This window comes from Micropterus salmoides, unplaced genomic scaffold (assembly GCF_014851395.1).
Source record: "Micropterus salmoides isolate LMB-PRFRI ecotype aquatic unplaced genomic scaffold, ASM1485139v1 Ms_hic_scaffold_9, whole genome shotgun sequence".
In the NCBI taxonomy this organism is placed as follows: domain Eukaryota; kingdom Metazoa; phylum Chordata; class Actinopteri; order Centrarchiformes; family Centrarchidae; genus Micropterus; species Micropterus salmoides.
Genome location: NW_024044681.1, coordinates 13,482,147 through 13,741,317, shown reverse-complemented (window position 1 = coordinate 13,741,317; position 259,171 = coordinate 13,482,147). Strand labels below are relative to the sequence as shown.

General features: G+C 39.3%; 14 protein-coding genes, 1 long non-coding RNA gene and 3 other non-coding genes across 29 annotated transcripts; 9 read left to right on the top strand and 9 right to left on the bottom strand.

The window, feature by feature from the left end:
- Window positions 1–3,689: 3,689 nt before the first annotated feature.
- On the bottom strand, window positions 3,690–3,778 carry trnay-gua. The gene is given in 2 exon segments: window positions 3,690–3,725; window positions 3,742–3,778. It is a non-coding gene; the product is annotated as a tRNA-Tyr (tRNA).
- Window positions 3,779–4,913: 1,135 nt separating this feature from the next.
- Window positions 4,914–5,002, bottom strand: trnay-gua. The gene is given in 2 exon segments: window positions 4,914–4,949; window positions 4,966–5,002. It is a non-coding gene; the product is annotated as a tRNA-Tyr (tRNA).
- A 1,467-nt stretch (window positions 5,003–6,469) lies between these two features.
- Window positions 6,470–6,558, bottom strand: trnay-gua. Its single transcript is given in 2 exon segments — window positions 6,470–6,505; window positions 6,522–6,558. It is a non-coding gene; the product is annotated as a tRNA-Tyr (tRNA).
- A 6,923-nt stretch (window positions 6,559–13,481) lies between these two features.
- hepacamb (hepatic and glial cell adhesion molecule b) lies at window positions 13,482–21,282 on the bottom strand. Of its 2 annotated transcripts, XM_038707454.1 has the most exons (7): window positions 21,112–21,282; window positions 19,101–19,442; window positions 16,716–16,997; window positions 15,497–15,590; window positions 15,294–15,367; window positions 15,091–15,164; window positions 13,482–14,504 (listed from the first exon to the last, which is right to left on the bottom strand). In XM_038707454.1, the coding sequence occupies exons 1-7, from the start codon at window positions 21,275–21,277 to the stop codon at window positions 14,355–14,357; spliced, it is 1,182 nt and encodes a 393-aa protein (XP_038563382.1). In that variant the 5' UTR covers window positions 21,278–21,282; the 3' UTR covers window positions 13,482–14,354. The 2 variants fall into 2 exon arrangements, with proteins under 2 accessions (XP_038563382.1, XP_038563383.1); XM_038707455.1 differs by lacking the exon at window positions 15,091–15,164 and having other exon boundaries at window positions 14,356–14,504.
- Window positions 21,283–23,341: 2,059 nt separating this feature from the next.
- LOC119894800 (serine/threonine-protein kinase pim-1-like) lies at window positions 23,342–26,438 on the top strand. Its single transcript, XM_038707472.1, has 8 exons — window positions 23,342–23,425; window positions 23,746–23,856; window positions 24,581–24,675; window positions 24,759–24,806; window positions 24,910–25,128; window positions 25,759–25,939; window positions 26,050–26,223; window positions 26,328–26,438. Exons 1-8 carry the CDS (start codon window positions 23,344–23,346, stop codon window positions 26,417–26,419), a joined length of 1,002 nt encoding a protein of 333 aa, XP_038563400.1. The 5' UTR covers window positions 23,342–23,343; the 3' UTR covers window positions 26,420–26,438.
- LOC119894802 lies at window positions 26,249–27,135 on the bottom strand. The gene is made up of 2 exons (XR_005442977.1): window positions 26,623–27,135; window positions 26,249–26,449 (listed from the first exon to the last, which is right to left on the bottom strand). It is a non-coding gene; the product is annotated as an uncharacterized LOC119894802 (long non-coding RNA).
- Window positions 27,136–27,538: 403 nt separating this feature from the next.
- On the top strand, window positions 27,539–31,668 carry styxl1 (serine/threonine/tyrosine interacting-like 1). The gene is made up of 8 exons (XM_038707473.1): window positions 27,539–27,768; window positions 27,912–27,973; window positions 29,264–29,363; window positions 29,480–29,613; window positions 30,082–30,227; window positions 30,318–30,421; window positions 30,785–30,894; window positions 31,456–31,668. Exons 1-8 carry the CDS (start codon window positions 27,666–27,668, stop codon window positions 31,585–31,587), a joined length of 891 nt encoding a protein of 296 aa, XP_038563401.1. The 5' UTR covers window positions 27,539–27,665; the 3' UTR covers window positions 31,588–31,668.
- A 1,762-nt stretch (window positions 31,669–33,430) lies between these two features.
- On the top strand, window positions 33,431–45,305 carry tmem120a (transmembrane protein 120A). 2 transcript variants are annotated; one of them, XM_038708761.1, is made up of 12 exons: window positions 33,431–33,618; window positions 36,573–36,691; window positions 38,339–38,470; window positions 38,704–38,763; window positions 38,860–38,955; window positions 39,473–39,562; window positions 40,380–40,445; window positions 40,612–40,673; window positions 42,408–42,500; window positions 43,082–43,146; window positions 43,341–43,409; window positions 44,746–45,305. In XM_038708761.1, exons 1-12 carry the CDS (start codon window positions 33,541–33,543, stop codon window positions 44,857–44,859), a joined length of 1,044 nt encoding a protein of 347 aa, XP_038564689.1. In that variant the 5' UTR covers window positions 33,431–33,540; the 3' UTR covers window positions 44,860–45,305. The 2 variants fall into 2 exon arrangements, with proteins under 2 accessions (XP_038564689.1, XP_038564687.1); XM_038708759.1 differs by having other exon boundaries at window positions 42,405–42,500.
- A 23,232-nt stretch (window positions 45,306–68,537) lies between these two features.
- Window positions 68,538–123,835, top strand: mcama (melanoma cell adhesion molecule a). 2 transcript variants are annotated; one of them, XM_038707716.1, is made up of 16 exons: window positions 68,538–68,741; window positions 105,143–105,276; window positions 106,432–106,660; window positions 106,804–106,874; window positions 107,291–107,378; window positions 107,743–107,931; window positions 109,417–109,544; window positions 111,354–111,495; window positions 111,608–111,723; window positions 113,446–113,587; window positions 113,800–113,930; window positions 114,686–114,827; window positions 116,184–116,219; window positions 120,319–120,448; window positions 120,764–120,866; window positions 121,910–123,835. In XM_038707716.1, the coding sequence occupies exons 1-16, from the start codon at window positions 68,678–68,680 to the stop codon at window positions 121,910–121,912; spliced, it is 1,848 nt and encodes a 615-aa protein (XP_038563644.1). In that variant the 5' UTR covers window positions 68,538–68,677; the 3' UTR covers window positions 121,913–123,835. The 2 variants fall into 2 exon arrangements, with proteins under 2 accessions (XP_038563644.1, XP_038563643.1); XM_038707715.1 differs by having other exon boundaries at window positions 120,764–120,881.
- Window positions 123,836–127,205: 3,370 nt separating this feature from the next.
- LOC119894978 (E3 ubiquitin-protein ligase CBL-like) lies at window positions 127,206–149,872 on the bottom strand. 2 transcript variants are annotated; one of them, XM_038707712.1, is made up of 15 exons: window positions 149,286–149,872; window positions 147,146–147,393; window positions 144,082–144,228; window positions 142,330–142,486; window positions 140,714–140,835; window positions 140,354–140,491; window positions 139,431–139,518; window positions 139,061–139,192; window positions 137,920–138,135; window positions 136,990–137,106; window positions 135,923–136,212; window positions 134,481–134,648; window positions 133,400–133,506; window positions 132,684–132,869; window positions 127,206–131,714 (listed from the first exon to the last, which is right to left on the bottom strand). In XM_038707712.1, exons 1-15 carry the CDS (start codon window positions 149,427–149,429, stop codon window positions 131,356–131,358), a joined length of 2,619 nt encoding a protein of 872 aa, XP_038563640.1. In that variant the 5' UTR covers window positions 149,430–149,872; the 3' UTR covers window positions 127,206–131,355. The 2 variants fall into 2 exon arrangements, with proteins under 2 accessions (XP_038563640.1, XP_038563641.1); XM_038707713.1 differs by having other exon boundaries at window positions 137,926–138,135.
- Window positions 149,873–150,826: 954 nt separating this feature from the next.
- Window positions 150,827–154,371, bottom strand: alkbh4 (alkB homolog 4, lysine demthylase). Of its 2 annotated transcripts, XR_005443122.1 has the most exons (4): window positions 154,233–154,371; window positions 153,414–153,602; window positions 151,883–152,472; window positions 150,827–151,689 (listed from the first exon to the last, which is right to left on the bottom strand). XR_005443122.1 is itself a non-coding variant. In XM_038709255.1 (3 exons), exons 1-3 carry the CDS (start codon window positions 154,347–154,349, stop codon window positions 151,951–151,953), a joined length of 828 nt encoding a protein of 275 aa, XP_038565183.1. In that variant the 5' UTR covers window positions 154,350–154,371; the 3' UTR covers window positions 150,827–151,950. The 2 variants fall into 2 exon arrangements, 1 of the variants encoding a protein (XP_038565183.1); XM_038709255.1 differs by having other exon boundaries at window positions 150,827–152,472.
- LOC119895869 (leucine-rich repeat and WD repeat-containing protein 1-like) lies at window positions 154,243–157,345 on the top strand. Of its 2 annotated transcripts, none has more exons than XM_038709257.1 (4): window positions 154,243–154,375; window positions 155,368–155,460; window positions 155,668–155,883; window positions 156,197–157,345. In XM_038709257.1, the coding sequence occupies exons 2-4, from the start codon at window positions 155,377–155,379 to the stop codon at window positions 156,332–156,334; spliced, it is 438 nt and encodes a 145-aa protein (XP_038565185.1). In that variant the 5' UTR covers window positions 154,243–154,375; window positions 155,368–155,376; the 3' UTR covers window positions 156,335–157,345. The 2 variants fall into 2 exon arrangements, with proteins under 2 accessions (XP_038565185.1, XP_038565186.1); XM_038709258.1 differs by having other exon boundaries at window positions 154,337–154,469.
- Window positions 157,346–161,231: 3,886 nt separating this feature from the next.
- lrwd1 (leucine-rich repeats and WD repeat domain containing 1) lies at window positions 161,232–173,404 on the top strand. Of its 2 annotated transcripts, none has more exons than XM_038709361.1 (16): window positions 161,232–161,298; window positions 162,554–162,640; window positions 163,064–163,298; window positions 164,332–164,451; window positions 164,677–164,823; window positions 164,919–164,999; window positions 165,199–165,576; window positions 166,005–166,119; window positions 166,270–166,376; window positions 166,799–167,009; window positions 167,428–167,500; window positions 167,853–167,996; window positions 168,123–168,226; window positions 169,487–169,648; window positions 171,714–171,823; window positions 172,567–173,404. In XM_038709361.1, exons 2-16 carry the CDS (start codon window positions 162,561–162,563, stop codon window positions 172,717–172,719), a joined length of 2,220 nt encoding a protein of 739 aa, XP_038565289.1. In that variant the 5' UTR covers window positions 161,232–161,298; window positions 162,554–162,560; the 3' UTR covers window positions 172,720–173,404. The 2 variants fall into 2 exon arrangements, with proteins under 2 accessions (XP_038565289.1, XP_038565288.1); XM_038709360.1 differs by having other exon boundaries at window positions 166,002–166,119.
- A 2,616-nt stretch (window positions 173,405–176,020) lies between these two features.
- On the top strand, window positions 176,021–194,760 carry bckdk (branched chain ketoacid dehydrogenase kinase). The gene is made up of 11 exons (XM_038708462.1): window positions 176,021–176,438; window positions 180,506–180,574; window positions 180,707–180,817; window positions 182,132–182,179; window positions 184,490–184,609; window positions 184,942–185,040; window positions 185,867–185,940; window positions 187,198–187,326; window positions 188,155–188,244; window positions 188,884–189,039; window positions 191,990–194,760. The coding sequence occupies exons 1-11, from the start codon at window positions 176,193–176,195 to the stop codon at window positions 192,132–192,134; spliced, it is 1,287 nt and encodes a 428-aa protein (XP_038564390.1). The 5' UTR covers window positions 176,021–176,192; the 3' UTR covers window positions 192,135–194,760.
- A 1,368-nt stretch (window positions 194,761–196,128) lies between these two features.
- On the bottom strand, window positions 196,129–204,292 carry orai2 (ORAI calcium release-activated calcium modulator 2). 2 transcript variants are annotated; one of them, XM_038709041.1, is made up of 3 exons: window positions 204,156–204,292; window positions 201,422–201,657; window positions 196,129–198,809 (listed from the first exon to the last, which is right to left on the bottom strand). In XM_038709041.1, exons 2-3 carry the CDS (start codon window positions 201,650–201,652, stop codon window positions 198,228–198,230), a joined length of 813 nt encoding a protein of 270 aa, XP_038564969.1. In that variant the 5' UTR covers window positions 201,653–201,657; window positions 204,156–204,292; the 3' UTR covers window positions 196,129–198,227. The 2 variants fall into 2 exon arrangements, with proteins under 2 accessions (XP_038564969.1, XP_038564968.1); XM_038709040.1 differs by having other exon boundaries at window positions 203,949–204,262.
- A 2,385-nt stretch (window positions 204,293–206,677) lies between these two features.
- Window positions 206,678–229,605, bottom strand: usp28 (ubiquitin specific peptidase 28). Of its 3 annotated transcripts, none has more exons than XM_038709451.1 (26): window positions 229,439–229,605; window positions 227,176–227,253; window positions 225,799–225,919; window positions 224,540–224,627; window positions 223,550–223,712; window positions 221,023–221,109; window positions 220,631–220,768; window positions 219,414–219,484; window positions 219,232–219,308; window positions 218,998–219,146; window positions 218,766–218,893; window positions 218,387–218,482; window positions 218,130–218,309; window positions 217,333–217,541; window positions 216,733–216,803; window positions 216,188–216,416; window positions 215,516–215,851; window positions 214,384–214,523; window positions 213,604–213,876; window positions 213,096–213,191; window positions 212,384–212,562; window positions 211,799–211,877; window positions 209,505–209,584; window positions 209,237–209,360; window positions 208,284–208,482; window positions 206,678–208,145 (listed from the first exon to the last, which is right to left on the bottom strand). In XM_038709451.1, exons 1-26 carry the CDS (start codon window positions 229,559–229,561, stop codon window positions 207,970–207,972), a joined length of 3,690 nt encoding a protein of 1,229 aa, XP_038565379.1. In that variant the 5' UTR covers window positions 229,562–229,605; the 3' UTR covers window positions 206,678–207,969. The 3 variants fall into 3 exon arrangements, with proteins under 3 accessions (XP_038565379.1, XP_038565380.1, XP_038565381.1); XM_038709452.1 differs by having other exon boundaries at window positions 227,176–227,250; XM_038709453.1 differs by having other exon boundaries at window positions 225,823–225,919; window positions 229,439–229,604.
- Window positions 229,606–230,206: 601 nt separating this feature from the next.
- htr3b (5-hydroxytryptamine (serotonin) receptor 3B) lies at window positions 230,207–240,387 on the top strand. The gene is made up of 10 exons (XM_038707550.1): window positions 230,207–230,448; window positions 231,798–231,901; window positions 232,346–232,509; window positions 232,857–232,901; window positions 233,265–233,374; window positions 234,284–234,453; window positions 235,972–236,129; window positions 237,331–237,541; window positions 237,958–238,134; window positions 238,560–240,387. Exons 2-10 carry the CDS (start codon window positions 231,868–231,870, stop codon window positions 238,823–238,825), a joined length of 1,335 nt encoding a protein of 444 aa, XP_038563478.1. The 5' UTR covers window positions 230,207–230,448; window positions 231,798–231,867; the 3' UTR covers window positions 238,826–240,387.
- A 1,888-nt stretch (window positions 240,388–242,275) lies between these two features.
- htr3a (5-hydroxytryptamine (serotonin) receptor 3A) lies at window positions 242,276–250,586 on the top strand. Of its 2 annotated transcripts, none has more exons than XM_038709278.1 (9): window positions 242,276–242,345; window positions 243,337–243,500; window positions 245,791–245,835; window positions 246,211–246,320; window positions 246,437–246,606; window positions 247,803–247,963; window positions 249,080–249,290; window positions 249,755–249,991; window positions 250,276–250,586. In XM_038709278.1, exons 1-9 carry the CDS (start codon window positions 242,276–242,278, stop codon window positions 250,584–250,586), a joined length of 1,479 nt encoding a protein of 492 aa, XP_038565206.1. The 2 variants fall into 2 exon arrangements, with proteins under 2 accessions (XP_038565206.1, XP_038565205.1); XM_038709277.1 differs by having other exon boundaries at window positions 249,755–249,996; window positions 250,281–250,586.
- Window positions 250,587–259,171: the final 8,585 nt, after the last annotated feature.

Genomic DNA, 259,171 nt, shown 5'->3' with positions numbered 1-259,171 from the left:
GGAACCATTACAAACATAAATCACCTCCTTCGAGCCTGAGACCTAAGGATTACCGACATTATGAACCTACAGTCCTCCGCTCTACCAACTGAAAGATCGAAGGGAATGAAATAGGGATGAAGACAGCCAGTTACATGGACATGACCATGACAAACACCCAACTGTATTACACTATTCACACGCTTGATTAAAACTGGTACACACATGACTAAAGTCATACATACCTGCTTGAAATAACTGCAGAAGAACAATAGAGATTGAGCAGAACTTGCCTTTGTGTTTTACCTGATATCGCTGGATGTGGACATGCTAAGCTTGTCTGAACATACGAAGCAAAGAAACCCATCTCAGCTTTTTATCTCGTCAATCGGAGCCGACACAAACATAAATCACCTCCTTCGAGCCCGAGACCTAAGGATTACCGACATTATGAACCTACAGTCCTCCGCTCTACCAAATGAAAGATCGAAGGGAACGAAATACCTTGCTTGAAATAATTGCAGAAGAACTACACAGATTTAGCAGAACTTGTCTTTGTGTTTTACCTGATATCGCCGGATATGGACACGCTAAACTTGTCTGAACATACGAAGCAAAGAAACCCATCTCAGCTTTTTATCTCGTCAGTCGAAACAAACATAAATCACCTCCTTCGAGCCGGAATTGAACCAGTGACCTAATGATTACTGACATTTTGAACCTACAGTCCTCCGCTCTACCAACTGAGCTATCGAAGGGAACAAAACAGGGATGAAGACAGCCAGTTACATGGACATGACTATGACAAACACCCAACTGTATTTCACTATTCACGCTTGATTAAAACTGGTACACACATGACTAAAGTCATACATACCTGCTTGAAATAATTGCAGATGAACTACACAGATTTAGCAGAACTTGCCTTTGTGTTTTACCTGATATCGCTGGATGTGGACATGCTAAGCTTGTCTGAACATACGAAGCAAATGTTCAGAAAGAAACCCATCTCGGCCTCTTATCTCGTCAGTCGGAGCCGACACAAACATAAGTCACCTCCTGAACATCAAACTGTATTACACTATTCACACGCTTGATTAAAACTGGTACACACATCACTAAAGTCATACATACCTGCTTGAAAAAATTGCAGATGAACTACACAGATTTAGCAGAACATGCCTTTGTGTTTTACCTGATATCGCTGGATGTGGACATGCTAAGCTTGTCTGAACATACGAAGCAAATGTTCAGAAAGAAACCCATCTCGGCCTCTTATCTCGTCAGTCGGAGCCGACACAAACATAAGTCACCTCCTGAACATCAAACTGTATTATACTATTTACATACTTGATTACTAAGGATTACCGACATTATGAACCTACAGTCCTCCGCTCTACCAACTGAAAGATCGAAGGGAATGAAATAGGGATGAAGACAGCCAGTTACATGGACATGACCATGACAAACACCCAACTGTATTACACTATTGACACGCTTGATTAAAACTGGTACACACATGACTAAAGTCATACATACCTGCTTGAAATAACTGCAGAAGAACAATAGAGATTTAGCAGAACTTGCCTTTGTGTTTTACCTGATATCGCTGGATGTGGACATGCTAAGCTTGTCTGAACATACGAAGCAAAGAAACCCATCTCAGCTTTTTATCTCATCAATCGGAGCCGACACAAACATAAATCACCTCCTTCGAGCCCGAGACCTAAGGATTACCGACATTATGAACCTACAGTCCTCCGCTCTACCAAATGAAAGATCGAAGGGAACAAAATACCTTGCTTGAAATAATTGCAGAAGAACTACACAGATTTAGCAGAACTTGTCTTTGTGTTTTACCTGATATCGGTGGATGTGGACACGCTAAACTTGTCTGAACATATGAAGCAAAGAAACCCATCTCAGCTTTTTATCTCGTCAGTCGGAGCCGACACAAACATAAATCACCTCCTTCGAGCCCGAGACCTAAGGATTACCGACATTATGAACCTACAGTCCTCCGCTCTACCAAATGAAAGATCGAAGGGAACGAAATACCTTGCTTGAAATAATTGCAGAAGAACTACACAGATTTAGCAGAACTTGTCTTTGTGTTTTACCTGATATCGCTGGATGTGGACACGCTAAACTTGTCTGAACATAATATATTGCAGAAGAACTACACAGATTTAGCAGAACTTGCCTTTGTGTTTTACCTGATATCGCTGGATGTGGACATGCTAAGCTTGTCTGAACATACGAAGCAAAGAAACCCATCTCAGCTTTTTATCTCATCAGTCGGATCCGACACAAACATAAATCACCTCCTTCGAGCCCGAGACCTAAGGATTACCGACATTATGAACCTACAGTCCTCCGCCCTACCAAATGAAAGATCGAAGGGAACGAAATACCTTGCTTGAAATAATTGCAGATGAACTACACAGATTTAGCAGAACATGCCTTTGTGTTTTACCTGATATCGCTGGATGTGGACATGCTAAGCTTGTCTGAACATACGAAGCAAATGTTCAGAAAGAAACCCATCTCGGCCTCTTATCTCGTCAGTCGGAGCCGACACAAACATAAGTCACCTCCTGAACATCAAACTGTATTACACTATTCACACGCTTGATTAAAACTGGTACACACATCACTAAAGTCATACATACCTGCTTGAAAAAATTGCAGATGAACTACACAGATTTAGAAGAACATGCCTTTGTGTTTTACCTGATATCGCTGGATGTGGACATGCTAAGCTTGTCTGAACATACGAAGCAAATGTTCAGAAAGAAACCCATCTCGGCCTCTTATCTCGTCAGTCGGAGCCGACACAAACATAAGTCACCTCCTGAACATCAAACTGTATTATACTATTTACATACTTGATTAAAACTGGTACACTCGTGACTAAAGTCATAATTACCTGCTTGAAATAATTACAGAATTAGCAGCACTTGGCTTTTTGTCATACCTGCTACCGCTGGATGTGGACAAGCTAAGCTTGTCTGAACAAAATGAACCAAAGAAACCCATCTCAGCTTTTTATCTCGTCAGTCGGAACCATTACAAACATAAATCACCTCCTTCGAGCCTGAGACCTAAGGATTACCGACATTATGAACCTACAGTCCTCCGCTCTACCAACTGAAAGATCGAAGGGAATGAAATAGGGATGAAGACAGCCAGTTACATGGACATGACCATGACAAACACCCAACTGTATTACACTATTCACACGCTTGATTAAAACTGGTACACACATGACTAAAGTCATACATACCTGCTTGAAATAACTGCAGAAGAACAATAGAGATTTAGCAGAACTTGCCTTTGTGTTTTACCTGATATCGCTGGATGTGGACATGCTAAGCTTGTCTGAACATATGAAGCAAAGAAACCCATCTCAGCTTTTTATCTCGTCAATCGGAGCCGACACAAACATAAATCACCTCCTTCGAGCCCGAGACCTAAGGATTACCGACATTATGAACCTACAGTCCTCCGCTCTACCAAATGAAAGATCGAAGGGAACGAAATACCTTGCTTGAAATAATTGCAGAAGAACTACACAGATTTAGCAGAACTTGTCTTTGTGTTTTACCTGATATCGCTGGATGTGGACACGCTAAACTTGTCTGAACATACGAAGCAAAGAAACCCATCTCAGCTTTTTATCTCGTCAGTCGAAACAAACATAAATCACCTCCTTCGAGCCGGAATTGAACCAGCGACCTAAGGATTACTGACATTTTGAACCTACAGTCCTCCGCTCTACCAACTGAGCTATCGAAGGGAACAAAACATGCATGAAGACAGCCAGTTACATGGACATGACTATGACAAACACCCAACTGTATTTCACTATTCACGCTTGATTAAAACTGGTACACACATGACTAAAGTCATACATACCTGCTTGAAATAATTGCAGATGAACTACACAGATTTAGCAGAACTTGCCTTTGTGTTTTACCTGATATCGCTGGATGTGGACATGCTAAGCTTGTCTGAACATACGAAGCAAATGTTCAGAAAGAAACCCATCTCGGCCTCTTATCTCGTCAGTCGGAGCCGACACAAACATAAGTCACCTCCTGAACATCAAACTGTATTATACTATTTACATACTTGATTAAAACTGGTACACTCGTGACTAAAGTCATAATTACCTGCTTGAAATAATTACAGAATTAGCAGCACTTGGCTTTTTGTCATACCTGCTACCGCTGGATGTGGACAAGCTAAGCTTGTCTGAACAAAATGAACCAAAGAAACCCATCTCAGCTTTTTATCTCGTCAGTCGGAACCATTACAAACATAAATCACCTCCTTCAAGCCTGAGACCTAAGGATTACCGACATTATGAACCTACAGTCCTCCGCTCTACCAACTGAAAGATCGAAGGGAATGAAATAGGGATGAAGACAGCCAGTTACATGGACATGACCATGACAAACACCCAACTGTATTACACTATTCACACGCTTGATTAAAACTGGTACACACATGACTAAAGTCATACATACCTGCTTGAAATAACTGCAGAAGAACAATAGAGATTGAGCAGAACTTGCCTTTGTGTTTTACCTGATATCGCTGGATGTGGACATGCTAAGCTTGTCTGAACATACGAAGCAAAGAAACCCATCTCAGCTTTTTATCTCATCAGTCGGATCCGACACAAACATAAATCATTTTTTTGATGAGGATTACCGACATTATGAACCTACAGTCCTCCGCTCTACCAACTGAAAGATCGAAGGGAATGAAATAGGGATGAAGACAGCCAGATTTAGCAGAACTTGCCGTTGTGTTTTACCTGATATCGCTGGATGTGGACATGCTAAGCTTGTCTGAACATACGAAGCAAAGAAACCCATCTCAGCTTTTTATCTCGTCAGTCGGAGCCGACACAAACATAAATCACCTCCTTCGAGCCGGAATTGAACCAGCGACCTAAGGATTACTGACATTATGAACCTACAGTCCTCCGCTCTACCAACTGAGCTATCGAAGGGAACAAAATATGCATGAAGACATCCAGTTTCATGGACATGACCATAACAAACACCCAACTGTATTACACTATTCACACGCTTGATTAAAACTGGTACACACATGACTAAAGTCATACATACCTGCTTGAAATAATTGCAGATGAACTACACAGATTTAGCAGAACATGCCGTTGTGTTTTACCTGATATCGCTGGATGTGGACATGCTAAGCTTGTCTGAACATACGAAGCAAATGTTCAGAAAGAAACCCATCTCGGCCTCTTATCTCGTCAGTCGGAGCCGACACAAACATAAGTCACCTCCTGAACATCAAACTGTATTACACTATTCACACGCTTGATTAAAACTGGTACACACATCACTAAAGTCATACATACCTGCTTGAAATAATTGCAGATGAACTACACAGATTTAGCAGAACATGCCTTTGTGTTTTACCTGATATCGCTGGATGTGGACATGCTAAGCTTGTCTGAACATACGAAGCAAATGTTCAGAAAGAAACCCATCTCGGCCTCTTATCTCGTCAGTCGGAGCCGACACAAACATAAGTCACCTCCTGAACATCAAACTGTATTATACTATTTACATACTTGATTACTAAGGATTACCGACATTATGAACCTACAGTCCTCCGCTCTACCAACTGAAAGATCGAAGGGAATGAAATAGGGATGAAGACAGCCAGTTACATGGACATGACCATGACAAACACCCAACTGTATTACACTATTCACACGCTTGATTAAAACTGGTACACACATGACTAAAGTCATACATACCTGCTTGAAATAACTGCAGAAGAACAATAGAGATTTAGCAGAACTTGCCTTTGTGTTTTACCTGATATCGCTGGATGTGGACATGCTAAGCTTGTCTGAACATACGAAGCAAAGAAACCCATCTCAGCTTTTTATCTCGTCAATCGGAGCCGACACAAACATAAATCACCTCCTTCGAGCCCGAGACCTAAGGATTACCGACATTATGAACCTACAGTCCTCCGCTCTACCAAATGAAAGATCGAAGGGAACGAAATACCTTGCTTGAAATAATTGCAGAAGAACTACACAGATTTAGCAGAACTTGTCTTTGTGTTTTACCTGATATCGGTGGATGTGGACACGCTAAACTTGTCTGAACATATGAAGCAAAGAAACCCATCTCAGCTTTTTATCTCGTCAGTCGGAGCCGACACAAACATAAATCACCTCCTTCGAGCCCGAGACCTAAGGATTACCGACATTATGAACCTACAGTCCTCCGCTCTACCAAATGAAAGATCGAAGGGAACGAAATACCTTGCTTGAAATAATTGCAGAAGAACTACACAGATTTAGCAGAACTTGTCTTTGTGTTTTACCTGATATCGCTGGATGTGGACACGCTAAACTTGTCTGAACATACGAAGCAAAGAAACCCATCTCAGCTTTTTATCTCGTCAGTCGAAACAAACATAAATCACCTCCTTCGAGCCGGAATTGAACCAGCGACCTAAGGATTACTGACATTTTGAACCTACAGTCCTCCGCTCTACCAACTGAGCTATCGAAGGGAACAAAATAAGCATGAAGACAGCCAGTTACATGGACATGACCATGACAAACACCCAACTGTATTACACTATTCACGCTTGATTAAAACTGGTACACACATGACTAAAGTCATACATACCTGCTTGAAATAATTGCAGATGAACTACACAGATTTAGCAGAACTTGCCTTTGTGTTTTACCTGATATCGCTGGATGTGGACATGCTAAGCTTGTCTGAACATACGAAGCAAATGTTCAGAAAGAAACCCATCTCGGCCTCTTATCTCGTCAGTCGGAGCCGACACAAACATAAGTCACCTCCTGAACATCAAACTGTATTATACTATTTACATACTTGATTAAAACTGGTACACTCGTGACTAAAGTCATAATTACCAGCTTGAAATAATTACAGAATTAGCAGCACTTGGCTTTTTGTCATACCTGCTACCGCTGGATGTGGACAAGCTAAGCTTGTCTGAACAAAATGAACCAAAGAAACCCATCTCAGCTTTTTATCTCGTCAGTCGGAACCATTACAAACATAAATCACCTCCTTCGAGCCTGAGACCTAAGGATTACCGACATTATGAACCTACAGTCCTCCGCTCTACCAACTGAAAGATCGAAGGGAATGAAATAGGGATGAAGACAGCCAGTTACATGGACATGACCATGACAAACACCCAACTGTATTACACTATTCACACGCTTGATTAAAACTGGTACACACATGACTAAAGTCATACATACCTGCTTGAAATAACTGCAGAAGAACAATAGAGATTGAGCAGAACTTGCCTTTGTGTTTTACCTGATATCGCTGGATGTGGACATGCTAAGCTTGTCTGAACATACGAAGCAAAGAAACCCATCTCAGCTTTTTATCTCGTCAATCGGAGCCGACACAAACATAAATCACCTCCTTCGAGCCCGAGACCTAAGGATTACCGACATTATGAACCTACAGTCCTCCGCTCTACCAAATGAAAGATCGAAGGGAACGAAATACCTTGCTTGAAATAATTGCAGAAGAACTACACAGATTTAGCAGAACTTGTCTTTGTGTTTTACCTGATATCGCCGGATATGGACACGCTAAACTTGTCTGAACATACGAAGCAAAGAAACCCATCTCAGCTTTTTATCTCGTCAGTCGAAACAAACATAAATCACCTCCTTCGAGCCGGAATTGAACCAGTGACCTAATGATTACTGACATTTTGAACCTACAGTCCTCCGCTCTACCAACTGAGCTATCGAAGGGAACAAAACAGGGATGAAGACAGCCAGTTACATGGACATGACCATGACAAACACCCAACTGTATTTCACTATTCACGCTTGATTAAAACTGGTACACACATGACTAAAGTCATACATACCTGCTTGAAATAATTGCAGATGAACTACACAGATTTAGCAGAACTTGCCTTTGTGTTTTACCTGATATCGCTGGATGTGGACATGCTAAGCTTGTCTGAACATACGAAGCAAATGTTCAGAAAGAAACCCATCTCGGCCTCTTATCTCGTCAGTCGGAGCCGACACAAACATAAGTCACCTCCTGAACATCAAACTGTATTACACTATTCACACGCTTGATTAAAACTGGTACACACATCACTAAAGTCATACATACCTGCTTGAAAAAATTGCAGATGAACTACACAGATTTAGCAGAACATGCCTTTGTGTTTTACCTGATATCGCTGGATGTGGACATGCTAAGCTTGTCTGAACATACGAAGCAAATGTTCAGAAAGAAACCCATCTCGGCCTCTTATCTCGTCAGTCGGAGCCGACACAAACATAAGTCACCTCCTGAACATCAAACTGTATTATACTATTTACATACTTGATTACTAAGGATTACCGACATTATGAACCTACAGTCCTCCGCTCTACCAACTGAAAGATCGAAGGGAATGAAATAGGGATGAAGACAGCCAGTTACATGGACATGACCATGACAAACACCCAACTGTATTACACTATTCACACGCTTGATTAAAACTGGTACACACATGACTAAAGTCATACATACCTGCTTGAAATAATTGCAGATGAACTACACAGATTTAGCAGAACTTGCCTTTGTGTTTTACCTGATATCGCTGGATGTGGACATGCTAAGCTTGTCTGAACATACGAAGCAAATGTTCAGAAAGAAACCCATCTCGGCCTCTTATCTCGTCAGTCGGAGCCGACACAAACATAAGTCACCTCCTGAACATCAAACTGTATTATACTATTTACATACTTGATTAAAACTGGTACACTCGTGACTAAAGTCATAATTACCTGCTTGAAATAATTACAGAATTAGAGATTGAGCAGAACTTGCCTTTGTGTTTTACCTGATATCGCTGGATGTGGACATGCTAAGCTTGTCTGAACATACGAAGCAAAGAAACCCATCTCAGCTTTTTATCTCGTCAATCGGAGCCGACACAAACATAAATCACCTCCTTCGAGCCCGAGACCTAAGGATTACCGACATTATGAACCTACAGTCCTCCGCTCTACCAAATGAAAGATCGAAGGGAACGAAATACCTTGCTTGAAATAATTGCAGAAGAACTACACAGATTTAGCAGAACTTGTCTTTGTGTTTTACCTGATATCGCCGGATATGGACACGCTAAACTTGTCTGAACATACGAAGCAAAGAAACCCATCTCAGCTTTTTATCTCGTCAGTCGAAACAAACATAAATCACCTCCTTCGAGCCGGAATTGAACCAGTGACCTAATGATTACTGACATTTTGAACCTACAGTCCTCCGCTCTACCAACTGAGCTATCGAAGGGAACAAAACAGGGATGAAGACAGCCAGTTACATGGACATGACCATGACAAACACCCAACTGTATTTCACTATTCACGCTTGATTAAAACTGGTACACACATGACTAAAGTCATACATACCTGCTTGAAATAATTGCAGATGAACTACACAGATTTAGCAGAACTTGCCTTTGTGTTTTACCTGATATCGCTGGATGTGGACATGCTAAGCTTGTCTGAACATACGAAGCAAATGTTCAGAAAGAAACCCATCTCGGCCTCTTATCTCGTCAGTCGGAGCCGACACAAACATAAGTCACCTCCTGAACATCAAACTGTATTACACTATTCACACGCTTGATTAAAACTGGTACACACATCACTAAAGTCATACATACCTGCTTGAAAAAATTGCAGATGAACTACACAGATTTAGCAGAACATGCCTTTGTGTTTTACCTGATATCGCTGGATGTGGACATGCTAAGCTTGTCTGAACATACGAAGCAAATGTTCAGAAAGAAACCCATCTCGGCCTCTTATCTCGTCAGTCGGAGCCGACACAAACATAAGTCACCTCCTGAACATCAAACTGTATTATACTATTTACATACTTGATTACTAAGGATTACCGACATTATGAACCTACAGTCCTCCGCTCTACCAACTGAAAGATCGAAGGGAATGAAATAGGGATGAAGACAGCCAGTTACATGGACATGACCATGACAAACACCCAACTGTATTACACTATTCACATGCTTGATTAAAACTGGTACACACATGACTAAAGTCATACATACCTGCTTGAAATAACTGCAGAAGAACAATAGAGATTTAGCAGAACTTGCCTTTGTGTTTTACCTGATATCGCTGGATGTGGACATGCTAAGCTTGTCTGAACATACGAAGCAAAGAAACCCATCTCAGCTTTTTATCTCATCAGTCGGATCCGACACAAACATAAATCACCTCCTTCGAGCCCGAGACCTAAGGATTACCGACATTATGAACCTACAGTCCTCCGCCCTACCAAATGAAAGATCGAAGGGAACGAAATACCTTGCTTGAAATAATTGCAGATGAACTACACAGATTTAGCAGAACATGCCTTTGTGTTTTACCTGATATCGCTGGATGTGGACATGCTAAGCTTGTCTGAACATACGAAGCAAATGTTCAGAAAGAAACCCATCTCGGCCTCTTATCTCGTCCGTCGGAGCCGACACAAACATAAGTCACCTCCTGAACATCAAACTGTATTACACTATTCACACGCTTGATTAAAACTGGTACACACATCACTAAAGTCATACATACCTGCTTGAAAAAATTGCAGATGAACTACACAGATTTAGCAGAACATGCAACATTTTTACCAAACTGCTCATAATATTCAGCTTCACATAAGAAAAATAAATTGATAATTTATTAAACGGCTGTGACAGGCTGTGAAACGGACTGGGACAAATAAAAAAAATGTTAAACACATTTCAAAGCAATAAGCAGGCTCGGCCTACTGTAAAAACCTGTAGGCAACAAGGCTTTTAATCAGTCTCTGTAGGATTATATCGCTTTAGCCTATACAAGAGTTTCTCCACATCACCGCTGCAAACATAAAGCAGCCTATAGGCTTAAACAGTCTGTGGGATTTCCTACAGATGGTGATGTAGTTTTCCAAGAGAGCTGATTGGTCAGTAGGTGGCGTTTTCACAGAGTTGATCTCTTATCTGGAACATAACCTGCTCCGGAGCAGGTTAGCCGTTCAGCATAAGTTACCATGGCGATCTACCCTGGTAAGAAGTGAACCACCTTTGTGGTACTGAAAACTCAGGGTTAAACCCGAAGTTACCTGGATAACCTCAAATCCTGCGTCATTGTAGCGTGTTCCGCTCTGTCGCATGTTGTGGTTACATCCATAGATATCCATAATAAAGGCTAGATGTCTTACGGCGGAGTCTCTATCGTCATCTCCGGCGGCCATCTTGTCACAGGCAAGCTTCCTGGCGTTCTCGGTGGTACCTAATGTAAGGTGAGTGGTTTCTTACAAACGTTATTAACGTGGCTATAATTCTGGATGCTTCAACATTTCTTTTCGAGAAACGATTTAATCGTGTAGCATAGTTGTGTATCACGGCTACTTGCGCAAGTTATCAATTATATGTTTTACTGACACCAATAACGATTAGAAATTCGAAATGCACACACATGTGTATATATTTAAGAAAATTGTGTTACTTTTTATATAAAATGTTTATATTTATATAAAATATACATTATATAACGTTATACATACAGACCAGGTCTGGCATATACAAGTCTATATACAGTACATGCAAATATTTCTTAAATACACATGCATGTGTGTGTATTTATATATTAAAAATAATTATACACTGTACACACATTATGTAAACACAAACCTTTATTTTGGATGTGATTAATCGTTTGACAGCATATATAATTTTAGTAGCCTATATATTGATTTAACATAAATACCTTGTGCTTGTATATTCATTGCACCTATCTGTTCTATATATGAAAGTCCATGGTTATAATTATTCATAAGTGTGCAGAGTCATAACTACATCTCTCACGTTTATAACAAACCAAACCTTTTGAAAATCGGTATAAAATTTGGTTATGAGGAAGTTATGATTATTTAAAAAGTACATGCACCATTAAAACACAATGTTACAAGTGAGCGAGCTGCCTGTGACAAGATGGCCGCCAGGTGCAGACATCGACCTCCATTATGGATATCTATGGTTACATCTCGTCATTCCCTGCCAGTACCCTGTTGTTTCTGCAGTTTCTGGATTACTCATGTCTCTAGATTTTCAGTTGGATTACCTCGTTTGTTTAGACTGTGTTTGTTTTGGATTACCTGGACTCAGCCACTCATCGTAATTGTGCTCACCTTTAGTTGTTAATAAACCTTTTGAACTGTACCTCCTCTGCTGTGCGTCCTGCATTTGGGTCCACCAACCTTCTCCACACCACAAACCCTAACAATGTTAGTGGCCAACGATATTATTAATTCTCTTGATGAAAAACAACATTGTGCTGCATTATTATCTAAGGCATTTGACTCACTCGATCATGACTTAGGCCTACTATTATCCAGACTAATTAAAGTGGGTTTTGGTGAAGAGGTTGTGAATTGGTTTAGAAACTATCTCTCTGATAGATCTCAGAGTGTCTATGTTGAAAATCACATGTCTACCCAAAAAAACAAGTTCATGACATTCACTAGAGCTCACACTCTTAGCCTTAGCCTTTGCACACTAAATGGCGCTGTCATTGAAAAGGTAACTTACTACAAATATCTCTGTATTTGGCTGGATGATAAATTTGCCTTTAATATTCACATAGGTAAGCTTTTAAAGAAACTGGGCTTTTACTTTCGAAACAAGGGTTGTTTCCCCCATCAAGCGAGGAAGAAACTTGTCCAGTCTAACTTTTTATCAGTACTTGACTACAGGGACCTGCTGTATATGCATGCGGCCTCAAGATTCTGCATACCATGCGTCGTTGCGTTTTATTACACTTGCTAAATCGCGCACATTTTTTTATAAGGCACATTACATTAATAGCCTCCTCAGCTTTGTGGTTAGTAGTCATCATACCCTGTCCAGCAGGCTGCTGCTTTTAAAAGTTCCTAGGGTGACTTCAGTGTTGGGAAAGACTTCTCATGCTGTGCACCATTAACCTGGAACTCCTTGCAAAGGACTCTCCGATTGGAAGTACTGGTACCTTTTGGGAAATTCAAATCCTTGATTAAAGAGGTTTTTAAAGATGAATGTAACTGTTTGGAACTGTTTTAACTACTGGTTTAATTTTTAATTTACAGGTTAGATAGTGGATTGCATCTGTTGCTTTTGTAGCTAAAAGGGCAAATGTTTTAATGGAATTTTGTACTGGTATTTTATGTTTGTACTGTTAGATTTGCTGTCCTGCTCCCTTTCTTGGCCAGGGCACCCTTGAAAAAGAGATTTTATCTCAATGGGTTTTTTCCCCTGGTTAAATAAAATAAATGAATAAAAAAATCATGAAAATATTTGGATGAACATGAGCCAAAAGGAACAGCTTAACGGACATAAAGGCTGAATAATGTGCAGTATAAATACTACAAGAAACTTCAGAAACATTCTTTTGAGTTATAAGAATATCACATTTATTAAACCTGGCTTTGTCAATTGTCTCACCAAAAATAATATTCAATCATCTAGGAACTAAAATAGTTATTTACATTATTTCACAAAATGTCAAATGTCAACAAAAAAAAAGTAAATAATAAATTTCATTTAACACCACAGAAAATATATGTAACAGAGTAACAATTCTGAGGGTGATTTTTGCAAGAAAAAATTTACATTTACAACCATCACCAAAGCCCATCTTGTTTTGTGATGATTTGATAATTAAGCCTAAAGAGAAGTGGGTGGTGGGGTGTAAATATGCCTTAATCTACAGGCCATTCTCTTTATCATACTAAAATCATACTGATTCATCTTACCGACCCCACCTCAACTTCATTCAGGCTTCATGCCATTTCCGAAATTTAGAATTTTGTTGTTCCAGTAACCAACAACAGTGGTGGTTGATGGTAAACCCAGTTTTAGACTTCAAAGCGGTTTAAAAACATATCTGATATCACGCTACCATCTTATTTCTTCACGGGCTGTATTTCTAACTTAAGAACAGTTACAGTTTACTTTAATAAACACATATCAACGGGCCCAAAAATTTTTTTGAGATCTTTGCCAAACTCCCGGCAGATGTATTCCATTTTGTTCCTGCTAAAAGGTTTTTGTCATTTGATTCGGGTGTCTGAGGACAAAGAATGATGAGCTGTTTGCTGTACAGATTGTAAAGCCCATTGAGGCAAATTGTGATTTGTGATATTGGGCTATATAAATAAAGTTGACTTGACTTGACATGTGCAGCAAATTTCCATCTAGAGTCAGGAGAACGGTCTCACACCCTGCTTGCTGAGATGTGGAGAGTTTAAACTAATGGGCTTTCAGGTACACCTGTGGGAGGAGTGGGCAGGTGACCCTGTGGACTGAGTTAGAGGATCGTTGAAGTTGGGGGAACTGGTGTAGCACGGTGGGTTGTCAAGTTCAGAAGGAGATCCAATACTGTTGCTGGATGAGTCATCCATGGATGGATCCTGCAAGAAAGGACAACTTCAGCCCAAATACCTTCTTTGGTAATAATTATCAGTTCAAACAAAGATCATTAAGCTCTTTGCTCTAAGAGCTTGGTAATAACTGAAGGAGACTGGAGACATTTGGACTGTAGAGGCAAGACAGCAAGAGAACAATGTACAGGTTTGAATTGAACTCTTAAGACCCGTATTAATAAAACACATTTGCTGTTACCACCAGTAACCACTGGTGTTTCCAGTTCAACCAGGACTGAGATCTTAAGGATTATAACTATAGTGTTGTGTCTTTAACACACGAGATATCAAATTATTAGATTGCCATGCCATGAGCTCATTCCTGCTCCCAGAAGGATAATCTCATCTGAATTGAATGATCCCATGGTCATGGTTACTGTACAACCTCTTATCCTGCATACAGGGTCCCAGGGTGTATCACCACCCTACATTTAAAATTCCATTATTGATAGCCTTGTACAAATAGCAAAATTGTCACTATGTTGTTTGTATTGTGGGCGGTAATGAATGTTGAAGCCTCCAGGGGATGCTAGGTTGCTTCAAAATGTAATCATAGTGGTGGTGAGAGAGATACCTTTTGCTGGAGGATGTAAAGTGAAGTTACTGCATTTACTCCATTATGTGCTGTCATTTTTGGAAGCACATCATCTGTGGCAAAGAAAAAAACATCAGACTGTCCTTCATACACATTTCCTAATTTATCGGTAGGGATTATTTCAGTCTCATTTTAGATTAGCTGATCACATTTTGCATCAACTGTCATCACATATAATATACCTGTGTGAATGATTGGTGAGTGTTGAGAGTGGTCATAAAACCTGGAGAGAGACTTTCTAGGTGGATGTCTTGATCTAAGAAAGACAAAATGGCATAAATACATTAATGCTATGTTATAATGTTTGTTTATTTGCACTCTAGACCATCCTTTCTAGATTTTCAGCTATATAGGGTTGATTTAAAAGCATATGAGCAATTCTTACTTTTTGGAGGGTGTCCAGCAGGCACATACAGTTACCAAGGTGATGAGGAGGAAGATGCCCCCAGTAGAAAGGATGATATAGAGTGAACTTCTTTCTGGTAGGAAATGTAAAATTGCAGTTAATAAACATTAACAGTGATCAGATATTTATAGTATATGATTGTTGAATATATATATATATATATATATATACAAAATATAAAAAGCTACTTTTAACCATGCTAAGCACATAGCTGCAGGGATGGCAATGTTTAGACACAGACTGAAATATCTCAACAAGGTTTTACACATATCCATGGTATTGGTGATTCCCTGACTTTTCAACTAGCACCAACAAGAGGTTTGTAATTTTGAGGGAAATATCTCAAGAACTATAGGTTGGATTGGACACATTCATGTCCCCCTGAGAACATAAATTTATTCTATTAGCTGAAGCTTTTCTCCAAAGTAACTTACTTACTTGCTATATATACTGTATATTAGAGGTTGCACGCCTCTGGAGCAATAGGGGTTAAGTGTCTTGCTCAGGGATACATTGGTGTCTTATAGTAGATTCGAACCCGGGTCTTTCACACCAAAGACATTATTCACTGCCCCATCACCACCCTGTATCCCGTAACTTTTTATTTAGCGCTGTTGTCAATATTGTAATTTGTCCATACTTTGGTTTATGATCAAATACCTGTAAAACTACTGAGATGCCCATCAGCCTCAGCTGTTCTTTGTGTTCAGTGCTAATTAGCAAATGTGAACACGGTAACAGGCTAAACTAAGATGGTGAACATCTTAACATTAAACCTGCTCAGCATGTTAGTATTGTCCTTGTGAGCATGTTAGCATGCTGATGTTAGCATTCAGCTCAAATCACCGCTGTACTGCTTTTAAATTTAGCTTATTAATCATGTAGCAGAAACTGCAAATTTGTAATGATAATTATCATTTTTACTTTCAAATGTCACTGAATTGTTTATAGAAAGTGAAAACTGAAATACAATATTAAATGTTTTAGACATTGACTTACAAGGTCCGTACCTCCAACACTTTAAACTGTTCATGCATTTTGAGGTTTTGCTACCAGGATAGCTCTTCTATGTTCTCCTGATACATATATATAGATAACAGATCTACTTCTTGTCTTGCTGTCAGTGTTACTATTTCAACAATGGTGTATCTTTCATCTTGCTGGCACTGCCACACATAATGAAGACAGTATCACTTACTGTAGACAGTCAGTCTGATAGGCAGGCTTGTCATATTCCCCACAGGATTCTCCACTGCACAGCTGTAGATGTCATCATCTGCCATCACCACCCGTGTGATGGTCAAGAGCTTCTGGTCAGGCGACAACACGAACCTCGTCACATTGCTCAGTGGCTTTCCACCTTTGAACCACTTGTATGTAGTCCTGGTTCCATTTTCATGAGAGCAGTTGAGAATGACGTTTTCGCTGAGTTCCAGGACTGATGAAGACTCCATGTAGATATAGGGCCTGGATATAGACTCTGCATATAGGTGACAGTTGATACATTAGTTTTCAACATGTAAACAGACAAAAAAGAACAGGAGAAATGCTGTCCTCCATGTTTGATGGAGTATGTATCGTGACCTTGAGGTCTAAAACACAACATTTTCAGGAGAATTTCACAAAAGATGTATGCAGCATCTTCCATCATTACAATTTCTTAATTTTGATGAAATGATTATTGTGGTTCCACATGCTCCAGGATTTAATCCTGCATGAAGAGGGTTTTTTGAAGGATCTCTAAATTAAGATGTCTATCAAAGGTCCTTATCAGTGCTGTCTTTAGATTCTGGAAGCCTTCCTATTTTAACTTGAGTGGTTTAACTCTTATCTGCAACAAACATAAGTTTCAGTTTTACTTGATTCATCCTCCCCTACTACTGTCTCCTGTTTCATTTGCATAATACTGTATATGTTTTCAGTTGGGTCTGTTTTTAGAAAATATGGTTCAAAATGTAAAAAGTTACCATTTTAGAGTTAAACAAACTTTTCAGCTCTTGAAAATTTTGTATCAACACTGTTTCAAAACTACCACATACAGCATATTTTTGGTATTACTCACCTGCAATTTCTTGCTACTTATCTCCCAACATATACGCCAATACCAATTTTTGCCTGTTTTATTGTTTGGGTTTTAGACTGGTATTCTATGAATGTACACAAAGTCTAAGGCATCTATTAGAGTCAAAAGTAAGTTTCAAGTTTGACAGAAACTTCTACTAAAATTGAAGTGCAGTGTTGTGGTAATTTAGGGAAATTATTATGTTATTAAGGTAATCATTTTTGAACATTCATGACATTTGGCTGATGGAAATGTTGCACATAGATGGCCATGACATTTTTATGGCATCAGTTGGCAGGGGATCACATTCTTAGCAGTAGAGTAGGAAGAAATGTTCTCCCTGACAAAGATTGGCTCCTGTTGAACATTGGGCTGCCTCCTACTCCTCTTCAGGACACAGGTGACCTTCACACAGGCTTCTACGTGGGCAGGGTTGGTGCCATTCTTCCACTATAACATTTCCATTAACACCCATGCCAGTAAAAGCTGGCAATTGACGATCTGTCCCTGTTGGAGAGGTTAGGGGTCAGCAGAACAACCTCAAATACAGGGTAATAGGTAGTGGGGTGTCTTCAAGGAGGTTGAGAATGAGGCCCGGACACTTCTTCCATAACTGCTGACAATATATAAATGTTGTGGTATATCACTCACCTGTTGTTGTTTTTTTACCTGCTAATGGATGCTGTGCCACTCGGAGTCAGAATAATAATAAATCATTAATTAACGTTTGATGGTTGAGGTTAGAACCTTTCCACTTCCTCCAGTTATTGAGGAAGCTAGTTTTAACCTTTAAGCTAGTTTTTCCTTGACCTATCTCTATACCTACAATCACCATCACCAAAGGTTAATTTGCTGAGCCAGCAGCAGAAAACTGATAGTTGGTATCCATCCAGGAAATATGGAATCTCACTTTCAGGATGGGGCATCAAACTAATAAACTAACCTCTGGAAGCTGCCATCATTCAAGACTCCTGAACAGAGCAGAGGATTGTGTTTGGGGGTTGGGGTCATTATAGGGTAATTGCAGGTCTACAGGATCCCATGGACCATGAAATATTACATTTGACGCTTTTATCCAAAGCGACTTACAACTGCTATGCATGTCAGAGGTCACACACCTCTGGAGCAACTAGGGGTTAAGAGTCTTGCTCAGGGACACAATGGTAGATGTCTCACAGTGGGAATTGAACCCAGGTCTCCCACACCAAAGGCAAGCATCTTATCTATGCCATCACCACCCCCCAAACATATATGCATCACTGCCCTCAAGTAACAGCTATTGGCTGTGGCTTGTATGATTATAAATGAGACACTGGACATGTTTTATTTTAATAGCCCATGAGTCAAGAGTCAGTGTTTTAATCTGACTCTAGTGATCACTCATCAAACTTAGGACTTAAGTTGGACTAGAGTCTAAATTAACAGATGTTTTCTATGACACTCGTTTATACTGACGTTTATACTGACGAGAAATAGGTATGAATGTACCCTTACATATACATTTTGAATTTGTCCTCCTACCATCCACAGTGAGTGTGATGCTGCCCTCTCCTGTGAAGGAATCATCTGTGATTGAGATCTCCACATCATAAGTTCCATCATCAGAGAGCCGGATGTTGTGGAGAAGCAAAGTCCCATTTTCAAATACCAGGATGCGGTCACGATACTCCGGCCTCAGGGTCCCAATGATGTCAGTTCCAATCGACTGGACAACAGTGACAGACTTTTCCCTCTTGAGCTGCCACTTGATGACCGGCAGGTCGAGGCTGAAACTACTGTAGCTGACAGACAAAAGGGCCTCCCCTCCTACTGTACCTCTAATGAGAGTTTTGGGGATAGTCATATTCACTGCCAGTACTCCACCTGCAGAGAAAAACAGAAACCAGGTGCCCGTGTTAGATTTCCACACTTTCCAACATCGCATTTCTACAAGTGAAATTATACCACAGTGTTTTTTAACCTTATATTGTGATTGTCTGATAAGAATTTTGGTGAAAGCCAACATCCCATGATACATCCCTCTTGCAGCAGCTCTACTGAAATCGGCCCAAGAAGGCAGAGCAGTAACTACAGAAACTGTGAAGTTGAGAAAAAGGATTTAAAGTTTTTAGGCTGGATGCTTGACATGTTCATATTGACTCATTTGCCAGTTCTTTAGGTACACCACTCTAAAACGAATGCAGTCCTGCAATAAAACCTACCTTCATGAAGGTTTAAATGCTCATTAATTAATTTTCTACTGCATACAGTTCAGATAAGCTATACATGCCTCCACTCTCTTACATTCAGGACACAGCACTTCCTGCATTGGCACTGAATGTTGGCATTTGCCAGTACATTGCGAATCATCCAACATGAATGTAATTTGAACAATTTTGTAATTTTCTATTGCAATAGCTGTAGAAACAATTATTATTAACAGTTCTTGCACCCCAGCAAGATGTAAATAGTCTTCATTATTCGTGATGCATGTTCTTGTTTTTGCAAATACAGTGAGTGACAAAGTAGTTAGCTGAGGGCTAGTGTGGGCATCCGCCCCATCACAGCTGTAAACTAGAGCAAGTTTGCATGGCAGATCCACATTACCATGGTAACAGCTGTCAGTCCTTGGGATGGGCCCGCATGAGCCAACAAAAGTGGGGATTGTTTGTTCAAATTTCCTTCTTGGCAGTTCATGAAAAGAACACTGGGAGCAATCCAGCTGCCATGCTAGCTTTGCAGAAACAGAGCAGCTCAGTGACTCTGCTGCTATCCACAACAATAGCAGGACAGTGATAAGACACAGCTGAAAATACCTAAACATCTGGAAACACTGGTTCTGGTACAGCCTGTAGGTGCAAGTACTCTGTTACTTACAAAGGGTGGGCACAAGCCTGTAAAAGCACCCACACAATCTAATGCGATCCAATACCCACACAACAAATACTACCTTTGTGACATCTATAATGTTCAGTTTTCAGAGTGTTGTCATTTTAACTATATTTTCTGACCACGTAATTTCTGGTAACATTAAACATGTTACAATATTATCCATACAACAGCAAAAATTACCCCAAACCAATATCATATCATATTGTTTCAAAGCATGTACATGTTCTATTGAACATCCAGTTAGCTCATGCTTTTAGCATTTTCTTACAACCTGCAGCCATTATTGTGAAAGCACAGCTGTCTCAGTAATTGTGGATTATACTGAACATTTGAGTGTTTATTCCAATAATCTACTGGGAAGACCCTCTGATTGTTTCATCCAGAAAGTTGCTGCATCAGCAAGGAGCAAAGGGTATTTTTTTATTCCCTCGTCCTGAAACAAACAAACAAACAAACATACAAAAAACTAATTAAGACAGACTACTTTAATCATTTTATTTGGAACTACGTAAACTCTGTGTAAACTTAATCTTTGCAAAATCTTCCAAACACTACGCATAAACATGCTAGTGAAACATCAGACCATTGTTTGGCAAAACGATGTGATCTATTTATATCAGCAAATTTTAAAGCAAATTCTTTAGTAGAAAATGTGACATACCTGAATGGAAGGAACCAAGACACATGAGTAATAAAATCTGGGAAATTATTTTGGCTTTAGAAGGAGCCTCCTTCTCTGCCTTCATCTTGGGTCTTAAGCTTTGTTTTCCTCCAGACAACCAGCATGATTTGTGACTCTGAGCTGGGCGGAGAACACAGTCTTTCATTCAGGCTCTGCTGGGACTGAGTACATGTTGTTCTCAAAAGCCAGTGGAGAAGCAGGACAAAAGTGTGTGTGTGTGTGTGTGTGTGTGTGTCTGGATGTCCGTTTTGTAAGTTTAGTTAGCTTTAAGTTTTGCTTGCAACAGTTATAATAACATATGATATGTTCATTAACAGAACAAAAACTTTAACACAGTCATTAGGGGCATCATTGTTCATCATCTTACACTATGAGTGCATTATTGTTGTGTAACATGATTTTGCTTACTTTCAGCTTTGCCAGTTGTGGGGCCATTAAAATTTGATATTTGCTATGTAAAAGCAGATATTTTGGACCAATGTTGGTGATAGAGGAAAGGTCAAGGGCTCACCCAATCATGTCATGAGAAAAAGGCCATTGGCGTTCAAGACACAGTTTCATGGACTCGAGGGTTGCTCAAAGGTACATTTTGTCCTGATGGTTGTGGAAAGATTGAGGGGACACCAATATTATTAGCAATCATACTCAAGGGTCCATGAATGTCCACATTGCCAATTGTCTGTCAACCAAACTGACACCACCTTCGACACCACTAACATGTGAACTGTTGCTGAGTTTATATGTTTTTCATTTTGACACACAGAAAGTGATGCATTTCATGCTTCTGTTGTTTGGAGCAAACAGTAAGACCAGCTAGTTAGCATTAGCTAAACACAAGAGCTCACTCTGCAGGTGGATGCCTTCCCTCACTTCAAAAACTGAACTAAAGTATGCCTTACATTGTGTATATCTTTGACATCTAACAAATGTATTTAATAGATTTCTAATAGCAAAGCCAATTTTGAAAATATATTTTGTTTCACATCCATTTTTACTTGTTAGCAGTCTTCTTCCCTGCCATTTGCTGGCACATTGCTTCATTTCTGAAACATAACAGCTACCTGACAATCAGTGGAACACTTGGCAGGGATGTGTATTGTGTCACCTTCATGTGCGTGTGCAAAACTACAAATACCAACCTCATGGTGATGCTAGATGAAAGATCAGGAGATCACCAGTAGGATAGATCGTCTGGGCACCAAGAATATCTGTACAAACGTTCATGGCTATGTGTCTAAAACTTGTTGAACTATTTCACTAAAAAGCCAAAACTTGCTGGTGGCAATAGAGGAAAACTCAAGGGATCAACAAAACCAGTAGGATTCATCCTCTGGGGATCATGATTATCTGTACAAAATCTCATGGGAATCCATCTAGTAGTTGTCAGAACAAAATTGCCATTCCACTAGCAATACCAAAAATATTCAATCAATATTTATTAATTTTTCATTCATTCCAAGTGTTTCACTTTTAGATCAATATGAACAGTTCATAAAAACAACATGAGGGCATTTTAGGTAGGTAGGAAAGTCAGGAGTGAAAGACTTGATATCAAGCATCAGGCCTATATGCTTGTATTGTACAAATCATTTGAGTTGTGACTTAATGACCTTCAGTGGAAAACCCCCACATAAAATGTATACTAAAGATTCATTTGCATATTCCAGAACACTTCATTGTGATGTTGCTGAACTCAAGAAAGAAATCACCACATTCTGTGTTCAGTTCACCAAACCTTTAGTAAGTCCCACTGGGAAACCTGTTCAAATATACAAGTGTTTGGATCTACATTCACTCGTTACTCTTACGTTATCATATTTAAATATACTTTCATCATCATGGACAAAGACTCTGCACAGAAGATAAAGATTCGCCCCTCTCCGGCCCTTAGGAGAGATCAACGTAAGTGAGAAATCCAGGCAAAAACCTGCTGTCTCTTGCGTTTATAGAAATTTCAATTTAATACAGTCAGAGACTATTGATGTGTTGTTCTAAATTGTAGGGACCACTAGCAGCACAACTCAACAAAGTGCAGCATCTGTAAGTGATGGCAGGACTAACAGAACTAAAAGGAAGACCAGTCCTGACCAGAAGATACCCAGGAGAAGGACAAGGGTGTCTGAACCTGAACCCCAAAACACCTTCGAGGAGGATCTCAGGGTGAGAATACTGAAGAGGAAAGCCAGAGAATATGGAGAACGACCATCAATTATGAAGAAGAAGAACAAGAAAGGATTTGAGCTTATCCAGTTTGACAGGGAGTCTCCGTCTTCTTCAGTGGACACAAGCAGAGGTAGGTTGATCATGTAAAATTACTTTTAGGGGCGTATAACATTATCACAGATACAGAGATTTAGTGGATTCATTATTACAGAAAGTACAGACATGTCCATCAACTGGAGTATATTGATTGTTTACCCAAAAGAAATTCTTCCTTGCCCTGGTGGTATCTTTCTATTTAGATTGTTGTTTAGGTTGTTTATTAGCCACAGGATAAATCCGGTGGAATTTGTTTTCGGTACAGACTCTCATGTGTCATTTTGGAAGGTACTGAATGACACTAAATTATTTTTTGCCCATGCTAGTGCCTGTGAATGTGAATCTTGTCTGTAGACAGCAGCAGCAAGACGAAGGTAGCTGCTGATGGAGAAAAACCAAGCATGAAGGAGAGGAGGAGATGGAACCCGAGGGAGACAAAAGATTTGTCAATAGATGAACAAAGAGGTCAGTTGGTAGTGATTAATGTAGGGTTTGGCTTTATGTTAAGGTTCAGTGCAAGATGATTTGTATTAGGTTTTAATATTAGAGCTTAACTAACATTGAATTGATGTTCCTGTACAACTGTATTCAAATGAAATACACTGTACAAAATTAACAACACTTTTGTTTTTACCCCCATTCATCATGAGCTGATCTCAAAGATCTAAGACTATGTACACAAAAGGCCTATTTCTCTAAAATATTGTTCACAAATCTGTCAAATTCTTTGTTAGTGAGCACTTCTCCTTTGCCGAGATAATCCATCTACCTCACAGGTCTGGCATATCAAGATGCTGATCAGACAGCATGGGTATTGCACAGATGTGCCTTAGGATGGCCACAATAAAAGGCCCCTCAAAAATGCAGTTCCATCACACAGCACAAAGCCACAGATGTTGGAAGTTTTGAGGGAGCGTGCAATTTGCATGCTGACTGTGTGTCCACCAGAATGTCCACCAGAGCTGAATGTTCATTTCTCTGCCATAAGCCGTCTCCAAAGGCGTTTCAGAGAATTTGGCAGTACATCCAACCGGCCTCACAACCGCACCAGCCCAGGACCTCCACATCCAGCATCCTCACCTCAAAGATCGTCAGAGACCAGCCACCCGGACAGCTGCTGCAACAATCAACAAAGCAAAAAGTGTTGTGTTTATAATTTTGTTCTGTGTATGTGTGTGTGTCATTTTAGCTGAATTTGAGGCCAAGTATGAACAGCAGAATCAGCTCGGCAAAGGAGGCTGTGGATCTGTATTTGCTGGCTATCGCAAAGCAGATAATTTACCTGTAAGTGTCAGACACACATTCTTACACACACACACACAGTATGTTTAGGAAGCACTAACCAAAGTCCTGTTTGTGTCTCATAGGTTGCTATCAAACATATACCAAAAGACAAAGTGTTCTGCAAACAAGTGGTGAGTGAGCAACACCACTTGTTGTTGAAACCTGCTGAATTCATCACTGCATTCACTTATTGAATGCATTATGGATTAATTATGGACATCTATGATGTTTCAGGACAACAATGGGAAGCAGCTCTCTGTGGAGGTGGCCATAATGTTAAAACTCGCTGGTGGACAAACTGGATCAGTGGGAAAGTCGGCGCCCGTGTCCTTACTGGACTGGTATGATCTGGACCGGGAGCTGATCTTGGTGCTGGAGAGACCGGTCCCCTCCCAGGACCTCTACAAATACATCAAGGTCAATGGAGGCTCCCTGCAAGAGCAGGAGGCCAAGGTATGCTGACGGAGGATCCTTGTGAATGTGTGTGTGTGTTTTAAACCTTTTCCAGGAACTTCATGACCTGTAACTTAACATATAGCCATTTTCATGGATTCTGATTTTGTTTCCACTGTTGTCCCCCATATTAGGACTGCTTTTACTAATGTTGTCTGTACCATATCTGAATTGCACTGCACATAAGTCCTGGTGTCACCTTGTCAGTGACGCATATCCAAAATGTTCTGTTTTTTAAAACACAGTGGAAACACAAGGCAGAACCTAGAACCCTTATGAAGCCCTACAGGTTCTTAAAGGTTTAGGTTATAGGACGGGCATTGTGTGCCAGTTCAGACCATTTTGAACATTGACTTTATTTTCCTAGTTTTTGGCCATCATTTGTATTGATTATGATAAAATTAAGTAATAAAAGTAATTGCTGAGATCTGTTAACATGGTGACGTCACTGAAAAGAAGTCTGATGGAGCAAGAAACAAGCAGTGTGGGCAAGCACAACCACTCCACAGAATTTCAGTCTCTCCTTGTATTTTATGGTTGTTGTCAGCTTTGAAACAAACAGTTAACCAACAGTCACAGGTATGAAACTGCCACTCCAATCCCTCACCTCTTTCTCTTTCTATCTCTCAGCTCATACTGAAACAGCTGGTTGATGCAGCAATAGAACTTCAAGATAAGAACGTCTTTCACAGAGACATCAAGGTGGAAAATATCCTGATTGAGACCGGCTCAGCAGTCCCGCGTGTTCGCCTCATTGACTTTGGACTGAGCTGTTTTGTCAAGAGAGGATCATTTTACCGGGTCTTTTACGGTAAGTTGTCTAGCTTCAACTACAGCTCTTCATTAATTTAGTTATCTGTGACATTAACATTTAAACCAAGCTCATCCTCACCATCTTATCATTATATCTGTGTATTCTAGGTACATCTGCTCACATTCCTCCCGAGTGGTATAGTCAGTGTACCTATAAGGCCGGCCCGACCACAGTGTGGCAGATGGGAGTGGTCCTGTTTGATACACTCCACAGTAAAACACCGTTTGAGACCACCAAGTTCCTGGGAAACAAACTGAAAATCAGCAATAACCTGTCCAAAAGTAAGAAAACACATTCACAAACCTGTCAGCAGACACAAATCTGTTCATTTTAGTTCATATTCAGATGGATCACATTCATCTGTCTTCTCCTTCTTTATCTCCAGGTTGTCGGGACTTCTTGCAAACGTGTTTGACCAAATGCCCTGAGCAACGCCACACTCTGGAACAGCTCCAGCTTCACCCATGGCTCAGATAAACCAACACACACTCTTTAAATCCAAATTTCCTGTCATACAAGTGCCGTACAAGAGTACGGTTCAGTGGTTAGCACTTAAATAAGATTTAAAAACAGGGCAATAAACAAATACAATGAACAAGAAAACACACAAAAGAGAAAAATAAAAGTTAATGATGTCCTTTTTTTGAAGACATTTTGAGAGGTAATTTTAAAGACCAAACCTTAGATCCTCAGACAGGAAGCTCCAGTGGCGCTGACAGCCAAGGCAGGTCCTGCCTCTGAGGCTACGCTGTGCCTACGATATAGGAGAGCAGCAATTCCTATAAAGTGTTTTAAAGATTATCAGAAAACTCTTTAAATCAATCAACTGTAAAAATTACAGGTAACCCATCAAAAGAGGGAAGATAGAGGTGATGTGATGTTGTCTCTTTGAATTTGTGTAAAGCCTGGAGCTGCATTTTGAAACAGCTTGAGAAGTGGGATTGTTTTGAGTCTTTTGCCTCAAAGGATATATTCACAATTTCACAAGTTCAGTTTGTATTGAAAGGGATATGAACATGGAAACATTTAATGATTCCTCCTGTTTATACGGGATATTGAGAGATCCCTTTTCCTAACATGCTTCCAGTGAGTCATGGTGGGCAACATCCAGTCCTTATTCTGTGGAGAAAAAAAAATACATTCAAGTTTATCTGAAGTTAAAATTATCCTTCAACAGTCTGACAAAATCAAAAATGACCAGTAGACAGTTTGTCTATTTGCTTGTGTAACCAACAGATGAAACGGTACAAATATCAGTTGTTTTGATGTCAGCCTGCTGTTTTCTGCTTGTTGGAGCGGGAAAAAGATAAAGCAGGGGTTATACATAAGAAGAAGCTGCAATAAACAAATAAGTGCTTTCCTTGTCTGAACAGCCAGCTCTACATAAACTGCTGATTCAACATGCTGAGATGATCAGCCGATGAGCTTGAATTGAAACAATGAATTAAACATAATTCAAACATAACTAAAACTACATATATGGATCAGAAATGGATAGCTGTGTCTTTAAGGCTCTACATCACCACTAACCACCAATGAGGGGAGACGCTGAGCTGCTAAGCAACAGAACCCAAACAAACAACAAGTGTGTACTTTGGAAACAACTTGGTTGGACAATGTGCTCATTTGTAGATGTTCCCTACAGGTCAAGCTAATTATAATGTTCATCTGCTCTTGATATTGGTTTCTAGCTAATTGTTTTCTTGTTGTCAATTTTCCTGCGATGGCTGAAATCATGATTTGTGAGCCTTTTGAGCTCTACAACCTCCTCAACCAGTGCAGCTGTGTGTCAAGGCTGGCAGAGATCAACTACCTCTGTTTGATTGGTAAGAGATGGGATTTTGCTCAGCTAGTTAGCGTTTGGTAATGCTAGAGTCCATGTGACCACTTGACATTAGTTGAATTTGCTTGATTGCTCTGCTTCAATTTAACTTATAACTTACTTGTGTATTGTGTGATTCTTTTCTAGATGCCCGTGAAACCCAAGATTACATAATGAGTCACATCATAACAGCAAAAAATGTTAAAATGGTAGGGATATCATTGTATCCACAGTTTTGTGATTCATGTCTGTCACATAAGCAAAAATGGGCAGACATTTGGTTGTTGTAAAACATCATAGGAAATCCATGCTTGGCAAATGATTAGTACAATTATATACATTGTTTTCCAGTGATATGGTCCACTACAACAGAAAGCTAATTAAATTGATTTATGAAGCAGCTCGCATGGCACTTTCAAGCCTCACCCTGTCTCTGAAGTCACAACATCAAAAGTTGAAACATTTAATATCCCAATTTGTAGATACCCTTACACAGCCCACCTCCTCTTGTCATCTCTGAGCTTTGGAAAAGAGGGGATGAAGAGAATGAAAGGTCAATGCTCCCATATTATGAGAGGAAATATTTAATTTACCTAGTAAAATTATTTGGAAACAAATTGACCCTGACTGTGCTGTTTTGGGTTATTCTGAGAGCACCCTAAAACTTACGAGATCCATCAAACTTGTTGTATTGTTATAGCAAAACAAGTCCCCACCTTGTTTTAGTGGCACATTTATATGGTGTCCAATTTTTATTTAGAGGGAATAGATACTGTCCATCTGACCTGTACGGACCTGTAGCAAAAACTGAAAGCGGCTGTGGACACTGGAGATACAGCATATCGGGGAAACTTATTTATTTGTTTTTTATTGTACATCGGTGGGTGTTTTGAAACGGGAGCTTGTAGGTAGCTGTCTCTGGTTTGTTTGTTTTTACATGTTCTTAAAGTTCAAAATTAAATTTAAAAAAGGAAATAACAAGAGGATTTACAATTAATTGTTACTTAATTTGTCTTGGTTTAGTGTAAAGAACAGCGTATGTTACTCTTTACACATCATCATCATAATGTATACAGCGGACATAATTGATAGAAACCTCTGCTTTTCAGACAGACATTATTATTTGAATAGGCAGCCATTCGAGGGTAATTTTCATCGTCTTCCATGTAGAGCTACTTCAATACATAGTTAAATACAGGTTTAATACAACAGCGCAGTTTCTAACAAAAAAAAGTACATGACTAATTACCACGCAATGATGGCATGGAATTCATTACAGGGTTTTAGACAGAAAGTAATAAAACACATTGTAATAAAATGCTAAGATTTTATCTGCTTGAACAAGAAATCGCTAAATATTTTGCTTTTGAAAAGTGTGCTATGTTGTGTGTTTCACACTGAAAGAAAAGCCTTGCAGACAGCTTAGTTTCTTAGTTCCTTCAGATTTAAGGATTATTCAATGCATGAAATATCAAAACTTTCTGCCTGACTCTTTCCAGGATTCAGAGGGCACATTCCTCCTGCCAGAGGCTGTGGAGGTTGACAGTATGCAGCATGTGGTGGTCTATGACAGCAACACAAGCTGTTTACAGGAAGAAGGTAATCGGCTGAAGGCAGAGGGAAGATAGTAGTTCCCTATAAGCGCGGCTCCCAGTATGCATTTCAGTCACAAATGTCTGCACACTGTTGAGTGAAGTTTCTGACTGTGATTGCAGGTAGAGCAGTTGAGTGTGCCGAGGCCCTAGCTAAAGCTAGCCGACATCCAGTCCACATAGTGAGAGGAGGCTTTCACAGGTTCTCAGCTCTGTACCCTTTTTTAAGGACAGAGAAAATCCTCTACACCATCATGGTAAGACAAAAACCTGACCTCACGGTTTGTACACTGTTCATCTCAAAAATCCAGGTGGTACAAAGTCCAACACCTGCAGAAGTTGAATCCAAAATCACTGGACTGGATAGAAACCAGTGTCTGATCCTAAATCCAGTGATTTAGATCAAACCTTTACAGGTGTTCACAATCAAAAACACAACATCTGTATGAATGATATTGCAGCCACTTTCTTTAAATAAATTAGAATGATGCAGGTGTTAAAACAAATTTTTGACACTGGACAACTTTACAAGACAGACCAACAAAATCAAGCAGTAATTCAGAACCTGCTGCCGATGATGTTGAACTTTTATGGGTACAAATTCAAACTCACAAAATAAAAATACATTCAAAAAAGCAAGAGTGACACAAACAATATGAAATAGAATTTCCACTCAAATAGTCAAATTGATAAATACAATATAATGTATTTCTGGACAATCTCAGGAGCTGGAAAACCTGAAGATGTATCCAGTGGAGATCACTGCAGGACTGCTATATCTGGGTGACCAGAAACAAGTCAAGGACTCCAGCATCCTCAAACACCTGAAAATCAGCACTATAATCAGCATCTCACAGAACGACAATCTGGAGTATGGCAGGACTGGATATTTGAAATATCATCAGAGAAAATTCTGAATGTCATATGTCATGGCTGTTGAATTTCTATTGAATACTTTTAGATCTGGATCCATAAAGGGGAACCAGACCATCCTCAACATCCCTGTGGCCGACTCAGTGGTGTCTGATTTATACTCAAGTTTTGAAAGGATATGTAGTTTTATCGGTAAGTTGTACTTGTACATTACTGACTAAGCTATTTTAAATCCTAACAAATATTTGTTGTATCATTTATAGAAGCGGGAAACAAATTAATTTTAGGCATCAAGGTTTTACAATTAGTAAATTGTAATGACTCACTAAACTGCAATGATCAAGAATACAAATGTAAATGTAAAATGCAGTAGGGCGTCTCAGTTCAGGTTAAACACCTATATTTCCAACATCTCCAAGCATCTGATCTCAACTGCATATCATTAAAAAAATTCAGAAATAGAGAACAACACGCAGTTCCTGTTACATGGATTGGCTTGATATTATAGAGGTTTTTGGAAATTTTAATAGCCACATGACTATCTTCTGTTTTCAGGTTCACACATCAACATGGGCTCTCGTGTCCTGATAGTTTCCAGGGGCAGAAGCCGCTGCAGCGCTGTAACCATTGCCTTTCTCATGCACCACCTCAAATACACACTGCAGGCAAGCGGGTTTCATTCAGTTGGTTTCAGTTGATGCAGAATGCAGTATGTGCCATACAAAATGTAGGCCTTTACTAGTTCCAATGTGATCTCTAGATGGTAATGAGTAAGCAATTGTACTCTCCTGAGTGTTTTGAAAGTAAGTTTATACCTCTGTCCAGCCTACCTACAGGGCTGGTGGTAGATTTGATGGTCAGACAAGATGGTACCAAACCTGGTAACCTGTGCTACAGTTGTACACTAAGAAATAGTTACAGCACAAAACTCCCCTCAAAACTGTCATTTTTACATTTCCGTTAATTTAAAAATGAAACAAATGAGATACAACACGCAAATGAGTAAGCTTTAGAGGTGATTGAGCCAGGCCACTCGTTGCGGTCTTTGTGCTAAGCTAGGCTAACCACGTCTTGACTCCAGCTCCATACTCACTACCAATTTTCTCATCTAAATCTCAGGAACAAAGCCAATAAGAGTATTTCCCAAAATGTCAAACTACACACAGACATGAGATTGATATTGATCATGGAAGAAAACATGTGACCATTAAATATATATTTTTCAGGAGGCCTGGAAGTACATGCTCAAATGTAAACCCAACATGAGGCCAAACACGGGGTTTCTACAGCAGCTGTCTGACTGGGAGCTTCACACCATGGGAACAAAAGTGACTGATATCTCTGAACCAAAATTTTAACAAAGGCACCACCAACTGCTATGGCAATAATGTGGCTAGTTCATAAGCACTTCCTGCAATAAAGACATATGATGTTCTTAAGTGTCTGTTGTTTGTTGCCGTGTGATTTGACAAAAAAAGTTATGTGATGAAATTGTCAGCAACATTACAGGGACATTACTTCCTTTTATCCTCAAAGACATCTGTCCTTGAGGCTGCAGCTCTCCAAGGCTGAGTGAATTTCAAGAGTAATGTATTTAGCCTTATTAAATCTAGAAAATTACACATGTGGCTTTGTAGATTTTTCTCATTATTTCAAAATTACTCTTCAAGGATGTATGTGGACAGTTAACAAATACAAGGCAGCAAAAATAAAAGACAAAGTACCAGGCCCCTAGTGATTTTGTATTGTGTAGACTACTTGTTTTGTTGTTGTGTACTGTTGTGTACTACTGAATAAATGTCAGTAGTTGTGGTTCAGTCCGTACATGACTCTGTCAGAGGTGCTGACAATATTGGAGATGACAGTTTCCCCTGCGTGCATGGGTCACATAATATCAGTCTAAAAATACAGGTCACATGCCAAGTAGTAAAAAGTAGTAAGAGAAATGTAATGACTTGTTACTTACCCTACCTGGGACAGTGCGCACTCCTTGCATAAAAGCGACCACACAATCTATGTCATTGAAATTGTTTTCTTTTTATAGATGGTTAAAGTCAGGGCCATGGTCTGGGGACATAATGCCAAACCCTGCTAATGTGGCGAGATTTGTAAAGGGGTCGCCAACGAGACATCTGATTGGACCAATCAGCTGCAAATTAGCACGTCCAGCAACCACGACGCACGCAGGAATTGTCGTGGCTGTGACAAAACCGGACGTTTTACGTGGCCTTGAAAATAAAAGCACAAAAGTTGTAATCTTTGAAGTGTTTCCAGCTTGAAAGAAAAATAGTTTAAGTCATTCAGTGACTCATTCACAGTAGTAGAATATAGCATTACTGTTATTATAGATTAAAATTACTATTAATAAACATGGACTTACAAAATATAATTGCACAACCTAAAGTCACAAAAGTCAAAGGGCTTGTCTGGAATTGATTTGTTTCAGACTCACTGACATGTTATTAATAGAGAGGGAAAAAAGCAATTCATGAAATATTTAACCAAGATCAATTAATTCATTTGTCAGAAGAGCAGTGTGGGTAGTTGAAATAGGAAGGTCAATCCATAATATACACTCTGTCCCCTTTAGTCCTCAACTTTGCCTTAGGTACTCATGAACAGTTATAGTGCTCCTTGCCAAGTCTTTGTTATGCAATTGGAGAAATTAACACCATTCCTCCACAATATATCATTAATCATCACAAGATACTCATTAAATAGGCTATATATACAATCATTATCTGAGAAAGAAAAACAGAGATAGTCACATGCATCACTGAACAGATTTAAAGATCAAAGTTTTTATTCTATCATTTGATCTTATGGTGATATTGGTGGAGAGAATTAGTAAAAGAAATTGTATAATTTAAGCCATAAGGTTGTTGTAACCTTGCAATAACAGAGGATGTGCGAGTCATCTGTATGTGTATTGTATGTATAGTAATGTAATGTTCTGTTTATAAATTTGTTTATTATGTATTTGTGTAATTGGACCCCCTTTAAAATGAGGCGCTGCATCTCAAGGGGCATTCCTTTAATACATTCAATACAATTCAATTCAAATTACAAATTTTCCAGGAAACTATCAAGAAATATTCAGGGCATTATTGGGAAATGGCAGACGTCCCATCTGTTGTAGACACTAAAGTTATGTAGCCACAACGGCTTTTATTCTGAAGGTTCTGACCGGAAGCCACACTCGTTGGTTTACCTTTGACGCTGACAGCAGTCCAACTGTTGCGCAGCGGACAGAGCGTGAATATTACTCAATATTACTTAATTCCAGGAGGTTTCCTGATGTTAGAGAAAAAATGATGTCCAATACGACGAGTTTAAGTGAATGTTTACGCGAATGGGAGGAATTAGAGAAGAACTACCAGCAAATTCATGTGAGTTTAAACAGTGTGTCTCCTCTCTCAGCTAACTTATGTTAGTGTGCCCTGCCCGCTGAGCTAACAGTCGTGTAGGCACACCGGCTACAGTGGCATCCGCCCTCAGCAGCCAAAGAAAATAGTACTGTGACAGCCAGGAGACAAACAATAACTCGGTGAAGTTAGAGGAGGTTATAGTGTAGACACCTGCCTCTCACTTTATCCTAACGGTTGTCATATTGACGCAGTACGACGCGGTGTCGAATCGATATGCTCTTTAACTACTAACTTAATAAGCTCTAAGTTATAACACCACAATTCTGTCTTACAGGTTTATTTGCACACATAAAGTTACAGTCATATATTATGCAACATGTTTAAAATGAATCGTACCGGGAATTTGTCATGTTGTGACTTGGTAGCCACGATTTAGCTAACGTTAGTTTATTAGTTAACGTTACTAGTTCATTATTTAATAAAGTGAGTTAAAAGTTAGTACATAATCAATGCAGACAAATGGCCCATGTGACTGTAGTACTATATTGTAACAAGAGATTATTATAGTCATGCATTAAAGTAAAAGCAGGATTTTATTGTTGTAGTTGGTTGAGGTGGAGCTGATTTTTTTTAACTATTTTGTATCGGATTGCAACTAATTACTATTTTTATTATGGATTAATCTGATGATTATTTTCAAGATTAACTGATTGAATGTTTGGTTTGTCACAATGTTTTTTTCGTCAAACCAATAGTACTTATTAAGGAAAATCATCCTCTGGAACCATGAATTTTTAAAAAACAATTCTTGAAATAGTCACCAGTAACTCTTTCTCCAATCAATTAATTAATTGACTAATCGTTTAAGAAGTTTAATTTATAACATCATGTTTTATTGCTCTTCATTTGTTTTGTGTCAAAATGTGGAATTTGTAAAGTAACTTAAGCTCTCAGATAATTGTAGTGAAGTAAAAAGTACATTGTAATTTCAGCAAAAGTAAGAATATTTACTGGAGATACTTTATTTTCCATTTTATGTTACTTAAACTTCAACTCCACTACAATTCAGGGATGGTAATATGGTACGTTTTACTGCACTACATTTATCTGACAGCTGTACTTAATTTCCAGGTTACAAATGCATACAAAACATTGGTTACTATAGGCTAATTAATGAAATACAATAATACAGAATAACAAACCAGTGGTTCCCAATCTTTTTTCCTTTTGACTTAGATTAGTCGACTATTTACGATTATTTTTGTCACCCCCTAACCCTAACCCTAATTCTAATTAAACCATTTAACTAATTAAATATCTTTCAAGTGAATTACTGATCTCCAACACACAGCCTAACTAGTTAACGTTACCATTAAGTGAACGAGGTTTACTATTCAGAATGAACACCAGTATCAGCACCAGGGGAAAACCAGGGAAGAAGACAAGACAGCGTAGGCTACTCCTATAATTCACTGGTTTATACTAACTTTAAAACTTTTAACTGTTTAAGATTTTTGCTTTGGAATTATATAAAATACAAGCAAATTAAAAGCAAGTACTATAACCACAAGTGTACACTAACAATGTAATGTCTAATTAGAGCAATAAAGCCACTGTCCCCTTTCATCTGTAGTTTATTTTTCAAAAGTGCTTATAGGTTTTAGGCTATAACTCAGTGGAGAATGTTCTGTAGGCTACATCACGAGCCAGATGTTCCTTGATGTACTTTAAACCATTACTCATTACTAATAACTTTTTTAAAGCTGGGTCTTCGACATTGCCAGCGTTGTGTTGGACAGATTTGTGCTGCGGTGGTGTTCATGAGAGAGAGAGACAGAGACGAGCGAGAGGATGTGCTGCGCAGCTCTGTTGTTGCTGCTGCAGTGGTCTGAGTAACTTCGGCCAGGCTCTGTGGGCGTGACTGGCACCGCCAACCTCGCGGCGCTTGTGGAACTTCTCAACCCCAAAAACGGTTGAGCACATTTTCGATTCACCATCAACTTTGGTAAAACGTATGTTTTCTTGACAAAACGTGGTTTGGAGGCCAGCGTCGGGTGACAGAGTCCTTGTCAGCTCGTGTAGTGTGTGACCCCCTGTCACCGATCAGTCACGTAGTGTGAACGTCAAAAACACTTCAAGACTCCCGTCACAGTGTGAACATCACAGCCATCGGCCAACGCTGAAAGTCATGTAGTCTGCACGAGCCTTAACTCTTTAAACTTCTCAGATGGTTATCCAAAATATGAAGAGACATTGGTGTAGCAGAACTTTGTTTTTTTCTTCTTACATACCCCATTAATCATGTCACGACCCCTCAGATGTATTTTGTCTCACAACCTGGCTCAACAGTGGGTGACAAAAGCGCACAGTCTGAAAATAATAATAGATATTTTAATAAGTAATTTTAAATGTAGGACTTTTACTTTTACAGAGTCATTTTATATTGTTGTATTAGTAGGCTACTTTTACTTACGTAAAGGATCAGAATACTTCTTTTACCACTGATTATTTTTATTATTAGATTGATATTAACAATGCATTACTATTTTATGTAAGTCATACTCTGATGTTGTAGCTGTGAATATTTTCTCTTAAATGTAGTAGGTAAGAATCTGATCAACCCTTTTCTCAAGTCGAGGTAAAACTTGTACAAAAGCTTAGTTCGTGAGTAAATTTACTTAGCAATTTTCCACCATTGCTGCTGGACTAGAAGTGACTGGTCTGACTGTTGAATTATGAATAGAAAGTGCTTGATTTAATGAACTGGAGCACTCTATACTCAAAGAATCAGTTTCTGTGTATTTGGAGAACAGGATTACAACACAGGATTACAGCTAATTGTGCAAGACTCTGACCTCAACAAGACAGAGCTGCTCTTCCTTCTACGGAAGGCATCTCTTGTCTATGACCTCTCCACTACCGCTGAAGCTGATGTACTGATGTACAACTTTATATATTCCCCTTTTCACCTCCAGGACACCCATCGTCTGTATAAACAGAAACTTGAGGAAGTGGCAAAACTGCAAGACAGCTGCTCCGGTGCTATAGCACGTCAGAGGAAGAGGCTGAAAGAGCTCACTAGGTCACTTGAAGAGTGAGTACTGATCAGCGATGTCATTTAGAATATGCTGACAGTATTTGTTCAAGAGGAGGTCAACAGAGCGAAACATACTAGATGACTTTAATCATATTACACCTTAATTCTGAAACATCTACATTAGAAGGCTGTTCATGGCAGGTTCTGGTCCTGGTCTTTAAAGTTCTGCTGATTTGTGGTTTGCACCTATTTTTCTTTAGATTAGCTTTCACTTTCTTCTCTGTAAATCACTTTAAAATTGAACTTGAACATATAGTGATGAAAATGAGGAGCCCTCAGAGTTTCAGGGCAATGAGTAGGTGTATTCTTATGTATATATAGAAAATTTGCTTGTGCAGGTCACACACCGCCATAGAGACCCTGAGGTAAATTTCAATGCAGTGGTAGTGCTGGATTAATCACGGGTTCCGATGGACAGGAGTGGCAGTGTTTGTTGATAGGAATGGGGTTTGAACCCAAATCCTTTTGAATCCCTTATCAAATGTTTTTAGGTTTACTTTTTAATATTTGGCTATACAGCTATAGTCATCTGTACTTCACAAAAGATTTACTCCAAATACTGAAAGTCCTGATTCAGAACCATTAGGTCAAATAAAAATGTTGAAATGATATGAATCAACCTTTAAGTGGGAAATGAGAAATCAGCTGATCATGTGTCTTGGTCTCTGTTGAATTACAATAACACACGTTTAGCTCATGGTCGTTCAGTGGTGGTACAGTATCTTTTCATTCACTAAGCATCTTTGGCTGTATAAAGACACCAGCTGCAGAGTGCATATTTCAGGCAGGACAACTTTTATCAGGGAAACTGATATTTGCACCACTGTAGTTATGTTTAGCGGTATGGCTCTGTTCTGGGAGAGCACCTTCTTGCCCTTCCGTGGAAAGCCAGAGCAGCAGTAAAGACCTCCGGGACAGAGCAGGCATTAATACGGAATTACATGATTAATTAGATACGGCCTGAAAGGTGGTTATCAGCTGCTTGCAGAATAAGCAGCAAGGGCAGGCAGGCAGGCAATAGCAGCTTAAATAAGATGCCTGGTATGGAATTTGCCAATGAATGCTAAGAGAGAAATCAGCTGAGCTGTCAGTTGATGTGGCTGGTTTTAAGATAGCTGCTATCAGCTAATGTGCTGGGATTGTGAGCTGAGCTTGACTTTGTTGCCTGTCTGAACCAATGCTATGCTTGATTAACCAGAAAACAGACAAACCTTTATTTTTAGCTGGTATGGAATGAATGCTAATTAGCCACAGCTGATCGAATCTGCAGATGGTGATGTCTGACATTTTTACCAGCGACAATCAACTTAAGCCGAAACTTTGCTCTTTGCCAATGAAAAAAGAGCAAGGACAGATAAAAGGCTTGATAAAAGATTTGTTAGCATCAGAGCTTGGTAAATCTGGGTAATTTGTTGACCATGAACTAGATCCAAAATGGAACCTGCAATCTGAACCTTTCCCTATTTGTGGGTAGGAAGCCACTGATTAGCCAGGGATTATGCCTTTTTCACTGGAGGGCATGATTATAATTACAAAAAAGTAATTATCAAGAGCCAAAAGTAACAATAAATCTTGTTTGTGATTTTGTATGCAAGTATGTTCTGTGTTATAAACATGTCATAATTATTTTTTCTCAATGATTAGATGCAAAGAAAATCATCCAGTGCCCAAATTAGGTCCAGAGGAAGTGGATGCCATCGCTGAAATCAAGGACTGCATGAAAGACAGAGCAAATGCTTTCTCTGAAATGGAAGCTTTTCTGCCAAAGAAGAACGGGTCTGATTTTGTCATTTGATTTATTGTTTGTGTTTGGATGTCAAAGGGGAGTTTCGTAATAAATTCCCAGTATTTCTTTCCATAGTGCAGCAAACACGGAAAATGTCAAACTGTTCCTAGTAGTTGTACTGGCACAGCTTGTTGTTGTGTAACAGAGCTGATTTTTTTTAAAACAAAATAAATTATTAAAATGTTTTTCACATTGTGAGTGACTGACACCTCTTCCTGTTTAGGTTATACCTCACTCTTGTTTTAGGAAACGTCAACGTAACACTCCTCAACAAACAGGCAAAGTAAGTCACATTGACATTCATTTAATCCGTGCTCACAACCCAAAAACATCTTGTCAACCGCTCATTGACATCAATTCTGTTTGCTTCACCAAACAGATTTGCCTACAAAGATGAATACGAGAAATTTAAACTGGTCCTCACGGTCATCCTCTTTGTATTCTCCTTCACGTGCCGCTTTTTGTTCAGCTACAGGTAAGGTTTCCCAACACCTTGTTTATGTTTGCAGTGGTGCACCTAATGTAGCTATTTTCCTATATTAAAACACATCTGGAGCTGTAGTAGCAGCAGGATGGCTCATGTGGGATCGAGTAAATAAACCACAGTGGCCATGTTTATAGCGATGAAGGAAAATCAGGGCAGTGATGTAGCTTCTTGGAACTAAGGGAATGTCCAAACCAAAGGACTTAGTTACTAAGTAACCAAGAAAACTCCTGGTACGTGAATGCTACAGCTTTACTGATTGGATCTTTGAGGCAGATATATAATAAAAACATTAATTAACCCCTAAATGTGGTTATTTGGTTATCATGACAAGATATGTGGCTGATCAGATCAGAACTGACAGAGGACTTCTGCCTTCGCTGCACGGCAAGTGTAGAATGACGTGATGATGATGATGAATGAATGAGCTTGTTCAATTATTTCCATTATATGTGTGAATTGTTGGTTGTGTGTCTTCATGTGCCTTTTTTTTTTAACTTTGTTTCAGAGTCCTAGATGCGCTGTTCAACTTCCTGTTGGTGTGGTACTACTGCACACTCACAATCCGGGAGAGCATTCTCATCAGCAATGGCTCAAGGTCTGCGATAAATTTCTTGTCTCCACTATTTTTTTAATCATAATAATAATAGATAAACCAGTCACATAAAGCCTTCCTCGGGGTCTTGTCATGTAGGGAGGAACTTTGAACCCTAACGCCAGGAATCCACTGACTCCGGCTACAGCATGTTACGCCATGGTTTTGTGTCTGTTTTAACCGTGTTTATTGTTGTTTTTGCGATCGGGAGTCTCCCCGGGTTGTTTTATTTTGAAAATTGATCGGATTCTCTGTGCCGTTCTGTGTTTGACTTCCTGCCTGGTTTAATCTGCTCTGCGCTGCTTGACGCGGCTTGCGTCAAAAATAGACCAGCTACCTATTCTCGGTGGAGCGGAAAGCCCCTTCTGGGACGCGCTGTGGCCGCATTTAGTGGACTCGCATTGACAAAGCATTGACTATAATGGCCACGATCAGCTCCAGGAAGCGTGGCGCAGCCGTAACGCGGCGTAGCCAGAGTCAGTGGATTTTAGCCGTAAGCCTTTGTTAAAATAGGGTGGTGATGGCACAATGGATAAGATGCCTGCCTTTGGTGTGAGAAACCCGGGTTCAACTCCCCACTGTGACCCATGTACCAGTGTGTCCCTGAGCAAGACACTTAACCCCTAGTTGCTCCAGAGGCGTGCGACCTCTGACATATATAACAATTGTAAATCACTTTGGATAAAAGCGTAAGATAAATGAATAAATGTAAAATCTTCTTCTGTAATTGAGTGACTCTTGCCTGTTGGTTTCCTGTCTAGCAGTACTACATAGAGTACAGTCCTGTGTCCTTCAGTGTCAGTCCTCTGTGTTGTTTCAGGATCAAAGGTTGGTGGGTTTTCCATCACTACGTGTCAACCTTCCTGTCTGGAGTCATGCTCACTTGGTGAGTGATGTTATCCACTTTTCTTTCTTTCGTTTTACACTTTCATAACTGTCCACAATATTAGAACAATATATTGACTGGTTGGTGTTGAAACCTTACCATCAAAATACTTTCACTCTCGTCCACTTAAATGTCATAAACGTTTGCATGTTGTCTTTGTTCGCAGGCCTGAAGGCGCGCTGTACCAGATGTTTAGGAACCAGTTTCTATCATACTCTATGTACCAAAGTAAGAGAATCAAGTCCCGATTCCACACAACATACTTACTTTCTGAAATATACATCAGCATAGTATGCTGTATAGGCCAAAGGCACAAGTATTTTTGGCTTTTAATCCCTTAAAATAAACCAAACCCTACTTGTGACCCTTCATTCCAGGAAATGACGATAAGGTGGACATAATTTGTGACTGCTTTGTGTCGATATTATAAAACTCTAACTGTCGTGTGCTCCAGCCCTCATCGTTCCAGATCCACCGATTCTTTCGTTCTCGTAATTTCTTTTAAGGATTTATATTCTTTTTACACCTGAAGAGGTAAAATTATCCAGAATATTTCAAGGGAATCCCAGGTCATAAGAATGAATCTAGTTTAGACACTTGTTCAGTCACTTTGTATATAAAAATGCTACCAACAGTTCTTTGAACATACTTATTTTGAAACTTTCCCAGTGTAACCAACTTAAAATATGGTTAAAATGAGTGTGTAGTATCAAGTGTAAACTGTCAATAGTCCTCAAAATGAATAAGTAGGGGTGTGACGAGATCTCGCGCCACATGATCTCACAAGATTAAATTGTGACGAGATATCTCATCAGGTAAAAAGCATGTCTCGAGAGACTCAAGCAATTGACATTTTTCATACGTTGTCAGTCAAGCCACAAATTCATTTTCTCACTCAGTAAAAGACAAATGTATAACTGAAAAGAAAGACTTGCAGAGCTAATCAACTCCGCCCAGCTGATGCCACACCGGCGTACACCCTGATAGTAATCAACCGCACCGCCCGCGCTGTGAGTCCAGACAGCTGTGAGGAAACGTAGCTGGTAGAGTTTTGCAACATAAACATCTAAAAACTGAAGCGCAGCCTGCTCTGTTAGGGACTGTCAGCTGCACTTTATCTGAGCTGCCGAAGTTAATGTGTGTGGATTTGTGGCGAGATTTCTGCCTGAGCAAAAGTGTTTGTTTCAGTTATTTTCGGTTCCACATGCAACATGCGGTCCCAAACTCTGCCAGTCAAATGGTCTAAAGGGGATAATGTTACTTCCAGCGGATGAATGTCGTAATGCACAGCAGAGTAAGGGGCAGGTAGATTTCTCATCAAATGATGAGGTTATTCTCTTAATATTATGACTTTTTTCTGGACATGTCAGAGAACACAGATATGTGTGAGAGATTGTGAGTCCAGAAAGTTTTGAACATGAGTAGAAAATCTGCTAAAACACATGAGCTATTAAAGTCCAGGAGTTTCTAACTAAATAAAAATTAAATAATTTATTATTAAGGCGAAAAGGTGCCATATTTAAAGAGGTTACTTCCACAAACAAAGACACAGAAGAGAGGGACTAAATCATGACTCAGCAGGGATGATATTACATGAGTAAAGTTGCTCTACAGGAGAAACAAACATGAAAGTAACACAGAATTCCTGAGAGCTTGACTGCGTTAGAATCTGTTACAGTTAGACTATAGATTTTGAATTGTCACCTGCTTCCTGAATTGTGTGATTCTCTTTCTTTCTCACCATAAACTGAAAAAAATTGCCAGAATGCCGGAAATAAAGTGTTTAATACTCAGAATTTTCAAATAATTTAGCATTAAAGATTTTTTTTAAATAGTGTTAAAATCTCGTCCTCAATCTCATGAACCCAATCTCATCTCGTCACACTCCTATGAATAAGTCAAATATCACACAACATGCTGTATGTCTTGGCCAACAATTAACAACTTTTCTTTGCAAAGTAGGCTTTGTCCAGTTTCTCCAGTACTACTACCAGAGAGGCTGTTTGTACAGACTTAGAGCGCTGGGAGAAAGACATAACATGGACCTTACTGTCGGTGAGTGCACTCTACACTGCTGTCAGTCACCAGCTTGACACTTAAAATTATACAAAGAGAAGGGGAACAAATTATCTAACATACCTGCATACTTTATGCCATACAGATTAAAAGCTGCAAAACGATAAATGAGGCTGATTTTATTGTCTGACTTTAGATAATCAAACACAAATAATATTTCTGCCGAAAGTTAACAAGAGGTTGTACAAATGCCAAAGATATGTTTGAGGTCATTTAGAAACAGTATGTACATTACAGCCTCACAAAGACACTATCATGGCTGTAGACTCTTGTTCAACTGTCTGTACATATGTCCATTATTTTTATTTATGTTGAGGGATCCTTATCAGATTTATGTAAGGGAAACAAAGAATATGGGCAATCGATTTTTAAATTCTCATCTCTTAACATATGGGCCAAGTTCAGTTCTTCTTTCATGTCCACTGTTATGTTTATCTGTCATGTCTAAGTAATCATCTTGAATGCACTGTAGCAATGCAGGAGGAATATCCTCTTATGATAATGATAAATTGAGTTAATCTGAGCTCAGTGACTCACCTGTCTGCTCTCCTGGTGTTCAGAGGGTTTCCAGTCCTGGATGTGGAGAGGCTTGACCTTCCTCCTTCCTTTCTTGTTCTTTTGTCACGTGAGTAGCCTCTCTATTAATGCTGCTTACTTACTTACATTTAGGGCTCATTCATTAATTAATCTATTAAGTTTTTAGATATTTTTAAATGTATTATTGCCAATTCTGAAAATTAAAATTAAACTGAATTTAAGTTTTACTCCAAAGTTTGCTGTTTAGAGCTTTCTTGACTGTTGTTATTTCTCTTCTCACAGTTCTGGCAGCTCTACAACAGCATAATACTCTTCAGGATGTTTCAGCTCCCAGAGTGTAAAGAGTGGCAGGTTTGTACACTGGACGGCTTCAGTGTTCCCCCTAAAACTCTGTCTTTAAATGCCTAACATATAATTCTGAGTTGGAAAATTATGAGAAAATTCAAAAACCTTGCAAGTACTATGATGTGTTTATATCCCTCTGGTGTTTTCATGTGCATTTGTCATTATATTCAACATTTAAAGGTGGGGTAATCGATTCTAATCCATTACACATCTTTATGTCAAATTCAGTGAATATCTCCTCACGGTTTGCTAGCTTCTGTGTGTGCAGAAAATAAATCTGGTGTTTGTACACAACCCTGGCTCTGTAAATGGGAAACCAAAATAAAAACGTCTCAGACCGAGCCACACAATACTATTCCAGCTATGATTTGTGTGTCAGGTACCATTGAATGACTCTCCCACGGACATACAGCAAGTGTAGCGACAGTTTGCTAACCCACAATTTAGCTAATGTTAGTAACATTACTTGCTGGGTCATTGTTTCCTCTATATCAAGTTTTTTTGTCACGGTGCTGGAATTCATAACCCACCTTGAATAGGCCAACTCATTTTATGTTCGAGTGTCAAACTTTTCATGTGATACCCAAAGTTTAGCCGTTTTTTTTATGTTTTTCGCCGATATTTGATCCAACAAGAAATGTCCTACTGTCATGTAATTTAAATCATAAAAAGGTCTTGGTTAATCAGATTTCTTTAATCCAATGATTGTCTGTACAGTGCAAACTTTTTTTTAGACTCAGTTGAGTCTTGTTGACAGCTAAACTTAAATATATGTACCTATGAGGTGCATACATGGCAGTAAAAGAGTCAACGTATTGAGGGTGTCATGTATTGTACAGATTGTTAAGCCCCTGATGCAAATGTGTGATTTTAGATATTGGCCTATATACATCAAATTGACTTGACTATAATAGAAAACAACTGAGCAACTTATGGTGTAAATCCAAGTACAGATATGAATTCAGATATTTTGGTGAAGTAAATCCTCCGTACTTGTATAGCGCCTTTCTAGTCTTTTTGACCACTCAAAGCGCTTTTACACTACATCTGCATTCACCAGTCACACACATTCATACACTGAGCCTAAGTGCTCAAACTGAAACTAACATTCACACTCACTCATACACTGGCGGAATAGCCGCAATTCGGGGTTCAGTATCTTGCCCAAGGACACTTCGACATGCAGCCAGGGGGAGCCAGGGATTGAACCGCCGACCTTCCGATTAACGGCCAACCCATACAGATTGCAGCTTGTGCATATTTTGATTTATTAAAAGTTCTGTGAGTCTGAAAGACCCTCTGACCTGGCATTAATTTTGTTTTGTTATGTTTGTCTGTTTAGGTTGGGATGTGCTGCTGCTCTTACATGGTGCTCTTCATGGGAAATGTCTTCACCACACTGGGAGTGGTTTATCAGAAATACAAGAACAACCAGGACAAGCCCAAGAGCTTGTAGAACTGGAATAATAAAAAGGGCAGAATCACCAAAAATCCTCCTGTTTATGAAACAGAAAACGTTTGAAGTTACCGTAGCTCTAATATTCTCTTTAGAGCTCTTTATCGATGTTATGATTGTTGTCCTTGTGGACCATGTACTCCTACTTTTTGTCCTTTGATTTTATATTTGTGTAAATGATGGTCAAACACTTTGTACGGGTAGGTCATAGACATTATCACACTAACCTGTCAGAAAAAACAAAAACAATCAGGTACCAGGCAGGTCTTGTTAAGTAACACTGAAAGGTTGTGTCAGTGAGATTTTAGATCTTGAATTGCATGACTCTGAAAAGGAAAAGTTTCTGAATAAAGAATTAACCATGTTATTTCCATCATATTTATTTAGGGAAACCTAAAGTTTACTGAGCAGCTGCTATGCGCTTAATAAAACACTCTTCCAAAGCCCCACTTGTTTGTTTTCCACTGTCACGTCGCCTAACCCTATGTTACAGGTGGTGTTGGAATCTGTATTTGTCACTGGTTAATTAATATGTATATTTTATCACAGTGCAGCAGCTGCTGGATGCCTGCTGTGGGGTGATAAGATCACTTATTGTAGCATGAGCTACACTAATTGAGTATTCAATGTTTTAAGATCTTCTAATACATACTTGTTCCTAGAACGTGTCTTTGGTGTAACCTTGTCCTAAAAGTGTTTCTGACAGACATTTTAACTTTGTGGATCACAAAGTACATTTTAACTTTTCAAGCCTGTCTTAAAGTCAGGTGTTCAGCTAGTGGAATGTAATAATTTACTCGAGTACTGTACTTGTGTCCCTTTTTGAGGTACTTTATATTTCTACTCTGCTACATTTCAGAGGTAAATATCATACTGTTTACTTTGCTACAATTTGGCAACTTTTGTTACTAGTTTTTGCCTCTTAAGAAACTATAAAATATGATGTTTTCTTATAAATGAAACTACCCAACAGTAGATACACAAGTACAGCAGAAATGATTTGTTGATCAATTAATTAGCTGATTGACAGACAGTTAATTGGCTACTCTTGATAATTGTTGCTACTTTTGCTTTTCATTATTCTAATCGGATCCAAACCCAAGTGGGCTGGGAACCGTTCCCGGTATCAGCGGAGTAAAACCTATTGTAATTAACTACAGGTACTGGTCATATAATTAGAATATCATCAAAAAGTTGATTTATTCCAGTAATTCCATTCAAAAAGTAAAACTTGGATATTATATTCATTCACTACACACAGACTGATATATTTCAAGTGTTTATTTCATCTAATTGTGATGATTAAAACTGACAACGAATGAAAATCCCAATCCCAAAATTAGAATATTACTTACGACCAATACAAAAAAAGGATTTTTAGAAATGTTGGCCAACTGAAAAGTTTGAACATGAACATTATGAACATGTCCAGCACTCAATACTTAGTTGGGGCTCCTTTTGCCTGAATTACTGCAGCAATGTGGTGTGGCATGGAGTCAATCAGTCTGTGGCACTGCTCAGGTGTTATGAGAGCCCAGGTTGTTCTGATAGTGGCCTTCAGCTCTTCTGCATTATTGGGTCTGGCGTATTAAGAACAGGGATACCATGGTCCTTAAACCGGGTACTGGTAGCTTTGGCAGGTGCCAAGTCCTGTTGGAAAATGAAATCTGCATCTCCATAAAGTTGGTCAGCAGCAGGAAGCATGAAGTGCTCTAAAACTTCCTGGTAGACGGCTGCGTTGACCTTGGACCTCAGAAAACACAGTGGACCAACACCAGCAGATGACATGGCACCCCAAACCATCAGTGACTGTGGAAACTTTACACTGGACTTCAAGCAACGTGGATTCTGTGCCTCTCCTCTTCCTCCAGACTCTGGGACCTTGATTTCCGAAGGAAATGCAGAATTTACTGCAGTCCACTCTTTGTGAATCTCCCCCACATTTTTTAATGGGTTTTGTTTCACTATCCTCTCCAGGGTGCAGTTATCCCTATTGCTTGTATGCTTTTTTTCTACCACATCTTTTCCTTCCCTTCGCCTCTCTATTAATGTGCTTGGACACAGAGCTCTGTGAACAGCCAGCCTCTTTAGCAATGACCTTTTGTGTCTTGCCCTCCTTGTGCAAGGTGTCAATGGCCGTCTTCTGGACAGCTGTCAAGTCAGCAGTCTTCTCCATGATTGCGTAGCCTACAGAACTAGACTGAGAGACCATTTAAAGGCCTTTGCAGGTGTTTTGAGTTAATTAGCTGATTAGAGTGTGGCACCAGGTGTCTTCAATATTGAACCTTTTCACAATATTCTAATTTTCTGAGGTACTGAATTTGGGGTTTTCATTAGTTGTCAGTTATAATCATCAAAATTAAAAGGAATGAACACTTGAAATATATCAGTCTGTGTGGAATGAATGTATACATTATACAAGTTTCACTTTTTGAATGGAATTACTGAAATAAATCAATTTTTTGATGATATTCTAATTATATGACCAGCACCTGTACTAGCCAAACCGCAAGTCCGATCGCCACCAAACTTGGCAAGGATGATCTCTGGACCAAGCCGATAAAAGTTTGTAAAGGAAATTATGATACACAAAAAAATGTTCCAATTATAAGCTAACAAATGTTTGCGAAAAAGCTAAAAACAGGATGTGATGTCATATCTTAAGTTTGCAACGTCAGACCTACACCAAACTCAGGGACGTTATCTGACTTGTAACAGAGTAATTTTACAGTGTGTATTATACTTTTATTTAAGTAAAGGATCCGAATACTTCAGGTATTTAAATGAACATGTTAGCTTGCTGTAATTATTCTCAATGCTCATATTGGCTGTTAAGAGATCCCTTCTAACATGCTTTCAATATAAGTGCATTACATTAAAATGACCACAAGGTGGAGGCATTGAAATGTAATAGCTGACTGTGAACATGAACGGGTCTTGCAATAAGTGAATGTTAGTAATCAGCAAATGGTTCAATTGTTGTAGTTTGAACATGACAGTTATGCCTCAGTGGGAAAGCTGGACTCAAGGGCCATATCTTGAGTCAGGACTGAGAGAGCCTCTTTTAAAATGTTGATCTGAAAATTTACTGTTAGTCAACTGTAGCATGGAAGTAAGAATAAGATGCTATGTACATGATCTAGTTTCAGTATTAGTAATAATAAAGGAAACTAAACTCAGCTTATCCATGTTTGATTTTGCTAAAACGCAGCAACAGGAGGCATACAAATACACAAACATCCTGCTGCTGTAAATTTTAACTGGTGCATCAAAGGTGTATTAATTCTTTTTTTTAATGAATAGATTTGAAAATGAAACTTTTTATTTGTGTCACATTTGTTACATCTTTAGTAGTAATAAATGAGCTTGGGGTTGATTGCCAAAGTCAGTACATCAGATCCGTAACGTTAAGGTCAAGGATTGGCTTAAAGGGCTGGGCTGGTTGGGTGTGTCTGATGCTGAATGGAAAGCAGGCTGGTGGAGGGGATTGAGTGTGGCTAATTAGTGACGTTTAAGAATGAGATTCCCACTACTCTCTAGTGAAACCACAGCCAAGTAAAATGGCTTGGCAGAATCATTGCTGGGAAAGAAGATCCTGTTGAGCTTTAGTACAATGACTTTAGGCCTGCATCCATGTGCCTGACAGAGAGTCCTGCTGGGGGCACTGTTGCTACTCTCTGCAGTGATGGGAGCACCTGATGCCCAGTTTAAGGACCTGCTGTTGTCCCACTGTGTTAGCAGCACCCCGGAGGGTTTCTATGGTTGGGTAGTGGCAACTGGGATTTGGGGACTTCTGAGGGACTTATAGTAATGTTTCATATTATAATTTATAATTTTTTTCTTGGCGAATTGTACACACACACACACACATGCACAAATAGAACTGGGCACATCTCATATGCACCTTAACCATTCTGCTACAGGACGTAACAGTGTGTATGAGTTTGAAAATAAATTGTTAATGGATAAAATAATGATACAGAAATGTCTGTTTTTGTCTTATGCAGAAAATAAAATACCTGAGACATCAAAGCACTTCATCACATTGATGAAACAATCATGTACAAGTCCAATGTGACCATAACTCATTCCTGCTCAATCATTTGCACCATTGTGGCCCAACACACCCACAGATTTTAAAGGGATACCATGATATAAACATTATGTCAAAATGTATGACAAGTTTATATCGTCTCACATGTATATTATCATATTGCTCATCCCAAAAGATGTGCACCCACTCCACCCACTCCTCTCCTTTATCTGGAGAGGACCATTTGTGGTTGTGGAAAAATAGAACAATAGTACTGAAATATAAATTGAATGGTTGTCACGTTTTAATGTGTTAACTTTGTTTTAAAACTGTCTAATTAATCTGTGGTGTCTTGTAAGGACATGCATATACATACAGTGCATGTATATGCATGACACAATAATGAAAAACTTCATTTAAACAATCATCATTCATCATCAATTGTAACTTACAACATAGCATCTTATAAGAAAATAAGATCGAAAAGATTTCAATAAAGCTGTGCTTCTTTGGCTTTATGATTTAAACATATCTACAGCAGTGCCACGGTGCCAGAACACAAAGACATAAAGGGTGGAAAGAAACTCGCACATAAGATCAGAGGGAATAATACCTGAAAAATTTAAAATGGAAACCAGCCTCACTCCCAATTTATTAAAGTAGAACTTCCCCCACTCCAGCAAAAAGTCTTGAAAGAGTTAGTGCTGGAGGGCCAGTGAGAGCGAGGCTGGGCTGAACAAACGGGACGAGGAGCAAAGTGAATGGGGTGGTAGAAAGGAAGGAGGAGGGCTGGGTATTCTCCCAGCCTGCACCTCTTTCATCTTTCTCATTAAAGCCGGAGCAGTGGGGGCCATCAAGAATGAGCCCAAGGACATGGGGATCGGGGACTGAGTCTGAGCCTCACATCAGGAGGTGTAGAAGGTGGGAGGGAAAAGTCAGAGCAAGCAGACGGGCCACCATGTCAAACCTTCACCTTAAACTTAACCCACTTCCCTATGGGACCCAGATAAAGACCTCTTATCTGTACTCACCTTCTCTCCCTCCCTGGGAACGATTCTAGCATCAGCAGGGAGGGCAAGGGGGGCCTCTCTGGTTGAGTAAGTCCGAAATACGCAAGCCTCCGCTCGGAGAGAGAGTGAATGAAAGAGGAGGGCAGGCAGCGCTGATGAGCTTCCATCTGGGACAGACTGATTAAAAGAATGGCGCGGAGAGGAAGTAGCTCATGATAGAAGAGGTGATTCTGAAGAAAGAGACAGATTCAGGAGTGGACACATAGGGGTCTTTCATTCGGAAACTTACACTTATACTGACGTTTTGGGATTCATGTTGGTGATAGTCTGTATTTTATGTTGTTATTTTTTTTATTGTGCTAACGTTAAGGTTTACTGTCCAGGATCTTGAAAGATTACATTTATACAGCTCATATAGGTTTAATATTTATTTTCAAGAAACCGAAAATTGTAAAGGATGAATTTGATTTGGCTGACACGAATAGTTTGAAACCACTTGTAGCCTCTCACATGATACATCAACAAAAAGGAAAAAAAAGGTTTATTTTGTGTATCATGTGAACCCATTTTTGGGAAAAAAAAGAATTAGAAGAGAAGATTGATACCACTCTAATGTCTGTGCAGTAAATATACAGTTGGCAGCCGATTAGCTTAGCTTAGCATAAAGAGTGACCTCTAGAGGTCACTAATTTTAAAATGTTATATCTGTTGGTTTAATCCGTAAAAAAGACTTTTTTTTGTTTTATGGGGGGTTATGTAGCATACTATTTCCAGAAGAAGTCACCGCTGCTTCTTGTCAAGAAACAGACCCTGACACATTCACCAGAACTTAAAAGGTGATAATAGTCAGTGTAGTGTTTAAAGTTTGTTACCCAAACGGTCAAATCTGCAAATGCAGTTAAATAAAACATAAAACTCGCTGTTAGAGGGTTAAATTCAGTTTGTATGTGTGAATATGAGACCATATTTGTTTTTTTATATGAAAAATATTCATTGTTTGGGTAGGTTAATGTAGCGACAGTATTATACAGTTTCTGCTGCCGGCTGCTTGCTCAACGGATATTTCAAGTCTGCCCTTTTGCAAGCTTCAGTGACCTGAGTGACACAGAGATACTTTTTAAGACATAAGCAAATCTTGCTGGGTTCAAACAAGTTTATTCTTCACCAATGATAATTTAATATTTTTATTAAGGTTTGGATGTCCTACAGCCCTTACCATGTAACTGAAACAATCTGCATTAGAATCGGACCTATCAACCGTTGCACATGTGCTGCCATCTCTCTGTACAGCAGAGTGGGATTTGCAATCCTGACCAATAACAACATTATTTATAGCCAATTAGCAGAGATGAAGTGAAATACCTGCATATAATTTAAGTAAACGATTGAACAAAATAAGGGTTAGAACACACACCTCTATGCTCTTGCAGCTTTGAGATTTAGATCTTTCCCCTGCCTCATTAGTAAATTAAGTCCCATGACAGCAGCTCCTTCACCTCTTGAAATATGAACTGAGTGTCAAATTAAATATGCATATTTAATCAGAGAGGAACGTGATTACATCCACTTGTTAAATGAGAGCATGAGGAATGAGGAAATCTGGGAGAGAGAGAGTGAAAACTTCATGGCCTGCAGAGTGTGAAAGAAAAAAGAGAATACATCTTTATTTTAACACGGCTCTTTGGGAGTAACCCTATAGGACTTCCCCCACTCTGTAGAGCTGATTACACACATTCTGGCTTTCTAGGGGTTTGGACTGAGGGTTCCTATAGCAACCACAAAAAGCAGACAGCAAGGAGCAGACTTGCTTGCCATGTGCCATAACATTTCTGCCTCTTGAACCATCAAACAGCATTTTGGAACATGTGCTGCCAAGTTTCTTCATCGGCTCAAAGTATTTCTCTGTCAGAATGGAGTTTTCCAACCAGCGCAGTGCTGGATGAAGATTGCTTTTACAGTATATCATATCCACTACAATGTACAGATATAACCCTGCTTTTATTAATATATATTTTATACCAATCTGTCATTTAAATTACATGGAAAAGATAAATTAGGGTGACTTGTAACAACACATAGTGCATGTGATACACATTAATTTCAAAACAGACCCGATGTTTAAAACCTGTTGGAAACAACCACCAATTTCCAGGAAAAACGGCTAAAATAACATACCCAAAATGAATCAGGAATAACTCCTCAACCATTTGGCCTAGACGCATAATTCTGGTCTCCTTTGAAAGGTCGGAAACTAAGGAATATAAATCATAATAAATGAACCTATTTATTTTTCTATTAGATGGAGATGCAACTAAGAAAAAATAGGATATTTTCATCCTAGCCTTGTAAAAGAAAAAGCTATATTTAATGCAATAAACCATCAAAATCATCATAAGATAGATTATAATGCAACTGAATATATTTTAATACACCTGGAATGCAATTGTAACAGTAAATTTGATTGATTTCAAAATATACCAGGCGAATGTCCATATTTTTTCAAAATGTACTGATTAATTGTTGACTTTTATTGGGAATTATCTTTACACTACTAAACACTATTTATGTCCATACAATCACGTTCCAAATAACATAACATTGAAATATTGATAAACACAGTGAATATTCATCAACATTCCTGTCACCAAACTCACACCCATGCTTTACAGGCCTGTAGCTCGAGAACGGAACATCCCGCAGTGATGGGGATCTGGCTTGAGCATACTTTTCATTTGACACCCTGGATGTCTATGTAGCTCCTACGGGTCGGTGAAAAACACTGTGTGTTTCAAAGCGACACTTCTCCTGCTCTGCAGGCGAGAGAGGGCAGGCACAGCTCCCAGGTATTGTGCAATAATCATGATGGCGCCTGCCGATACTCGGAGCACCAAATCAGCTGATTTTTGGGGGCAAATGGCAAAAGTAAGTCAGCACTATTGACGATCGCGTGCTGCACCCGGTACCGGGGGCATCGTTGTTCAACTTGACAAGACTTAACATTGTAAAGTCATGCTAGCTGCCCTGTGAGGCTGTACTTAGGCACAGCAGTGCTTTGAGCTAAATGCTAACATCAGCATGCTAACGTGACAATTCCAAACATTCTGATTTTTAGCAATCGTTACCATGTTCACCATCTTGGTTTTGGTGTATGCTACCATTTGCTAATTAGCACTACACACAAAGTACAGAGGCTGACTAGAATACAACCCAGGGCTCCACAACAACTGTGGCCCCATGGCCCAGGGCCAGTAAAAAATAACACGTGCACCGTTGTCCAATCCAGAGTTGTAGTTACGTGAGTGGTTGTCAAATGTTATTTCTCAAATCTCAATCGTGCGGCAACCTCTGGGTCTGAAAGTGAAACCATGCAGATGGAACTTATGCCTGCAACGGACTATAAGGTACGGTTTATAAGTCTTTGGTTTTGTTGTAACACTGATAAATAACTTTTGGAGGGAGGGCCAGTAAAAATTGTCTTCGAGTCAGTAAGTTTCAAACCCACTGGCCCGGCGGGGCCAGTTGCAAAAAAGTTTAAGGTTGAGCCCAGCCATCAGTTTTGTAGGAACAAAATCATTAGACAAATTACATGTTTGACCTGATAGCGCTAGTTAAAAAGTTAGGAGTGGGATTCATCATCTGTCTCACGTTTAAAGCAATCCTTCCAATAAATAGTTGAGACATTTTAATCTGGCCCAAAGTGGTGGACTGGCATTGCCATCTATAGAGCCACACCGCTAGCATGGCTATATACATTCAAACAGTTTTTTAAATACTTCTATTAATACCACTGCTATAATAATAACTTAATGTTAGTCGCACTTTCTAGAATCCAACTAACTTTTAATTAATAAAAAAAAAAACCTAATTTTCTCACTTCCCCTTAGTGGCATCCACCAATTTGTTTTTATTTGTCCAGGCTTTGAAATACTTGTCCTTGAGAATTCTGCTTCCAAGAGTTATGTTTGTGGGGCTCAAAGCATTGAATAATTAAATGTAAATATTAGGCAGCAACATATTTTCCCAAAACAATGTCTCTGTCTCACACTACTTAAGCATCAGACATGACTCTAAACAGATTTTATTGGAACTACATAGTCCCTATGCTCAAAGTGAGCACATCCCAGAGATTAGGGGCAATGAAAGAAGAGACTGTTTAGAGGGGGTTAGGGTTAGGTTTACAACCTTTTCCACATTACTAAAGGATAAGAATGATCTGATTCAGGAGATAGACCGAAAACAAGAATGGAGCTTTACTGTACCTGGATGACAGTGCAGATTGGACATGATCTAAAGGGTTATAAGAGGGTCCTGTGTGCCTAGGGGTCCACATTTACATACACAATCATACACATCTCACAAAGTCCTTGACCCACATATAGGAAATATTTAGCCCTGAGGGTCCAAAGAAGAAACAATGTGGGTCAATAGACCCACTCCCACACACATTGTGTGTTCTTGTAAGCCAGATGGCCAATTTGGTCTGAGCCAAAAGAAAATTAATCACAACACATTTTGTCCCCTGTCTGATTGAATACACTCACCCTGCACCTTGCAGAAAAAACTCCCCGCAGCCTCCTGCCATGCACAGTCAGCATGCCACGTGCAGCTCATTCATTGGACATGTACATACACAGTGATCTGCAATGAATCACAGGAGGATACACTTTCATTGTCAGTGTGGCACTATAGCTGTCATTTTGTGATGAAGCGGTAATTTACTTTTTGTTGTGCGTGTGTGTTTATTCACTTTTCTTAAACATGACTTGTATGACTTTAGCCACTGATTACATTCGTTTCTGAAAGTGGCCTTCGCCTAAATTTGTTAGCACCAATCAGGGTTTCACATGCAGAGCACAGGATTAGCACCAGGCAGGTTCCTCCAAAGGCACCAAATATGAAAGAATTTCCTGTAAAACTAAAATACATTTTAAAATGACTCTTTGAATTAACACAGTTTGCATTTTTGGGTGCAACACAGATGGGTGACAATGAAGGGACAAACAAGCAAGAAGTCTGGCATCCTAGAGGATGAATGCCGTTCTTTCAAAAGATATTTACTCATTTGGCATTATGATGGTGATGTCTCCCAGAGGTGTGCCGCAGATTTTTTTCATTGTATTTATTAATTTGACTATTAAATCATGTATTCTGTAAATTTTATTTCCCTTATCATAGTCAAAATGCTTGTTCAAACCATCTCCATACTGCTAGGAATATAATTGTGGTAGTGATCTACTGAATCTCTTCATTAAAATTTTATTCAATTGAATAATCTTTGCCTAAAGACAGGAAAATTTGAAGATAAAAGTCGCAGTCAGAAAAACCTTTTATGTGTAATGTAAACTTGTCCTAAGGTTGTTAGAGCCCCAAATTCAGAGGACGTGACCGAACAGGGTAACAGTGAGGCTGGATTCTATCACACATTTATAAATCCGTGATGAGAATGGATTGGTTGCTTTCCAATGCACTGAAGCAGAGAAGTGAAGAAGCTGTTCATGCACTTGCTGCAGAAACAAATTTGAGCAGGTATTTCCAGTACTGAACTCTAACTCTAAGAGAACAAGGCGCTGCAGGGCATTGCACAGACTGGAGGGCTGAAATACTTACACTGTTCACACACAAGCCCCCCACTGTGACAGGTTTAAAATATCACATCATTGCTTGTGTTGCCTTATTGAAAAGCTTTTCTTTCCAACGTCCGGTTTATTGCTTTTGTTTCCATCTTTTCAGCACAAAACAGAAAAAAAAGACTTCTAAAGGCTCAATTTCCCTCATCTGTCATTGTTACTTTCACTGCTGCCATTATTAGTGAGCACTGGTTGGTGCTTTTTCCAGTTTCCCCTGGTTACCATTTCCCTTTGAAATTATCATGTGCCCCCACACTGAGTTCAGGTGTAAATAAAAACAAAGCTGCAGCGAGCATACACACATTTGTAACAAAGGCTCAGAATAAATCCAAATGATGCTTCTATCATTGAGCTTATGCCCATGTCCACTCTGCAGATAAGGCAGAAGCAGGAATTGTTGCTGTTGTACAAATCAGAAAGAAACTGAACTGCAGTGGAAACAATCTATTTTCTCCACATAAGTACAAAATTACAAAGTTCTTTCCAGGAAACATCCTTGGAATTTATTAGGAAATTGCTGACCTATAAAAATAAGTGTTCACTAAAAGAGTGAATTGGTGGCAATCTACCCATTACAGATATCTTGCATGCACAGCTGACCTTTAGTCTTAAGGATGGGATTACTAGAAAGCTCATAGAGTGCCAAAAATGGAAAGTGTTCGTCTTCGGGAAACACATCTTTCCACAAAGGCACTGAATGTTGGTACTGGATGTTAATCATTTGATTCCAAGGGAAACTGGGTTCATCTGTCACTATCTTACAAGGCCAGCTGCTATCACTAATATCACTAGTAATATTACACAATGCAGCTAAAGCGGGAATCACTCCCCTTAACTAAAACACCAAACAAAGACAAAATGCCACAAAACAGCGCAAACAAAGCTGGCAGCTGCAAGAAGTGCCATACTATAAAAAACACACTGGACAATGCAAACATAAGGCCACTGCTGTGTCATGGCTGTCTGTGGTGTGCAGACAGGGTAACAAAATAGTGCCGCACTGAACGCTGCACCAATAATACAATAAACCATAAAACAACGGGGTTTCATTTGTTTTATATGTCAAGAATAACAACTTCTTCCAGCTATGACAATGAAAGGTTAAGAGAACGTGTGTTTGCTTGCAGCAGGACCACTAATGAGAATTAACAGAATAACAGAGCTTCACTGCATTTAAGTCATACCTTAAGAAAAACACACCAAGCCCTCTGCCAGATGATCAATGAGGAAAAAAACCTTTGGATCATTTTGAGGGGAACATAATATTCTGAAACTTGTGATTTTAAAATGTCTCAACCGTGAACACTGTGAATAGTTAATGCTTTCAAGAATACTACACACTTGACTTTTTTATGTGATTGGATGATTGAATGGTTTAAGGTTAATAGTGTTAGCGACTGCACTTGGAGTTGTCACTCAAGGCCAGTTTCAAGGGGCCAATCTTGACCCTCTGTAACATACCATTTAATGCATAAACAAGAAACAGGATCTCACACTATGTGAAACGCTCTGAGGTCTGTCACCAGGTCTGTTGAAGATGTTGCTTACATTTTGTAAATTCTAACTTTAAGTGCATGTTTTCAGCTTGTGAGAACCCCCCAGAACAAAGCTCTTATTTCTTGTCTGTGGAGCTGTAAACAGCTGAAAGGGCTGGAGTCTTAATGTGGCAGAGGAGGGGGAAGTAAAGCTGTGTTATCAGAGCTGCCTGAAGGCTCACACTCTTCAATTCAATCCCTGTTTTTTAATGAATTAAATTTTACCAAGATTACTGAACATACACTAAACATTCAAGGGCTACAGCATTAAAGCTGCTCTGTTTATTGTAACGGTGACATGTTCAGAAAGATTTGAACTATAATGGTCCATGTTATGTATTAGAGGAGGAGATGGCTGTTTGTGTAACACTCAGCCTTCATATTTATAAAACTCCTCTGGGTTTACAAGTTTTCTAATGCACTTTAGAATACTTCTTATACCAACTGAAATAAGCATTAAACCTGCAGTAAGTGATGATTTTGATAAGTATACTGCTCACAATGTAAATTCCTTCCCCAGGGTCTGTAGCATTATCTTGAGGTTACACTTCATGACCCCATATGCACCTGGGTTTTAATTGGTATTAACATGTGATCTGTATCTATGTTATCTGGAAAATTACACATTTTACAGGCCTTTGCATTTATACTCTATATTAATACATTTTCTACTTCTTACTCGTTATCTAAATTCTTGTGATTGTGTTCCAATATGCAATAATGTAGGCAGAGCCAGTGGACAGAAAAAGGTATCTGTAGGCTACTTTTCTGCTGTATTTCTAACTAGGCTAAGGTTACTTAAGGAGGTAATTAGAGACAGTGGAGAAGCTTGCTAGCTCGAGTGTTAACTCGGCTACACCCATGAGTCATGTGATTCTCGTCTTGTACATCCTAGCAGCCCCTTAAGAGTGTCCCAAAGCAATGCAGCTATTTTGGCTCCACTTATTTTTCCTTTTTCAGAGGAAAGATCTGTACACAAACAGAAATGTAAAAACATGGTTTGAGAGAGAATTATATGATGTGACTATTTCTTGACAGATTTTGCCATGTCTTCATCTGCCATGTAATTCTTGACAGGTTTCGGTATATGTCTCTACAGACACAGCGGTACAAAACCTGGCAACCTCACTGTGAATGACAAACTTCAGGATACACAGTCGCTGCACCTGGCTGATGTTTTCCAAGAGATAGTTCTACAAATTACACATTGTACAAACTACAAATTGTGGTTTTTTACATTTCTGTTTGTGCACAGATTAAATAAATGGAATAGAGCAACTTAATTAGTGAGCTTTAAAGATTTTGGTAGGCTTTTTATTTTGTATGTAACCCAGTCAGCTGTTTCCCTCGTTTTCCAGTCTTTATGCTAAGCTAGGCTAACCACATCCTGACTCCAATACAGACAAGAGAGTGATAACGATCTTCTCATCTTACTCACTGTAAGAACGCAAATAAGCTAATTTCCCAAAATGTTGAACAATTCCTTAAACGTAGAACGTGATGCAGGATTAAGTCATTTATATGACCGATTGCATATAAATCCAGGATGATTCCCACATACCATAACATAGTACACAAAAGTGGTTACAGTCTCTCTATTATGTGAGTAGAAAAGAGAAGGCAAAGTCCTTGATGTCTTGTTAATGTAATCAGAGAAAAATGAATGTGAAGTGTGCTGTCTGCTGGTGATTAAGAGCTGCCTTGACCAAATTTTGATTCACTACATTTGGAAACAATTGGCCACCTGGGTCCCTTGGATTGCTTTAACCAAACCCTGTATTGTGTCTATATGGGGTCCTGGCCCCGCCCCTTCCCTCCCTCCCTCTGCGACCTCAACGAGACACTGATGTGTCTGAGCTGAGGTGTGCCAGAGTGATTCATTAGTTCATTAAGGCGTCTTGTGGCCATGGCAACAATCTTTCTAAGGGGTCAATGGTAACATGACAGTCCCCTTCAGGGCAAACCTTGTCACAGGATCTGAGCAATGGCAGGAGGTATAATCAGTTACCCCTCCCCCAAAACAGCCAGAGGTCCCATAACCCATTTATGCCTTCTGCCTTACGGAAACACACAGAAATGTGCACACACAGACCTAGAAAAGACATTGCTCCAACTATAATCTAATCAGAAATTCTGGGTAGTACATCTAATGATTCTTTTTCCTGTAAGCCTCCAGCCCAGTAAATTTCACCAATGCAAACGGGAGGTGAAGGCATATGTTTGTTTTTTTCTTTGGGCGGGTGGTGAATGAGGATTCGTAAGTTATGTATTTTTTTATACCTCAATAAACACACCATACATTGCATAATTAGTCAAACAACCAATATTTTTTTTTTTACAATGCTGTTTTCAGTCCACATACCCGCCTAGGCAGTACTAATGATAATACACACAAGAATCTGTCCACTGATGTAATTTCTGGCAAAGCAAGCTCCCATTTGGAGGCTTGTTAGTGTGATTGCTGTAATTTTCTTTAAGACGTTGTAAACGTAAATCTCTTTGTCGTTGGTCAGCATAAACAAGCTATTGAGATCCATTTTCTCAAATCAGGGAGCATGCCCTTGAAGCCCCCTGGCATTTTTTGGTGAATGGCGTCCTTTCTTACATTCCCACCCCTTCTTCTGACAAAGTCTGTTCAAACCATTGGTCCTTGACTTCGTCTGGCACCCCTGTGGAGAAACACTCTGCCCCCAATCTGTGTGAGCAGAGCAGCCAGTGTGTGGGCTCACTTCAGGCTACAGAGACATGGAGGAAGAGGATGATGAACTTGGGACCTCTTCAAAGATTTTTTTTATGCTATTGAATGATTACCCCTGTGTTGGCCTACACAAGAGCACAATTTAAATTTCATTTAATTTCTGCTTTGAACTGCTCAAAGCCTCTACAATTACAGCTGTGTACAATTACGATACACTGCATTGAGATAAATGTATTGAGAAAGGGTCATAACTCTAATTTACACAGTGGTCATCAAGTAAGAACAAACACCATTTTGTCATCATTACTATAATATGATATTAATTGATGGTAACAATGTAAAAGATCTTTTTTACCTGTACATTCAAGTATAATCACTCTGGAAGTGTCTGAACTTAAATATATGATACCCTAAAAATATCTAGGTGTCTGGATAGATAGCTCACTCTCCTTTCAGCCTCACATAAACCATCTCCAGTCTAAACTTAAATTTAGGGTAGACTTCCTTTCTCGTCACAGGGCTTCCTTTACTCATGCCAAACTTGCTCTGGTTAAAATGACCATCTCACCAATTCCAGGCTTCAGTGATGTGGTTCATAGAAATGCCTCAAACTCTCTCCTAAAGAAACTAAATGTGACCTATCATAGCGCCGTCCTTTTTGTTACCGGAGCCCCATAAAACACCCACTGCGACCTATATACACTAACTCAGTGATACCAGCTAATTTACATGTCCTTATTAGTCAAATCCCCGTTGTACCTAAACTCAATGGTCACCTTATCATTACTGACCAGTAACCTGCGCTCAAGCAGGTTAATCTCTCTGGTCACCCCAAAAGTCCACACCTTTTTCGGCTGCCACTCCTTTCAGTTCTCTGCTGCCAATGATTGGAACGAATTACAAAAAACCCTGAAACTGGAGACCCTTATTCCCCTCGCAGCCTTTAAAGAACTTCTGTCTGAGGTATTGACTGATCGTTGCACGTGTAGACTCTATATTGCATTTGTATTTTTGTATTTTGCATATTTATATGCAGTAGGACATGTTGTACTGTCTTGGCCAGGTTGGCGTTGCAAATGAGAATCTGTTCTCAATTGGCCTACCTGGTTTAATAAAGGTAAAATGAAAAAACAAAATGAATTAAAGATGTTTTACTCAATTTTACACATAAAGGTCAGGCTGCAAGGATCTTATGAGTACACACTATGAAATTGTATTATGGGAAGTGTAGGATCAAGTGGTTTTGGAGCTTGATCCAAACAAGGGACTAAAGTCAGGATATCTCTGCTGCATCATTTAACTCTCCTGCAAGTCCCCCTTAAACCCCTGGAGTAACCCCTTTAAGATTATGTGTAGGACTACTTCCTTTCTCCTTTGTCACACATCTACACAGGAATGATGAAATACTTAGATATTATAGATGAAGTTATAATCCTTAAGAGTTTAGTCCCGGGGTAACTGGTAGTAACAAAGGAATTCTGGAGACAGCAAAAACTCCTTGAGTAGCTACTTTGTCAGAAATACAACAGAAACTAGTGAATCTTTTTACAACAAACAAACTCACATTGTTCAATGAGTAAGTATTTGGCCTTTTTCCTATCATGTGAGGGCACAGTAAAAAGACTTTGTTTCCTTGCTGAGGAGTTTGAAGTGTGGCAGTGTGCATCGCCTGCAGCTTGCCATCTAACAGCTCACTCTGTCTGGTCTGTCTTGTTCCATTACTCCCTGCAATCTTTTAAAGTGATCTGTTGTCAGAAAATGCCACAAATGAGCATGTCTTGCTTGGTAGATGCATCTTTGATGAAAGAACACTGTCGGCGCTAAGGTGGGTGGAAGATACATTTGTGGACTCCATCACTAACAATAAAAACTACTGCATGCATTCTAGTGTATACAAACTCAAAAAAAATATAATAAAAATAGTATAAGCACCATCAGCAATCTTGCAATGATGAGATAATAAAAGATATAATGGGCTTCCAAGCTGATTAGCAACCATGGCATGTATGTCATGTAGTCACTGAGAGAGCAGTTTCACATTACTTCATGGTGAAATGAGGACACTCATGTCATTTGTACCTCACGACTCAAGAAACAAGGGATAGACATGAAGTCTTGACATACATTTTATTAAAATGGTAGATGGACTGAGGTTGTTTACACCTCAATAGGTGCAAAACAACAAAAGTTTTGTCCTTGAGTCCCCCAACAGGTTAATCTGTACACGTCAGAAAGTCATATCAAAATATACATATATTCATATACATACAATAAATATACACCCAAACAACCAAAGTTGACTTTCTGTTGAATCAGTAAAAACTCATTTGATCTTGTTTGTGGAAAGGTTGAAGAGTGAAAAAGTTGACAAGAAAATTAAATAAATTTTCCACTGACACTAGTCTCCTGTCTGTTCTGATTACCAACATGTGTATTTTAATTGAGTTAGACCATTAAATCTTCAGTTTGACACCGTCATTTCTCCTCCTAAACCGCCTCTCTTTTTGCTTTCCAGCCACTCAACAGCACTAGAGATGGCTGTAAAAAAGAGAAAGGTGAGGTGAGGGGGATATAACAAAGAGGCACAGTGGAAGAAAGATTTGGCAGCGATTTCTGACTCTCCCTCCATTACAAGGGAAAAGAAGGATTTCAGATGGGGGTTGGGATTTCTGCCCACTTCAAAGACTTTTTCACACAAGCTTCTGACTTCCTTTCCACTAAATAAAACATACTTTATTTCCAAAAGGACAGCGATATTTGTGTGGCCCAACCTTCATGTCTGTGAGCCAAGAATTAAAGAGACAAATATAGATTTTTACTGCAATATCACAGCACCCACAGTCACTGTAACTCCAGTGTTCTGACATGAGCACTACAGTTTATTCTGCCACATGTTTTGTTTTCTATATATTTTTTTTGTAATGAGGGTCATTTTCAACATGTTGCATTGATATGACATTGATATATTGATGCTACACCTCTCACTTTTACGTCTGAACTACTAATAATACTTGCACAACTAGGTGGAAAAGGGTAAGATTAAATAAAGGCACAATTAAAACTAGATGGGATAACTCAATTGTTTGAGTTTAATATTTTTTTTTTAAAAGGAGGGTAACAAATGGATCCGATGAAGGTGTTTTGAAAACATCCAAAGTTCAGTAGCTCTGACTGAAAAAGTGTAGTCAAAGTTGAGTTATGAGAGCGTATGTTTTGTGGGCGCCTGCACAGAGGGGTGGGGTGGGGTAGGCGGAACCTCCGGCATTTTATGCTCTCTTGGTGAAGATTCTCTCTCATGGCAGGTGAAGGAGTGAAGTGGCTGGTCATACCATCTGTCCCGAATGTAGCACATGCCTGTCCACACCCTCCTTAGGACAGCAGGAGAGTTTGCAGTGCAGTGACTGCAGTGCAAGGGGAATTCAGGGCACTCTTAATTAAAGAGAAAATAGGGGAAAACTGCAAAGACAGAAAACATGAGTTGAGTAATGAGTCTAGATTTAGGAACAGCAAATCCTCAGCCAGACATATTACTGTAGCCCAAAACTAGGCAGAGGGAGGATAGATTGGACAACTAGTTTCTTTAACCGTGGCCACGATTTTTCCCAAAGCCACAATGTTTCCCTAGCCTCGACCAAGTTATTTTTGCCCAATTCATCATCTTTCCCTAACCCTGTTGTTTTTATGCCTAAACCGAACTAAACTTTAACCACAGCAGTGTCAGATCATTATTATTCATTTTTGCAACTGAATAGAAAACACTTACTGTACATGTGTCTTCCTGGAGGACAATAACAAGCAACGTATTTTATTGTCTAATTTGGTGAACTTGTTGGTTTGACCAGGGTATGGAGATAGAGAGGATAGGTGATCAAGCCCTTTGAAATTTACATGGAGAAAACAGGATCGTAACTGTCTTAGGTACTTAATTTTTGAAAGCACAGGATCAAAAATCGCATCTAGATTGTGAGCGTGTCCTTATTAGTAGATAATATTTATTTAGTTGAAGACGTATGCAAAGCTAGTTGTCAACTACATAGCAGCGGAAATGTGTTACAAAGTTAATGATAATGCTGTATTCACGAAACGAAAGACATGGAGGAAGCATGCAGATTAAAACAATAGATAGGCCTAGCAAAGGGACACCACAAGTGAGGCCAGCTATAAAAATATAAAATGGTCTCAAACACAACAGAAATTGCTAAAAGGCTTGTCCACTTTATGCAGCTGACTTAGTAAAATATTTAGGTCAGCATTGTCAAAGGCTGATCAAAGGATCATGTTGAAAATGGCAACAGTTACACATTGCTTGTGTCTTCGTTTGCATTTTCAGATCATCTTTGGAAAAGCTCTCCATCCACAATTAAACACAAAAACAATGGGGACACCTCTAAAGCTTTCCTCTTTCAGTTGGCAATATACAGTAGCGTTGGTAAATAATACAAGTGTGTATTCCAGGCATTTAGTGGTAAGAAGCCTGTGTTCTGTTATCAGACAATTGAATGAGTATAAAACAGAGAATCACTAATGTCACCTGTCAAACAAGGTTACCAGTGCAATACGACCGCTGATCAAAACACTATCCTATGCTGCAGATCTGATCTGACTGCATAAACATCAATACAGATTAATGTCAACAGCTGTATTGTATGATCGGCTGTTTCTGAAATCAAAATGAGCGATCAGAGAGACAATTAGAGAAACATGTCTTACTGTATTAGTGCTACACAACATCTAACTCTCTGAGAAGGCATATCTCATCATTTTGGAAATGTTTTGTTCTTCTCACAATACAAATGAGAACTGTGTTTTCAGATCTATCAAAACATATCATTAATGATTATTTTCATTACAGTTTTGTTCATCAGATTCTTTAGAAGTTGGGTAACTAGGGTATGTTCAGGCTGAGTTGGAAATAGCCAGTGGATAGTGAGCTGCTGGTATTAACAAAGGGGAGAATGTGTGGGCTGACAGTTGGAAAAAAACTGTTTCAGGAGAAGCCTGGTTAAAATCCTGTCTCATGAGTAAGAGGTAGATAGATTTCATGTGAAAGATGGATTTCTTTCTTGATTGTCTCAAATCCAAACCAAATATTCCCTGACATGAGATGTGAGATAGACTTTTACACATGTGTGCAGCTCATGCTGACCTCTTTTCAGCATGAAGGTCAAATTGGGTTTATTTTGAAACGACAAAAGCTGATTGACTTGTTCATATAGGTGCTTTTCTAAGCAGCATTTCACGTCTATCGTCTTAATTAGTGAATGAGAATTAATGAAGCTATGTGCTTATTTTTACTCTTCTCTCATTTTGGCCATTATGTTGTGATATACTGAATACTTTTGTCTCCATGTCTAATACCTGTTACCTACAGTTGTGGGCTCATGTATGACAGGGGCTGGATAGCTGGGTGACTAACACAAGGAAGCTTTTTTGCTGCAGCTGTTAGTCAAGGTGAATCCACAGTCAGTGATGAAAACATAAGCTCACTTTCCTGGAAAAAGTCCAGTGTTTCTAACCTTTGCTCAATCCTCACTCTAAATACTGTGTTTTCTGCAGGGGTGTAGAACTAGGTGGACAAAGGGGGTTGGGTATACAAAGATACTTGAATGAATAGTCATGGATGCAATAGGGCCCCATAGAGAATGCCTATGTACATGGGCCAGATTCTTTTGCTACGCCCCCGGTTGTGTGAATCATGGCTGTTTATTTTAGTCTATTTTATTCATAATTTATTCATGTGTTGAAGAAATATGCTAACTTTGTCCTCACAAGAAGAATATTAATTAGGCCATATATTTCCTGGAGAAAATGTGTGGGCTAGAAGCAGCTGGACGTACAAAAACTAACATTGAAATGGTCGTTAAGTGGCTTATTATTGCTAGATGCTCAAAAGTGGTTTCTATGGTCTTCATTGGCGAATACCTTATTTCTAAGATGACCTACTATACTATAGGTAGTTTGTGGTTTATATACTCAGTTGTAACATTAAAATCTCTTAACATTCCTGTAAAATTCATGCAAAACGCCTATTCAAGGCATATCCGAAGAAAATTGAATGTAGTTCTTGAACCATTTGGAATATCTGCATGGTTTTGGGCTTCTCTGAAAGATAACACTCTGGAGTATCTAACCCAATAGTCAAAATGATTGTAAGTGCTACTGGAATTGTTTAATGTAAGTTTAAACACACTACAACTAATATATTTTTCATTTCCGCTTGAAAATGTTTGCCAACAAATGCATGCAGACAAATATAGCTGGGACTTATTAGCTGGAAAACACTGTAGGACCACAGGTCTTTGAGTGATTTCGGACACAGCCTATGTCTTAGCGTATTTTCTCTAAAACAGCACCACCCCTTGGCGGCAGGCGGCTGCTGCATCGCTTCGTATCAGAACTTCCTACTTAAAGCTGGATATCGTTATTTTCAGAATTTTATTGGCTACATGAAGTGCCACTCATCGGCACAATTGCTTGCAATTGGCTCGGCCTACCTACGAAATAAAAAAGGGGCTGGCCCTTCCTCACAGCGCGGGCTCTCGTTGGCTATTGAAGGTTGTGAAAGGGATATGTGAGCTCCTATTGGCTCGGATTTGGGGTCACTCGAAAGGTCAGAGTTTAGCGGCTAATTTGAATACAAGCTATCGAAGTTATTTACATTGAAATCGGCGTTATTACGGTTATAATGACCAACGAGCCACGTCTGCCGGCAAATATGAAACGATGTGGCAGCAGTCCCTGGGGATTTACTGATGGAATAATGTGTTTTGGACTAAATGTTTTTACTGGATTGAATCGTCTGGAGCCTTGACAACGTAACAAGGCCGTTTTTGTTGGAATATAATCGATTAGTGGATTAACATGAGGCTTCATAGGTGAGTCGCAGCAATTTTGCTTGTACTGGTTGGTCTGACAGAAGCGCTGATTGTACCCGCTGCGGTGACTGTATCTTGAAATGGTTTCCATTGGTCGAATCACGAGGATTTTAGCTTTCAAACTGTGTGTCGAGTATGAAGTTAACATATCAGCTGCGTGCACATACTGAAAGCTGTCCGATCAGCGTGTTGATATGCCACACCTGTGAGGTGGATGGATTATCTCGGCAAAGGAGAAGTGCTCACTAACACAGAATTTGACAGATTTGTGAACAATATTTGAGAGAAATAGGCCTTTTGTGTTCATAGAGAAAGTCTTAGATCTTTGGGATCAGCTCATGGTGAATGGGGACAAAACAAAAGGGTTGTGTTTATAATTTTGTTCAGTGTAAATAAATGAATAAGTCAAGTTTACAAATGAGTCTTAAGCTGCTTTTTTTGACATGTCCGCAATGTCCACATATCTTAAGTCCAAAGGGAGAGAGCTCCACAACTTCAAAGTAAGTCTCCTTTAGTTTGAAGCCTAAAGTGAGGTACAGCAACTTGGTCAGAAGACTAGAGACCAACTGGTGACATAAGGCTGTAGTAGCTCACTAACCAGGTGCCTAACCACCCATGTGGAGCTCTAAAAGTAATCAAGTCAGTAAATAAGTCAAATATTCAGTAGATATCTTTTATTTTATAAACCATTTGAACATTGGGAATAAATAACTTCATTATTATCACAAAAATATAATTATATAGTTGAGGTTGGGTTGAGTTAAGTTAACGCTGACAGAAAATGCAGCATAAACTTATAAGTAGGTTCAGTGCAACATGTAAATACCATGAGCTGCAGTAGCTAATAACCTCTAGTTATCACTGGTTAACAGTGATTTCTATCATAAACAAATCAAAGGTGCAGACAACTCATGCAAACAAGGTTGAGTGGGCTGAGTGACATCTCTACAACTTGTTCATGATTGGTGGAACTTGAGGAGTAGCAAACTCACCTGTGTTGAACTGAATCACTTCTCACAGGCTTCTGAATCTGACAGGTGGAGGTCCACTAAAGTGCTGGTTTTGCCACTGACAGACTAAGATTATTAAGTGTTTGACAACATTATGGAAAAGATCCCTACAGAGATAAACCTTGTTTCACTTGCTTTGGACCAATTTAAAAAAATTTTATTCTCTCACTTACGCACAAAAAATGGCTAAATAGGGTCCAGGTTTAAAAAAATACTTAAGTGAGTAACCCTTTAACTTTTTGCCAGACGAGTGCCTTGGACCTTTCTTCTTTAAATAATGAGTTGCTATCACAGCAATGAGTAACACTTAGGTTACTTGCTGTCTCTGCAATCACAGTCAAGTTATTCCACAAAAGTGAGAACATAAAAGTGAACAACTTGTCAGTGAACACTGGATGTGCTGGAAGGCGTTATTTTACCTTTGGACAGAGCCAAGCTAGCTGTTTCCCCTGTTTCCAGTCTTAATGTTAAGGTATGCTAATCACCTGCTGGCTGTAGATATGAGAGTAGTATTAACCAATATGCTAAACAACTGCTTTACATGCATTAGCCTATTTGAGTAAATACTAAGATACTATTCTACCACAGCAAAATGCACTCAACTTCCAGTAGGCTACTTTCCAAAATTAAATTTCAGGCCCATGTGTAAATGGATTTATTACCTTCAACCACTATGCAAATAAAGTGTCCCAGTTATTAAGCCGAATTCAGCCAACAGGCCATGTGACTTAGACTAAAAAGGTGTGCACTGCTGATATGGTAAGCTTCTTGTCGTGACCCGGAGGACTTTCCACCAAGAAGAGACATTTCTGTGTGAATTGGGAGACATAGTTTGTAGCAGTAAAAAAACACCGATAATCTACTTCTTCTTCCACACATTCTATAAAGCCCCACAGTGGGAGGACCCCGCCAGACATTAATTGAGCACCCTCCCCTCCTCTCCTCAGTCTCCTCCTGGCTAACTTCTCGTCGACACGCCACTTCAGTTCAGATTATTTCGGGACTGGATACGACAAGCACTCTCAAGAAGATGGCTTTCCTACACAGAACATTTCTACAGCTGTTCCTTCATATGTGCCTCCTCAACTGGAGCGGTGAGTTTTTAATTAAATGCTCTCCTTTGTGTGTGTGTGAGTGTTTTTTTTATAAACAGACAAGTTTAGTGAAGTAGAAATAGTCCGTTGATACGAGTTTGAATGAGAATACAACGTGTGTGCGCGCTCTGCTCGGATGCTCCAACCAAATATTTATGACATCTCCAAGTGTTTTGTTTTGTAGTTCACTAGAATATAAGTGTCGATTTTGGTCGGGTGTGCGTTTATGTAGTTAATTATGTTATCTTAATGGTTGCTCCTCGCTTTTCATAGGGACTTTGAAAGCTATTTTACATATAGTGGAACAACATGCGCTTAAGCTTGTTCAATTGGCTTTCCACAAATTTCACACTTTTTCAGCATCTCAGCCCTTATTTTTGGTTGTGTTTTTTTCAGTCTAGTATCGTCGTAAAATATTTAAAGGTGCAATTAATTACTGCGTAATTGACGCATGAACCGCACCAATTAACCTACCAACATGCACGTACAGTGCGTTACAGCATATTTATACATATGGCATGTGCTTGGTGTTTTTTTTTTTTTTTTTTTGTTTTGTTTTTGTCATGTGTCATAAATTGTTATTCGAGAGTTATTAAAGGTTTAATAAGACTGCTGTAAACATCTAAAGAAATTCAGTGGTTAGACCGCAGGACCAAATTCAGCAGAGTCCCAAAGCAGGACATGCTTAGTTTTGAGTCTTTAAACCAGACAATAACAGCAGTGTGATGGGTGAGGCAGGTTTTTACATGCAGGACAGACCAGCAGGAGACTGGCCAACTTGTGTGTGTGTGTTGCTGTTTATCTCCTCTGCTCCTGTCATTATCAGAAACAGTCTTGAGTTTACCTATATATTGTGGATATGTTTTCCTCAATGAGTTTTAAGTGTCAGGAGTAATAATTCATTTAGTTAGGGCTGCAGTTAACAGTGAGTCCAAGGTCATGTCCTCAAAAGGGCAGAGAAATACAGTACATCTTTGCAGTTGAAGAACTGCTAATTGATTTTCTGTCCTTAACTAACAAACTAATTAATCCACTTTGCATTTGTTGCAACTCTGAATTTAATTTATAACTAATTTTAGGACATCTCCTTGGACTTAAGAACTTGTGATGGGCATATTTTCACTATTTTCTAACATTATATAGAGCAAACAATCCATAAATTATCTAAGGATATTAATGGATGTTAACAGTCTAATCAGTAATGCAAATAATCATTAGTGTCACCCCCACAGCTAATGTTTGATAAGGGGTGAGAAAAAGACTGTATCCAATGAGGTCCTCACATGTCTGGTAGTGTGTGTGTGTGTGTGTGTGTGTGTGTAGGTGCTCCCTTTCATACAGGCCCCATCTACTCCGTTTTAGTTTAGAAACTGAGTTTTAAAACAAATATGATCTCCGTCCACACCAGCGTTTCAGCTGTGTATCAGAACTGATCTCCTTCTATACTAAAACGTCTGAAATGCACATCAAGTGGCTGTTCACGTACACTGGGCATGCGTGTGCCTGTGTAAACATGAAGCAGATGGTCTATTCCGGTCTATTCCGTAGTTACAGAAAATCTGGTGAAAGTATGAAGTACTACAGACGAAGAACCACACCAGACCAATGGGTCATGGACCAATAACGAGCTGGGACTGTTACTGAATGTAACATGGGAGTTAAAATGCTGTGGCGGCGGAAAACAGACTGGGAGTCGTCGCAAAGTAATTATGGTGTCATACACAGTACAAGTGTAGGCTATAAGTGTTACTTGCACAGTACAAAATATTTAAAGAAAAATACCAAGTAAAAACCTCTGTCAGCAGCAACGTGTTTCTACTATGCATGACTTTCGAGACCCAGTGTTTCCCACAGGATTTTAAGAGACCATGTTGGGTGGGCCTCGGACCCTCTCAGTGGGTCTGGGGGCATGTTTTTATGTTTTTGTTAACTTTTAATGGACACTGTGAATATAATCCAATTAATCTTATTTCCATACTGTATAGACACCTTAGTTTGAAAACCGGACATTGTCACATGTGTATCCTCGCGCTAAATTCATCAAGTTCGACAATGTTTGATAAATAATGTTTTATGTGGTTCTCGTATGGCGTAACATGAAGACTTCAGACAGCCTCTCTTCAGGTAGGACTCTTATACTGAAACACTTGTCTTTGTAAAGAGAGAAACTGACAGGATAAAGTCGCTAACATGCCTGTCAGCTTGCTCTGGGCCGTTTCACTTACCAAAAAGGCTTGAAATACATGTGCTCTCCAAATTTTGGTGCGGCTAGCTTAATCGCCTTCTCACAGATGAGATAAACACAGATGACAGAAACAGACCGTTAACGTTACCGTAGTTACCTCGAAAGAAAAGTGGTTGTGGCACAGCGTTAAAGGTCTTCACTAAAACGCTCTCCGAAGTTTTGAAAGGAAAAACGGGGTCAGCAGCGTTTTAGGTCTTCGTTTTCGCCGTTTTAGTCTGGACGGGAGGTGCAAACGTAGCAAAAGTTCTCCGTTTTAAAACGAAAACGTAGTGTGGATGGCGCCTCAGTTTTGACCTTTTCTCAGCTTCCTTACAACAGTTGCCGATATATGACTGAACACCGTAGATATACAGCCTACTATCAAGGAAATACATCGTTATCCACAATGCTCTGCTACTGCATGCCTTTAGAAATGAAACCAACTATGGACCAAGTTATTTTTTTGCTAATCAAACTAAGCTGAAGTTCAGTTAAGTTGTGCAGTGTGTGCGGACGTACAAAAATAGATTTCTGAAATATTTAAGTAATTCAACAACAGTAAAAAAAATCGCACCCTACTCTTAAAACATGTTCACTGATGGATTATCTAATTCAAGCAAGATTTACTGTACAGAATTAAATGTAAACCTTCCTTCTTCATGTTGCATCTCACAACAGGACAACACTTACTCTGTCCTGACCTTAAACCTCTTTTTTCCCTTAAATCCCTGTTTTTTAGTCCATCAGCCTTGTCTTAATTGGTTTACCTCTATTTAATCCTCATCTCCCCACTACCTCCTCTGGAGACAGAGTAAAGCTGTCTGTTTTTGGATTAGGTGGTTGGTTAGTGGATAGTTACAGACCCCGTCCCTCTAAAGAGCTTCTAAACAAGGTTCTGTCAAAACTGACCTCCACCCCTAATGGGCCTTGAAAGGCACTTACTCAGATACGATTTGAGGCTAAAAGCATTTCTCCTGTGTGGAAATAAACCCATCGTGAGTATGAGAAGAAACCCAAACATGTAGCTTAGTTGATGCATTGTACGCCAACTTCTATTGATTTCACAGACCAGTGCTCATCAGTATGACGGTCATGTTGTGTTACAGGAATGAGCAAGAGGTCCAGGCAGTGTGCTTATACTGTAAATCAGAGTAGTAGCAGAGCTTTGAATGTGCTTACTTAGTTCATTCCATTTTCTGCTTTTATTTGATAGTCACATTAGAGAGATACAAGAGAGGCAGGGAAGAGAGGGGGGATGCAGTAAAGGGCCCAGGGCAGATTAGAACCCGGACTCAGCATGATGCATATGCTACCTGGTGAGCTACCGGGGCACCCCATTGTGAAATATTTTAACCAAACAGTCCTTGAGTGTATGTTAAGGCTTTGAGGAATCCTCAAAGTCAGTTTTTTGTTGTAATATATATTATGCTAATACAGATGAAAGACAGGCACCCTTTAATAACTAGATGCAAGCCCAAAATGATGGAGGATGGTAGTTGTGTAAATTATGGGAATGCATTCATCTCACCCAAAGATTCAATAACTATCTTGATACGTGATTCCCCATCTAAAACAAGATTGAAACAGATATATCCTGCAATTCTGCTGTTATTTATGATTGATTTAGTAGGATTTGATGTTTTTACTTGTTCATTAATTAAAGGGTTTTTGTTACTAAATTAAAAATAAACATTTCCTCGTTTCTTATTTCAAATACTCAATCATAAATACCCCACAAAAATATGTCCACTGTCACACCAACAATAGGTAACATGAGCATTGACAGCGAAACTTACATGGTCTTACATTATTATGAAACACAGCCACTGAAGCTCATTATGAGTCAGTTCAACACAAACTTTCCTGCTGCTGTTAAGACTTAAAGGAGGGCCAAATGTGTATTATTCCAAGGCTGAAAATAGTCCCCAACAAGTTCACTATTTACTCCTGTTTTAGTAAAATTGTTTTAGGAACCTGAACCTTTTTTGTCTGGACCACAGCTATAAACACAAAAGTCTGTTCCTTACTGGGAGATAAAGTTACAGTGTTGGTTGGTAAAGTGTCCTCAATTACGTCCTCAGGAGCACATTGACCATACACTGTCCAGCCATGTAGGTTACTGGGTTTTGATCTAGTCTTGATAAAAACATGAAGATATACCTTTGTGAGCCCATTGGCTTGGGGCTGAGAGCCACAGACAGGTAAGGGAAAGTACTGAGAGAAGGAACAACACATGGTTGGTTTAGGTTTTTTCATGGGATTCTTTTTGTTAAGAATAAGAACAGTGCCAGGGTGCTTATGGAACTAGCGTTAGCTATGTTATGGTTACTTACTGTTCAGCCAGTACACAGACACGCCGTCCTGCTGACATCTCTTTCGCAGAGCAGTTACAGCGCAGCTAGGCTAGTCTGCTACAGCCGGAGAGAGACAGCTGAGGCCACGTCTATTCCAGTATAGCAGGACGAAAGAGATCGCTCGCTGCTTCGGTTGGTTTTGTTTCCTCCACAAGGAGGAAGCGCTGTTTTGCAACAGGCAAGGGTGTCCACCCTGTTGGTTACCCAATCATGACCCATCACTACTATCTATGCAGTGATATCTCTAAATCTTTCCATAACTGGTTAAAATACAATATTGATACCTGAATACTCCCTGTGTTTGATGAACTGACCCTCAGGCAGTGAATGTGAGATGATATAGGTATAGGTTGACATTTTAATGGTGTTTGGACTGACATCATTTAAAACTGTTTTGGCATCACCCCTAAACAAATACTGCACTTATTCATGGACTTGGACATGGTTTATTGTTTTTGTTGTTTGTGGCACGTTTGGAACAAAGTTTTGTGTATGTTATGAGAAGACATTTCAGCAGCTTGAATATCTTTGCATGGTTAGTCAAATAAACCAAACCAAATAAACAAATTGAAGATGTAAACTAGGATTTTTATTTTTTATTTGAAATAATGGTTAGATTAATCAACTTAAAGTTAACTTAAAAAATCAACTTAAGTTAGTTAACTTAGTTGTACACAATATGCAGTGACTAGCTCTTCAACATAAATGTTTTGGGAGGCATTATCCAATTCATTGTGATTTACATAGATTTATTGATATTCTAAAATGAAATTGAGAATGAAAAATTAGATTTTAATTAAATTACGTAAACTGTCAATGTTATAATTGGGATTCAAATAGTTTTTGACCACAAAGTCAGAATACATATAAAAGAAACCACACCAGCCAAGTTGTTTTAGACTATCCAAACCTGTAAAGCATGCTAGATTTGATTGTTATATTTAGGAAAATCTTTGTTTGGTGTTAAGAAATTGTTAATCATTCTTTATTAGTGAGATAAGACATTTTTTGTAGTGAGTAAAGTACTGGTAAAGTATTGAAGTATCCAAAAATGAGTCAGGAGGTATCCCAATGAATCAGTTTCCTCGTGTAAATAATGGCTGGTCTCCCTGACCTCTTTTTCATCCGTCTCTCTGGCTGAATGCCTTCACTCTGCTGCCGAGTCTGTCTGGATGTAGCAGGAAGTGTGCAGCTGTTGGCTGCAGTTGTTCATGTGGGATTAGTGCATTTGCCTGAGTGATAGCAAGGCATGACAGCTATATAATCTAATGTATTGGCTCATTGTTTTCATTAAAGAGAGTGTGCTGTTTGATCCCTGTGGTAATATAATGGTGCCTTGCTATATAACATTAGGCATATGTAAGCTAATTCAACTAACATGTCAGGATTGGGAACAATCAAATAACGTACATCCTATTGAATTAGCTCTTTACACTACTTTTACTGAATATTCAAGCTTGTGGGCTTTTGTCTGCGTGCATTCAACAGTGACTGCTGGACTTAAACAGGACTGGACAGCAGCAGACTTAAACTCTTGGTTACAGTTAAAGAAAGATTGTTATGTTTTTTGTTAAATTCTGAAAAAGTCTGTGCTTCAAGTCAGTGTTGACTTGTTGAGTACTTAACAAAGACCACCACTTCCACCAAGTGCTTTGATTTACTTTAATGTAACTATGAACTACTCCTCATGCTTTAGTTGCCAGGAGTGGACCTCGTAGGAAATCAGATCTGTTCAGTATGACACTTTGCCTGTCTTTGGGAAATTGTATTTATGTGTTATTATATTTTTTTGTATATGTAATTTTTAAGTGACAGGGTAGATTGACAGGTGCACCAACACAACATGCTTGATTACTTTCGTTATTAAACAGTGACAGGATTCAGTGAGGTAAAAGGTTATGCCCTTAAATCTGCCAAACCTGTCTGCTGAGCATCTTCTGCCTGAAACCTTGCATTTGCCTTGTTCTAAAAGCATAGTGTTTTGGTGTTTGTTGTGTCAGTCTTTGGATGAAAGCTTGTGCATGCTCTGAAGATCCAAAACATGTTTTAGAAAGTCTATGCTGTAGCTGTTTAGCTGGCAGGATCACAGCTTACATCAACCTTTAAGCCTAAACTGAAGGGTTTTCAAGAGCCTTTTCTTGCATGTCTGGTGTATATCTGTAGTCAGTGGATGGTTGATGTTTGAGTGGGATTCTATATCCAACAGCTGCTTCTGTAGTTTGATCCCTGGCCTTCTGGGAGGGAATTTCTCCCGTATTGACTACCTTTCTGGTGCTGAAGAACTGTCCAAAACATCCTTGACTCAACTGTTATTCATCATTCAACACAGTGAAAAATCTATACAGGGAACATCTGCCCTAGAGAAGATTGTTTTAAGATCTTGAAATGGTTGTTTAAGCAAACTCAATCAAAAAGAAAAAGGTAGGAAATTAGACATGAGATGAAGGAACATCCATGTGCATTCGGGGGTGAAGAACTCACCATGGAGTAGTGCCAGAGTGTTACACTTTTATCACACAATGTGTCAGAAACGTGAACAGTGTCTCCAGAGTTTTTTTTTTTTGCATCTATTTTTTAGTGTGTGTCTATAAGTGTTGAAAGTGCTGCAGGGTTCCACATCAGAGTTTATTCTTGCTGTGCTGGGAGATTGCTTTAAGGGTTGTTTCTTAAAAGTCTCTTTGAATTCCAAATATTGGTTTTGGCTGCACTGGTTGCACTGGATTGATTATTTGTATACAGTTTTGTAAGAGCAATGTGATGAATGTAGAGTTATGTTTTTGCCTGGCTGGATAGTCAGTATTTGTTACACATCCGTGTTGACACAGTCATCTGCTCACAGTCATTTGCTTACAACATGGACATCCACTCTGTCGTGGTGGCCTAAATAGTCCCTTAAACTTAACATTGATAGAGAAATCAGTGTTTTCCTGGTCAAAGAACTACTCCCCACAGTGTGACACAGACTGATATTGCAATTGTGATACGATTGTATTAATTTTCTCTATTCTTTTATTATTCTTATATAACTTGCATTTGTTTATTCAATATTTATATATTTTTACATTTATTTATGTCTACTGTATATTTGTCTACATGTAGCACCTCACCGTCAAAGCAAATTCCTCGTCCGTGTAAAATACTACTTGGCTCCGTTTTAGTTAGTGAGTGAGGAATCTCACTTCTGTTCAATCTTTTTTGGGAGTTGCACATGTGCAGTACCTAGGTAAGAACTACAGGTGCTGGTCATATAATTAGAATATCATCAAAAAGTTGATTTATTTCAGTAATTCCATTCAGAAAGTGAAACGTGGATATTATATTCATTCATTACACACAGACTGATATATTTCAAATGTTATTTAATTGTGATGATTAAAACTGACAACTAATGAAAATCCCAAATTCTGTATCTCTCAAAATTTGAATATTCCTTAAGACCAATACAAAAAAAGGATTTTTTCCTTTTGCCTGATTTACTGCAGCAATGCGGCGTGGTATGGAGTCGATCAGTCTGTGGCACTGCTCAGGTGTTATGAGAGCCCAGGTTGCTCTGATAGTGGCCTTCAGGTCTTCTGCATTGTTGGGTCTGGCGTGTATCGCATCTTCCTCTTCACAATACCACATAGATTTTCTATAGTGTTAAAGTCAGGCGAGTTTGCTGGCCAATTAAGAACAGGGATACCATGGTCCTTAAACCAGGTACTGGTAGATTTGGCACTGTATGCAGGTGCCAAGTCCTGTTGGAAAATGAAATCTGCATCTCCATAAAGTTTGTCAGCAGCAGGAAGCATGAAGTGCTCTAAAACTTCCTGGTAGACGGCTGCGTTGACCTTGGACCTCAGAAAACACAGTGGACCAACACCAGCAGATGACATGGCACCCAAACCATCACTGACTGTGGAAACTTTACACTGGACTTCAAGCAATGTGGATTCTGTGCCTCTCCTCTCTTCCTCCAGACTCTGGGACCTTGATTTCCAAAGGAAATACAAAATTTACTTTCATCAGAGAGCATAACTTTGGACCACTCAGCAGCGGTCCAGTCCTTTTTGTCTTTAGCCCAGGCGAGACGCTTCTGACGCTGTGTCTTGTTCAAGAGTGGCTTGACACAAGGAATGCGACAGCTGAAACCCATGTCTTGCATACGTCTGTGCGTGGTGGTTCTTGAAGCACTGACTCCAGGTGCAGTTCACTCTTTGTGAATCTGCCCCACATTTTTGAATGGGTTTTGTTTCACAATCCTCTCCAGGGTGCAGTTATCCCTATTGCTTGTACACTTTTTTTCTACCACATCCTTTCCTTCCCTTCGCCTCTCTATTAATATGCTTGGACACAGAGCTCTGTGAGCAGCCAGCCTCTTTAGCAGTGACCTTTTGTGTCTTGTCCTCCTTGTGCAAGGTGTCAATGGTCGTCTTTTGGACAGCTGTCAAGTCAGCAGTATTCCCCATGATTGCGTAGCCTACAGAACTAGACTGAGAGACCATTTAAAGGCCTTTGCAGGTGTTTTGAGTTAATTAGCTGATTAGAGTGTGGCACCAGGTGTCTTCAATATTGAACCTTTTCACAATATTCTAATTTTCTGAGATACTAATTTTGGGGTTTTCATTAGTTGTCAGTTATAATCATCAAAATTAAAAGGAATGAACACTTGAAATATATCAGTCTTTGGAATGAATGTATACATTATACAAGTTTCACTTTTTGAACGGAATTACTGAAATAAATCAACTTTTTGATGATATTCTAATTATATGACCAGCACCTGTACTAGCCAAATAGAAGCAGAGTAGGGCTGGTCCTGTAAAGCAAGGTAGTGTGATCCAAAACAAAGCCGCTTTAGCCCGTAATCATGGCTTCGGTTCAGCAAGTCCCGAAACACAGGCAGAACAACCTGAACCAGCTTCGCAACCTAGACTGGAGCAAGAGTTTCAGAGTAGTAAGTTATTAATTTGTAACAAAGTTTTCTTTTGTATGTAACGTTTTAACTGTGCACTGTCTCTACATCACAGTAACAGCTTTATGTCCATTGACTGCCTTTAGGGTAGCTAACGTTCGGTAGGGAGAGTGGCGGTGAGGTGAGGCAGGCGTCTTGTGCTGCAGCTTAGTGTGTTTCTCCACCAGTGTTTTTGATGGCGTACCACATAGGGCTGAACGATTTGGGGAAAAAAATGTAATTGCAATTTTTGTGCCAGATATTGCGATTACGATTCCAATTTGCTATTTTTTTTATTTTTTTTTTTTTTTAGGTTTAGCTAAATTTCAATAATCCCTGCCAGTCTATTTTTGACATAAGCTGCCTGAAGCAGCACAGAGCAGATGAGGCAGGCAGGAAGTCAGACACAGAACGGCATGGTGAATCTGATTGATTTTCAAAATAAAACACCCTGTACAGACTCCACACAGTTAAAACAGACAAAAAACAAACAATTTACCTACATAGCCTTCTTAATCTTATTGGGAGCACAAAAATCTACCAAATAAATCAATAATATCTGAAAAAGTCATCAAAATCTGGTAGGCAAAATGCTCTCATTCTGAAATGCTCCATGAGGGAAATGTAGCCTGCGGGGAGTGGTACAAAACCGGCTCACACAGAGCTGTTATCTGTAGTAGAAACACAAGAAAGGACAAATTAATAACACGTCAACAACATAGGGCAGTCTAAATGCTCCGCTGCTGAAACACTTCAGTGTGAGTTGACGGCGGGAAAAAAAACGCGGTGCAGCCGCAGCCTGTGTCAGTTCGGCTGGAGCTGTTATCCCACGTTTTACTCTAGTTTTATTTGTTGTTGTAAAATGTGCACGCCCTGCGCCTGCTCTGATTGTTGAGTAGGACCATAACAGGGGGCACATGGTGCTTGTGAGTGGCGAGCAGGTCTGTCATGCAAGGATGATAACGGAATAAATTTGTAACTGCATGACTGTTTAAATGGATCAGATGCGCTGTATAATTAACCTATATTTTAATTGCCGTCTTCACGATTAGCTAATTGCGTTCTTTCAAAACACAATTTTGATTTGAAAACAATTAATTGTTCAGCCCTAGTGCCATACTAGCTGCTAGGCAAGCATTATGTTGCGCGTTACATAGTGATGCAGATTATGGAAGTAAAGGCTGGACTACAATCAAGCTGTTTTCAGGCAACCTCAGGAGCAGTGTACCTCCCTTTGAGGTGGACTGGGCTTTTCACTTTGCAAACCTATTACATGGCAGTATTTCCCACAGAATGACAGCACAACTGTGGTGGTGGGGGGGTGTCTAGTCGATGTTGGCTACCAGCTATATACCGCCTGCTAACCTTGACTGCCCAGCTATATTCTAACGTGAACTAAGTGAACCTAACCTGCACGTAGCTCTACAGTCCTATACGATTTTAAATAGGCCTAGTTAACAAAAAATTTGAAAATCAATATGTGTTGGTCAGCGTTGATATTGTGGCGAGCAGTCACAAATAAATCAATGTATGGGAAACACTGACATGAACAAAACAGATATATACATAATATGTGGAATCTGAATCGGCCAGCACAGAAACATAAACAGCCTCACATCTGTTCCAGCGAGTGTTGTGAGAAAGCTACCCGCAGAACTAAGAATGAAAAAAACAAAACCACACAACAGTCTGAATTAATAGCCACACTAAAAGCATGGTTGAGCATATAATGTAATCAATAACTCATTGTCACCTCAGTACATTAGACAGATCCTGAAGTGTGTCGTGATCAATTTAGTTGTGAGATGAGGCGTATGTGGCCTTTGTTGTGTGATGTATCCCCTCTACTCTGTTTCTCTTGAGGTTAATGTAATCAGACAGTTTCTACAAAGTTACTTTGTGAAGCTTGAATGTTGCTGTTGTGTTTAGTTGTGTTTAGACGTAAATATGTCCACACGTTGCAATATTATTTTCTACTTTAAAGTGCACACTCATGAGCAGTGCAATCTTTGTCTTTAGACAACAATAAACAACTTTTAATATGTAACTTTTAAAAACAAAGTGCTTGAAGAAGATTAAAAGACACATATGCTACATAACAGCACAGAGTAACAATGTAAACCAGAAGCTGGCTTAGTTTGTTTCCTCTGTAATAGAAATAACACTAGGTGAACCTATTTTCACACTTTCTATATTGTCACTCATTATTTAGGCTAAACATACTACAGTTATGAATGCATATGTGAGGCCGTGCATATATTTAGATGTGTACATGCATATAAAATAAGACAGTCTTGTTTTCTTTGTTTTAAAATAACACATTCATTAGTCCTATTTCAGTCTTTGCCAGATTTGGCCATTTGTCTCTAAACTCTGCACAGGCAAAATTGGCCATCTGTACATGACGTCCCTTCATATTTAGAAGGCCCATCTGTGGGACACATGGCAGTCTCTTGGGCCACAGTCCAAGTCTTGGCAAGGGTCCCGTTAGTGCCAGTCAGAGAGGCATAAAATCTCCAGTATTGCCTTCATTGAGAAGCCTTTCCTTCCTCCTTTTCCCACTTCTCTCCCTCTTTGGTCTGCAAACAGAGCTTCACCAGCAGCTGCACGCACCTGACGTGCAATCCATCGGACAAGGCACATTCTGCTGGGGGGCAATAAGCAGGGGCTCACGTTACAGAGAAATTCTACACCACAATGGTCTTTGCCTCCTTCCCGCCCTTTTCAGAGCAGTGCCCCCCATCCTGTGTCTCCTCACACACCTCTCTCATGCCCCCTCCTTTTTGAGTGCAGCGGACGGAGCCTGGGAATATTTACTTTGCTCTTGTTGTTGTCAACAATTCTGACTGACACAGGAAAGAGCTTTATGCAAATAAAGGGTAGGATTAACTTAATAAATGTGTGACATGGTGTTGGAGCGAAAGAGCTCACTATCCCCGGTCTGTTAATTAATAGACTATAGATTTTAGTAATTAAGCATTGATAAGAATATTCCTTTAAAGTTAATGTCATGGTAGCTTTTTTAGTTATCAAGCTTTGAAGCTTTGCACGTACAGCTGGCACTATATAACATACCACCCACATGGAAAGCCTGTCTTTCAAGAAACTGGAAGTCTGTACCTTCAACGTGTCCAAACCAGCAATGCTGATGCCAAACAAAAATTTGATTTCAGAACAGTTCATTTTTGGCTCTAACGGTGTTTTTCTTCTACCTGGCAGTGCAACCCAGATCATTGTAGTGAGTTACACATTTGTACATTTTGAAACACAAATGTTGAAAAATTGGAAACTAATGAAATTGAAAGTTGATAATAAATCTATTAAGACACTGGATTTTGGAGGCTAATGCGCATATTAATATTTGGCGGTTCAAAGAATATTATTTGGGGAAATACGCTTATTCCCTTTCTTGCTGAGAATTAAATGAGAAGATCGATAACACGTCATGTCTGTAAGGTAAATATGAAGCTACCTCCAGCGCCTGGCTATTTTTAGCTTAGCTTACAGACTGGAAATGAAAAAACAGCTGGACTGGCTCTGTATGAAGGAAACCTACCAGCACCTCTAAACCTCTGTGTTGTATCTTGTTTGTTTAATTCTTAAAAAAACCTAAGGTTCATATTTTCATTTTATTTATTATATATTATACATTACACAATAGTAGTGTCATTTTCTTGCTGAGAGTAAGATGAGAAGACATTTCCTAAAATTACCCAAAACTATTACTAGAATTGTAACCAAGATACATACTGATCAGGACAAGTCACAGTTGAAAAATGAAGTCAAATATAAACTACTGGAACACATGTAACTGAAATGGTGACATACACTGGTTACCTATAGGCTGACATATACGCAGATATATGACCATATAATACAGTATATCTATGATAAGCCAATAAGATCTAGGATAAGATGGATTATACAGAAATTGAAAGAATTTTAAAATTCTTTGGAAATGTATAAATGTTGTTTGTCAAAATGTTTTAATTTCCTGTAATATCATGACCCCAAGACTGAATAACCTGGAGTACTGCATCTTCAGAGCAAAGTTCCCCATTAATCAGGGATTAATATAAAGGGTCAGCTCTTTTGCTCCTGGTGGGTGGCAAACACAGATACCTATAAATCCTGAGGGGTTTAGGTGTAAATGAAATGTGACTACAGCAGTATGTCATTTGTTAGAGATCTCACTTGAATCTTTACGTCTGTTTTCTTGTAATGGATATGAGATACGTTTCCTCTTGGAACAATATAGATGCCACCGACTTGTCTTCAGAATTTGCTCAAGGCGTCCCCCCAAGACCACGTCATTGTTTTGAGGAATGCAAAGTCCTCTGATTTCTTTTGCTCTTATGTTTATGCCAAACTGCCAAACCAATGTGTCAGCGTCACCTGGAGCCTGCAAAATATATTTAGTGTAGCATTCAGCTCATCACCAGGATTAAGTTGCAAAGTGATATCTTGAGAACATATTACGCAAGTAACACAATAGTAAATCCAGCAGGTAAAGTCTGTATTTTTATGGACATTAAAAGGTCAAAGAGCACAGGATGGTAAAAGTCATTTATTATGACAGCCACCAAAATAACTTCTTTATGTTTCAGAGTCTGTATTGTTTTCAACCAAAGACACTTGAGGCAGGGTTCCAGTGTTTCGATTCAGAGCAAAAGAAACGTGTGGATAAGCATCTTTTTTAATCTTTTGACTAGTTCAGAAGGCTTTGAATGTGATCACTTTAGCCTTATTTTATTGTGGATAGACATTTACACAAACATAAGATATGAAGTGACGCATTTGACATTGAAATGAGCAACCAACGTGTGTGTGTAATGATATATTAATCAATAAATTAATATCCATTAAAAGGAAAAAGCTGCCAGAATTCTGTAGTTTTTATTGTCCACAAAATCCCATGGAAAAAAAAAAACTGAAATCAGCAATGAATTGTTGCTACTAACAGGTATTTTGTCTGTTCATCCAAAGCCTGATATAGCTAGCTCCATGGTATTGGTGTTTTTATGGGGTTTTGGACAATAATGAATTATATATGTATGTGTACATGATACATATATATGTCATGAATATTTCAGTAGTTCAATAATAGTTCATAGAAATTGGCCTTCCCACAAAATGCCTGTACGTTAATGTTATTTAAAATCTCTGATGTTTCAAACATCCCCTGTTGACAACTACATTATTTTGAGAAAATAAGTAAACAAATAATTATTGTAATGGATTACTACCTATTTCAAGTTGTCTAACTAGAGTTCTTTTTTACATAATTTGAAAACTAAAAATTTAAACTCTTGAGGCAGGTTGAGAGGAAGTTCACAACAAGATTCTGTAGCCATGCTAGCAGCTCTATGAGGCAGTAGCCTACATAGGCACAGCTGTGCTTTGAGCTACATGCTAATGTCAGAATGCTAACATGCACACAATGACAATGCTAACTTGTTGGTGTTTAGTACACACAGTGTTTACCATGTTCACAATCTTAGTTTTGCAGGGATATGGTCAAAACAAACGCAAACGCAAGTTAGTTATTGCAATTTATCTGGTAGGGAACCATAGTCCTACATATCTGTACCAAAGTTCGTGCAATATATCTAATATACTAAAAAGAAACTTTGTTAAATGTTGTGCAATGCATTTACCACCCGATCACATGATTAGACAATATATCTTTTATTTTTATTTTTTAAATATGTCAATCCAGTTTAATTGATAAAGCTCATGATGTCTGGCACTGTGCCAGTCAGTTGCAGTCACATCAACTTGCATTCACATCTGTCGTCAAATTAAAATGAAGTCAGTTTAAATCCAGACTGACTTTGATGGTGAAAAGACATCTCTGTGTTCAGCGTGTACATATGCATATGAATATTCATGACGACCTCAGGGCTAACCAGACCGTCTTTCATGGTGTTTGCCTCTTGTGCTAATGGGCTGTGCCATGCCATGGATATGGCATACATCTGGCAGTGTTTTTGTCTGATTATTCTGTTTATTACTATAAACTAAGCATCCAACTGTAGGTTTAGAACTTAGTTGTCCTCAGTCTTAAATAGGCTGATGACTGCTTTTTGAAACTTTTCAGGTTTACCTAGTGAATTTAGCATGAAATCTGCACACTATAAGTCCGCAACATCCAGTGTTAACATAAGAAAACTGTATGTGCTTTTTAAAATTAACTTTGTATGAAGGTGTGGAGGGGATGTCTGTGTATGATATCATGCATAGAGCTGGAGCTCAGGGTCTTGTGTCAGCTGTCTGTAAATGCTATCCCAACCCCTGAGGCCCAGAGATCAGTGGAATGGTACAGGGCCAGATTTAACTCACATTTCATGCTTTGTGTGGGACTCTCCCCCTCTGCTGATTCATAGTGCAGGACTAATTATGTTTGTTTTTTTCTGTTGTAGAGTTAGTGGTTGCAGGGCATTTGTTTGCCAGATTCCCCAGAGGGCTCATCTCTTTGTTTAAGTGTCCCTTAGGAGAACCAAGACAGGCAGAAAATGAGCTGGTGGCAGAAAACCAGCAACAACTGTTGATCGGACAGTGGAATTTGTCAACAATATCTCCTTTTCTGTCTGTTTTTCTGCATTGTAACACAAGCAAGACTACAAATATTGATCATTTTCATTAACGAGTAATCTGGATATTATTTTCTAGAATCATTGATTAATTGGTTTATAAAATGTCAGAAAATAGTAAAAAACGACCAAAAGATATCAACCAGCAAATATTCACATTTCAGAAGCTGAAACCAGTTTTTTTTTTTTTTCTTTTGTGTAAAAATTACTTTCTTAATCACTTATCCGAATCGTTGCCGATTTAAGTTTATGTCAATCAACTAATAAATAAATCCCTAATTCATCACTAAACACAAGTATAAGTGGTGTGTGAAATGCTTATTACTAGGGCTGGGTATCATCATCATAAACCTTTTAATAGATGTTTCTAAACACATACTAATGATACCCAAAATGTTGTGTAGATATTAAAACGATACTTATACTTAATATATATCTCGATATCTTGCTTTAATGAATCAACACATTTTTAATAAACAATCTTTTTTTCTTTGACAAAAATTCTTGTCAAAATATTTCCAACATCAAGAATGAATCTTTTTTTGAACTCTCACTCTTTTTTAATTTAAGAAGTCAAAGTTTTCAAATGTTTAAACACAAGCAGCATACAAAAATGCAACAGTCTATAGCTGGCAAAAGTTTGATTTAAATCTGAATATATCAAAGTAAACAAGATCACAGATCTGACCAGATGCAGTTTTGGTACTCTGGACACAGTATCAAAAAAAGTACTCAGGTTCGATAACCAGCCCTATTTATTGCGGTGCATAATATCAAACTTGAGACAGATTGATTGGGGTTTGGGCAAAATGAACATTCATGAAGGTTAATTTTCTAAAGAACCTTTTATTTTCAGAATCTGTATGCATTTTCTCACTCTTCATCCAACTACCAGAAGTTATAGAGTACATGTGTGGGAGGAATTTTAGACAGATGCCTAGCAGTTCGAAGTAAGATGAGCTGAATTTGAATTGGAAAAGATCAAACAAATGTGTCCTTTTCAAACTTTGAAAGTCTTTAAAATGGATTCCACAGTATGCGGATGGAGTAACATGAGCTTTTTTAGAGTAGATGTTTGGTTTGCCTGAGTTGTTGTGGGGCTTTGTTGAGAAATGTCACAGATCTTGATATGGGATGTGATAACAGGCTTTGTTCAGAGATAAGAATCAGACACTCAGGGGTGATGTCTGTGATGTGTGAAGTCACAGACAGGACTTATTAACGAGCCTTGGTGCAAAGTTGACTTTTGAGGTAGTTTAGTGGCTGTCGGACACTGTCAGCCCCTTCTGAAGATGTGTCTGATGAAAGCTGTAATGTGATCTGCCTCTGCAGCTCAACTTTAGGGTCTGGAATCTGCCCTGTGGGGTTTCTTCTACAACTGCAATTTTAGAATAAAGACGTGTCAAGGCTGTCCCATGCAATGTAAAAACTGGTTAGAAGACTTTCTAAATTACTACTTATTAGATAAAGGCTGTGGTTGGCTGTTAGCACCTTTCTGGTTGAAGTGAGATATAAAGTTGAGTATCAAAGTTATCAGTAATTTAAATAGATTAATTGATTTCACAGAATTGCTGTTATTCTTGACAAATACAAAAATACAGTGTCAGTTCTACCTGTAAGTTCTAACAATTTAAAACAGGAGTATGATAAAGCTGGACCAAAACCATGTTTGTAAAATATTTCGTAGCTGGAAACACTCAACGTAATAAAATACATGAATCAAAACCAAATTAAGACATCATGCTTACCGTGATGGATTATCTAGCTCTGTGGCAGCCAGCGTTATGCTCCAAACAAATTAAAATTGGTGTGTGTTATTGCAGGCAGAACAGTATGTGCGACCAAAATAATTGGTGCGATCTGTGCAGATTGGCTGGAAAATTTTATTGAAATTTCTGCAGTGAAGTATCACTTCATGCATTCAGTTCGTCCGTTTGTCTGTCCATGCATCGGACAGTTTTGCCCAGTGCCAAATATGTGATCATTTCTAATTATTTTGAAGTTGCTCTCACTTTGGTCATGACAAGGTGTTGGCCTGAAGTTTGCTGTGGATATTCAAGGATGAACACTTATCATTTTGGACATCTTTCTTTCCTGTCAAAATGTCAAGTTAGACCTCTCATAAAGCAGTGGGCAGGACTTGCACAGAGGCTGTTGTGCTGTTGAATTACTGCATGAACTACACAGCAAATACACACTTTCGGACAAGAAAGAAACAATGCAACGGCCAAAGTGAGGTTTCTCTGCAGTTTGGCTTGTGTGACTTTTTACCCTCAGACACCATAATAGTCTTTGTGTTCTGGGAAATGATTTTTGGCAGTCCTAAATGCACTTCTCAGCTGTGACAGCAGAAAAACCTCTCAGCATCCCTCAAGGTGAAGACGAAAACATGAATCTTATATTAGCTAACGTCTCCCTGTAGTTCTTCTGACATCATCAGAGGGTGACAAAAGCAGACCCCAGTGCCAGACTGCAACCTCTCCACATTGAGAGGAGTCATTCGAGGTGGTTTGGGCATCTGGCAGGGAAATCCCCCCATGGCGATTGGAGGAGCTGGATGAGGTTGCTGGGGAAACACACTTCTTGGCTGCTCTGCTTGCCCTGTTGTGAAAGTGACCCTTACCTGGATAAGTGTCTGAAAATGGATGGAATTGATAGAGTTAAGTATTGTAACACTGAGGAACCATACAGTGTTCTCATGAATCGGACTTCTGAATGTCAGCTTTCATTTAATTCATTTAATTGTGTAATTGTGTGGTTTAACCAAATTACTTTCTTATAGAAAGCCTACATGTAAGGTTTATTACACCACACTCTAGCAGAAAATATTAAACTATTTTAAGACAATATTTTGTTGCCTTTTTTATTTTGTAGGTTTTAGTGGCAGCAGAAAGTACCCATTAAAGTTAGATTGGCCATATTATGAATTAGCAGTCATTGCTATATTTATTTCTTGCCAACTTATTCTTCCTGGTAATATGTACAAGCTGCCTCACAGAACCCAGTGTGTTTGTATATCTTTAAGACCCTGGTGGGGGAGGGATAAGCCACATGTTTAAGTTGCAGCATATGTCATGCTTATCTAATATGCAGTCATATCGATATAACAGACCACATCCAAAGTCCCATTTACTAAGTGATGCCTCCTGTAGTGCTGCACAGTCATCAGCTGCACAGTTGTGTTTCTTAACATCCCTTACTCTATACACGATGTCAGCTAGCTACATTCATTAAGTTGAATAAATCTTTTGGAAACCACGTCCAAAAATACACAAAGGCTGACAAGCAGCAAACCTACTGATGAAATCTGTGACTCTGCAAAGCGCCCTGCAGAGCTGGAGGATTCATGACGCCATGGGCTTCCTCCACCTCCAGCCAGCTTGGCATCTGCTGCCCAGCGGAGACCAGGAACACTGATATTGACAAGCCTGAAAAAAAGACACTTGTGTTTGTTAAAGGCTACATAACACATGGCAAATAATAGTGCAGGAGTATGAAATGCTGCAGACATGTAACACTGTAAGATGGCTGTAGATAATTCATTTAGATTGTGATCTTCGTGTCATGTTCTTGAGTGGATTTAAAGCCTATTCTGACCATCAATTCTTTATATCTCACCACCTACTGGGATTGTCATTTAGATCAGTGATTCTTAACGACTGGGCCACAACCATGCAGTGCATTGTTAGCCTGCGGCAAAGATATTATGTGACAACAACATACATCTCCTACCTCCCCTCCCCATCCTTTTCTGCTAGCAGTATGCGAAATGCCAAAAGACTTATGGTGTAAGTGAATTCTGAAAAAGTTTGAGTGGCACATTGAATAGGTTTCCATCAGTAACTCTAACCCATAGCTGGAGAACAGTGAGTGCCACGAGGTGAGAGAGATTAGCCGTCAGCTAAAAGAATTTTTCTATAGATACATTAATCCTACAGATTAGTCGTTAGGAACCGACTCAAATTTCTCAGGACCTGTCTGCGTGAAGGTTAAGGCTGGCAATTCTCTATATTTTTGTTATTGTCTGTAAATCTCATGAAAAGACTTCCTTATCCTGTCTTGAATATCACAGACGTGTCCTTTTAATATTTGCCTGTATCTTTTCTATTTGGTATTCACTGAGTACTGCAGTGATTTAGTGCTGAAATTCCATAAAGTTTGGTGACTTGTGAAATGCATTTAAAAAAAAGCATGGTCAAAACCAAAGCAGCAGAAGATGAAATATCCAAATGACATTGTCCGGGTTTTCTCAGCTCCTCCAGAGCCACAGAAGACATTATAAAACCATTTCCATATACTCAGTAGTTCTCTCCACACTGAGAAAACTAACCCTCATGTGTAAAATCAGTGGAGAGTCCCCTTAATAAGAGGCAGTCATGCTGTCAAAGGTGCTGACGTGTTCGTAGTGATAGATGAAGCCTCACCTCATGAAACTCTGAGCTGGCCACAAAATGAGCTCATACTTCGGGACTTGATTTAACTTAACTTTGACCTACTTTGTAACTTTTCAAACTTCACTGAATAAGCTTAATTTTTCAACTTTATTCAGCTCTGATTCAGCATTCAGAGTTGCCTCCATGTTCTCTTGTTCATCCCCTTGTGTTTTCCTATGTTGTAGGCAACTGCCATTGTTCAGATGAATCAGTCTGCCATGAGCATTTGCACTTCACAGACTGAACACTTGTGGCGAAAACCTACAAGAAATGTTGTCAGGCAAATCAGCAGCATCTTGTGCTGATAAAAACTGTCTTAGGTAAACAAGTATAATCCATCCAGCTCAAACTTGATCAAAGCAGGAATTCTCCAAGCCATAAAGACTGAATATGACTACTTTGACTGTTCCCTTCTTGGTTCTGTCCAAGTATACCACACACAAAACCAATAATAACTTTGGTAACACTTTACTTTAAGATTTATAAACATTATATGTTCATCTAAGGTGAAAAACACAACATTGGCTCTGCTTTATCTTTGGCATATTAGTGTTATTTTCGGTGCATTGCCTGGTTTGGCTCCCGTTCAGAGGGACATCAGGCTCTATTTGGCTCCAAATGAACTGGCAGTACTTCAGTCACTGACACTAGCACTCTACTCCACATTGTAGAGCAGCATATCCATCCTTTGTCTTCATTACAGACATCAAAAGCTTTTTATATATGTCTTCAAAAATAACACAAACTGACTTGCACACACTGTGATGTTACATGAGTGTAACATCAGAGAGACTGCTTGGGAAAGTGTCCTAATTGAAAATGTCCAGATTCAATTAGAAAAGTCTCAAACACACAATGAGCATTTCACTACAGATAAAACAATTTGGTTAAGCAAGTCTGTTCAGAGCACGAGGAACAAATATCAAAAGCCTGTTTACAGACTTTAATATAATCAGTTAATAACACTCCTTGTGACTCGCCACAAAGCTGTGGTCGTCTCTGCCGTGTGATGACGGTTAGGAGTTGCTGGATAATTCTCTAGATCGTCTTAGCTCACAGATCAAGGCCGCTGGTCTGGATCTTTGAACTTGACATTTCAAAAGGGAGAGGATAAAGAGATGCTTAAATATCAAATCCCCCCCCACTCCCTTAGCCCTGATATTGGACACTGTTAAAAGATCAACCGCCTAATCAAAGAGGAGTGTTCTGAGCAGAGGATTTTCCCAGTGTGCCTGACTGTGGAAGTTAATTTATACATGTTTCCGCATAAAGTTGGGTTATCGCACTTTTGTCTCGTGAGCTCTTGTGTGTATGGATTCTTGTTATGTATTGTTATGTATATATGCCACTTGTGTCGACTGATATTGTGACTTTTATTCTATTTGGTAGATGTTAAATACAAATGAAGTATTTTTAAAAGCACTCCACCAGGCAGAGTCCCTCTAAACAGTAGTTTCCCACTCGACGAACTGGTAACTGCGACTCTCTGCAACGGATGAAGAAAGATGAGTAGTCAAACGATCAGACAGATTTCAGACAGAAGCCCAGTTTAGCCAAACTTATTTAGAGAAAACAAAGGCAAATAATAATATTGTGACCCAAACGGTCTGTTGTAAACATTACAGACTGACTTCCGTTGTACACACACTCTTGTGAAATAGAGGATTATTAGCAACAAAGAAAGTGGTTTAGACAATCTGGCTAAACTTTTGCATTATTTGCAAACTGTCTGATTGTCTGACTGCTCGTGTTTCTTGCTACTATAGATCTCAGTAATTACTTTGGTGAGGACAATGTTAATATCATAACAGATACAAATGATGATAAAAACTATCATCACACATTCACCACCTTGTTATGGTGAACATGTTAACAGTAAACAGCATTTTTAAATACCTAGCAGACACAGAGCAATGTTAGCATTCATTCAGTCATGTTTCATTTACCTAATGAATGTACGTCCAATATTCACTCTTATTAGCTCTATTTTAGGTCTCTACTAACTTCTGATGGAAAAATCTGGCTCTTTAGCTGCTAATTGTTGCACTGTGTTCATCAGTTGGTTGATAACTTTGTCTGTCTGCTTTATGGTGCTGGTAAGGTAGCATACAATTGATTGAATTCATTTTTCAGTAAACCAAAACAGTAAATATTCAAGCAGTAAAACCAAACCAATGAGCTGAAAGATGCTAAAACGCCCTGTAGCACAAAGGGGAACTGCAGAGTCGGGTGATAAATCTCTGTGGGTTCATGTGAATGACCCCTTTCACATTACACACAGTCATTTGGTCCACTGTTAATATAAAACTATTGATTAGTGCAGCTTTAAGACCCAAATTGTGATTACTAGAATTTTCCATTAAACTCGGGTTGAACTATTTACTCTGACTGAAGGGTGAAGCAGATCTAAGAAACAACCTTTGAGTACATAGAAAAACAGTTTAACGCTATACATTGTTGTGTGTATTTGTGCATGTAAACACAGGTTCATATATAGAGTAGGTAGAATAATTCCTTTGATAGCCTGTCTGTTCTCTGGTTGAAAGTACGAATTGTGGGCCTTTTGTCAGATGTCACTGGGTGACTTTTAAGCATGGTTGATCAGCTTTGAGGATCATTTTGTTGACCAGTAAAAAAAAAAAAAACATAGTGGAATGTCTTACTTTTCGGCAGTACTTGAACATAGCATGAGTTGGGAGAGGGTTAGAGGAAGTGTGAGATTTCTTTATAGATACACAGGTGTGTGTGAGGAGGAAATCAACACGCATTTCATTGTGTGTGGTCCTGTGATAATTCTCTTCTAAGTAACACCACCCCCGCATCCCTCCAGCCCCCTATACACACACACACACACACACACACACACACACACACACCCCTATTTGCCCTCCTTCCTCTCTACTCACTTCTCCTATGCTCCTTCCCACAAATCACTTGACAAATGGGCTGCCCACAGGTGTTGTTGGGGCGCTCCCCTCCCCAGCTGCCCCTGTCCTCCACAGTATGGGAATGGGGGCGACATTACTATTGTTCACAGCTGCTTGTGTCAACATGAACCCCACCTCCTCCATCCTCCCCAGCCCAGCAGGACACAGTGCCACTCGACGACTGGGAATGCAGTCATAACCACAGCGCTGGCTCAAGGTCTTGGCATTGCTGTGGCCAAGAGAATAAAACAAGTGGTGGATATTGTCTACTGAGCCCTGAGAACTGGAGTCTCCCAGTCTAGAGATCAAGATAAAGTAGGCGTTGAGCTGCTCACAATTCTCATATCAAACAGTGCAACTGGTTATGAGTTCTGAAGACAGATATATCATTGTGTTTGACATTGTGTCTGACCGACTGCAGGCATGTGACTCCCGTAAGAGTAAAAGGAGAAAATTTATTATATCCTTGAGCCGAGCACTTTGTTTTGACATGAAATACGGGGCAAGTTTGTTGTGAAAATACACAAGTTTAGATCAGTGAGATGTGTCAATAAGGCTGTTGTGAAGGTGAACGTGTTTTGAACCTTTGACTCCCACAGACTGTTTATATGCACACAAACACAACAACCCACATTCCGGGGGAAATCGGAAAACGGTACGTACATATTGTCCTCACTTAATAATAACAGTAATTTAATTAGTAGAGCTGAAAGAATTAGTTGATTAATTACGTGGCCCAGCTTTCTGTGGGCTTGTGCCATTTTCATACTGACACTGCGAAAAAACAATGCAGTCATTTGGTAACGCACTGTGTTGGCAAATTAAATACGAGGGCTGTATTTCTATAGTTTACCTGGCCTATCATGATGGATGGGATGCAAAATAAAATGATTGCTGCCTTAAATTGTAAAATCTTTTCAAGCTAAAGCCCACATGGGTTTTGTTTGCTCCCCATTGCCGCCATCCTCAACAAGTTTCCCTCCCCCACCCTGCGATGCCTGACACTGTCTGGGCTGCACTCTCTTTATCCCAGCCATAGAACATCCACAAAGCTAACCTAACAAAAGATTACTGATTAACAAGACAAAACATTGACATCAGAAAGGCTAATCTAATCTTAAAAATTTTGTTTTTTGAATCTGGTGCAGTCTAGAAGCTAAAACGAGATTGATAGAGTTTTAGTGATTTGGTTGATAAGATTCCAGCAAAGGAATACCAACCAACACAAACATATGCAGACCTTTTTATCTTTCTCTTCTCTCAGATCAGCTGCATGCATGTCTGCTCAAACATTGCTTCAAATATGAAAATGCAACAGATTTTAGACGGGCATGATTGTATTGAAGTAACCAGATTACTTTTGGCTTTCTGATTTCTTAAATCTCATGGAAACAAGTAAATTGGTTTCCTTAATTAAGATAAGGGTTTAATGGTAAACACTAGAGGATAATTGGGCTGATTTTGGGACAGATTCTCCCCACCTGACAATCACGGGGGTGCCGAGGCTGATGATCCTGTAGTGTGAGGGGAGCCTTCGATTAGAAACCTGCAACAGCCAATGAGAACAATCTGACCGGGAAGTGTCACCAATGTATGGCTGGACGAAAGGACCTAAAATCAAAATCACGATTAATTGAACACTTTACCTCGATTACATTTAAATCGAGAGATTATTTTGTTAAACATTTTAACTATTAAAAGTGGGTTATTTTTTTGATTCACAGATGTAAATGACCTCTGCTGCTGAATCCCTTTTCTCAGCCATGAGTTCATCCTCAGTTTTATACTCTTTTTTTTGTTTTTCTGTGCTAACATAGCACACACAAATGCAACTAGCTGACAATGACAGTCTGCCTCCATGTTTGTTTATGTCTGAATTCACGCTTGCTCCCTGGAATTGCCACTCTAATTAACGCCAAGTGTGTGGTCCTGTGTCTTGACTGAATGTAATGGGGTGTGCATTCTTAAGATTAAAATATAAAAAACGTGTTATTTCTTTCGTTATGTCTGTGGTATCACGTTTTTAAAATTGGTCTTAGATTTTAAAATCCTCTAGTTTGCACCAGGCATAAGTTTTTACCACCAATGTAATAAATCCTAGAAAGTGTATTGTCCAAATTCGTCGTAAGTGTTTAGACCAAATGATTAATTGAGAAAATAATCTGTAGATTTATTGATAATCAAAGTAATTCGTAGTTGCAACCTTTTGTAGGGTGTAACAATCAAAAAGTCAATTTGTTTTAGTTTGGGTGGACCTCCCACAAGGACGGTGGGTGGTAAGGGGGTGATCACAGTTAGATATCTGCCATACATGGTCAAGCAGACAGTAGATGACCATGTGTGAAAGTGCTATTTAAAAGGTAACCCATCTACTGAGAGCTTTAAAAAAGACTGGAAGGCTGGGCACTCATAATGCATGTGTTTCATGTAGTTGGGTAGCATCACAGTCAATGACAAATTAAAGGAAACAAACAACATATAATGTAAAAGTAAGGTGTTCTCCAAGCCTCTAAACTCAACTGGATTCTAAACACCATTCTGCTACCTAAATATTTGCCACGTCCATCTGATTGGAACGGAGACTTGTAGAGCTCAGCTTTACTGATTTGGTTGATAAGATTCCACAACAGAAATACCAACCACGCAAACATGCAGACCTTCGTATCAGTGCTTTTCATCTTTCTCTTCTCTCAGAATAGCTGCGTACGTGTCCGCATATACATTGCTTCAAATATGAAAACACAATTTGTTTTCATATTTGATGCAATGTTTGTGTTCCTGAGCTGAGGGTGGTTGGAATAGGTAATTGGCCCAATAACCCTTAAGTGTGAGGGGTTTACAGACATGGGACACAGTCTTAAGGTCAACGACTGGATCGGAGGCTCGCTGTTTTCAAATCGTAAAGATGATTAGAAATTGGGGATCTTCCAATCAGAAACGGGCAATGAGAGCGAGTTGTCTGGAAAGTGTAACCAGCGTGTTGTTTATTTGCTTGTGCAATAAAATGAATAAACGTGTAAACCATGAGTCACTCTTCTCAGCCATGAGTGCATCTGCTGTTTTTGTTTTTATGTGCAAAACATAGCGCGCACACACAAGCAGACAACGACAGTCTGCCTCCATGTCTGTTTATGTCTGAAGTCACGGTCGATCACGCAAGTTTCTGTGAGATGCAAAATCTATGGAAGTGCCACTCTAAATTAATGCCAAGTGTATGGTTCTGTGTCTACACTGAATGGTGTGGGGTGTGAGTTTTTAAGATTAAAATATTTAAAAAATTGTTATTTCTTTCATTATATCCGCAGTATTCCACGTTTTTAAAATCGGTTATGATTTGAAAATCTTTGTCACGTCCACGTCCGTCTGGTCCAGGTTTCACACTCTTCTCTTCTGAAAGCACACTTTCTCTTATCACTACCAACACATGGGGGATCACTGTAGTTCAGCTGTGAATGTGGTCAGTTGTAGCAGCAGGAATGTGGAGAGTTTGTAAAGTGATTGGAGATCTGCCCATTTTCACACCTGGCCAGTCGCTGCGGAAAGCAGGTGTGGTTATCGAGGACTGTGGGTTTCAGATGGGGTTTGATGGGGACTTGCCAACGGGTTTGAGATTATTGTTTAATACAGCCCAAACAACACTGCTTTCGAATCATGTAGAGTTTGTGTGTGTGTGTGTAAGTTGGAGGGGGGGAGGTGCAGGACTGGCCTGGGCACAGGGAGTAGCCTCTGTTCCTCATTAACACAGCAGTGCACCTGTGATCACTCTGATATTCTCTTTGAGAGCATTAAGCTTCTCAGCGGGAGATTTGGGGGGGGCTGGGGTTCGCTGTTTTGATCCCGGTGAATTAGGTGTGGCACACTCGCCCGACAGCTCGCCTCATGTCTGGTAGATGGGATAAGAGGAGAGAGAGGGAGTGCACAAATAGGCCTTTGTTGTTGGACAGGCACAGTATGAATGCTAATACAGTCAGATACAAAAAGACACAGACCCACAAAACAATATAAAACAGTTCAAACAAATATGAATGCACACAAACAGATGCACATTAACAGCAATGGAAGTGTTTGCGATTTATCTGAGAGTGTATGTTTGTGTGTGTGATAGAGGGGCTGTACCAGAGCAGGTTTACAAGGTTTAATTTTCATTTTTTACATGGAGAGAGGCAAGGAAACCAAGCCAGGAGAGAAGGAACGAGGAAATATGTTTTTAGAGACATGAGATGTCCTTTCCTCCGACGTGTCACATGAAGCAACGTCCGTTTCTGATGATGGCGGCAGCTGATCGCAGCTGTATCAGCTGTCAGTCGGCTCTAACAATTGTACACACTTTTGATGGGGTTTGTGTCTGCACACATGTGCACTGTGTTGATACTAATAAAGTCTCAGTTTTTAATGCAGAGCAGCACGATTCTCTATGGAGCTGTTAACCTACCTGTTTAACAATCACCTGCACATAATAATTATAGGTTAAGCCTACTGTATGTCCTGCTCAGATGATCATTTCTACTGGCACAATGCTTATATTATCTGCATTTATATTTATTGATTCTGAATTCATTATTATATATGTATATATTATAAACCCAGAATATGGTCATGTTGTTTTGGGATTTATTAGGCTAAATGTTTCAGGGAAATTGAAATGATGTAACTCACATCAAAGTCCGCTCAGTTTTAGCCTTTCTGTTTATTTCCTCTTCAGATATCCTTTCACACCACTGCATACAGTTTATTTGCAAGTCACATCACCTGTCACCGATAGATCACTGCGTTCCATCAGATCAATCCGACAACCTTTTTTTGCGCAGCGGCTTTCATTCATACTTTCATCAGCTGATTTTACTCGCGGAGCCGGCGGCTGCTTTCATCCGATGCAGTAGGTGAGATCGGCTGGATGAGCGGCTTTATTTTCCTTTGCTTGCTTCATTAGAGACTTTGGTGCAGTTTATTGTCCGACTCCTTAGGCTATGTGTTTACTATGTTTTATTGTCATCTATTTAGACTAAACACAGACTGACCAGCCTCACATGTGACTGAATAGAAATGAGGATAAATTATGTAAAACATGTTTCTTGCTGACAGACTCTTCTAATCTCTCTGACTTTAATTATCTCCATAATATGAAGGGAGAAATAAAAGAAAAATAAAATATTTCTAATAGCCTAAATGAAGAAAGCTCTTGTTGTTCAGACCTACTATGAACTCAGATTTTAACTAGACAGGAAAAAGCCAAAAAGCATAATACCACCTGTTTAAGATTTTGGTGTAAAAACTGAGCCGACAATCAAGCACAATATGAGGCTGTATCAGAAAACGATTGTTGAACAAAATGATGGGTATGAAGACCAGAGGAATTAATGATCCATCCTATTGTTTTTGTAGACATTCTCTCTTGCTATCTGCTGCGGTGTAAGTGTATGATTTGCTCAATAACAATTTGTAACAGTATTCATTCAGGTTGAAACAAAGAAAGAATTTGGCAATTAGACTACTTGCAATGTGAAGCATATTCATTAAGCAAATAAAGATAGTTGATAGTACAGGATGCTTAGAGTGACTAAAGCCAGCAGGTAGATGATAGAAACTCTGAAATGTCCTGGTGATGGAGATGGTGGATTGGCAATAATAGGTCTGTCTGAAAGACAAAATGACAGAATTGCAATGATATTTACAACAGCATCCAAGGACTGGTTGGCTTAAGGTACGTAGGCAGAAAGATGATTGGTCAGATATAGTGACATCAGAATTGTGAATGAAAGACCTTTGACAGTTCGGGAAGGTGGAAGTAACGGAGAAGATGGAATGGAAAGAAATAGAAATGTGAGAGAAATTATTGAACTTTCACAGAAGCTTCATTACATTTAGTTCATTAAATGTTACTTCCTTGAAATTACCCACGTAAACACCAGAAACATGTTTCACTTATTCAGAAAGACAGATGAAAGAAACCCTCAGCGAGAGACTGCAGAATTGCAGAAGCCAGTGGAAAAGTGGCTGACATCAGGAGATCGGGTGTCTATAAATCATGAATCTCTTCAGTTTCCTATAGTAGTGCGTAGATAATTTTAACAATGCTGCATTTCTGTCAGAAACACTGACCTCAGTTAGGTTATAATTTCTGCCATAGGATCAAATGAAGTGGAATATACCTCTGCAACACTTTCTCCAATCAGGATCAATATAGCTCCCTGACTTGACAACTCCTCTTTGTAACTGTGTACTCTCCTTTATGTGTTTTTACTTGGTCACCAGCCAATTACTGCATAAGTAGTCTGTACATTTGATTCTTTTTCTTTGATTTCAAACCCTGCAAACACAGTACATCATTGTGGTTTGAAGTAAAATAGTACTGGCTCTAGGGGTCATAACCATCACTTTCTGCATAATTCCTGTCTGTATCTACACTGTCGACTATCAAAAGAAGGTACAAGTGTCCAAAAATAGTACTGAATATGTCTGATGCTCTTATAACAGTGACTTTTTGTATTTAAAATGAGCAGAGCTTTTGGTTTCTGAAGATTGAAATGGAAGTGATTACCTAAGGCTGGCCCTTTCTGCTAGAGAAAGCTGATTTAGTTGGCACCTAGTTCGTAGCTAGTTTCAGCACTATGATGATGACCATGCGCTGGTATAAGAAGGCCTTTGTTGGAGTACAGCAGCAAGTCAGCGTGCTGTCGTCAGAGGTTTGATTGGGGGAAAAAAGGTCTCCTATTTAAAGTGTTAGAATAACATCTGAGGCCTCATACCTGGCCCCTTTTTCCTAATGTCTCGTCTTTCACACACTTTAATATGAGACGAAGAAGGAATCACCGCTGTTTCCAGATTTTGTCTTCCTCGAAATGTCATTTTGTATACCTACAGTGAAGTGCGATCACTCGATATGTAGTTGAATGTTAGATCAATCAATGGAAATGGTTCCAAAGCTTCATATATGTGGTTGTTTTGATGCCTGAATTTCTTGATAGGTCAGAACATGCTCCATTCTTGTGGTTTGTAGTTTGTCCAAACATACCAGTCCATTTAGGGGAAGGAAATCCAATCATGTATCCTTGAATTGATATTTATATTTGAAATGGAAACCAAACAGAATTACACTAAGTGTTTCCCTCAGAACTGGAGCAATGTGGTCAGGGGTATTTCTGGACTTTGGAACTGAAGATGTCTTGTTCCCAGTCTCAACAATCACTTGAGTGATATTGTTACTATATTTAGACACCATCCAGGTACAAGCATTCAGATGCTACATAAGGATAAATGCGCACTTATTATAGGCCTAGTTGGATTGGGTCTGTTTTTGGAATGGAAGCGATGAGTAGATAATAAATTTGTATTGTATTTCCATGTTTTTAGCTGTGGGGTTGAGTTTCTAGCAATAAGGTACACATGACTGCTAAATTTAGTTTTTAGGAAACTGTTTTACTGTAGGCTAATTCTCCAGATTTGCTTTTTGCTGATAGCTAAAGGACCCTCCCTCCCTCCTATGTAGATACAGTGTTTAGCCTGTTGACCTTTAATTAGTCATCCTGTGGCTGTGGAGCAACCTGTATGCCAGAGCCCAGCAGCTCTGTAGGGGGTCTATTGATGGGTAGTGGATGCAGAGGAACAAGCCACACTCACTGCTGAACATCAGATACAAGCATACATAAAACATTCATGTAACTCCTTTAATGAAATCTCACCCATTGGGTGTGATGATTAAAAATGTATGCAGCTGCTGAAGAAGTTGCTAACCAGCAGGAATGATTAGCAATTCTTTAAAAGTGAGCAGACTGTTTGTTAGAGGTTGGAAGATATAGTGAAACCCCTAAAACAATTTGAGAAAGATTGCCAGCATGGCAACATGTATTTTGTAAAGTCATGTGTGGGTTTACAGGCAGATCTTTGAGAGTTAAGATGCCAGGGCAGATTTCCTATAATGAGCATAAACTCAGAAACTCAGATTTAATTTTGTTGACACATTTAATACAAATATGTTAACTTTAGATTACTTGCTATATAAATATAGTAGAAAAAAACAGCCACGGGCAAACAAAGGTCTGCACAGACACCACTAAGTTTTAAGCACAGGGCAGCAAAAGTTTTCCCGTTATGCAAAACGTTATAATGTTCACAATTTAGTTAAGTCAGTTTTATTTATACAGCCCAAAATCACACATCACAAATATGCCTCAAAAGACTATAACATCTCATCTGATTGATCCACATTCTTCATTCTTCCAACAAAGCTCTGAATGGTCAGTTGTTTGTTCAGCAGCCATCAATGAGCACAACTCCAGACTCGTTCGAATCATTTGGAATCAGCAACTACAATCTCAGAAATGTTGCAAAAATTGTTCTGTGCAGCCTCAAAACTCATGTATTATCATGCCAAATGAGTACCAAATTGCACTGTGCTGCCTGATCTGCATACAGCACTTCGGTTGCATCACTCCACCTACACTGGTGCATGTGGGATTGTTAGGAGTTAGGAAATTATGGAACAGGTGCAACTACAAAAGAAACTGACTACTGCTAAGTTTGCACAATGCAAAGTCTTCTGAATGAAAGGTCAGTATCATCCCCATACACTTCCAATAGTCTTAACCTGAGTGCGATCATGAAGGTCCCGAGCTGGAACTGTGATATGCTCTGCTGCATGAAAGGGGGGATCAGTGATGCATAACGAAGTGCCTTTGAGGAGATTTGCAGCACTTCCTTATCTCTCTATGTGAAAGAATAAAGCCTGGACCCTTCATTGCCACTGACTGTCACCCAGGGAACAGGCTGCTGGGAGATTTGTGCCAGATGCTGCTTCTGAAAGCACAGACGCATCAGTCGGACAAGGAGCTCTCATCTCCACTGTAGGGCTGTATGCTTTCACTGTGTGTGAATGTGTGTGTCTGTACTCTTTGATGTGAGGCAGTACACAGTGTCCCCCAGGTGTTCGGCACCACACCAGGGTTGCGTATTGAGAAATCCTCCTCCCTGTCATCCACACTTACATGCTAGCTTTTTACACCCTACACTCTCTGAGGGACTCGCGGTGTCCACACACAACTTTTATTCAGGGAGTCACCAGGTCCTGAAAAAGTCTGAAACGCTTATCTGCTCCTACATTTCCTTCAGAAAAGCAGATTTTCTTTTCCAAAATGTGTATATGGAATAAAATGGATGACATTTCATATGCAGAATATGATGTACGTGCTTGTTCCAAAATGTATTTTAACCTATATCATCCTCAGAATCCTAGATACTGTGTTTTCTATGGCTTACATCAAATGAAAATATTCCAGATCTTTCTTTTATACTCCTCTCCCCAAAAACCAGCTTGACATGTCCGGCAGACATGTGGGTTTATAGATCATTAATTACAAAATGTTTTTATGTTCTCAGAAGCATTCAGTCTCATTTCATGGCTCACCAGGCATGTGGGGGATTAGCGTGAGTAAATGAGGCTGGTTTGTTGCGTCAGAGGTGATTTGGACTCTTATCAGTGGTGGAGCTGCAGATATACTGGAGACCTAAGCTGACAGTCTTAATCAAATGGGAAAGCCAATAATGGTGACCACTTTAGTTAGTGTCTGAGGGCATTGTCTGTGTGTTGGGTGCATAATGAGCGACTGAATGCAGAAGCTGTCCAGGAAGGATCCCCCTCATTATGTCTGTTATTGTCTGATTTGTATGTGAGAGTATTGTGTGAATCTGTCTCTATTTGCTTTGAATGGAAGTACAGAATACCAATTTGTCGTCTCTCTTTATTCTCTTAATTCTGTCTGTATCCCCTCTAACATGCTCTGCCTTCTCAATAGATGTGTTAGAGTTGTTAAAAGTGCTACATAACAGCATACATCATTACAAAATTAATTTTAAGACTTTACAGTAATCACTCTAAACATATGAGATAATTTCTAAGAATGAATTTGTGGCACCAGGTGAGATCTTTCATGCTATCAGCTGAAATACTTCGTAACATGAAGAGAGATTGTTTTATTTTACAGAAAGGAAGTATTGGTATTTATAGGAAATGTAGTCTTGTAGGTCATGCTCAGTATGACAAAAAAAAGCTTCCATTACACGAGACATGGCTTGATCACAGCTTCAGTCCAACAGCCAAACCCAGAAGTTTATTAAAAAAATAACTAATTGGAATTAATGGACTGCCATTTAGGAAATCATCGTATCATCCAGTTCTCAAAATTTTCCATCTCTTCCAATACTATCATGCTGATGTTTACCGGGTAATGTTCACCATCTCAGTTTGACATATTAGCAAGCTTACATTTGCTAATTATAAACATTAAATGTGTAGAATGTCATTAGTTTGGCCTGCAGGCATTTGGTAAAACAAAGCAAGTATTTGGCAAAACAAACAACTGACCTGATAGAGGCGCTAGAGGAAAAGTCAGGAGGTCAATAAAATCAGTAAGATTCATCCTCTGGGGAACATGAATGTCTGTACAAAAACTCATGGCAATCTATCTAATGGTTTTCAATAAATTTCAGTGTGGGCCAAAGTAGTGGACGGACTGACTGGCCAACATTGCCATCCCTAGAGCTACGCCTCTGACAAGGTTAAAAATGTCAAGGTTTTTAGACAAAGTTCACGTACAGCTGCCTACTTGTGTTCGGAAATCAACATTATACTGTTAATTTAACAATGACAATAATGATTTAAACAATGGATAATCTCGCAGCTGCATTTTGTGAACAAATCAACATTCAGTGGAGAAGTTAATCTGCTATTTGAAATGTTATTGTCTTTGTTGTTGAACCGGGAAAGTCTCTGTCCCTGGCCCCTTCTGTTGATCATCCCTCTAACAGGCCAGTCATATGGGGCCATGTTGTCCAGTTACAGGCCTGATCCTGTCAACACATCCAAATATTCTGGAGTGGTGTGTTTTTTTTTCTGAATGAATTAGCTCTATATCATCCAGGCCCAGACAGCAGACAGCCACAAATGTATGCGCACACACACACACCCACAGGCACCAGTTTTGGTTGTCAGGGTCCATAGATCATGGGTCATGTGTGTTTGTGCTTTAGTCCATGCAGCATAAAGTCACAACAGGAACAGATAAGGCCGGTCCCAGGTTGGCTTTGGAAGACAAATCCCCAGCAACCCCCCAGTGCTAATCGGATTAGCTGAAAAGTTAGCAGCACGTCCCCAAAGAGACGCAACATTTTTTACACTGACTTCTGTGATATGTTTTCCTCTCCGGCCTCCATAATCTGTTTCTTGTCTCAAAGCCTTCTTATATCATCTTTGTTGCAGTGAACAACAACTTCAGGACACGATGAACTGTTTTTAACCTTTGGTTTAGCATCTTTTGGCTGACTGGTGGGTGTGGTGAATGAATGTGTGTGAAGGGGGGATGTGGTCCACCCAGGTGGGGGAACAATGGCGTGCCCGTTGTCTTAAAGGAATGGTTGGCTGCGCATAGGCCCAGGCAAAGGAGGGAGGGACAGAAAGAAAAAAAAAAAAAAAAAAAGAGTTTGATTGGTGTTGGGGGGGGGGGGGGGGGGGGGGGGGGGGGGTGCCGGGTGGTGATGGGGGAGCAGCCGGCTGAATGGGGGCAGCAGGGTGGCAACTAGATTCTTAAAGCTCTTTTCATGCTTGGTCTGTTTCAACCAACGCTGAAAACACATGAGGACACTGAGGGCTAGCCCTTGCTAATTGTTTTTCCTTTATTTTTTGAAAAACAGTAAAATTTGTTTTTTTTTGATGCCGCTCAGGATCTGGTTAGAGTAAATGTATGTTTTCCTATTATGTTTTCCCAGCTGCTCAGTAGTAGCCTACAATAATATCAGTAAACATAATACAGTTGACTACTGTAAGCACTTCTATACATCTGCACTTCTATAACACTGTTGGACATTCTGCTGTCTACTACTGTACATTTCAGGGGGGAATGTACTTTTACTCCACTACATTTATCTGAAGACTGGACTGCAGTTACCAAAATTATTAGAAATCACCTTTTTAGTACAAAATATATCTTATTGAGTGACTGACCCCACCATTTGTTGAACTCCACTGCTAGCATGTAAAAATGTACATGATCTGTCTCTTCAAACACAGACGTTGATAGTACTAAATCAAAGTACACTGATCTTATTCAAGAAGAACTGGTTTGCAGAGATACTCAACGATCATACTGGGAGAAGTAAATGACAGAGGAGGAAGTAGTTTTGGTTTTGTGCTGTTCTGTACCTCTAAACAAAAGTCCTGTCGACAATGTAGATAATCAAAAGCAGGAGAAGCAGGCGAGAAAAGAGGCTGTACTAAAATGGTCATTGACAACATATGACAGTAAATCCACTGAACATTACACCGTGACACCTGACAGTGTAAGGGGGAGAGGAAACGAGGGGACGTATCCTTTACCATCTTGCATAACAACTCCAAACCAGATTAAACAGAGAAAATAGACTTTTTGTGCCATCTTGTTTTTCTTTGTCACTGTGTGAGCTGGCCCCTCTATAACCACAGCCAAGTCCAACATGGCTGAAAAAGCACTTGGCTGTCTGAATCAACAGCCCAATGTCAAACTGGCTTGCCTTCCCATGCATGCATTCCCCCAATGATGCCTAGGGAACTGATTTTCTGGCCAAGATGTGGTTTTGTGGTTACAGTCAGCCAGGCAGAAGGGAGAAGAAAATTATGCCATGTGGACAAGAAGCCTTTTCTTCTTTGTTCTGCTAACATGGCAGACTGGCTCCAGGTTGTGCTTTGAAGACAGTCAGTCATCTGCCAAACACAATGCAGTTTAGAATTTAATTAAGGTTGAGGGTCAAAATTAGAATTAGATGTAGGTAAGAAAGAACAAAGTCACAGTAAAATGCCATTTTTGTGTCGACTTGAATTCTGTGTGATGGTTGTGAGTGGTTCATGAATGTTATTGGACCATGGGACAGAAAGCATGAAGTTGATTTATGCGCATATCTCTGTGTTTTTCAGCATGGGCCAAGGTGGAGGTGACCATGCATGAGACTGTTGAGGTGTACCTGGGTGACTCAGCTCAGATCCCCTGCCAGTACAGATTCACTGACGCCAACAACAAGCCCAGCTTTGTCATGATCCAGTGGTTTGTGGTGAGTACTGTGGGACCCACTGTGAAAACTGACACGGTCTGAAACTATCCAGCTGCACATGTATGGATTGTCATCAAACAAAATAAATATACAAATAAATAAGAACTCAGTCAAAATAGTAGATGACAGTAGCTGGCCACAAGAACGTACAAACTCTTATACAGGCTAACACTAACAGACTTATTGTGTGTGTGTGTGTGTGTGTGTGTATTCATAGCATCAGAGTTCCCAGCATTGTATGGTAGAGGAGCGCTTCCTTGTCTGAAATAAAGAGTTCCTCCACTGGCATCAGAAGAAATGATTACATTTGTATATAATATAATATTAAGCAGTGGTGCTACATCACACAGCAAGTGCCACATATTTAATGAGTGAGGCGTTTGTTTCAACCATCATCTAGTAACTACCATATTGGCTCAGAAAAATAAGATTTGGATCCAGAAGCACAACTCAGTAGTAGAGTAAAAACAAAGTGTACTGAAGTGTCCCGAAAGTGTACTGAAATCTGGCAGACTAGTCTAAATGGGCATAAACTAGTATGCAAAAATCCAAAAGGCCAGGAAAGGGTCAAAGACTGTGCAGATGTAAAAGAGGCAACAGGCTTACTATGGCTAGGATGGCTGAATAGAGACACGTAGTTGGAAATGAGGAGGTGCATAGGTGGATGTGGGAATCAGGTAGGTGGAACTGACAGCAACCCAGTAAGGGCAACTGCTGGTATAACTGGGGATGACAGGATCTGGAATGACAGGTGAGTTAGTGACTGACAAGCAAAATGGACAGAACAAATGTGCAAAAATTAATAACTGGTAACACCATGACATCTACGCTGATAATGAGATGAAACGTGTAAAGATTTGAGTCAGACCAGCAGGTGACAGTGATTGATTCACGGATGGATCACAGTGTCCGTTTGCTTTGCAGAAGTTAATCCAAGCAGCATGAGAGAATATCTTGGGGAATAAAACCTTCTGAGATTTTACAAGTTGGGAAATATAGAGACAAATCAGTCACAGTCATGTGGGGATGTGAGGATAAAATCATCACTTCTCTGCCCATCAGAAACGAGGCTGACGTTAGTTTGATAACTACCAGCTGGACACGCATTTTATCCATCATACTGTGAGGGTTTCCTGACTGTGTGTCCTCCTGCAGAGATTTGAGGGTAACAGCTCACGGACGCGGATCTTCTACAGCGATGTCAGTCAGCAGATGGTGGACAACAGCACAGACTACAGCGGTCGCATTGTGGTGACTTCAGACCAGCAGGGAACTCGACTCACCATCCAAACCGTACAACTCTCTGATGAGAGGGAATTCTTCTGCCAGGTCAACGGACTGGATGCCGGGAACGCTGAAGGCAAGACCTACCTCAGAGTGTTTGGTAAGGAAGCCCACAAAACACTTTCTCAGTGGCAGACAAACCACTTTTTAAAGGAGGAAAGATTCAAAGTCTTAAGAATTTTCTTTGTTTCATGATGTAGTTATTTATTTTAAATGACTGAAGTGATTCTTTTCCTGATTTAGCTCCTCCAGAAGCTCCAGTGATTGAGGGTGTCCCTACTGGACTATCTGTGACCAGTGAGGTGCCAGTCAAGGTGTGTCCACTTAATCTTAGACACTGAGATCAACCAATACAGTGGTCTTCAGGATTAGAATCAGAATCAGAATCAGAATCGTGTTTATTGCCAGGTACATTTTCACATACGAGGAATTTGCCTTACAGTACACATGAACATAAATAGAAATATATAAATATATAAAAAGTAAGATCATCAAAAAATGTACAAGTATACAAAAATACAATGCTGACAAGTATGTGCAAAAGTTCACAACATGAGCATAAAGCACAGTTGAGCGTAAAGTGTGGGGTCAGGAGTGTATGATTACCATGTAAAGTACAGATCAGATAGTTGCGGAACTCTGTTTGTCTACATTGTCTGAGTTTCCCATTTACTGCTTCAATAGCTAACTTTAAGATAATAAAGACTTGTCAATGTGACTCCCCATCCAGGTTGCATCTTGTGAGACTCGGAACGGCTTCCCTAAACCCAACATCACCTGGTACAGGAACAGCAAGCCACTGGTGTCTGCACTGGGACGTAAGTGCACACAGTAGTTGGGCCATTGTGTCTGTCTCACAGGGTCGACCATGTAACACTCGAGTGGTTCCTTTGGTTTAAATCCAGGCCAGGACACATTTCATTTCAAATCTCTGCACATTGACAGAGTACTGGAACAGGGAAATCTTTTCTCTGCACAGAGATTAACGAACATTAAAATCCAAATGTATTTCAGAAATAGATGTTTTCTGTCCATAGAAAACTGTGATATTTTAAGCCACTCTATTGGCTTGAGTCAACCAAATTCCCTGTTCCACAAAGTATCACAGCACCACAGACTGCATGTGCATGAATTAACATACATAAGTGCACAGCAAATTAATCCCCCCCCCCCATACTCCAGATGTAAACGTGTTGACCTTGGTGACCCGGGATACCAGGGATACCAGTAGCTTCTTCTCCGTCCAGAGCACGCTGGAGTACAAGGTGGTTAAGGAGGACAAGGATGCCCACTTCTCCTGTGAGGTCAGCTTCTTCGTCCCAGGAGCTATCAGGACAGTCGAGTCCAACAGCATCAATATCACTGTTCACTGTGAGTTAATGCTGAGCCTTTTTATTCTTCTATTATCCTTAGTTGATGTTTGTAACACATCAATTGTTGACAGTAATTGTTCCAGGATGGAGGTAAAAATCGTTTCTGCAAAGCTCTTCCATCTTTGGAACATGCTACCTCAACTTATTCACTTCAGTGTTTCTTCTGCTGTGAGGCCAAGTGGACTACACAAAGTTACAGCTACCAATCACATTTTTAGTTATTATTTTTGGTTACAATTATTTTACTTTCTTATTCTTTCTATTCTTTATTGTGCTTGTCAGTTTTTGCTTTCCGTTTAGTTTAAGTTTAAAGCCATAGAAGCAAAAATGTTTTTTTTCATGGACTCCTTGGTTCAAGACAAACAGATTTTCAAACCACGCTTACTTGAGTGACCTGCTTATTGGCAGTTAAGTCTGAAGGGGACCACCGAGGCTGTCATCATTTCAAAAATAAGAAAGCATTTTTCCTTCATCCTGAAGTAAACTGATTTACAGACTTTTGCTTCTAAAGTGTAGTGATGTCTGAAGTCTGTTTAGCAAATTTCAATTATTCTTGCATATGAAAATTAAACATGAAAAATCAGTATAGTAATTATAATTATTATAGTAGTTATCGGGTATCAGGGCAGTATTAAAATTTTTTATTTTATTCACCATCAGTAACCTGCAGCTTCTCTAATTTGAAATAATTTAATTCTCTATATGGTATCAGTATTACATTAACGTAGAGACTGTTGCTTTGTAATGAATCCTATCTTCTTGTTTTGTTGCATTTTGCACCAACCGACATAACCAGCGTCTCCATAGAAGTGCTGGTATTAACTTGTTTGCATCTATTTATAACTTAAGAAAACACAGCGCTAGGTAGTAGGGGTGTGACGAGATTCATTACATTCATTACATTTCATACTCCAGTATTGCAGCTTTAACAATGTCACTCCCTTTCTCCTTAACCTGTCAGGCAAACAACAAGTATTCATTTAAAGGGACATTTCACCAATTTTACACATTAAGTTCTGTATAGTTGTCATAAGGACTACTACTTAGCCTGTAAACAAAGATGTATAAAGTCTTCTTTAGTTTGGAGGGAACCTTTCAAAGCTAAAAAAACAATCCTGACAAAGTCAAATTGTAGGATCCAGCATTTACACAGCTTGACCATTACCGGGGACTGAATGTCGGGAGACTTCAGACTCAGCTGCTTTGATATAGATTTGATTCTTCTTTAATATGTCTCAATATTAAATTGCTAGAATACTCATTAAAGTGTGTTATTGTCAATTATGCTACATTATTTCAAATTTAACAGACAAGTTATTTGTCTGTTCGCCCATTGTTTGAAACCATTTTGTAGTGATACTGTGGCAGGCAGAGCCAAACACAGTCTGTGCTGTCAGCATTATGGAAATGTCCTTGTAAAGTGACTTTAGCTGAATAAGGCTGCTTAATTTGATTCTGTGTATTTGTGTCTGTCTGTGTCCAGACCCCACCACCGAGGTGAAGATGTGGATAGAGTCGCCCCAGGGCTTTGTCAAAGAGGGGGATACTGTGGAGCTGCGTTGCCAGGGTAATGGCAACCCCCCGCCGGCCTTCATTTTCAACAGAAAACAAGTAAGAATGGGAGGCATTTTCTCACTCCAAGTCCCCAAGAGAGAATGGGTGACACAGAGGAGACATGTAGGGAATGTTTTTGATATGCAGAGCTCATAGGGCCCCATGTAGATATGAGTGTGCAAGGTCTGTGAAGGCTCTGTCAGCTCTGACCCTGCAGATCCAGGCTGGGGTCTGAGACCGGAGGCCACATGGGTAGGACTTATTCCCATGTCAGACACACATCCATTGTATGTGTGGACAACACAAAAACTCAGCTGACTGCCATTTTAACTTTTCCTAACTAGGTAGTCAGGGGCATTTGGTTAGTAGTTGTTGTAACCATGACCTCAGAGATAAAAGCATATTTCTTGCTGTGCAAAACAATAAAAGCAAATTATACTTATAATTTTCTCCTTGCGGTGCTTTCCTCACTTGAGTACATTCGGTGGATGTGTTCACACACAAGGCGAGAAGGCGATTTTAACGCAATAACGTGAATAAACACAACTTGCCATTACTACAGCTGTATGAACCCAAAGTAAACATTTTGCTGTGATTAAATATCAATAAACGGATTAAACTGATGCCGAAATAACTACAACGTGATGCAGATTTGTTAAACATATGAATTCATGCTTTGTCAGGTCTGTCAGCAAGACAGCAGGACAACAACTTCTAAAATGTTTGTTTTCTGAATGGAGTTTGGATCGATCAGGGCTATTCTAAGCTAACTTGGACTCAGTAAAGTACAATGATAGCTGGAATAAAGTTACACATGTTTTCTGAACTTACCAGGTAGTTCAACCTCCTCACTTTCTTTTCTCCAAGTAATGTCCAGTTTTGTCCGGTTTTTATATAAATATGAAGTTGTACTCCAACAGAGCTCTGCGTGCCGACCAACACTAGCAACAACAGTGGAACTGTAAATATCCGAGAAGCGCGAGTGAAGTTAAATCAACGTTGTGATCCCAAAAACTAAAGTAAAAAGCTAGTTTAATAAAAGCAGTTTACTGAGATATCGAATTGAATCAAATTGTTGACCTGATAATCGTAATCGAATCGTGAGACCAGTGAAGATGCACATCCGTACGAACACATTGACATGTAAAAATGTATGAGTGAAGTTGAAGTAAGTCATCATCAGCTGCAGAACTTGCAAACGTAATTCAAAACAAGACTTAGAGTCTACAGCCATGCTAGCAGCTCTTTGAGGCCGTGCGTAGACACAGTGACTGACTATGGGTGTTTATGTCCAAAAGCTGCAGCGCCGCTCCTGGCTCCTTCTTCTACACTTCCCCGTAGTTTAGCAGTTCTCCATCGGCCAGCGGCATGTAACTCCCCTGCTCTGCCTGGTCCCTTCCAAACAACGCTCTGAAGCCGTCGGTAATGTCTGGATTATCTCATCGCTGATAGGCTTTCGCAACGTAGCGTCATGCAAATTTCTTACTCAAGCTAAAAAATTTGAACTCCAGCGAATGCTGCAACAAACATTGCATTGACTTTGTATATAATCAAGCCGTGCGAAACGCTGGATTTTCTTTCAGTGTGAACACACTGTAAGAGGACTCCAAAGATGATACATGATTGTGATGGTTTGATTCATGTACCAACAAACTCACTTTCAGCCAAAAAAAGGAACATAAGTCTGCAGCTGTCCCGTAAGACTAACCTGACAAATCAGATGCTAATTTTGATTTCTCTTGGAAATAAAGTATATCTTAGAAAATTCACCCTAAAAGCACATCTGAGACAGAACATACAATAGTTTCTGTCATTAGTTTCACATGTTCACATCTTGGATTCAGATTACAAATGTATCTGTTGCAGAAACTAGATGTGGACTTGGAGAACAACAGTAATGTGTTGATCCTGCAATCAGTGTTACGGAAAGACAGCGACATCTACCAGTGTCGCCCCTTGGACACCGACAGCTACACCAAGGTCCAAAAGAAGGAGCTCACCGTGCACTGTGAGGAACACACACACACACACACACACACACACACAAAATCCATATATCTACCCAACCCTGTGACACTGTGTTTCCTGTGTCTTGTTTTGTCTGTGTTTGTTGTGTTTAGACTTGGACGCAGCTGTGGTGGTACCTAAAGAATCAGAAGTCATGTTTAAAGGAGAAGATCTGACTGCAACCTGTAATGCTCTGTCATCCTTGCTTACATCCACTTTCTGGTACAAGGTACATAGTACTTTTTCAATCAACACATTTCAGTATAATGCTCTGACTTTTAATTGGTCTTTGTCCAATATAGAGGACAGTACAAAATACTATCTACAACGTCTTTAATTCAGAAACAGTACGCGCCTTCAAACACTCTTCTGAATACAACCTAAAACATAGTATGAATATATTACAGTTAATAATGCTAACACATAGGGATGTGGAAAATAATTGATTCTTAGATGCATCGCGATGCGGACTTTGACGATTATGAATCAATTCACAAATGTTAATAATCGATTATCTGGTGGTTAATTGATAACGTAATGTTGACCGAATAAAAAAGGCGGAACTCGGAAATGCGAAAGTGCAGCTCCTGACTGTCTGTGGTGTGCACACAACGGAAACGTGTGGTTCTCCCTGTTCGGCACAGACAGGCGGTTGTTGATTAAATGACTGCTGCTACTAGACACATCATCAATAAAATCAATGCGCAACTAATGTTAAGAATTTTCATCTGCATACTGTGCAGCACAGTAGCGCTTAGCGTCCTCTCATCATTCTTCAAAGGACAACTACATGACAGGCGGCAGTAGGTGACGGTGAAAGCGAGCGGAGCAGAGGAAAATATGAGCACTACGTTTCAGTTTGGCAGTAAATGTACAGTGTAGTTCACAATCTGTCGTTTTATTAAAGTCCGTCTGTCGTTTTCCAACTACTGGAAGAGTGAAGACCGTTGCGCTCAATAACATCTCCTCTTCAGAGTGCGGTCTGGAAGCTGAGCAGGACTTTTTTTGCTGCTAGTTCAAGTTTGTTTGTTGTCATTCACCCACTTGTCGAGTACACAAATAAATGAAATGCCGTTTCTCAAGGCCCATGGTGGTCAATACAAGATCACAATAATCACATTACAAGAAACAAACATGTAACTACATTAGACGAGACGAAAAAGGAACAGATGTATTAAGGTGGAGTGAACGTGGTTTGGCTGGAGCGTTGTTAAGTGCGTAGTTCAACCCCCATCTGACTTTATACTAAAAACAGAGAGAAGTAGTGAGAAAGTGAGAAATAAAAAAATAGGTCAGTAATAACTCTGTAATAATCCTATGCAATGTTAGCTACATTTATATGTAGTAACAATAAATACCTGCATTTCATTACTACCTACTTGTTTGGTTTGTTACAAATACTTTGCTTTAAAAGTACCAAGTAGTCAAACAGTGAGAAAAATACATCTTTATCCTATTTGTTTTACAATCGTATCGTGGCTTCATAATCATAGTGAGGTGCCTAGAAATTCCCGCCCTTGAGGTGATGCATCGAGATATCGAATTGAATTAAATTGTTGACCTGATAATCGTAATCGAATCGTGAGACCAGTGAAGATGCACATCCGTACTAACACATTGACATGTAAAAACGTATGAGTGAAGTTTAAGTAAGTCATCATCAGCTGCAGAACTTGCAAACGTAATTCAAAACAAGACTTAGAGTCTACAGCCTTGCTAGCAGCTCTTTGAGGCCGTGTGTAGACACAGTGGTTCTTTGAGCTAAAAGTTAACGTCAGCAGCAAGTTCTCAATGACAATACTAACATGCTGATGTTTAGCAGTTGTAATCTTCACCAGGTGAGGTTAGTGTGTCAGCTAAATGGAAAGCACAGCTGAGGCTGAAGGGAATTTCTTTTACTTTTGCTGATCTGTGTGTGTGTGTGTGTGTGTGTGTGTGTGTGTGTGTGTAGGATGGACAGCAGGTGGGTAAGGGGCATACATTGCATCTAAAGGATGCCACCTATGAAACATCAGGAGAGTATGTATGTGAGGTGACTGTTCCCTTGCTGCCCGCCCTGCACACCAGCGGCTCCGTTAACATCATCGTCCAAGGTCAGTCAGCTCCTGCACCACTTCAACAATTTTACTTTACTTGTGATGCCAAATGAAGTTTCCAAATGATAGACCTTTCCTAAATTCTTTTTAATTTTTGTTAATGACATGACACTTGTTGTTGCAATGTACTGATATATTAGCGCTGTGGAAATATACATTATCCATTATTATGTGCCCAGTAAATATAGAGAGTGTGTGTGTGTGTCTAGGTGGTCCCCAGGTGGTGGGAGTGGAGCAGGAGGTGCAGCTGGAGGTGGCAGCAGGCGGGATGGTGAACCTAAGCTGTGAGGCTCAGGGCCATCCACTGCCCAGCATCACCTGGAACATCATTGGCAGCCAGGTATCCAATCTGACTCATAGCACTAACTTACTACGCAATAGGTGGCTATTAGATGCAATTCATCATGCAATATTCATGTACATGAGACCCTAGTTTATGTTGTTGACATGTAAAAATGAAATTCATAATTGTGGTGGAGTCAAACAAAACGCTTTACGCTGATAGAGAAAGCATGGGTGTGTGGGTTGATTATAGTTATTAATATGGTTTTATTTCTTACATTTGTCTGCTGTATAAAAAGTGAAATAACAATTAAGTCCTCTATGATAATATTTTGAGTGATTATCACGAAAGATGTGTACATTTTTATAGGTGCCCATGTCATTTGTCTTGTATTTTGGGTTTCCTAGCACTAAGTTGAATTGACAAAATGTTAAGTCAGACAATTTGTGGTGAAAAACACAAGGATACAGTGTGTGGTGCTAAACCAAGACATATATGAATGCATAGAAAGTCTGCAAAAATAACCAAATCAACCAAAATAAACTTGCATGATGAAGTAGGCAATGTGGCAGAAGCATCAAAAAAGTACTCCTTTACTTACATTACAGTGGTATAGTGTAATTTTACAGGTTTACAAGAAGGTCCCACCACAGTAATGGCGGCTTTTCTACTTACACCTACTACAACTGAGCTAATAGTCTTTATAGTTTTGTTAGTTGTGAGGACCAGCAGTGTTTTGAGTTTACTGACGTAAAAATAGAAATGTGCATGGTGTTCTCTTTAATAAGGTGTTTGTGTGTGTCTCTCCACAGAACTGGAATGAGGTGGTGAACAAGGCAAGTGGACACATGACTCACAGCGTGGTGTCAGTCAAAGTCACCTCAGATATCAGCGCTGTGTGCAACGCTTCCAGTGACATGGGCACTGAAGGAAAGGCTTTCAGCATCAAAGCTAGTAAGAGCCTTACCTCTCTCACATCATACTGTATATTCAGGGGATGGAGAAGGAACCACATTCAGGGTTTGAAATTGTCATTAACCATTATCCAACGAAGGTTGAGGTCAAAGGCAACTGGACTTGGTTGAAGATACTAGAAGACATTTCATCACTCATCCAAGAGACTTCTTCAGTTCCCAGGAAACTGAATAAGCATTTCCTCTTGGCCTCAGATGAAGATGCCAACGATGTTCGTTCAGACTGGCCACAGGTGGCTCTAACGACCATGACGACTGTCGTTACCACAGCCAGGAGCACTAACGATCCTAGCTAACGATTCCAGAGGTTAAATAGTTGAGTTTCCCTACCAGTCAGTCAGAACTGAAGAAGAAGTCTCTTGGATGAAGGACGAAAAGTCTTCTAGTATCTTCAACCAAGTCCAGTTGCCCTTGACCTCAACCTTTGTTGGATAACTATGACCTGGATGACTGAGAATCATCACAGACGTCATTAACCATTATTTTGTAATCTTCTAAAATATGTACCAACAGTGCTAGTTTGTAAAAGTGCTCCGTTATAGTTATATTCCAAGCCTTCACAACACTTCAGCACATAACTTTCAAAACTTCCAACATGAGGTGATAAAATATTAATAATAGCAACAACTTAAACTTAGAAAAAAGCTTTTCCCCATTGTGATGTGGGGCAAAAGAGCAACAGTACCCAAAGAACCACAGTAATGTCCATAAACAGAAAATGTATGGACATTACTTGCTTTTCTTTACTTACAGTGTGTGAGACAATAGGAATTAAATGAGAGTCCCAACATAACGTTGAACTTCATCAAATAGGCTGCACAATTCTCTATAAATAATAACTATATATATGTGTAAAATGTATTAGAGCATGTCTCTTACAGTCATTATGGTCATTAATTAAGGCTTTAGCTACAACATCCATCCCTGATGTAGCTTGTGATAAAACAGATCATCACTTTTCATCTCACCGCTGTTCTTCAGCAGTGACATCACTGCCTCCACTATGGCTCTTTATGTAACTCCTCCCATCATATTTGAATGAAGCAAAATATGATGAAAAGATATTTACATGACAAATAGCCATTTTATCCCCTTGTGACTCCTGTGGGGTCCAGACCCCCAGGTTGGGAGCTGCTGCTTTAGCAGATAGATGAAGCCAGTATTGTTACGTATTCTGTCTGAAAAAAAGATTTTTATAAAACCCTATAGTCAGCTCCTTTCCCCTCACACCAGAAGAAAATGGGATTGTTTGTAATTACTAAAGCAGCTGAGAACAAACTAAATATGAAAAGTGTGTGTGTGTATTGAATTTAAGTGTTGTTCTACTTGTTCACAGTTCCCGGAGTCACCTCAACTGCTCGCTTCTCTCCGGGTAAGATTGTTGTCTACAGTCTCTTCTTGTTAAAGACGCCTCTTTCCCTTTCGCTCTGCTCTGTCTCAATGTTCACGCTTAAGACTAACTTCTGTCTGTGACAACGAAGAGTTGGAGAACTATATGCATTATTTATGATTTTACTCTATACCAGGATTGTCTTTGGTTTGCTAGCAGATCTTTGGGATGGCCTGTGGGCATACTGAATATTCTGTTTGATACAGAGGGAAAAATCATAACACCAGTAAATTCAAGCACGTCAACAGTTATAATGATACTCGGACCAAACACTCGTTAGTGGTTAAAACATTATTTATATGTCGCAGAATATTTTAAACAAACAAAAATAAGTAACAAAACAGTGTCTCACTTTTACTGACTTTTCCAGACAGGCTTGTGTTTTATAGAGCATTTTTACACACCAGGTAAAATTGCAGTGAAGTATGGAGAGGGGCAATATTATGGGATAATTTTCTGACTTTATCTGAGTAGTCACTTCATACCATTAAAATCTTCACTAGCCTGTGGGGAATACAACTTGCAAATAAAGAGCATTTCAGAGAGTCCCCACTCATGCACAACCATTAAGAACAACATTAACAAACAAAAAAATGTCTAGAGTGCTGTGTTGCTCCCCTAATTGTTTACTGAAGTTAGTAGGGGGTCCTATTTAAAAACTAGTACAGTCCCTCAGAGTAGAAGCTTCCTACACACACTTAACAAGGAGTGGAAGATATACTTAATTAGAATTACACTCACTGTTTTCTGACTCAGAGTAAATAAATGACGCCATCTTTGTCTGTTTCTCCGTTTTTGTGGATTCAACATATTCAAAAGGCTGATCTGGATAATTCAATGCAGGAAATGCAATCTGGAAAATAGCATCACTTATAGTGTTTCACACATGAAAGACGCTAAGAATAATTTTGGCCCAAACGGGTATGGTAAATATGACAAACAAATATAATTAATTAATTAAATTGATAATAAGTTAAAAGATGGTTAATCTCAAAAAGGTTTTGTGTCATCTCTAGTCGTACATTTAGTCCAGGTTGAAGAGAACATTCATTTACGATCCAAGGAGAGAGAGAGAGATCACCAAAGTATTAAACGTTTTTGCTCTTTTTAAATTTAAAATTTTCACACCATAAAGTACCTATGTCAAGTCTGGAACAATCTTGGATTGTGATCTTTCAGGGTTGTGTCCAGATATCATATTTGTATAATTTAACAGAAATTAATAGAAAAATCCTCAGAAGAAACGAGAATATTTCAGACAAAAACTGTGGGTTGGTATGCTGCAGTTGTTAATGTCACACTATAGTCCTTATTTGTGACATTTTGACATGTCATAGCAGTATTTGCAGAGTTGTAAATAATGGGTGAATTCCATGTAGTTGTTTCAGTTTCTCCAGCTGTCACTATCACAATAAAGCAGTAAAGACAAAAACCATATAAAAAAAGATATTCTTCTCTTCCACCTCCTTTTAACGTGAACTGATCAAAATCCCTGTAAAATGAAGTCTCAGCTGTACCAAAGGCCAAAGAGCCTCGGTCACGCTAAAGAAGATGCTAAAGAACATCCACAGGCTTTCCAAAGCCAGTAACTAATTAACTACACCAATTTTGTACTTTTAGCTGAGAGACTTGATGGTTTTGTATAAAAGAAATAGCTATTTCATTCTGTTGTGTGGTTTTTGCTTTCTCTCTGATTTAGTTTTTTGTTTTCAAACAAACACACATAGTTAGGATAGTTCACTGGCAAAGTTAACTTCAGGTGTTGAACAGTGGGTAAGGTGGAGGTTCAGAGGGCTCCACTATAGCTGCAGCATCACACCATGGAGGGGGTGGAACCTTTAATTGAGCCAATATATAATCATATAATACATAATACAATAAAATTGAGATCAAAGAGGACAATAACAATCTTAGGTCTGAGATGCTTTGACTGTTGAATTAAATAAAACATTGTATTTGATTGTTATTATTGTGTTAGTAATAGTAAACTGGTTTTCTGCAAATCTATCATCACCATCACTGACACTCATCTTTGCTTAGAAACATGCTGCTAGTTTGACAGCAGTAAACTGGAAAAAAAATGTTTAAAATAAATAAATCTAGGAGCATACACCACTGCACAAATATGTCTTGGTGAGTATCTAATAAGATGCATTTATTAATAAGAAGAAGTTGGATGTTTGTGAGATATGCACTACAATAAAATATGAGTTACTACAGGAAAGTATTAAAATATTGTAGCGATGTTAGAAATTAGAATTAAACAGATGAATTAAAAATATGTTAAAGACACTGCAAAGTCACTAAACCATACCAGATGCATACTCAGTCGTGATAAAAGTACTATACAGCGCTTAAAATGTTAAATTGAGTTAGCATATGGTAGTAGTTTTCTTTTGAAATGTTACTTGTTCATACTGTTTCCCACCAGTGTGCTGCTCACCTCTTAACACAAGCTGAACCAGTGCAGCCTCTTTTGTTTATGAAAAAAAGGAAACCTTCTTTTCATTCTGCATCGATAATGTAATCGAAATAAAGTCCGTTATTAAGCCAATGGGTCACAGAATAAATTACATTTTTCTGCAGTCCTGGCACTTTAATGACACTGAAATATAATCAACATCATTTCACGCTTGACTAATTATTTCTTATGCATGAGGAAATGGACTTTGTTGAATAAGCCACTTAAGGAAAAAAATCATTTAAATAATGTTTGCAGGTATAGAATAGATGTTTCCTTATCCCTATTTTTAAAAAGGTACTCCAGTCGTTTAGTATTGCACTTCCATAAAGTTTGGGGACTTGCAAGAGACAGATTAAAAAAGAAGAATGGCTGAAATCAACGCAGTACAGGCAGAGCTATTCTGACGTTTAGCCCCAAGCTCCAAAAACATTGGATCCTACACTTTAAAAAAACCAAACATCAGCATGTTTTTGTTAGACTGTTCCTGCCTGGTAAACATCCCACGTCTTTCAAACTTCTCACCCGCAAATTGTATTGCAGGGTTTCTGTTATAAATTTGTATCCTCTAAACCAGTGGTTCTCAACCTTTTTTGGGCCAGCGCCCCCCTATCCATTATCCAGGTCCCTTACCGCCCCCATCAAAAAAGATGTTTGCTATTTGCCCTAATATTTGTTTAATTGTTACTATTAATATAATAATAATATTTTACTACATGTCCTCTACTGCATTATGTTACTGATTCGCTGGAAGTATCCCCTCGACTGTCTAATAGACAAAACTGAATGAGACGAGGAGGTGCTCATACTGGGGGGAAACGAAACTAACCAACAACACCTGTGATCAGACAGAAAGCTCACGAATAATTCCACACACACTAACTTCAGCACCTCTGATAAAGTGCCACTTACAATCCCCAACAGAGCAAGATAGGGCTTCAGTTTTTAATGTTACATTTTTATAGCCTACTGAAACTACAGTATATATCCGCTTTGGCACAAACTGTCTGCGACTCACAGCGCGAGGTGGGTCACGTCACTCGCTGGTGACGAAGCAAAGCTTTCAGGGTGAGTCCGACAGCGGATATTCCTCTTGTAAGTGTGTAACCACTGCAATAACAAGACGTTCGCGGTGTATTCCTCAGAGAAATACACTCTTTTCCACCAAGAGAGCGTCAGTTTTCCAGAGTTTACACAGTAAACGCCATGTGGGTAAAATCTTAGAGATGATACTTTGACTTCCCGTTCCCGTGAAAGCAGCACAAAGCTGCACCACATGTAGCTGACGGAGAAAAAATACAGTCTCGTCCAGTCGCAGTGGACTAAACTGGCAGGTTTTAATGTTGCTGACCACAGTTTTTTGCAAGTAGTTTAAAGTTTAAACTCGTATTGTTCCAACCAACAAACCCGACAAAGCTCCTCCATAGATCACAGAAGACATCAGACTGAGTCATTCTCCACAAGACCAGTGAACTAAGCTTTTACGCTTTTACACCGTCACTGTCGTTTGTGGCTACCAATACGGTTGCATGCCACTGCTGTCAAAGTAATTGGTATTACTAGATGTACTGACACTAACGTGACTGGTCTCTCTGTCTCTGTCTGTGTGTGTTTGTGTAGCTGAGGGCAGTGGGGTGATCATAGTGGTGATCATACTGTGTCTGCTGCTGCTGGCCATCCTCGGCAGTGTTCTCTACTTCCTGCATAAGAAGGGAAAGATCCCTTGTGGACGCTCAGGGAAACAGGAGATGTGAGTACTGTACTGATATGTCTGGTGATTATTCTGTATTTTTCATATAGTGAACAAATCTCAAGAAAGACCAACAATAAATTGATCCTACTGTATTGCAGATGTATTTCACTGTATTTTTGGTACACCCAGGATGTCGATGCATGAAACGATGTATAAAACAAACTGACTTAAGACAACCTTAAACCTGGGTATAGTGACCCAACCGATGTGAATGTTGAACTTGAGCTTGTGTTGTAATGATGCCCAGTCCCACTGCAGTTACCCAGGCCTTTGTCAAATTCCACACGTAGCAACCCTTGTTTCTGTCAACAGCACCAAAGAAAAGACCACCAAAGATGACATTGTCGTGGAGATGAAGACCAACACAAAGAATGAGGACACCGTCCTCCTAAAAGCTGTCAACGGAGACAAAAAGGTCCGTAATGACCAGGTAACTATTGTGGTGGGTGAATATGATGTCATTATTTCACAATATAAAAAAGCCTCAAAACTTAAAGACCTGCTAGCGTGCCCTAGAGGCTGCAGTGTTCACAACACACTACAACAGACTAATTTGTTCTGCTTAAGTTAGCAAGTTGTGGATCTAAAATGTAAAGTTTGTCCTGAGGGAGGTGCTAGAGAAAAGCTCATGTCAGGAAATGCAGAGCTGGCTCATTTACATGGTCAACATCTCCAAAGAAGCTGTTTTAAATTTGGATATGTAATGTAGTTGGGGTAATAGCCTTGGCTTTTGCATCAATTATTTAATGGGTATTAATAAACCCGCACCCTGCTAGCATTCAGAAAACAAATTCTGATGGTATGAGAATTTCTGGACGTGCTGCAAACAGACAGTAGTTCAAATACAGATGTGTTTGTGACTTAAGGGGATACTTCCATGTGTTTAAGGATTATCTCCACTGCTTTGATGCTGTTTTCTCGGCTGTTGGCTAAAATGGCCTCTATTGGTAGTTAGCAGAATTAATAAGAGAATGTTGATGGTTTTAAATTACCTTTCACAGAGGCCTGAAAGTAGCCATTATTTGCTTGTTGTGCATCAAGAATATATGCAGTACAGTGTGTTACAGGTATTACATTTAACACAACTATTACATTAAATAAATTCCTGTTTTTATAGAAGCAACATGAAATGAAAAGGAAAATTTGCTTTTGTGTTCAGTACAAGGAAAGGGTGCTACATACAAAGAGTTGTAAACAGAACATCAGTATGGACGTTTCTGCAAAACTTTGGATTATGCTCAGAGAACATTATGCTGCGTTTCCAGAACTTAATTAATTTTAGTGATTATACTGTTATTATTTCTGATAGTAATCATAACCAAAATTACACCCAAGTGGTATTAAATGGGAATTTCCCTTTAATTGCACATCAAACCTCGAGTTGTTCATGATGAGCATTTGTGTCCAGGCAGTGTGTGAAGCTGGTGTTTACAATGATGTCCTCCTCTGTCCCTCCAGTAAAGACCCTGATGGTTCAGCAGCGTTGTGCGGCAGGAGGCAGGACACATGAAGCCAGCAGTCGGTGTGTGTTGGAGCAGAGGAGGCAGTAGATGCTCCCACTGATATGAAGACCTGCAGGGAAACACCACCTTACAGTCCGGACGTTCCCCCATTTGCTTTGTTCTAAGCAGTATTCAGTAGATTTAAACACAACCTCATTCATATACAGACATTACATAAACACTTTGTCTTACTATCTTCGTGGGGAACACTCACTGACATAATGCATTCCCTGACCCCTTACCCTAACTGTAACCTAATTCTAACCTAAACCGTAAAATCAAGTATTAACCGTCAAACAGCCCTTTAAACTTGCAGAGTTCAGCATTTTGGTCCACACAACGGTGGTCAGTCCCAACAAGTATTGTAAAGCCTGGTTTTGGACCCCCGAACATTGTAAAACAAAAACACAAACACAGGTATGTATGTACAGATGTGTATTTCCTGTTGAATGAATGTTCGCTTCCTGGACATTCAGTTTCTCCCATTTGTTTTGTACTATTTCCTCAAACTGCGTTCAGCTCTCAGCTCTTGTTCAGCGTGTGTATGATGGTGTCTCGTGTGCATCATCAGCTTTTGTTTTTTCTTTTGTTGTTTTTTTATGAAAGTGTATATATTATATATATTTTGTTATTTAAGATATTTTGGCACTCAGATTTTCATTTCACGGTACCCTCTGGGTCATGTGCATGCTGATCCATGTTCATGGGTCCAGGTGAGTTTCAGGACAGGATATGATGTCAGACCAAACACTAGCTGCTCCTCTGTGGCAGCTCTTTACCGTTGACCTGAAGAAGTGTTCGAGTGTTTGTGCATGTTTGACATGTTTACTACAGATAACACATACAGTACTGCTGACCATTCAGTATAGGTTTTTGTTCGTTTCTGTACAGTTTGAGGATCTTTTAACAACATTAATCGCAGGCATGGATGTTAATCTCTGTGATGGATTACTGAACTCCATCAAGTCTAAAGTTTCAACGTGTTTTTTAAAAACGTGAAATAAATGTAAAGCAGTGGTTGTGGAAGGTAGAAATACATTGAATGTCTAAGTATAGCTCTCTCCAGTTTATGATGTATCATCACTGCATTCAAGTCACAGAGCTAAGCATCAGAGTTTTTTTTGGAAAAAGAAAATGTGATGATCTTTGAGAAAGCTGTTGCCTAACACTTCGTGTTGTTTTGTTGAAGGTGTTTCCAGGCTTCTTAAAGAGTCTTCTGCAACAACCAAATATTCCATCCGCTGTATTTTTAACCCATTTTCTAATATGAAACTGTATTTCCTTAAAACAATGACCAGATATGACACATCACCTTGCTCTCTTCTGTATGAAAATATTTATCAAGAACAATCGACAAAAAAAGAATTCTAAATTTTATCCACAGTTGTGACATAATGCCAGTCATTGCAGAACTGAAAGTAACATCTGGGTCTGACTCATGTTTTTTATTCTTGTGTACTTTCTGGACACCATCTTAGGAAAATGGGTTAAAAATATTTTATATTGTGCAGTGGGTGGCATTTAAAAAAACATCCTGATGGGTAAAAAAAGCTTTTGAGGAATTTTGAAATACCTTTAGAAGTAAGAGGGGGGTTTTTTTTGTTTGTTTGTTTTTAAGACCTTCTGGTTTTGAGACACAAACTGGAGCTATTCTACAGGATGCTTAGATGGTCAGTGTGCCTGATTTATAGTAAACCAGCTAAAACATGCAACAACACTGCTATGCTCCTTTAAGGGCCCGTGTTGTGAATATGTACTGATAGCTCACTGTGTATAGGTTATTGTGACGAACATTTTGTTGCTGCGAGCGCCACATTGCCCAGATGACTTGCAACATTAACAAAGTAGTGATTTTTTTTTCTGTTGTCTTTTTTTTTTTTTTCTCCACTGAGTTGAGGTGTTAATAAGTTAATAATCCAGGTACAGGACGTCCTCAGGCGAGACGTGTCCTCATGTGCAGTGTGACGCGGTTATTATGGTTTAGAGAAGCTGCACAAAACCATAACCCCAACCTTCTCTGATGTGCAGTCAAACATTTCTGATTTAATCTGGAAATCTACACCGCGTCTTTTCAGTTTAATTCAACTTTAAATACACCATCTTTTTTGTTGTTATGGATTTTTCGCCTGTGGGAAAACAAGTTTTTCTAAATGTGTGTAAATTACGTACCGTACATGTGATTCTTTGACGCTTGCATTTTGTTTTATATTTTTTGCAAAAAAAATAATGCCAAATAAAAATGTTTCATTTAAAGAGAGACTGTTTTTTCTATCATTGTTTTTGCAGAGGTATGTAGGAGTAGTTCTTTTGCCAGAAGGTTCAGTATGAAGCAGAACCGCTGTGTGCTCTGTTAGCGCCTCACAGACCCACAGCGAGGAGACAGGAAGGAGCGCTCCATCCAAACCGCTGTCAGCACGAGCTGGAAATGACTCCAACAGTAGCTCAGATTTCCAGCTGGAGTCTGGATGGAGGAAGGACAGAAAACACAGCTCACATCTGCAACAAATTCAAACGCCTCGTAGCTGCCCATCGTGCAAAACAAATCAGCCACTCTCAATTTAGCGTAAAGTGTACAACCCCAGGTGACAACATGTTTAAAAAGTTTTAGGAGATACTGCAAAGCAAACGTGAAGCATGTTTCTTGCTTCTTTTATTTTGGCTTACATTTGCTCAAATGCATTGCTGCCTTTCAGTTTGTTTTTTTTTATAAACCAATGAGTGCTGGAGATTTTCAAATTTTACTTAAACTAAATTTGGCTTTAAATAACCAAAGGTGCTGCTCTTATGCCTATAAGAAACTGGCACAAAATGGCAAGTATTGTTTTATTCTGAGGTAGCCGTTTACTACTCAAAAAAGTTTGTGTCTATCCACCAAGCCTGCCTGCCCGAACCAGTCCTACCCGGGACTAACCATCTTACCATCCGTGTGTTCTGTACTGATCTCAGAGCCGCTGAAAGAAAATGGCGAAAAACCAAAGCCCCTGCCGACCTTAAGGGCTACCAACTGCTCCTATCCTCCTTTTCAACAAGGATCAGTGCTGCCAAAACTGCGTTCTATAATGACAGAATAAGCAGTGCCACTGACTCAACGACATTATTTTTCCACTAAAACGCTACTAAATCCTCTTCCACCCACAAACTTGTCTGATACCTTTGCTGCCTTCTTCACAGGAAAAGTGCCGGCTATAACTAGCCAATTCTCTAAATCTCTCAACCATTCTGTTCCCCCCTGGTCAGCTCCAACTGTGTGAGCTCGGCACAGGAAAACCTATCATGTAGCAGTCCTTATACATGTTTCCCTCCATCTCCCTCGGGAAATGGCGCAAAAGGCTCAGCGCCAAGGCTAACATGTAGCAGTCCTACTACATCCTCTGCCCTCCCAGGACAATGGCACTTCACTCTCCTTATTTACTCCTTTCATGGAGAACGAAGTATCAGAATTACTGACCCATAGCCGTCCCACTACATGTCCACTGGACCCGATTCCTACGAATCTCTTCCAAGCCATATCTCATACTGCGGTCCCGGCAATCACTCATGTGATAAATACTTCTATGGCTTCAGGAATCTTCCTGACCACTTTCAAAAGGGCTCGGGTTATACCCTTGCTTAAAAAGCCCTCACTCGACCCAACTCAAGTTGAGAGCTATCGGCCAGTTTCTCTTCTACCACTTTTATCCAAAACTATCGAACGGGCAGTCTTCAAACAGGTCTCAAAATTCCTCTCACGGAATGACCTCCTCGATCCATGTCAATCTGGTCTTAAGAGTGCCCACTCTACTGAAACAGCTATTCTGTCTGTAACAGAAGCCCTAAGGTCAGCTAAAGCTACAGAACAATCCTCGTTCTTATCCTGCTTGACCTATCAGCTGCCTTTGACATAGTCAATCACACGATCCTCCTATCCACACTCAGCAATGGGCATCTCAAGTAAAGCACTCCTGTGGTTCGAATCCTATCTCTCAATGTTTTGTGGCAAAGGCAGTTCTCCTCCTCCCACTGCCTCTCCACAGGGGTACCCCAAGGCTCAGTGCTAGGGCCCCTTCTCTTCTCAATTTACACCACCTCACTGGGGCCGATCATTGGCTCGCACAGCTTTTCTTACCACTGCTACGCAGACGATATGCATCTCTACCTATCCTTCCCGCCAGACGACCCCACCGTCTCGGCGCGGATCACAGACTGTCTCGGACATATCTGCATGGATGAAGGCTTGCCACCTTCAATTAAATCTCTCTAAGACTGAACTCTTGGTGTTCAATCTATCAAACTACAAACTGACTCCTCAACCATCACAACAACCAAGGTGTTGAGAAACTTAGGTATCATGATTGGTGACCAGCTGTCCTTTTCAGACCATGTTGCTGCTGTCTCTCGGTCACGCCGCTTTGCTCTATACATCATCAGAAAAATCTGGCCCTACCTCACTCACTATGCCATCCAGCTTCTGGTACAGGCCATAGTTACCTCTCGCCTCGACTACTGCAATGCCCTCCTAGCGGGTCTTCCAGCTTGTGTGGTGAAACACCTAGAAATGATTCAGAACGCAGCAGCGCGTCCGGTTTTTGATCAGCCCAAAAGGACGCATGTCACTCCATTGCTGTGTGACCTCCACTGGCTACGCGTGGCCTCCAGAATGCGATTCAAGTCACTAATGCTTGCATACAGAGTGACTACTGGGACTGCACCCATCTACCTAAACTCCATAATACAAGTTTATGTTTCTTCTCGGCCACTGCAGTCCTCCAACGAACACCGCCTGGCTCTGGCATCCCTTTACACAAAGCAATCCCAGTCCTGGCTGTTCGCATCCGTGACACCACGGTGGTGGAACGAGATACCACATGCCATCAGAGCAGGGGCGTCCCTCTCCAACTTCAAGAAGCTCTTGAAAACTCATCTCTTCCGAGAACGCTTCCTCTTATAACACTAACTCCTAACATGCACTTCCTGTGCTCTTCTTCTATGCCCTACAATTACCTTGTATTGATTGCACTTTGTTAACTCTTTGCTAACTTCTTTCCCTAGGTATTTATGCCATTGATGAGATATGTGCCATAAGCGCTTACTAGCATTTATTGCTGCTTTTATTAATATGTATTGTCAGTTGTAGATCTTGTGCTGTATTTTATGCTCTGTTAATGATTGTATGTTGTTCCTCAAATGCAAGTCACTTGATAAGAGTCTGCCAAATGAGTAAATGTAAACAGCGAACAGTCCTTGGTCATTACGGAGAAATGACAGATCAAATGTTAAAGAAAATACTGTTTAATTAAAAATCTTAATGGCTTAGGCATGGAAACATGGCAACAACGAATGCTGAGGATATTAAAAAGACAATAAATAAAATCATATTTACACAAGCAACAACAAGAAGCAATAGAGACAACTTTTTAGTAGGCAAGTTTCTGTTGAAAAGGCTAGTTATACCATGATTATGCCACACATTATCATTAACCAGTGGATCCGAACAAACACCAGTTTAACAGCGACTCTGAGGGAAAGAGAGAGAGTGAGTGTGTGTGGGCGGGCTCGTGCGCACACGCCAGAGAGACAGTGGGGCCTCTGGCGTGCCTCAAGTGTATCCTCACACAGCGGCACTTCCATGGTCAAGAGTTAGTCCCTGTTAGAGCTGTTCAAACACTGAGATCGAGTGAACACAAAGCCAAGGGACTGAAGACACATTCTCTGTAAATCAACACGAGCTGAGGCCAACATGCTGCTTTTGGTTTGGGGCAATTAAAGGTGCAAGATTTAAGCAGGGACATGATCAATGTACACTAAAATTCCAGCATGATCAGAGTTTTGCTCATTTTACTGATTTTCCCTATGGTTTTACATTATTGTACACGTATGTTTCCTGACTACTTTAATCACATTAGGGAATACTTCTGTTGTTTTCAAGAGACAGACATGTATAGACATGTTTCAAAATAAATCAAATAAAAAATATGCATAATGACAAATGCCAGCATCAACTAGGGGTGGGTGATGCCACAAAATTTGGTTTCAATCAGATACTTATCATAATCATTATCAACATGGCCAGGATCACAGACATCAATACAGAAAACATTTTATTGTCATTACTGACAACTAATCAGTGTTATCATTTGTCAAACATGCAGCATTTATTTTTATTATTCTTTGTGACTTAATGACTTAATATCAATGTTTAAACACAGGCCGTTTTTAATGGCAAATAATATTGTAACATGTTCATTATTATGTGTGTTCTCTGAACTAAAGAGGTGACTGCACACCAACAGCAGCAGAGATGAAAAATATTGCAGCACTGTGTGACCAGGATGTGGCAAAACATGTCATGGATCCATTCATTTTACTGATGCTAGTATTGACTTTCAAAACAAGACTTTGTATTGGCAATTTCAATGCCTAGGGGATCAATCTGCCCACCCCTCGTGTCAATGTACAAGTCAGTACGGGTTGCATATTACATTCAAAAGTTGGAGACTGTTTATTATTATGAAATTGTTTATATTAGAATTAGTAAAAAGTACCTCATAATTGCAACAAAACTAAATACTTGGCCAAAAAAAGCATTTTTCTCTCCTTTAGTGAATGCAGTGTGTAACCGTGACAATGACCTGTTTCTATATTTAGAAACTATGTTGTCATTACATAGTTTGTCCACCAGGGAGAAATATCTCCCTAACTGTTGTATTTAACGCTAGAGTGCGGTACTTTTACATATGAATGAACACCTCACAGCCAAGGCCTTACCAACCGAGTTCACATAAATGCTGATTAAGCCTGTCATCGCCAGGTAAATCTCTCTGTATTCACAGTATACCAGTTTTGTTTTTTCCTGTAACGACAGCAGCAACTCAGTATGGCAGAGCCTGTACGTCATAAGCACGTGTCCACAAAGTTGTGCAAATACTCTCCCTGTCAGAAGGGACAGAAGACTCAACTTAATTCAACTTTTAATTCAGGCCTAAAAAAAAAAAGTATTGATTGGGCTTTAAATCTCTTGTGACGCTGTCTGCATATCAAACGACCCCATGTGGAGGGCCAACTCCAAACTCTTGATATATTGTTAGTGACAGTAAGTGGATATCTTAGAACATCGTCCAATCGAAAACTGTTTAGATTTCCATTTCACTCAAGCATTAAACGTCGAGGATCTGTTTTGGTATCGTCTGCTGGCATGTGCGGGCTGCGATGGACAGAAGGCACATCAACATATTACAGCTGAAAAGTGACCATTGAAGATCATTTTGGGAAGTGAAAAAAAAGAAATTGCACTCATAGTTAAAAGGGGACACTTACGGACACCTTTTCCGGTTAAATGTGAAAATGCAAATGAGATACTCAGTCCTGTCTTGTTCCTGGCAGTGTTATGTGCGCATTAATAAGGAAGAGCCATCTTACAGTGGATGGCGCTTCTCTCACAATGGATTTGTATTCTGCACTGATGTAGTCCTGGACTCCGATCAGACTCCCTGCTTTAATGACTCAAGACATCTTTTTCATCTTTGCTCTAAATGTGCCCATGATCCTGTGGTTGGGTTAATATGATGCATCATAAAAGTAAGGATAAGGTGACTGGGAAGGACAGCTGCACATTACTGATCCACTTGGAAGAAATCTAAAAACCTGAGTGAAACCCACAAGTATTGATGACTATTTAGTTTACTCTGTTTCACTTGCAGATCCATTTTCTGTGTATTGATTAGTCACTTAAGCTTTAATATAAGCTGCTTAGAAGGTTGTGTACCAGCCAGTGACTTGGTGTTTTCAAGATTCATCCTGCAACAAATGCTATAACTGCTGAGTGACAGAAATGTCCGCGTAGCTTTGGATCCAGGACTGATATGTACTATGATGGGTTGACAACTATAACTAAATCAGACATCTTAAGAGTTTTAAACTAGAGGACGTAAATGAACCCGCGGAAGCAAAACTAATTTTAAAATATATATCTAGTGATTGTATGTAAAGCTGATGTGGGTAAGGTAAGAAGAGAAAATCCAATCCTTGGAATGTGTCGTTAGTGTTCGTCCACAACACTGCCAACATTACATCGTCATCCCTACGTGTCCTACGTGTCCTTTATCTGTTCATTCATTACATTCAACCCTGGCTTATTACTGAGTACCTGAGTCCACATGACAAATTTCAGGTTTTCCATGCTTTAGAGCTCAATGTAAATCTCTTCAATCTGATTTCTTAGCAAACCCACTGAAGCTGTTGTGGGTAGAAATGTAATGTTGAGTTAAGAAATCCTTTCGCACTTTAGTAAGAAACTACAAGAGTATACTGAAGCTTTTGAGTAAATACACCAGCCTTCAGTGTCAGACCACCTGGACTGGTGGCAGGCAATCACGGAATTAAATGACAAAATAAACATCTGAAAATTCAGTCATTGTTAGTACTATACACAGCACAACACCTTATGAGAGTACTGAAACATTAAACCTGTCATTTCATAATAAAACCATCACTGAACTGGGAGCTGAGGGGAAGTATGGAGTCACGCTCGACTTGTCAAATACCATCGAAACAGAGTGAGCCACAGTACAACACGAAGCCCTGCAATACTGCACTGCGACTGAACATTCACATTCATCTGCAAGAGAGCGCACACACATACACACCACAAAGTTAATCGCAAATTTTCCGACCAAACTCGCGTTGCTACCTATTCGTACGCCACGATTTGCCAAGAAGCCCGTAAAGCACCAGAGTGAATGGCTGCCAGCAGTGGGACACAGAGTCAGGAACAACGATCCGCAGGCTCCCTCTACTGATCAAAGTCACTGTAGCTTCAACACTTAGCTTAATGAGGGAACGTACTCTGAAGGGAAACACTGCCACAGCACGAGTGGACCTCAGCAGAGTACAACAGGGTACAAGCTTGGCTACAGAGAGCTTACATTAAAAGGCTTCAAACTTTCCATGTATGCTGCGTTCAGGTCATATCGGACTTGCCTGCCTCTGCTGAGCTGCTCCTTAAAACCAAACACGGACAAAAGTTTGAACTGACCAACCAATGGATGCTTACAGTCTAGGGAGCCTCGTGCTCTTTCTAGGCCGAACACCTCAATCTTCAAGCGGCAATTACGAGTAAACAAGAGATTGAGGCTTTAATGTCAACCACTTGGCACTGGAATAACAGTAGATCCAAGATTTTCAAAATAATATATTTTCACACTAAAACTCCATTTAGAAAAGCAAGGATGAGAGTATTTCAATGACAAGTACTTCCTGTTAGTCTGCATCTTCTGATATGACGTGAACGCAACATTACTCCTCAGAGTAAAGCCTTTTGGCAAGTACTTGTGGCCCTGCAGGAAAGTGCTTGGTAAATGCTATCCATGGTAATGGCACAGAGTGGAGACGGAGACAAGACAGAGAGGATGGGCGTTTCTGGAGCGACTATGTGGCGATATGTGCCGTGGAGGGGATAGAGACAAACTCGCGTAGGATGTTCTTGGCAGTCTCCAGGTTGTTCTGGGCGATCATCAGGGCTTTCTGGATGTCCTGGATAGAGTAGCCTTGGGACACCAGGCATTCGATCTCCCCGTTTAGGGCCAGACTCCCAGGTCCTGCGGGAGGAGGAGCAGAAGGAGGAGGGGTGGGGGCAGGGGAGGAGGAGGGACCAGGGAGGTCTGGCAATGGAGCAGAAAATTCACGGTTTGCAGGGCGAGGCCGCTGGTCTGAGTTGGCTCGCCGTGGGAGAGGTTTCGGGGGACGTTCAGGTTCGACAGCTGCTGCAAACATACCTGGAAACACACCTGGAAACACACAGGTAAGTAGACAATAGTCGGTGAAAGTGGAAAACTGTGTTGGGTACCTGAAGGAAAACAGAGGTTTTAGATTGTTGTTAGTGAACAAAGATAGTTAATGATCCCTAGTAGATATTTAAGATTTATGGTAACACTTAAGCATGCAGCAGACTATGATGAGTGACATGTTGGCTCTTTTTGCCTCTGCAGACGGATACTTGAATGACCCATGAAACATGTTTTGGTCAATCACTAAAAACATTCCAAGAATACAGACAGTATTCACGTAGCTCAGTGGAGATTTTGCAACTATTGCTTTTTGTTTAAAATCTTTTATTTTGTAGATTTAGGAGGTCTAAATGTTCAGTGACCCAGTTGAAGAGTGTATGTGTGCGTTTCCTTTTGTCTTCTTGTAGGTAAGTGTTGTGGGAAATTTGCAAAAATATTGTTGTCCATGTTCAGTGGTTAAAGGCATAATGGATAGGAAGGGTTGATGGGAGCAGACGGGCCGCTACCAAGCTTAAAGGCAATATGATATGACGATTTCTCATCCAGAGGAGCTCCGACTGTGTGACTGGATGAAAGCTCGAGAAACAAATAAGTAAGTGAACCTTGAGTTGAGACTGTTTTGTCATCTGCTGTTTCCAAGGTCAGGCGTGAACTGTTAAGCTTAAATTATTAAAATGCTTTATAATGCTGGTTGAAAGAATTTTTCATAAATGTCTCTAGATTTAAACTAATAAGTACAAAGATTGGTGAATCTAAATAGCTGTTCTTAAAGAAAAGCCCTTCAAAGCCTTCACACACACACACACACACGCTGTGGGCATTGACGTGTTATGCCTGTTTACTATCTGTCTGAGAACTAGTAGGTAAACTGTGTCCTCATCACCAAAGAGATAATCTTTAAATCTGGTATTTTGCCTAAGGACAGCAGATGTTCTAGAAAAACACAGAACAATTTACAGAAATACATACTGGCTTCTACTGCACCATCCATGCTGAGTGCGCTGAAGGCAGCTGAGGGGCCGCTGATATCTGACTGGGCTCTCCTGGTGGGGGCGAGAGGGACGACCGGTCTGGGACAGTCGTATATGTAAACATCCTCCACACTGGTTTCTTCCATCTTGTCCTGGGGAACCGCAACTGAATGTTGAGGGAGGTCTGAAAAACAAGCATCACAGTGGTTACTACCTGTAGTCAGTATACAATTCATGTATGTACCTGCAATGCAATATAACAGCTGTGAATTAAGCACCAGTACACAGCTTACATTTTACACTGATAACTTCTCCCCTTAGCAAAGCACGTAGTACCACACTACTGGAAAAACTAATGTGATTACAATAAGTGATCAGTGATACCAGTAATAAAACTGGTATTGATTGGTGACTGGCTTGCTAAGAAAACACAACAGGTAACAAAGACAGCTTTGGAGTTGTTGAAAGTACTCTCTCTTCTGGCTGACTGGGGTACAACAGCAGTGAATAAAAATTTCCCCTAATTTTTAGAGTGCTTTTTCAAGAAACTTACGCAATGAATGCTAGCTGTAACACACACACAATAGTGTATTAATGCATTCCACGCCTGTATTAGGGGCTCAGCGCCAGGGTAATGCTGGCCCAAAAACATGGATAAAAAGACTTGAAGTGAAACAGCAAAATATTACAGTGATGATTAGGTGTGAATGTTACCCAGGTCAGAGGTCTGTGTTGTCTCAGAGGAACCAGCCTGGGCCTGGATGTCACACATAGATTCGTAGACTTGGGGGTCCTCAAAGTCACTGTCAACCACCTCAGTGCTGAGGGGGGGGGGGGGGGGAGGAGTGAGAGCAAGATTATATTTGGCATTTTTGTCCGCTCTTCAAAAACTGAAAATAATTCTCTGGATTTCTGATGTGTTTTTTCTATTTCAAACATAAAAAGATGAGTAACTTTGCTGCCTTTGTGTCACACACTGCAGCATCACCGCCTAAAAATTATTTATTAAGGCAAATGAAAATCAGCAAATAAGTGAAAGGGAGTTGTGGGTTTATGCACCACTACCACTGAGGCTCCAGAGCCCCCTGGTGGATTAATAAATAACTGCTCCAGATGTAGTATTTAGTCCAGTACTATTGTAGTATGTGCAACCCTATCCAGTTATCATTGCTGTTATCATTAGCTGCAAACTTCTTATATACAGTCTATGGCTGAAAACCAGCATCACACCTGAATCGCCAACTGAACTGTAGGTTGCATTGTGGGTAATGTAAGCCGAGGTTTTGACAAGGAAGAATAATGCATGAAGTAAAAAAAAGACACCATTTCTGGTTCTGCTGCATCAATTTTTGTGAGCACAACAATCTTATATGAATTGAATTGTAAATCTGTGGATAAGTCTTTAAAGTAAGCAGTTAAGAAACAGACCGTGGAAGACGTGGTTCTAATATGACAGTTTGTCGGTTTGCTCCACTGCACACACTGTGATCCTTTACTTTTCTAAAATCTTGTTTCATCTTTTTAATTATTTCCCTGCATTGTTGTGTAGAATCCTAATTTATTCTAGATGCCGATACTGAAATTTATAGTTCTCCCAAATGGGAAAAGTGGAAACAAAATGGCTACATATTATGTTATGTTCATGCAATGGATAAATCACTTAGTCCTAAGCCCATTCTAAAAAATTTTGTCCAAGGACCAATTTCCACACTGAGACACTTGATAAACACTTATCACTTCAGGGCAATGAATGGCCCTGTGGAGCCCTTGCACCACCGCTGGTTCTCCTGTTTACCTGATGTCATTGTTGTGATTTGCCTGGGCCGGCGGTGGGGGCACCAAGGAGCCTGTTATGATCCAGGAGGCCCCAGGGGCTGGAAGAGAGGTGGGACTCATGTACTCATTCTCCTCACCGTCAGACGATGGCATCTCCCCAGCCGACGCCACGGACCCTGGCAGAGATCTGACCACAGACAACACAAAGCATGATGGGAATGTCTCAACTTTTTCCATTAGGTTCTCATTTGAGAGATCTGAGGTTACAAAAACTTGCATGAAAGCTGGTTTATTCTTGACATCTGGAATACAGACGGTGATAAAAATTATAAACTCACTGTTCACTTTTCACTGAGAGGTCTCACTTTGCTTTTCCCAAAGCTGTCAACTGTATTGCCCAGCCTTCTACAGCCGGAAACTATTTGGTAATGGCTAAATAAGTGAACCTTGAATTTAGAGGGGTTTTTGTGTTTTTTTTAATCACAGTAAATGCTTGAATTTGAAAACCCACAATTCAGTTAGACGGCAACATGTAATCTAACATCTGACTGGTGTGTTCACTGTCACTTTACCTGGTCCGCTCTTGTAAAATATCCACAGTGTCGCGACTTTTAACGTAATCACCGTGTTTCTCTGATAAATGCTACAATGTGTCGCCTAACCTGGGCGGCCCGCCAAAGTAAAGTGTTTGTGTGGGAAACACTGAATGAACCGTGTTTTTCTTTTTACAAGCCAGGTCTTTCACAGTGTCGACCAACATCTCCCTCCGTCTTGTTAGAGACTTTGTAAGTAGACGGCTGCGTGCAGATGCAGAGGGAGGGGCGGGTCTGCGTGGTGAGCGAGAGAGGGGAGCAAACACTGGCAGGACTTTACGGAAACATTAATTAACTCAACATCAAACTATATTGGTATAAATGGTATTGTCTAATCTCATATCTTTTGAAATTATATCAGTACACCTCATATACAGATTTACCGCCCAGCCCTACTGGGCAGATAATATTTACAATACAGTATCTATTCATGTATGTTTAGATGGAAAAGAAACATGTGCCTTTCGTGTGTATAATTTGGTTCATATCATTGTTAATGTCTACTGTTTTCTAGCATCGTGTAAAGGTACATAAAATCAAAACGGGGTAATTTTGCTTATAATATGCCTCAAAATAGCAACCATCATATTTAGAAGCTGATATAAGTCTGCCAAGGACAATGTGGTCACACAATGAATAAGTATGAAAAGCATGGAAAATCATTAATTTATTTTTATCCTACATGGTTAAAATAATTTTACTGACTCACTGGTGTAAGAGCTACTGTATGCTGGTTTAGCAGTTATATTCAACCGGACAAAAGCCATTTTACATATTAACTCTTTGTATTGTGATTGTGTCAAAGTCTAAATTCTGTCCCAGCATGTTACTACCTATACACTGCCTTTCAAAAAGCAGAGCTCTGTACCTTGCAGCCAGGCAGTAGATGGCGTTAGTAGCTGCCTGGGGTTTGCTTCCCTCTCCACTGGTTCCGTTGCCCTGAGGTGTGGGGGACAGGCCTGACAGGGCCTTGGTTACCGGACGTGGGACCATGTAGTTGGAAGCCCAGGCAGACTGGTCTGGGGTGGAGGGCAGGGGTCTCCTCTGGAGTCTGGAGTCCTGGACAACAAGGGAGGGGCGCTCTGGAGGGGGAGGAGGGGGCAGCTCTCTCAGGGCTGGAGGCAGAGGTAGAGGCTTGTCTCTGTGAGTGGCTGGTATCTGGGGTGGAGGTAGGAGTGGATGGTGGTGTTAGCCAGCAGAGATGTGAATACACACACACACACCCACCCACCCTTGACCTTCTGTACTGGCTGGTGGTAGAACGCAAATCATTTGTTTGTGTCTGCCAATCTGCTCCTGATAAATAAAAGATTTTTTAAAACTTACTTCTAATTCACATTTTGTCTTTTTATTTTTTCCTCACATGCTCATATACACGTACAGACTGAAAGAGTTATTATTGCTGTTATCATTCCTCCTCTTCGTGCTGGCCATGAGGAGATCCCTAATGTGTCTTCAATGAAAAATCCACAGTCCTGTTTCCGTGCACATTTTATTATAGGTTCAGCTGAAGCTTATATAAGGCTTCAGCAGTCTCACTTAAATCAAGTGGCTGTTTTCCAAAGTTATTCTTTACAACAAAAATCCCTCCTTTGGTTTCCCCTGACAGTGTTTCCTTCGTGAGCTGCGGCAGAAGCAAAGCATAACACAAAGAGGTCATTTTATATCTTTAGAAGATACAGACTAACTTGTTTAACTCAGACAGCTGAAGCCTCATATTAGCTTCATTTGAACTTTGAAATGTATTTTTGCATAGAAAGAAGACTGTAGATTTTGTAGCCAGTGTGTATACGGAGAACAATTACAAAAACCAATGTACCTATAGGAAACGAGTATTGTTTTACAAAAGACTTGAAAAAATGTGGCCCTTTTCCATAATTCTAACCTCAAGTCCTGATGGACCTCTATTCCACTTAAGTGCACACACACACTTACCTTAGCTGTGGCCCCCTGACTCTGTGCACTGTGGACACTGGAGGGTCGCTGCTGCAGGAGGTCAAGTCTGGGGGGCACCGGTGGCAGCTGAGACACTGGAGACGGTGGGCGCTCTACCTGCACACATTCATTAGAGATGTTGCATGCATGGCACAGAGCAATGAGATTTATATGACATCACTATAATCCAAACTAATACAATGAAGACCGTTTTACAAAAGTCAACTTAGTGAGCAGTGACTAAAATGATCCCACAGATTCCTGATACTAAATCTTATCAGGTGAGTGTCTACTACTACCGAGTGTATACTACCGAGTAATTTTGATACCCAAGGAGTAAATCTCATCCGCGTCACTGAGCCAATAAGCACCCAACATGCTTCCAAAACATGATCCAAAAACGCTGGTGATTGGCTGTCTAACGTTACATGTCGTAGAGGCAAGCGGAAAAACAGAACATTACGACCAGAGACAGGGCTCACTGCCAGCTAGTTATCTGCACAGATAAGTGAACTTTGCGTTGCTTGTTAGCTAGCCATTCCAGCTAACCTGTATCTGCTCCACAGTGAGCCCGTTCACCACACATCCTTTTCTTGCCACTGAGGGATGGATAAAATGGAGCAGAGACAGAGTGTGTTCACCAGGTGAACAGAGAGAAATAGTCCTGAAGTTGATGGTGGATAGTTGTCAGACCAGGGTAGCTGCTCTTTAGAAAGAAAGAGGTCTCACTCTGCTATTTCCCAGTACCACATTCCCTTCTTCTACATCTACAAAGGCATATTGATGCCATTGTAGAATCAGGATCTGTAAAGGATCTGTTTCTGCCATCAGGAACGGATATTTAATTCAAGGTATCAGTATTGAACATTTTTGAACGATACCTAGCCCCGTGTTTGTGTATTTGACGGTTCATGTATGTGTTCCTCTTACCCTTACCTTGGTGCAGGCCAGTCTGCTCATGACAAGGTGCTGGTCCTCGAGGCGATCATCATCTTCCTCGTCATTGCAGGCAGCTTCTGCTCTGCTGGACCCCTGGAAACCAGCAAAGGAAGCCCCACTGGCCTTCGGGTGAAAGGGGTCCACTACAATGGGCTCTGTGCCTTTAATCTCACAGCGGCAAAACGGGCAGCCTTGACCCTCTGACTCCTGAAAAATACACACAGCAAGCAAAGTTTCAAGTTTGAGAGCAGAGTTAAGGTCTTTGTCAGATATGATGAGACATTAACTTTTGCTCAACCACAAATTACAGCTGAAATGTCTCCAACGCAAACTACCAATGAGCATCAGCTTAAGGGTGAAGCAATAAAAGTGATGATGAAAACAGCAGGGTACAGTATTTTAATCCCTTTAGTTCTTCCACATGTTTCATGTTATACTTCAATTGACATTGTTTAAAAGCAAAATCCATGATCCCAAAGTCTAAAAAATGTTAAAGAAGTGAAGAAGGGAAGTAAGTATTGACAACATCTGCAGGAAGAGCAACATTTCTTTAACAGCAGCTTAACTTTGAAGAATGTTGAGCTTAAGAATGGGGAAGCAAAACTGCACTGAATTAATGAATCGCTAAGTGAGGAGACTATTTCTGTTCTGAAACTCAGAGCAACAGAGTGGTGAGTTTAACATTATGATGTTGCTCTTATGGACATAATGCTGTGGGGAAATTCAGCATAATATACATTCCCACCGCACAAATTCCATTGGTCCAGCAACAGCAATGTCACACTGATGCACCAATCATTTCCTTTATTTTGATGTCAGTGTCAAGTGATTGTCATTGAAACTCAACACTTTTTAAATGAAAACCCCAAAAGGATAGGGTGGGAGTATGCCCTTTGAGGGGTTGAAAGGCTTTTATTGTGAAACATAAGCAGGAAGTGTTGCGTTTCACTGACAGCAGCATCTTTACAGTGTCAATGTCAACAAAGAAGAAACTGGAAATAATGTTTAACTCATGGGAGGAAGCCTTAACATCAAAGGAATGGACTTCCCTTTTCCCCTTTCCCCCTTTTGGATAGCCAGGATTTACAGAGCCTCTATGTAATAAAACTTTACAATGTGGTGGTGGCCTCACCTGCCAGGCAGTCAGACAGGAGGTGCACATCAGGTGTCTGCAGGGCTCGATCTTTACATCCTTGTCGTTCTCTGCACAGATCTTACAGAGCTGGAAAGTGGAGCCCATCTCACAGTACAGCTCATACTGCTCCTGCAGGGATGAAGAGGCGACATGGGTTGCTTATAATGAAGGCCATTCGTTATCATCATTAAGATTGTTTATTCTTTAAGGTTTTGTTAAAGATGTGTCCATGTCTTCTTCTATCAAGCAGAAAAATATTTTAGCATAACATGGTTAACAAAATTTGCCTTATGCAGCTTCATACTAAAAACATCTTTCCTGTGACAGGGTTGACTGGTTTGCAACTGAGACACAAACAAGACCAAACCTGAGTAACTTTGATGTGGTCCTGTGGAGAAGGTTCACACAGCCCTGTTAGATCTGGGTTCTGTGCACGACCATCTGGGAACAGATAGCTAGAAAACCACAGTAAACACACAATGGTCGGTATTAAATAGTATTCCTTAACTCAACCATAAAAAAATAAAAAAAAAAATAAAAAAAAGGGAGGGAGACTACAGAGTTCGTAATAATTTTCTCGTCACTTCAAGGGATTCCTTTCACGTTGCACATTCATTTGTTCATTAAAAAAAAATAAAAAATGCTTAGAGCAGCTTTAGGATCAAGAATCCCTGCCTCAGCTGATTGGTGAAGCGTATTTAAACTGGAGTTCTGCTCACGTACCTTTAATTTTATGTCATGTTTTTTTTGTTACAGCTGCCTTTCAGGGCCACATTGAAGGAATGTTTGATACTTTAAAGATGTGTTTTCAGAGGAGCATTCCTTCCATGCTGCAACAAGATGCATGCTGTAATACATGGCTACAATAAGTTATTTTACATTGTTAATTGCTGACATTTTTATTAAAAAAGGATTATTATTATAAGCCTTTACAATCCACCATACCAATCAGAACAATAGATTCCGAAGGGTCTTAAGGTAAACTCAGGTGAAACTGTAGCACTGCACAGGTAGTATCATGTTTTCTGTTAGTAATAAACATAAATCATATTAATGTACGCTTTCCACATACATTTTACTGTTAAGATTTGAAAGCTGTTATTAACACAGTAAAAGACAATAACATGCCTTCAACATGCTGACTAACAATAGGTATTCTGGAGTCATAACTGCGATTTCTAATCTTTTTTTACCCATCCCTAGAGGAATGTATGTATGTATGTATGTACGTATCAAATACCCTAAAATGTATAAATTGGTGCATTAATATTGTGTTGTAGTGGGACTCACAATCCCTCTCTGTATCCATCAATGAGGGCTTGGAAGAGTGGTTTGTTATGGGGGATGGTCTGCAGGATGTTTCCATCAGCTGTCACGTAGCCAATTGCCCACTGGCCCAGCCGAGTGCAGCTCAGCCTGAAGATGTAGCTGGAAGGAAGAAAACAATCTCAACCAACAGTACGTACTGGCAGTGTTTACTGCAGTTGGGAATTTGACTCGACCTATCACTCTTAGAATTATCCAAAACTTTAAAATCATGAGGAAGCAGCATTTCAGTGTCCATAATTCCATGTATTTGTAGTCCACACGGGCTGATGACGCGGAAATGTATTTTGAATGTGTCATTTTAAGGGTTCGTCTGTGTCTCACCTGCCAGGTTTGTGGATGAACCTGTGCAGTCGAGCCTTGACCTCATCATAGGTTAAGAAGGCCATGTAACCAGGGTGCGTGACTGCCAGACTGTTCCAGTTCCTTAAAAGAGACGACCATGGCTACACACACAGACAGACACACACACGAAAATAGTGTTCATGATAACAGCTATTTTAGGCTTTGTTCAGCTTTACTGCTCAAATCTGATTTTAGGATATCTAGGCAGGAATCTGATTCTGAAAGACTGCAGTAACAACCAATCTGAAGAAACACATGACGTTTTTTGTTGAGAATATCAAAAGTGTTTATCTAACAGGATTTAAGCCTTATACAACAATGTGCCGGCAAAGGCACGGACGAAGATTACTAGCAAGAACGCTACTGATGTAAACAAAACAAGTTTTATGCATAGTAGTCATGCACATTAAAATTAGGGCTGAAAAAATTCATCGATTACTAAAATTTGTTTAATCTATATAATTATAAAGCGCACTGTTTCGCACAGACATTTATTACTGTCACACATCGCCCTTATGCTGTGTGGATGCAGCGTGACTGATGGTGCTGTTTGCAAAGTGGAGGAAGAGACAGTGTGGGACGAAGAAGAAAGTGTCCAAAGTATGGGATTAATTCAAGCTAAAAGAAAACAACTCTGTTGTCAGTCCATCCACCGTAAAAGGAAACTTGTGTCGCGCCTACCAACAGCACAACGGCAACTGATCAGAAAGCACACAAGCGGACCACAGACAAGGTAACAGAAACTTTAGCATTTCACTGAAATCATGATTGATTGTTGAGTTGGAGGCTAGCCAAAGTAAGCCGCTATCCTCAGCTGTAAATGCACACACGTGCATTTGTTGTTCTCCTGGTTCGGCTGTGAGTTTGGGTTATAACGTCACACTCATGAGTTAACTGTGTCGGTGAGCTGCACCTCAGTATAACTTGTACAGCACTCGGGTGATGTTTGTGTTGGTAAAACAGTTGTCTGGTTGTTGGTCTGTTGATGTTGTTCATCTGATGTTTGCTGTATGACACTATGAATTTCCGAAAGGACAAATAAATATCATCTATCAACGTACTGATCCCGTCAGCTGATCCCGTTAGCGGGGTGGGGGGCGTTGCCAGCAAGCAAAAGTACTTCTTAAACGACACATCGATGAAATAATCTATAAAAGTACTGGCTACAAAAGTTCAAGTACTAAAATCATCGTTAGCTGCAGCCCTAATTAAAATATCGTTTAAGGCAGGCACTGGACCAATAGAAGACAACATAAAAACAAAAGTTAAATAAAAAAGCTTTATATAGGTTCTATGATTGGATTCAACAGGTTCATTAGACCTAAAAAATAAATGTTGTTACTTTTGGTAAATAACACAATGTAAACCTAACTTTTGTCTGTTTACCAGAAGATTCCACAGGGTACCTTTAATTAAGTTCTAATTTCTAACATCAATGATCAAATAATGATTTAAAGCCGCTCTGAACTGATTAATGACTAAAAGCCTCTAAATTGTATTGCCTAAAATGTGAGTTCTTTTGAATGCTTCTTTGGATTACTATTATCTGTGGACACCATGACATCTCCATTAAGCTCTCTAATTATCAGCCTTACCTGGAAAAGCCTGGTGAAGATGTCAAACTCAAAGACAGAGATGTAGTCGTTGCAGGTAAGGTCGATGGTGGACTTGAGAGCCATGGCCTCCAAGCCCGAGCTGATAGGGTGAAACTCGTGGAGAGCCTGACGAAATGTCCTCCATGGCACTATGGTCCTACAGTACATGGGAGGGACGGAGTCCGAAATTACAGGTGTTGTAGGAAAATAACCATTCATTATGGTTTAAATGCCATACACTGTGTTCACAATCTCAAAACCTAAAACTCAGACAGCAACTACCAAACAGAATCAGTGTGAATGGAAAGCTAAAACAGAGAGAAAGAGAGTCAAATTTAAAAGGGGCTATAAAGTAGTTTTCAGTGGCCTCTAGCATGAGGTCTGCCTGCCAAAAACTATTTGTGTATCTTTTATGGGAGAGGTTTAGAAGACCCAAGACGGGATGAATCTTCCACTGTGTGTTGTTGTCCTGCACCGTTATGTTGCATTATTGTATATTATGTAGGGTCACATAAGTTACAGCGACTGATGGGCAATAAAGCTGTGTACCTGAGTACCGGTATAACAACAATAAATCTAAATTGAATGTTACAAAGCAAACAGCGGCAGATCTGTGCTAATGTAGCTGGCTGCCCCTGCCTTGCACCACTATAGGCTAGTATTAAATTGTTCTTGCAGGCTAAAATCAGTACTTTGACATAACACCAGGGGTACACAGGATAGTAATACGGATTGTGTTAGCAGTTTGTGTTGGAGTCTGTGTTGACCAGGGAGCTGGTCTTTTTTTGATGTTGACTCCATTTAGTTAGCTGCGGTGTGTTTTGCTGTGTGTACAGTTCAGAATCAGTAGCAAAGAGGCTCAGGAGCGCGCGCATGCAGGAAATTCAACCTAATTTCTTTGCATGTAATGCAGAATAGGGGTTGTTTGTTCCAGGAGACCAAAAAAGCAGGCGGATACAACCCGTTCACAAATACTGTTACATGGGGTTTCCCCCTGCATGTGTTCATCTTTTGTGCCTGTGTTTACCCCTCTGTCCTCTTTTTCCTTGTCCATGCAAAGTGGTGCACCTGTGGTTAGATGATCGAGGGGAGGGGAGCTAAGGGCATGGACTTCTTGCAGACAGGGGGACGTCAGAGCGATGCAGAGAGGACTCTTGTGGATTAACAAAACGGTCTCAGGTCATAGACATCTTTGCTTTTTCCCTTTTCCAACATAAGCTATGCCGTGGGAGAGGTTCTCTTTATTACCTTAGTTCATCATCTTATTCATGGCGATGTAGATTTATCGTTCCTTTAATTTTAGTTAGGTTTTGATGTTTTCTTAGTTTAGGGGAAAACTTCCAAGGCAATGGCGCATTGCGAGGCTGGCTTGGCGGCTTCCCTTTCTGTTTACTATGATTTCCAACCCCTTTTGTTTTCAGTTTAAAGTGATTATGGTTATCTTTATTTTGTATTAAATCTACAGTTGCACTCTCTTCTGTCCCCTGGCGTTCTTTCATGTTGTGGCAGTTTGGTTGATTCAGCGAGGCCATAAAAGCAGTAAAAAAGTGATTTCATTAAAAAAAAAAAAGAAAAAAAAGAAAATACATCCGGTCCCTTTAACTCAACATTGAATCCAATTTAAAACTTGCAAAACAAGCTCTTAGCACAAAACTACAGCCAAATTTGCAAGTTCAGTGAGCATGCAAAACACCTGAATTTACATAGTTTCCTCTTTTGGTGTGTTTAATATTTGATTAAATAAAAACTCACTTGTCCCCAAATGACCTTCTCCAAAATTCGGCAGCATCGGCTTTGGTGATCCTGAAGTTGTCGCCCTGAAATAAGCCATTGGGGAAGATGGCCTTTAGCTCTGCTAGCATGTGACTGAAGATCAGAGACAGTTTGGTAAGGTTTCGCCTGAGTGAGAGAAGAGGAAGAGAGAGAGAACGAAAGAAACAAATATAAGTTAGTAAGGGACATTATCAGACTAAGTTCTAATATTTGTCCAAATTCATATCACTATTCATAAAAGTAACAGGCATCTAACAAACACGTATGTGTGTGCTTATCCACTACTACACAAGGCAAAGTACACTCATATGCTTTAAAAGATTCCACTTTTTTCTACTAATTTTAGCAAGGGAGCAAACAGGTGTAATGTTCAAACCCAGCCAGTTTCTAAAATCTTAAATCAAAATTCATACTTCTGTCTAGTTTTTTAATCTCTTATGTTTTTTATGAAAGCTGAAATGATAAATGGATTAACAGAAGATAGCTACTGTGATAATCATTTTAGTTACTTTTCAAGCAAAGGTAAACACCTTTGCTTGTTTACCTTGTTGACCACCTCCTTAAATGTCATAATCTTTTAAACTGGATATATAACAAAACTCATCAGAATAACAAACATGCACAATAAGCATTACAAAAACATCTTGACAGCTGCAACTCTGAGGTCCGACTATGAATGCGACTTACAGTGGATAGAAAAGGTCTACACACCCCTGTTAAAATGCCAGGTTCTTATGATATAAAATAACGAGACAAAGATAAATCATGTCAGAACTTCTTCCACCTTTAATGTGACCTATAATGTGAACAATTCAATTGAAAAACAAATTGAAATCTTTGAGGGGGAAAAATGAAAAATAAAACCCCTCAAAATAACCTGGTTGCATAAGTGTGCACACCCTTAGACTAATACTTTTTTGAAGCACCTTTTGATTTCATTACAGCAGTCAGTCTTTTTGGGTAGGAGTCTATTAGCTTGGCACATCTTGACGTGGCAATATTTGCCCAGTCTTCTTTGCAAAAGCGCTTCAAATCTGTCAGATTGCGAGGACATCGCCTTTGCACAGCCCTCTTCAGATCACCCCACAGATGTTCAATTGGATTCAGGTCTGGGCTCTGGCTGGGCCATTCCAAAATATTAATCTTCTTCTGGTGAAGCCATGCTTTTGTGGATTTGGATGTGTGCTTTGGGTCGTTGTCGTGCTGAAAGGTGAACTTCCTCTTCATCCTTCTAAACGATGCCTGAAGGTTTTGTGCCAAAATTGCCTGGTATTTGGAACTGTTCATAATTCCCTCCACCCTGACCCAGGCATGCTGTTCCTTGGGTGATGTGCAGTGTTGTTTTTGCGCCAAACATACCTTTTGGAATTACGGCCAAAAAGTTCTACCTTGGTTTCATCAGACCATGACACATTTTCCCACTTGCTTTTGGGGGACTTGATGTTTGTTTTTGCAAACTTCAGCCGTGCTTGGATGTTTTTCTTTGTAAGAAAAGGCTTCTGTCTTGCCACCCTACCCCATAGCCCATTCATATGAAGAATACGGGAGATAGTTGTCACATGTACCACACAGCCAGTACTTGCCAGAAATTCCTGCAGTTCCTTTAATGTGGCTGTAGGCCTCTTGGAAGCCTCCCTGACCAGTTTTCTTTTCGTCTTTTCATCAATTAGGGAGGGAGGGAGGTCCAGTTCTTGGTAAAGTCACAGTTGTGCCATATTTTCTCCACTTGATGACAACTGTCTTCACTGTGTTCCATTGTATAGCTAATGCTTTGGAAATTCTTTTGTACCCGTCTCCTGACTCATGTCTTTCAACAATGAGAGCTCTCTGATTCTTTGAAAGCTCTCTGCAGACCATGGCTTTTGTTTGAAGATGCAACTAAGAAAATATCAGGAAAATCCTACTAGAACAGCTGAACTTTATTTGTGATTAATCAGAGTCACTTTAAATGATGGCAGGTGTGTAATGACTTCTAGTTAACGAGTTTGAATGTGATTGGTTAATTCTGAACACAGCCACATCCCCAGTCATAAGAGGGTGTGCACACTTATGCAACCAGGTAATTGTAAGGTTTTTATTTTTCATTTTTCCCCCTCAAAGATTTCAGTTTGTTTTTCTATTGAAAGACCTGGTGACTGATACATTTGCTGATTGCACAATAGTTGTTCATGCAGTGCATCTATCAGGAAATGTTTGATAAATATCTGAGTTCGTCAGAGGAAGGAACTTTCGCTTAGTAAGGTCTTTCTGAGAAACAGAGGAAGTGGCCGTGATTGCGACAGTTTAATCATGCCCTTTTTATACATTTGAGTGATTGTACTTCAGTTCACTTGGCTAGTCTACTTTTGCCAAATATCATAGGTTGTATTTCATCACAGAGACGATACCTGTAAAAATCGAGTGTGGAGAAACTTCTTAGCAATCGCTTATGGACATGTAGTGTTTTTTAAAAGGTATCAACAAAAGAACAGACAGAGCTGTATGGTTTTTTTTTTTAAGATCTAGTGGTTACCTGGACTACTTAAAGCCCATACATGCACTATAATTATGTCAATACGTCACTGCCCACTTAATATTGACCTGCAGTGTAAATTAGGTACTTGCTATGTTTCTAAATTATGTTTTTTTAAATAAAACAGTAACACAGGCCAGAAATGACAGAGGACTCCCTTTGAATTGCTTAACTTACAATTTAGTGTTTAGCTTGGAAAAGATTTGCTTCTTCCTTGAAAATACAACAAACTGGATAGGTACAAAGGTTTTCACTTAGCATTTAGATGAGACCACCTATTCTAAATCAACCAATGCTAAGCCCAATTCTGTACTGTAAAGCCATGCAATCTGTAGTGAATTAACTTTGAGACTATCTTCAGGGCTTATGTCATAGACATGGAGGCAACTCAAACTTAAACAATGATAAACCAGATTTTTGTACCATCTGTCTGTTACCCAAACACTTTCCCTGCTTCACATCTCTTATACCCTTATGCTGCATCCTGATGCCTCCCCAAAATAATGACATTTCATCAGGATATTAGTCTACCTGGGCTGGGAGTTCTCCTCATACATCCGCTCTTTGGCCTCCTTAAAAAGGCTCATGGTCTGCTTAGTCTTGTTGGTCAAGTTCTCCATGACCACGCGAAAATACTCATTCTCGCCAAGGATCTCTATTTTGCCCTCATATCGGGACAGAATGGTGCGGAGGTGCTGGTAGGTATCCGGCAGCAGGTCCAGGATGTAGGGCGGGCTGTTTTTCAGTGCCACCTTAGGGTTCTGGCACAAACGTACCACCTGAATAGGAAACACAAGCGCCCAAAGATGGTGTTAAAGGATAGGTTAATAATTTTTCAGTTAATAAAAAAATGTTTTTGCTTCCCGTAATTCAGTGGTTCTCAGACTATTTCTATCATGCCTCACTTCAGAAGCCAAAAAAGTAAACAGATTGGATTGGGGGAGCAACACATAAAAAAGGAGCCCAGTTGAATTCAATTGAAATTAAATAAATGATTCAGGTCATCTGCAAACTCTTTTTTTTCCCTACATAAATCATGTTCATTCAACTTAGTTCCACTCCATATTTTCCCCCTGGTCATTCACGCCCCCCCTCCCCCCTGCAGTGGCTCTTCACCCCCCAGTTTTTGAACTATTGCTGGAATAATTCCTGCTGTCCAGACCGGCTATTATGAAATTCCTTCCTATGATCTTCCAGTGTACGTGATGGGGGACAAAATCCACAGTGCTGTTTCTGTGCAAAATTTTTTTCCCAACGTTTATCTTAAGTTAATGAGGCTTTAGCAGCCTGAGTTTGATAAGTCCCATTCTGCAAACACACATCAGGAGGTTAAGGAGGTTTCAAACTTAACATTTTTACTTCAGTTGAATTTAGAGTATAAATACTGACTTGACGCTCACTTTGGCGGTTTCTTTAAAAAACATTGTTAGGTGCATTTTACTTTTTGCTTTTGCAGTAAAAACAGGAAGGATGAGGGTGAGTGGGTATTTTTACAGTAGGTGTTAATTAATAAACTGTGAAAGCAACTGTGTGCGTTAATGTTTGCTTTTCTTTGAAACTGTATAACAAATGTAGTGTATACTTCAGGGACTGAGGGAACAGCATTGGGAGATTTGGTTGAAATAGCAAAACGATGATAAGAATATTTCTGACTGCCATATGCTAAAGTTTGGAAAAGTCACATAAACTGATGTACAAAACAACAAACTGTTGCACTTGTACACGTTACATCAGACAAAACTCCTCATAAGGACTAATTTTCCGTTCTTATTACAATATATTATCACGATGCAATTCCACTGCAAGGCAATAATCACTAATACTGTATTATCATCCAGTCCTAAGAGGAAGCATGTGAACCACTTACAAAAAGTTTTAAAACCTCCAACAGTAAAACGGATCAGTCTGTACCATGTGACATGCCGACACATCATACTGTAGGTGCAAATGAGGCAGCACAGCTGCCTCTATGCACAGTACACTGCACAGTACAAGGCACAGGAATGTAATGGTATATTGTACTCTCTTCTTAACCCCAGCCTATGTGAATTAATCTCATATAAACTCTTGTCTCCTCACCTAGCTCAGTTAAGAACTACAGGGACAGTAAGCAACGCATATAGAAGGCACACAAAGAGTATATTTTCTTACACCAAATCTAAATACCAAATAGAAGGTGACCTCCCAGTGACATTCATGAGTTGTTTCCTAAAAGTCCATTGCAAAATCATCACCAGATTACAATCACTGTGACCTAATTCTCTATAAATGATCCCAATTAGATAATGCATCAAAGACACTATTGTACTCCAATTTCACGGCTTACATTCTTACAGTTTCCTCATAGAGACAGCCTAAAGAGCGCTTTAACTCAATGAAAAATACCTTTCTATATAGATCTCTGTGATCTAATGCTATGGGGTTTAGTGGGCCTTACATTTGTTCATTATAAGAAAGGTAGTTTCACAATAGACTATGGCAAATGTGTGATATATATATATATATAAAAATACAAAAAGACAAAACAATGTTATGCTCATAGTCATAATGAATAAAAAGGGAAGTGGCAGTAAATATTTTTTATGCAAACTACGGATATCTGACAGAACTAAAGTGACAAATTTTCAGTTCCGTGTTAACGATTTTTTGACCCTAAAAACACTGGCAATACCTTGTCCATGAGTTTCCAACATTTTTCCACCATTTTCTTATCGACCACTGCAGGTTGGTGAGGCTGGGGAGGCTGCTGGCTGGGCTGAAAGGCGTCCTTCATCAAGCCGATGAGACCGGCGCCCCTCCTCGGATTTCCGGCCATTTATTCGGTCGGCGACCGGGGGTTAGCCCCGGGGCTGAGGTTGACAACCAGGGATTATTCTTCACACGATTTTCAACACAACACCCGTTGTTTTGCTCGCCCTATCTGTACTTAACACTTCTACTAATTTGTCATGCAGTTGCTGTTTAAGAGCAGGACAAAAAAAGCTGTGCACACTGTACGCGACGGAGCTAGCTAACAAGCTACATTTGAAAAGCCTCTCTGTTTAATTCCGTCGCCAAGTACAACCATAACACATACTCGTTGTGTTGCTGTGTCTGCTGTCTGACACACAGCTATCTCCTCTTGGCGACGGCAAGTTAAAGCCCCCTGAGAAATCAACCCGGCTTATAATAAACTCTGGGTGTTAATAAACCACACGGAGCGATCAACAAGCAGGTTGTGCAGCAGCTCCAGCCAACGACAAGACAGCAGCTAGAGTAAACAAGGATGTCCGGCTGCACCCTTCAAAATAAAGGTATGGTCAATGAACATGCAGATGGAACATGCGTCAAAAGAGGTGATGAATAGGTCTGTGCAGACCTCTGCGAAATTATACGTTGCAATACCGCATACTTCAATGCAAGATAAAGATATTAAGAGAAAAAATATTAAATTATTAAAATAGTGTCTTAAAGCATACTCATGCACTACTAACTACTAATAAACACACTGAGGTTGCAAGTCCCCCCAATGAACCCCACTCTGCTTCTGAACTGGAAACACAAAACAAATAGTCTCCAATTAATTTTATTATTATTGTTTATTCATTGAACTGTTCAATTATACTTTATGTCTTTACTTTATGTCTTTTCTCCCTAACATGTAGGTTTAAATAAGATCTTATTGAACTTTACTGATACTGAGGGATATAGTTGTACAGCAGTTACAATACAAAGTTAGAAAAAGGGGCAAATACAAAGAGTGCAAATATAAAATAAAAAACTACCTCAAAGCTTTGTCTAAACTGCCAGGAATACAGTTATGGGAAAGTCATTCTTAAGAATTTTAGTTCATCTTTGAGCACTTTTTTTTTGCAGGTGTGGTAAATTGGCGATCATAACCCGCCTGTAGGTGTGAATATGATTGTCTGTTAATGGTGTAGTGAAATGCATAAAAAGCAATGGCAGCCTGGGAGGTAGGGAAATACATTCAGAGAGAGTATGGTCCTTTAAAGGTGTGTATGACAACATATGAGCTGAAGCAACACAGCAGGGCGGATGATGACCTTCCTGTCAACAGATACTTCTTTACTATGATGCTTCTCTGTACAGCTCTCCTTCAGATCAGTGCTCCTAATGCCATGTTTTTACATTACAGCTGGCCACGCTGGGATGAAATCTCTTACATCTGTCAACAAACACATTGTACATATTAAAGTCGAGGCAAAGTGTATATGGCAGGCAAAATTTTTCTTTTTAATTAGAAGTCATAGAACAGAAACTAGGGCTGAGTCTACAAGCCCCCTGCATATGTTTTTCACCCTATACATCCAAAAATTGAGGAACTGGCTAGCAACCTTTAAAAATGAAAGAAAAGCAGTTAGGACAATCAAGGAAAATGCTACACAGGATTACTTCAGGTGATCTTTTTATTCATTTTTGTGGTTTGGAGAGTTTTTGTTTAAATTGACACACACTGTAAATGTGTTTATAAGTATAAGGTAACCAGTTTATTCTGGTAGCATTTTTTATTGTATCAATAATACATTTTTGATATTTCTTTTGTTGGTGGTATCAAGTGCAAATTCATGCTACCAACAAAGATAACTGCATTTGTTTAGGACAGTGGGTCAGAAACTCTGGCATGTAATAACTACATTTATATAATTTACATTTACACACTTATTATTTTATCAAAAGCAACTTAGAATTGCCATATATGTCAGAGGTCGCACACCTCTGGAGCGACTAGGGGTTAAGTGTCTTGCTCAGGGACACATTGGTGGATGGATGTCATCACTTAATCTGCTTATAGAGGATGTAGAGAGTCTTGCACAAAGAAAACAATTCATTAAAATCTCTTGGGATTTTAAAAATATGTTGTTCACCCTTTTCTTTCTAATAAAGATCCAAAGACTTAGAGAATCTAACTGAAGGATCATTGTTCGTGATTACACCTTACTAAAAAACATGTTTTTGTATTTCATCGGTCACTCGTCTGTTTCTTGATTAGCTGTGCCTACTATGGTAATATTTTCCAAATCTGGAGAACAACAGCTCTCCTTAGTCCGGTTTAAACATTCAACAACTGTTCATACCGCCGTTGACATGTGTAACAAAGCCCTTAAAATGCTTTAGGCCACAGGACCAAATGTGTATCCCATTTCAGTGTCCACTTCTTTTAGAGTTAGTAATTCAAAACAACAAAATACAAAAGGGCTGTTGCATTTCAAAGGCTACACCAACATGGAGCCAAGAATTGTGGCCTTTTTCTTCTTAGCCAAATGTCAAAGTTTAAAACACGTTCAAGGAGTCTGGACCCTCACGTCTGGTAGTACAGCCTTCCTCTTCAGATAAGCCTATATTGGAGTTCCTTGGAAGCTCAAAGCAATGTTCAGCAGCTGAGCTCCCAGCTCTGCCTGCTGCCCTCCAGTTAGGAACTCTGCAGACAGCTCTCTGTAGGTGCTGCAAACTCTGCGCTCATGAACATCCTCCCTATGAATGGCATGTTTCCATTTATGCCGTGCCTCACCGTATAACACCAATAAAGATCTGCGAGGAAGATGCACAGCTATGTGGACTTCCTCTGCTAGTCCCAACTCCGGTAGACCCTGTTCGAGGGACAAAGTGAGTGTAGTGTTTGATAACATGTTGATGGTGACCAGGCGTTCCCCCCACAGCCAGGAGTCGTCTAGGTGTGGATCGATGGCGGATCCTCGCTCAGGATGGTAATCCAGATTGCACTGCTCCACTGGTTGAAAGCCTGCTAGACTTGGCTCTTGCTGCATTCGGAGAACTAGCTTTTGGCTCAAAGCAGGGAGTCCACTGAAGCCACCTATGCGCACTTTCCTTTTCTTGAAGTTAACTTTTGGGCCAAAGTCCTGCAACAATAATAAAATCCTTTTGTTTATTTCATAAGAATATGATAATAATAATAATAATAATAATAAAAAAGAATACATTTATTTATGTAGTTTATATTTATGATTCTTCTACTACTTGACTAATCAACCATAATATACAAAAATACGTGTGGGTGTACAGGGAGTGTCGCTGACTGAATCAAACAACCCTAAATTATAATGTCCATAAATTATAAGGATATAAATTGCGTCAAACTACCAATAAGTTGGTTGTAATTGATTGATGGTTATTACCTATAGAATGTGCACAAATAATTTGGTTTTATATGTTACAATCTGCATAGTTAGTAAGACAAAGTGTTACTGCCAATCAACAATTATCTAGCCCATCTCTTTTGTACTATTAAGCAGAAGACCCTTCAGAACTCATTCATACACTGCCAATGTGAAAACCATTACTAACCATTCAGAAAAATACTCAAGAGATGGATTACAGGCTCAAGATATTGGCATTGGACATATCCACATCCACGAGTAGACAAGTCTCAGTACAATACAATCCACCAAAGAACTTTGCAAGTCCAAATGTGGACATTTAGATTTAGCCAAAGCCCTTTCAGAGCACTGTGAGTGATATCACAGAAGCTGTGTTTTACAAAAATGGTGACATTGGCAAGCGCAGTTTAACAAAATGACGTTGGGTGCAAAACAAATTTACAGATATTACAGGTATGACTAGCCAAAGCCAGTACAGCAGGTTTGTAACAAAGTATCCAAACTACTTGTGAAACAACAGTATGTGACTTTTGTCCTCAAGTCTTTGTTATCTTGTTACTGGGTAGCATCACCCCGGAAAACCAAATACAAAGTAAAGTGAGCCCAATAGATATAGTTTGGCCTCAGTCATTTTGTGTGTGCATGCTGATGACATTCAGAGAATTGCATGTGTTCCACCTAACCTGTTTCCTTCGACCAGACTGGGACTCATTCCACACATCCTGGTCCATTGTGGATGTCAGCTTTTTCTCCTCCTCTTCTGATATGAAGTCCTCCCACAGGAAGACACCAGGAAAAGGGAAGGACACAGCCTTGTCATCTTTGCGAATGGCAAGCCTCGTCTCAGGATCGTATAGGAAATGATGCACAATCTTCATAGACATAAACAAAACAGTAGCGTTGGGACTACATGGCATTCCTGTCCTTTCTGATGATGAACCACAATTTGACAGTATTAAATAATAAATGAATGAATGTCTGTCTCACAAACCTGAGAGGTGCCTAACATTAGTCACTTGCAGTCCAGAAAGACAAACCAAGATACTTTCTAGGGGACATGCTGGACATATACTAAAATGCATCCTCCTCATGTGTGAGTTGATTCAGCTGTAAGCATGTATGTGCCACTCCTGCACACCCGAGTACTACGACTACACTACTAAAGTTACAGTAGCAGTAGAAGTAACTTGGGCCCAATATGTACTAGAAGCTGCAATGTCTTCCTCTGGGTACGACATAAAAATGTATCTTGTGTTAACGACAAAAAGTTAGTTATTGAGATAAGATAGTCGTACTAACAAAATAATACTGTAGCACAGCATCGTGTTATAACGAGAACTGAGACCGTACACGTTTGTTCAGTAATTAACTTTTGGAGAGATAATGGGATGTCATGCGAGGACATCCGTTGCTATTTTATGTGAGCGGCGCTATCAGCAAAAAGCGTCCGTTTCCTGCTGCTGATAAAATGTAAAATACAGTTTCCAGTCAGATATGTTTACCTCTGCGCCATTCGCCTGCAATCGTCCTTTTCCCTTTAACTTTTCACATATGAGACACCGGCGAATGCCTTTACAAGCACATGAGGTAACACCGTCACCACTGTCAGGAGCCATCATCCTGCAGCTTCTTCGTGTGTTGGTAGGTAAGTGGCGAACCTGTTAAAAAAGATAAATAGCGACACCTAACGACACGCGCTGTAAAGGATTATTTGACCATTTTCTACTGGAAACTAAAAGGTGACGATAACTCATTTTTATTTTTATTAACATTAACACCAGCATGCAAGCATTTCATCTGTATAAACCAGTGGGGGGATGTAACTAAGTACATTTACTCAAATACTGTACTTAAATAAGCTACAATTTTGAGGTAGACCTACTACTTTATTAGAGTGTTTCAATTTTATGCTGCTTTACACTTTTACTCCACTACATTTTGGAACCATATATTATACTTTTACTCCACTACATTTGTTTGCCAATATTATAGCTACTAGTTACTTTGCTGAATTATTATTATTAACTACTTTATTACTATAGGTTGAGCTGCCCAGCAGTTGTCTATGTGAAGTAATACAATTAGCCCCATCTTTACTAGCTGCAACATTAAAGTTACATGTTAATGCTTCACATAGAGGCTTCAGAGGCATCCCACCCCACCTCCCTGTCTATGCCTGCATCCTAGGAATGCTCTGTAAAATAAATAAATAAATACAAGAAAAATGATAAAATTAACACACATTGATTAAAGATCATCGTAAAGATCTTGATTTTTAAAAGCTCAAAACATTACAGTAACCTTTGAATATCTACATTCTGGTATATATAAGTTAGCTATTTATATAGCAGTTTCTGCAGTAGTGAGTTAACTGAAGTCTAGTGTTGGGTAAGTAATCTTTTAAACGAAAATTAACTCATTCACAAACCTTAATGCTTTCTTATGGAAGATAAACGATTTGCATATCCAGTAAAACTCCAGGATCACTGTCTGTATGGGGAAAAATATCAGTCAGTTCAGATAGTGACTTCACCAAATCGAGAGCAAGTTCCGTATGTTATGAGAAATTCTGGCCCCCTTTCTGTGTTGCCTTTTGCAATTTTAAGTAACCGTCTCTTTGTCTCCTTTGGTTCATAGGTGGAGATCATGGCTAAGGAGTACTTGTTCTCGTTGACAGAACCAAAGCAAGAACCAGAGAGCAAGGAATTTACTAACACTACAGAGAACTGTGTAAGATTTTGATGGATGGCCTTCTTTAACATGCACAAGTCATTGTGATTCTTAATTCATACAGGGATTTAAGAATGAAACGTATTTAAAAGTACCTTAGTGGTGAGTTATATAATCTAGGCACTGTAAAGACAATTAAGCACATTGACAAATGATTAGACCTGGATTTGGTTTAAAATTCATATTGTGTTTTTCCTTTTTTTTCAGGATGTCTCCAGAACAACCCAAACCAACAGGATGACGGGTCAGCCTCCCTCTTCCCCCACCAGAGGACAGGTGATGGGAGAGACAACCAGGAGAGGTTCTAAAATGCAGCAAACCAAAGATGAAGCTCAGATTAAACTGAAGGAAGATTCCAAAGCCACAGAGCTGCAGAGAGATGCTGAGACTCTGGCCACAATAAAGAGCTGCAGCAAGACACACGTAATCTAAATACTGCTATTAAATACACAACGTTGTGTTAATGGTCCATGTTCACTAACTTGAACGAGGAAATATTAAACCTGCTAATGATCAGTATGTTTGTGTGCTGATGTAAGAATACAGCCTCACAGGGCTGCTAATGTAACTGTAACCTGTCAGAACAGTGAAATTGGATGCAAGTCAGCTTTATTTCTACACAGTAATGTTGAATGACCACATATCGGTATTATCAGAATGGCATTAAAGTCTCTTCTTTCTCACCTCTCATCTCCCCATGTCCATCTTCCTCTTTGTCCATGTTTCCTTCCTCCAGCAGCCGGTGCATCTGAAGCCTCTCCACGTCCTCCAGTGCCACAGTAAACAGGACAGCTCAGAGGACTTCTCTACCCAGCTGTGGGCCTGTGCTTTCCCATCGCTGCCAGATTCCACTGATACTGTTCAAAACATTTAGAAAAACATGTCGCTCAGATTTATCAGGGCATCCACAAGGCCTGTGAAACGAGGCTTAGATTATCAAAAGGAAAGGCTTTAAATGTTTAAATTGATTTTAAAAGCTTTCCTATAGCTGTGTTCATCAGAAAAAAAATGGAAATACTTACTACTCCAAGCATACTAATACTTGATTTGCTCTAATAGACTCTGAAGTCTAGAATGACTGTTTCTATTAGACAAATCATACATATAGCAAACAAACAACCTAGGCATTTTTGTCACTCAGATCAATCACTGGAAGGCAGTGAGACTCAAAGTGGTGTTGCTGCCTCTGCAACACCTGAGAACCATATCATGCATGATATTATGTTTTTCAATGTGACAAGTACTGTGTTCCTTACTATTTCATGTTTGAGTCATGTTTTTTTTGTCTGTATCATTTCAACTGATACCTTGAGGGAATGCTGTCGTTTCACAAAATATGGTGTTCTCTTTTCACACAGTGAGGAGGACGTACCAAAAGAGATCTAGGAGGAATGAGATGGAGATCGAGAGGCTTTTTCTCAAAGTCCTGAGGAGGCCTGCTGCACCTGTCCAACCTCCTTTCTCAGAGATGCGCTTTTCCTTCAAAGCCTGGTTCCTTCCCTGAAGAGATTGCCACTCAAGCAGAAGGAATATGTCAAATTCACAAGCTTATTCATGAAGCCAGCACTCTGGTGCTCAATGTGGAACCCATGAATAAGGTTGTCAGGGCAGTAGTCTTTGCAGGGAATGAACCTTGCTTTGTTTTTTCTAAATTTATTTTGTTCCTTATTTATTTTACAAATTCATTATAAACAAGTTTTTTTTTTTAAAGTATGAGCATGTTGTTTGATGTTAAAATGTTTCCAAATGTTTGTAAATTCTTTATATTCTTTTTTTTTTTTTTTATTCATACATACATAAAGGAAACAACCTGATGTGCCTTTCTTTATGTCATGAGATTGATATTTTGTTGATATTAAAAGTTCAGGTACTGTTTATATGATATGATTTTGTCTCCGGTGTACAAATGGCTCCTAATTGTGGTCATACCTCCAGTCACAACATCTGCAGTGAATATAGCACACGCTGAGTTGGTCAACAATATTGGACATCAACAACTGCCAAGAGAACTAAAGAGAATGTTCCCTTGTAGTTGAAGAACTGGTATCCGGAGTTAGCAGGGGCTTTGAACATAACATGCTTTCTACTGTGCACCACAGCAGAGAGGAAATTTCAACAGCTCTTTATGTCTATTGACCTCCACTCCTCTATGGTGGGTGTCGTGGAAATTATATTCCTGGTGAGAAGTTGAGCAAATAATTGAGTTACATCGAACTGTTGTCTTTGAAGAATTTATTTAACAAAAGAGAATAAACAGAGAAGTACTACAATAAAATCAGCTGGACCAGAGGTTCTGTCTCCTAAGTCACTAACGTCTGGCCCAGAGCAAAGGGCTGAGTATCTATGTTTTGGGGAACAAAAGATCCTTGACTGGTCCCAGTCAAGGAAGGAGAAGAACAGCTAGTGTGGAAAACAATCAACAACCCCACATCCCTGACCTAAACCCCACACATGTGGACAGACTGGAATAACAAAAACAATAATAAAAAGGGAACAGTTTAAAGATTTAAAACAATATGTAAGACATAATAAAAGGAGAAAAATAGCACTCTTGTAGGTACTTGCATAAAGGATTATAAGTAAAGAATAAAACAATTTACTGCACAGTGGGCACAGCCATGATCTCCTCTACAAGGCAGTCCCAAATAGCAGTCAGGACATCAGGGACTATTGGAATATTGGAGACGGTGGAGACCCCAACACAGAAGCTGTTAGTGATGGTCCTGAATGAGTCACCAGTATCTGCAGCATAGAAAACATTTAATTTAACTGAGTTGTAGTGAACATTCAGTAGGTGGTAAGACAAGACAAGTTTATTTTTATAGCACATTTCACTAGCAAGGACCACAGCACCAATGAATACGTTTATACACTATTGATGAATAACAATCAAGCATGCAATGCTGGTCACTGTGTTCAAGGTGTTGTGGGGAAGCTGCCGTAGGGAGGATCTGCTGTAGCTCCCGGGCACGACAGACCCCCTCATGATCCTATGGAGAAGAGGGGTTAGATGCGGAACAAGGTAGAGAAGGGGGGTGTGCAGAGTACTAGAGCGAAGAAGAGGAGATGGGTTAGCTGGGTATTTATAGAAGTGAGAGAGTGGTTTGATTGATGTGTGGTCCTGATCCTGAAACGCTGGCGGTAGCTCCACTCAACAAGTCAATTCAAATGCTTTATATAAAACATAAAAGCGACATTGGGAAATATAGGAAAGACATTCAAATACATTTTTAAGGACAATAAAAGTTATAGTACGTGTAAGGTATTAATCAGAAGTGTAATTTGATTCAATAAAAGGCAGAAGTAAAAAGAAGAGCCTTCAGTCTTCATTTGAAAGAACTGAGTTTCAGCAGACCTGCAGTTTTCCAAGAGTTATATGTATATATATATATGGTGTATAAACACTAATCGCTCCTTCTCCATGATTAGTTATGAGTCTGGGGACAGGTCTGGATGGTTCATAACGTAGCAGAAGATCAGAAATGTACTTCGGCCCTAAACCATTCATTGCTTTATGAACAAACAGCAGTATATTGAAATCAATAGTATGACAAAGTCAAAGTCTGCACTTTTAGTAGTAGGCTTTTATTGATATGGCTGCACAGCTGATGTCATAGATTTCAAATGCCTGTAAGTTAAATAATTGTTGAGTTAGATATCTATGTGTAATTTAGATGTTCATTTAGACTATACTGATGGAGCAATTACAATTAGCATAGCCCAGTCCTAATCGAACTGAACACCATTCAGAAAACAAGCATTTTAAAAGTTGCAGCATGAAGCATGAATTCAGACTTTTTGATACATAAGTTAATATTTTCTTCACTAACAAACATTTCAACACCTGCACACAAGCATTTCATCTGCAAACCAGTGGGGGAATGTAACTAAGCACACTTACTCAAATATGCCTACTGAAATTACTTCATTAAGCTACAATTTTGAGGTAGGCTACTTGTACTTTACTTGAGTATGAGTAATTCCATTTTACGCTACTATATAGGCTACTTCTAGCCTACTCCACTACATTTTGGAAGCAAATATTGTACTTTTTACTTCACTACATTAATTTGCCAACATTAGTTGCTAGTTATTTTGCAGATCTAGATTATTAATACAAAATATAAATCAACTAATTGTGTGATCTATTATTATAAGTTGAGCTACCCAGCAGTTCCGTCTTTACCTGACCTGCTGATGACTTCAGACGCTGGCTCCCCATCTCTTCTCATCATCCTGGACTTGACTGCAGCTTTTCACACTGTGGACCACAACATCTACATTGCACTATTGGTCTTTCTGATTCTGTCCATGAGTCGTTCTTATCCTACCTCACTGAGAGAACTGAGCATGTTGCCTTGGGAGAGGCTAAATCTCTGACACATAATGTGGTGTCGCTCAAGGCTCAGTGTTCGGCCCCACCCTGTTTATTCTATACATGCTCCCCCTTGGCCATGTCATCAGCCGGCATGGAATTTCATTCCACTGCTATGCAGATGACACTCAGCTCTACCTCAGGACAAACCCAACCCCCTCTGCTGCCTGCCATCATCCACTCCGACCAAATGCCTGGAGGAGGTAAAGGCGTGGATGAAGCAAAACCTTCTGCAGCTAAACAGCTCAAAGACTGAAGCCTTCTTAGTCGGCACTCCACACCAGGTTCGGTCATCTGACGTTACCAGCATCACCTTCTCTGGCCAAGATATTCCACTTTGAACATCAGCCACCAACCTGGGTGTTAAAATGAACTCTCATCTGACCTTAGAGGCTCAGATCAAACATTTCTGCAAGACCTTCCACCTCAGGAACATTGCCAAACTCCGTCCCACACTCACTCTTACAGATGCCAAAAAGCTTGTCCACGCTTTTGTCTCCTCAAGGCTGGACTACTGCAATGTGCTCCTCACCGGAATTCCTCAGAAAAGCATTCAGAAGCTGCAATGCATCCAGAACAGCGCTGCTAGGATCCTGTTTAAGGTGCGCAAACACGACCACATCACCCAATCCTCAAATCACTCCACTGGCTTCCTGTCTCACTCAGGATTGTGTACAAGGTCTCCCTCCTTCCCACCAGTGCATCCATGATGCTTTTAAAGGCCTTAAAATCCACCTTTTTAGGAGAGCTTTTGATTGAACTGTTGCCCCTTTCCTTTGCCTTCTTGCTTTTGTTTTATTTTCATGCTCTCTATGCGTTTTTATATTGTAGCACTTTGGGATTTGCTTAAATATAAAATGCAATACAAATAAAATTTTTTTATCATTATTATTATTGCCAGCTGCAACATTAAAGTAAGTTATATAATATTGGTTCACATAAATATAATATATATAATTGGCATTATGATTACTTTTACTTTTGGTACATTAAGTTTATTTTGATACTAATATTTATGTGCAGATTTTTAATTGCAACAGCTAACTTTTTTCCGCTAAATTACTGTTTTACATAAGTAAAAGATATGAATACTTCTTCCACCAATGGTATGTAGAAATGTATCAAAACAGCATCAACCTATAAAACATTAAATACAAGAAAATGAGATAAAAATGAACAAAAAATGGCAAAATAATACAGTATAGGGATGTATTTAAAAAAAAAAACATTTTTACACATGGCCAACCATAGGCAGACTGTATAACAGAAGTTAGAAAGATATTCTGCCCACTGGAGATGTGCTTGGGGCATTAGTATACATTTTACCCGACAGGCACAGCTCAGGGTTAAAAATACCCTTCAATCAGGTCTGTTTAAACCACGCCCACCGGATATACGTAGACTTTCCCCGGGAAAGCTCAGTTTCTGTAGTAGTGAGTTCACTGAAGTTGCTCAAGTGTCGGGTAAGTAACCTTTTTCAACGAATATTATCTCATTCACAAACCCTAATGCTTTCTTATGGAAGTTAAACGACTTGGATGTCCAGTAAAATAAAATGTATTTATTGTTTATAATATTAAATTAGTAGCCTAGACATACAAATATATGTCCTCGGTGCTTCCAGCGTGGCAAACGTTAGCTAACGTTACGTTAACCTCTGTTGTTTCCAAGAAAAACATCTCTCCAGCTTGTTGATACATACATAGATACAGATATATTAAATGTAAGACAACTTACCTGCAAGTTAGGGTTGTTCGAGGTACAAAATCTGCGTTAATTGTGTGAGTGAGTGAGTGTTGTTTTGTTATCGTCTCTGACCATATTCAGGTAAATGATCTGCTCTCTGTGGTATAACGTTACACTCTAATATGCATTCAGCGTGAACGTGTCTTTTTTTGTGGATTTTTTTTAAAAACTCAGTCTTTTCAGTTATCAGCCCGGGATACTTTTACCCCAGGAGGTGTGGAAAAGTAGTGGAGTAGCTGAATAGGACTACAAAGTGATGTGTGGTCAATCTCAAGTATATTTATAGCCACAGTAACCTAACGTTACAAACTACCACCAACAATAAGCAGGTTCCACCTTGACACCACGTATTGTGAGTGAGTATGTGAAAACAAGCAAGCAAATGAGCGGAGAAGTCAAAGGCCTCTCTATGTGGTAGTTTTACGCATGCGACAATGTATAGTAATAGTGTTAAATAACCTCTTGTTTGAAACATAGAGTTGGAGTAGATGAAGGGGCTCTTGAACTCATCTGAAAGGTTGAAAACCACTACCATGGGTCAGTACCCCGTGGAGCTTACCTAACTTCGTGGTGTATCTTTTAGTACTGCTGCAATTAAAGAGTAACATAGAAGAATTACATTTCTGCTGACTCCCAGTGTTTGAAACTGTGGGGTGGTGATGGCGCATAGATAAGATGCTTGCCTTTGGTGTGGGAGACCTGGGTTCAGTTCCCACTGTGAGATATCCACCATTGTGTCCCTGAGCAAGACACTTAACCCCCTAGCAATTGTAAGTCGCTATGGATAAAAGTGTCAGCTAAATGAATAAATGTAAATGAAACTCACCTTGCAGAGCACACTTTGTGTGATTAGGGGTACGACAGAGTTTCAACAGAAGAGGGCACTTAAGCGATTACCTCTTTAAAACTCCACCATTGCACTGCAATTGATTTTCTAGTATCGTCATTTTTGAATTGTGGTTCTTTCTACAGATAATCAATGGAAAAAATAAATGAGAAAGTTTTGCTGGAGAAAGGCTCTCCAAAAACCAACAAACTGGAGCAAATCAAGACACTGAAGTAAGTATGGTTTTATTCTCCTTACGATTGTGTTGGTTTTGTATTTGACAGCTCAGACACGTTGTAGTTAAAGATAGCAAATAGATCAAAAATGGGCCGGACATGACACCCATTAAATACAGTTTAATCTTAAAATAAACAATTTATATTTGAAGTATTATAACAACTGTTGTTGTTGCTTTGAATCAAAATTCTAAAGTGAATTGGTTCAGATAGCTAGATTTATCCACAAGCTAATTTCATTGGCCCTTCGACCTCACTGTTTCCATTTACCGTGTTTATATTGATTTTCTGTTTATTGATATTTTATATTTGCACTCTTTCCTACTTACTGTCTACTGCAAATGCCACACAACAATGTCCCTTGTGATAAGTTCCATCTTATCTTGTAAAAATACTGACTTGAAACTTTCTGTTTTTCAGTTTATCTAGACTGGCGCTGAAGCATCAGGACTTGCCAGTCAGGCTGCTGTCCCGCCTCCAGTCCCTGGAGCGATGGGATCTGTCTGGGAACAGACTGCAGGAGTTACCCAAGAACCTGGAACTGCCTGCGCTTCGCTACCTGGACCTAAGCGACAACCAGATGGAAGATGTTACCACTCTGGAGTCCTTGAGCGGTTTGGAAGAGCTCAAGATGGAGGACAATCTTTATATCACTGTGAGGACATGGTTAATGTATTTGCGTACAATCAGTTTTAGGGTCTCGGTAGAGTAATTCTGGAGCAGAAATGTAAAAATCAAATTATATGGCATGGCATTGGCATTCATGTTCACACTTAGCATTAAACCATTGTGCTAGCTCCTTCGCTAGAAATCATTTGACACAGGGGTCAGTGGTGAACAATGTCACCTCACAGCAAGTAGTTCCTGTTTTTGATCCCACCAGCACATCCCGGGCCTTTGTGTGGAGTTTGCATTTTCTTGCCCTGTCTGTGTAGGTTTCATCCAACAGTTCACAGACATGCAGATTATGTGAAGTGGGTACTCAAAACTGTCTGCTGGTGTGAATGAGTGCTGTTCCATCGGTGTGTGTGAATGTGTATGAATGATCCAACGAAGGTTAAAATGAAGGGCAACTGGACTTGGTTGAAGCTACTGGAAGACGTTTCGTCCCTTATCCAAAGGACTTCTTCAGTTCTGACTGACTGGCAGGGAAACTCAGCTATTAACCTCAGTGGGGTCGTTATCTCGGGTCATCGATACCGCTGGTTCGTTAGTGTTCCTTGTTGCTGTGACGACAGTCGTTACAGTCGTTGAGACTACCTGTGGCCAAGACTGAACGACCATCGTTGGTATCTTCACCTGAGGCCAAGACTGAACGACCATCGTTGGTATCTTCACCTGAGGCCAATAGGTTACGTTTGTTGAGTTTCCTGGGAAGTGATGAAAGGACAGCATTTTAAGTGGGGGATAAGTGGTGGCGTATGTATGAATGAGTTTCTGGTGGGCAGTTGGCACCTTAGCCTCCGCTCATTAATGTACGAATGTGTGTGAATGAGTTGAATGTGATGTAGTGTAAAGCTCTTTGAGTGGTAGGAAAGACTAGGGAGGCGCTACACAAATGCAGACCAGACCATTTACTGCTATATCCTACTTTGCTTTGGAAACGGTAATAGAAAGAATAAATCATTTGTAACAACTGGACAAAGCCATGTAAAGCTATCTTTGTTAATGTTGCTTTTCCTCCTCAGGTGAGTGATAATTACAAGCTGATGGTGTTGTTGCCCAACCTGAGGATTTACAATGGTAAAGATGTCAGTACTACTGCCAACCACTTGCGCTTTGTCTACAGTGAAAACTTGAGGACCAGGGTATGAAACACATTTTGCTTTATTTTATGATATTAAGACAGTTGTGTCAGTGATCCAGTATTATACTCTACACTAAGTTATGTGTGTCATAATAGTTTGTCTGTGAAATATTTCTGCTGAAGATGTGGCAGAACAGAACAATTTTCTTTTAAGCTGTTTCACACTTAAAGGACCATGCAAACTGTACAAACTTGTACTTGTACAAACTGTCTTTTGTTATTTTAGATCACTGCACTTTGGGAGAAGAGCTTCCAGCTCCCAGATCCCATCACAGCAGAGAAAATGTCCACCTTGGAGACAAAGTTTGTCCAAACTGCCCGTCAACAGGTTAAATTTGGACCTAGTTCAGTCAGTGACTTCACCAAATGGAGAGTAAGTTCAGTCTTTAGAGAAATTCTGGGTCCCTTTTTTTTGTGTTGCCTCCTCTAATTTTTAGTAACTGTCTCTTTGTCTCCTTTGTTTCTCAGGTGGAGATAATGGCTAAGGAGTACTTGTTCTCTCTGACAGAACCAGAGAGCAGGGAGTCTACTGATACTACAGAGAACTGTGTAAGATGACCTGTTTTAACATGCTGTCTATACCAGATCTGGCTGAGTGGTCATTGTAATTAAGCAGTACATAGACTTTAGAAAGTAATGGACATCAGTCCTTCACACGGTTTGGTCACTGATAGGTCTCTTCCACTACAGGAACGTAACGACCTGTAACCGGGACAAAGAGCTCATATCGTATATTTGCTTTTTTCAGGATGTCTCACCAACTACCAAGAGGAAAGAAACTGCTTCAGTAATGGACACTAACACAAGGCTGACACCTTGCAAAAAGTTGCGCACAGATCTCCCAGCCTCCTCAGTTGAAGACAGCCCCCGCAAGTCCAGTCTCCGCCTCAAACCTCAGACACTAATCCAGACCAACACCAACAGGATGAGCCCCCGCAAGACGGGTCAGCCTCCTTCTACCCCCACCAGAGGACCGGTGAGGGCAGAGACACCAAGGAGAGCATCTAAAGTGCGACAAACCAAAGATGATGAAGCTCAAATGAAACAGGAAAAAAATTCTAAAGCCACAGATCTGCAGAGAGATGCGGATATGCTGCCCAAAATAAAGAGCTGCAGCAAGACGCAGGTAATCTAATACTACTATTTATTTATTTTAATTGTATTTATACAGTTACAGGGACAGTGCACATTAATTTAATATTCGACTGCAGTCACTGAGCAGGTGTAATGACATGTAAAATACTCAATGTTGTGTTATTCCTGACAGCATTAAAAATGGTGGGTTCATCTAGCGCCATCATCAGGTCAAAATTTCCATTTGTTCAATACTTTTGTTCAACCTCATGCCTACAAAACTAAACTAAAATTCACACCAGCCTTTGTTTGCAAATTGTAGCAAATGTTTCCAAATCTAATGAATTGAACATGGAAACATAAAACCTGCTAATGATCAGCATGTTAACATTGTCATTGTCAAATCCTCTTTTTTTCCCCTTACCTTTCTATCTCCCCATGTCCATCTTCTTCTTTGTCCATGTTTCCTTCCTCCAGCAGCCGGTGCATCTGAAGCCTCTCCACGTCCTCCAGTGCCACAGTAAACGGGACAGCTCAGAGGACTTCTCTACCCAGCTGTGGGCCTGTGCTTTCCCTTCGCTGCCAGATTCCACTGGTAAGACATTTAGAAAAACATGTTGCTCAAATTTATCAGGGCATCCACAAGGCCTGTGAAACAAGGCCTAAATGAAAGGCTTTACATTTGTAAATAGATTTTTTTTTTTTTAAAGTTTCCCTATAACCATGTCTCTTTTCTTTTAAAAAGGAGCTGGTGGAGGATGTCGTTTGGTTGCTACGTGTGGTGGAGACTCTGTCTGTGTGATCGACTGTGAAACGGGGATGGTGATGAAGAAGTACAAAGTTCCTGGCGAGGTTTGCTCCATCTATTCTCGAAGTCAACAATAATATTGCTGTAAAGGGCAGACTGTTTGATTTACATGCACAGAGAAAGAGACGTTTAAAAAAAATTTTTTTTTTACATCCTTTTCAAATCTGTCTGAGGCCGAACACTGTCACTACGGAAACACCTTATATTTATCTGAGGAAGGAAGGACAAAAAAATACAAAATCTCAACTTTACAAAAACTCATAATTACAAGGAAACGTCTAGCCGCTAGCGGGAATTTTGCAGACAAGGCACACTTTAATTCAAGATTTCATATTGCAGTTGTCAGTAGTGATTGTAGTTGTAGTTCATTGATTGTAGCTGGTTATGTGTGGATAAACCTGAGTATTCATATCTTAATGTAAGCTTGAGTTGCTTGTCTGATGTTTGTATGTGCTCCTCACAACAGGAGTTCTTCTCCCTGGCCTGGTCCACAGTGTTGATGTCCAGGGGAGGCGGGGCCCCGGCTCAACACTGCACCATTCTAGCAGCTGGTGGGAAGAGAGGATTGGTCAAATTGATCCACCCCAGAAACAACGTGGCCTACGGGGAGTTCCGAGCCAGCCGCAAGTCGCTGTCTGTCCTCCGCTTCAACCACAACCAGGGAAACTTCCTCTTCAGTGAGTCATGGTCACTACTTAAAGATAAACAACCAACATTATGAGTTCTGCTTGTTTGACGGCCTCCCATTTCAGAGGTCCAACAGATTTAAGAATAATTGTGCTCAGTTATTAGTGGAATAATAATAATAATTCCATTGTATGTACCACAACTGGACATACTACACCCATCAGAGTCTGCGTTGAGGCGTATCATATTTTTTTTGGCTTTCTATTTGTACCAGTTCAGCCACTGCTGTATGATACCCATGTCCTCACTTGTTGAGGATTATAGACTAATCTCTTGAGTGTTGTTTTTGAATGGATCTTCACTGTGCTTAATTTGATCCTACTAAAATCAACACTCTGATTAAAATTTTTTTTTTATGATTCACCTCACTGTGTGTGTGGTCTCACCAGTTCACCTTTTGTCTTTCAGCGGGATCATACGATAACAAGATAATGATGTGGGATATTGGTGGAGTTGACAGCCAGTACAACTACAAAGTTGTGTGAGTATTTTTGCTAGGTCAGGTCAAGTCTCTTTTAAGTGAATTGCCCTTTTAACTTAAGCGTAATACATGACATTTCCCAAATGAAGTACATGACATGTCTTGTGGAAATGCCTCTTTTGAGCTACACTGTCACACTTTTGCCTGGAAAATATCTACACATCTTGTGACAGTAACTGGTAATTGATATTCATTGTATTAGCAAACTTTTAGTCTTCTGCTAGAATAAAAATTCTTGGAGTCTGAACAAATCTCAGCTGTACATTTGCATGTGATGTAATCGGTCCAGCTGGGTGGAGCAGAGGTTCAGTCTGTGATATTGAGAATATTTCTTCCCTGTCTGTCCCCCCAGTCAGCTGCTGGTGTTGGAGATCAGCGCCACGCCTCTGCACATCTGCCTCCCCCCCACTTCCCCCAGCTCGCACCTCCTGACTGCCTGTGAGGACGGCCTGCACTGCTACAACACACAACTCGGCACCAACAACACTACAAAGAGGTACGTTTATGTTTATGCACAGTGTGTGTGCATATCTTCGTGTTCTTGTATCAAAGGTATAAAGTCATACATGTGGATCGGACAGTACCATAAAGTGAGTTTTTTTTCTTTTTTCCCCCTCATTAGGTCTAAAGAGATGGAGATAACTTTCCCCATATATAAGAAGGAAGACAAAGACCATGACTACCACACCATTGATGGCCTGAGTTTTCTTACAGATGACATAGTGGGTAAGTGAGGCTCTTACAGTATACCAGAGTCTACAGCACCACCAATACCACTGTAGACTTGGTTAACAATAGCTAAGAAAGTATGCACCCTCAGTTAGTAATATCCATTTATATTGTGGTTTTTTTTTAATGTCTTATACTAAAAGTGGAAATTGGTTGATTTATGTTAATATCCTCAGTAAACAAATGTCCTCACTAATTATTACTTTCGTAGGCCACTTGATGGCGCTATAATTACATTTCGTGTTAGTCCCTGTCTAGTAATGCCATGACTCTCTCTATAGCCGCGTCCCCAAATCTCTTTTCAAGGAAGTAAAAGGTTCCTTCAGCCCATTGTTGTGTGTGTTTCCTCCATTGTCTAAAGACACACGAACATTAGGCAAATTAACCAGCTGCCGTACAAAGCGATGCACAGGCATCATTATTTTGTAACCACTATCCATGAGCAAAAATGTATAAATGAATATCAGATTTGATTGGAATATAATAAAAAAACTATAGGTATGATAAAGTTTGTTACCAATTTAATAACAAACTGGATAAACCCATCAAGTTCTTAAAACAACTTCGGACCCAGTATTTAGCATAACTCCATCAGCTATTCGCTGTAGACACACTGCTGGATGCTGCTTTTTCTGAGCTATACGATCTCAGGCGGACATTGGAGAGACTTGGGTGTGCTATCTGACTGACTGTGCTTGCATAGTGGTATGCAAACAAAGTGAAAAGAGAGGGCAGTTGTAGAAAAACACCTGACATGCTCTGTTTAAAGCCAGTAGCCTCTACTCGCCCATTCAGAATTTCACTGCAAGGCAAGCCCCACCCTCCCCCAAAGTACCAGTACTTTGGGAAAGTACTGCCCCCGAGCAGGGACTTTTTGGGGGGTAAAATAAAGACTGTAGAACTAAATTTAGACCCTGGTCCCTTCGGTGAAAATGCAGTGAGTTCCTCCAAAGGCTCCTAGTTCCCGGGGTATAGTTCGTTTGGTGGAAACGCGGCTTATGTCTATCCGTTCATTAGTGTATCTAACCTTGCATGCGATAACTGTAAACCGCCTGCTAACTTCAGGCCCTGTAAGAGCTAAATTTCCATGTTGTTGCTTGTGGTGATATGTTTGCTTTAGTTCTGATCAGTCAGAATTAGAACTGTGTTTTCTTCATTTCAGTCAAATTTACATGAAACAAGCTTTTCCTTCTTTCTGATCATGTCCCTAATTTTGCTTCAATATTCTCCTATTTTGCACTTATTGTGGTTCTCTAGCCTCCAAAAACTACATGCATGGTTCCATTTACTTGTGGAGTTGGAGCAGGACCAAGGCTCAGCGGCCTGACAAGAAGAGCAAGTCAGTGTGTGCTGTGGTTCTGGCTGAACTGCAGTGGGCCAACACGGAGATTCCCTACCTGGCTCTCAACACCTGTCCTGGTAAGTAATCTAACTAGTAGAGCTGCATTGCGAATTTCAATGTTTAGCTGTGTTACCTTGTACCCTAGTGTGATGACCTGACGGGGACTACAGATGTAAAATAGTCTTTCGGCTAACTCTGGCATATTTACATTGCTGAAAAGCTAAGATGTCCATTAATATGCACTGTCCAACCTGTTGAAGACAGATGCCCCCCGATACCGGGGGCAACGGTGCTTTGGGCAAAATTTCTGATTGAAAAAATATTTTCTGACGTTTTAACTCCAAAACCCACGGATGTTGTTGCTCAGAGTCTAAGTGGGTGCCATTTTATTGCGCAATTCCTGCGAGCTGCGAACATTTCTGCAGAGAGGAAACATGCCGCTTGAGTTAACAGTGTTTGCCATTTTGTGGCCGACCCGTTGGAGATGCATAGATATGGTACCAAATGAAAAGGTCTGCTCATGCCGGATCGATTGATGCCCCCCCATCACTGTGGGATGTTCCGTTCTATCTGCAGGCCTGTAAAGCATGGGTGTGCTTTTGGTGACAGGAATGTTGATGAATATTTACTGTGTTTATCAATATTTCAATGTTATGTCATTTGGAACTTGGTTGTATGGACAGAAAGTGTTTTTAAAGATATCTAAGTCAACATTTTAACAGTAAATATTACCAAAATATGGACATTTTGAAAATGTATTAATATACAATGGATTTATATTCCTTAGCTTCTGACTTTTCAAAGGAGACCAGAATTATGCATCTAGGCCAAATAGTTGAGGAGTTATTCCTGATTCCTTTTGGGTATGTTATTTTAGGCGTTTTGTCTGAAAAAAGGTGCCTGTTTAAAAAAAAAATAATAATAATAATTTGTTTTCATTTTCAAATAATCATCTTCTGCATCTAACCTGAGAAATGAATTATGAATATACTTGTTTCAGTACCTGAGTGCTGCAAATTACTACTTATTTACCATGCCACAAAAGCTCTGTACAGTGTACACTTTCTGATAATGAAAATCAAATAAACATTACCATATAAATATAATAGACAAAAATATAACATTGTTGTACACCAAGATTCGAAAAGCCTTTTACTCACCAAGACACAAAATCACCATTAAAACACATGCTAAATAGCAGACAAATGGTAGGGCATAAAAGTGAGAGGCAAAAAAAAACTGAACATAAAATACTGTTAAGCAGACCTTGCAGAGTTTAGTAGGTAGTAGAAAGGGGTGCCAAAAGCGGCAGAATGCAGTTTCCCTGCGCTCACCAGATCAGTTTACCTGCCGTTCTTATCGTCCAGTAGCTTGTCCTGTAAATATTGTACATGGAGAAGTTGATTTTATTCTCAAGTAAAGGTAGATTGGTAATTGGTGCCAAAAGTGTTAAATGACACACAAAATTTGACATCAATCTTTTTTTTTTTTCCTTTTTTTTTGAATGTTTTACTTTAATTAACTTCCACATTTGATGAATATACTGGGGGAATTAATTCATTTAAACTATGTGAAGCAGAAATGGTGCACAAGTGGTCTGAAAATGTATGGACAAATAGTTTGGTGTAAATGAGCAGTTCCATTTTAAATCACCCATTTACTTTGTAGCCCCGATAAAGAGGTGCATTACTCAACACAAACAAACACATATTATCGATCACTGGCCATTGTGTGTAAATTCAGATTGGTTCACTGTTCTCCCTGTTGTAACACCTGCCTTCAAATGTCAGAGAGAAGTGCCCTTCAACTAGAGGGTGACACGGGAGTGGATTTTCACTCTAGTCCCATCTCACTCCCATAAAAATACTCCTGTCCGAATCACATGACAGATTAAAAATACTCTGGTCCCCTCCCAATCAGCGGGAACAAAATCCTGTATGGTCCCAATCCCGGAAGAATGACTCCTGTTTTGTTTTAGTGTGTTCCACTTCAATCCAGCCTCAAACTGAGACACTGTATACTGTATTGAGCTTTTTTGTTTGCATAAAGAGGAAAAGGCCTGTCTGAACTGTGTTCTGATGTTAGTGTGTGTGTGTGTGTGTGTGTGTGTGTGTGTGTGTGTGTTCATTCCTCTCTCTTTAGGCCAAGCTTACATAGTGTGTGGTGATGACAAAGGCAGGCTATGGACATACCATGTCACCAACCTGGAGAAAAACTGTTTCCAGACGGGGAAACCCATACAGCCCACCGAGGTATCCATCTCTTCTAAATATCCCATTACTTACAATTCTGCTTTCATATAATATTGTTGGGGAACGTGTAGTTTTTTTTCTGTTAGACTGTTTGAAAACGAACCCAGAGGTCAGCCAAAATTATTTGGAAGGCATTTGGAGTGGTGAACAGTAAAATTACTACCTAAACTCTCCATTGTAAACATCTGTTATTGTTTACAGACTGACTATACTTACATAGTTAAGTATAATAAGGGATGATTACTGACATTTTGGGTGTGCGCTCTCATAATTATCCCATAGCTCAACAGTAATGACCTTCATGTACAGAGCCCTGTGGCTTATTCTGAGGGACTAGGCTGACTTTTTATGACTCTTAATGTTGAAAGCTTCTTAGTTATACTTTTTTATGAATGTACTTTAAGTGGCGCTGTCACCATCCATCTAAATGAATTAATGTTGACTATATCGCAGCAAAGTTAATCAAGATAGTGGATCATTGATCAGATGACTTTAAAAAAAAAGAAGAAAAAAAACCTTTTTAAGATTTATTTTATTCATTTTATTCTTTTGCCCTGAAGATAAAAATCAAGAAATGGAGTGATCATTTAACCATTGATTATAAGATTATTTGGTTTGCATATTATCCTTTCCATTAGCAACAGATCATTAATATTTAGTTGGAGAGCCATCCAATGTAACTCTTCCTCATATCTTTTGCTTTGCTCACCACTCGGCCGCTAACTTTTACTTTGTTTTTGCAGGTGTTGGAGTGGCCGGCTCCGGTAAGGCAGGGCCTCAGCCAGGTAGAGGGCCCGTCCATCAACAGTGTAGCAATGGACCCTGAGCTCCACTTCCTGGTGGCCCTTAGTGATAAGAATATGGTGATAGTGTGGAAGAGAGAAGAGTCCTCCTGAGCAACATGGGGTGTGTGACTGCAACTCATGAATGGAAGTCATACAGATGTGTATGTGTTCTGAAACAAATCATAGTTTTTTGTGGTTTGGGGGGGCGGTGAATGTACCAAATTATGGTATTATTATTTTTTTTTTAAGGTCGAATGAAGTCTTGAAAACGTGATGGAAGATTACCTAATGTTTAAGTAAACATCCATACCGGTTGTTTCACATGACACCAAAATGCCATTCAGTCTGCTAATAGAAACTGTGGTGATCTTGTCTGGGAGGATTTTTAAACTTTTTTAAAATTTTCTCAATAATTTGTTTGGGGAAAGTGATTTTTATGTTCTGTTGATCAGTGAGATCTGTAAGAGCAGCCAGAGCGATCGAAGAAACGCAAGCATTCAATTTTTTTTTTTTATGAAAATGTATGGTTTAAAATTTAAACTCCTTTTAAATTGCAGAATTTCCTACTGATATACTTAAAGTTGATGCTGTTTGGAATAGTAGCATAGCCAGGGGTAAAGAATTGTCAATTGTCGCTATGTGACACACAATTCTTTGTTTTTGTATCTTTAAAGATGCAGGATATAAAAAAAATGTCCAGTCCTTGGCATCAGGTATTTTGATCTTGTTTGTGTTTTAGTTGTGCTTCCTTATTAAATTAACTTCTACTCAACTGTTAAAAAAAAAAAAAAAAAACCCTGCTGATTAAGATTCATCCAGAAACATGACTCCAAATAAATGCTAATGTTGCCACTTTGTCATAAATATTTTATATTGTAATAAATGTCAGGATTTTGTGCTACCCCAAAGGAGGAACTTCTGCAGGTTATACCAACAAATATTCATAAAGTCAGTGGCCTTTATGAATAGGACTCGATGTACATATTTTATGTGAATGAATCTTGTCTGCGATTTTAAAGCCTGTCTTTGGCCCTTTCTGTTTAATGTAATTTTGTAATGTTCTTATAACATTAAGGAATGTGAACACTCCTGACTGCTAATAATGCGGCCTGGCAACTGACTGCTGGGAAAAGGAATACAGTACAGCGTGTTACTTTCTAATGTGTAATTCTACAATAGTTCTACTGCGCGCAACCCACCATGTTTTCAGGTGTTGTGAAGTTTTCAGGTGTTGTGAAGTTTTACAAATGTCTTGATTTAATAAAACAAATTACAGCATTTTATGATTTACTTATTTTTACGTGTTTAAAGCAGTGCGATGGAGTCTAATATTCAGTTGGTGTTAGGGCTGCAACTAACTGTTATTATCATTGTCTATTATTGTTGTTGTTGTTAAGTCTATGAATGGTAAAAAATGTCGATCAGTGTTTTACCAAAGCCCAAGATAACAAATTCAAATGTCTTGCTTTGTCCACAACCCAAAGATAATCAGGTTACTGACAGAGGAGTAAAGAAATTTGAAAAATATCCACATTTATTCTTTCTCAAAACAATTACTCAAATGATTAATCAATTATCAGAATAGTTGCAGATTAATAATTGATTAATCGTTGTAGATCTAGTTGGAATTTATTTAAAATACTTGTATTGTTAATTAACTGGATATTATTTTTCAATTTTATTACATAACAAGGTCCCTGGCAGAATGAAAACATGTATATCTCAACCAGGATTCCTCAACTTGTGATCATTCCCTCTGAAAGCTGCTCATTGCATCCAACATTACATAATGCTATAAAGAGCAATCAAGGAGAAAAGACTATGCGAAACATTTACCGAAGATAATATGTAATATATTATAGGGTAGGATAAATACAATTCATAGTTTTCAATCTCATACATGGCAGTTAATATGTAAAAAGAGTAAGCTTTTTTTATTTTTTATAATGTAGGAAGATGGACTGAGTTTTTGCTTTGCCTTGTTGTGTGAGTACCTGAACAGACTCCATAACTCTGTCATTGTGACAAAGTGTGTCTCATCCTTGCATGTAAGACAACAATCTGCTGGTGACTTCTGAGTAAGGATACCTCTGGAGCTCTTCTAAATTATTTAAACCAATTAGTCGAAGTAGAATGACATTATTCCATGAATAACTAGGAAATTTTTAAAAAGATTGCTATAAGCGGCAGGCATAAAGGTAGAAATGTTATAAGATATCAGCTTAAGTTTGCAAAGAAACTAGAGTAGATCATGATAAATTCTGGTATGTGTAGATTTTCCCTTCAGATGTTTAGTGAGACTCCTGCAAGGTTTGGTCTCCAGCTCTTATTTCAAACTAAGCTAGAGAGTGATTGAGATTGTGTTGGGATAATATAACTAATAAAGTCTCCAGGTCGAAAAATAGTTTGGGACTAGATCCCACACAAGGTATTTATAACAGATGAATAATAAACAATGATTATTGAAAGGAAAACAATGATTATTAAAATTGTTTTTAAAATAAACTCACTGATCAACTCCTGCTCAAAATCTGGTCCCTGCTCAGTGTAAAACATAAAATTAGGAGGGAATCATAATCTCGCAGGTCACTGGCCACACTTATACCTGCTTTTATACTCAGCAGATCATCCTTGTATGCACAAGCCTTAAAATAATGGCTTCTGTTTGTTTCATCTATTGAAAAAAATATTCTTACCTGCTCACAATATGTTTTAGTGTTTTTATAAGTAGAAATGTACTACTCAAAAATATGTTTGGGTGTAGTTACTTTTTAACGGGGACTTATACATACAGTGGTTATATTAAACAAGTGTCATGTCAAACATGTTAGGTAGTGTGGTAAATAGCTAAATGATGCTGATTACAGTTCCTACTAAAGGATCGTTAGTAGCAGCATAGATTGACAGTTTTTTAATTACAAACCACACTTAGCCAGTGATTGAATCAGATATCCTGGTAAACAACATCTGGCCACTGTGGTGGGTCATTGATCCAGGTGTCCAACAGTAGCTTACATTTGTTCCCCTGGGGCCACTTGCCAGGTAAATCCGGCCATGTGTGTAAAATGTTATTGTTGCTAATGTGTTACCCTTTACCAAGATAATTTCAGCAGTGTAACGCAGCTGTTAAAGTAATCTGATATGTACAATGAAATAAGGACTAACTAAAGCTCTAGGTATTATTTTAGAGAGAACACAGGAAAACGCACATGATTTTTTAAACATTTATGTGTTCCTGCATCTTGAAATGTGTTCCCTTGAGCCACAAGTCGGCTACAATAGGTACTCAGTTGTTTACTGACTGTTTCTGCTGCTGCTTGCAGTACTGGATGAGTGGTGGGGGTGTTGGTGCAGCTTTGCTCCGCCTCTGGGTGACTGATTGGTTTAACTGTCACGTCGTCGCCCCGACTCTCTCAACGAATGGCCAATGCTTACAAAGCCCTTTCTGGACCCTCTCTACTGTACTCAGATACATGCCTTTGTGCTACAGTAGGACGCGACACTGATGGCCTCGTAGTAACCCTCGAATTTAGTGCTTGTACGGGAACAGGACAGCCCTGTTCACACACACAGCTCGTCTCCAAATGCGTCCTGGACTGGCGAGTATAGCGGTAGAGATGCTGAGCGGTGCTACCTGCAGGGCCAGGCCGAGGCTCGGCAGACTCTTTTCGGCAACCCTCACCAAAACAGTGCCGCCGATGTCAAGCACGGGGAGCCACAGATTTCGGTCTACGTCCTCAATGCAGGGGTTTTCAGAGATGGCAAGAGAGCGGTCAAAGACTGTCACGTCGTTTTACAACCAGTCCGCAATTGACGTTTCCGCAGAAAAGGTAAGAGTCTGATTCTTAATCGGTGATCTCTGAAACTGGCAGCCGACGAGGGCGTTAAGCTAGCTGTAGCTGGACAGTTATGCTAGCTGTTAGCAAGATCTGCTGCGTTCACTGACACCGAAAAGGAAGTAAATAGGACGTTCTCCTACTTGGACGACCGATCCACGTTTGCGTTTAAACCTAGCTAGCTAGCTAAATTAAGTTAACGTTACTACTCGGGACCCGAGATAAGTCAAGGGATAAATCTCGAACTTGCTCTCCAACTTAGAGAAAGCTGTCATTAACAAGTAAATACATGCGGTTATGTAACGTCATATATTTTTTTCCCTTTATTTTAAATTAACTAACTGGAAGATGTGACGTTATATCAAATTAACACATAAGCAGCTACTTTTGGATTTGTTTTTTATATGATACAGTGTTTAGGATGGGGACTATGTGTACAATTACAATACGTATTTTCATAAAACTGCTATTTGACCGATTTTCTCCGCAAGATTTGAATACAGCGTCACGGTTTGCCATGAGAACATTCTGTTTAGCTAGCTTAATCTCGGACAAAGAAAACACCGTCGTGTTGCAAATGTTGCCAGCCCAATGATTTGTTGTTTATGATGTTGACCGTACAAGAAAAGTTGTCAATATAAAGCTGTCATTTGAACCAACAATTTACCAATAACCAGAAAGTTGATGGTGTTATGTTTCAGCGATGGAGGCTGACCCAATTCATGTAACGTTAGTTTACGATTTGGCTGCTTCTCGAGCTGCCAAAGTGTTTTGGCTGTTATGAAACATATGGTCTAAATGTGTAACGATTCCTAGATTGAACAGATCACATCGATCACACATAGATATGTTATATGTCATATTCCTCTCACATCGTTTATAAAATGTAAAGTTAATGGAATATTTAAGAACATATGTTCGCAAACTCCTCTGACTTCTTTTTGGTCAAAAATCTTTCCTTTCTTTTTCTAAAGCATTTTTATGCCTGGCAGGACAAATTGGATGCCCTTGTAGTTTGTCATAAGCTTACCAACTGTCTGTTGGACATAATAGTCAGCTTATTCACTCACAAAACAAACATCACAAACAAACATCACAAGTATTGCTTAATAATAGCAAAATGAGGAAATGAGTCATTTATAAAATAACAAATCATCCTACAAGAACATTGTTATCCACAAATGAACAATACAGTTGAAATAAAGTGCTGTGTAATCAAAAAAAACAATTAAACCATTGTCACTGTTAAACAGAGTGTGCTCTGCAGTAGCTGCAGAACTTCTAGTTCAAGTACACGTGGCCACTGATTTCCAAGACCACAAATCTGTCTGATTGTAGTCAGCTGCAGTTTCTGTCTTGTGATTTACAATCACACATTTACCCTGGTGCTCGGGGGCAGTAGGAGGGGGACTCACAAGATAGTTGTGTTAATTAGTTGGATTAAAAGGTGAAAAATAAGATTGCAGTCTCCTTGCTGTGGGGTATTCATAGAACTGAACCTAATGTTTTTTGTAGGGCTCTACATATCGATTATTTTTCAAGTCGATTAATCTTAACGATTAATTTTTCGATTAGTCGATTAATCTAACAACTAATTTTGTTTATTCTAAAGAAAGAAAAGTTGCCTATTACTCGATTAACATACCAATTTATCAAAAACATGTCTAATCAATACATCTATATTTTATTCAATCATCCTGATGAAGCACATTAGAATAATGACAATAGCAGCAAATCTTAAAATGAATCAAATTTCTACGTCACTGCTGTGTTGTGATAGTAACAATAACAGACATTAATTAGGCTACTTTACTTAAAACTTTAAATGTTTCTGACATGGATTCATTTCAATATTGAGTAATGCAGTATGATAATAAAATGTATTTCTGCATCAGTGAACACCTGAAAGGATTCACAGACTGTACATACAGTCACAGATCGTCTGTACTGTTAGTTTCAGCTGTTTTCTTGCTCATACGTGGCCGTTAAATAAACAGAAAATAAGAAACGGCTGAACATTAGATGACACGTGGTGTAACGTTACGTTACCATGACAGCAGGAGGACACAAATTACTTTTATAACATGAAGCAATGAACATTTTAACGGACTACGTGTCCTCATGCTGATAACGTGCCATGCTTGTGTGGCGACAGAAAGTAAACATCATTTGCGGTGCTGCCGTCTAGACAAATTGCTCCGGGATACTTTCGTTTCACGTGTTCGTGCTGCTTCACGTATTTGTGGACAGCAGTTGTGCTGCAGTGAAGCTGTTTCCAGTTCACAGAGCTCACGGAGCAGCACGCTGTTGAGTGTCTGTCTGAAATACTCCAAACTTTAGACGGTCGAAGGCGCGGTCTTGTAGCTGGAGCTTGTCCGGGAGAATCCCACACCAGATGCAGCGAAGCGTCGACGCGGATTACGTAATCGATTACGTCGACTAATCGCCCAGCCCTAGTTTTTTGTGACCTTATGACCTTTTTTTTCTAGAGCCACAGTCAGGTAAAATCTTCTACTTATACATTCCAGTTCTGCACAGAAGCACATATCTGCATGCCTCTTTGCACTTGAGCAAACCTTGTAATGGTGTCATAGCAGGGTAAACAAAGGTACAGCTGTTAAAATAATTAGCTGTTTAAAGTGTGCCAGTTTGGCTCTATTTACACCCAGTATTAACATGAAATCTGATCACAGTATGTTTGGCATGCATTTTCATGGTTCATTAGTGGGCATTTTTCCATATTCAGATACAGATGGCATCTTATTGGGTCTTAGCAAGCACTGACGACAATATCAAGCTGAGCTTACTTAAATAAAGTTAACCTGCCATTATTGATGGTTTTGGCTGCAGCTGTATTATATTTATATACATATTTTTAACACTTGGTGCAGTTAAATTTTGAGACTTTTTTTACACTAGTGTATCTAACTGGGGAGATTGCGTTGATGTGGTAATCATGGGCTGCTTTAGAATCCTGTTGCACATACTCATGGGCGTGACAGTGTTCGTTACATCAGTGATCTAATCTGTTCCCTGAAATCCAGTCACTGCTCAGTGATTCACTACCTAAAGTTTGGAGAAACATCACAGTTCTCTCTCCCGTAATACATGAGCTTTATTCACTCCCTGCACACAAAATATATTTTTATATAGCACTTGGTGGCTTGAGAATATATATTTGGCGTAGTGATTTAATTCAGTCATTTTTAGAAGAGTCCAACCATTGCTGAATTTTCAAAGCTAATGCAGATATTAATGTTTGAATCTTAAAACATCTGGTAATGATATATATTGACTGATGCTAATTATTTGACATAAATGCACAACATAAACTTCTTTTTTTTGTTTTTTTTTACAATAGTCTCTCTTGAATTTGGTTTAAAAGAGTTGTGACAGGTTTTGAATGGGATATTTTAAAATTGAAAAGAACTAATTTAATGGCGATACTTAGGACTGAACAATTTATCAGAATCGCAATATGGTCTACTGGAATTTGTTTAATTGCAGGAGATGCAATATTCGTTAAAGGTATTATGTTTGTCAAAAAACAAATTTAATTCATATGTATTTAATGAAAATAAGAATAATCATCTAAAAATTATTATTCCCCCTAGTATCGCAAATCATATCGCAATTGCAATATGAGTCAAAATAATCGCAATTATATTTTTTTGTCAAAATAGTTCTGCCCTAGGAATACTGTTTCTGAATGACTCAAACATATTTTTGGCAGGTCTGTACAGACATATATGACAATACCAATACATCTGTGAGAAGCTAATATTTAATAAGCTTAATTCTCTTTTCTTTTTTTTTTTTTTAACCAAAATGATGTGCCTGTGATGTATCAAAAGTTGGCATCAATTGTCTGGTCAGATTTGTCATCTTGTTTACTTATTCTTGGATCAGATAGTTTGTTATTAAAATGTTCCAAATTTATGGTGCATTTTATTTCAGCAAAATTGTTGTACGACTGTGTGTGTTTAGAAAACATTGGCTTCTTTTGTTAAATTAAGTAAGGGATATTTATATTTCTAAAAGTAAAGTTAATGTCTCCCCAGGCCTCAGTGCGACTGACCTTGGCAACCCTGTTGTATTCTGGGAAGTCTCCCGATGGACACCACATCTTGGTAAATATTTCAGCCACATTGAGAGAACTGCCACGTGTATGTTTTAATGAGAAGCTCTCTGATCTCTGTCACTCTTTACTAACTTGCTTTTCACTATTGTGTGTGTGTGTGTGTGTGTGTGCGTGATCCCAGAGCAGTGCCAAGTACCTACACAAGGAGCTGCCTGTACGAATTGCCCATCGCATCAAGGGCTTCCGTAGTTTGCCCTTCATCATTGGTTGCAACCCCACCATTCTGCAAGTGGTAAGGACACAAGACAGACACACAAAGCTCTGCTTCTGGGTACAATGTGGAGCTATACGTGAAGTGAGTGTGCGTCGGCCCTGTAGCAGATTCATACAAGAAAGTGACCTCTGGGCCAATTCACAGGAGATTCATGGCTGAACTTGAAATGAAAGGAGGGAAATATTCTCTTATGGTGCTTTCACACAGCGAATAGTTATCTCGATTTGGTCGGACAATAAGGTTGTCCTCTATATTACAAGTGTTGCTGGAGTTTTGACCTCTTCGTACATTTTCCATGCACCTTGGAAGTAGGTGAAGTTGTGCCGGAAATCGCTACTCTGCTCGTATAATACATTATAACGTGGACTGGCAGCAGACCCAGTAACCTTCAGGATGCAGTATGAGTCAGCGTGACATGACCCATTATAGATAAGCCAAGCTTTTATTTTCACAAGAGTTGTGAACTTACGAGTGTTCTTCAAACATTTTTTTCATAGGGACTGTTTCTTCGAGAGAAGGTCATTTCAATGAGCACTGTCCACAGTAAAGTCTGTGGAAAAATCCAGAGCTACCAGGACACATTACTGTTGAATTCTTCAAATGCCATTTTGGATAAACAAAATTCTTTTAAAAGCCTCATGTGCGGAGGTGGTGGCACAAGTCTCACACACAGATGTCTCAAAACCTCACCTGATCTGTCTGCATGGCCAGCAAGCAGATTCACAAACAGATAAATGATATCATAGTCTGGATCAATGTATCATGTTTTTTATTTTCAGAGAGAGTTTCTCGAGCCTGCACTTGGGAACAATGTTCTCTCTTTTCCCCTGCTGTCCTTTCGTAACAGATTTGCTGCCTCTGCATCTCTCGTTGCTGATGAACTTTCACCTAGATTCCTTTCGTTATGGTATCACGGAGCTCCTCTGTGGCAATTACATGAAGCGCAGCTCCTTTTGTGTGCCACCACTTGTAATGTAGGTCAGGTTGGCTTTTCTCACTCTATCAGCTCGTCTATCAAAACGAAAACAATGGTTGAAGCCGATTTTGAGATTATGAATTCAAGTTTGCTATAGTCCAGCCATTTACAGGTGAATTTAATCGAGGAACAATGCTTATTTTCTGGCTCGGAGTTGTTCAACTTTGTTGTTAACACAGAGAATTCATCACATAGAATCGTCCTGAAATGTAGGCCTGACAGTGTGTACTTGTTCGTAGTGGTGTGGGCCCCAGTAAGGGGCCCGCACTGGTTGTGTGATGCTTTTATGGTTGGATGGATGATCTCAGAGAATCAGTTTAACTGCAGCCTCCATGTCTCTTGCCTTTTTTTTACAGCATGAACTGTATATCAGAGCCTACCACATGCTCATCGACTTTCCCCCGGTGAGTGTCCTCCACACACACACACACACACACACACACACACACACACACACACGCACAAGAAACACACAAACATGCACAGGGTCAAAAAAGGTACAAAAGGGAGTGGTTACTTATGATCATAAACAGGAAGTGTGAACATTTGCTGTCAAGACTTTTGATTGGCTTGCATGTAGCAGCTCCGGGATTGGTTGTTCTGTTCAGCACAATGTAACCCTAAGTCCTGTTGCTTGTTTCCATCAAGTTTTATACGAAATCGATTGAATAAAATCAAATTCTTCAAATTCTTGATTTTGTCTGACCTAAATCCCCCAAAAGGTCAGAGAAAGATAATAAGAGAAAGATGCAAGCCCACATGTTTAACAAGCTGAAAGCACCTTATATTTTGTATATTTAATTTTTTAAATAACTTAAATTATCAATACATTTTCAACATTGTGTTTGATTAATTTGGAAATACAACTATCCACAGTAGCACCCTGGGAAGAAGATTGTTTTGCCAATTAAGGTACTTGGAAACCAAATAGATTTCTTCCTGCAGGGTGTCAGATATTTACTCCTCAGTTTGCTAAACAAGGCTGACTGTGTTGTGTGACTGTTTTCCCTGAGAGCTAAAAAATCTCCCACAGGTTGGTTTGATCAGCAAAACAGTCCAGCCATCTACTGAATAATAGTTACTACAAGTTTAATAGATAACAAGATTACTCTTTCTTTGGACCATTGCCCTAATATGATGTATACTGCTATAATAATGTTGGACGCCCCTACGGTTGCTGCATTAAAGTAACTGCAGTAATAACTGAAAACTGCTTATTTTGATATACTGAAGTATGTACACCTCTTAGGAGGTTGAAACATTGTTTCTAGTGCTTGGGGTAATTAGAAAACCCTAACACAATGAAAAATCTGTGTTTGAATTTAGAAAAGGTGCATGTGAAAGAGTTAAAATATATTTATCCAACCATGTACCTGACGATGATGATGATAATAATAAGTTAAAAGGGTGGCTGTAAGGTGTTCAGCACTCTGAGAGACTGTATAAAATTTATCAAAATGTTATTTATTGTGCTGCTCAGATGTCACTCATGTTGCTACAGATTTAAATATTATGATTCTTAATATTCAGAATCATAATAACTCTGTTAGCTATCAAAAGCTGACAACTTGCAGTTTTAGTTTTAGCGTTCAGGATGCGTTCAGTTTCAGAAAACGTGCACAGTGTGGAATGTGGGTCAGTTATTTCCCGGTTGACCGTGAACAACCTAAGCCTTGGCTCTTGGCAAATAAGAGACGTGTGTCCATTTGGTCCTGTCTTAGTCCATGCAAGACTGCAGATAATGACAGACCTGCTGAAAGTGTTTTTCCATTCTGCTCTCAATAAATTTAGGTACACATTTGTTCCTGTATATAAACTTATCAGTCTGATCTGAAAACCGGCCCTCCGGCTTTTATACTGACTAAAAACAGACATGTTAAATTCAGAAAAACATACCCCTTATGAGGGTATGAGGTTATTCTTGGACTTTTATATGTTTTACATCACTGCAGCATGATGGGTGTAATTTAGCTTTTCTGACTCTCGGGAACAGAAAAAAGTCTCTAAAGCAATAAACCAACCGCTTGGTTAAAAATAAAAGAGCCACACGCTGTCTGCTTTGGAAGAAACACCAAAGACACCAGCAGGAGTCAATTAATATTAATATTTCTGAGTGTGTAATGTGGGTTTAGAAATGTGTTTAAGCTCTTTAATGTGTAAGAACTGAGCCTGAAGACTTCAGTCTAATGTCATTTTGCTCTGCTACAGGTGCTTTTCTGACTCTAGATACTATAGCAAATAAAGGCTGACTAAACCACATCGAATGGTGGTGGAGTCACCTGTACTATAATAGCTCACATGGTTAATTTAATGTATTAATAATGCACATTTCCACAGCAATAATTCAATCACTTTATCAGAAGCATCTTTCTCTTTTTGACAGAAATACTGTTTTCATTTGCTAATTAATTGTAGTTGCTTTTAAGTAGCATATTTTTCAACAACTGTTTTCATTTCAAGCTGCTGTTCAATTAAGTACTTTCTGCAGATTATTCAAATTAAAAGACAGATAAGGGAGGGATTCTGGAAGCAACTGGAAAAGATTAATGAATGGACAATAGAAAAAGTCAAAGCAATAGAGTGGTGAATATGACAGGACTCTGCTGTCATGCTGATGGATTTACACTATGCATTAACATCAAATTTAAATGCAGATCAGAAAATGAGGAGTTAGGTTTAAAGGGTTCATATGAAGTGTGCCCCTCTATTTACAGATCAAGGATCAGGAAATGGAGGGTCGTTTCTGTAAGCTGGTGCAGCAGCTGCTGGACGACCACAAAGATGTGGTCACCATGCTGGCCCAGGGCTTCAGGGAGTGTCGCAGACATGTCCAGGTAAGACTGCACCTCCAAAACTCTCACAACACAAAGTTAACAGCAGGATGGACCCTACACTGGAAATTATTGTCCATTAATGTAATTTTGTAATACTAGCCTATATAGAGTATTCTATTTTGGACATTTCATTACTTTCATTACGGTGATAAAAAAACTTCATAGTAACTTCTCCATTTATAATAATCTCCATTTATTAGATGTCTCTTGTAGCTAATATACCAGATGTTTGCTATATAGTACACCTGTCTTTATTTTATAGTTTGTTTTTGGTGCCACTGTTGGAGTTGTTCTGGCTGTGTCGCAGAAAGTAAATTTGACTGCTATTTCAGGATGAGATGATCCTCCGCAACTTCCTGGATACAACATTGTGCTCCCGTCTGGGAATCCGAATGTTGGCCACACACCATCTCGCCCTCCATGAAGACAATGTACGTCTGACTGTTCCTACGATTCAAATTATTTTTAAACCTTTGGCCTGTGTTGCTTGTCTGGAGCAGGATATGTGGTAGGATGAATGAGTTAGGGTTGTTTGTTGTCTTCAGTAGGAACGAACAGGCTTGGGGCTTATACGCCCCCTAGAGGGTTAAGGCAGTGCTGGAAAATAATGGTTGCCTCACCAAATATTGACACTTTGGGCCCAATTTGGACATTTTCACCTAGGGAGGTGTTCTCACTTTTGTTGGCAGCGGTTTAGACATTAATAGCTGTGTGATGTGTTATTTTTGAGGGGACAGCAAATTTACACTGTTATACTACTTTACATTGTAGTTTCATTTCTTCAGTGTTGTCACATATATACAACACAGAAGATAATCAAATATTTACAAAAATGTGAGAGGTGTACTTGTTTTTTTTGTTTTTTTAAAGCTCAGTAATTTCTAAGAACAGCTGGTCATTGTAGTTTTGAGCAAACATTACTCAAACAAGAGGAAAGAGCACAATATTGGAATACTTTCAGCAGTGAGCAGCAGCAAGAAGCATCAAATAAATTGCCATAATAGTTTTGGCACTCTAAATTGTATTTTAAAGTGGAACAGCAACTGAACAAATTAATTATAGCCTATAGCAGGATCGACAGCATTCAGTCGGAGAAAGAAACCTCCTCCTTGCAGTGAAGCAACAGTCACATTGAAACTACTGATTAAGACAAATTACAGTCTTAGCTATTTTAAATTGGTTTTTTAAAGTTCTTTTTAAATAGATGTCTTTCTTTGATTTAAGTAAACGTTTCAATCTTTCTTTTTTTTGTTTCAGCCCGATTTTGTTGGGATGATATGCAGACGTCTCTCCCCCAAAAAAATCATAGAGAAGTGGGTGGACTTTGCCAGGTAAGTGTTTAGTCACACAGCTTTGTTTATCACCTTTTAGATGACTTTCTGTTTCTGTACGAGCGCTCTGTTGACTGAGGGAAGTCAGAGGTCAGCTGATAAACTCTCAGGAAAATGCGTGTAGATGGCACATGGAGCTGTGAACGAGATATGAGCTATCATTCTTGTTTACCTTCTGTAATCTTATCAATTGACCTTTTTAGGAGTCAGTGACGTTATCTGAGTTGAAAAGTTCATACAATTGGTGGTCTGGTAAACCAGAATGGAAATAATCAATTATCTGTTATTATTGTTTGGGGCAGCTGGTGAACACAATGAACTCAGTACATGTAAAGTACAATACATTTGCATCTCTGATATAGCTGAGCTTGACAATAGCAATGTGGCTTTATGGACACAATGTCAGTCAGTTTGTCTGACCACCACATTGGTCCAAACTAAAGTATCTCAACAAATACTGAATGGATTACCAAGAAATTAACATGATTTGGTTCAGACAAGTTAAGACCCCTTCAGGATGAATTGTTAGAACATTGCTGATCCCATAACTTTTTATTTAGCAGCACCATCAGGTCAAAATTTTAATTTGTGCAGTGCTTTGGTTTATGACCAAATACCTGCAAAACTAATGACATTACCTTTGGCCTTAGCTGTACTTTGTGTTTAGTCGTAATTAGCAAATGTTAGCATGCTAACACACCAAAACTAGGATGGTGAACATTAACAGATGCAAAAAAAAAAAAAGACATGGAGGAATTGACAGTGTTTAGAAGTTAAAAATTAATTGCAAGTTGCATTTCTTGTCTTGACAGTCTTGTCATGTACAGTGTGCAGCATAACAATGCTGTTGTATAATTGTACGTTAAAATAAAAGTTCCTCTAGAAACTCCATTCAGACCTTGAATTGTTTTAGATCTTTTAGTGCAATTTGAGGTTTATTCAAATTTAAAATCGTATTCGTAGCACTTTGGGTTTCCAAGTTCATAGTCCTTTAACAACTTCATGCTAATTAAAGCCAACAATGCGGTTTAGCATCAGCTTTTCAACATAAAATATTCCACATCTTTCATACATTTGCACTAGTCAACTTTTAAAGCCAGCAATCCAGTTTAGTTCAAGCCTGTGTGGGAAGTGGGAAGGCATGACTTTTTTTGGGGACCATGAGAGAAAAAGTGTGTTTTTATGTTACTGTTGTATATGAGAGCATATACAGTACATTGCAGTAAATGTTCCTCATGTGTTTCTCTTGTCCACCAGGCGTCTGTGTGAGCACCAGTACGGTAACTCGCCCAGAGTGAGGATCAACGGACACGTAGCAGCTCGCTTCCCCTTCATCCCACTGCCTCTGGATTACATCCTGCCTGAGCTCCTCAAGAATGCCATGAGGTAACCTTACCACTTATACCTACTGTGCAAATAGATATTTATTGAGCTCCAGCTTGACTCCCTGTTCCTGTCGTTTAAAGGACTTAGAGATGGAAATCATAGCATAACACACACTATCTCCAAGATTTTCTTTTCCCAAGTTGGGATGTAATATGCCTTCAGTTATCGGCACGATCCACGATAAAGTTGGAATGAAAACAAACTGAAATTTTATTTTCTATAGCATATAATGTAAAATGACCAGGACAGCTGCACAGTGTGTGTCTTCTCAGTTATCACAAACCCATATTAATGTAAATGTATTTAAAATGTTGTCACAGGCACAATTCCATAATTCACTGAGGCTTATATAATCATTTTGATGCATTTATTGTGTCCGTAAAGAGCAATGGAAAATGGTTTCCTTCTGCTGTCCCCCACTAACATCTCTGGGAGCAACACTTGACCCTTGAGTCCATTTCCATCCACAAAAATCCAACATATCTCCATTATAAACATTGGCGTTGTTTCCTGGTGTGAGTGAGTTCTGCCTCGTTGGGGTCAGAGCTAGGGGAACCGTTTTTGGCTGGAGCTGCTGGCTTTACTGTGTGTTTGTTACATTCTCATCATTCTGCTTACTGGTTAAGAGGACCAAAGCAGAAAAGGCAATTTGGAAAGCTGTTGAGTTCGTGTCAGCGTACTCGCAGCTCCTTTTTTGTTGAAAACAATTTAAAAAGTCAGACTGTTTATTCCATCTGACAAATTGAAGGTTTATTCATGAACCTTTAACTGAGAAAGGGCAGAACTGTACACTCACCATTTATTGACATCCATCTATTTGTGTTTCAGGGCCACCATGGAAAGTCATCTGGACACCCCATACAATGTGCCCGATGTGGTCGTCACCATTGCCAATAACGACATTGATTTTGTCATCAGGTGAGGATCTAAGTGTCTGTAGGTTTTAAAAAAGAAAGAAAAAAGGACCACAACAATATAGGGCTGAATGATTTTGAAATATCTAATTACGATTTTTACGACTGATATTGCAATTGCGATATAATTTGTGAGACTAGGGCGGAATGATCATTTTTACACCATTATTGTCGTTTTCATTGAAAACAAAACAAGTTATGAGGTGATTTTTTTGCGATGATCTGTACCAAATTGATGTTTTCATAAGACTCTCTGCGATAAGAAAATTGCAGTAGGCCGTATTGTGATCTCGATAACATTTCGATTAATTGTTCAGCCCTACAACAATATTTAATGTTCCACAGTAAAATTTACTGTGGTTCCTCACCAGACCTGTATGTCAGGAGAGACCATTACAGTGTTATTATCAAAGGATAAAATCCAACAGTGAACTATAAATCAAATCCTACGGTGTGGCTGCCATTGACCCCTTGCCTCAAGTATAAAATCCAGCTTTATGAGTCCCTGTCAGAAACTTAGCTACTGCTTTAAACAAGCTGCAGTGTTTTGAAGACGGAAACATTTAAGCCAAAGAAAAGGACATAATAGTAGTCAATTATTGTGTTGCTCTAATATAACTACCCCTCCCCCCCCGTCTTTAAGGATCTCAGACCGCGGTGGTGGTATCCCTCACAATATTATAGACAAGGTGATGGACTACCACTTCAGCACTGCTGAGGAGAGTGCACAGGACCCACGCATGAGCAACCTCTTCAACAACATTACCAACAGTGGAAACCAGTCCAGCCCTATGCACGGGTAAGAGCTTGATAGTACAGAATATCCATGTCCAGAATTTACAAATGTTTAGTGTGGCACTTAACACCTGCCTTGTTTGACCAGTGAAATGAAGCAGTTTTGTTAAAACATCACAGTCACCCAATCTTAACCTAACTGAACTTTTGTGGGAGGTTTTGGAGCAACATGTTACACAGCGAACACCGAATGATTGAATACCTTTTTAGTAGAATGGTGTTTTTTCCATCCAGTTGAGTTCAGAGACTATTATTATTATTATTATGCCACCGCGCAGCAGCTGTGAAGCTGTTCTGGAGGCTCATGGTGGTGTGTGTACGGTGTAAATGTAACCAGCGCCACTGAAAAAGCGTAATAGGAGTTGGCTGTTCACTTTCTCTGGTGAGTACATTTAGTTTTAAGACTGTTGGATTGCTAGACAAAATTGTCAGCACTGTTAAAATGACAGTTAATGTGAATTACAGATGCACCTAACTAAGCAAGATAGCTAGCTCCGCACACGGCTGTTAGCTCCACCGTCCATCCAAATATGGTCACGTCCGGTGCCGCTGGTTGCAAAAAATAAATAAAAAATCAACATCGCGTGGCCCTATCAGCCTAACTCGCGGCTTCAAAACGGCAGTCCGTAAACCTACAGGTGATGTCACGCTGACTATCTATTATTATCGATGCATCTTGATGCATAATTTAAAAGTATTTAATTTGCATAAAATTCAAAAGAAACCTCTCCTAATTAGCTTAATTAGTTTGCATCCCTTATTTACATTAACCTCAGCTCCATGGTCCTTCATTTATTTAATAATCAGTTGTCAGACTCTGAAAATATAGACTGAAATATAATTATCAGGATGTACAGTATGTATGCAGGACAGATCTATACACCAGTTTAGTCTTGCACCTGATCTTTTCAACCCTTGAGAAGTAGGTAAGTTAGTAATGACTAGTGCTGGGCAATGATTAAAATTTGTAATCATGATTTTCTTGTGATTCATCGCATTGTTACATGCAAAATTGAATAATGAATTCTAAAGTAGTGTATTCCACACTTTTAATTTAAATGTACTGCTATCTACACAAAAGTGCAATAACATGTGGTTTGCAAACACTTTAAACAAATAAGGTGCTTTTTACCAGCAGTTTTTCCTTCCTTTCCTACACAGTAGCAATAAAATATGTCCTGTAAATCTCAACTTAAACATTAATGTAATCAAATCAAATGTAAAACCAAAGCTATTTGCCACTGCCAGGCATTACCTTTTATCTAGCTTGTTAAAACAAGTTACCAAGTGCAATTTTCTTGGGGGTTTTTTTCTGAACAGGTATCAGCAGAAACGTTCTATGTTCAGTAGCAAGTCAGGTGAAGTGGCACAGTCATGCTCGCCTCACGTACATGCCCACCAGCTGCCAAAGTTGAATAGTCTTGAACTTTTTGCACGTGACGCGCAGCACAAATCATTGGAAGAGTGACTGATCCTCGCTGTTTGTGAGTTTCCAGAATCTATTACTGTTTACTAAATAAGACATCAACAGGAGGGAATTCGCACAGCAGAGCATCCCCGCAAAACTAGATGAAGGCCTAGTATCTAGAATCAGGTAAAGTTATGTAGCCTATAATTTTAACTTAAGGTAAATATGCTACAGCTGAGTAGCGCACAGAAGCCGTTGCCATGGTTACTATCCACAGAGCACCTGCCGTTCAATCCTGGAGCGCTTATCTCCCTTTCTGAACACTGGAGCAAAGAGCAAGAGTACAGGGCCTCCCATACGCTGCATCCAATGTAGCCTAGTCTGCCGAAGTCTACCTCCACTGCTTGTTTGGGTGGGTGATTTGCAGGCTGATCAATATCCCACCCCTCCTGTGACCCATGGTTTGACTGTATGTGTTTTCAGAGCCAGTGATAAAAGAATTGTCGGTGTTTATTAATTAATGTGGCAACGCGATAACGCATTTAGGAAAAAAAACAACAAACAGCAGGTTACATCATCTGTATGAGTGCGTGTGTTGAAATCATTGGAGCTGCTTGCTTCTGGGTGTAATGTGATGGGGAAAGTTTCTCTTTACGTTGCCATTATCACAGAAGAGAGACAATATTAATGGCCACTTCCACAGACTGCTTACTAATGTAGAAATAATTACATATGCATTTTGGAGAGACTGATGCATTATACCTTTTCAACATCTGGCTAGAAAGTATCTCAAACTTCCTCCCAAGGTGGTTTGTATTAATGTTAAAATTACATAATACATGTTTGAGGAGATTTCTGAAAAGCAATGAACACATTTTCATATGTACTCAACGTTGGTGTGGAGGAAAGGTTTGTGGGTTTATTAAGTCATGACATCCATGCCCTCTCAGGATGCCTCCAGTAGGCTTGGCAGTGACATCCTCTGTCTCATGGCCAGCCATATTTACCTTCAGGTGGCATTTCACATCTCATTTACACCTAGGGCCTTATCTTGTCTGACCAACGCAGTGGTCACTTTTACGCCCAGCGCCCATGTTGTGAAAGTAGCAAATGTTCTTGTGCCCACGGGAGTGTTAAAATGAGGTGTGGTGAGAAGTGAGAATATTCATGTTGCATAGAGTAGACAAGCGCATATAAAACGGACGTATCTGTTTGTTACTGTTAACAGAGGCTCCAGTTTGCAGTGTAGTTCATACACTTCACAAAAAAAAAATATTGTAGAGTGACAATATTAGTAATCTCCCTGGTGCAGGCCCATCTGGCTTTTAAAGGGAATGGGAGATGATGATTTTGTAAATACATTTGCCATTACACTGTAATTCATGTTATGCCAAAAACACACCTCCACCCACATACACTATAGATCGTTTAAATAGGGCTGTTTTAAATCATATCAACCAAGCATGAATCAGTTAGCTGCGCAGCGCAGATACAACTTGAATCACCTCAGCGTCGCCTTAAACCTCTGTGTCTTTGTGTTCTGCAGATTTGGCTTCGGCTTGCCCACGTCCAGGGCCTACGCTGAGTACCTGGGCGGCTCTCTGTCTGTACAGTCTATGCAGGGCATCGGCACTGACGTCTACCTGCGTCTGCGCCACATTGATGGCAAAGGAGAGAGCTTCCGAGTGTAAAGCTCCCCCATTGGTCATCTTTGTAGATCCCAACCTAGGAATCGGGCCATGCAGGAGTACAGAGGGGTTTTCATCAGGAAAGGCTGGCATGGACTACAGGACTTCGGTCCTCAAGATGATGGCCTACACAGTATGTTGTCAGAAAGCTCCTAAATTCACCAACCCACCACTACTTGTTCCCTTTTTGGTTTGCCTTAGACCGATTATAAGCTATGTTAGCTCTCAAATTGATGATGATGATGTTTGTTGTTTTCCTTTGTGTTTTGTACCCTGTGGCATGTTGTCTTGAAGTTTTAAGGGACTTTTGAATGTGTTTAGGTTATCGGGACAAACTGTGCATGACAGTGGACATGGATGTTTATGTGGAAGGAAGGGAAGGAAGGAAAAAAAGAGCTTCAGTTTTAAAGAAGTTCACTTTGAAGTTACCTGTCACATAGCTGCAAAATAGGAACAGACGTTTTGATGATTAAAGAGACACTCCAGCAACCCTGTCAACATCTACTCAAAGTGCACAAAGCTGCTGACCTATTCCATGATGATCAGTACATCCATAGTTTGAATAACCAGATCCTTTCAGTGTGTTATCAGCTGTTTGTATCAGAATCTAAGGTCTACAAAGGTAAACGGCTTGTATTGGTTGGAGAAGTATTAGAGCAACCCATAGCGATAGAAACCAAGCCTTCAGTTCAGCTCTGGCTGATGAATGCCGATGAAACTGCCAAAACACCGAAAGCTCATTAACAGATTTCTGTCTTGTTCCGTTTTGAGAACACATGCTGTTCAGCAGTATATATTTTTTTTTTTAATTTTTGTGGAGCTTTCAGGCAGGGAAGCCAACCGAGATGTTCAGTTGCCTTACTGTGCGACACTAGTGCTTCAACTGCATGCTACTTGTCCTTTTTTTGTTGCCTTTATCAGTTCACACAGATGCACACATCAGTCCGTTTCATTAGTTTGATGTCAGATGTTTTGCACAATGATTAGTATTTCCGTTTGTTATGCTCAGCACTTGCACCAATCATAGCAGTTTTTGACTTTATTAAAACTTTCAGAGTAACAATATATCAGCGAAGTAATGTCAAATGTCTTCTTTTTTCTGTTTCATCTGACTTTAGAATTATGTTTTTTTGAATGCGTGACAGTTGTTTTTCTGATAATCTTTTGTTTTTTTTGTATATGCTTACATTTCATGGCGCATATGGAAGTTCAGATTGGCTGAGGTTGCTAGTCTTTTTTTTGTCCTTTTTTTGGGGGGGGGTTTAGAAATTTGCCCCAATAGATGATCACCTCAAGCACTCCTCATATTGTGTTGAACATTCCCCAGTGAGCATCAGTTGTCATCCTGAATGCCACACTTATCTGTTGGGAGCATTTGTTATTATATTAGCTTATACTGTTATCTTTTTAGCAGCGAGGGCATTTACAGTCTGGAGTTATAATTAGCAAGATGGGAAATATATGAACTTTGTAAAGTAAACCATCAGAAGTTTGCATTCAAAGCAGTTTTAAGCATCTTCTCTTTTTTGGCTCTGAGAGATTGGTTATATTATTCGGCCAAGAACAACATTTTATTCTAAAGCTGTATCCTAAACGCTTTAGACTCACATACATTGTATAGTCTATCTACTAAATGAGACTGGTTTTTTTTCTTGTCTTAGAAAACCTATAGATAATAAGATTCTGAAATGTTTTATATCTTACAAATAAAGTAACTAGCTCACTTGGAACAAAATGCCTCCCGAAGCTATTTTTCTTTTTCTTTTTTCAGAGTTTACATACACATGTTCCTTGAGTAAAAATTGGATTTTAGCTTGTGAGACATTGTGAACACATAAGTGAACCAGTTACTTTAGCAGTTGTAAGATATTTAAACATAATCTGTTTTGATTTGTGAAAGGCTCATATTTATTTTGAAACAAAAATAATTGCATATAATTCACAGTAGATGATGACATTGACAGAGAACAGCCTGTATTATGTGTACCTGTATCCCTGCTGAAGCCCTGTATATGAATTAATGTGTTAATTGTGGCTTTGAAGGTCTTGAAGATGTAGCATAAAGTATATAGCTTATGCATGTAATGCAGCGGGGGGAGTTGCACCACATAATCTCCAGATGCTGGTAAACAATGGTTTAAGGTGTGTGGCCCTTTTGAGACACATTAGCAGGTAACCAGCATCATTCTGAGATTGTGTTCCGTCACAAAATGTTGCTGGTAAAATGTTGAAGGTGGCTTGTAAATTATGGCCTTAGAAGCCAGGCTGTGGCTTTTGTGAAGCATGTCTGCCCTCTGCTGGCCTAAAAAGAAAAGTGCAGGCAGACAAAATATTGGTCTTGTGTGTGTGTGTGTGTGTGGGGGGGGGTATAAGTGCATCAATTCAGTTTTTGAAGGGGAACAGCTGAGTTTCTGAATTTCTACTTAACAGGTTTCTGATTTTGTAATTTTTTGCAGATAGAAATGAGGATCAACACACAAAAAATAAAAATAATGTCAACATCATCTCCAATACAAAGCTGAATATTGGAGTCATGTTACTGTGTGTTTTGTCTTTTAGAGTGAAACTAGCTCTCCCATGTTTTCTGTTGTCTGTCTGTAAACATTAAATTTTACTTGGTTGGAACTTTGAGAGTTATCTTCATTGTTTTACTTACTTATGATCAATGTGTTTAATTTTAATACTTTCATTTTTTTTATGAGAACTATCATGAAAGTGTCACAACTTTGATCTTTCTTTCTTGTACGTCTCTGGTCAGGAATTCACTGTTGTCACAAGTCTTGCATTTGCAGACTGTTTACCTATCAGAGTGTTTTCTCAGCTGGGTGGCTGGGACTAGGACTTGCTACCCTTCAGGGAAAACCATTCCCTCATCACATTTAATCAAAACAGTTCGTGATGATTCATCTCTACTCATCACATGGGACATAAAAACTATGGTTTCACATAATGCTGATAAACACATTCATGGGTATTTCTTTTCTTCTTTCAAAACCCAGTGTATTAAAGACAGACCAATGCACTAGCAGACTATAGTCCATATTGTGATATGACAGATTTATCAATGTCTTGTTAGATATTTAAATACAGTTGCAGAGCAGTAAACTACAGCAATATCAAGCCCCAATGTTTTATTGTTACACAATATAGTTGTGTAATAAAGGTTTATGTTAAAGACATTGATCACAAAATGATTTTGTGAAAACAAGACAAAGTCCGCAGTATGACGTATTAGGGCCATTGTAGGAAAAAAATAAATTAAGTAGCTGAGGGAGTAATTATATTTAGATGAAAAAAGAAGAATTTCTGAGATTGAAGTTGTAAAAATAGGGGTAAAAACATGGATATCTGGATTTAAGTAGTAAATTTACATAAAAGCATTTCACAGGTTTTAATCCATCCATTAATAAAACAAGAGTCAGTGCAGACATAAGAAGGTGGAGCTTTCAGACAGTTAGGCAGATATAAATAACTGCAACCAAGCTACTTGAGAGCATCTTCCCCATTTTTTATGCTTTTGGTCTTTGAACAGAAGGAAGTATCTCATAATACAGGTGAGTGAAAGTAGCTTAGACATTATGGCTGTATACTGTGCTTTTAAAAGAGTATAGGGCCTTTAAAACCACATGCACATCTGAAAAATTGAGCTTTGTTTTTGGTCTCCACCAACCCCTGACGGTAAAATGTGTTTTTTAGCAGCTAAATGCTCCACTATGTTCACCAGCTAGTCACTACCTGTGTGTGGCTGCTGTTTGGCGCAGAGCAGGTAGTGTACTGTGGCTTTTAAAGAGCTTTTTGTTGAAAACAGCTGCCTGCTGCGTCCAAAAACAATGAGCTGAAACTTGCTGCAGATTCAGGTGATAATTCTCTGTAGGTTCATCAGTACAAGCTACTCTTCAGATACTTGTGCCGCTTTAAGAGATTACCAGAGTACTACAATTCATTCTGATGATAAATGTGTGTACTATAAATGCAATGACTGAGACAGACGAGAAGATGAGAACTTGAGTGTTTTTATTTTATTTTTTAAAGTCTGCTGCAGGCTGTGAATTTACTTTACAACACAGGTCTCCATGACCTTTGCAGCATTCATTTAAGAAGCACAAATCCACAAACACAGACAAAGCAAGGTTTTCTCACAACAAACCTCCCGCACTCACTCACTGTTCAATTAGACTACAAGTGCACTTTGTCTCCTCTGAGAAGCAAGAAAAAAAAAAACAACAACTGAGCAACACTTTGGTCAGTCATCTTATTTGGAATGTGATAACAGGTTTGCAATAACATACTCCAACCTCATTCAAGGCAGTGCCAACTCTATGTTGAGTCTTTCATTTCACACACACACACACACACACACACACACACACACACACACACACACACACACACACACACACACACACACACACACACACACACACACACACACACACACACACACACACACACACACACACACACACACACATCTCCAATATTTAGTACAACTGGAAGAAACAAGGTAAAGCTGATATCAACATGCATTCTGTGACTGTTCTCATTTCCGTCAAATTCTTCGATTTTTTTCTAGCCCTTCATCAGACTCCAATGTTTAAACTGTATTGGTTTAAACTTTGACCTGCTTAACTACATTCCTAGCAAACAAATCAGCTTGTGTTATGACCTTAAGCAAAACAGCAGTTCATGAAAAAGGCAATAATTCTGTAAGACAGAGCTATACTTAGACAGTAACACATTCATATTTAAGCACTTTGAGCAGCTTGATATGCAGAATGGACTAATTTGACACCTTTTACACAGGCTCCATGGTCTTTGTATAAGACAATAAAAGCTATTTGAAGGAAGTGAATGACAAAACGTTCTGAGATTTTGGGTGTAAAAACACAGACACGAAATACAACATTTTTAAGACTTCACATTAGAACTATTCGAATCCTGGTAAACACGCACATACATGGTGTAGAGATGCCCTCAATCAGTCAAAATAGAGTGAAACATACACCAAGTTCCTTGCACAACTTGGCTTTTTACAGTTAAAACAACAAGCACAGTTTTATGTGAAATGTGAATCTGACTGAGGAGCAGGCTGAGAGTGAACGGTGAGGCCTGCACTCACCATAGAATCCATGCAACAGGTTTCTGACAGCTGAAGCTGCAATGTTTTGATAAAGCTAAAATGTGTGATAAAAGATTATTATACTGAAGTACTGTAGTGCTGCAGAGATGCCCCAGCCTACATATCTTGTCCTCCAGATTTAAAACATGTTTGATAAAATGTCACATCATCATGATTTAAATATTTTTTTTAAATTTTAGTTTTCCGTCAAAATAATCGCAGGTCGCAGTAACATATCATTTTAGATTGGGACGTCGGCTGAGAAGGCAGAAATGCTACAGTTGTTAGTGGTGGTCCCAGCTGTAGTTGTAAAACTTACTTTGGCACATCTTATTTTTCATAGGCCACATGCACCAAACACTGGAGGTCCTGATTCACAACTATTTAACCAATCATCCTAAATTATTTATTTATGAATATACGTTTAACTGGGAGGTTCACCACTTATGACACTGACTTGACGCTCTGTTGGTGTTGTTGAACTGCAAAAACACGCACAATCTTTGGTGAAACCAGCTTACAGACAGCAACTACAGTCAAGTTACATTTTTGGGGTTATGGCAAGTTACTTAAAGTGTTAAGGATGGCACCTCTTTGCTAGCAAGGTGTGAGGGTAGCTAAAAGATTTATAATAGCCTCAGAGTGAATCCCTAACACAGACAAAAACACAGACATGGCCCACAGAACACAATAGCCCTTTTTCTGTAAACCTTTTTACATTATCTTTGACCAACACGTTACAGATCCAAAACACAGACATGGTCACTATACAAATACTACAACGCAACTTTACCGTAAGAATAAATTAGCAGTCTGACATGTTTTGGCTGTTTGTGCAGCAAAGTGAGCTGCTTTAAAGCTCTCTGCTGACGAGCCCAAGCAAGGCGTTAACACTGACCAGAACAAATGTCAGAGAAGGGAGAGGACTTGATAAATATGGGATACAAAGGGAAGTTCTTAAAGCTTCAGTCATGTTATCACACAGTCTGGAGGCCTCTCTCATGGCCGTCTAGCTGCACCTTAATCTTGTGCAGTTCCTCGATCTCCTGGTGGTGACGCTCTGTCTTGTGGCGCACCAGAGAGCGATAGAAGTGAATGGTGAAAACCAAAAAAATCACGCCCACTGGCACCATGATGATGGTAGAGGCAAGCGCGGCCTGCCAGCCGCTGTACTGCGGTGGAGCTGGCGTAGGTTTTAGCGCAGCAGTGGCTGTTGTGGTGCTGCAGGTGGTCCCCTCTTTGGCCACGCTGGAGTCCACAGGGAGGAACTTGATCCAGCAGAGGAGCACCACCTCTGCTAAAAACAGCAAGATACCCAGGGCTGTGGAGAAGCCCCAGGCCAGCTCAATGTAGTAGTGCATACGCTCGTGGGGTGACTCGCTCACAGAGTTGAGGTTGTGGATGTTGCTTACGGCCTCCACGTTGGGGAGGATGCAGGTGCTGATCAGCAGAGCAAAGAGGTGCACCGCCACCAGCACGGTGGTGCACACGCTGAAGGCAATGAGGAGCACGCGTGGGTAACTGTACTGCATCTCCAGATCAACCTCCACCATGGCCACCTATGACACGTGTACAGGGACAACCAGGTTACTATACGTCCATGTGTACATCACACTAGTGGTGATGTACTGAGCATGTAAACAAATGCAGTCATTGCTATCTGTGATGTCCTAAGGTCATCTTAACCCTGTTTAAATCATGCATTAAACATCTCGGGACCTTCACATGTGGATTACACTACATGGGCCACCGAAGGAAGAGTTATTTTGGGCACTCAGGGTTCTGCAAGTAAAAATCTTGTTAATTTTTTTGCAAATACTGTAAGGTCATTTATGGTGGAGAGCTTCAAATCTTGGATGGACATGAAACTCTGTTGAATAATCAGTACAAAAATATGAACAACAACTGTATTATTAGATATCTGGTTACAGAAAGTTAACATGTACAAGCCTGTGGCCAACTGGGACTGTCAGAGTCAATTTCCGTGAGAAACATTCACTCAGAGCTATAACTTGCGGCACTAAGGTCAAAGGTAAAGATTACACTTTCAGATTCTGGGTCATGGTTAGATTAATTCACTAACAGTGGTGAGGTGTTTTAGGGCTGGGCAATAAAACAATGATCATTATTGCGATATAATTTTCCTCAATAACAATATAATAAATGTTCAATAAATGCTCGATTTAAATAATTTGATTCACAAACTAGCACTTAATTTTTCTATTAAGATTTTAATTTTGTAATATCTGTATATTTGTAATTTTATTTTTGTATTTTGAGGAAAAGGGACTGAAAAAAGTTGCTGAAAAAAAGATTTGACCATAATAGTTTTGAATAATCTACCTCATATTTGTTAAGTGATACACTGTTTGGCATCTAGTGTTTGTCATGTTCTGACCATAAAAAAAAATAGTTTAAGACTTCAAAAGTCTTCAGCTTTCACAAAAATAGCACTTTCGGTGCTCGGCCTAATAAGTCAAAAACACGGATTATATTTTACCGAACAATTACGTTGATATGTCAGCAGTGAGGAAACATTTAGTGTCCGAGAGAGACGCAAAAATCGCCGTTTGCAGACACTGTTCAGCTGAATTGTCTCCTAGCACAACTACTCCATCTGTGGCTGAGTTCTTAGAAAAGGCATCAAATGGTCTGACCCGCTTTGAGTGTTTCTGTCACTCGTTTCTGAGAAGGTGATTAAGCTAGCCGCACCTACATTTGGAGTGCACATGTATTCAAGCCTTTATGGTAACTGAAACGGACCAGTGCGAGCTGACAGGCAGGTTGGAGACTTTATCCTGTCAGTTTGTCTCTTTACAAAGACAAGCGTTGCCGTATGAGAGTTTGACCTATAGGCTATTAAGTCTTCATGTTACGCATTTACGAAGACCACACACAACATTTATAAATTGGGTCAGACTTCATGAATTTAGCACGAAGATACAGAAGTGAAAATGTCCGGTTTTCAAAGAAAGGTGTCTATACAGTATGGAAATAAGATTAACTGGATTATATTCACACAACGTATAAAACATATTACAGGTGTACATTAAAAGTAAATGGACGCATGTAATTTACTTTACCGGAGCTACCAACCATAGTCTCTCCAAATCCTATGGGAAACACTGAGTAAAAAGCACATTCTGATTTATACAATGGTAAAAACAAAAAAAGGCAAAAATGTGAATGTACTTGTTCGGTATTCAGCTAATTTTTTCATTATATTCTGCTTCAGCCAAGAATTTTCATTTCGGTGCATCCCTATCGATTGATATGACATTTTTTATCGAATGTTAACATTTTTGGCCATATCGCCCAGCCCTAGTTTTTTATTCTTAATTGCAAAGGTGAGTTTGCTACAGCTCTGGCTGAGTTCAGCGCAGACAAAACGTAGCAAAATGTTGATTTCAACAGAAAGGGTGGTGCATTGAACACACTGTTGTGTATACAAGCGCAGTGCACTTCACTGCCTTTTCAATATGGCTGTGGTGATATACTTCTCGCACTTGATTGTGTAAAAATTGTGTACCTCAGACATCCCCAACAAATGGGAGAAAACATACCTCGAAGCCCGTTGCGCAACGTTGCACAACAGTACAAAGAAACATGTCGTTCAATCCAAAAACATTGCAAACTGGTGAAAAACGTTTTGAAATTGAACTCGCCCTCTGATTCACATATTATTCTCCACAGCAACTGTGACTGAGGCTCATGGGTAGTACAGTTGCAATCAGACACTAAACTCTCTTTGAAGGCGCTTGTAAGGATGAAAGTTGTTGCAGCAAACACTGAAATCTTAAAAGCAAAACAGGAAGTTTAAAACCAGTTTCTGCCCACAACTACATTTCTATGACACATGCAGGTGACTGTGGTGGGTTATTAATGTCAAAGAAAGCTTCATGGCACTGAACTGAAACCATGCAAATCAGTTTGGAACAAACAACTGGTGCAAGGCTGTGTCCGTATAGCAGCGGCCGGGTTCAATTGCTGCATGTTGTCCCCTCTCTCACTCTCATTTCCTGCTTCTCTGTCCTATCCAAATAAACGCTAAAAAAAAGACCCCCAAAAATCTTAAAAAATAAAACAAACTAAAAACTATCCATGGGATGAGACATTAAAAACAAAAGGCTGTGTTGCACTGAGGCTGGTCAAAAAGGCGAATACGACTGACCATTGCGAAGCCAGAGAGCAGCGCAGACGTCCTGCTGGAGGCCTTCAGCTTGGCCCGGCTCAAGTAGAGTTTTCTCCAGGACAGGGCCTGCACTGAGTGGTGGTTGGAGCTGACCAGCTCCAGGTAACTGCGTCGCACCCAGTCCCTGTAGTCCATCCCCCCACCGTCCGGAGCCCGCTCTGAGACTCCTGGGGCCGGGGAACCCATAGGCACGTTCAGCTCACTGCTCATAGCACCTGGTCGGTGGGGGAGATGGAGAGATTGGTCAAGTTGTTGGACGCTTGAGATGGTCATTAATTAAAGCTACTACTGCAAAATAAGTTTTAAACCCCACACAACATTTATGTCATGTAATGTTTATTTTTACAGGGATGTGTAAATAGTACAACATTTACAAGCCTGAGATAGTTTGCCATTATCGTCCCCTAAGGGCACAAATACACACAACTCATCAGGACAAGATAATGATACAAAAAAAAATAATAACGAAAAGCACCTCATCATTCATGACGATAATCATGATAATAACCCATGAAAACAATATTATAATACATCTATATCTTTGTTTATGGTGACTAACACTTCACTGTGTCATTTTAAAGCACCTCCTCTTTGCGGCAAATGCATATTACACACAACATTATTTTAACACTCGACATTATATCAGAGTGCAATCAGTGTTGTGACTCCCCTGGCCGAACTATCTCTGTAGCTCCATGTTTGTGTTCATGGGAAAACACAAATATTCCCACAAGACATAGTGAACTTTTTTGGGGTGTGTGAAGTCTGTCTGTCACAATTATGTTTTTCTCCAGCTGGCTGTTAGCAAAGAGCAGATGAGTTGTAAAGACGTATGTAAGTTGTGAGTGTCCCACGCCCCTCTCGCTGCATGTGTACAAGTGGCAGCAATAGGAGATGCCGAGAAAACAGGAAATAACTATTATGAGAAAGATAAGGCATGAACACATATAAATGGGGGGTTAAAATAGCAGCAACAGCGCTGCCCTTTTCTGTTTCCTCCAAATATTTTTGCACCCAGGAGATTGGGAAATGTTGATTTTTAAACATATTTGTAAATAAAACAGATTAAAGTTAGACATAAAGTGATAAAGTGCACCCCATAACTGACAAAGAGAATAAATAATAAGAAAATGGTAGTTTGTATGTAAATGGTTTGGTTGTTTTTATTGTCCATGCAAATTGTGATTTTGCATTCTGTAACTCTGACTCAAAGCAATTGTAAAATATTATTACTGGCAGAGTCTTTGCTAAAAAAATTAAATTTAGCTCCAACTCATCAGCATTACTTTACAAAAAGTATATCAACACCCCCTGTCCACTTTTATGTGCTTTTGGTCTGGGGCAGTTTTTCTGGGTTTGGGCCCACTTAGCTCCAATGATGGGAACTTTTAATCATGCAGGAAATAATGGTATTTTCCAGTTTCAACATGACAACGGCCACATGTCAAAGCCAGGTCCATAAAGATTTTTTTTGTGTGGAAGAACATCAACAACTGCCCTGCACAGAGCCCTGACCTGAATCCCACTCAGCACCTTTGTTATGAACTGGAATGCTGACTTCCAGCCAGGACTTACTGACCAACATACTGGTCAACCTCATTAATGCTCTTGTGGCAGAATGGGAGGAAACCCTGCAGCCAGGTTCCAAAAGTAGAGTAGAAAGGATGACTAAAGAGGCAGCTATACCAGCATATCAATGCCCATGGTTTTGGAATGACATGTTCAGCAACTTGAACAAGAATACTGAACATGAAATGTTCTAGTGTAGGCTACATATACTTTTGGCCAAATACAGTAGTGCAGTCACGGGTATTGCAATGTGAAATTCTGACATGTATGTTTAGTTCATCCACTACCTGTTCATCATCTCTGTTTTCGCGAGTTTCTACAAACTTGCTCATTACCTTTCAAGATGACAACGGCTGCAAGCCAAATTGGACATCTCTACTGTCCACTGAATTATGTTGGCATTTTGGTACAAACTCGGCTGGTGGTCAAAACATGTGCAAGTTGTCTAAATGAGCACCTTTCAAGCGATGCATTTGTTACCAAGTTAAAATGCAAAACACACATAATCTAGTTTAGGCAGTAAGACACAGAGTCCTCCTGTGATCCCCCTGCAAAATGCAGTTAACACTTCAGCAGATGAGTGCATATTTACGCCTCTATATATATTTAGAGCACTGAGAAATTAGCAGGATCCGTTTACCAAGCCTAGCTAACAGGAAGCTAGTCTAACCCAGTACTGCAGTTATTTTAATTCAACGTTCATGTCAAGCCGGGAGACAAAAGTAACGTTAATTAAAACATTAAGGTAAAATATTCTGATGCACTAATAAGACTTAAAATAATCCACAGTCGACATGGTTATACGCAGAAACGTTAGTAACGTTACTTAAACGTGTCACAATATTCAGACTCTTGCTAGCTAACTTTAGCTAATTCATCAACACAATTTCTAATCAAGTTGCTCGTTTGTTATGAAATTAGACTACTTTCATCTCACCTGTCTGTCGAAGTTCCTTTGATATACTGACACAAACTCCAAGCAGGTCTTCTCTCCACTCTGTACAAAAACTGCCTGGACTGCTCCGAGTGTTTTAACAGAACAACTTCCGCTCTCCCGTTGCGCTTATCAACGTTACCTTCGTTCAGCTGCAGCTGTCGAGCCCGGGTCTGTAAACACGACTCCTCACAGGCATATTTAGCGTACCTGAGTGAAGGCTTTCCTCGCTGTCAAGTAAGTTCACCGGTCATCGGGGGTTTCTTTCAAGGGGCCAGAGGGACCACAATCCCGTGGATGGTGAGGAAAACTAGTCGTTACAAGAAAGCTTCCGGTTGGGCGTGTTGCCTTCAAAATAAAATAATTTACATTTACTCATCTGGCAGACGCTTTTATCTCGAGCGACTTACATTTGAGGAACACCATACAAGCATCAACAAAGCATGAAATACAGCACGAGATCTACAACTTACAATACGAGGAAAACTCACCAAAATTGGCAGGTAGGTTGCAAATTCCACCCACTACTCAGGCAAAAAAAAAAGGCACCCATAGACCTCATGGTGGCGCTTTAACAATCAACTTTTTTCATCATTTTAATCTCTGGATTAATCTGCATCTTTGCTTCGATGGTCTTCTGCTCTAAAAATGTCAAATTATATGAATTTTTATGACCTCAAAAACTATTTTTGCGAACTCCTCCCAGACGAGTTTGCCAATCGCCCTGACACTTTGGCAGGATCATCCATGGACATTTCAAGCTTGAAGTGTCTGTTCAGATCATCGATCCGACCTTCGCTGAGCAGTCCTGGGATATTCCACCACTAGGGGGCACTACACTTGCAAAAAGTTTATACCTTCCTTCAGAAGTGGGGACAGAGTCCTGTATAACCACACTGACTAAAGAGGTCAAAGCAGCAAAGAGGAGCTACGCTGTAAAGCTAGAAAACAGCTTCACAGCCAGAGACCCTGTGTCAGTGTGGAAAGGCCTTCAGACACTCACTAACCACAGGAGACCATCCCCCAACACTGCTGGTACTCAACGACTGGCTGACGAGCTGAATGGTTTTTACTGCAGGTTTGAGATACCCACAGTCACACCTCTCCCACGCTCCAACACCATCTTCAAACAGTCACCTTCCCCCACTGCCATGCTGTCACCCCCACCTCTGACCCCTCACCTGCACTCATGGTCTATGAAGATGATGTGAGTCAGCTCTTCCAGAGGCGGAAGATCAGGAAGGCTCCTGGCCCAGACGATGTGTCACCATCCTCCTTGAAAATCTGTGCAGACCAGCTGGCCCCCATCTTCACAAAGATTTTCAACAGATCACTGCAGTGAGTGAAGTTCCCTCCTGCTTCAAACACTCCACAATCATCACGGTCCCCAAGAAACCCTCCATCTCTGGATTAAATGACTACAAGCCTGTCGCCCTGACATCTGTAGTCATGAAGTCCTTTGAAAGACTGGTGTTGGGCCACCTGAAGGACATTACAGGCCCCTTGCTGGACCTCCTGCAGTTTACCTACAGGGCTAACAGGTCATTGGATGATGCAGTCAACTTGGGACTGGTATTACATCCTGCAACACCTCGACACTGCAGGGACATGTGCAAGGATCCTGTTCGTGGACTTCAGCTCGGCGTTCAACACCATCATCAAGGACATCCTCCGCACCAAACTCACCCAGCTCACTGTGCCAGCCTCCACCTGTCAGTGGACAAACTTCCTGACTGACAGGAGTCAGCAGGTGAGGCTGGGGAACATCACATCCAGCACCCGGACTATCAGCACTGTTGCCCCCCAGGGGTGTGTGCTCTCCCCACTGCTCTTCTCCCTGTACACCAACGACTGCACCTCAAGAGACCCATCATAATAATGATAATAATGTTACTCCTGCATCCTTTGCACTCCACTCATTGCACTATTTTTGTATATATGTGTTCTCTATACTGTAGCCTGTACTTGATTTTATTATTGTATTATTGTATGAGTAAGCACATCCTGAGCAATAAACAATCCTGAGTCAAACTCCTCGTATGTGTACACATACCTGGCAAATAAAGCTGATTCTGATTCTGATATGGCTAATGTATGAAAGTATGAAATTAACTGGCCGGGTGTGAGGTGTCAGAAAACAGACATATCTGATAAAGGGTAAAGATGGAAGTATTCTCTATTCCTCTTGGTATCAACAAATCTCATTAAAAGACCAAAACCAACCACATACGAGTGTTTCTCTATACTTTCTGGCTTCTCTAACCAGCTACATTTTTAAAAAACAAATATATTTAGGTACATTTTGTATTTTTAATTTCTTACCATAGTTTTTAGTGAGTACTCAAACAGGAGTAAATAGCGGATTTGTAGGGGACTCAGTTGTGGATCAAAACACACATGGTGCTTTTGGCAGCAGGACAGTGTATGTGGGATTCACTGTGGCTCATTAATGTGTTTTTAATAGTTCTTGAACAACAACAGAGCTTTATGGAACAGAAGAATACACTATATCAGGCTTTAGCTTCACTGACAATAGTTAATAATAATATTAATTAGTAGTATTCGTTGTTTTTTAGTCGGTTGTCTGTTGTTTTTGACAGTAAGAAATATAGTATATAATACCACCTGCTATGCCACATACTTCAATATGAATTATAGCAATAGGAAGAACTTGCAAGCTCCACTACTAAGAAGACATGAAGACTATGAAGACAGAAAATAATAAAGGAGTACACAGAGTATTTAAAATATTTATTGAGAATCATCACATACTAAGTGAGAAAGCATTGTGAAATCAGCAGCCACAAATGGCTGTTAGAGCAGCTCCATCTTGCTGGCCTGAAAATCCTGATTCAGAGGATTAATTCATGATACTGGGACACCAGAAAAAAGTACTTCATATCCTGTTCTTTCCCTTCAATGGATTTACATAGTTTAAGAAGAACCCTTTAAAGGGTGAGGAAAGGCACATCTATTGAGCAAGGTGCTGTCCAACAGTGCCCTGTCAAACTTGAATAAAGAAGAGTTGTAGATCTCACCAGTCCACAGATCTACTGAGATCTCTATATATGAGCGTTCAGATGCCCAGCAGTGAGTTGTACAGAGCGCCCCGCCAATATTTTTATGCATACTAGTACTGTAGATATTGTTTACAGATGTTTCATTCTAGTTTCATGTAGAATATGTATTGAAAAGATACAAAGTAATATAAAACATATATTTAAAAAGCTCATAAACAGTATTTGTTACTGTCTAGTACAAATCTAGTGTTTTTTAGCCTTGTTTAAAGGCCTTAATGTGCGTTCAGCTTAGCAACACAACAACAAATCCTACCAATCAAAAGCCACTTCCTACAGAGTTGAGTGACAGTCCAATTGTTGTCAGTATTTAAAGTTAAGTGTGCCAGGCCAATAAAACACCTCCATGTTCTCCTGCTGATGATGTCTTGTTTGTTCAGCAGGTTGGTTTCATGAATAACTGTTCAGCTGGCGAGTGCAACACAGACAAAAAGGTGGTAACAGCTATATAAACCGGTACAGTTCTCTATAAAACCTTTAGGACAAAGGTCAGAGTCACTACATAGTACCAGAAGAAACAAAAACTGCATTAGGTTTGCCAGTTCTGCAGGTCACGGGACACAGAGAATACAGTGGACTGCTACCTTTTGGGCCTTTTGCTTCACCTGCTGCTGCTTTAAGGGCTTTAGGATTATTAAGGACAGTTAGTATTTTGTCAGCTGGCTGGGGGTTGCTGATGTTGATGGGTGGTGCAGGGCTTACATGTATTTTGATCATTGAGAGAGTTTTCCAGCAGCTTTTGGGTTAAAATTACTACTGTTGTAATGTTTTGATACCCCTGCCTCACCCTCTATTTACCCCTGAAAAGTAATTACAGCTTGTTATGTTAAAACATCAAAATAATATGCATGTGCAATGTTAAACCAGCAAAAAAAAAAAAGTTGGCCAAGTTGCTAGCAGTTAGGACGCACAGCTCAAAGAGGTTGTTTGGGGTTTCATTCAGGGCTTTACTTAACGCTGACTATCGCAGTGTTGTGGATAGACTCCATGACAGCGGCCAGACGACTGCACAGATCATGGGCCTGACTGACGTGGACTTTGGGTGGGTCTTTAAGAACTACTGTCTCAGCTGAACCGTCCAAAACCCTGGGCAGAAACTCTCCCAGCTTCACCTGCAATGAGTCTGAAAACAAAGGAAGAGCAGTAGAAATGGGTTGTATTTTTAGTGAATTAATTTACTGTTTGTGTAGGTTTGGACAAAGCAAAATATAAAATATATGCGGATTAAAATGTGCAGATGTGTTAAATTATCTGATCTTACCATCCATGTCCTGGCCCAGGCAGCAGCACCAGTGGCTGCGGATACTCTCCATTGCGTCCCGGTCTTCCTGGGATAAAGCAGAGTCCCGGCTCATCAGGTGAAGGCATGGGATGACGGCCTCTTCCATGATGGCGACACCCTCCTCCACATTGGTCTCTTCACCGCTGCAAAACAGCTGCGATGCGCTTTCATTCAGTGCCTGCATAGTGGATGTTGGGAGGAGGAAGAGGATGGAGAAGAGAGTAAAAGTTATTGTCACAAGGTTTCCTCTGCATTTACTATGTTGTGTGATCAATTGCAATTTGCAATTGACACTTATATATTTTTAAAAACATCTTTAGTACATAGTACTAATAGTACAAATTATTATCATATTTTGAGTCGATACTATGGTTTTGCATTAGTGCATCTTGATAAATACTTTGGCAACTTCTGAAAACCTGATATTCTCAATCGCGTGCTGTAAAAAGTTATTTTAATATGTGCGCCTGAACAGTGACGTCAAAGGGCCAGGGAGTACATTGCATCTATGCAGCAACGTGAGAAGTAAAACCACTTGGGGTCATCAGTTGCCCTTGATTTAAACCTTTATTGGATAACTATGCCCTGGATGACTGAGAACCTTCACAGACATCTAGCCAAGTACTTCTTTTTTCAAACTTTTTTCCAGTTAGTGACACAGCCGAAATCTAGCATTGTTGGTCACTCTGTTTGACCTTCTGTCTGTCCAGCTCTTTGGTCCAGAGCTACTGGCCAAATGTCATGAAATGTCAGATTGATATTTCCCAAAGGATGACTGCTATGATTCTGTCTGAGTCCTGAAATGTCTTCTACTACTTTTGTATTGTTATTCTAACCTTTTCGCAGGAGGATTGTGCTGAGTGTGCTCATGCTTGAGAGTACAATAATGTACTGTACTTCCACACACTGACTGCAAGAGCTGCCTTACTCACAGTGAGGCACTTCCTCCTGTAAACTGCAATTAGAGACTTGTCCATGCCACGTTTGTCTCCGTTCTTCAGGAGGGTGGCATTAGTCTCGTATGCATGAGCCAGGTATGTCAGCGCCTCCCGCATCCTGCAGCACACACACAAAGCAACCATGTTATTATCAAAAAAAATTCTGTTATCAATTCCATTCTGTTTTCATTACTTGACTAGCTGAACCTGCGGAAGTGATCTGACTGGCCAGGTAGTGTGGTGGTGAATGTTGGACACCTACTTCCCATGCTTGTAGTGCTCCAGCCCGGTCAGCAGGTAGACAAAAACCGTTCTGAACAGCCTGTAGTCATCATGCCATTGCTGTGAAAGAGCACACAGGACAACCAACATTCACTTAATTTGGTCTTTGCTGTTTGTACTGTTTTTCAATTGTCTGATCTGAGTTGAAGCTGCTATTTATGCTTCTGCCACTTGACAGTAACTAAATCCCAGCTTTATTTTGCAATAGAAAGTTAGGTCCATTTCATCCTTAGCAAACATTACTCAAACAGGAGTAAATAGTACATTAGTCGGGGACTATTTTCAGCTGCGGACTTGGTGCACTGGTGAATATTCTGCAGCAGGATGGTGCAGGTTTGTGGGATCTACTCAAAATAAGCAATAATACAATAATAAGTCTTTGTTTGTAGGATAATTTCCTTTGTTGACAAAAACATAGAATATCACCAGAAGTATCCTTTTATTAAGGAATTGTCTGATGTTGACTTTATTCAATATTATTGTTAAAATTATTGTAAAATTGTCCCCATCAACTTAACTGACATCTCATCTCACAGTTAACCAAATATCAGCACGCTGCTGGAATTCCAACCATGCAGACCCAAATAAACGTGTCGGATTAGGGCTTTAACATCCTGAACAGCTTAACCTCTTCCACATTGCAGAGACTACTATGTAATAATGTGTTTTTATAACCTCATGGTACTAAATATAATGCTAGACTGACATATGACCGCTAATCTAAGCTGTGTGTTAATACTTTCATTACATCTGACAGTAAATGGTGTACTATTTTATTACACTATTACTAGACATTCTAGCCAGAATGAGATAACTTTTCAAATTGTAGTTGAACCACAAAGCAACTACTCATATAGTTCACACATTTCTCCACTGGTCTCTTTGGCCCAATAGGCATAAAGAAAACAGATGCCTACTCCTCATTTTTCTGTCTCTGGTGTGTGTCATTGCCATTTCACTTTATTGCCATATAGCACGATGGATCTGATAACATTTAAAACAAAAATATATATCAAAAAAATCTAAATCTAATTGTGCGTTGTTCAAATTCACTACCCTTTCGTTATGTTCGTGGCTGAAAACAGCCACTACTTTAAACTGCTGTAAAAATGTATCAGATAAATATTTAAAAAAAATTATTTTGCATAAATCTATTAATCAACTTCAGTCCTGATCAAAACTACTAAATGTTTAAAATATATCAGGATTTTAACTCTTTAATTGCCAAATTTATAAATGATGTCACTGATTTGGGAAAAAAACAACACAAAATGACTTATTTTCAATATAAAATGTAATTGTGGACTGGATTTTTTTTAACCTTTTATCACAGTCTTGGACATGTCAAAGATTAGAAACAACATTGTTTTTGATGCATTGTTAGTTTTTGTGCAGCATCAGCAGCAGCATTGTTGTTGCATTTTGGTTCATAATAAAGTGTTCATATATCTGATGCAGATGCTTAGTGTTTTTTTTGTTTTGTTTTGTTTTTTTGCACAGGCCTATAAATGGTTAATGGTGCCACCTGGTTATCAACAGTAAAAATTACAATTTTTACCTCTTCCCAACAGGGAAAACCACCAACAATCAAAAATGCATGATTATCTGGTGTCATGGCTTTGCAATAAAAAAATTTAGTTATAATGGAAGTCAATGGGGAAAAAACATCCACGAACAGTAAATGAGGGAGAAAAAGTTAAAATCTGATGCTGTACAAAAACTAACAATGCATCAAAAACAATGTTGTTTCTAATCTTTGACATGTCCAAGACTGTGATAAAAGGTAAAAAAAAAAGTCCAGTCCACAATTACATTTTATATTGAAAATAAGTCATTTTGTGTTGTTTTTTCCCCCAAATCAGTGACATCATTTATGAATTTGGCAATTAAAGAGTTAAAATCCTGTTTTGATAAAGACTGAGGTTGTTTAATAGATTTATGCAAAAAAAATATTTTTAGATATTTATCCGAAACATTTTTACAGCAGTTCAAAGTAGCTGTTCAGCCACAAACATAACGAAAGGGTGGTGAATTTGCCCACAGTGTACTGTTGAGTTTTTGAAATTTCAAAGCATTTTCCCAAAATATGTGTCAAAATAAGATTTGTCACCAAAAATCATTCCATTTGCTGAAACACAGAAAAAGTTATGGCCAAATTAAGACTCAAAAATACCCCATAGTGGCTGAAAACAGCCACAACAGCACATAAGGGTTAAAACAAAAATAAAAAAAATCTAAATCTAATTGTCCAATAAGGCAGAAGTTAGACAGTACCAAATACTCATCCATATCCATGTCCTCTGGCTTGATGAGGCGCAGCTTGGATCGGGCTTCCCTCATGATACTGATGGCCCTGCATGTACAGAAAGGACATATAAATGATTTTAACTTACAACAGGATCAATATATGAACTTTCACACCATGCTGCAGGTCTCTGCTTTGGACACTAGATGGCATGATGGTCTACTGTATTTCTCTTTGGACTATGAAGTGCTGCTGTCGTCCACACGTTTTACCTTAGTTACTTTCTTATCTCTGCTTTGTGTACACACTGTACCCACCAGACAGACACCTCTTGAAAATTATCTATTTTCTGACATATTAGTTTATCTTGTCCCCTAATGCTTTCAGTCTCTCAACTTGTTTTAATATATATATATGTCCAGGTTCTTCCTCTTGTTCTTTGGTTTGTGGTCCATTTCAGTTTCATTCTAGATTGTGACAATAGTTTATCTACTCTCTCTCTCTCTCTCTCTCTCTCAATCTATTTATATACTAACTTTTAAATACCTGAGCCGCTGTAATACACTAATGTCTGAGACTCATCAAGAGGCCATTTGTCTGGTATATATATCTACCTCTCATCGAAGCTCAGGTTTCGGTCAGTAAACTGCTCCAGCAGCGTCCTCTCAATAATACGGTTGGGTGCCTTGTTCTGGAAGAAGTAGACCAGAGAATGCTGCAGACGAGCATCCTCCTGGGGTGTGGTCTCCTCCTTGGAGAGTTCATACAAGCGGGAATACTCCTCATGGAAGGCCTGAAGGAGCAGTGGGAAATTCCTCTTAGTTTTAATTATATCTAAATCTGCCAATATGCTCACAGTTGGCAAACATGTAGACAGATAGATTGAATACAAGAACAAGTATATTACAAGAATTTTGGTAATAATGCATGCAACAGAGTTAAGACAGGCTAACATCTTTAATTCATAATGAATTATTAAAGTTAAAAATCTCAACAAAAATACATATAAACAAGTAAATTATTTAACTTCGGGTTTTCAGAATCAAACTTTTTAACCTATTTGCAGTATCTTCTGTTTTGAGTAGTTTCTGTGTTGGGATGGAAATCTGGGGATTATTGAATTTTAAATTTACAAGGTTAAAACACTCCTGTTATTGACTTTGAACTTCTTACATTTGGAAGAGTTTATACAAGATTCTGGTCTTTATTCTTTATAGAAAGAAAATCTTAGGGAGGCTTCAGATCCTCTTAACATTACTAATTGTTATTACAGAATATGTTGACAATGATGATGCGAGGACATTCAATATCCCTTAAACACCATACCTTGATGAGGCCAGCCTCAGGGCCTTCCTTATCGAATGTTTGTCTGGCCTTGGCTATGGCTAGAATGACGCCCTGCATAGCTGGTGTTAGCATCATCTAGGAAATGATATGGCAGTGAAGAGAAGAAACAAGAGTTATTATAACACAGGGCAGCAAACAGGTTACTGAAAAACATCATATGAAAGAAAAACTACAAAACTATAAATAGTGTGTTACCATAGAGTCACACCGTGTTGAGAACTAAGAAACACTATCTCTTCAAAATTTAAGTATAACTGTGTATTCCACACCCATCAAAATTTGTGTAGCACCTACTTGACAGTTGAAACTGCATCCAAGAAGACTAAGGATAGACAAATCCTCTCTTCATTTTAAGGTTGTTTTATTACACTTATCCTCAAATTACACCCAGTTTAGTTTATATGTAATGACATTAATTTGAAAGGTTACAAGTGCATCGATTTGGTTTTAGCTACTGAATTCATATCACATTATCACACTTAATTACCTCTTCGTTGTATCCATCAGCATCAGCTCTCACCATGATCCTGCCCACGTTCGGGATCTCCACTTCTGAAACTTCGTTCTCAGTCTGTCGTTGTCTAGCTGGGACCTCCTGCTGCTCCTCATCCTCCGGGTTTGTGTCATGGTCAGGAGCTTCTCTGGACGCCTCTGGCTCAACTTCAGCTTGAAGGCCAAGGCCTGCCACCTGTTTGTGTTCCTTCTCCACATGGGGGTCAGATGGTGCCTGTTCACTAAGCTCTGCTTCAGGGCAAGGAGTCTGGCAGAGAAAGATTTAACAAGATTCACATCAAAATCCATAATCTATCTCTGCTTTTCTGTTCAGTTTGAGGGCTTTGGACCTATCCTAGAGCATTTTGGAAGTCTATTTCAGGACTTGCATAGTGTGCCTCAATGTAAAAATGCACTTGGCCTAATCTGTATGCATTATAAAGACCTGTGGAGTGAAGTAACTATATCTGGTAAAACTGAAAAACTGAAAATTATATAGTATAATGAAGTGAAAATTGCATCTTAACAAACTAATGACAAATCAAAATCAAATCAGCTGCAGTAGCAGTAATTACTCCTGACTCTATCTGTATATTACTCTACACACTGCCTGACATTAAGCCTAGATCTCCATTGCTATGCTAAGTGGTGAAATAGGATCCTTGACCCAGATGTACACACTTTGTTTTTGTGGCCTAGAATTTCTGACCCATATTCTACAGAGGGGGAATGAGGTGGGTGGGAGGGGGGTGTCACAGGTCACAGACTTCCCCACCTGACTCTGAAGCTCCTTCTCATCTGTGCTGGAACTCTGGCTGGGCCCCATGGTGTCAGTGACTACTGCACCACTGGTGTCCTCTGGCTGGCAGCCAGGGTTCTGTGGTGGTGGTGGTGGTGGCGTTAACTCTGCTTCTTCTGGGGTCACAAAAGGAGAGGAGAGAGGCTGTGAGTGGACACACATGACTGTAATGAATAGTTGCTTTTAATTGCAAGATACATAATGGCTACCTCATCATGTACTACAGGATATAAATTAAAAAATTCCAATTTATAATCCTAATTTTGTGTAGAGATAGGGGGCCCTCATATTCTGGCAGTGCAACAACGAATGCAAGCAGCTCTCGGACCATTTGATATTTTCATAACCTTGAATTTGCTTTTCCGGTCTGTGTGATAATTTGGTGCCCAGCGCTGAGAACAAGGTGCACAGGTGAGAGGTTCAGTCAAATGTGCCAGTGCAAAGCGAGTTATTGGTATTTTAGTATTTAAAAACAAACCTTTGTCTGTCTCTGACCATACACTGTATATAAAAATGGCCGTAATATCCGTGACGTCACCCATTGGTTTCTGTCTTTGACATACTTGGGATTTACACATGAAAGAAGGAATGCCCTATTCAAGCTGAACGTATCATCTCACTATATGATCACTTGCATTTGTATGTAAGGGATAAACCATTCAGACCTGTGTGATTATTGAAAAATAACACACATCACAGTTGCACAGTCTCTTTTTGATAACCACACAGTGTTATCGTGGATTATCCATCTGATACCATGACCATTTTCCATTAGAATTTTTTTCAATTAGTACTGCCTATTTATATTTTTAGTGGAAGATATAAAATAGCAATAAATATATATATATACTAACACATTTTTCATGTATGCTTTCTTCATCTGCTGTATATTTTAGGTTCTCAAAGTTAAAGTTTTGGTTAAAATCCATGTTATTGACTTGTGTATGAATTAGTTAAAGTTTACAATGGCTATTTATAGTGGTCATTACTACATGTTTTTATACTTACACAAATTATTTGTGCAGTTATCTAAAAATAATGCACAATGGGCTGTTAAGGCTTATAAAAATGTTACCTCATTCCTTTTTCTCTAATCACCACTACAGACCTTCAGGCTTCTCTCTGGGATCAGGCTCCAGATCCTTCTCTGCTTCTGGGTCTGGTTGTGGCTCTGAAGAAGCTTCCTGTTCCAGCTCTTCAGTGGATGGTCCTGACTGGGGCACTGGCTCAACTGGTATTTGGTGTATATTGTCTGGACTGGGGTTTGGGGGCTCTGCAGAGGCTGTAGACTCTCCCTGTGGGGTTGCAGTCTGGCAGAACTGCTCTTCCCATTCACTGAGCTCCTGCTGGAACCAGCGGTTATCTTCAAGGACATAGCGTCTGAGGATGGGTGGCAGCGAGTCCATGCCATGCAGCACCTGGCCTGTCTCATCATCTGTGTCGTCTACGTGGATGTGGGGTTGTGTCAGTTAATAGACTTACACAAGGAGCTTCCAAGTACATCACATGTCGTGCATTTACTTATTACTGTATTTTATATTTTTCAATGGTTTGGCATCTTTTCCTAATGCACAACTGTAGTATTGTTGTCTTTTTCTGCTAACACTAGTGGTACTATTTAGCATCCTGCATTACCTTTGTACTGTGTACTGAATAAAGTACTTGCTTTGCTCAGGTGTTCAGTCCTGGCTTAAAGCATGGGTCTCAGCATGGGTCTGAAATCTGATATCCCCTTTAGGTTTGTTCAAAGTTTATCTTATCTGACCAAAGCAAATTGTACCTGTAATAAGGTGGGGTTTCCTGTCATCAATGTACATCAGGCAGTAGGCACTGGCATTGGTCAAGCCCCCAAATGAGTCCCGCTCCAGTTCCTCCCATGATGACTCAGTGATGCTAATATCATTGTACTTCATCCAGCGCTTGTTGGCATGGTCGTAGATGTAGGCCCAATAATGACCTGCTGATGCCTGGCCTTCATGGACGAGCACGGCATGGAGTCTGTAGGGTACCTAATTAAGAGTAGAGTGGGCGACAGCATTGAACCCTCACTGTATAAAATACTAAAGCCCTCCAATATTGGCATCCAATATCCAAATACTGAGATGTGACTAAATTCTAAATTCGCTACAGCATAACATTCATCTGATCCGTTCTTATTTATATTCTGTTGTTCTGTTTACATTGCATTATTTTCTTTTTAGTTTCTACATTGAGATCAATGCAGTTTCATCTAATTTCAGCCAATGCACTTTCTGCAGCTGTAGATGTAAAACGCGTGATTGAATTGCTGTTTGTCAGAGTGAATTAGTTGAGTGTAAGTCGTACCTGGCAGAGATTGTTGTCTGAGTACATGCCCTCCAGCATCTGAGTGAGCCTGTCAATGCTGGCCTTTAGCTCTGGAAAACACACACATACACACACAAAAAAACCAACAAAACTAAAAAACAACAAATGAAACAATAAATATATATACATATATTACATGAGGCACAGTTAGTTAAGAGATTTAGAGATATTCGGCTCTTCTTTTATGCAGGTAAGACGCTGTGTGCCAGAGTATTAAGTAGTATTATCCTAAGGCGCCTTGGGGTTTTTTCCCCCCACGTAGCAGTTATTTTTATTTATATACCAGGTATTTTGGTGCAACCAAGTGGGTGAAGAAGTACAGCAGAGGGTGTGTTTTTATTTATTTTATTAACAATGGATGTTTTGGTTTTACATTTTTCCAGCAACAGCTGACAGCTATTTTCAGAAAAATGGATAAAAGCCACAATACACTACCTGTCCAGCACCTGAAGTCTGACGTTGGCAACAAACTATTGAACATAGTGGAGCATTTAGCCGATAAATAGCCAAAAACAGAGCCCATAATGCTAAGCACAACAAGGCTTGTATAGTGGTGAATAAGAATTTGCATTTGCTTACCAATTATGTCATTTTCTACTTCGGTCCTCCAACGCTGTAGGCAGGTCTTAACAAAGTGCAACTCTTCTTCAGTAATGCTGTGGGGGGCTGGGTGGGGTGGGCAGTCAATTGGGAGTTTGCACTGGGTGAAGGGCTTGTATATGGGGGTCCGCTGGCAACTGGAAACACTGGAAACCAGGCCCTCAGATGAATCTGTGTCTCCAGATTCACTGAAAGAAGCAAGAAAAGCATCAAAGACAGGTTCAATTCTGTCCAATATGTTCAGTGCTGTAAGAACGTTGTGGTGTAATGTTTGTGTGAAGATTTGTAAAGGAGGGAAACTGTGTCTCAAAATCAGTGAGCAATCTTTTTTAGTTATATTTTTATATAAACAAATGTCAAACTGTGTACCCGTTCAATGTTTTCGAGATTGCTGTAATTACCTTGGTGAGTATTATATTATTACTCATAGGACTGAAGGCCAAAACTATGGACATACTGGTAAATATAAATATACCATTTTTTGGCTGGTATTCTCAATATTGGTGGAAAAGCTGCTGAATTTGCTGAGAGAACTGGAGGATTGATTTGAGTTAAGGATCCAGAGTTTAATATATATATTGTATGTAATGTAGTAATGTAATGTAATTCAATTTAATTCAGTTTAGTCAATAGTATTATCAGCATAGCATTTGAAAGAGACAATAGGTTTTTGACTGTTTATGCTGCGCCAGTAAAGGCCTGTGGGCAAATTCTGCTTTTGTCTTTAATCTGGAACTACCGCCTTGTACAGTTCTCTGGTCCTCTGTGTACTCAACCTGTTGTCTTTGGAGATGGGTTCACTGAGGGGGTGGCTTGCTGGTGTCGGTGAAGGTGATGTTGGTCTCAGCTCTTCAGCTGGGGAAACACTTGAAGGCTTGGTGGTAGCAAACTCTAGCACAAACTGCAACATGTCAGCCAGAGGATACTTAGTAGGTCCTGAGCCATAGTTTTTGTAGCTGCAAATAAAGACAGGACACAATTAGTGCAAGATTTATTCCCATAGAGTGGGGAAGTCATATCTCAGGTAACTTACCATTCAAGTTTCTGTTGAAGGGCTGCAAGTTGTTCCTTGAGTTTTTTCACCTCTACTCTCCTCTCGTGGGCCTGCTCGATGTTTTTGTGAAGATATCTGTACAGAGAAATATCAGGTAATCCACTAAATTGATCAGTGCATGTGTTTTAGATTTGTTGAAACATCTAAATGGACACATTGTTAGCTTTGTATTTCTTCCCTTCTAATTTTACAATAAACTGAGCTTGTTTATGAGACAGTCCTGGTGAAAATTGGTGCAGCCTATGTTTCCTTTAGAATCATCTCCATGTCTACTGCAGAAGCTTCTTTCCCTGTGTTGTAACAAGTGAAATTGTATGAACTTGCACGTCAATGACTGTGTTATCTTTCCAAAGCTCACCTGTCCATATAAATGATTTGTGGGAACTCCAGTTTTTTGTGTATTTTTTCTGGACGTCCGAGCTGGGTGTTGAATTCAAATCTAGACAGTTCAAATGTCAAGACTGGTGGTAACTTTTTGAACCATCTCTGCAACCAAGAGAAAATACAACTGTCTTAGCAAACCATCAAATTGCCCAAATGCTGAAATTTTGTATAAATTCTATTGTTAGTTAGTCGATGAAATGATTCACCTCACGGCCAGATGTGATGCTGTGATCTGAATGTAGTGACTCGATCTCCTTCTCAACCATAGCACCTTCTAGGCATTCGTCCAGGTTGTTGAAGCCATTCACTTGCAGGGGGTACTGGCCAAACTGCTCAATATTACACAAAGTCTTACCTAAGCAGAGTAACATGAACGTGAGTGATTAAGACCAGAATTCATATTAACTGTCACAATGACAAAACTCATACAAAACTCATACCCTCGTGTATTCTTTCTGTGACAAAGGTACCGTAGAAAAGCTGGACCATGGGGTTTTGTTGCTTGTCTTCTGCGCAACTGAAAGTTAACCATGACATAATGTTTATGTAATTTAGCAAAGAGAAGAAGAAAGAGAGAAGAAGAACAGTCAGTGTATGTGGATGATATCAACATATAACTTACATTTCTTTGGCAGCCAGTTGAAATGCATCCTCTAGCCAGTCAAGCAGTTTGTGGGAAAACTCACTAACATCCTGAAATGAAGACAAAGAAGAAAGAAGAAAAAAGTTAGAAAAAAACATCTAAAACAAACTATGTATTGGGTCAGGGTCAAAGTTAAGATATGTGGTGTAGCTGTAATAGTAAACGATTGAGTTACATGAGTTCATTAAGGACCATGGAAACAGCAGTTTGACAAAAAATCTTTACCAAAGGTCAGTTTTTCTGATGGTTTTAACCTCATCTTACAGTCTTCTTCAGCGGATGGAGTTTGCTCAGTTGTCATCACATAGACACAGTTCAATACTGTGATGTGATGCGATGACACCTGAGCTACAGTATCTCTACGACAACTGAGCAAATTCAATCCACTGACGAAGACTGTGAGATGTGGATAAAAGCTCTCTAAAAAGCTAGTAACGGCCAATGCACATTACAAGTTGATTGGACAGAAACTATTGCAAACCGGCCGAGGAAATTGCCCTCTTCACACCCAATCTGTGGGCACTCTGGAAAGGCAGTGAAGACATGGGGTCTCCCATTACAAGATGCAGTCTATTTGTGGGTTCACAATCAATGTATGTTTTGGTTCAGACGCAATCTGTCCCTCTCTGTTTATCCTCCCAAAACACAAATAAAAGCCTCACTACCTTGATAGAAAATAAGCGAGACAGAAAAGGAAGAGAGAGAGAGGATAGAAAAGAGACCCGAAAGGTCAGGGGTAAGCACAGAAGCTAAACTAAAAAAGCTAAACTAAAAAGTCTTTTTAGTATGCAGGTGAATACAGATGAAACACTGTGTTCACATTAACAGGATCCGAGACAAGTTGAAAATATCAAGCGTGTTTGATCTGAGGGGATTTTCTCAATAAATTTATTGTCCACAGGAAAAGCTTCTTGAGATGCATCATCTTGTTTTCAAGTGGGTGTTTCTTGTTTATGTTTTTTTTCTCCTGTGTGTATGTTTTCTTTTTAGCATACAAAGAAACATGACATAAATCCTGAGAAATGTTTCCTGGATTTTATGGTATTTTTATTCTATATAAATTCACAATTATTAAAGTGGACATCGGAATCAAGAGCAACTTGATTTCATGAGTTGATGCCACATATGTGTTCTAATCCAGCCTTATTGACTAATGCGGGGCCCCTACACTTTAATAAGACAAGAACGTGTTGCACCTGTTGGGCCTCATTGGTCCTGAAGGCGTCTCGCAGTAACTCCACAGCAGCAGAAGGATCCACAAACCTTCGAGTGGAGCCCACCATGAGGGAAAACAGACAGCGAAGCTCCTGCATGAAAGCTATGTTCCTCTTGTCCTGTTAACACAAGCTCAAAGTCAACAAACCTCTTTACACTATCACATAGTGGCTACGTTTATATTAAAAGAACTTTCACAGCTTGTGTGTATTCAAAGTTCAACTCTCTCCTTTATGCGTATGAATGAAACATTTTGAGAAATATTTACCTGTATGTAAAATAATATGCAAACAAAGGTCTGTCTGGTGGAAATGGCAGTGGCAGAGTAACCCACTGTTGTTTTGGAGTGTGCTGGTGACAGTAGTTTACTCACGGAATGGCTCTTACACTTCTCCAGTACTTGCTCAGACAGATGGTAGTTGAGGACCAACCTCCTGAACACAGGCAGGTGGAACAGTGACTGCAACAAAATACAAAACAAGGGTCATTAATGCAGCCTGCCAATAAAGGTCAGATGTGGAGAATTACCAGCTGGTAGATCATCATTACTTGGAGAGATTATAGAAGAAACATGGTCATATGCAAAATACAGTATGTTGGATCAACACAGAACACATTTCCCCATGCCAGTGATATTTAGCTAGTTGGCATTTGCAACTGTCTAACTTCCATTTTACATTAGTGTTTCACCAACTTAATTATGGATAGATTGGGGTCCCTCCTGCAAGTTTCAGAGTGGTGCAAAGAGGTTTATAACCTTCTGTGAGTGTGTATTAAACACTCAATAATCTGCAGTAATTTCTATGAATGTCTATGGATGTTTTCTGGGTATCACAAGGTTTGTAAGATGGATTTTAGCTTTCAGGTAGTTTTGGGAAACGGGACCCAGGGTGAAATCTACTCACACGTTATGGCGAGCAACAGCATTTCACAAATTGTAGACTACACAGCTTCTTATCAAAAACGTCATTGTTGTGAGTCTCCTGAATGAGAAGTCTATCCCACCCTTTTCTATAATTGGCAGTACAACGAAGATCCTTTCTATTATAAAATATGATCCTTAAAGAAGAGTTGAAATATTTTTTCTGTAATTTCAATCAAATCACCATATTAGATATGCATCTCTGATGAGACAAAATGCAACTTTGGGCCCTTCAGCACTGACTTGGCCATTGAGCTTTCTGAATTACATACAATTCAAAATTTGCTCCAAGCACTAATAAAATAAAATAAGTGATTTCTTTTACTTAGGGATATAACATAGCAGACACTAGTATCCCAGCAACTTATGGATGTCTTGAGAAATGTTTCCTGAATTGTATGGTATTTTTATTCTATTTTACACATAATAGTCCTGCACAAAAACCATGTCACTTTGTTATAAGATACTTGTGTTTCTCATGATAACCTAAATGTGTTAATACCAGTCAAATGTGTCTTGTGTGTCATTTGTGCTGGTGAGTGGAGCTTCTGAGCACTTATGAATATCTTGATATATATTTATGAATATCTTGATATATATTTCGTTTTGAGCAGGAAATTCAATTACGGCTTATCTCCGTTTTACTGTAATTTATACCACAAAGGATAATGGGGGGGGAATATGAGCTGACAACTGAATCATGTGGTCACTCAGCCTCAATCTGATAGCATAATTACTTTTTTCGGGGAGACCGCTTTATCAAGCGTCAGGCCCTGTTGAATCTACGAAAATCAGTTCAATTCTAACAAACAGTATTGACACCAGCAAAAAAATAAACAAAAGGGTATCATTTGAACGCCATTTGTATTCAAACAACACTGTCTCATTTTCCCGTTTCTATTCCCAGATAATAACCCCTGTCCTTTGGGGGTTTGACTTCTAAATCGATGTAGAAGCCTATCTGAGTTCAACAGAGACAAACAATCACTGTCTCCTCTCTGTCCATTTCAAGTCCACCGCTCGCTCCATCATCACATCACTCGCTATTTAATTTAACACACAGCCTGTGTATCTCAATAAGGGCTCCAGTTTCTGCCGAGTCATCTGATAGGCCTGACAAAATTCAGTCTGGAATGGACTTGTAATAGAATTAGCAGCTCAGAGAAATACTAAATGTTCTCATTTAGCAGAAATATGCCCACACCTTTTTGTTTTCTTCCTGATTTTTCTGCTAACTCTATTAGGATGTTATAAGTCTATGAAAAGGTGATTTTGAAGATATTTCTGTAGTAACAGCTTTTCTCCTGTCACATGTCTGGTACTTAACTCTGGGGGGATATTCTTTAGAACCAGGTCACAAAAGATCACTACTAATCTTAAAGGACGTACGTTATAGAGATTGGTGTAACCCAAAACGTTTTTTTGCTGACTGCATAAAAGGTGCGATATCTCTGACAGACTAAAGTTAGAAATCTTGGAAGGCAAACTCTGAGTCTATAAACGTTTGTTAGGCCGGCCATGTAAGAGAGCTATTTTAAGTTTTAGCAGCAAAGGATGTGAGACACTGTTAGAACAGGTGGACACTTAGAGGGAGCTTAGTACACTTAACATATGGTATACTAGGTGCACTGTGCAGCTCCAACATGAATTCTGTACTTTGAATTGGAATACTTTTATTCATTTAAATGAATTGTGACATCTAATTAAATGTATCAATAAAAAGTAGCAGATTGTGCATATGACGGCAGTTGTGCATGTGCAACTGTCAGAAATTGGCCAGGTTTGGTCAGTTGTTTATCATGTGTTTTTAGAATGAACACCGGCAATATGGGTACTGTTTGACCTCGGTTGACAAACATACCCATGTTGTGGAGCAAAATTGCCTCCCAACTTTGAATGGTGCAGTTTAATTATCTTCCTGAACAGATCATCATCGCTTTAATGTAACCAATTCTCACCTGGCCCTCCTCATTCTCACCTGGATAACAGCACTGAACCAGCAGGTGTTTCCAACATTGCGAATGCCCACGGGCCAGTCGTCCTGACGGATCCAGTCTGCAGGGCTGCACATCTCACTCTGGGCTTCACATCTCTTCCTCTTCATCCTTGCTGCATTCTCCTCTGCACTGGCCTCCAGAGCCCTGCAGAACATCAAATTACCCATTTAAAAGCACTCATGCACTGACTCAATTAAACACATCCTCTATTAACATTCTGATGTTTGAAGGTAATGATTATCGTGAACACTATCATAGTTGAGTCTGTTACTATGCTAACAAGCTTTGCTGATAGGAATGTCAAATGTTTTGCAGGAATTTGGTCATACCCCAATGTACTGTACATATTTAAAGTTTGTTGACACATTTCAATCTTAACCAAATTGTCAACCTCATGGTGGCACTAGAGGAAAAATCAGGGGTTCATTAAAGTCAGAAACATTCATAGTCTTGGAAGCATTCATGACATTATCAAATTTTGTGCCAATCCGTCTAGTAACTGCTGAGATACCTCACTGGATAATTAAAAACGTTGCTCTGTAGTGACACTTCATGAATAGTCAGCAGATCACCAAAGGATTCGTCTTCTATGGATCTTAAATGTCAGTACACATTTTCAAGCAATCCATCCAGAAGGTGTAAGACATTTCTGGTACCAGTGAGGACCAACCAACCAACTTACTGACATTTCAAAACCTTTAGCTAATGGCTTAAGTAAACCACCTTACTTTAAGCTGCCAACTACTTGTCATTTGTTGTTGTTCTCAGATTGATTTATACACATACAGACAACATGAAACTACTGAACAAGAGTATTTCAGTTCTGTTTGCAAAACAACCAGAGCAGAGAGGAAGAAAACTCACAAGCGTCCACATCCACTGTTTCCATTTTCATATTTTTCTCTACGAAAGTCAGCTAAAAAAACACGGCCATCAATAAAAAAGAAGCATTGCATAGAAAGCAGGTGTACCTATTAAATTCTCTCTCCTCTTCCTGGGCATTTTGGGACTCCTGCAGGCTGAGTTCTATGGCGGTCTGCAGTTCATCTTTAGGAAGTCCTGCAAAAACAGACATTAATGTGTCCACAAACATCCAACAATTCTTGTTACAAAACAGTTTTGTGTTCAATTTGAAAAACATTTGGGGAATAATAGATTGCATAGCTTTTCATAAAATCTTCTATGCTACTCTACTTACCTACCATAAGTGCTCCACTCTAACATCTGAATCTGAATCAACTGAGTATTGTTCCCTAACAGACACCTGTTTTTGAGCCTAAGCACAAAGCCACTACTTTTCAAGCTATGCTCAAGATAAGTCATAATGCTTTAAACAAAGTATTTCTTGGAACGTTGATGCTTAATCGGCACCCACTTTATGTGAAGTATGGACCTCCGGTATGCCATTCACCGTTACCCACATTTGTATGGTTAATCTTGTTGAGACTACAAAGACAAGCAAAAAACCCATAAGTCTTAAGAATAATAAGAAGGAGGCTTTGACAGCTTTTCTCCGCACTGTTTAGTGTGGCCATTCGGCACAGGTATAAACGCTTAATATGTGACTTTAGATGTGGTCGAATGACACGTTGTGCAACCTTGTTTGAACCATACTGAAACCTTAACTCAACACAAGCTGAAAACCTAGTTATTGCTGACCTCAAATGGGTCAATTCTGACCTCGCTTTAGTGATGTAGAAAGGTAAGGGTGTATCAGTGATTCGATAATGGGTGTAATCACGGGTACAAAGGTATTGAATCTTTTGGAATGAGAAGGTCAGTGAAACAATAGTTTTCAGCTTGGTGTTCAGTAAATTTTTTTATGCATAAATAAACCCAGCAATGTTACAGATTACATGTCTGAAAGGGCCTATGAATCATCCTAATAAGTGAAGCTCTGAACTGAACAAAGCTTCACTGAAATCATGAATGCAGCTCTGATATATTTAGCTTACTTTACTCTGGTATAGGAGTATTTTCCTCTTCCTGTTTTGTGACTACTTTAATATCCCCTGCTTCACACAGCATAACATACAATAAATGTGGTTTACGTTGCTTATTGAACTGAACATTTGTGTAATATGTGCTGGAAGTGTCATCTCTGCCATCAACCTTATGTCAATTTGCAGTTCCATATGAAAAATATATTATTTTTTATATATGAAAATGGTTTGACACTAAAGTAAATATATTCAGACTTTTCTGCATTCTTGTTATGTCCCCTGTGTACCTTTCTGGCCTTCCCAGTCCTCACCAGAGGTCCCTGAATCCTGTAGTTCTCCAGGATCCTGAACCTCCGCAGGCTGGGTTGTCAGGAGTCCAACGGCATGTCCAATGTCACCTTGACTGGCCTTAAAGAGAGGGCACAAGGAAAAGATAAGGGCAGATATTCTGGATATTATTACTGTTTGCGGAAGATGTAACAATACAATACAACATAACTCTAAGAGAGAAATATAAAAATATGAAATACAGTGAGTGTATTTCTTATTTCTTATTTAATAACATAAACATGTGCTTGCACTCAGTTGATTAATTAAAGAGAAATACCCTTTTGTGTTTGAAACCAGCAGTACACAAACATTTCTAATTTTGTATGGAACTTCCAGAGTATGTACCCCTCCCAAACCTGTGAGCTCCTGCTGTCGCTCTTTCTGCCCCTGGTACAACAGGTTGGATGAAGTCTGCACCACAGTCAGCCAGACTGTTTATTTTAGTGTGTGGCAATTATCACTTTTATGGGTTTCCTATTAACTCAAGCTCCTAGGGATTATTTCATTTGCAGTTGTGTTTCAAAATATAAGAAGTGCGCTGGGGTGTACATTTGGCACCCTAGGGGGGGCTTTTCATGTATTCAAAGAGTGTTCCTTCATTCATTAATTACACTAACACAAGTTACTAAGAACAGCAAGAGCTATGTTTTTAGCCAACTAGCAACATGGCTCTAGTGATGGATTGCCATGACATTTTGTACAAACATTCATGTTCTCCACAGGATGAATTGTAATAACATGCAACAAGTAACTACTGAGGCTCTCAAAATAACTTTAAACTTGAACTTGGTAATTTGGTTTTCTTTACAATGAGCATTACAGCCTCAGAGCTGGTGGCATGGCTGCAGATGCTGTTTGTATTTTGATCTTCTTCCTTGTTTTTTGATGTAAACCTTCAATGCATTTACATGCTCTGATGAAATCTGATCGTTCTCATACTTCCAGTTTCTCCAATGTCCTATAAATATGTTTCCATTTTCAAGGTATGGGGGTTGATAATAAGTCGAATTAATGTCCAACTGCAACTACAACAAACTGGATTTGGATAATAATCTTAATCAGTATGCTATATCTTTGTAATAAGTAATATTATAGCATACTGTTGAAATTGCAAATTTATTTAGCTACACCAGAGCTAACAAAAAATAATTTTGGTCATCTTGTGTAACATCTCGGATGTCTTTGTCTTATTCTGTGTGTTCAGTATTCGGATTATGTTACACTTTCAAATTCAGTGGCTTTCATTGTGGCAAAATAACCACATAGTACAAACAACCTGCTCATTACACAATGCCAGGGATCCTAAAAGCCAACAATAATTTCTTAGAGCTTACATTCAAGGCTCTGTAGAGAATCTGTAGGTCCTGGATGCCGGTGATCTCCCTCAGCTGGTTGATCAGCATCTCGCTCTGCTGAGGGAAAGGATTAGACAAAGGGAAAACAATAGTCAGGCCTGAAATCCTTACTGCACCACTCCATCACATAGTTTGGATTAGTGATAGACTGGCATTTCACAACCATTTGGGCTAACCAAGTGGATAGAACAGGGCCATCTATATATTTATTTCTTTTTGACCCATTTTCTTGTATTGCTTCCAAATTAAAAGTTAAATGATCAAACAAGCCTGTGTAACCCATGTTTAACCTTTGTGATAACCAGCACCACGCGTAAGAGTCCCATTTGCAGATGCCCATGTGGCAAGTGAGGATAATAGCTCATGTGGGTCTCCCTTTTAGCCTATTACCCAGATGGGCACACACACAACGGGTATATATGGAGCTGAAGGACAAATGTCCAAATGTCAACTTGTCATGCCTATATGAGGTCCAAATGCTAGCAAGGTCAGGACAATAGCTTAATAAAACAAAAAAAAAAAAATACAGTTTTAAAGGAATGGTTTGACATTTTGGAAAATGTGCGTTTTCACTATCTTACAGAGAGTCAGATGAGAAGATTGATACCACATTTTGTGAGCTTTATAGGTGCTGGTAGGCAGACTGTGTTATTGTTGACAAAGCCAGGCTAGTTGCCCCCCCCCCCCTTTTCCAGCCTTTCTACAAAGCTAAGCTAACGTGTTGCTTGTGATAGCTTTGGATTTACTGTACTGGCAAATAAGTGTATTTTGCAAATTGTTGAATTATTCCTTGAATGCAGCTTGTTGACGATTTGAAGAATTGACTATTTTTTTATCTATGAATTGTCACCTTATGTTTAACAAGTGTATCCTCGATGGGGCTTGACATGTTGACTAAACAACTTTTCATTTAAACTGAACTCAGATTATAATATTATTATTACTTTATTATAATAAATGTATTGAGGCGTAATCAATTGTGTGCCACCTCACCACACATGCCAAAACCCCAATATCCACATTTAGACTGGTAAACACAAACTCTCAAAGGCTGTCATATGTTTTGATCTCATAGACATAGGCAAGAAGTATTAAATAGCAATAACATAAGTCTGCTGAGTGAGAGGCGCTATATTAAGCCTGCTACCCTAACAGCAGCTGGACATGTCAGGGTATCTTACACACATACAGGAAGCCATGAGCAGGCTGACCAGACTTATATGGAGTCCAGGTGCTATCTGAGACCCTCTTGGTTTGCCTCTATTTTAGGCTGCTGACATGGATAGCGCAGGCTTCTGTTTATCATTCCACTCACCATGCCACCAGACTTGAGTGACAAAGGCACTGGGTCTCTCTCTCTCTCTCTCTCTCTCTCTCTCACACACACACACACTTTCTGTCAATACTAAACAGAGCCAAACAATAAGGATTTTAACACCACATAACTTCCACTGTATGTAAACCTTTACCCTTAGTACATGACATCATAGAGAGCTTGGCTTAATGTAGCCCACTGTCTGGTATGATAATTAATTAGGAAGGCCTACTAATAAAGCAATAGCCTACTTGGATGGCAACAGAGCCAAAAAGGCCTACTGATTAAAGCGTAAATGTGACTCCATAGTAGTTAACTTTTTACTAGCGCGTCAAAAAGAAATTAAATATTTTATAGCCTGTACCTGTATGCTATTTAATGGAATATTGCACTGATAAGTCCGGTGTCCTATGCGACAGGAAAAGTGAATTTATCAAGCATTTGCTTATGATAGGTTATTAGCTGGATATGTTAGGCCTACTAATTTTTCAAAACCAAATGCATGATACTAACGTTAGTAATTTAGCGAGAAGATGTATTTATAAAACGTCATTAAAGCCTAATAGCCTGTGAAAAATAAAATTGTAGGCCTAAAGAAGCCTAAAGAAGACTGTGGAACAAGTAACGTTCTGCTAATTCATATCCGAAATTTGAATTTTATTGAAATAGGCTAGGCCTACAAGCGGTTTAGTGCAACGTTATTTTATGTGCCGAATTCACAAGTCTTTTTCACAAGTATGACAATGTTTTTTTTTTCTACCACGTGTTTAAGTACAACGTTGTTTAAGTTAACTTTAAAATTCCGGATTTTAGGCTACAGATTTGGGCTTAGCACATCAGAGGGGTTAGTGTTAATGTTAATTGCTCAGGCATCCCGACGCAAACATGTCACTTGTTAATAACGGTTCCTTCATCCTTTGCGCTCACCGAGTTTGTTGAGTTATCTCCATTTTCAGTCTGTTCACCTCTCATTGCAGATAAAAACCCCTGAATTTCTTCCTGTTTTCCCCAAATGTTTTCAGCCCTAACTCCGAGACAAACCAACTCCATCCGTCACACACCGAAAGCGACCAGCCAGCTGTGCGCGCTCACCTGTCAAGTAACGCGCGTGCACCAGAGCCATCGCTATAATTAACGCGCGCGCGCTCCCAACGTGACGGGATAGTTATTAATGTAATATAATAGCCTACTTCCAGTGTCTGTTACAGATTGAAACAGTTTCCCAAATGATTTTTGAGTCTCTACATTGTAAGGTGATTTCAACTTCTGTTTTGATTTATTTTTATTAACCTTCTTCATGCAATAGAAAATATACTGTACCTAACTATTGAAGAAATATCCTTCAACACTTTCATAGGCAACATCTGAAGATCTATGTTGTATACTTTCCCAATTAATTGACTAATCAATTTGTCAATATTATTCAACAAATGGTGATAAATGTCAATGAATTTTCTAAAGCCCAAGGTGACTTCTTCAAATGATTTGTTTTGTTCCAACCAACCAACTGAACCATCTCAATGATAACTGAGCGAACTTTGCCCACTGAAAGCCAAAAAAAGCTAGTAGGCTAAGTGAACCTTAGATGAGATCTGATTTGGGCAGACATAATTCATCACTCACCACTTACCACTGATAGATACACCAGCATGGAGTTTGAAATAGACAGACAATTTCCAATTCACTCATCTACCTACTTATTTTACACTATAATCAGCGTTGGGCAGTACTCAGTAAAGCGTTACTGTAGTAGGCCTAGTGTAACTAATGACTTTTCTATAACAGTGATATTATTACAGTTGCATTACTCGTTACTGAACGCGCCATCCTTGATGTGAGCAGCTCAGCAGCACCCGACTTTGTTGTTCACGTCCGCTGATAGCCAAAAACTAAAGGAAGAATGGAGAACGAGGGAGAGAGGCGTGCTTTCCACAGCTGTAAGTAGCTAATGCCATTATTGTGTCACAGTCTAAGATACAAATAACATTGTCATCTATTGTAAACTCTGGGCGACCAGCAAAAAGCTTTCAACTGCGAACGTTTCTACATCTGATTTATTGAAGCATGTGCTGAAGCAGCACAGAAACTGCCGCAACTGTCACTGATTGGACTCGTCGTGGCTTTAACTTAACGTTTTGTAACTATGCTGCTCATATAAACAGGCTACATGTGCAGAAAAATAGTAGTTCAAAAGAAGGGATTTAGGTTACTTGGTTTATTTTATTTTAGATTTCAGCCGGTGGTGTTAAGAAACGTTAAGCCTAGGCTATGTGCTTTGAAAAAAAACATACTCCTTGCTGCTGTTATGAATATGATATTAGTTAAAAAGTCGGGAGGGACTGCTTTGTTTGGGGGTGAAGGGGAGTGGTTGTGAAAGCAGTGTTTCCCATGATTAGCTTATAATTCGGGTTAATTATCAACGCTGACTGCCACATATTGATTTTCTGTTTTTTTTACCAGGCGATTCAAAATCATATTTGATTGAGGAGCTGTAGCAGCGCTCTCTCTCTCTCTCTCTCTCTCTCTCTCTCTCTCTCTCTCTCTCTCTCGTGAACACCTGCACTAACCTGTCGAAACTTATTCTGTGGGAAACACTGGAAGGTAATATAGTAACGTAACGACTAACGTAACAAGTTATTAGTTTTTCACCCAGTAATAAGCAATAATATTACTTTTTAAGGAGTAATAAGTAACTAGTAGGCCTAATATACATTTCCTCAGTGTCTTTGGGTCTTGAGTGGGATTTCAAATAAAGGTGTTAGGGAACTTGAGTGAGTACAGAGTAACTTTGATGCCTTTTGTTACTTTTACATCAGCACCTTCATTAGTTCTCATTAGGTGTTTTGTGCTGTACAGATTGTAAAGCCCTCTGAGAAAAATCTGTGATTTGGACTATATAAATCAAATGGAATTGATTAGACTGGCATTGATTAAATTTTCACATTGACAACTAATATTATTTAAAATAGACAGCCAAAGATACACCTAAAGTGTACATAATATGCTTTAGGAGAAAGAACAACTAGCCTTCATGGCATGCTCTATTTGGTGTTTTCAGCAATAACAGGTACTTAAGTGTTCATGCTCCTGTAGCGAAGCAATACACTTGCAGTAAACAAACCTTCAGGGAGTTTCCTCATTATGTATCACCTTACCCGGCAGGGGAAAATCAATATCAGTACAACCAAAATGTCAGCGCTACCCTTTTCACTGTTCTTTCTTTACACCGAGTACCGAGTACTGTTGAACCTATTTGATGAAACTGTGGATATTTTTGTGTTAACAGAGCAGATGTTTTGATGTGACACCTAGATAACACCAGTAATCTGGGATCTGGAAGGCTGATTTTTAGCTTGATGTCTCTCATTTGGCTGACATTGTTGTTCTCAGGTAAGATGCTCTTTTTGACTAAAGACAATAGCATTTCCTAAATTTGAAATTTTAAAATGACCCTGCAGGGTTTTGTTCCAAAGATTTCTGTTTTGTTAAGTGTTCCTTCAAAACTGAGCAACTGTAACATTTTCAAATATTTCATGGTTTTCTGTGTAGTGTGACAGCTGTATGGCACATTGCATTCCTATTTATTTTACTTACATTAGGTGAGCGAGCACTCTTTTATAGATTTGGTTTCAGTTTTGTGATGGTTGTTTTTCAAACTGTTAAAGTTCATGGGACACATGTACTTGTTATAATAAATGCACTGAAATTGACAATGTAGAGTCATTGTCACAATCCTGACTGTTAAATAAAAGTATAAAATTAATTTTCTTGAGGTAGTGTAATAATGGACACTTGCCCAGTTTGCACAGTTGGTAATCTAGATTTGCCTTTTAGCTCATCTGGCTGAATGTGTGCCAGAAAAGCCAAAAAGATCAGCTCTGAACCAGCTGACCAGGACCCTCCTCAGGAAATATGACTGCGGTGTTCGACCTGTTCACAACTGGACCAGTCTCACCACTGTCTACATAGATCTCATACTACAGTCTGTGCTTGACGTGGTACGTAAACTTAGAAAGCTCTCTACTGTGATCACACTGATGCTAAAGTTGTTTTACTCAACAGGTTAGATATTTCATCAAATGAATGTGAAGAGTGAAAGACATATAAATCTTATATTTACAAAATACATCTAAAGCCCTGTTAGTCCCCTGAGATTATAATGTTCATTATGGCATTTTATTTATTTATGTAATGGTTTTGTTAGTATGCTGTCTTGAAAGTTGTCCCATCTATCCTGAAGGACTATGAGCTCATCATAGCATGGCAAGGTTAAGTCAGTCAACTGCTCCACATAGTAACCTTAATATAAAACAAAAGTATCATTGACACATTCTCCTTTTCGCAGGATGGAAACACACAGAGCATAACTTTAAGTATTTGGTACAGACAGGTAAGTGTGCCTTCATTTCAATCTGTATTTCTTTTTTTTTGTTTCTTGTTTTAAAGATTAAGGAAAACAAGCATTTCCCCTCCATCAAATCAATATTTTTTTAATCAGAACCAGACCAGTATCTACCTAAGTTGGCTTTCTCACATAATGTAAACTGTCAGCTTTAAACAACATAGGCAGTACATAGTGTATTCATTTTAAAGTTTCTTCACAATATGCAGCGAGTCTTGTGATCTTAAAAGTAACTCTCACTTCACACAGTATGTGAAATTATGTAGTATTGATTTGAATACACTTCATTATCAGTAGCACAGGCAGCAAAGTTTCATTTCTTGATTGACTTTTGTTTCTGACTGTTTTCAGATCTGGACAGATGAGTTCCTGGTTTGGGACCCAGATGAGTTTGATGGGATCAATGAGATCTCACTGTCATCTGATGCCATCTGGATACCTGATATTATCGTTAGTGAATTGTAAGAAATTACCGAAAACACTCAGTCACCAGTGTCCTTCAGTATCACCAGGGTCTAAAGCAGGGTCCAAGATTTTGGAATGTGGGTTTTCCTACCTTTCAGGTAGCTATTTACCTCTATTGACCTCACAGTCCACCATGAACCCTAGGCACTGAATCCTTACCTTAAAGCAACTGTGAGTACAATTTAAAAATGTCTTACTTTGGTGTCCTCAGTGATAGCATCAAAAAAGACGCCAGGCCTTTCTCAATGAAGTTCAAACTTGCAGCACTCTTAATTTGCAACAGGCACAACAGTGTTCTTGCTGACATCACTCGCTCAGCAAGGCTCAGGCAATTACATAGGTGAAACACTGGACTGTTGACCATGGACACTGACTGACTGGTCATATGTAGCTATGCTGCTAGCTAAAGCTATTTTGCCCTTACATTGGAGCAAATTTTCAGAAAGGCATTATTTTTAACAGTTGACTGTTGATAAAGTCTCTGCAAGTTGATAAATAACTAAACAGTCCATAATAAGTAACTGGAACCCAAGGGATGTCTGTACGATTGGAAAAATATACAAAATAATCAAAACACTACGGAATGCATTGAAAAATATTCAGTAGTAATGTTATGTAATATACATCTACATGACTTGGTTCAACATGCAAAAACAACCTAAGTCTTCTTAACCCTAATGGAAAGTAAATTTAAATTCCAGAGAGTCCGCATGAGTTAAGGGTGGTGATGAGCAGTGGCTAAGACACATGCCTTTGGTGTGAGATACCCGGGTTGAGCAAGACACTTAACCCCATATATACATATATGACATATATAGCAATTGTAAGTTGCTTTGGATAAAAGTGTCAGCTAAATGAGTAAATGTCATAATTGTCATATTAATGTCCTTTATGTGTGATCCCAGTGTGGACGAGGGGAAGTCCCCTCCAATCCCCTATGTGTACGTCAACTCCTCTGGCTCAGTGAAGAACTACCGGCCCATGCAGGTGGTGCTCGCCTGCCGCCTGGAGATGTATGCCTTTCCATTTGACAAGCAGAACTGCAGCCTTACCTTTCGCAGCTGGCTTCACTCAGGTCTGTTTCCTGTCTGTGATAGGGTGGTGGAAACCTGTGTGTTGTGGTGGTCTGTAAGCTCAGTAAAGTCAAGTTTAACACTTTTGCATTTGCAGAATAGAGTACTTGAGGAACATGATAAGGTGTAACTGCTTTAGATCCTCTCAAACCTTTACAAAAACACTCTTAAATCAAGGTTAACTTTTCCAGAGCATTCAACAGTAGGTGTTTGCACAGTTTTACAATCAATAGAGACCGCCAGGATCAATGGTGAGACCCCCTTTTGTGCCTGGGTCAAGTCATAAGTGGTTAAGACTTCTCACAAACAATTTCAAAGATCTCTGCCGGTTCACCCTTAGGACTGAATCGACCTGTAGAGGAAGATTGTATGAGACAAGATTATATGATTGTGTTTGATATCACGTGTGACGGCTATATCGAACACAACATTGGTGAGACAACAAGGACCTTTTACAAGAGGCTGAATGAACACTAGTAACAGACAACATCATCAGCAGTCTGGGAACACCAGACCAAAACCAGTATTGACTGGGAAGGGCTCAAAAGTCATCGACCACGAATTGGCAGACAGCTGGAGAAAAATCAAGAAGGCCTTTCACATCACATCCATCTTTGAACAGAGACAGGGATACAATTAGGGCTGCAAATAAATGTTTTCATTATTGATTAATCTGCCAATTAATAAACTAATGATTTTGTCTATAAAATGTCAAAAAATTGTAAAATAAAATGTCACTCACAATTTTCTAAACCCGAAGGTGAATTCTTCAACTAATTTGTCTTTTCCAACCTACAGTCCAAAACCCAAAGATATCCAGTTTAGTATAAAATAAGGCAACTCTTACGTAGAGGCTGGGCCTAAGTAATGTTTTGTTTTTTTGCTCATAAATGGACTTTAATGTATAATTGATTCTCAAAATAGCTGAAGATTACTGTCCACCTGTCACCATGTGGACAAAGACAACACTTAGATCACATGATGACAACTCAACCATGGCCATGATAACTTAGCGAAATTCTTCCACTGATAGACCTTAAAGGTTGTGTAATATTTGTTACACATTATCCATGTTGATTCCACATTCCGGCTTAAGAGTACATGAACACACAATGCAGTCGGAAGAACGACTTCACAATTCGGGAAATGGGACCATCTGAGGAACACGTGAATGCACCGTGAAATGCTCGTTGCAATTCACAACCCTCATCACTAGATGTCATTCAGATTCACACACTGAACCTTTAAGATGCAGTTGAAAGCTCAGACGACTTACCCCTGATACATACACCAGCAGGGCCACTGAAGAAGACAGGCAATATACAATTTCCGATTCACCTTGTTTGTATGTTATTAGACAGTGTAAGGATGGTGTCTGGATGAAATCCATGTAAACAGAGAATGCTCTTGCTGTGAGTTAAAAAGTGATGAACATGATGAAAATAAAAAGCAGACATTTAACTGCTGTCCTTTATTGTTTCTCCATCTCTTTTTTATCTTTATTATCTCTCCCTCTGCAGTGAAGGAAATAGACTTGGCTCTGTGGAGGAGTGCAGAGGCCATTGCTAATCATAAGAGGGAGTTCATGAATGACGGAGAATGGGAACTGTTGTCCATTCCTTCCAGCTACTGGCAAATCCACCAAGACAACACTGACTACGCCCTCATCCAGTTCAATGTATGTGTCTCATTGTCTCTCAATCTTGTGTATTCATCACATTTATAAGAGGGAATGATTTAAATAAGAAAGTTAAAGTTAGAGAGTAAAAAGTAATTTTTATATAGTACTATTTCACTGGTGGATAATGGTGTAATATTGTGGATGTTTAACACCTCTGTAACACGTGAGTGAATAACTGCACTGATGGCTGTGACTGCTTATTGATGGTGAGCTTTTAACTGTAGCCCCCTGTGGGTTAGTCCCCCCTCCTACACTATGTGGTGGAATTGTAAAGTGTAAAGCAATTGGCCGCGACCTTCATGGATCGGGCTAGTGAGCTAATGCCAAATGATGAGACTGGGGCTGTTTCTGGCAAATAAAGAGACAGATAGAGAGGGAAGCTGATAGACAGGGGAGGGTGAGCAACCATAATGAGACTGTCTCAGTGGCTGCCTGATCAATGGACTTCTTGTTAGTGGTGAGGAAAATGGCCCCATAGCCCTTTGCAGGTGGAGAGCAGGGAGGGCTACTATTTATTCGGCTCAAAGAACGAAGGCTTTTTAGTAACGGAGCATTTCATGGCTCACTGGGATATTGTTACACTGTGGCAGTTTTCCTGATAAAGGAAGTCATATAAAAGGAGTTTCTGGTGAAAAATGCTTTTGTTTATTTCCAGTTTTAACACAACCTGCAGGGAGAGGGAGGGGTGAAATGACAGCTATAAATTTTTCCTTCAAACACTTATGACCAAACAAATAAACATATCTACACACATATATTATGTGATGCAGTGATGTAGTCCTGAATAAATATCAAAATGTTCTAAATAAATAACAATGTTTAAATTCAAACCCATTTATTGTTTTTTCATTAAGTTTATAGATATGCAAACCCAGGACGCTCTCTTACACTACCATTACACTATTCAATGCATCTCAAAGAAAACTGAGACTATCTTATACAAAAACACTTTTCAAAAACTGGGACTGGGACAGTGGGACTGTGAGCAAGCATGCACAATGCCTGGACCGTGAAACTGAAGCACCTAATTGGAATTCAGCCACCATTTTTCATCGTCAAACCCTGGTCAAAGAAAAGCAAAACCATCTGCATGACTTGACTCCATTTGAGGAAATGTGTTTCAGGACATGTGGTTGATTTAATAATATTATTTCTGATAAGTGTCCATCAGAGCTGTATGTCCTTATCTTTGATTCAGGTGTTGATCCGCCGGCGCCCCCTGCTGTATGTGGTGGGACTTCTCATCCCCAGCATCTTCCTCATGCTGGTAGATGTGATCAGCTTCTACTTGCCTTTGAACAGCGGTACACGCATCGCCTTTAAAATCAGCATACTGCTTGGCTACACGGTCTTCAGAGTCAATATGACTGATGAACTGCCTTCCAACGCAGTAAACACTCCACTCATAGGTCAGATATTTTCTGTTTTCTGTTGCTTAGATAATTTTTTTTCTTACCATTATATCCATTTGTTTGTGGGATACAATATTTAGCTTTTGTTGGGATATTTTTCTGCCGCCTTGATTTTGTCTGGCATAAATCTACACAGTTAAACTCCATAGATAATCCGTTTTATTTTATTATTGCAACCAGAAAAGTCAATATTCCCACATAGCAAATTCCAAAATTCACTTTCTGTAGTTATATATATAAAAAGTACTTTCATTCATAAAGACACCAATAATAATAATCATAAGACAATAACGACAGGAATTAAGGTGAAACTATAAAATCATACTTTGCATTTAGGTGAATGTAAATATTTTCATAGAAGAAGTATACTGTGATCGGCATTTTAACTTCCCACCTATCCCATCTCCATCCAGGTGTGTTCTTCGTGGTGTGCATGGCCATGCTGATGCTCAGCCTGATCAAGTCTATACTGGTGGTGAAGCTGCTCCACTACAGTGAGAAGGAGGTCAGGCAAATGTCATTGTCTGCCTGCCTGCTGGACAAATATGGCTCAGCTGGTCAAGGCTTCACTGACAGCATTAAAACTGGAGGTAAGCCACAAGCTCAGAGACGGAGATTTTCCAAATGTCCTGCTCACAGGTCCACAGTGTGTTCTTGCTTTTTTATTCACCAAGTTGGTGGTCTGTTTGCAAAAAGCATAGGTGCTTATTGGAGCCACGGGTGAAAGAACACTTGGATAAAAGGAAATTATGGCATTTTTTGTCTGTGCAGGAAAGTTTAAACCCTAGGATGGAAAACAATGTTGCTCTGCCTTCATTTTTATATTCATGATTAAGGAAGGAGAAGAGCGATTGAATTCTGTGGCTGGCTGAGATTAAACAGTTTGCACCAAAGTGATCATAAAATGTCCCATAGTTAATGGCTGATTTGGATTGTTCAAATTTATTTTAGAGAAACTGCATGAATCTACATTAATTGCTCACATATTAAACCAGATTCCTTGATCTTCTCATAGATTTTGAGCTTGAGCCCTCACTCGAGGAAGATCTGATGTCCCTGAATGAGATCCAGGATGCTCCCACTGGGCTGGAGTGGCTTCTCCAGGAGCTGGTTTCCCTCCGCCTGGCCTTATCCCAGGAGGACACTGAGTCTTCGGCTCAGGCTGAATGGCTGGCCCTCTGCTCTAAGCTCGACTGCTTCCTGTTCCGCTTTTACCTGTTGGTTCTGGTCTTGTATGCTGGTACTCTGCTGCTGCTCTGGGCCAGTTGGAGCTTTGCCTGACCACTCAATCAGATACATAATGATTTTTTATTACTGTAACTGAAAACTTTAAATATTTACAATTATTCATGATGCTTTACTTGTGTATTTAGAATATAAGTGAATAAGTGATCTACAAAATCACAAAAGTAAATAAAAATAAACTGAATAGAATAGGATACACTTTATATTGTATGTATATTGTTAACCCATACTTTTAAAGTATATTATTAAAAGTGTCTTCTTATTTTTGTAGTTTTGGCCATTGTTTTTATTAGTCATGATAATAGCAGAACAGCAGACAGACTGATGTTATTCAGCATAGCATTAGTTCAGGCAGTGCACTGAAGATGCACTTGCTTCAGCTGATTGGCATCAGCCACCATATATGACTAATTGATGTATCATGCCTTTGCTACCAGATGACCAGTTTCATCTAATCATATTCAAGTGTTTCAGGCAGCCTTTACAGCCTGTCTCCATTATTCTGATTCTCTAATGCCATCAGCTGACACCTCCCTCCACCACCCTAACTTCCACCTCATGTCACTGAAGTGTTATCTTTCTAAGCTCATGTTCATGTAGATTTCCATATCTGATGCTAAAGTGTTTGGGGATTAGCTCTCTCAGTAGAATCCTCATTGCTGCTCAGAGCAGAGCTTTTTCAGCCAAATGTATAACAATTTGCAATAAATGGTAAATTCTTTGACACGTGTCAGAGAAGGAAAACTGTACACACACAACCACGATAAGTACTGTAGTTGAAGCAGGAAATTTGTCTGGAAACTATGATGAATGTTTATATATAAACATTATGTATTATAATACAATTTGGATAATAAATGTAATGTTTGCCTTTGTATTCTCTCACAAATATGTTTGGCTTATTTGTTGGTTTATCTATTTATGTTTCTTGCCACATCTGACTTCTTTTTAGCAATGTTGTTTCCCTAAATCTCAGCTATTAAATTAGTGAGTAAAATTTGATTATGACCGATGCACATGATGCCAAAACTACAAGAATACAATTCAAATGGTCTGAAAGTAACTATCCTTTAAATATTCTGTTTGCTTAACTCCAGATATTTCATTGCCACTGAATAGCAACATCATAGTCTGACAGAGACATTATTGTATCAGATCTGTTATGGTTTCCTGACAGTGAAGATTTACTCAAAGATACTGTATAATAAAGCAGCTCTCTGGAGAAAACCCTCAGTGCCAGTGTGATGTTATGATATTGTATTCAGACTTTAATCTCCATCCCACTGTCATAGAATAGATCAATAAAACCCATTCAGAGTTCAGCTGCTGCATCTCTATTCCCTGTTGGTTTCCTAATAGTCATGATAAGAATATCAAAAGTGCGTCATAGAAAACTTGCCAGTGGAAAGATCCATATTAATGCACTTCTCATAGTATCTGCAGACCTCTTTTTCCAGTGGATCTGGTTACATGATGTTATGCAACAGAACTGATGATAAATGTTTAGTCAGTCCTTTGTTACTGTCTGTGTAAGGTAATAAGGCCGTATGTTAACTTCAAGCTTTGTGTATTCACTCTGATGGAAACTGTAAAGATAATACATGACAGAATGGAAAATAAAAGCATCATAGTAAGAAACCACCCTGTCTATTCTTATTCTGAAGTACAAAAAATCACAAGAAGTCCATTTCTAAACAACTATGTATACAGTTTGAACAGCTATCAGCTCTCAGAGGCTGCAGTGTTCATGTTCATTGTTGTTGCATGGTGGGAACCAGACTCACAGCTGAAAAAGTAGGCCACCAAATACATCTGTAGGAATTTTGAAACAGCATTGAATGACACCATGCATATCTTCTTCACATCTCTAATTTATTGGACTTAAAAGTTAAAATTGGAAAAAATGTCAATTTGTTTCAAAGCATTTAATGTTCAGGATTAATGTTCAGGAATTTGTCTTTTGAGTTTTTTTATCCATTTGGTACAGAATAAAACAGCGAAAAGAGGACGACTGACTGCTCTTCTGTGAATTTTCTGTATATTAGTGATCATTCAGCCAGGCACAAATAATTTCAGAGAAAAGTGAAAAACAACCTCCACATACAACTTGACTACAGTACCTTTATTTTCACTAGACAATCTACATAAACAGCCCAAATTCACTTATGCTGGTATCCTCTGACTGGTACATTTCAGCCAATCAGATATTATATCTTGCCCTCTTATTTTGATGGGTTATTTTAGCAGGGTTCATAAAACAAAACTTGCACATGCTGCTATTACTCAATATGAAACTTGAATTCAACAACCCATTTTGCATTACTTTTTTAAGTTAGGCATCCACGTAAATTAAATTTCTGGGTAACTATGGCATGGTTATAAACAGGAGTACGTATGTAAGCATGTGCACACACGTCCATCTAGTTTTATGTTCTTTTGGTCTGGAGTCTGATATTGTGGCTGTCTTATGAAAACCATGGATCTCTAAAACTTTTCATGAGCTACTTTGCTTTGGGACAATGGATTTTTCAGATAATCCAATGTTTTTCTTAATTGTTTATTTACCTGAAGGAGTAAAAGAATTCTCTCAGCCCATCAAGGAAAACTGTAAAAATTAACAAATTTTGGAGATCGATTGCTTTTACATGATTGGCATGATATGTATGGGTGGTGATGGTGCAGTGGATAAGACACATGCCTTTAGTGTGAGAGACCCGAGTTCAAATCCACTGTGAGACACCAATGTGTCCTTGAATAAGATGCTTAACCTCTAGTTGCTCCAGAGGTGTGCAAAGTCTGACATGCTTAACTATTGTAAGTCACTTTGGATAAATAATATAAGCCTGGCAGATAAATGTAATGTAAATCTTGTCTTAATGGAGATACTGGACTGGTCTGCACAGAGCCCTGGAAATACATGTTCAGCTCTTGCATGTGGATGGTGTCAGGTGTCTCCATCCGTGGAGTTTTTATTAAAAAATATGGCTATAATTAGGTATTTGTTACCCATTATTCATGCAGAATTGGAAAATTCAATTTCATTTGATTTAATGATTTCCTTTTAACATTGGCAGCCTTGATCTTCAATATTTGGGATTTCATCATCAAGAAAAAAAAAGTCAAAATGGGCAACTATGGGCTCTGTAGGTTTCATGTGATAATGTACATTAAATGCTGAAACAGTCTCTAAATTGTTAATTTAATGATTACTCAGACTTGACATGCTATCCGGTCACTAGCTTGTATTTCTGCAGTCTTTCAGCTCCATTTATCTCAGTGAACTGCTGAACAAGGAGGAGTGGCTTCAGAGCACACGGAAACACCCTTATGAGCTGAATAACACTAACGAGGTTTTGATTGTGGATGAGAGTGAAGTTATGGATATAGCGGATGGATATGGAGGATGTGGGTGCATAACCAGGCCCTTCATCAGAACGGCAGGCAGACTTCCACAGCAGGAGAAGAAAACACAGGTGAAGTGGCACCATGAGACTCTCCTCAACTGGGACAGCACTCATTTTCCTTCTTATTCAAGGAGCATCAAGAGCATGCACAGGTACAGCAATTTCTCTTTTACAGTTTATTATATACTGTCAAATAATTGATTGTTAACCTACCTAAGCCTAAGATATGACAAAGTCCCTTCACTCTTATTTGACAGCAAAATTTGGGTTTTAGACCCATTTATGGTGTAAAAATGCTAAAGTATTATTCACATATTCTGGCAAACTCTTTCAAATAAAGTTTACTTGAAAGAATCATTTTGGTCAATTTGAGAAAATAACTTGGATACTAGACATGACATAATTTTACAATTAAGGTGTTGTGAACAAGCTCTTATTCCAAGTGACAGTTAATGCAATAACGTTTATATGTGTGAAAATTGATAATTCAGAATGACTTCAAAGCTATAGTGCTTAAAAAAACTCTAGTAAAAAACAACATTGCTGACAGAATTAGTATACTTGAGATGCTATAAAAAACTAGATTAAATAAAGATTGTTGCTCTAAAAAGAGTATACAGTAGCTTCAAAATATAGATGTTGAATTTTGTTATTTTGTTTGATTTGTATACTTTCATTTAAGAAGAAATGTGTGTAAAATAGACCTAAAGAAGAAAATTGTTATTGAAAATTCAATTCTAATCAAACACAAACACTCTAATCAATCTGTCTTGAAAGTCAGTGACATGACATATATTACACAACATTGTATAGAAATATAAAACAACATTTTGTAGAATGTACCATTTTTCAAAGTAACATTGCTCAAAACAGATTTTTACTAAATATATTCATTTAATTTGACGATCACTTTTATGTTTAATTTAATAAGTATTTAATCAGGCAGATCTTATTAAAAAAAGAAGCTATTTATTTCATTACAATTACAATTAGAAAAATGTGTGGTCTATTATAAATTGGCCGACAGATAAATAAGCATGTGTTTAATAGCTTTAGATTTTTTATGTAGGTATTCTGCTGACAATATGAGAGATAACACTGTATGTTTGATTTCTTAATGTCATAAATTTTGTACATTTTCAGTAAAGAAACTGGGCAGCAGCACAGGAAGATTTGCCAATGCCACGTTAGTGCGGCTATCTGAGTATTTGAGTGCGGGGTATAAGAAGGGAGTGAGACCAGTGAAAGACTGGAGGATGTCCACCATAGTGTCCATAGACCTCATGGTTTACTCCATCCTCAGTGTGGTGAGTTTTGATGCACAAATGGTCCACACATCCAGAATGCCACACTAACCTGCTAACAGTGAACTGCTATGGAGTGTCTTATTTATCTGCTGTGTGTGATTCCTTTAATTATTTTTTTATATGCCATATGTCTTCTGCATAATTATCTGCATTAAACATACAAACTTGTGCAGACCTCATTGAGGCTTAGGTTAATAATAAGGTTAATAATAGATTTCTAACAATAACCTCACTAACGTCATGTTAATAAAGCAGGATAGGTGGATTAACCTGCTACCGTACATACACAAAAATTGGCTGCCGATTTTGTAAAAACTGTCCTCCTATGTTGTCATACTAGCTCCTGTCTGGTAATTTGATTAAAAACATTCATTTATAAATATGCATACACACAAACCTTGAGATTCAGTACAATACAATTTAAATTTAAATAGCCAAGACATAACAGAAGAATCTGGGGTTTGTTCTTGTTAATGATGAGTGATAGGCTGCTCTGAGATTATGGAGGTCCTTCCTATGTGATTTAGGACTATCTTGCCAGATTAAACGAGATTCTTCCAGCATCTTTGATGGAACGCCATTTCCCTTCAAATTTTTGCGATGTTTGCTTTAATTTGTGAGTTAGTTTGTTATAACATGGAGCTAACATTCTTTGTTTTATTATCTTCTTTTTTAGAGGGGCAATAGAGTCGAGTATCATTCACAGTGAGCCTGCAGCACTTTCAATGAGATGATCAATTCAGGAGGGACTGAAGTTAGTATAGGAGTCCTCTGTTATACTGAGACATTGTATTGTATTAAATGTCAATGGAAGCACTTCCTTAAATTTTCTTACAGCACTATCAGAAAGCCATCTAGTGTAGGATGTTTTGCCTAATGGTTTATAGTCCAGTAATAGGAATTCAAAAGTTATTAAATAGCGGTCAGATAAAAAAGCATTCTGTGGAAAGACTATTAAATGTTCAATTTCATTGCCATATGTCAGAATATGGTAGAGGGTGTGGTAAAAACACAAGTGGGTTTATGAACACTGTCAGAAGCCTACTGAATCTAATGCTGTACAAAGGCCATCACTGCCAAAATCACCCACAATAATGTCTTCATCTGTTTAAAGGTCTAAACTTGGATCAACAGCGCGTCCGATTATAATTAATAGAAATGGCTGTAGTGTTCAGATTTGGTGTGAAAGACTAAGATCAAGGCTTAAAATGAGTTTAGAATTGATTTATAGGCTTGAATCAAAGATAGCTGCATCTCCTCCTCCTTGGCCAGTGCCTGGAGAAATGTGAGTGTTAGTATGAAGTAATTTTCTAACACAGCTTTAAATGACAGAGATCTGATATTCGAGAGCCCACATTTAATTCTCTTAATTTTTTGTACTACTTATTTTAACACCACAATGGAATAATGACGTGCAGCTAAACATGTCATCACTGGTCAGATTAGGCAGGGACCCAGAGAAAACTACCTGTCCCTTATCATGTCAGTTGATATTGTGCTTCATTGGTGCATATTCTCAATCACATTTTTCAATTAAATTATGAGTAAACTAGTTGACACACAGTCAGCCTGGAGCTTACCAAAGCTTTTGTTTTAAAAAGTATGTCTTAAAAACAGATAAACACAGCAGGCATTTTTCACAGCAGACATTTTGACTTGTCTTGACGAGCAGTGTTAACATTAACAATGAATCATATTCTGATTCATGTGCATATATATATGAATTATATTCAAGTGCCCCAATAAGCCTTGACAGTATGACAGTGATCCAGTAAGCACAATACCAAGGCCCTGAAACCAAAGCAGATCAAAAGAATTCTTCCATCATTCATTTTATTATTTATACCTGTGCCTTTTCTACTGTTCTACTCATGTCAAAATTAGTTCTGTGAAAAGCCTATGAAAAAACTGAAAAAGATAAATGTACCTATGCCAAAGAACCACAAATCAATGTTAGTGATCCCTCCTGTGGCAGGTGATGTGTAAATGCCATACTTATGAACATATTTTTTAATAATTTATTTGAAGCTTATTAAAAATAACCCCACAAACACAGTGCTGTTCAATTTAAACTTTAAATTGTACTTAAAATGCTTTATTCTATAAATCCTTTAATCTGGAAATCTGAAAAGTGCTTTATAAATAAAATTATGTGCACATATAAGATTTTATATATTTATTTGAATTTTATATGAATATTATGTATTAACTATATATGTATATAATATGATTAATTCTAAAATAATTAACATAAATATATTTTCTGATGTATTCTTGTATTCTACGACAGGATGAGAAGAACCAGGTTTTGACAACATATGTGTGGTACAGACAGGTAAGACAAAGACAAATGCTTTTCCAAAAATCCAAATCAAAGTTGCACCATAGATACAACATCTGGAACATAGCTATTTTGCTGTACTGCATTATTACTATTACTATTGATTTATTCAACCAATTTGTCATACTTATGTTAGCAAACTTAGGGTTGTAATTACATTTACTTTGACAAATTGACAGTTTTAATTGTGTGATATTTGTGTATCTTATTCCTCCTCCAAACCAGGTTTACTCTGTCTTTACAGTAATATAAAATTTATTTTCTGTTATTGATGCTTGATGTGTTTTCACACACAGTGCAACAAAAAATAGATCTTTTTATTATCATATTTACATGTTTGTTTGTTCAATAAATTCTTCAATATTTTAGTCATGGAGAGATGAATTCCTGGTCTGGAACCCAGAAGACTTTGATGAAGTCGAGCAGGTTTCTATACCTACTGCTAATGTATGGGTGCCTGACATCCTCATCAATGAGTTGTAAGAACTGCTGCTGTTGATTTCTGCTTCTTCTCTTATTCTACCAGGGCTGGCTCCAGCCTGTCTTTTCTCCTAAACAAATTGTTATTGTCATATTTTTTGTCTCCTACCTGCAGTGTAGATGTGGGAAAGTCTCCAGACATACCTTATGTATATGTGAGACATAATGGACTGGTGCACAACTACAAGCCCATCCAGGTGGTCACAGCCTGCACTCTCAACATCTACAACTTTCCATTTGATGTCCAGAATTGCAGCCTCACCTTCCAGAGCTGGCTGCATACCAGTAAGACATTCTGCACTTTCTTCACACACATCTCTAATGGGATTTAGCCTTTTTTGGGGGTTTAAAACATCACACATACAAGCTTTCATGCATTTACCAACATTATTAAATTGTTTATAAAAGCTCTTCAGTAGTTAAGTCCTTCATACAGGTATTATTATTATAATTATTACCACGCATCTAAATTAGTAGAGTATACAGTGTTTTTTTCCTTTAAGTTTGTGGTTTCCACAACAGGGTAAGGTTAACCTTAAGAGGTTAAGATATCTGGGAAATAAGGTCTCTAACTAGATAAAAATGATCACAAGGTACATTCCAGATACTGCTTACAAATGGCCACATTAGGTGATTTGGCAGTGATTTATATATATATATACATATATATTAATAACCACAGTTTATTACAACTTCTGCCCATCATTTTTATCATTAATAGTAACAGTGTATTCACCCAGTTAATTACTGAGATCTGAAAATCCATCAGCCCTGCGATGGATTGGCTACCTGTCCAGGGTGTACCCCGCTTTTCGCCCGATGTCAGCTGGGATTGCTCAGGATAAGCAGTTGATGATAGATGGATGAAAATCCATCAACATTACTAAAATGGAGCACACACAAGTAGTTAGTTGATCAGTGGTACACAACCAAAGCCAAACTTTAGGCAAACTTATTTATAAAAAAGTAAAGGAGAGGAGAATTAAAGGTAAAATGATTGCCCTATTGTAAACATCCATCATATATCACAGACCAACTTCCTGGTTCAGCTTTGACCTACTGTACTTGCCATAACTCTGTGCACACAATATTATCTAGATTAATATACATATATGTATATAGATGTTCAATTATTACATTCATAACTAATTTAGGCATATTTGATCTTTTTTGGGAACATTTACAGGTACTTCGCATCCCCCTATAGCTCTTTCACTGATATAAATTATTTGCTATTTTGGTACTATTGATGTGATTCTGTCAAAATGGTGAAAAATATTCACTGGCATCAGGGAAAAAAAGCATCCAATTCCTCTCTTCAACTCTTTCCATCAAGACTTGAGTAGAACAACCGCTCTGTTCTGTGCATCCATGAACTCTCTCCTGCTGTGACATGTGCTTAGAGAGCAGAGTGGTGGGTGAAAGATAACTTGTTGCCACGGCTGTTTCATGCTGCTCCTAACATTGTGTTCGATCTGTAGTTGATGACATCAACATCACCCTGATGCGAAACCCTGAGCAGCTCAAGAAGGACAAGAGTGTCTTCATGAACCAAGGAGAGTGGGAGCTGCTTTATATATTGTCCAACTACAAGATCTTCAGTGTGGACAATAATGACCATTATGCTGAGATGAAGTTCCATGTAAGTATGTGAAATAAAGATTTTAAGATTTCATTTTACATGTGTAGCATAAGAGGGGGTACATCTTGTATCAATGGTTTTCTCTTTAGGTGGACCTGAGTGCCAGAGTGTTGTTATTGTAGACATTTATTATCTTCTTCTTCATTCTTTACTAAAACTGTTAAAGGCAAGTCCAACCTTTAAAATACTCAAATGTCATGACAGCTGACCAGTCAGTGGCAGTGTTAATAATTTATGAAAAAAGTGCCAACTCAGCTACAGATATGACAGTTAATGAGAATGTAGCCTTCAGTGAGATAAATCTGTAGCACCACATCACCTTAAGCTATCCCACATGATAAGAATGAGTTATTTTTTGAGTTATTTACTCAAAGGAGCTATCATAAAGGTTTAACTAACAAAAAATGAAACTATTGCAACCGGCTCAAAAAAACAACTACTCAACTTAAATTCGGGCCTATTCACCTACAACTATATCCTCTATTCCATAACGGACCCAGACAACAATGTAAAAGGAAATTAATTGTAGTTTATTCACAGTTTAACGTGATTAACAATTTCATTCATTCATATCAATTCAACCAAAAATATCCATCCATCCATCCATCGTCAACCGCTTATCCTGCGTACAGGGTCGCGGGGTCAACCAAAAATATAAATAAGATAAATAAAAATAAAATAAAAATAGACTCCCTTAAATAAGAATATACTTCTTTGGGGAGGCAGCATAGCCTCGTATCCACTTCCTTCTCCTGAGGAAAATGTTTCTCAGGACAGTGGTGAGGTATAAAAGCTTCAGCCATAGCTGAACCAGGCCCCCTTCCAGCCTCTTGACAAATGGCAGGAACACAGCCTTGGTTGAAGGCAGATGCTCAGATGATCAGAAAAACTAAGCAGGGTCAACGACATGGTGAATGGTGTCACTCTTCCCAAATGAACCAAGCGAATTGGCTGTGCATATTACAGTACCGCAACAGCCACAGACATTGGATTTTTGTTATTTTTTTGTCAGAGCATTTGATTTATTGATTGTTGTTAAGAGAATTTCAACAAATATAACAAAAAATTCTTCTGAAATAATTTGCCTACCCTAGCTTTTAAACCTACATTTTCCAGGTGGTGATCCGACGGCGGCCATTGTTCTACACTGTGAACCTGCTGCTGCCCAGTATCTTCTTGATGGTGATGGACATTGTGGGTTTCTATCTGCCACCAGACAGTGGAGAGAGGGTTTCCTTCAAGATCACTTTGTTGCTGGGCTACTCTGTCTTCCTCATCATTGTATCTGACACTCTGCCTGCCACCGCAATTGGAACCCCGCTGATAGGTGACTGGGATCTATTACTGCTTTTCAGCAGTTTGTATCTGAACAGGATTTCTGCAACGAGTGTCAGCTTTTTTTCATTTTAAAATGTTTGGCTTGAAAACAATGCTAATTTCCCTCTAAATTGATGTGGAACAAAAAAACAACAGACAAAAGTTGGTAAACTATGAGATTAGGAGAGCAAAAAACAAAAAGTGAGCAATTAGTCTGCAAGACAAGCATGCAAGTACAGATTAGTAAGAGCAAAACAAGTTCTAAGAGTGAAACCAGACAAAATTCAAGCACTGAATTTTGAAGAGCTGGAGACTATCCCAGCATGCATTGGGTGGAAGGCAGGGAAACATCCTTGACAAGTTTATAACAGACACTACTACTACAACTACTACTACTACTACTATATGTTACTGTTTAAAGAATATCTACAGGGGGGCCATCAAATACCTTGTCTCTTCTTATCTGTTCTGTAGGTGTGTACTTCGTGGTTTGTATGGCCCTCCTGGTGATCAGCCTAACAGAAACTGTGCTGATTGTGCGACTGGTCCACAAGCAGGACCTGCAGCCCCCTGTGCCCGACTGGGTGAAGTACTTGGTGCTGGAAAGAGCTCCGGTCCTCTTCTGCATCCACAAGAAGCACCGCCTTTGTTCCACACTGTCCTCCCAGGCCTCTGACCTGGAGCACTACAAGGACAGCAACTATGGGACTAGTAAGGTCTAGGTGAAAGCATGTACCATAGCCTACAACAGTGTTTTTCAGTCTCTGCCATTACAGAAAATGGGTATTCAGGTTTGTATTAAGCAAACCAAATGCAACAGCAGCTAATTTAACTGATTAGTTTTCCCCTTTTTATATTTCTAATGTCCGAGTGGAAGTTTTCGCCCCCTAATAAGAAGAAAGGTCATTCTCTCTGCTTTAAGCTTTAGACTTACTTCAATGAAAAGCTACAAATTTCCAAATGAAAATGAAACCTATTTTTGTTCCATTCTGCAGCCCAGTGCACCCTCCACCACACTTGTGAGCTAGGCCGAAGGCTCAGCCATCATGACAGGGAAGATGGGCTGCTCGGACTGGGCCTGCCCCCCTCCAGGGACCCCACCCCGCCTGTCATGGACAACATCCTACAGGAAGTGACAGCGATACGCCACTTCCTGGAGAAGAGGGACAAGTGCCGGGAAATTGCCAAAGAGTGGTTGCAGGTCGGCTACGTGCTGGACGTGCTGCTCTTCAGAGTTTACCTAGTGGCCATGGTGGCCTACAGCATCACACTGGGCACTCTGTGGTCAGTGTGGCAGGTCGCCTGAGTTTCCCCATTGTACTGCTGTGGACACACAGTCAGTAGAGCATGGGATTAAACAAGCCAGAGTTTTTGGCTCTATGCCCTGTGTAGCTCAGTGGATACAGAGAGGCACTCATATACTAATGGTACAGGGAAAGGTTTCCTGTAGTTGGGGCCTATGTACAAACCAACTGTAACCAAATGGATTTGCCACTATATCCCTATTATCATTGTTTTAGATTCATCAGAGTTTTAAAGTTCCATGATGTAAGTGCAATCTGAGATGCTTTTCAAGGCCAGACTAAGCAGAAATTGACACACTTTTGAATGCTATTAATTTTCATCCTTATAAGGATGAAAAAGGATGACAGTAGTAATAACACATAGTGGTAATATAAGGAAGAAAAAAAGAACAACATCAACAAATACATTAACCTGATAGAACACAACAGCATCTTTTAAGTACAGTAAGTGCAAATATAAAAAAAAAATGTGAAAAGAGGAACAGTTGACCATACAAACATTTGGTAGCTGAGGAGCCCTAAACACCCATTACAGTGGTTCGGTTACGTATTTTTTTGTGATTAAAAGAATCATATTGGGTAAGTATAGGGGGAGGGGATGGAGAGATTTGGGATATAAAATAAGCCAATTTAATTTGTGACTTTAAGAGCCTATAGTGGCCAAACTTGAGAAGGAACCAGATAAACTGGTCAGATAGACAATGAGCCAACCTGTAAATAATACAATACAATTTGGACTAACAGACAGGTTGGTGCGCAAGAGGATGTTTCTGAACTTTCTAGTTTTAATATTGCTGTTGTTGCAGTGTAAAAACATATATATAAATATTTAAAATACACATTTACATAGATGACTAAATATGGAATTATATTAGTGAAGGAGTAACTGTTTATGATGACTTGTTTTGCACTAAATTTATATTAAGAAAACATCTGACATCTGTCTCCTTGCCTTTAATGTGGAATTATAGATATTCACACACATTGTTGAAAAGAGGCATATAATTTGTTAATATTCACACAATTGTGAAAAGTCTGTAAGTAAAATGGTTGAAACTTGTGTTTAACTTATAATGTTTAACTTTAATGTGTCTTATTTGAAAATCTGTCTAAAAACGATTACTATGTTGAATATGATTTTTGTAACTCACAGCTTGGATCAAAGTGTTTAAACGAGTTTCTGTGCAGAGTAACAGATGTCTGCTATAACGTTTAAATTTTTTTATTACCTTTTAATAATTATTTAATTGTGTTGCTGTGTAAACAAGAGATGAGATGTAATTATACACAATATAACTGAAGGAATTGCATAAATAATCATATATCAATAAATGTAACAATGTTTCATCTTTATGAGCAGATAACAATGCCTATATGTGTCCATCAACTACTTAAAGCATTTACCATCTTCCCCTCAGTTTTTATGGAAGGCCATGTGGGCTGTAATTATAGAAATTAAAAAACAAAAAAATTACTTTGTGAATTAATACATTTTTTTAAATGAGCTAATAAATATTATACTAATGTAAAATATGTTATTAGAACTGATGTTATTATTATAGATTGTTTTTTCATATTTATTATTTTCACAGTGACTAGCTGCTAAGACTGTAGAGGCATTTCTTTTCAGTGTAACCTGAGTGTAACACATCATTACAATGAAGTAGAAACAGACCTGGAAATTGAATTTAGAAATCAAAGTCACATGAATTAAAAAATAGCTCCATAAAATAATTTAAAGTATAGTTGTTAGTTTATATATTAGTATTTATTTCAACTGGGTAATGTATGTTTTCTGTATTTATTCATTTGATTGTTTGTTTGAAAAAGCCTCCATTTTTATTTAATTAGTTTGTCCCACATGGACTTCTGCACTTTCTTTTTTAGTATTTGCATTTCCCAATCCAATTGTTTAAAATGGCCAAAGGGGAATAAAAGCAATTGGGTGTAGAATTTATCTACAAAATATCCATCATCACTCACATAATTTGTGCTTTTAAAAGCCTACATTGGTCAAACTTGAGAGGAAACCAGACAAACTGTTTTGATAAAGTTCAAACCTGGAAATAACCAGCACTGATGATATAGAAGAAAATAAATAAATAAATTTGGACTAAGAGACAGGTTGGAGTGCAACAGGATGTTTCTTAACTTTCAAGTTTTAATATTGCTGTTATTGCAGTGTAAAATATCTATATACATATTTAAAATACATATCCATCATCACTCACTCACTGAAACTGTAACCCTAACAAATGACCTAGTCAATAAAATATTACAGTATTTACAGGTTCATTTGGACTTGCATTCCCTTGTTTACAAAATAAATCCATAGCGTGTATTTTCATGTCCAAATACTGTTTGAATGGCATTTTGAAGTACTAAAAACATGTGTCTCTGTATTTGGTGTTTTTTGTTTCATTTTTAAGTTGAACTGAAGCATTAAATGCTTCATAAATTGAGAAGATAATCCTACATTTAGGCTAAAAAAACACCCACAGACAACTTAGGTGAAATGTGTCAATAAACTGTGGATATTTGGATATGTTTATTTAGTCTGACACAAATGCTCATAAATAGTTCAAACCTGCCAATAATGTACTATTTTGTGAGTACTATAGTGCTTAATCATTGAGTTAACTCATGCAGTTCACTACAGCAGCCAGAGGATGGCATTATGCACAACCGCATCAGTTTCTCTCAACAGGAATGAGGTCTTACAGGCTAGTATGGGGTCACTAAATATTTACGTGACTTATAAATAAGTAAGGTTTTTCAAAAATCAGTGTAGCTCTTTGACAAAATGACAACACAACATGAAAGAGATAAATTACATAAATCCCTTAAATCCCTTTTTCGATGAAAAAATCATGGGGACTCAACATGAGGCACTCTTATTTTTGTTTTGAGTTTTAGGTTGTTCCAGAAGACCCTGCCATGTCACAATAGATATCCTCAAGTGTAGAGTCAAGTCAAATCTGTTTTATATTTCTACTGTCCAATAAAGAGGGATGATAGCAGGTTCTCAGTCATGATCTGTGAGGAGAGTAAGTCAACTTAGAATTGTAAACAAAAATTGCCTTTGCAAGATTGGCCTTAAGAGGGCTTCAAAGTATTTATTTATTGTATTTGGGTAGGTTAGAGTGACAGGGTGGCATTATCTAGACTGTGTGTTGCCTTTTCTTATATATTTTCTTTTTTTGTTGTTTCCTTTCTCCTCAGTTTAGTTTGTTGTTATTATTGTTCCTATAGTTTTCAAGTGATACCTGTATAAATAAATAAATGTTTAATTTAAACTGATTTTAAGGTTTTAAAATCAAGGAACTTCCACATCTTCACTTGGCTAGGCTGTCAACCTAAAGAATTCAGCCTTTACATGTGTGGGTCAAAGATCAGTGCTGAAACCACATGGTGCAACACAAAGGCCCTTTACTGTTCATATTACCATCCTGACAAACCATTCACCAACCCCTGTCCCTTCCTTCCTAATGCCCCAAAATAAGATCAAAGTCACACCAAAGCCACAAGTCCAACAAAACCATTCACAATGAGAGATTTTTCTCTCATTTCCTGTTTTTGTTTTCTGCCAAAATCTGAAAATGCAAGAAAAACAAACAAACCAACCACAAAGCAGCTATGTGTTTTACATTCAATACTTGGGAGTGAGTGCATAGTGGACAGGGAAAGTGGAGAGCTGCCTTGTTAGTTTCCAATACACTGAAGTCAAGATTTGATCCTGTGTGCCAGAGAGAGAGGAAATGAGCAAATATTGTGGCAATATTGGGACATATTGGAGACACTTTTGATGTTTATTTGTAGCACACACTGAAATGCTTGTCTTGTCAAGTTTTACTGGGGACGAAATTAAAGCAACTAGCTGACAATGGGGTGATATTACTTAGGCTGATACATTTTTAAACTTCAGCATATTAAAGGACCATACATGTTTCAGCACATTAACTATAAATCAAATATATGTAATATTGCGTCCAAGCATTTTCCAAAGCATACCATGTACAGTATACTACGTATCATGTGGGAATGCAGAAACAAGCAGGAACAGTTTTCACAACTGAACACTAGCGCATTTAATTACTGCTTGTAGCAATTAAAGGATGGTTAAGGTGAGGGAGTTTTTTAGTTTTTTCCCCATTCTGTCATGGTAGTGTGAATACAGCAAGCTTGCCCTAAGGATTGTGCTACAGAACACCAAGGTTTTTCTCTCTGGGAGTTATTGATTTTCTCAGAAAAAGCCATACAGTCAGCCTATTAAATAGTCTTTTTGTGTGCAAGGGTTCATCCTCAGGGGAACATGTGCAAATTTTGACCTGATGGTGGCACTAGAGAATCAGAATCAGAATCAGCTTTGCCAAGCAGCACACATACAAGGATTTTGGTATTTTGGTGCATAACAATAAACATATTAGGTTGGAAATATAAGAATGATAGGTGAATAATCATAAATATAAAGTATAAAATTGAGAATAAGACAGAATAACAAATAATATGTATAATGGGGCTGTTATTGCTGACGAGGAGCTGAACAGTGGCATAGACAAGGAGCTGGGCAACAGAGTGTCTGTGATGCTGGGTAGTGAAGGTTCAGGGATGATGAACTGGAAGCATGAAGACCTAGTCTCTTGTGGCCTCCACAGGACGCAGGGAAAATGGCCAGGCGAGTACCATCAAAAGGTGATTGTGGGATGTCAGGGTAGCCACTCAAACATACATACACATTCATGGACAAGGAGTGTTAATAAAGTTTGTGACCCACTCAGGAATCATGTTCCTCTGCCAGGGCTTGGAAGACCATAGACTCAATACAAAAGGTAGTCTTCCAACTGTACTTTAGCTAAATCAGATCAAACTGCAAGAGATCAAGTTAATCAGAAAAATGTCTGCTGGTTATATGTTAATGGTCGGTTTGTTCTGTCACGGTTTGCCAGGCATAGAAACAGCAAAACAGATGACCGGACCCAGAAAGCAGACACCAAACAGAGCAGATACTGTTTGTAGTGTTTATTTAGAAACAGTAAAAAAGAGGTGAAGAGGCTTACACTATGTAGAGGCAGGTAAGACCACAGGTGAGCAGTCCAAAATAAGGCAAACAAATCCAAAAACAGGTACATGAGAATCCAAGGTTCCAGAATTCCAAAAATACAACATGGCAGAAATAATTCAGAGCAGTCAGAGACATGAGACAATGACTTAAATATACAAAGAGGGAGGTGATTACAAGCCATAGGTGGAAACAACGGAAGGCAGAAAGTAGGTTTATTTGTCACATTTCAACAGGTTGTGACATTAAGTTTGCTACGTAGCAGACAATACAATACAGCAATACAAAAGCAATCATAAAAATGGTAGACAGAAATAAACTATATTTAGTGGAGCAGTGCTGAAGATGAATTTGAGTTTAGTCTCATAGCTTCGGGGAAAAAGCTACTGTGCAGTCTGGTGGTGCGGCAAGAGTGGAACCAACTATCAACAGAAGGGCAGAAAGCGAAGTACACAGACACAAAAGAAAGGATTACCAAAACATAACAGGAAATAACACTCAAAACTCAGAACCATGACCTGTTTACTGCAACGTCTACAGACCTGCTTTTAGGTGAACTGCAGGGGATCCAGGAGTGGGTCTGTGATGGTTCTGAAGTGGTACAACACAAGGCGCTCAAATGACTTCATTACCACAGGTCAGGGCGATGGGTCTGTAGTCATTAAGTCCTGTGGTCCTTGGTTCTTTGGCGACAGGGATGATGGTGGAGGATTTGAAGCTGGCTGGCTTATAGCATGTCTCCTGTGAGGTGAGACAGGACATACCTGCTTCAGAGTTATGTGGCAATGGAGTATTTGTGTGTATTGTTATTGAATATAAATGACAAAAAGTGTGAGACAGAGACACCATGACGAAAGAGGCCTAACTCACTGACTACTATAAATACCTAATGCGACACATTTAATAGTAAGTGATCTGTATGATATCAGTTTACGGAGATGGTTATTACTGATCTTAATATTATACTAACGTGAGAGGTAACTTATGGGCCCAGAAACTACCACAGGCCCCTATGCAACTGCATTAACTGCATATATGGTAGTTATGCTGCTGCACTACTAATTTGCAACAGCAAATGAGATTTGAAAGAAATTAAATGCCACCCACATTGATTATTGCAAAATGTTCAAACTGTATTTGCGCAATGTTTACTGATTAATTAATTAATTTGTTTTCCCTTAAGCCAGTAACAGTCAGCTGTTTCCTGCTTTCAGTCCTTATGATAAGATGGACTAACCAACTTAACATTCAAACGTTTTGATTGATAATGATCTCCTCATCTTACTGTTGGAAAGACAGAGAATAAGTGCATCTTTATCTTTGCCTTTGTTGCTGCATTACCTTGCACACTGGAGCAAGACATATATACACGCCCTGCATATCTAATGATAGCATTTATGACCTCTATGGCATAAGAGGCAGAACAGACAAAAGGCAGTCAGGCATGAAGTGCTGCAGTAGTTACCATTAGCACGTCACAGCCAGGTGGTGAGTGTGAAGCCAGACAGCAGAATGCGCTTCAACTATGAACATTTGTGGAAACATACAGTAGGCTGTTGGGAGTGAGTGGTGATATTTAGTCTAGATATAGATATTTAGTTTAGGTGCTGTGGTTTGAAATTATTACAAAAGGATAATTCAAATTAATGCATGTGGGTAACTTTTTGCTTTCTTGCATCAGTTATGTTTTAGGGATGTTTTGCTCTTTGCTTGCATGATGCCCCCCATACTACAACAACCAGAATCTACATAAAGTAGACCTAAACTCAAACAGAACTGATAGATTCATTACACTTGTTAAAGCACTTTGAAAAGTGCTCTACAAATAAAGATTATTATTATTATTATTATAGGCTATAAGGCCAACCAGCAGGCTGACACTTTGTGGAGTTACTATGTACTGTTATTATTATTATGTTATTATTATTGTTATTACATGGTAACTTTTTACTGTGTCATTCTGAAAAGTAAAGTACTTAGACACCTTTGTGAGTACTGACATATTTCATTCAAAACTGCCATCAGTGGAGAGTGAATTCTCAGTTTAGGTGTTGCATGCTGATAGTTTTGGTTTTATTTGTCCAGGTTTTGCTGTATGTCCTTGAAATTTCCTCCTCCACCCAAATACAATACATAATGAATCTTTTTTATCAGTAACTTGTCTTTCCAGAAACAGTATCTCTGTTACTGTGGATAATGCACAGACCTCACTGTGAACTCTTTTCATTGGACCGACTTTCTACAAAAGTTGTTTTGTAAAATTGGGAGAATCAACCCATCAATCATATCAAGTTTATTGTCACATACACCGTCATACACAGTACAACATCTAGTGTTTTTGCACTGCACTTCTTAGACCTTACCTGTCAGTAAAACAATGAGCGTGCTCCATTTGGCCTGGCTGGCATACCTCATGTTGTATAGCAGCAGGGGCAGAAGAGGTTACAGTAAACTGCCTGCAGGTATTGTGCTGAATTCCTATCAGCAGGGCAGAAGCTGTATGAATGCTCCTTGTTGAGAATGATGAAAAAGAAATCCCATACAGCAGGGTAATGTATTTACTATTTACTACTCATCTTTAGGCAACCTGCAAGTACCAAAAAAACTGTACAATAATTTTCAGAAACCAGTGCATAGTCTACCTTACCAGTAGTGGAGTAAATAAAAAAAATGAAAATCCTTTAAACTCAACTAAAATGACTTAAATTGTTGAGTAAAATTTGTTTTAAATTTAAATTAAAAACCTTCAAGCTCAAATAAAATTGTTAATTTTTTTTTGGGAATGAGACTAGGAAACGTTATGGGGTCACCATCAAAAGGATTCTTTCTCTTTGGAGTATGAATGTGCTCAGTAATTTCAGTGGAAGCAGAGAAGAGTCAGCAATTAAGAACGTTCTGATACAAATATCTATTTTCACGCTCTTATGCTTTAATGTAAGATTTTTTGCAATTTTAAATGAATGTACAGGTGCTATGATGTATATGAAAGTGCTAGGGAATAAAGGGAGTAAATCTATGTTTAGTCTTCATTTAACAGGGATGTACTTAGCTCTTTTGATGGATTACAAAATACACTATGTGCATATATCATCATACAATCACACAATGAAACAATTAAGTATATTTTTGTAGTAGCAAAAGTACAATATAATACGGCAGCAACAGTATATTTCAATGTCATGATCATGCCATATTTGTCCTACAGTTTCACTAGCCTGGCACAAGCCATCAGTAAAATACTCAAACCTGTGCAGTAAGTATTCCACCATGCTTCCAAAGTGCTAGACAGGAAATCAAATACACATCACCATTGTTACTGCTTAAAATCTTTTTTTCTGAGCTGGGACAATCATGTCAAATTTACAGATGCTTGTGCATGGCTTGCCTCCCCCCGTTACTGCTTTTATAAAGCAGAAAACAAATGAGGATAGACACTCTAGGTCTGTGGCAAGAGGGGATTGTGTAATACCTATGAGAAGGACTGCCTTCGGACAGTCAGCTTTTTCAGTGAGAGCAGCTCACACATGG

Excerpts from the sequence above, each read along its gene's own strand:
- hepacamb (XM_038707454.1), bottom strand. The coding sequence starts at position 21,277 with ATGAAAGACTGTGTTCTCCGCCCAGCTCAGAGTCACAAATCATGCTGG. Across the intron at positions 16,998-19,100 it reads CATCACACTCACTGTGGATG|AGTCTATATCCAGGCCCTAT; the intron begins GTAGGAGGACAA and ends ACCTATATGCAG. Across the intron at positions 15,165-15,293 it reads CTCACCAATCATTCACACAG|ATGATGTGCTTCCAAAAATG; the intron begins GTATATTATATG and ends TCTTTGCCACAG.
- LOC119894800 (XM_038707472.1), top strand. The coding sequence starts at position 23,344 with ATGAAGAAGAAGAACAAGAAAGGATTTGAGCTTATCCAGTTTGACAGG. Across the intron at positions 23,426-23,745 it reads TTCAGTGGACACAAGCAGAG|ACAGCAGCAGCAAGACGAAG; the intron begins GTAGGTTGATCA and ends TCTTGTCTGTAG. Across the intron at positions 23,857-24,580 it reads GTCAATAGATGAACAAAGAG|CTGAATTTGAGGCCAAGTAT; the intron begins GTCAGTTGGTAG and ends GTGTCATTTTAG.
- styxl1 (XM_038707473.1), top strand. The coding sequence starts at position 27,666 with ATGGCTGAAATCATGATTTGTGAGCCTTTTGAGCTCTACAACCTCCTC. Across the intron at positions 27,974-29,263 it reads CAGCAAAAAATGTTAAAATG|GATTCAGAGGGCACATTCCT; the intron begins GTAGGGATATCA and ends GACTCTTTCCAG. Across the intron at positions 30,895-31,455 it reads ACCTCAAATACACACTGCAG|GAGGCCTGGAAGTACATGCT; the intron begins GCAAGCGGGTTT and ends TATATTTTTCAG.
- tmem120a (XM_038708759.1), top strand. The coding sequence starts at position 33,541 with ATGATGTCCAATACGACGAGTTTAAGTGAATGTTTACGCGAATGGGAG. Across the intron at positions 40,446-40,611 it reads TCTGGAGTCATGCTCACTTG|GCCTGAAGGCGCGCTGTACC; the intron begins GTGAGTGATGTT and ends CTTTGTTCGCAG. Across the intron at positions 43,147-43,340 it reads CTTTCTTGTTCTTTTGTCAC|TTCTGGCAGCTCTACAACAG; the intron begins GTGAGTAGCCTC and ends CTCTTCTCACAG.
- mcama (XM_038707715.1), top strand. The coding sequence starts at position 68,678 with ATGGCTTTCCTACACAGAACATTTCTACAGCTGTTCCTTCATATGTGC. Across the intron at positions 68,742-105,142 it reads GTGCCTCCTCAACTGGAGCG|CATGGGCCAAGGTGGAGGTG; the intron begins GTGAGTTTTTAA and ends TGTGTTTTTCAG. Across the intron at positions 105,277-106,431 it reads TCATGATCCAGTGGTTTGTG|AGATTTGAGGGTAACAGCTC; the intron begins GTGAGTACTGTG and ends GTCCTCCTGCAG.
- LOC119894978 (XM_038707712.1), bottom strand. The coding sequence starts at position 149,429 with ATGGCCGGAAATCCGAGGAGGGGCGCCGGTCTCATCGGCTTGATGAAG. Across the intron at positions 140,492-140,713 it reads TTCATCCACAAACCTGGCAG|CTACATCTTCAGGCTGAGCT; the intron begins GTGAGACACAGA and ends TCTTCCTTCCAG. Across the intron at positions 137,107-137,919 it reads TGGCCTGCACCAAGGTAAGG|GTAGAGCGCCCACCGTCTCC; the intron begins GTAAGAGGAACA and ends GAATGTGTGCAG.
- alkbh4 (XM_038709255.1), bottom strand. The coding sequence starts at position 154,349 with ATGATGGCTCCTGACAGTGGTGACGGTGTTACCTCATGTGCTTGTAAA. Across the intron at positions 153,603-154,232 it reads TGCAGGCGAATGGCGCAGAG|ATTGTGCATCATTTCCTATA; the intron begins GTAAACATATCT and ends ATGTCTATGAAG. Across the intron at positions 152,473-153,413 it reads AGTCTGGTCGAAGGAAACAG|GACTTTGGCCCAAAAGTTAA; the intron begins GTTAGGTGGAAC and ends TTATTGTTGCAG.
- LOC119895869 (XM_038709257.1), top strand. The coding sequence starts at position 155,377 with ATGGCTAAGGAGTACTTGTTCTCGTTGACAGAACCAAAGCAAGAACCA. Across the intron at positions 155,461-155,667 it reads CTAACACTACAGAGAACTGT|GATGTCTCCAGAACAACCCA; the intron begins GTAAGATTTTGA and ends CTTTTTTTTCAG. Across the intron at positions 155,884-156,196 it reads AGAGCTGCAGCAAGACACAC|CAGCCGGTGCATCTGAAGCC; the intron begins GTAATCTAAATA and ends TCCTTCCTCCAG.
- lrwd1 (XM_038709360.1), top strand. The coding sequence starts at position 162,561 with ATGGAAAAAATAAATGAGAAAGTTTTGCTGGAGAAAGGCTCTCCAAAA. Across the intron at positions 164,452-164,676 it reads GTGAAAACTTGAGGACCAGG|ATCACTGCACTTTGGGAGAA; the intron begins GTATGAAACACA and ends TTGTTATTTTAG. Across the intron at positions 164,824-164,918 it reads GTGACTTCACCAAATGGAGA|GTGGAGATAATGGCTAAGGA; the intron begins GTAAGTTCAGTC and ends TTTGTTTCTCAG.
- bckdk (XM_038708462.1), top strand. The coding sequence starts at position 176,193 with ATGCGTCCTGGACTGGCGAGTATAGCGGTAGAGATGCTGAGCGGTGCT. Across the intron at positions 180,818-182,131 it reads ACCCCACCATTCTGCAAGTG|CATGAACTGTATATCAGAGC; the intron begins GTAAGGACACAA and ends TTTTTTTTACAG. Across the intron at positions 185,941-187,197 it reads AAGTGGGTGGACTTTGCCAG|GCGTCTGTGTGAGCACCAGT; the intron begins GTAAGTGTTTAG and ends CTTGTCCACCAG.
- orai2 (XM_038709041.1), bottom strand. The coding sequence starts at position 201,652 with ATGAGCAGTGAGCTGAACGTGCCTATGGGTTCCCCGGCCCCAGGAGTC. Across the intron at positions 198,810-201,421 it reads TGCTCTCTGGCTTCGCAATG|GTGGCCATGGTGGAGGTTGA; the intron begins GTCAGTCGTATT and ends CACGTGTCATAG.
- usp28 (XM_038709451.1), bottom strand. The coding sequence starts at position 229,561 with ATGGAGTTGGTTTGTCTCGGAGTTAGGGCTGAAAACATTTGGGGAAAA. Across the intron at positions 219,309-219,413 it reads CAACTGGCTGCCAAAGAAAT|TTGCGCAGAAGACAAGCAAC; the intron begins GTAAGTTATATG and ends GTTAACTTTCAG. Across the intron at positions 208,146-208,283 it reads CCTGGGCCAGGACATGGATG|ACTCATTGCAGGTGAAGCTG; the intron begins GTAAGATCAGAT and ends CTTTGTTTTCAG.
- htr3b (XM_038707550.1), top strand. The coding sequence starts at position 231,868 with ATGTCTCTCATTTGGCTGACATTGTTGTTCTCAG. Across the intron at positions 231,902-232,345 it reads GCTGACATTGTTGTTCTCAG|CTCATCTGGCTGAATGTGTG; the intron begins GTAAGATGCTCT and ends TTTGCCTTTTAG. Across the intron at positions 237,542-237,957 it reads AGTAAACACTCCACTCATAG|GTGTGTTCTTCGTGGTGTGC; the intron begins GTCAGATATTTT and ends ATCTCCATCCAG.
- htr3a (XM_038709278.1), top strand. The coding sequence starts at position 242,276 with ATGAGACTCTCCTCAACTGGGACAGCACTCATTTTCCTTCTTATTCAA. Across the intron at positions 245,836-246,210 it reads CATATGTGTGGTACAGACAG|TCATGGAGAGATGAATTCCT; the intron begins GTAAGACAAAGA and ends TCAATATTTTAG. Across the intron at positions 249,291-249,754 it reads AATTGGAACCCCGCTGATAG|GTGTGTACTTCGTGGTTTGT; the intron begins GTGACTGGGATC and ends TCTGTTCTGTAG.